Genomic DNA, 278,405 nt, shown 5'->3' on the forward strand with positions numbered 1-278,405 from the left:
TATAACCAAACCCTTTAAAAGAACCCATTAAAGAAGTAATTTATGATGTGAGAAATCTCCTTAAGCCAACAGCTTCCTATTCCTTTTTTTTTTTCCAAATCTAAAAAGAGCAGCTGAAAGATCTGTTGCCAGTACCCTGACAAGTGGCGAGGCAGCTGACTACTGGCACCAGGACACCACCTGTTATGTGGATGGAGCTAACATATGGTAAAGTTTACAGCTTGGTCACAAATGTCCTACATTTGATGCACGAACTTGAGCTCAGTTACTAGATATTAAATTCACAAGAGAGCACTTAAATCCACAAGAGAGCAACCCAAAATTACATCATTCATTACATCACATCTGGTTTCTGTATCTAGATTTTGGCCTACTGATGCAAGAAACACATCAAAAAAGTAGAGTGAATTTAGAAAAGGCCCCTGAAAATTACTGGGGCTGGAGCACTTGACCTGGGGGAGGTGGGCTTTTTCAGCCTAGAGGAGAGCTTCAGTATCTACATGCCATCTACTTGACACCTCTCTCATCAAGAGTGCTAATTTTTCAACCAAAAGTAATAAAGGAAAAAGGGGGAGTCAGTAAGGTACCGGAGATGCCTAATTAATCTATATTCTTTCTAGTCGCTGCTTTAAAAGTACAACAGGCTGAAATTTACTGCTGGATTATAAATAGTAATGACACAGAACTAAATGACAGAGACTGAACTCTACTTTCTGTTCAGAAGGAGAGGCAGCTCCAGGCAGCCACATAGTATGGGAATTACAATTGGCTGCATGTAGAACTGGTGTATGGTTTGGCTGAATGGACAGCTACTTGGACTAAGCTTATATAAAATCAGGAAAATTATGCAAGATGTGCCCCAGAATACATGAAGACCTGAGAAATGGTGAGATTGGATTGAAATAAGTAATAACTACATTCAAGACAAAAGTGAATCAAGGAGTAAGGATGGACACACTTTCCCTTTCCACACTGCCTTGAGAAAAAATCTCAGCTATGTTGGCACCTCCACTTGGTATTAAACTGCGGTGGTTCAGCCACACACAGTGGCTGAGCACCACACATTGCTTGCTCACTCCCAGAGGAGAAACAGACAGAGCCTCTGTGGGTTGGGATAAGGACAGTTTGCTGACAAAATCACCATGAAAAAGGAACAGTAACAGCTTGTGGCAAGTTTCACTCACAGCCAGTGATAACACACAGTACTGCACAATAGAACACTGACTGGATGGACAGCCCAGCCACACTCAGACTTCTCTGGAGACACCCCTCTCCAACCAGCCCCTTTTATGGGGGAGTGACGTCAGGTGGTGCATAAACAGCCCTGGCTAACTCAGCTCACCTGTGCTGGCTGCTTGGGGAGGTAACTTTGGCCTGGCCGGAACCAGGAAACGAATCACAGAATCTCAGCATGGCAGAGGTGAAGGACACCGGAACCAGGAAACAAATGTATCACAGAACCTCAGCATGGCAGAGGTAAAGAACACCTTAGGCTGCTCAAGACACCAAGTCAGGTTTTGAGTACCTCCAAGGATGGAGACTACAGAAGATTTTAGTGCTTGCTACTGCCTAGTTAGTCTGTAGACCTTGGGTGGGCTCACAGTGCGGGGATCCCCAGACAGCATTTTGCATCAGCACCCCACTTTTTTTATTCTGTGTTGGAACCAAAATCCCCCAGACCAAAAATGGAACTCTGCCAACCCAAATCTCTGCAGCCCAAGCTGCAGCTTGCAAAGCCAAGGTCTACTCGGTGTCAATAAGATCCTGAAGTTTTACAAGGAAAGAAAGCTAAAAAATCCCCAAATCTTTGCATTCTTCTCCATTCTCCCTGATGGCAAGTGCTAAATCAATATCTTAATTAGCTGTAATATGTCACTTGTTCTTACTTCCTTTCAAAACAATTGCTTAAATTCCTTATCACGGGCAGTGAGGGAGAAGGGCTGGCAGACCTGGCTCTTTGTGTAAGGAAGGGTAACTTACGCTGTGAGTAAAGATAGTGCTTGATTACTTTGACCTTTCATCATTATAACTTTGCTTAATAATGTAATTAGAATACGTGCTTTATTAAACCAAGAATGTGATAAAAAATAATTCCTTCAGGGATGTTTTTATACATCAGAGATGATTGAGAATTCAGTGGAAGAGTGATTTTACATTTTCATTACTGTATCCTCTTTTTTTCACTGTACTTTAGCTTCAACTTGTGAGAACTATAATGTTAAGCCAAACTTCAAATTATTGCATCCTTTTTTTGGCAGATTGAAAGATATGCTGGGATCGTTGAGCCTAATTCCCTGGGATCATCATTTGAGACAGATAAGCCACTAATGTTTAAAAAAGGTGTGAAATAAGGGAATGTATCAGGGTATGAAAAAAGTGCAACACTGGTTTAGTAATGGAGGCAAATCCATAACAATGACTGAAGGAACCTGAGATATGCCAAGATAAATTTAGGAGTATCTCAGCCATTTAAAAAATCACCTTCTGGAAAAATCTTTTAACCAGTGCTGGAGATTTGCTTTTCAGTACATGTATCAGGGTAAAAATTTGGCTGAACATGCAGAAATTCTCTTGATTTCCCATCCAATACATTACATATACTTCATGCTTGCAAAAACCTAAAGTAATGAGCCTGCTGTTAGCTGCTTATCCTAAGTCTTCTTTCCTAAACATATACTTCCACAACATTGTCTAGGGATGTGGAAATACAAACTGGAGATTTCCTCTCATTTTTTTTTGTTGCTGTTTGGTTTTGGTTTGGGGGGGGGGGGGGGGGGGGGGGGGTGTTTTGGTGGTTTTTTTAGTTTGTTGATTAGGGGAGTTATTTTGTTTTTTCCAAACACCAATTTTTGGCTTCACAGGCAGCAAGTCCCACGAAGAAATTATGTTACACATTTTTGAGACAGGTGAGCATGAGCAGTAATCACAGTATGGAAATCATGTGAGTTGAGCATAAAATCAAGCTACCTTATTCTTCATCTATGGAGAATTATATTTAATTTTTATTTTGCAGGGGTGGGGGGTGTTAAAGTATTGTCTATGCATGTCCCTGTAAAGGAAAACACTGTTAAAGCAAGAGATTTAACAAATAGTAGTTTTATCTGAAAGGACCAGACACAAAAAGAAATAATTTATGTGCCTGTGTGGAGAGACATGAAATGTAAAACTACCTTGCTTGTGCCATCCCACTCTATTTAGAATGTGGCAAGTCTGTATCTTAATTCTAAAACTGTGTTATAAAGCAGAGGCGCAGCACTTGGGAGCTTGTGAAGTTTATCACCAAAGTGTAAAGCCTTACCTAACCCCCAAGGAAAGCTTGTGTGTATTCTCTAATTATATTGCTTTAAACACACACAAGTCAAGTGCGTGCTTTGCTTTGCAAGAAGCATTTTCCTTGGAAGCTGAGAGGAGCACCCCAGCCTTTTTTCTGGAACTCCCATTCCTTTACACTAAGGGTTTCTGACTAATTTTCTCTGCGCTAGTCGTCCACATTTTCCAACATGTCAGAGTCAAGCTCATGCTGGTTTCAGAAATCCTGTGGAGTTGAAGAGAGATAAGAGTGTCTGTGTTCTAAAAGAGAAACTCTTTCCTGCAGAGCCTTCATCTGAGACTGATATCCCACACATAGCACAAGTTTTCTTGAAGTCCAAAACATTTAGTTGGAAACTAGATGCCTGCCACAAACGCAATGACAGTGATGATGACAGCATGGTATCTGGGTTCTCATAGGCTGCTGTCTGGGGTGAGCAATACCCAAGGAACGTAAGAGGGGAATGCTGATCCATATAGTGGTCCTAGTCCTCTTCTAGCACACAGCAGCCACACAAAAGCCAAAGGATGGCCCTGAAGTATGTGGGTCAGTCAAAGTCATGCTCTTACAGAAATAGATATTGCTTGTGGAGAGGGAGGTGGAAAATTTCTTTCTCTGCAGGTGTGATCCAAGGAGCATTAGTGGGACCCGAGACAATTTCCATTTATTTGAAATTAAGTTGGTTGATAGTTTACATTGGAATTAGGAGGACTATTATAGAAGCACAACAGTACTGTGCAGTATTATTACATAAGGGAATGTGCCCAAGCCCATAAGATTTTGTTCATACTTCTATTTTCCTCAGCAGCTAATTCCAAAATACCCTCTGGTTTTCTCAGTTCTTTTATTTATTTACTTTATTTATTTCTTCAAATTTATAGAAAAATAATAAAAATATGTCTTGCTGGTGCTCTAGGCATTTTGACTGTACATTAAAAATAGAACACATGAATGCAGCAAACAGACACAGCAACCTCCCAAAACATAGACTGATCTTCAAAATCCTGAATAACTATTCTCTTCCCAAAAGCCAGAAAAAGATACAGGCTTTTCATATGTCCTGTTTCAAATCAGAGTTGAAGTGCTTCGGTAACGTTGCAGACCTAACTCAGAAAATGGAAGTGTACAAAGCCCAGAAGGAATCTGTAGAACATGAACTATAGAAAAAGAGCAAAGAATGTAAATTTTAAAGTGGAAAAGTAGGAGACCTTCACATTTTAGGGACATTCATAGTGTCCCTAATACTTTAATACTTTTGGGGCAATACAGTTTCCCACTGTGAAAATTGTTTAGTGAAATGGCTTTTATAAGACATCATCATTTTTTTTTCATTTTAAAATTATCACTGGGAAACATTGAAAAGGCTTTTCACATTTTCTATTTAAATTGTTCCTTAAAATATGGTTAGTTTTATTTTTATTTATTTTGTAATTTTTCTTATCTCATCTCCCCTTCATTTTCTTGCCAGTAAATCAAGGAATTTCAGGAAAATAGGGCTTACAAATCCACCTGGGTTTTTACTCTTCTTCCAAAAGGAGAAACTTAAACCCCACCTGTCAGATGACGATGTAACCTGGTTTTGAATGTCTCCACATTCATATATTGCCCTTACAGTGAGCATCATATTCTCTCAGTTTCATGCTATGAAAGCACCAGCCTGGTGAGCTGTAACATAGCCCATCCACTATTTCAGACACTCTGAATTGCAAAGGATGATATCATGCAAAACAATGATTATGCCTTGTGCTGCGTGGGATCTGGGTAGTCTCAGAACAAAGTGTGAAGTGCAAACAGTGTCCAACTGCTCTAAACAAGATTTATTGTCAACAGTAAGGAAGCAAACCAATGTGTAAGCTTGTCCTCAGACCCAGAGACTGGTTCTCATCTCCTGTTTAGCAGAACAGATATAACCTCTATATTCCTGTGTTCTTTTCCCAGCTATTGAAGATTCCCTGGTATCATAAGATTTGTGTTTTGGTTAACTGTGCTTGTTTCTCGCAGTATCATCCACACTCTTCATTTCATGGTCCACTCTTGCGTCATATGTATTTTTCAGGGATTTTTAGCATGACTCACCTGCTACTACTCTAGCCTATGTCTTTGATATGCAAGAAAAACCTCTTTCCTTTTCACCACAAATAAACTATACCCTTCTATAATAATATGCCAATTTTCTGTATTTTCTCACCAAATTTATTCTATACATTAAATTACATTCTGATTATCTTCAGCTTCAAAGATGTATTCCTCATGGTTTTTATCTTATATAAAGAAACCTAAAATATTTGGCAGGCTATGGTATGATCCCCTTTGTTACTCCTACAACTCTATAATGAGTCAATTTCTCTTCTAGTTTCTAAGCCTTTGTCCAACTCAATGAGTCAGCACTGTTTATACTCATTTATAGTCCACTGTCTCATACTAGTCTTGGTCCTGGATTAAAACTCTCCTCAATAGATTTGCAAAAAAATCTTCAGAGTTTCTATTCCCCTTTTATGTGCTTTGAACTCTGTCATCAGTCAATGAATTACTCATTAAATGTTCTTGGTGGAAGCAGTGAAAGCCCTCCCTGACAGCTCCATCTGCTTAGCCATACAGTTATCTACTAGATGCATCTTTATTTGGATGTGCTTTGTCCCTTCACTGGAGGGACAGATGGGAGTCCCCAGTCATTCTCTTTTCTTTCCAGTATTTCACAGTCACTTTGGATCAGTGTAGGATCATTAGCAGGGCTCACCTGACCAAGCAGAATCGTGCCTTGGCCGGTGGTCTAGATGTACTTCAGCACCTTTCACTAATATTTCACCTCCCAGGTACTCTCTGGCACACTCCAAGGAGTCTCCAGGCTTCTGGGCAGAGCCTGACCCCCACCATCGTCCCACAGGATTTTGAAGTTATCATAGCTCTTTGTTTTCTGGAAATTCTGACAACTCTGAATCTCCTGCCCTTTGTCATATGCGTTTTCTGCCCCACCACAGGTGGAGACTGATAAGCATTTCAGAGCTGTGCTTGTGCATGTGCTCAGTGGGTATCTGGAGCAGGTTCCCTTCCTCTGCAGCAGTTAATTCTGCTGCTGCTGCCAGCCCTTCTGCAGACCCTGCAGCTCCATACCCCTCTGTCCTTGAAGATCTAGCATTCATGCTGTGCAGCATGCAGCCCCAACAGCACCCACAGGGGACGACAAATTCACTATTGCACACAATCCATTTAGATCCTTGCTCATTTTCCTGGACTTCCATTCTTTAAACTTCAGGATCTCCTCTTGTTTAGTTTCCTGTTCCCAGGGCTGCTGGCATTCAGTTTTTCTGTCCTTGCAGACTCCCTGTCCCTTGCTCGGTGGTATGAGTAAATCAAAGACCCTTGATCCCAAATTGCCAAGCTGTAAACATGCTCACTTAGGCATCTGCCCTTATGGGGCTGCAGGCTGAAGTCACTTTCAACCTGCCCTGGAAGCTGTTCTAGAATGTGTGATGAAACAGTTCAAATATAAACAATAAAAACTCTTCTTTATTTTACTACCACGTTATGTTTGAAATTTCTGAAGTTTGAAAAAAAAAAAATTCTGGGCAAAGAATAAAGTTAAGAGAGTTTTCTGGCATTTTATAAATTTGTAACACCTGGAAAGTTTTGAAATCTGAAAATGGAGATGAAGACAAAGAAAGAAAATGCAACTTGGTATTTGCAAATTTTCTCCCTTCCTATACCTGTTCCATCCATCCTTTTTAAAATGTATTTATTTATTTCTGCTTTCCTTTCCCAGAATTAGCCAAAATGGACAATCTACATTTTAAGAATAGAATAGAGCTGACCATTGTACTTCAGTATCCACAAAATGCACTTTAAAGAGAAATATGATCACTGTATGCTGCATCTTATTTTTTCATCTCTCATCAATACTAATACCTTCCTGACTTTTCAGTTACCAACATCAGGATGCATTTGCAAAATGCATTTTCTTGCAAATAGTTGCAAAAATATCCCTCTCTGAGGACTTTAAGACATAGCACATTATGGTGACTAATCAAGGCAGAAAAAGCATGGGCTGCAGCGACTGTGGTCAGGCATCTCCTCAGAGGGATTGAAATGAGACAGTACCACACCATTGTGTGAACTCTGGGTGTGCCTGGGGCAGCAGGTGTTCAGCCATCTTGTTACCCAGCATCATGGAAGAAAATGATGACAAGTTCCTTGGCAATGCAAAATGCTTTTCAGATTATATTTACAAGGCTTAGAAACAATCACCTGTAAGAAGAAATCATAAAGCATGATTCTAATATATATATATATATATATATAAAGCAAACATGATGTATTAAATGCTTTGGTGTCCCATCTTTCCATTTACTGACATCAACTCAGGTTAAGTACTCCCATTGTTGAAGCAAATCCGGTGGTAACAGTTGGATTTTCATTTTCTAAGTGTTTCTTAATCTAATGGTTAGGCCTCAATTCTTATTGGCTGGATTAATTTTTTATTTATATTAGCATTTATTGCGGTTTTTCCACAGCTTTATTACTGTTACCCTAAATCTTGCATTTAATTACTAACCAAAACCAAGTCTGGAAAAAAAATTAAAACATGCTAACAAAAATAATTGTGATTATACTGTAACCAATGAATAAGACTCTAAAACTCCTAAGCAGTAAAATAGCTACCTTATTTCAGCATATCTGCCATACAACTCCCTCATACATAGCAATTTTCTTAGCCCTCAGTAAACACCCATTTGTCATAAGCAATCGGCTGACCTTCTCAAATAATTCCAGCATTTTTTACCCCTAGAAGTACTGTATTTTGCTTCCAGCTTTTACCTATTACAACTGTAATATTGCATTTTATAAATCCAGTCTATATGTGTTTTAAGAGAGTTCCCATGTCACACCTGCTGACGTAGAGTTGAAGCAATCACCAACCAGGAACTGGGCACTCCTGGCAGCGTGAGGGGGCTGAGGGTCACCGCAGGGCAGTGGTTCCCTGCTATCATAGGATCACCAGGCAGGAGCTGAAAATCACACCGCTCCCAGGCTGTAAAGCCTAGCTAATCAAATGCAAGCACTTCTTTTGTTGTACCTCCTCAATTTTATGAGTCTCCCTTCTCTCTTTATGGGACTGAACAGCAGCCAGGTAACCCATCGTCCCTGACAGGCAATAACATTGAAGAGCTCCAGAGAAACCCCAATGAAGAAAAGCTTTGCTTCTCTTTTTTTTTTTTTTTTTAATTTCAGGCATTTTATACTTCTGTTGCTTCCTGCATGTGCGTTTAATGGACTGGAAAGTATCTGTTAAGTAATTGTTACTTTGCCAACAGTTCCTCTAAATTATTACAGGATCCTAGGTCTACTAAACAGGAGGAGAGACACAAGTTAGTATCTTTTTTATTCCCAAAATCAAAGCTATTGCCTCCCATGCCAGTACCAAAGACTGACAAAACAAAATGAGCTTCAGCTTGCATCCATGATTACAGCCCTGCGTATCTTCCTAAGCTGTCGTCTTCAAATACCTTTTATAATTTATCTTATATATGCTATATTTTGATTTCCCAATCTTTTTTCCAAAATATATTCACAGAACAACATATTTAAATATCCTGGATTGTTAAATTTTCACAGAATGACCAAATAATTAACTTATACTTCACACGCCAAATCTTTATTACTATAGTGTGCAAAGACCATGACTTCATTACTATACAACCTTTGCTTTCAAATTGTTGCTTGCCAAAAGCAATTCCAATTAACAGTTCCAGCGTAATTTTCCTATGCAGTTTAACATGCTCTGCCACAGGAAGCTGCTACACTTCTGTGGATAGCATGCCAACTTCTGTGGATAGGGCCAAGAATTCAGTTATATCAGAAGCTAGAGTTAATGAAAGGGATTTTTCAAGGTCTGGTTCTTTTCTGTCTGCGTTTCTGTTAGTCTAAAAAGATCTTTGTAAGACTAATGCATCAAGCAACTCATATTAAGAGCAGAAGTCTGCTGTACAAAAGTGAACTATTTTCCATTATTTGAAAACTTTGATCTCTATACAGTTAATCAGAAGTATGGGAATAATTTAAAGGTACATTCTTCTTGTTGCCAGGAAGCTCCTTATGTGTAATGTAGTCTTAATTTCCAACAACAGGCAGTAGAAGCCAACAACACAAAGTACGGTTGGACTCGATGATCTTAAAGTTCTTTTCCAACCTAGTCTGTGATTTTGTGGTTCTGTGACATGCAGCTTCATCAATAGGTGAGACTGGCTATAGCTATGCTGAGTTCTTGCCCCAAAAGAGGAAATGTTATTATTGACAATGGACTGACAAAGTAACAGTGGTCACTCAGGACTTCACTACAGTTACAGGATATGGTTGCTCCAGGATCTTCCCATTAGCAAGGGAACTAAGAGCAGCCCATAACTTGTGATGCAAAACCTGTAGTTTTGTTCTTTTATGCAGCAGAGAAATAATACACTCACCTACCAATTCCTTTTGGTATGTTGGTGGCAACCACAGTTATCCATGAAAATATGTAATTGTCTACCTATCTCTTGCTGTTTGAGAAGTGTTTTCCTTTAAACATCTGGCAAGCAAATAATTTTATCAATGGTCCTCCAAACTCACTACTGGTGTCATATCTTTTGGTTCCCCTCTAGCACTGTTTTCAACTTATCATTGGTGTCCAATCCTGTTTTTGCAGCCTGGCCAAAACTCTGAGGTACCACGTTCTTAGTGACACTTCCAGTGCTGCTTCCAGTAGTGATCCTTTCAGTATTCCCAGTATTAGTAATACCTTTTTTTTGCAGTAATTCCTTCAAATGATAAAATTTGTCAGAAATTCTAGAAATATTAAGGTTGCAAGAGACCTCTGTAGGTTGTCTGGACTCACACCCAGCTCAGAGAAGGACTAGATTCAAAGTTAGGTCATCGGGGCTCAAGTTGAATTTTGAATGTTTCCAAGGATGGAGGTAATCCCTCAGCCTCTCTGAGCACTCGTGCCAGTGCTGCACTTCCTTCATCATGAGGATATTTTTTTTCCTTGTACTGAATCAGGTTGCCTTCTTGCAACTCTCAACGCTGACTCCTGACTTTTCATTGCACAACTCTGAAGAAACGCTGGCTGCATCCTCTCCACAACTCTCCTTAAGAGAAGAACAACTGCAACTAAATCACCCCTTCGCTTCCTTTTCTTTGGGCTAAACATATACAGTTCAAATAGCTTGTTCTCATAAATTGTATGAAAAAAATGAAAATATAACAATTGACAATGAAATAGGATGTTAGACTAAACTGCCTGACTATGACTGACAGAATGTACTTTGAAAAGGTTCAATTTCTTCTACAGCATGAGATGAAAAATAGTTGTCATCATCCTCCTGCAAGCCAGCCACTATAATTTCTATTTCATAAGGATGCAATTATTTTGAGATGTTAAGTCCTCTCTAAAAGATTCTTGAACTCACTGAAGGGCCATTAAAATTTGTCAACCTTACATTACAGTTGTCTTGATGATTCTTCTTTTCTTTTCTGCCTTTTGGTTTCAACTACTATGGCCTCAGTGACCTCAGGTTTCATTTCAATGTCAGATTAAGGTTAGATGACCAGCATGGCAAAATTCTGACTACTCACTTTGGTGTGAAACTATATGGCTAAGCTTATATGGCTCACACTCATGAGCATATTTAATCTTTTTAAGCACCCAGGGAAGTAGATATTTTGTCTAGAAAGACAAAATGGAGAATAATGAAAACCAATTTGGTACAGAAATCCTAGATGACAGTCGTTCAGTTCAGAAAAATGAGGAGCTGCAAAGAGCAGCGTCTTTGACAGTGTATTTCTTCTCCTGTGTTAGGGGATAAGACAGCATAATTTTACTCATTTTATACTCAGTATGTTTCTATCAGTTCAGTTTGCAGGTCTTCACAGGTTAATCAAGCTACTGCCATCCCAACAGACATCCCACAAATCAAGACAGAGTGTGTCATGTTATGATGACAGTTTTTAGAAGTGAATAAAAACTTACATATCTGAGAGAAAAGGAGGAATACTGCCTTTGTAGCAAAGGGTAACTTAGCTGCTCAGCCAACCCATGAGGAGGCCTGGCAGGTAGACCTTATGATCAGAGTGCCAACACATTCAACTTCCTCAGATCTTTGTCTGGACTCTAGGTTTCAGATACTAGCAGTCAACCCTCACACACAAAATCACAGGTGAGATACACAAGCACAGAGTTTTAAAGATCATGAGATTTAGAAGATAATGCTTGGAAGCCCTAAGAGTTTCTGCCAGGAGCCTTCTGTCCTTTAACCTTCAGAGTTCAAAGGTTCTCTTCTGCCAGCTAGGATAGGCCTGAGTACGTTCACACAAATCTGCAGATTTTATTTTTTGATTTTCTCAAAAAAAGCAATAGCACCCAAATATCACATTAAAAAAAAAGTATATCATGATTCCCATGGATCATTGAAGTGCTTTATCTAACAGATCATTAAGGAAGGCCCATGCCTTAGCTGCCAGTACATAGGGCCTCTGGATCTGATTGAGGTCCAGGAGCTGGCAGACTAGAAGCCTGCCACTAGAAATTATTTTCAGCATCATCCTATTATTGTTTTTCCTGAGGACATGTAGCCTAGATTCTTCAAAACAAAAATCTAATTTCATGTAGTTTTCCCTTGTTATGCTCGACTGTACTCATAAGTGAAGTTATCAACTTGCACATGATGTGTCTTCAGAGCAGGCAGCAAAATTGAGCCTTCCCTCGTGCAGTACAGCTGAGATGCTCAGATAACCTTGCACCTCAGCTTCTGTCAGCCCCAAATACTGCCATCAGCATTACTTACAAAAAGGAAAAAAAATCAAACTGTCAGAAACTGCTGGTTTCTAACTCTGCTCTCATTTGTAGACTGCTCTCTTTTTTATACTCAGTGCCAAGGTAAATGTTTGTTATGGGATTTTCTGTCACTCACAGCACCCCAGACTGTGCTGATATGTTCGCTTCTAGCCTAGGAGTTTCTCAGAGAACAAACATGGGCAGCAGGGAAAGATACTCAATCTAGATTTTCAGCTCTCTGTCATTCTTTAGTAGGAGCAAAATAAGAAGCATCACCACATGATGAGTGAAAGCCGCAACTATCTGACATAAGTCAGTAAGGGCTCCATGTCATAAGGGTTTGCGTTACAGTCACTCCTACAGCCTCACCTTTCAGACATTCAGAGGTATTAATTAGGGCATTGAAGTGAGTGGAGCTTAGAGTTCAGAGCATTAAAATCTATTCCTTTGCTCATTTTGCCATATGCTGTTTCTAGATGGACAGGACATATGTTCTGTCTATTATGATTAACCCTCACAATGTGTTGAAGCAAATTGTTCTTAATGGAAATCTCCCTCCCAAAAACCCCACCTGTATACACTGATCTCAGCAAGCAGTCATGTGATACCAAAATTAAGTTACAGTCACCTAGTTCCAAAAATTAACCCAAAATACAGTCTTATGTAATTGTGCCTTCCTCCCCACCCCATCATACCATGTTCTTCTTAGCCTTAACCCCATATACACTTGAATACACATATTCCAGTGATCGCTTCACCATAAATCTATACATGGATGGGTTTTCTCATGCCTCACACAATTGGAGTCAATGGGACTGTTCTCTCACTTTGAGGAGTAACTGTTTGGACCACAAGGCTCTAGAAAAGTGACAGTCTGTTTTCTTGGGTTGATGTTATGCATGTTTCCTAGTCCCAGCACCAGGAGCAATCTCCAACTTGCCTTCTAAATGCTATTTCCTCATTTAGCCCTCTCCTAAACAAACAAACAAAACCAACCCACATACACAAAACAGACACAGGGTGAACATGGGAAAATAGATTTGCTTTGCTTTGCTATCTGGGTTGTTGTATGGTGGAGGGTGTTGGTCTAGTGGGTGGTGTCCCTGCCCACAGCAGGGGGTTGGAACTAGATGGTCTTTAAGGTCCCTTCAAACCCAAACCAGTCTGTAATTCTGATACTCAATTTTTGGCTGCCATTTGCTTATGTGATTTTTGAAGCTTGCCTTTGTTTAACGCATTGAAGCAGTAGCACATCAACTCCTTGCTCTTCTTGTAAATTCTCTTCCAGGTTTCAACTTCCCTTTGTTGCCCTTCGTCACCTAACTCTGATTTCATAGTTTTTCCTTCTCAGCAAGTCTCAGACTTGTAATTCCCTACAAGTCACAGACACTCAGCTTTCATACTGTCTAGGTGGAGCATTTGCCTTAAAGAGGAAAAACAAGGTAACAGAATCACAGATTCGCAGAATAGTAGGGGTTGGAAAGGACCTCCAGAGATCATCAACTCCAACCCCCTTGCCAAAGAAGGTTCCTTAGGACAGATCACACAGGTAGGCATCCAGACGGGTCTTGGATATCTCCAGAGGAGACTCCACCACCTCCCTGGGCAGCCTGTCCCAGGGCTCTGTAACCCTCACTGTGAAAAAGTTCTTCCGCATATTGGTGGGGAACTTCATGTGCTCCAACTTGAAGCCATTGCCCCTTTTCCTGTCTCCACAGACAACTGTGAAGAGGCTGGCCATTTCCCCCTGTGTCCTATACTTAAGATATTTATGAACATTAATAAGATAACAACATGGTGGTGAAGAGACAGGAGGTGATGTCTGAAAAGGGAGCTCAACACAATGATGTTGTTGAAATACTGCAGCCAAATCTTTTAGAAATATTCTGTCATAAAGCCAGTTTTGATCACAGCTCTAAATAATTGACATTGAATACTAAATTGCTATCAGTGTAATCTTTACTTTCAGATATTTCATTCTGTAAGAATTTGATTTTTGTTTTTCAGCATTAGAAGAAACAGTCTGATGAAATTTGGAAGCCTAAGCCTCAGAGAGAGGTAACATGCAGTTAGGTATACTTGAAGGTGGAGCTATTGTCAAATGGGCAGTAGAAAAGGGAGATATGCAGGCTTAGAACAGACTTTCAGTATCTAAACTGAATTTTTGAGACCCTGTTGCAATCTTTCATATGCTTATGCCTCATTTTAGGATTCCTGCTGGAATGGCAAAATGCAAAATATTCCTTTTTAACTCTTGGAAACACTATTTAATACATGATGGGAAATCAAGACTGATTGAGTTTCCCCACACACACACAGAAGGTAGCAGTCAGAGAGCAACTGAACCATAATGACCACTAGAGTCTCTTGGCAATGTTCTTACTGAAACGATACACAGCATTTAAGTAGCAATGCTTTTATCTATTCCCACTATGCTTACCTAAAAGGAGGACACAGCCCTGAAGCCAAAGCAACATGCATAAGAGGAGAGTAAGGATAGCATTAAAAGTTTGGCTGAACACTTCCAAATTTTCACAAGCTCCTTGCCCTAGTTTCCTGACCTTTATATGTTTACATTTTTTCTGTTACTGAGACTAGGACTTTCTTAATATTAATGATATGTTGCATTAATATAAGTGTCCCAGAGTACCTACAACACCTGGCAATCTGGGACTAGAAAAAAATAATGAAAATGGTTTCCAGTCTAAGTAGCTTACATCTAAATAGCCTAAGAGTTACTAAATGCTGCAAAAAAATTTCAAGGTCTGTGCGTAGGAGTCTACTGACTATGCACAAATGTACTTTCATCCACTTTCAGGTCATTTTTTTATGAAACACTGAAGAATTAAATTATTTTACCTAGTTAGTTTAATTTTGTCTTAAATCTATAATTAAGACTTGATTTAAGCAGTCTTTTGCATTGGAGACTGTGGTGGTTTTGCCCCCACATGTGTCATATGGCATGAGATGCCCCTTTGGTCTGTTTGGGTCAGCTGTCCTCTCTGTCCCCTCCCAATCCCTTGTGCACTCCCAGCCTACCTGCTGATGTGAGGAGAAAAGGCCTCAGCTCTGTGTAAACACTGCTCATCAGTAAATAAAACATCTCTATATTAACAACACTGCTTTCAGCACAAAACCCTGTTCTAGCTACTACAAAGAAAATTAACTGTCTCACCTGGAAGCAGGACAGAGACCAATCCTTCTATGATTAAAGACCGGCAGAATGTATAATTTTTAGGCAATATAGTGTCTAATGAAGTCATGGCAGTTAAAACTGTTGTAGGTTTAACTGAAAAGTTTAATGAATGACAGGTAGGGCTTAAACTGGATTCCTGTACAAAAATCTATGTTATAAGAAAGATGTAAATTTTACTCAACACCTGACCACCATGACTTTTCAAATATCATGGATAGTGGCTTGGCAACTACATCAGCCAATTCCTTCAAGACTCTATGGAGGCATCTCATCAGGTCCCATGGGATTGTGTATGTTCAGGTTCCTCTGATAGTCACAAACCTTATCTTCACTTACAGTGGGAGGCATTCTGTCTCCCCAGTTCCCATCTTGTGAGCCATCAACTTGACGGCAGTGAGGAGAGAAGTCTCCAGTGAATAGGTAAAAAAGTTATTGAGAACCTCTTCCTCATCTGTTGTCACCAGTTTACCATTGCCGCTCATCAGGGTGGACATTTTCTTTAACCTTTATTTTCTGTACCTGTAGAAGCCCTTGTTCTTCTTGGCATGCCTTGCCAAAATTAGTTCCAAGGGCACCTTGGCCTTTCTGACCTTGTCCCTACACAACCAGGCAACATCCCAGTACTTTTTCTAGGATACCTGTCCCTGCTTCCATTGCCTGGGTAGTTCCATCTTGCCTTTAGTCTGACCAGCAAGTCTTGACTCAGCCATACCAGTCTCTTGCTTCCCTTGTCTGACTTTTTACACCTGGGGATCAAGAGCTCTTGTGCTTTGTTGAAAGCATCCTTAAAGATCTGCCAGCTCTGCTCCACCCCTTTTTCTTGGAGGACCATTTCCCAGGGGGCCCTATTGATTAGCTCCTTGAAGAGCTGGAAGTCAACTTTCCTGAAATTCAGGGTCCTGATCACATTTCTCATTTGGTTCATACACCTTAAGACAGTGAACTGCAGCAGTGCATGATCACTGCAGCCCAGGCTGCATCCGATCTTGACATCCCTGATGAGCTCACTGACATTGGTGATCACCAGGTCCAATATTGCTTCCCCTCAAGTAAGGCTATTTCCTGTCTCAGGAAATTGTCCTCTAGGCACTCCAGGAGTCTCAGGCCTACAGCTTGTCATCTACTTTTCCAACAGAGCTCAGGGTGGTTGAAATGAACAATGAACACTATCACTGTCAGGTAGCTATTTTGCTCATAGGTGTGTGACTTGCACCTTATGAGTTGCAAGTTATAAGTTAGAGATCTGTAAGTTAGAAATCTCATTAATTAAGTGATGAATTAGTGAATTCACATGTTAGATTAGCCTCTACAAATGGAGTTTAAGGCTTTGTTTGACATGTTTATTTGTTTTCTTTCCAAATGAGGTCATAAAATAAAGTTTAATTTACAGAATATATTGTCCTGTAGGTTTCAGAGATCCAAACAGACCATGAGCTGTGTAATAGGGGTTACATGCTTAAAATTAAATCCTAAAGTTAACACACCAGTTTATGTGTTACTGTAAATTTGGCAGCCTCAGCATTTAATAATACTTCAAACAGGTACATTGGGAATGTATGCAAATCTACTGCAGTTTACAATCTGCATATAAACTATATTTAATGAGAAAGAAGGAAGTCTGTGGACAATTGTATCTAAGGAGGTATGCAGAACACTGCGTATCTCCTGCTATTCATAATAACAATATTTTAGCTAAACAAAAAGTTATTAAGAAAAAGAAATATTTGCATAATATGCTGTGCAATATTGAAAATTAATCTTGGAAAATATTTATGAAGACACTGACCATAAAATTAATTTTATATTTCAGGATTTAAAAGTAATCAGAGTGGTGAATCTTCTTAGGACAGCGTGCAGTAACTGCTTCCAAGTTGCTAAAACATTATACAGAAAACACATTAAGTTAAATTAATTTGGCTATATGTTTCTTTAAGTCTTTCTTTCCCTGAGTTCTGCTGCAGCTTTATACGACTTAAGACAACTCTCATTCCTCATGCACCCAGGGAAATCTCTTATCAGTTCCCTGTGTTTTATCAATAGCTGGCACCACACTCTACCTCACAACCTGCCATCAACAGGGTGATACTGAGTCATCACTGCTCAGTGTTATTATGTGTTGTTGTGGTCCTTCAAGTGGAACACATGAAGGATGAGAGGCATACAAGCAGCATAACCCTTCAGCTCAGCACATCACTAATTTATACCAGCTGCAGCCAAGACCAGAGCTATCCTTTAGCTGTGGTGCATCCAGAGTGATTTCTGTCAGAAGCTTTGTGCCCTTGTATTGGGTTTGTCTGGTAAGGTTTTCGTAGTAGGCTTGGGTGGAGACCTTCTGTGACAAGCTGCTAGAAGTTCCCCTCATGTCTGACAGAGACAGACTGACCAAGGCCAAGCCCATCAGCCACAGTAGCAGTACCTCTGGGTTAACTGCATTCAGAAGGGGAAAAAAATACCCGGAGCAATTGCAGGCAGAGAGAGGAGTGAGAAGATGTGAGAGGAACAACTCTGCTGACACCAACGTCAGGGATAAAAGAGGAGCAGGAGGTGCTCCAGGCACCAGGACAAAGATCCCCATGCAGTCCATGGAGAAGAACATGGTGAGGCAGGTTGTCCCCTGAAGCCCAAGGATGGTTGATGTAGGATCCCCTTGTAGCCCATGTAGGAGGTGCATGCACTGAAAGGAGGCTCTGATCCCATGGGAAGCTTGTGCTTGAGCAGATTCCTGGCAGGACCTGTAGCTCTATGGAGAGAGAAGCCTACACTCCCACTGTCTTGTTGAGGCAGGGCGACTGTGTCTTCACCGTGGAGGAAAAGTGTTTTGGAGGGAATCTGTTCCTGTTTCTTCTAAGCCATGGTGTGCCATATCCTAATCCCATCCGTTGTTAGTAAATGTATTTCTAGCCTCTTCAATCCATCACTTTTGGTATGTTACAATATTACCTAATTAATTACTACTTTTGAGCACCAGAGTTAGACTCATCAAGTTAATTTAAAATGAATCAATAACTCAGATGAAATTCCTGTTGGTTCGGGCAGGCTTAAAAAAAAAAGTAATTTGGAAAATTATTTTTCAAGAGTTCATTTCTAGCAATTTGCAAGAGCGCAAGAAATAAAAGAAGAGTTTAGGTTCCAATGAGGTCACAAATGCTTTTATAGAAACACTGAAGTTAGATTTTCAAGGGAGTTCAGCACCCCAAATTCCCAGCCTTTCTGAAAATCTGCATACTTTCATGGTACTGAAATAACTGCTGATCACTTATTTCAGTCACCAGCCTTCAGAGGCAAAGCTCTGAGCCATCTACCTCTAGCAGGAGGGGGCTGTTCACTAAATAAACATTACCAAGAGAAGACAAACAATTTTTCTGAAGAAAAAAGCATTTTAAGGAACGATTTTGCATTTCCTCTTCTATCTATTAGGAAAAAAAAACAGAAAGCAGGTGGAAAAAAACAGCAAGGAGATAAAATAGCTCTTTAGGGAGATGTTAATACCCAACATCTACATTGATATTTTTTCAGCTAAAAGGCTGTTACATATACTCTAATACTATAAATTAATAACATCTTGGTTACTTTCATGTCTAATTGCTAAATTAGTGGGGAAAAACATATTTAAATACTTTTTCTAGGTTTAAATTTATAATCTATTTCAAGCTAAATTTTCAAATTATATGGTCAAAGTCCATTGTGGTCAAATACAAGGATCCTCACTGCTTCTGAGGAAACGAATTAGGGAACTAGCTGCTTATAAAAAGTTCCTTAATAATTCAGCATTAAGGAACGATTAACATTCAAAGATAATCAGGAGCTAGGTTTTGACTAACTAGTTACACTCCAAAGCCACTAAACCAGGACACATTCTTCTATGCCCCAAAACAAGGCATGGGCTTTGGGTGCTAGCTTCCCAAGAGCTTGGAGAAGATTCAAGACCATAGGCCCATTTCCTTCCATGGGCTAATCCTTCACCCATTACACCCCTAGAAGCTGTTCCGGTGGCTCTCATAGCATCCTTTGTAGGGATTGTATCAGCAAGTCGAACTGAGAAACACATTTCATTGTGATGTCGATTACTTCTGCCTTCCCTAAAGAGGCACCTTGGCTGAGCTGAAGCGTGACCCAAATACACAGCCATGTGTCACTTAATGCCATAATCAGCACCACTATAATTAACCACATAGTGGGCCATTCCATTCAATCCAGCTTTCGTTCATGCAGTCTAGTCTAATGCACATCTTTGCAAATGCCACGTTTGCTGCTATCTCACCATGCTGTACAGCTAGCTTTCAGAATTAAGCGTGCTAATTGAAATAACAGGGTGAAATTCCCAATTACTCTTAATGCCTCCTGATGATTTCTGTGGGGCACATTGTGATTTCCTGCTGTGATAAATTGGCTGGTTGCAAGGATGTAAACACCTGAAGTAGCACAGTGCTTTCCACCTGACTGTTAGACCACTGCATCATTACTATGACTTGAAAGCATGTAGATGTATCACTAACAGGATATTGCTATCAAAATCCCAGCGTGCTCACTGGCTACCATGTGAGAAGAAGGAGATTTCGTATTTAGCACATGACAAAAATATCTGATCATATATATATAATGTTCCATGATTCTAACTGTTCAGCTTCTCACTGATGTTTCTCAGTATTCACCGAGATAGATCAAACAAAGTAGTAGAATTTGCTGTGATGACAGGGAGACCCTCCACTAGCCCAGGTTGCCCAAAGTCTGATCCAACCTGGACTTGAACACTGCCAAGGAGGGGGCAGCCACAACTTCTCTGGACAACTTGTGCCAGTGTCTCACCGCCCTCACAAGGAAGAATTTCTTTACACATAATGTAAAACCACCACTTTCCGTTTAAACCCATTGCCCCTTGTCCTATCGCGACACTCCCTGAAAAAGTCTCCTTCTCCAAGATTTTCTGTAGGCCTCTTTAGGTACTAGAAGGCTGCTATAAGGTCTCTCTGGAGCCTTCCCTTCTCCAGGCTGAACAAACCCAACTCTCTCAGCCAGTCTTCGTAGGAGAGGCGCTCCAGCCCCCTGATCATCTTCATGGTCCTCCTCTGGACTTGCTCTAATAGCTCAATATCTTTCTTGTATTGAAGACCCCAGAACTGGATGCAGTACTCCAGGTGGGGTCTCATGAGAGCAGAGTAGAGGGGCAGAATCCTCTCCCTTGACCTGCTGGTGACACTAATTTTGATGCAGCCCAGGGCACAGTTGGCTTCATGAGCTGCCAGTGTGCATTGCCAGCTCAAGTTGAGCTTCTCATCAAGCAACACCCCAACCCCTTCTCCTCAGGGCTGCTCTCAATCTGTTCACCCAATTTAGAGACAAAGTCCAGACAGATGATGTCAGTTGCTCTTCCCTTATCCACCAGTGCTGTAACCCTATCATAGAATGCCATCATATTTGTCAGGCACGATTAACCCTCAGTGAAACCACATTGGCTGTCAACAATCTTTTCCATAGTTTCCATGTGCCTGAGCATCATTTCCGGGTGGATCTACTCCATGATCTTCTCAGGCACAGAGGTGAGACTGACCAGCTTGTAGTTTCCTGGGTCTTCCTTTTTTCCTTTTTTAAAAATAGGGGTTGTCCCCTTCCATGTCAGTGGGAACTTCATCAGACTGCCATGACTTTTCAAATATGAGAAATTACATACCAGGAAAGGATCTGTTCTTGTATGTCAATCCCTGAGTGACTTTACCTGTTGCCTTCATTTGCGTTCCCTCCCATGCTTTTGATTTGTCTGATCCTAATAACCTTAAACCACAAACTTGTTACCTGCTGCAATGAAGTGAAACACATTCTGATAGCTATCTTAAATGGGATGCAAATGTGGTAATTAATTAGAAAAAAAATCTATTAATTCATTAAAACAAAGACATGCTGACGGTGCTAAAATTACCGTACTTGCTTGCATCAATTAGCTGCTTAAGTGTCTGTGGAAACTAGAATATGAAGACTTCACAGTGAAAAAAAGGAGGGAAAAAACAGTTTGTACTGTTTGATGTGTTCTATTCTGGCTATATGGAAAGCACAATAATGAATCAATAGTTCACAACTGATTTTCAAAATAAAGTGATCAAAATTAAGGAAGAATTTTAAAAAATAATTAAACTTGTTCATGCAATGTTAGTTCTTGTGTGTCTTGCAACAAGTCTTTAACAATACAAAGGGAGCTCTGCTCTGGGGATGGAAACAAGCTGTACAGTGGGAGGCTGTTGCTTGCAGAACTTGGAAGACGTGCAGTAGATGAGAGCAAGGACTGCAAGGTAAAATACCTCACTTCCTGCCCAGGTAGGTCTTCTGATCTGACATTCAAAGTATCAGATCTAATCCAGCTTTTTCCTTCCCCTACTCTACTTCCATGCACCCTTCTTGGCAGACTTTCATCTGACTTTTCTCTTTCACCCTTGTTTTTGTCCCAGTCCACAGTTCACATTTTTCTTTCCCTTTGTTTTCCTTCCTTTTTTTTAACTCCTTTGTCCCTAAGAACTGCCGGAGAAACAGTCTCCCTGCTTTCATTCTTAGTGTCTAGACTGGTTGCTGAAGTACATGTAGCCTTGAAGGATGAAGGAAAAAGTGTGATATAAACAGAAGAATGCCTGTTGAACTCTGAACACTGAAAGCCTGTGGCTGAGAATGGACAGAGTAAAATTTTTATAAAGCTGAGGAACAATTCCCCAAGTGCTGGTATTCCTCCGTTCTGGTGTGCTCTGGGATTCACAAGCCTTGGGAGGTGCTTGCTCTCAGAACTGTTGCATACAGTCTCTCTTTCATGACTCCTTAGCCTTTAGTCAACACCTTGTTCTCTTCCAAAAACTTCTATCTGCAACGGGACTTCCCTCACCCATCATAGGATCATCTCCATGGCTCGAAGTTTAAAGAACATTAACTCAGAAGTGGTGGTGGTGGTATCAAGACAGCTAGTTCATTTCAGACAGAAACAGTTTTAGGAAGGAAAGGTCATAGATATTTGCAGTGAGGGAGGTTACAGACCTTCTCAAGGTCGGAAAATAGTTTCATGGCACTTTCCTTGCACCAGTGTACAAGAAAAAGACACTCTGGGAGGTAAAGTGTCAGTACCACGAGACCCTTTTCTGTTTGGGTCTGTTCAGCTTATTGATAACCCTATGTCTTTTTCTAAACTCCCTTTAAGAAAACAGTCTTGAGTAAACTTAGGAAACAAAGATTTTTAGTGTAAATTGGCAGTACAGGTCCACAAATAATTCTCAGCCACTGCTCACAGGAGCATTTCAGCTATTGCTTTTCCTTGGGTAGTGGCACCAAGAAGATGCTGACGTCTACTCTGGGCATGGAGACTTAGCCACAGAGGTGGCTTCTGAGAAGGTGGTTAAAAATTTTGGTGTCAGGTCAGAGATTTAGCCTATTCAAACATCATGCCTCTGGAAAAAGCGGTCTGTTGGGATTTGTGAAAGAGTAAAAGCTTTTAGGCTCCAGCTCCTTTAAAATTATTGCTAAGGTATCTCTAAGGGATTCTTTAGGTTATCTTGAGTTTTAGGCACACATAAAGTACCTTCACAGTGGATTAAGATTAAATAGAATACAACTGGATGTGGCAATAGGGGTGCCATTGACCTTGTCTGTGCCTTGACCTTGCTGAAAGCCTAGAGAGATCCTAGAAAGTGAATGAATGATTCTTGAGTTTTAATATTGTATCCATCAGAAAATAGAAGGCTTTCTCATAGAGAGCATCATTAACTGTATCTCTTTCTTTATGGTCCTTCACCAAAGTGTTGGCTTTAAGTCCTCAGATTTCTAGGTAGACTATTCTATACTGGTGGACTGTACAGCTAGACAGCTACAGTTCTTTTGTCTAAAATCACTGAAGTTATTAAACATAAAATACATCTTGACTTTTTCCTATCTTACATGTGATTTTGAACTAGAGGTACATACAGAAAAGGCATTCGAAATCTTACAATAATCCTACACATAGGTTTTACTTATGTAACTGGATTACCTTAAACATGGGGGCTGTGATGCTTGGCACATGCCATTGGATCAGGAACCTGTGTGGGAGAGTGGCGGGTGCAAATGAGGACGGGCGAGTCTGGCCTCTTTCCTCTCTGTTGTAGTCAAACCCGAATGTGACAAAAGAACAGGTGTCAGCTTGTTGCTTTGGTTGGAGATAACGACTTGGCAAATGACCTTGAATGATTTTATCACCCAAAGATGCCCTCTGGAGAGCAGAAGGTGCAATTCTGCTAAAAGGACAAGCCTCTACCCCTTCTACCAGGAGACAAGTGAGCTGAGGTTTGGAAGGCTGCAAATATAAAAATACCCAACTCCAAAGGCAAGATGACCACTGGGGAAAAAGGTGCTGCAGTGCTCCACTACAACACCTGTCACCATCCAGTAACATGAGTGCTGGGTGGGTTTCAGATTCGTGTCTTTCTAACAGTATTCTGTGAAATGCAACCACTACAGTGACAACAGCAGCAAAAAAAACCCCAAGTCTCTCCCTCTGTTCTCGATTAATTTCTCGAGAGTTCTGAAATCTGTGCAAACACAGCTATGACTGGGCTTTGTGAAATGCACCTGTTACTTAAACCAAATCCCCTGTTTCCTGAAGAGCATGTTCATTTTCATCCACACCAGGGATTACACTGTGAGGTCCCACAGCATCTGTGTTGAATGAGGTGAACTGTACCCTTAAAAAGCCAAGGCTTTCTCTCTCCATTAACCTTAAAGAGAACAAGGAACATTTAGTTCAGCTGTAGATGTCTCAGTTCAACATTATTTGGTGGGACTCAATGATCTCAATGGTCTTTTCCAATGTAAATTATTATATGAAAATGATTCTTTGACAATAAAATATAGATTCACCAGGGACAATCACATAAAAAGCATTAAATATTCTCAGACCCCTTGTCAGTTGTACATTCATCTGCATTTTGTCTTCCCTTTCTATTGGGTGACTAATTTAATGAATTTGGGTGACTAATTTAACGAAAACTGACAGGAACAGTGGGTTTACCTGTCTAATCTCATTTATTAGTGGTCCCTTGCCAAGTAACTTGGATGAGATTCTAACTGCATGAGCACCTTTATGTGCTTATGCTCTTACAGGCATATAAGAAGAAACAACCCTTTCTCATAGAGTTTGCAATAGAAGAAAAAACCTGATGAATTCACTTTCTTTCTTTTTACTCAGTTGGTCCTTTAACCCACCTCTTGAGAAATCAAGTACAGAGTAATTTGGAATATCTAAAGAACAAAGAGTAAAGAAAAGAGTAAAGTAGGTTTAAGTCAAATTATCTCTGAAAAAAAAGTACTCTTCTCTGGAATTATATCTAATATTAAGGGTGTTTTAGATAGAAAATTGATAATAGACAAACAAGTGGATACTAAAAGGGTGGGCAGGATGTGCCTTCAAACGTTTCAAATTCAAAGACTGGATGTTGCATGAGGGGAATGGACTTCAGAAGACGACCGCTTTATTACCACATAACCTTGTAATACAGTATTACCATTGCCACTCACAAGCTCTGAAACAAGCTCTTAAGGCCTCAGGAGGAGGCTGTCCGGGCTTGCCTTCCTCCACCTGAGCTTTCCTCAACCTGCACAATCTGGACAAGCCAGACATAGACAAAGCTGGCATTAGGGATAACAAAGAGAGTAAAGTGCTCCTAGCACGTGTAAAATGCACCATATATAGTACATCGGGTGTAGTGTGGAGTTGCCAAGCAATGAAAAAACAGTAAGTTGTGACAGAGTGTTAGCAAACATATAAACATCACTCTACATGGGTCCTGAAATGAGGGTGAGGAAACAGTTCTGGATGCTGACAACTGGCTACAACTCCATTCCTATACCACCACCAAAATGAAACCATCGACCTAAGGACTGAGAAGAGCAGAGGAAGGGTGAGATAGAAAAGGTCTCAAAACTTAGCAGGGTGAAAATAATAATTTTAATGGTCTTCCTATAATCATTACATTATTATTGAATCCTTTTCTGCATTGAAAGAATATTCATGCAATAATTAGATCTGGACTACTAATGATTCTTGGATTAGACTATTAAGATTTCAATCAGATGAACAATAAATTCTTGTTTTATATATATGTTTCTTCTGAAATTGTCCCAATGTCCTACATGCCTCTCATCCCTTCCTCATCCTTTGCTCCCCAACTGCACCCTCTGGAGTGGTGGCCACACTGAAAATGAACTGATGTCAAATGCAATGTTATTTCCAGTGATTTGTTCTGGGATGGCAGATAAACTTTGCAAATGCATCGGAGCGAAGGGAAGATTACTACCTGCTTTATTAATACTGAAACGCTACTCAGTTTTACTATCTGAGCATTATTAGCATTTCAAAACTATCTCATTTCAACAGAATGTAAAATGTAATAATAACTACCTGTGAAATTCCCATAGCTATGTCCTGACAGCAGTACAGCAGCAGTGGCTTTTTTCCTACTCTTATTTATCCCTCCTTATTATACATATGCATCTGTTCCAATACTCTTTTCCTGATTATTTTAACTATAAAACTAGCCATATTTCAGGAAATGAGAGTTTTAATACTGTATATCTGGAGCAGGACGGTGACCAAAAATAAAAATTGTCTTTTTTCAATTCAGGCTTCCTTAAAAATTGCCATTTTCTCTGTTATGGCAACGTGAGATGTAAATACCACATATGTAGAAACCTACAATTAATCCTTTAATACTTTTTCCTTATTTAAAGCATATTTCCACAAGCTAATTCTAGCCCAGCTTACACGCACACAACACTATCTTTCTTGATGTATGTGTACAGAAAGGAAAGCTGAAGGATGTGGAAAATCTAATAGGAAAAAATTACTTATGCAGTGATTTGCAATTGGTTATTTATTTAATCAGGAAAAATAAGAGACACAATGCCTGAAATACCCATGTGGGCTAATTTTTTGAAAAACCTACCTCAAAATAAGGAACAATTTAAGTTGTGCAAGCTAAAGCTGTGCACTCCTTTGGGCAGAGCTAATTCTTTTGTTCTTTGCTTATTAAACATATAATAAATCCTAACCCAATAAAGTTTTCTTATAACCACAGTCATCACAGTAAAAACAAGTATATAAAAATACATATAAAATATTTATTTTCTAGTACAGGCTTATCCCAGGGTTTTGGTATATCCTGAAGTGACTTGCACATGATGCCAGGGAATGCCCTGAAGCATAGGATCATATTGAAGCTTCATGGCTCTGTAGTCCCAGTTCCGGTTGAAGCTACAGCCACCTAGATCTCATTACAGACAAATACCGCACACAGGCCAAGACATTTATTTCCAGGTTTCCAACAGCTTAATGTTTGCAATCTTTTCTTCCTTCAGTAACATCTCAAAGGCTCATCCTCAGTCTGTGATTAGAGAAACACACAGATCTTTCGACTACACCTTCCTTTTAATAGCTTCTTTATTTGCAAAGTGCAGGGATTAGGCATGTTTTCAGGAACAGGACAAAAAATCATTCATCAAAGTCATATATATTTACAAATAGATTGGTTTTCTGGTTATCCAAGTTTGTTGTTAGATTACCCCAAGTATTGCTCAAGAAAGCTGGGGGTCACATTAGTGCTGGGTCTTCATCTGATCCCAATTCAACCTTACAGTGAATTACCCAGGGCCCTGGGTGAAACATATTTAAAGCGGTCATATCATCATGCGATTAGTCACTTTTGTACCCTGAACTCTTCTCCCATGTGTGTGCTTTAAAAAACAGCATGGACCTACACCCTGGGAACTGCCTGAGCCTACCAAGGCCATTCATCTAGCCACACTAGTATGCGTCCTGGTTTTTGTTACCACGGGTCTCCCAAGAGTTAGTTATTCTGACAACAGCAGGCTTGTCCTGACCATCTACCCTACACCAAGTGTGGATGGAGCCACAGGGCTGGCAAGAGGATAAACACATCTGGTGGTCAGAAGCAGCGGCCTGGGGAACCCAACAGATCCCAGACACATCAGGGCTGTGGAGGACATCCAGATCAACTGAAGTATCCAGAGCACAAGGCATTCTCTGCACAAGAAAACATGGATAGTCACAGCACTGCTTTAAAACAAAGTTCCCAGCTTTAATCTGGCTTTGCCCTCTTCATTTTAAGACAAAGCATATTCATATTTAGGAGCTGGTTCTGATGGTGTGGTGAAGGCTGTAATAGAAAAGTCTGTATGAAATCACTTTCTCCAAACAAGAACTGAAATAATTCCTTTAAACTGTTAAGTCAGGAGCTGAATAGGTGTCTGTCATCTAATTTCTGCTCTCCCACGCATATTTCTAGTGAAGTCGATGGAAGCTTAGGCATCTAAAAGCTATTTTGGATTGACTTTAGTCTTCTAATCTGACAAGAAGGACAAAATTGGAATTATTTCTCCAATAAGAAGTGATCTCATTGTAATCCACTTATGTCTGCAATTACATGTAGCTCATTAGGAGCTCATTATGAGTGAGTTATTTCACTTAATTTTTATCTCTTACCAAGAAAATTTCATTAGGAAGCTAAAGGCAAAAGCCAGCAACCAAGTAGTCAAAATAAACTCCTGTTATAACAAATTACTTGTGATGCACTGAGTTTTCACAGTCATCTTCAGACTTTCCACACAAGAGCCTTCAGCCAAACTTGTATTCTGATCTGCTCAAATGTCTCCTAGTAAAATCTTCTGTAGACCCAACACTCCAGAATTTGTTAATCAGCTCTTTGTGGCTGAGTCTTATCTTAAGGTTATTAAAACTGCAGTAACTCCTACACTGCTGTACAGATGTTGACCCACATTGATTTGTGGTGCTGTGCTGCCCTTGACCACAGTTTGGGAGAAGAGCAGTGTCCTAAAATTTAAAAACAAAAAAAAGGAGGAAGCAAATCACAGAATCACAGAACATTAGGGATCTAATCCAATCCCCTGCCAGAGCAGGATAACCTAGATTAAATTGCACAGGAACACATCCAGGTGGAGTTTAAATGTCTCCAGAGAAGAAGAATCCACAATCTCTCTGGGCAGCCTGTCCCAGCACTCTGTAAGTGAAGCAGGAAGAAGTGAAGTGCCACCCCTGGCAGCAGTTCCAGCAATGTTGATCATCCCACAGGTTCAACACGACAACCTTCTCGCCTCTTGGTGTTGTATCTGAGTGCAGTGGCCTGTGAAGCTGCTGGACACCTTGCCAACCAGACTCAGTTGCCCTAACATGTCACAGAATATTCTCCCTCTGTACCCAATGGGGCTTGCTCTGCATCCTTGTTCTCTTGCAGAGGCTTCACACCAGTCATCCTCTTCTCTCACCCTGCCAGAGGATGACAAAGGCTTCCTACTGTCTCAACTTCAAGCTGTTATTTCTCTAGCTTGCTTCTACCAGTCAATCCCTACTCCATTTGTTCCTGTCTAGAGTTATATTATACTTTCAAGAGATATGACAGCTAAATTAATGGCTTCAAAATCATGCTGTAGATCATCCTGAGAAGAGACTTAATAGGTTTATTACAGCCTATTATAAAGGCTTTCTCTCTCAATAAGGTCAGAAAAACTGAACATTCAATAATTTATACTTTGTTCATGGAAAGAAACATCACTAATTAGCATGTAAAGATCTCCATCAGCAGTTAGTTATTCAGGTCAGATTTCTCTAGTTGGGATCTTAAGGATAAAGCTTCCCTTTACCATATTTGCCCTCCTGGCTAAATTCTGGTTGCCTAAGGGGAAATTCATCCTCTCTAGCTTCAATCACAAAAGGCTGGAGCTGAGTTCTATTGTCTAAACTAGTTATCCACAAGCTCTCTTTGGGCAAAAGAAGTACAAAAGAACCCACATGTAAAACAGCATGATCCTGTCTGTGTCTCTTGCCTGTCTTGGGATGGCTAGAGCTATTCTCTGGAGGTGCACAATATTCTTCCAATAATCTGAGCAGGAGCCCATTTAAGTCTGGATGCTAAAGGAGGGATAAAACTAAGTGAAATTAATCTCCTCTTAGGGTACTTGTGTATCCTGACGAACATCATCACAAACAACGGCATCAGAACTCCTAAATTCTCCATTTCTCAACAACCCAATGTGTACATGGGTTTAGTGCCACCAGATAGCCCAGTGAATTCTGCTGAAGACCAGCTATCCAGCCACATTCCTCCCAGAAAGGGCACAAGTTGATGTATCAGCTGATCACGCATGAAAAGGATGCAACTCTCTTCTTTCCTGGGCTCTGTATGGAGAGAAACTGTAAATTTATTCTTCTCTTTGCTTCCCCACCTACCCCTGTCACCCTGACCTGCCTCATCGTGGCAAGAAGGACCCTGAGCACAGAGAGAGAAGAAATCTGCTACTCACTTTACAGAGCCCCTTTTCAGCAAGACAGTGGCCAGACTACAGCATCACTGTCACATTTGTGATGTATGACTGCAAAATGCCAGGGGTGGCTGACTGCAGGGTATACCATTTACACCCAAAAGACTGATGTGTTTACAGCAGCTCATGCCAAAACCTCCCTTTTTTGTCACCAGAGAGATGAATTAAAGAGATTTCATAGAATCACAGAATAATAGTGTTATAGTACCCAAGGGCAGAGGGGCAGAATCACACCCTTCTACCTGCTGGTCACACTGCTTTTGTTGCAGCCCAGGACACAGTTGGCTTTCTGGGCTGCCAGAGCACATTGGTGGCTCATGTTGAGCTTCTCATCACAACCATCACACCCAAGTCCTTCTCCTCAGGGCTGTTCTCAATCTATTCTCCATCCAGTCCATAGCTGTACTGGGGATTGTGCTGACCCAACTACAGGACTTTGCACTTGGCCTTGTTGAACTTCATGTGGTTCACACAGGCCAACCTCTCCAGCCTGTCAAGGTCCCCTCTGGATGGCATCTGTTCCCTCCAGCATGTCAATCATTGAGGAATGCCACTTGTCACTGGTCTCCACTTAAACATCAAGCCATTTACTGCAACTCTTTGAGTGCCATCATCCAACTGATTTCTCATCCACTGAGTGGTCCAAAATCCATGCCTCTCCAATTTAGAGACAAGGATATCATGTGGGACAGCGTCAAATGCTTTGCACAAGTCCAGGTAGATCATATCAATTGCACTTCCCTCATTTAATTCAACTGCTTAATTCTTTGTACTAAAAATAAGACCACTGAAAAGCAGAGTTATGCCTTTAAGGGTTTTTTTTTGCATACAGGGAATCAATCATTGTGCCCACCTGACTTCACATAGCCTAGCCTATCCTGACCCAGTCATTTTTTATGCCATTCAGGTGATGCAGTTATAGAGAGAATGCACCTCCTGGCCCTGGGGTGCTAGAATCCCTTCTCCTTGTCTTGAGAGTGATTCAGAAGGTTTTTGCCACAACCTGCTTATCAACAACCACCCCATGAATCTGGAATGTTTTACAGAATAAATCAGTATCTTTTCTTCCCTTCTACACCTGGGAAGGGGAAGTAATTTATGTCCTACAGAAGGAGAACTTAGGTCCTCTGGATTCAGTGCTCTGCCCTTTTATCCACACAAGCCCCTAACGTTAGATCAGTTTGATTTTTTCTTGAGACAGGAGAAAAAAATCCCTGAGGGACTGACGCAGAGAACAAAATCATATTTGCTAACGTTAAGATGTATCTGAACCCTGCACAATGTAAGCCAGTAATATTTTATGGTTACTTAGTATAAATGGCAATACAGGAATTTAATTTAATATAACATCATTCAAGTGACTTATTGCCAAACATTATTTGCCACATGACAGAGGGAACAGCATACTGCTAAACTGATGGTACCCAAGTTATCCACTAATCAAACACATATTAAATTTTATAGGAAAAGCAAAGTGGTAAGGTATGTTTCCCATGTCATGAGTGTTATATACATAAGTCTCAGCTAATATTTATTCTTGGAAAGCATTCTTTTTTCTCCCCTGCTGCAATCCAGTAATATGTGTTAAGTGATTCCACTTCAACAGATTAAATTGTTGTAATATCTTTGGCATATCATGAATAGATGTGATTTCAACATTGCTTCAGTTCTCAAATTATCATTGCTTTTCTGTTTTGTTCATTTTGGGTTTTTGGGGTTGTTTTCTTACTTTATTCATAAGAAAAATTTATGAAACACTAAGCAGATGAAAAAATAACCTTCATGTTACTACCACAGAAAATATAGTCCCAGACACCTGCATCTGCAGGAGTGGCCAGTTGGTCTCTGACATTGACTGCGTTAGTATCTCTACTACAGTAGTAAGAGCTTGATCAGAGATTGGAGTTACATTGGCCAGGGTGAGTTTTCCACATTGAGCTATAAGGAGGTTAAAAAAAAAAAAGTGCCTCCTTCCAAAAGTTTCCAGTCTAAATGAAGATATTTTGAAAAATGACAAAGATTCGACCTTTCTGTCTTGCTCACTTGAAAGCCCTACAGAAAGTAGCTACCTTGAAGGTAAAAATTTTTAAAAAAATAATCTTTGTAATACAGATTGAAGAAAAGTTCTTTTCTTCCTTGGGACAGAAACTGAGAAAATTCAGGCTTATTTCTTCCTGCAGGACTGTCACTACACTTGAAAGCTTTTGCCACATGTACTACACTACAAAAATGACATAGCCCAACGACACTGCAGAAAAGTCAGTGCTGCTGGAAAGCTGATGTTATTTTTGCCAAAATGCCAACTAAAAGGTGAATATGAGAACAACCAAATTAGGATCCTACCCTGAATGCAAAAAAATACTTCATCTTGACCTGGCACATGAACAAAAAATGTCACAGAACTGGAGAGAGAGAGTTTTCTGTCATTTTTTCCCAACAATATGGTGGTTGGAATTAATGTTGCATTGTCAAATACTGAAACAACGCTTAGTCATGACAGCTTCATTATCAACCTATTAGTGAATCAATCAACAGTTACCATGTTTTGCAGGCTATCAGGTCAGGGAAAATTGTGCATGGAGGGCTGCAAGAAAAAGCCTTCAAATGTATTTTATAAGTTGTAATTACTACTTTTACTATTAATGATATAATGCTATTACTCCCTCCATAGGAGTAAGAACTATTTCAAATACTACCAAAATACTTACTATGAACTGACCTAAGGAGAAGGCCAACCATTTCACCCAGGAGGTCACACATGAGTGGATGTTGCCTAACTCCTCAGCTCTCCTTAATCAAGAATAGGTCACTACTTTACATTTTGGGACTCAAAACCTTCATGGATGTTGCTGGATGTTCAGATTAGTCACCATGCCAGGGAGACAGACTTTGCTGCCTGCAGCCTTCAAATCCAGCAGCTAAGGCACTGCCCTCTTTCAGTCCTGCATCCTCGAGATCAGACTCCACCCAGGACGTTACCTCCATCACGTGCCCTTTCACACCTCTGACCTTGATGCCTTTGCACCTTTACCATCCTTGAAAAGATCTCATCTGCGAATAATTCATTTTTATTATGATATATATGTGGAAACGCCACTATTATCTTAGTTTAAACTCTGCTTATCTTCTTTGTGCTCCAGTTTAATGAGCCACCAATTCATGAAACCCTCTGGCTGTTCAGTGCTGCTGCAGTCTTGGGGGATGTGGAACATTGAGAGTAAGAAGAAAACACCACAGAATTACTCTTTCTCTCTTGTTCTTGGGCTTTGAACATCTGGCACTTTCCAACCACCCTGAAGAGTATGAATCAGTCCCCCTTTCTCCCAAATCACAGACTGTAAAAAATAGAAGAGGGGGATGGGGTGGTGGTAAGAATTATAATAAATGGATGCTCTTAGTTTTTCTTGACTTTTTATTTTATGTTTTTCTCCCTGGTCCTGCAATTAAGTCCTTAGAATTATTTTCCCTTTGAAAGTAAACAATTCACTCAAATATTAATTTGTGATAAAAATAAAGTAAGAAGAAATGTCACTAGTTTTAAAATCTGATAACCTTAAAAATGCAATCACTTTTAACTGTCATAGTGATTTTCTCATTATTATTACAGGGAAACACATTTTCCTGCCATTGTGCACAAGCACAGCACAAGGCTAAAATCCCTGAAAAAAGCAGTCACTGGTGTGTTCAAGCATCCAGTAATATGATTCCCTATGTTTTATTACTAAATCTCCTTTTCACCAGTCTCCTTAGGAAAGGCAATGATCCCAACCACATTTGATTCCAAGGAAACTCATTTCAAACTCCGAGCTGGGTAACTAAGACTTTATCAAATATTCTGAAGAAAAAAAAGAGGTAACTGCAAAAACTGACTAAAAAGGGAAGGAAACATTCTGTGGTCCCTCCCTGAAAAAAAGCCTCAATAAGCAGGGATGGAAAACAAAATATAGCCCACTGAATTAACCATGACCATTCCAACCCCAATGTAGTGTCAGCAACTTGACAATTTTTAATAGAATGCAACCACTACTTGTAAACACATGTAGTCATACGGAAGCTCTCATCTAGAAGGACCCTCTGTTTTTTATTATATCTTGGCCCATTTTGAATCACAGAACACAGAATGACAGAACATTAGGTGTTGGAAGAGATCTCAAAAGACCATATAGTCCAACCCTCCTGCCAGAGCAGGATCACCTAGACTCAATCACACAGGAACGCATCCAGTCAGGGTTTGAATGTCTCCAGAGAAGGAGACTCCACAACCTCTCTGGGCAGCCTGTCCCAGGGCTCCATCACTCTCACAGTGAAAAAGTGTCTCCTTACATTCACATGGAACTTCCCATGCTCCAGCTTGCACCCATTGCCCCTTGTCCTATCACTGGCCATCACTGAGAAGAGCCTGGCTCTTGTTTGAAATATCATGAGACAGCAGAGGCAGAAGATGGGTCTTTCTTTTCAGAAAAAGGATGGTATTTTTTAAAAAAAAGTCGGAGTGGAAACAATATTTTGGGTATCAGGGACATGGCCACAGCAGGCACAGTAAATATTTAAAAGTGTTTGTTGGACATGGGTAGATCCCCATACTTTTACTGCTTAAAGCCAAGTATCTGTCCCCAGCAAAGTGTGCAGTCAGCATCTGTTTCACAGATGAGTAAAACAAAGAGAGATACAGTTTAGGGAAATTCTGTCATTTCCAAAAGTCCCAAGACACAGCTATACTATTTTTCTTTTTTTTTTTTTTTTTCCAGAGAATGAATTTGGAAATGTTGGCTTTTTATCTTGGCATGCATCCTCAAAATAACACATTTTGAAATTCACAATATTGACACACACTGTTTGTTTCATAGGACACACATAAATCATGGTTAGAAGTCTTTTCAAATTTAATAATATTTTTGTTTCAGCTATTGCCTTGTATATACTCTCCATCTGTCTTCATTGCCTCCTCTGACCATAATCCCTGGGTTACTTTCAAAATATCCCTAGGGCCCTTGATAAATCTCATAGCTAGTCACACAAAAATCAACACATTACCTATGAGTCTCTAGTGGCCCACACTCTGAAGTAAACAAACCAGATCCCTGGTAACAAGGATTCCAAAATGAAATGTGCTACAGGAAAACAGACTCAATTTTTTTGTTATCAAAAGACAATGCTTCAGAAACATTGTCTTTATTGATATATTCAGCCATCAGAAGGGCATTTTGGCTAAAAGCATTCTGAAAATGTTTATTTTTATTTCCTTATTAAAAAAATATTAAATGTTATGTTATCCTGTGTCAAACTAAAGGCAAAACTCCCATATTTTGTTCTGAAACTCTTCACTATTAATGTCAGAGTCCATGGATAACAAATGGAGAATTCTGATCGTATCATACAGAGGGCATCAAGATACATGTTAGGAAATCCTTTATCATAACAGTTATCTGAGTGCAAATGACCATAACTAATTATTCTTTCTTTCCCAGCCCTGTATTTGTCAGAGGTCAAATAATTTCCAGTAGGACAAAAAAAAACCAAATTCAGGTGAAGACTGTGACACAGACATTTCTTAGGCTGAGGTTCTCCAAGAAAGAAGACCCTGGGTTTTGCATCCAGGAATGTCTCACATGCAAGTTGAAGTCAAGCACCTGAGCTGGTTTAGAGGTGGCTGCTGTGCTAGGTTACCTCTTGGTGTGCAATTTTGTGAACTCTGCTAATCTAATGTGTCCTTGATGGGTTACAGTTTAATAACCACAACAGCAGGCTTTGTTTCTAGCCCTATTTCTAATGCTTGTCTGGAGCCCACCACTAAGAAACCTTCATCACACAACAAGAAAAAACAAGACAATGCCCCGTCTTAAGGTAATGTGCACTGAATCTTCATCTTGCTATAACCTGATACATGGCTGAAACTCCTGCTCCATATTCTTCTCTCTTTGGTAAAACTTTGTTTTAGGTTTGACTTGACAATAAGAACTGAGAGTGGGTTCAGGTCTCACTGGTGGAAAGCCCAGAATATGAATTCAACACCAGCATAATAATTCAAGGTCCCTTTGATTATTAGAATGGAGTAGTGGAAATTGATGGTTCCTCTTCCACAATTATCAGCTTCTGTGCATAAGAAGGTCATAGGTCTATATAGCAGGAGGATTTTCATAGAATAATAGAATCATAGGGGTTGGAAGGGACCTCCAGAGATCATCAGGTCCAACCCCCCTGCCAAAGCAGCTCCCTAGCTCATATTGCACAGATAGGCATCCAGATGGGTTTTGAATATCTCCAGAGGAGGAGACTCCACCACCCCCCTGGGCAGCCTGTCCCAGGGCTCTGTCACCCTCACTGTGTAGAAGTTCTTCCGCATGTTGGTGCGGAACTTCCTGTGCTCCAACTTGCAGCCATTGCCCCTTGTCCTGTCTCCACAGACCACTGAAAAGGGGCTGGCCATTTCCCCCTGCATCCCATACTTAAGATATTTATAAACATTAATAAGGTCCCCCCCTTAGTCTTCTTTTCTCCAGGCTGAACAGTCCCAGCTCACTCAGCCTTTCCTCATAGGGGAGATGCTCCAGGCCCTTAATCATCTTCGTAGCCCTTCTCTGGACTCTCTCCAGGAGATCCCTGTCTTTTTTATACCAGTGAGCCCAGAACTGGACACAATACTCCAGGTGGGGCCTGACCAGGGCAGAGTAGAGGGGGAGGATCACCTCCTTTGACCTGCTGGCCACACTCCTCCTGATGCCCCCCAGGATCCCATTGGCTCTCTTAGCCACCAGGGCACACTGCTGGCTCATGGCCAACCTGTCATTTAAAGGGAGCATCTCCATTTTTCTTGGACAGATGAGTCCTGACTCTGAATCATCTTGTACAAGTCATTGTAACCACTTCATGGCTCTTAATCCACTATAAACAGATACATCTCTTCCAAATCCTAAATTAACATAGTGCTTTTACACTCATTTAAACTGAGTTGATGAGACTCATTAAAGGCTTAAATAGGTGAATCTCATTGATCCACAGTTATTACTGTTTACAAAAACCTCAACAGAAAAATGCAATCTTCAACTGCAGAAAATCCTCTCAGTGAGAATGAGTTTTGAAAATAAACTTTTTCCCCCTAGCAGCACTATCCATGGCAATTTTAGGTTTTAAAACACATACCAGCAAAATACTAATTGTATTGCTTTTGGCTCTCTGCTGCTTCTCTCATTCATACATCATTTAGCTTCCTTTTAGGTGGTGAAAATATCAGCTAATCTGTAGAAAGAGACAGCTGGTTTGAACTGATGGTTTCATATAATCCTCCTTTTTTATATTCTCTTGTGTGCTATCATGGTACATCAATAATTTATATAGCATTTAATTACGCAATAAGGCACAAGTGGGCACATTTTCTATAGCTATTCCACACACATCAACAAGGCCCTGTTCCCTTTAAGGCCTTGAAGCATGTTTAGTAATGAACCTATAAAACTTTCCTCAGAGTACCTTATTGTTGTTGTTTTATGTTCTTTTAATTTATTTTGGGAACTTTTTTGTTGTTGTTTTATTTTTTAAGGGAATTTTCAGGCCAATGCTCTTACTGCTTTGGCTTCATCCTTTCATAAGGTACATACATTAATAAATAAGAGACTGCTGTCTTGCACCAAATTGTTTTTCTAAAAATCTTGCTCAGGCTTCATGTGAGTGTATAGCAAGCAGAACGTGGGATCTCAAGGCAGAAAATTTCAAAGTTATTAGGTTTATTCCTTGCTACTTGAGACAAAATACATGTAGATGGTCACATTCTTGGTATTCTTTTTGTTTTCAACAGAATTTTTGGAACACATGTGTCTGGTTTCTCCACAGCTGGGAGCTGAACACAATGCGGTCACTCTCTCTAAACAGGGGGGGTGGGAGGAATTGGGGTGGGGAATTAGGGAGGGAAATGGAGGGGAAAGAACACCAGAAAAAGCAAACCTCATGGGTAAGGACAGTTTACTGGGACAGCAGAGAGAGAAATGAGAATAATAGGACTTTATAGAAAAATACACAAAACTGGTGATAAACAATGTGATTTCTCACTGAACCACGCAACTCAGCCCATACAGCTCAGAGCTGTCCGGAATTCAGACCATTCCCAAAACTGCACATCCTAGAGCCATGCGCTCTCCCCCACCACCCCCCCACCTTTATACTGAGCATGACATCACTGGAATGGAATACTCTCTTTGGCCAGTTTGGGTCACCTGTCCTGTCTGTGTCCCCTTCCAGCTTCTTGGGTGCCCCCCACCTTCTCACTAGCAGGGCAGTGTGAGAAGCTGAAAAGTCCTTGACCACTTGGCAACAACTAAAACATCAGCACTGCTCTCATCCTAACTCACAAACACAGCGCTACACCAGCTGCTAGGAAGAAAATTAACTGTATCCTAGCTGAAACCAGGACAACATGAGACAGTCATGATCATGTTCTATATCACTCCAAAATTCAGGTTTTCCCTCCTGCAATGGGTATGTTTGCTGACTGAGAGGATATGATTGGTAAGCATAAATACTTGAATCCTTTTTGTGTGTCAAGCAATTTTTTTGCTTCTCACAGCTATTCCTGCCCATCTGTGAAAATAGGACAAATTCACAAAAAATACCTTGATCCAAACTTCTTTCCTTTCTACAGTTGGGTGGGTTTTTTCAGAAAATAATCTCTTTTTGTTTGCCAGAGGCTTCATTCATTAAAGAACACAGTTACTGTTATGAAGCCAGTCAAAAATTTCCTATCAGTCTTCTAAAAGAGAACACTTTCAGAAATGCAATCACTCTTTTGACAAAATATTTTTTCTCTATAATGAATAGTTAAAACATTTCAAATAAAAATTACAATAAAGATTAATCTTCTCCTGGGTTTGAAGCTTTCCTGGAAATAAGAAAACATTTCTCAGTCATATCCATTTGTCATCCAACTTCCAACTCCCTTACACCTTCCACAGACTAAGTAGTGACCTTTTTTTTGACCATGGGTTGAGCTGTTTTCTCAGGTATAGAAATTGTCCCCTTTTCATAACAAAATAAACATTTGTGTGCATGTGTGCATGCCTGCAGGACTAAGATGTCATTGGCATCATGGAGACATGGTGGGATGGCTCCTATGACTGTGGAGTGTTGGGATGGAAGGACACAGGCTCTTTAGGAAGGACAGGCAGTCCATGTCAATAACGAGCTGAAGTGCGTGCAGCTCCACCTGAGAATGGATGGGAAGCCAACCAAGTGTTGAAAGTTCACAAGTCCACAGGACCTGATGAGATGTATCCCCAGGTCCTGAGGGAACTGGCAGATGAAGCAGCTGAGGCATTCTCCATCTGGTGAAGTTCCTGCTGGCTGGAAATTGGGAAACGTAACTCACATTTTTTAAAGGGGAATAAAGGAAGGTCTGGGGAACTACAACCCAGTCTGTCTTACCTCTGCCTGAGAAGATCATGGAGCAGATCCTCCTGGAGACTATGCTCAGGTACATGGAGAGTAAGGAGATGATTGATGACAGCCAACATGGCTTCACTAAGGGTAAATCATGCCTGACAAATTTGGTGTCCTTCTATGATGGGGTAACAGCACTGGTGGATGAGGGAAAAGCTACTAACATCATCTGCCTGGACCTGTGTAAAGCATTTGACTCTGTCCCACAAAATGTCATTGTGTCTAAATTGAAGAGACATGGATTTGACAGATGGACCACTTGGTGGATAAGGAATTGGCTGGATGGTACCACTCAAAGAGTTGTGGTCAATGGCTCAGTATCCATTTGGTGACCACTGACGAGTGGCACTGAGCTTGGAGTGAGTTCAGAGGAGGACCGCAAGATGATCAGAGAGTCTTGTTGCACCTCTCCTATGAAGACAGCATGAGAAAGTTGAACTTTCTCAGCCTGGAGAAGACAAATGTCTGTGGAGACCTTATAGCAGCCTTCCATTACCTAAACAGCCTACAGGAAAGCTGGAGAGGGACTTTTTACAAGTGTATGTAGTGACAGGATAATGAGTAATGGTTTTAAACTGCAAGAGGGTAGATTTAGATTAGATGTAAGGAAGAACTTCTTCACTGTCACAGTGGTGAGGCACTGGAACAGGTTGTCCAGCAAAGCTGTGGCTGTCCCCTCCCTGGAAGTGTTCAAGGCCAGGTTGAATGGGGTTTGAGCAACCTGATCTAGTGGAAGATGGCCCTGCCCATGAAATCATAATGGAAGTAGAAGATTTTTAAGGTCCCTTCCAATCCAAACCATTCTATGACATTATGATTCTATCATTCTGTAATTCTATGATTCACAGATATTGCTGGATTTTCACACTTCATAATATTTCTCTGTTAAAATAACTAAAGATCCCTTTTTTCCTGACCATTTAGAGCCTGTGCTAAAACCCTCTCAGGCAAAATTTCCTTCATGGATATCATGTTTGGTCTTTTCAGGTCCACATACAACTCTTTATCCGCTGCCACCGACTGAACTCTCTGTGCCAAGATACTGCAATAGAATATGCCTTGGACTGAAGTGTCCTTGTGTGGATGCTTGGTCTTTATAAGTGAGCTGCCTCCAAGATACCGCTGAGCAACCAAGCAACTCTGTATCATAAGTAAGCTACTGGAAGCATCCTCTAGTGTAAGAATGCAGGAGAGATACTTATCTGGAAGGTACTGACTCCACAGGCAACACATCCATCTTCAATAACTGCAGTGATATTGGCTTACATGGTTACACTAGAGGCTATATGTCTGGTAAAATCTTAAAAACAAATACTACTTGTCTTATAAAAAACTTTCTACCACAGAAGAAACTTGAACTTTAAAACAAAAATCAAGAATAATGCAAGCCTGCTCTGCTTTAGAAAACCCATTTTCCCCTATATGTTTTAATAAGTTCACACTCCACATACAATATATTTGTTAAATGGTACAATGCATAGAGATGAGAAAAAAAAGGGATTTAGGTATCAGGGCATGGAAGAGCCAGCTTCTGCTCAAGGGAAGGGAAGCCAAGAGCTGAGGATGACCAAGCACAAGTCATGCCCTCACTGATCAGGGGCATTTCTGAGGGACCTGGACATGGCAGACACACAGGGACTGGTAACAGGGTCCTTGACAGCCCCAGACATGGCATGCAATAAACTAGGGCTGGAGAGGTGAGTGCAAGAGGTTCATCTAGAAGTGTAGCAGAGCTGGAGACCAGGTCTAGCATGATTTGAGGGCCCCAGGCTGAACTGAAATGGGGTTCTACAGGCATGAGAGAACTGTGTGAGGCTGGTCAGGGCCAGTGAGGTCTATTTGTGCCCTCAGAGCCCTGACTTTAGGGATCCTCAATGCAATTTCCATTTCTGCCACAGATTTGAATGGTCTTGGAGTAGTAAATTAACCTGCTGCATAATAAAGCATAATAAAAGCTTGCACTAACTACACAGAAGGGTACTCTGAGACTAATTAAAGTGTTTCTGAAGAACTGTTATATCTTCAGGCCAAATGTATGTTATTGGCAATGTTTATTAATTTTATAAGAGCTAATCTCAGCAATAGGAACCAAATTCTTTCTTTCCTTAATGCAAATGAAGACAGCAGACCAAAACTGCTCTTATAGATGTCTCTTTCATGGCACTGACTCCATCACATTCTAAGTCAAATCTCTTTTGGTTCACTATTAAAATTCAGACTGCTTCATACCCACAAAATCTTTAAAAACAGAAAATCACTTTCATTAACAAGTTGAGCTACATTCACCTAAACACTTATGCTTGTCCTAGTTTCCAGTAAACATCCTGTGAGACTTTTTCTGTGTATAAAAATGACACAACTAGAGATGAAAGATGAACATAGATGATATTCAAGGAATTAAAGGAAGAGGAACTAGTTGATTTCAGTGGAGCAGAGCAGGAACCACAGCTCCCAACAACTGCTTCCCATGCTGGTACCGTTCCTGTTGTATGACCTGTCACTTCATCTATTTGTCCCCAAGTAGGCTTGGAAATGTTTAGGGTTGTCATACAGTTTACTACACAAAATCACAGAATCACAGAAGGGTTTGGGTTGGATAGGACCTCAAATATCTTCTAGTTCCAATCCCCAGCCACGGGCTAGGACAAATAAGTAATGAGCATGGGAAGAATACTTTCTTATTCATGTTTACAATGTACATACAAAATCTGCATTCTGCAGAGTGAAAGCTACTCAAATCTGGAATTAGGACACCATAACTATGTGCAATAAGCACAGACTGACAAAAAAAAGTCACTGCAAAATCACAACAGAAAGAGGTGAGTGAGTCAGGGCTTTGCAGGAAAGGAAGACAAATGCAAGAAATTTTTGGGAGATACCAGCAATACAGTTTTATAAGAATAGGGAGAACCAAGAATACTTAAGAAGGCTGCAGAGATGAAGTTTGGCCCATCACCATGTGTATCAAACTATGAGCCCAGCGTTATATATCAAAAGAAATTAGTATAGAAGGGTTATCTGTATTCCAAATGCAGCAATATAATGTTATGGATCTTTCATACAGATTTTCCACAGCTGAAATTCAGAGAAAAAAAAATTCCAAACTTCTTTGGAAACCATGAGTTATTTTCTAAGCCACTGTAGAACACTGTGATGTGCTGGTTAGTAAGCTGAATCCCTATTCTCCTGCTCACACTGAGAGGTTTGTGCCAGTTTTCTTGTTACTTCTTTGTTCTCTCTAGTATTATTTAATTAGAAATTATTTTCTTTTACATAATAATACATTTTAGAAAGACAAAAAAGAAACCAACCCACAAAACAAACCAGTTCTGCAATGAGAGATCCATTTATTTTTAGATTAATGTCTTTGATTTTAGAACTTTCTGCAATAAGTTTCCCATATTATCACTATGTACAGAGCACACCTGAAGCAGATGGCATTTACAGCATTTGTCAACATTTTAAGACCCTTATTTGTGGAAAGTCAATTAGAAACCACATTTTATTTTCTACCAAAATACACAATAGGAAACATTTCCAAATTGCCTTTGGAAGATGCAGGTCCCTGTAAACACAGAGCCCTCTTTGGGACCAGTGTGTTCTAGGATGATTACTTGGCTTGTCCATCTTCTTTCTGTACTTGGCCAAACAAGTAGTTTGGCAACACACCATTGTTAAGCTTTTCTTTGGAAACTTACTGTTGTCTAGCTGAATGTGCAATGAAGATACATGAATATTTAAGCTGCAACAAGAAGGTAAGAGGGTTAATGATTTTTTAAGTGGCATTTTACAAAAGCATCTCGTAAAACTTGATGTACAATGACAGTTGCTAATTGACCAAGTTAGTGAGTGAGATTTTAAAATAAAAAAAGCCACAGAAATGTACATAAAACCCCTGATGTTGATTCCAATGCAGGAGAGAATTTAGACAGGAAAAGGACGTATTAGGTTCATCATCCTCACAAGACGACATTGTAGGACACATAAATTTTTAACAATGTTAATAATAAAAGCGTAGTAAATGCAAGCACCTGTCCAGAGAGGATGCAATTAAATATAAAATGTATTTGTTTACCAATTTTATCACCTTTATCAGAACACTTGCAGTTGCCCAGTAACTTTCATGAAAGGACGGGATCAATGACCAGTTTTCATAAATGACCTCTTGACTGCAGGTATTGAGCTGACACTCAGCTCTTGCTAGAGCATCCCTGGAGATCCTCATTGCAGTTAATTTTTCTAATCACTGAATCATCTTCCCAAGCTCTTCTTTAAAAATATACCTGATGTATTGCATTTGCCATCATGTAAGCTGATGCTAGTGTTTTGGTACATACATCCTTTGCTACATCTGCAGAGAGGTGCTGTTTGAACTCACATTTCTATAAATAATTGGTCAGTGAATTAGCCATTCTTATGGGCTCTTCCCTAATGATATGTACATTTTTTAAATGTATTATGGAAAGTCATACATATGGTCAGCATGGATAAAGACAATATTTTTAATCACCACTTTTAGTCTCCTCTAGGTTAGCAAGTCAATGAGCCTTATTTAAATCTCAGTAATGATATTAAGGATATTAGCTGATTTGTCTTTGGGACAGGTGCTCACTCTGACAATCTTTGTCCATACATCGGTCTATGGACTAAGCCATCATTAGAAGTTCACATCTTCCACTCATGAGACATAGATGAGAGGAGTCCTGAAAGGAAGGAGGAATAGGAAAAGCCTCTAAATGTTCTGTTTGTGTCTGAAAAAAGTATTAAATAAAGGTATTGCCTAATAAGAAATTTATCTAGGCAAGAGAATCAAATGCCAGCCCCGTATTTCCAGCCAGCTTTTTTTGTCTGGAATTAGATGTTTAGAGTGGAGGGTTACCTGAAACTGCAGGTACCTGGATTTAAGCAGACCACCTTGGGATCCCTGTATAGCTGATGAAGAGACCTCTAAAACAATATAGAGGAATCCTGATTTAAAAAATCTTTTACTCATCACAGTCAAAAAGAGAACCCAAGGTGACTAGCTTAAGCATAGATACCTGCACTGGCCATAGGAGATGCATTGCACCTTTCTACAAGCTTGAATTTCTTTCTGTTTGCCTTGAAATCTCCATTAAAATATTAAAAAGCAAATATTTTTCCTACTTGTTTTACATTATAAAGCAGTTCAGGTTTGCACAGTAAATAAATTTAATAAGGTGTAATTAAATTCTTATCTATATAATCATGTATAATTATGTGTATACTATGTAAGACAGTAAAAAATTTCTACAGACTCTTGAGGTTTCTTGTGCTTGAGTGTCTCTTGGTAACTTCTGCAGAGGCAGCTGAATATGAGCCCTGCTGGAAAGAAAAAGGAGGCAAAGGGGAAGCTGCAAAGTGAAGAAAATACACAGCAAAAGCAGACTGCTGATGGAAGAATCTGGTAGTCAACATTGTGTCTACTGGAACTAAGCTTCACACCAGCATGTCCCACCTTGCTGAAACCTGCTGGTTTTAGGATACCAGTGCAAGCTGGATTGGTAGCTACAACCTTGTTTCTTCAATGTGTAAAACCTACTATGTCAAATTTCCTACATAAAGGAAGGGGGGTTTTGGGTCTCAGAGTGATCAGGAATGCAGATATCTACTTCTTGCAAGTCCTAATTCATAATACACAACTATATCCCACTTCCACTGCATTTGTCTTCTCTGATGGAGCTCGGTCCCTGCCACACAGCCTGAGGATGCTGGGGATGGCACAGATTCTCCTGGACACCATTTCAGCTAATCCCAGTGGAACAACATACAAACTTCCACAATGACAGTACTACAAGCTCCTCTCTGGCAGCTGTCCCACCTGTTGGCTCCAGATATCTATCTCAAAACAGAAAAATTGCTGATAATGCACAAGTTGTATCCAAAGTGTTTCAAGAGAGTAAAGCTCATATCATGACTGAGGAACTGCAAAAACAGCACAGTCAAATTGACAACTGCTTTTTTTCCAATTCTCTTTAAAATTTTTTCCTTGTTTTGTATCTTAGGCACATGGAAATTAATTCTATTATTAATTAATCTTATTTGAAAAAATAAAAATAATTTCTAAGAAGAACACAAGGCATTGTAGCAGCAAGATTTCATATACAAAGACCAGTAAAAATGTTAAGATAACACTCTGTTATCAACTGTTCCTGGGAACAGAGGCCCATACAGGTTGATGAGTCTGTGTCATTGGAAATACCCAAAACTCAGTCTGGCAAGGTAACCTGCCTGAACATTGTCCCTGCTTTGAGAACTACACAACCTCTGAAGGTCCTCTCCACTTTATGTGACTCTATGAATGGACAGGATTTCAGAGGATGAGATCCAAGCGTAGCACAGGGGTTGCAGTTACCCAACCATCTACTAAAATACTAGCACTACTTTGGGTGCGTTGATATTTTGTTCAACAATTTACACCTACATAACGATCACAGGAGACTCGGGGTTGGATGGACTATGACCAGATAGTTCAGCTAATCATAATCATGCCCCCTACTCACTGTGCACAGATTTACTTTCTTCTATCAACCTCTCAGCAGTGGTCAGCCACTTAGCTGTTCATATATTCATAAGGCCTATCTGAAAGGGCCTTTCCTCTGACAACAGCCTTTATATGTGTCCTGGTTTTGTCAGGTATAGAGTTAATTGTCATCTTAGCGGCTGGTATAGAAGTTCTAGTGCACAGGAACAGGCTGCCCAGAGAGCTTGTGGAGTGTCATTTTCTGGAGATATTCAAGATCCACCTGGACATAGTCCTGTGGGTCAGCCCTAGGTGATCCTGATTCAGCAGGGGGGTTGGACTAGATATTCTCCAGAGGTCCCTTCCAACCCCTACAGTTCTGTGCTTTTATGATTCTGTGTTTCTGTGAATAGTGCTCTCATTTGGGTTTGGTGTAAGAATAATGTTGATAACACAGTGATGTTTTCAGTTGTTTCTAGGTAGTGCTTACGCTAAGCCAAGGACTTTTCACCTTCTCCTGCCCTGCCAGTGAGGTGGCAGAGAGAGAACAAGAGGTTGGGACACAGCTGAAACACAGCTGGGACAGCTGATCCCAACTTACTGAAAGGATATTCTGCATCATATGATGTCATGTTCAGTATATAAACTAATCATGGGGGAGGGCTGCTCAAGAACTGGCTGGGCATTGCTTAGCAGGTGGTGAGTAATTGTATTGGGCAACACTTGGTTTGTATATTCTTTCATCATTATAATAATATTATTATTATCATCCCTTTCTGTCCTATTAAACGGTCTTTTGCTTAACCTACAAGTTTTGGGTTTTTCCCAATTCTCTCCCCATCTTACAGGGTGGGGGAAGCAAATGGCTGTGTGGCATTTAGCTTCCTGCCAGAGTAAACCACAACAAAATGCTACCGCAGTATGAATGTCACAATTTTGAATGCTGCCCACAACACTACCCGCTGCTGAGCCTCCTATGGCTGTTTTACTCTGTGAGTCTTTACCTTTTTTCTGCTCTGCTTTTGGCTCTGGACCAATTCCTTCTTTAAAACTCCTTCTGAAAGGTTCAGCTTGAGAACACTCTTCATTTAACTACTGCCAGCAGGTTCATAACTTCAAAAGCACTGCCTCAGAGCACAGAAACTCACTTACTTTCCCTGACAAAATGCCTCTCAGTTTTTAAAATTACTCAATGAGAAGAACTCCTTTGGTTCTTTTTCTCCTCTCTCCCCAGTGACTGAGCCATGTAAATAGGTAGCTAAATGTGTGAAAAGCCATTCTGTAAACAAACTTATTTAAGCAAAATGAAACCTGCTCCTCCAGTTTCGTACAAGTCCTCTGACAATCCTGTGGGACAGGTTGAATTTAACCTTGGCTTAAGCTTGTGTGAATGTAGACAACCCTTATTTGCTGTCTGAGATGCTGTCATGAACTCCATGGAAGAATGGGACCCCTCAGTGTTCAACATGAACTGACATATAGCATGCATCACCAACAAAAAAGCTTTCAGAGAAAGATGTACAGGAGCTGGAACAACTCAATCATCTGTGCAAATGATTCAAAAGAAGTGTGGCCAGCAGACTGAGAGAGGTGATTCTGCCCTGGGGGGAAATCTCTGCTCTGGGGAAACCTCACATGGTGAACACAGTACTTGGGAGGCCTCAACAAAAGAAGGACATGGACCTGTTGGAGTATGTCCAGAGGAGGGTCACAAAAGTGATCAAAGGGCTGGAGCACCTCTGCTATGAAGACAGGCTGAGAGAGTTGGGCTTGTTCAGCTGGGAGAAAAGAAGGCTCCAGGGAAACCTTGTAGCGGCCTTCCAATACTTGAAAGGTCCCTATAAGAAAGCTGGGGAAGAACTGTTCACGAGGGCATTTAGCAATAGGATGAGGGATAATGGTTTTAAACTCAAAAAGGTGAGATTTAGGTTGTATGTTAGGAAAACGTTCTTCACTATGAGAGTGGTGGATCACTGGAACAGGTTGCCCAGAGACGTGGTGGAGGCTCCATCCCTGGAGATATCCAAGGTCAGGCTTGATGGGGCTCTGAGCAACCTGATCTAGTGAAGATGTCCCTGCTTACTGCAGGGAGGTTGGACTAGATGGCCTTTAAAAGATCCTTCCAACCTTATAGATTCTACAATTCTATGATTCTAATTTGTTGGCTTCTAAATTAATTGGGCCAGAGAAGGGAGATAACAGGCTGGTAACCAAACACTGCTGGGAGTGATGTACATTTGACAAACAAGGTTGGAGTACAATGCAAGATAATGTATAACAGTGAGAGAACCTGTTCCACTGGACTGCAAAATTGAAAGAGTCAAAGGAGGGTCTGAAAACTTAATGCAATGAGTGTTCAGAAAGACTCACAATAAGAGAGAAGATCCAGTACCTAGTTTTAGTAAAAGAAAAACATAACCAACAAAACTGATTCTTGTAGCCTTCCTCATAACAAAAATCCTGATCCCTAAGTATTGCCACCACGGCTCTATACTCAGAGCTTCTTGGGGAAGGGTGGGAAGGACTTTAGAAGCCTTTTTTAATACCGCTTTTCAGGGGATGATAGATTCATGTCTGGTGTCATATCCAGTACATCTCAGCTCTTGAAATGAGCAAAAAATATTCTGTGATAATTTGCTTTAAGTTTCTACTTCCCTTATCCCCTGAGGAAGCAGCAGAAAGTAGCAGAATGTAGTAACAAAGCAAAGATACCATCTCCCTCTTGCAGAGACCATATGGACTGATCATTCTTTTCCCCTCCAAGAGGAGGATCTCTCCAGCAAATGGTTTCCCATCCTCACATATCACTTGCAGGGGAAATAAAAATTCGAACTAGCCCCTGCATCTGGCTCACACCTGAAATGTCATCTCCTTCAGGAGACAGAGTTCTTCCTGGTGAAGATTGGACTTAACCTAATGTATGACAGCAGGTTTGCAACAATTCAGAGGTTCAGGAAAGGAAACAGTGACTGTTTCTGGAGGCTGCTCCTCTCCTGACAGGTATAAATCTACTAAAATATTTGGCATAAATTGATGGCCTCTACATGGGTGGATAGAGAGGCTCATACTGCTCCCTGCTCATTAGAAGTGCTGAAGAAAAGGGATCTTTTATCAGTGATTGCAGACTTTTCACTAGAGGGAGAAACAGTTTATGCTCTTAAAAATTGCTTATTCCTGAAGTATTTCTCATTATAAAAGGCTGCAGAGGAAATTACGATCCTGTTAATGCTTTTTCACCATGTGAGCACAGAATGAAATGATTCCCTTAATGCATTAATGTGATACCTGCAAATAAATGTGAGATAAGATCTGGGACAAAACCAATGCTGCCTAAAAATCTGTTTAAGTCTGCTGAGGAAAATGGGCAGACTAATACAAGAAAAAGTAATTTGGTTCAAATACTAGAGCTAAGCCAATGTGATTTTTATTCCTTTTTCTTTCTCCTTCTTTCTCCCTCCAGGGAATAGTTTATTCATAATAGAATGGGGTTTTTCCAGGACCAGGTTTTATTAAGTAAAAATCCCTCATGTCCAGATGAAGGTTTTACTCACTAGGCTATTACATAAAAAGTTGGTAGTGGAAATACTGCCCTTACTTTTCTGAAAAGAAGATCATGTATTATCCATATTCAAAAGGATAGTAGCCTAGACTCAGAGACATTACAGTATCCATTCAGTCGCCCTGAGACAGTGACACAATCAAGAAACCTAATATTCAGGGTATAAATGGGATTGAAAGCATAATTTCTTTTCTTTTTTTTCCTCCCCTGCATTGCACCTCCCTTGGTGCTGTGAATTCATCTGGGTAGAAAGATGCTCAGTGTTGTGGGAGCACCCCAGATCATTCTTTGCAGGTCTCTTTAACATAAGACACTCAAGGTTGTAGAGAAAGCCTGACAAAAAGCCAGACTCCTCATCAGCACTTCAGAAGTACTAAACTGGACTTGTTAAGATACCAAGAAGTAGGAGTCACTGTCAGCCTCTTTGAGCCCCACAACTGTTTGAAATGCAGCTCTTATGTCTCCTTGTCTTTTTCTCTTTACCAGAGCCACATATGGATGTTTGCAGGGTCCATTTAACCTCTGTGATAGGAACCAAGTGCCTAAACTCTTTAATAGGCTAAGCTCTCTAATAATAGCTGTGCAAGAGAAGTCACCAACTTAGGTGACAATTCCTTGGAGGACAGGCTGCAAACCAACTCTTCTACCAGAGTAGGGAGCAATTCAATGTTGCAGGGCACAGGCTAGGATACGCGCATTGTAGGGTTTTATGGTCTGGTTTTCCTCTGAGTCTTTCTTCCTTTCCAGGTAAAAACAACGGTTCCCACTGGTGCTTGGGCACAGCCTGGCTCTCAGAATGAGCAGGATTCACCAACCCCTGTAGAAGTCAGCAATGACTACCGAGGCATGAAACCGGTTTCTGCCACATTTTAAATTGTTAGGAGATAACTGCAAATAGCAGCAACGTGCCTTCTGCTGCCTATACAAAAATCAATGACCATTAATGCTATTGACTGAATGACAAGGTGGTCTAAAAAAGTTTGCTATTTGCCCACTTTTCCTAAAACTGCTGGTCCCCTCACTGCTGCCACGTTGACAGCAGTCAGCAGCCTGTTGCCACAGACATGAGCTGCAAAACAGGAGCTGAAAATACCACTTTTTAAGGCCACAGCACTCCTTACCCAAATAAATACTTTTCGTTTATATCCTCAATAGCTTCTGCTATCTCTCTGTAGTTCCTGTATTTGAAGTCAGGCAATAAATTATAAATGCAACTTCAGATTAAAAATGTATTACCCACCCAACAAGATTTGTCAGAGACTCTCTGGACATACTTTGATGGCTGCCTCCAGTTAAGCCTGAGGGTTTTGTCCACCCTCTGAAAATCAAAGTGATATAGCAATAACTAGCCAGTGAGTCCACAGGCACACAGTGCCACAAAAATCCAGAGGAAAGTGAGGTGCTGACCAGATGAGAATCAGCCCTGTGTGTGAGTTAGCTAACACCAGCTTATCTGTCCCATGTAAGCTGAGTCAGGGTTTTATTAACCCATGCTTCCTCACAGTACCAACTTCATGTCAGCGTGGACCAAGTGGGGACCGAGTGCTTCACTGACATACTTTGGAAGTGGTCAAGGAACTTTCCAACATACTGACATCAGAGATCCATCTCTGTCCAGGAGACGTATCTCCAGATTTACAAAAGAGAACAGGGAACAGATGACAACACCTTGATCTCATCAAAGGATTACAGAAAAGCAGAATGGAAAGAAACTCCCTCTTCCTCAAAATTTGCTGAAGAAACCAAATTGTTTCTCACCTAAATGTTTCCCAAAGTATCCTCTGAGCTCAAAAGGAACTGGTGAAACGGAGCTCTGCACTCCATGGAAAAGCTATTTTGACTGAACAAGTGTATTTCCATTTAAAAAAAAAAAATCTATTACAGAAATTGATTGCAGTCCTCATCCTTGGGCATATAAGTAGAAAGGAGATAAAGAATGTAAGCCATTCATCATTTTTTTTATAGATGCAGCCTCCCCAAAGGTCTAATTGTGCTTTAATGATAGCAAATAAATATTCAGTAATGGCTCGTTTCCACTAGCCCTCCCAGAAGGCAGCAGTGACTAACAACATTTTAACAAAATGTCACACACAGCTTTTCCTTCAAAATATGCCAGAGCCTGCAGTGTAGTTTATCTTACCTAAATATAGACTCCAGACAGGTATGTTAGTTTCCGCTTATAATCTATGGAGCGAAACTCCCTGGCAGATCATGATTCCTCTTTCAGTTTTAGTCATCTGCTTTAGTACAAGCTGCATTACTGCACCAGGTCCCATTTCTCCCAGTGGCATATAGAGGCAGCCTCATACGGCCAGCCAGGTGCAGGTATTGAAGTGTGGTCAAACAAATTCCTCTCTCCTAGTCTTCACATTGACTTAGCAGTCTCTAGATGAGCAGTCAGCAATGTGTTCTAGTAGGACTAACCAGTTGTGGATACTTCTGTCCTGAAAATACACATTGCATCACTGTATTTCACACTTGAAGTAAGCAGTGTCCTTTAGCCAAGCCACAAGCTGTTTGGCTGGAACACATTCTTTCCTCACTGCACTCCTTATAATGGTATCAAATTCACTGCAGGTTTTGACATGTTATATTTTCCCTGAACCTTTTGTTTTCTTCATTTCATTCGGCCTCCCCGTCTTTCTCTGTTTCACCCTATCTTTTTCAGAGTCCTATCTTCTTTGTCCTCAAGTTTTCTGTTCCTCTTTCCTTATTGCTTTTATGTAATACTGTTATTTATTGATTTTATCAATGATCTATCTTTTTCATACACTTCTTAAGCTCATACTTTCCAAAAGCTTTGGAATAGAAAATCAGATCTGTTCTTGCTCTGCAAAACACCTATTAATTGTTAATATATATTTCCAACCAGTTTAATAGATAATGTATAGGTTTACAGCAGAAAATCTTCTACATTCAGACTATTTTGCATTCAAAGGTAAAACCTTTGAAACGTACCACCTCTCAGGCAAAATAAATTATTACCCCTTATAAGATCTATCACTTAAATTTTACTTCCTGGCTCATCTTCACACTCTCTTCAATTTTTTTTGTAATACAGCTCAGCTAGGCCACTCGAAGCTCTTAGAAATCAGCTCCACCTTGTTTAGTTTCTCTTGTATAAGGACCAGAGATCTAAACTGAAGAAGCAGCCTCAAAACCAGCATTGCAATCTTCAGAATCTTGCATATCAGCCCTAAACACAACTAATAAGAGTCCATCTGACATCCAAATTCTTCCTTACCTCTTACTAGCACTTGTAAACCAGCTGCAAGACTTTGCAAAACTACTTGGAAATGTATTTTTTCTCCAGTGGGGTAAAAACAATTACTAGTTTTCTATATGCAGTACAGGATGCAGGACAGGATTGTTCCTGGCTAATTAAAGCTACAGACCACACATGGGGACTCCAGGAAGCTCTCCACAGCACACACTGTAGAATATCCCCAAGCTAATTTCAGAAAGGTGGACAAAGCTGTCAGCAGAGCTCTACTGCTTCTGGGATAAATGTGTACACGGCGTTTTGCCATGAAGATGTGGGAGCTCACTCAGTAACTCACTTTGTAACCAGCCAGCTGCTCCGAGTGCTATAGAAAATCTCCCTGAGCTGTAGCCTTCGTGTTAATGTGATAAGAGCACAGAACCTCATATGCTTCCTGCAACTGGATGTCTGTCAAATTTGCGCTCAAGTATTTTCTAAAACATTAAAAAAATACCTCAAGACTTCTTTGATGCCACTGCTAAAGAAGATCAATGGCTTTACTATCTTCTGTGCATTTATGTACTTGATACAGAAAAGCACTAAGTGCCTGCATCCAGCACATCTGACAAAACCCTTTCTCAGCCACTGCCTTCCCCCACTGATGGCTACAGCCTCCTTCAGCTCATTACCAGAGTGTGGACATGCAAAACCTGAGATAGATAGCAAAAGCCTTCATCTTGTATAAGCCCAAGTTCCCACCAGAGCCCAGACAGGCTGTTTAGCCCTCTTGCCTAGGGGTTCTCCTTCTTGTGGGCATTGTCCAAGCACACCTACCCAACCAAGCCAACTTATCCTCATACAAAACCCTCAGGAGATAATTTCATGCAACTGTCTAGAACCAGGGCAGAGAGCTGACAAGAGGAAGGATTGTTTGTAAATCATGCCTCTGATTTTTCAACACACTTCACCTCACTACATGTCTGAGCACCCATGCAATCCAGGTGATGGTAGTGATGGTACTGCGAGGTCGGATCCTGAGTGCTTGATGCTCTTGGTAGTCTGTTTCACCTCAAATGCTGTCCTTTGGCCATGGCACTCAGCCCTGGCAGAACACAATAAACCAGCAGGTACCACAGCAGCAAGCTGCTTGCCAGAGGTGTTAGAGGTGTGATTATTGGGGAGGAAAGCAGGAGAAAACACTTCCATGGTGACCAGCACCTGCCTACTACATTTAGTTGTACAACACTGCCCAAGATTTAACTGGAATCTACCATTTCTGGACACTGGATGTTTGAATAGTAAAACTCAAGTCTCTGACCCAAAACATTGAGACACTTGCTGGTGAAATGCAGGTAGGCACCTAAACTGGAGGATGAATCCTCAAAAATCTATTAAATTTTAACCAGTGCACTTCCTTAGAAGCTTTGTGTTCATGCTGGCAGCCTTGAACCTCACACAAAGCATGATAGCATTGTAAAATACCTTTAATTCAACAATTTGACTAAGGAGCACTGCTGGAAACAGGACAAGTGGATTTCAGCTCTCTTTGGTGCCTGAACAGGCTCATACTACCCCCTGCCATCTTCCAGGGGGATTCATAAGCTTCCAGGCAAGCATGCAGATGCTTGATTACAACAAACTTCTTCAAATACAGTTGTCATGTCTTGTTTTTTCTGGAATACCTCTGGCAAACTGCTTAGCCTTCACTTCTGCTTTCTACAAATCTTATTTGTTTTGTTTTCCCACTGATGTTTGGCCATATGTCAAAGGACACCACACTGTCTGAGGCCAAACCAACCTGGATGAAGATAAGGATAAAGATAAGAAAAAGACCAATCAGTTGCAGCCCATGTCTGTGGTGTCCAAGGAAAGCACATGACTTCTCTACAAAACTGTCATGCCTGCTACTCATATCAACTTGTCTCATTCCTACTCTAGATCCTTTTCTTCTGGCTTAGGGCTTCACTACTTTCCCAATCCTTTTCTTTGCATTCTATTTCATGTTTCTCCATGTACTTCCTGAACATTTGCTTTTTAAAAATTAATTTAATCTCATTTATTTCATAGAATCATAGAGTGTGCAAGGTTGGAGGGGTCTTTCCATCATCTAGTCAACTAGATCATCTAGTCCATCTGGTCATCCTGTCCAGTAAGCAGGGACATCTTTACTAGATGGGTCACTCAGAGTCCCATGAAGTCTGACCTTGAATATCTCCAGGGATGGGGCCTCCACTACCTCTCTGGGCAACCTGTTCCAGTGATCCACCACCCTCATATTGAAGAACTTTTTGCTAATATCCAGCCTAACTTTCCCCTTTTCTAGTTTAAAACCATTAATCCTCATCCTTTGCTAAATGCCTTAATGAACAGTTCTTCCCCAGTTTTCTTACAGGCACCTTTTAATTATTGATCATTTTTGTGGCCCTCCCCTGGACATGCTCCAACAGATCCATGTCCTTCAAACCTTTTTTCTAATGGAAATACTAACCCTGTTCCCAGCAGTACCTACAGTCACTCCTGGGCAAGTGCCACCAGCGAACTAAAATTATTTTAAAAGGTGATTAAAATTAAGAAATTATTTCAGTTTGTCACTGGACATCTTAATGCTCACAGCTGTCTATTCACTGCACAATAACGTAAGTTAGCCTGTATTGCCCTCTGCAATAGGAGAGTGCCAAAATCCTTCCTGAAACTAAAATATCTAATAATAATTGCTTCCTTCTTATTGACTAGGCCAATTACACCAAAGGAAAGGAAATTAGCTTGGCTTGACACAAATTGCTATTGACAAAACTGTGCTGGCTCTTATCTCCCTTTTCTCCTCAGAGGTTTAAAAATTTATTGTTTAATCATTTGTACCAGTGTCTTTCAAGTAAGTCTGACTGGTTCGTAGTTCCCCCAGATCCTCTTTTTTCTTCCATTTTTTAAAGGCAAGAGGTCAATTTGCCTTTCTCCAGTACTCACCTGTCCCCCATAGCTTCTCAAAGGCAATCATTAAATGTTCTAAGATTGCTTCAGCAATCAGCAAACAACAATTTTTACCAGATCAATTTGTCTGACATATTTTACAGATTATTTTAGTATGTTTAACTTGTCTCGTTACAATTGGTTCTGCTCTTTTACTAGTTTGGAGTCTGTTCTGAACTTCACTTTGTTGATGGTGTTAAGGATTTAGTTGCAATTCATTCTTTTCCTGAAAAATGAAGCAAATGAGGTCTGGAAAGTTTCAACCTCCATTGATTTTTTTCACATTTGTGTCATCTGTTTAAATCTGGTGAGCCTCTGCAGCTCTCACCTCTGCTTTTGACCCCTCCTGTCAGTCTTATTTCTAATTTCCCTTATTTTGATTAAGGCTTTTAGAGAAAGTGATGACTGAATCAGAGCAACAGCCGCATCAGCTGCTTATTATAAAGTGCCATTTGATATTCAATCTCTCATCACCAACCAGACACTCCATTTGTGTTTCTACCCTCACTGGAGCTAATGTAATTTGCCAACACCTCCATTCTGGACAAGGTCTAAAGGTTAACTCTGCAGTTGCTTTACTACAGCTTTGTAAAGTATGGAGATGGATGGGTGGAGAAAGATTTTGGTCTCTGATCATATTCAGTATCCCAAAGGAAAAGACTGCTTAAAATTAAAATAGTTCAATAAATTTTAGCATTTCACAATAAAATGTTGCAGTGTCGCCACTGCTGTATAACACTGAGATGTTCAGATTCCCCAAAAGATATACATGATGTAAAAGCTGAGACAAACAGTGAAAACAATGCAGGGGCAATGGTTGATCACAGTGACAAATCATTGCTCATTGAAATAAATAATTTAACAATTCTCTCTCTGGATAACTTTTGTTAAATTTATTTCTAAAGATTAGAAACATTGCCAGGACATCAATAGACTAAAGCTAATACTAGAGAGAAGAAAAACTATGTAGCAGAAGTATCATTCTGGCACAGAGGTGATTTCATACATTGCATATTCATTCTGGGACACACAACCTGGGTTCTTCTGAAAACTGTCCAGAGCAGTAAATAAAAGTAATTTTGTTTGCAGCACCTGATGCTGTACTTTGGAAGGAGAATTGGGATCTTCCAGGAGTAGATAACCCTTCTACAGTTCCATAGATTCTTGGTGAACCTTCGATCTTTCTGAAATTGTTTCAATAATCCAGTTAAGTCTGAAGCAGAAAATATCTAAGGCTCATGAAGGAGTTTATCCCTCCTAATAACCCAATTTTATGGCATTTACAACCGTTCTGTAGTTTTTATTTTCAATGACAAAGTAGTAATCTTTTGCCATCCAAGTTTTGCTTTGCCTCCAAGGACTTTATAGGAGCAACTTAACCATCGCTCATTTACTGTAAAAGACCTGAATCACAAGTGTGATGGAGCTATTTTTCTTTCCCACCCATGCAATATATATTTTTGAATGCTGATCTAACTTGTGTGGTTCCACAAGCAATTGTTGACTTTTCTCAGAGGGCTGCTTCCATTGCTGGACTAGTCCTCTCCTTCAGAGATGAAACAGTGAGCTACCTTTGAAGACAATCATCTTCAAGTCAGTTAAAATACTCTAAAACAGATGTGTAGCACCTTTTTCCCAAATAGAGAGAACAACTGAGGAAAGACTTTTGGAGGGTGTTGTCTTATATTCTGAGTCACAAGGGGTGAGAAAAATTCCTTATCTTCTATGCCTTCATTTTCCCTCATCATTGGCTGTAAAATGGGCACGGGCATCTTGCTCAGACTTGATAGTTATTTTCAGACGGCCAAAGTTAGGTGGAGTCAATGCCAAGCAACCACCAGAGCCAATAGCAGTCTTTCCATTGATTTCTGCAAGCAACTGAGTGTCCAAACCTTGCAAGAATTTGACACTTTCTGAAGAAAGTTTATGAGAAGTGTTGGAACTGTGGAAGTAGTTAGGATAACTCATGTACCACAGCAACTGCTCAATATGTTACAGAAATGGCCCAGTACAAGGGTGAAGCAGAAACAGGAGATGGCAGCAGCTGACTTGCTCTTCTCACTGGACTGTTCTCCCATTTTGTTCTCTCAGTACAAAACTCTTGGAGTCACAAATTTAGATGCATTTATTTATTCATTTTTACATTAAATAATTAACTGTTCCTTTCCATCTCATCATTGAAGGCCTTCTAGTCTAAGGCATATATATACATGTGATCAAAATTTTGTGACTCCAGGTATTTGTGTACAAAGTATTGTATTGTGAGCTGTGTATAATTCCCATATTTCCCTCTCTCCCCTCATCATTGCTTTAAAAGTCATGGGGGTAGAGCTGTTGAAGCACACAAATTCATTTAGTTAGTCTAGCAAAGGTACAACATTTATACAAAACTGGCTACCAGATTATCTCTTCTCTCTGTCAGAGCTGAGGGTCTAGGAAATCCCATAGTCATTTCCCAGTTTTGTACAGTGCAAAGTAGGATTCCTCTTGCCTGAGCCTTTGCATATACTCACACTTACCTGCACTCTTCTTATACTGTATGGAAAGAACCTCTACGTGGTTGTCTCAGCTATGGATCGCATGATTTGCTTTCTGAGGTGCCTGTGTCTCTCCATGGACAACAAAGGGTGACTACTGATTTATTTTTAGATGGTTACTAAAATATCCCATAAATGGTTTCCCTGTTTCTTTTACTGCAGCTACCACATTGCTGGACATGGTTGAACATATCTCAACCAGCTTGTCCCTGTGACAGTCCCAGACTACTGCATCTCATTGTTCCATGGAACATCCCTTCCATGTCCCAAACTGGGAAGAAATCTGATAACATATATGTCCTGTCAACTGGTGTGCCTTCTCATGCAGCTTCTACTATGTGACTGACATTGCTGCAGAGCAAGAATGATATTTACCTTGAAAAGAGTAAGCACATGGAATCTACTTTTCCTAACGATGGGCTAAAGGAAAGGGCATATCTGAGATTTAGCTCGAGCTGGGAGAAGCTCTAAATGTCTGATCTATATCTTTTCAATTTTTTTACAAATTGAACGTTACATTTCACAAGGGAAAAATCAGGATGCGTTGATCAGAGAAGTGTTAGCACCAGAGCCTTATTAATAGTAACTACAGTACAAAAGCTGCAGTTTCCAGCTTTCATACAGCACTGCATTTGCTTGATGCAGATAAAGAGAAATTACTCATGAGACAAGGGAAGAAAAGATGTAGGAGGGTGAATCACATTAGAAGAATAGGAAAAAATGAAAGTGGGGGCAAAGTTTCTCAAGCATGCTGCGTCATCACCAATGGAAGCTAATTTGCTATATCAGTGGAATACTATTAACTCCTGCTTGGTTGGATATAATGCATGGTGGAGGAGGGAATATTTCAGTCAAATTGAATGGCAGCAATTTTTGGAGGAAGAAAATGTCTCATTAATTTTTTTCCAGAAGGGAACTCATTGACACTTTTACATCTAATTCTGATTTGCAGCCAGTTAGTGCACAGTTGCACAACTGGAACCAAAACTCCTCTTGCTGTTAGCACTGCCTAACACTGAAAATAAGTGAACACAGGGAGACCACAGGTTTTTTTGGAGAGGAGGGTTGCAATATTTTACTGCCTACATAGCTTATCTGTTAATATTGTAGCTAATGAGAGGTATTTTTCTTTTTCTCCCAAAGTCATACGACTGCATTATGCAGATAATTCTTGCTTTGAAACAAAAACAAGGAATGCTCTAGAAAAATCTCTAATTCTGGGATACTGGTCTTTGTTAAATTAGAACTAACTAATCTAGAACTCCTGGTTTTATAAGAGAGTGTTTTGCTGTGCGTATTTCTCAGAACTGACTGTCACACTGGAATTTATGCAGCCTTATAGCAGAAAAACCCCCAACTGCCTGGGTCACTCAGTCACACCTTTATTTATTTCAGGATTACACCCTCCCTCTATCTCTCTCCATAGGGAGATCACTTATTCTATACTTAGAGGTATAAAAACACATTTATTCATGTCAAATCTAGGGGGAAAAAAAGTTTAATGTTGTGCCAAAGAAACCAAAGTTAAGGGCTTAGCCCTGACACAACAAGTGACTTACAGGAGCACTCCTGTTCTTATGTGCAGTTTGCCCTTTGTGCTGCCAGTGTGTCTGCCTCTGCCTGGCCATTCCCACCAGAGAGGACAGGGACCTGGGCTTTCTCTGCTCTTCGATATCGACGACTCCGCTACTCTCTACTGAAACCTTTCCTAGCACCTGGTCTGGATCAATATACAAAACTGGGTGGCATGTTGCAAAATCTATACTGATCCTGTGAAACCTTTCAGGAATTCTTTCTCATTTGTGGGGCACGAACTAGCCATGTGGCCTACCTCAGAAAAAAAAAATCCCCAAATTGTCCAGTCTTCTCAGTACTATGTGGCTCTGGGCTACATAGCCCTTGTCTGTGTTGAAAATCAGGTCTGTAAAACCCACAGGACACACCAGGCACACTTCCCTTTACCCCAGGCTGGATCGCCAAGAGCAGTGCCAAGAACAGCCCCCAGGACAAGTCCTCTGACCACGAAGCCAGGACCAGGTTTCCCTGACTTGTTTCCTGTCCTCAACCTTGCTGCTCACAGTGTTTCCACGGCAGATCACATTACCATTTCACTGTGACCATCTGAAGGACACCCAAACTTCTTTTCACAAATACTGGGCGGAGTTGAATGGGAAACACATTTCTCACAAGCCTATCACACTGTCCAGCTGATAACTTCTGCCTTTCATTCAGCCCCTTCATGGATGCTATAGAGCTTGGTACAGACCAGCTCACCCCGCTAACTGGCCTGCGGAAAGTGATCTATTTCTGTGCATTATCATCTGCCCACACTCTGCTCCTACTGCCTCTGGAGCTGCCTCAATGTGCCAAATACCAGGGTGCACTGTGGGAAATGGATGAAATCTTTGTTCTGTCACAGGAAAACATGCTGTGCTCTTGATTTATGCTCAAGATTGTGACTTGAGAGATCTGCCACAAACTACCCCTTGGATGCACTACTCATTTCATTGTATACTGAAGGGTCTGGAGAGGTTTGCTGAGAGGGTAGTACTCCAGTACACAGTACTTCTTGCAGAAATACACCTATTATGCACAGATGCTTTTGCAATGACAAGAGGAAAACACTTCTGTCTGAGCCTTAGTTGTTTTATTTTCTAAATGGAACTTGTTTCAGGTACCTCCACACACCATGTACATATAGCTACAACAGTGACAAGCCACTTTGCATCAGTTGAGCACAGGGCCCATTGGGACTCTGTCTTGCAGGACATGAGGTGATGTATGATGTTAGAGATGTGTCAGAATAAAAGGCCTGGAGCTCAGTTTCAGTGTGGGGCAATACAGGGAGGAGTGGATCACATTGGCTCAGATACTTCTTGCTACAATGAAAATCGCACTTGAGACAGAGAGACTAAGGGAGTGCAGCTGGAAAGGACATGAAGGTACACAAAAACTGAGGAGGGAAAGGAAATGATTGATTATTATAGTTAAAAGAAACAGTATTACTTCGCCACAAGTGTCCAGGTAATAAAGAATTACCAGTTCTTAGCTAATGAGAAATTACAGCTATACAGCATCTGAATGAGAATGAGAATGAAGTCCACTGAAAGTAATTCTTCAAGAAAGAATGTCAGAAAAGTTTAGGAAATGGACGTCACTGGACTGCAGCACTGTCAAAGGAACAGCTCTGCTGAGACACCAATAGAACTGGATTTACAGCAGTCCAAACTCATCCCAGCTCTGATCGTGGGGGGTGCTATGTGTGTGTCTAACGATGCTTTTCAAGGCACAAAGCAGGATCTTCTGTTTAGGTTTGCTTTGGTTTGTTATTTCTTTCCCCCAGCATCCAGTAATTATTCCAAGATCTAGCTGTGTCTATGTTTAATGAAGAGATGGATTCATGTCCAACAGGATGGGAGGACCCAAATCTGTGTTAATTTCTCAGACACTTGAAAAACTCATTTCAAACACAGAGGCCCTCCACTCTGCAAAGGCAGTCTAATCAGTTTCCCATCTGCATCAGAGAGTGACCTAGTATGAGTCAGGTCCATGTAAAGCAAGGAAATTAGGAGCTCTTTCTAAAACATCCCTTCAAGCAATTATTCCCTCTTTAAAGAATTTGAGGATGCTTTGAAACTAAAATTCAGAAAGTGACCAAGTTCAAATTAGGTCCAAGAAGGGGGTTGGTGGAGGGGTTGTGGAGTGGGTGGGGCAGGGGAGGAAAGAAAAGGGAAAACCAAAAGTATGACATCAAAGAAAGAAGGGAGGGATGCTTACAACATCCCTTAAGGAGATTTTGTGAGAACACTGGTCTCTCACAAAAGAGTACAGGGCAGCCTAGGGGGTGTGTGTGTATTAATTGCAAAAGACAGAGAAAAACATATCAATTTGAGAGTGGCATCAGGTAGTTATCTGTTCTAGCTGCCTACCAAAGGTCTCCATCTTCTGATTTGTGTATTACTCTTCTAACTCTAACACTGAGTATAGATTTAATAGTAGAATACAATACTTGGGCCAGGCTGCTCTTCTCTCAAACACAAGGACTGAAGCACAGGCAACCATGCTCAGTTCTTAGCAGATTTATTTTTTGCAGGTGATTTCTGAGAAGGATCAAATGTATTTACTGTTCCAAATTATGCACTTATTTCCAGTAAAATACTTGATACATCCAGAAGGGTCTCTGCAGTTTTGGGGGTGGTAATTTTGTGTTTCCCCTTGAGAACTTGGTGTGGCTGGTATGCAAGTCATGACAACCTGTTTCTTTGTTCCTGTATTTAGCTCACAGATCATGAACACATTCAGAGATGACAGGTCAGAATTCCTGCAGAAAATAGCTCATATTTTAAATTCCCCAATACAAATATTAATTTTATTGAGATCTGTAAAAAATAAAAATAAGAATCACTGAAGGTAAATGAGAAAGATTCACCATTTATTCTTAACTTATAATTTGAGTTGAGACTAAAAAATTGCTGCTCTGCAATTATCTCAGGACATGAACAGCCGCCTTAAAGTTCTACACCTTACCATATACATCTTTACTGGAGTGGCAGTTTTTTTGAGATACCTCCTGTTAGTTCCTAAATAATCCCTATAAATTCAAGAGAAACTCTGGTACTCCCTAAATCTTTGTTTTCCCAATGGATTTTCCCAAAACACTGAAACTTGCTACTTTATGCCTCAAGGATACTCCAGTTTGGCCAATAGATGTCCTTTGCTTCATTAGCAGCTCTACAGCTGGCGTGCTTGTAAATTTAAGCAAAATATTTCCTCTGTTTTCTAGTTCCATCTTTTTTCTTTTGCCAAAGGGTTTAAACTTATGAGCTGATACTTCATGCCATCAAGTCACTGTCTGGAATATACTTCATTATTCTCAGAAAACTGGTCAATTAACATGAAGACTTCTCCATAACAAGCTAACGATAACCCTTCGAGACCTGCTGGTCTCTGGCCTTCCCATCAAAGGGAACATTTCAAAGGTGCACTTCGTGCTACAAACATCACCACTCTTGCAAAAATGCTTTCTGGATGTTATATCAATCAGTAGAAAAAAGGCCATCAATGCTCAGTTCTGCCTGTGTGAAACTAATGGTATAAACCAATTATTTTTACTTCACATCTACCGCTTAGAATTCTCTGTCAAGTTTTTCCACATTTCTCTTCTGCATTTGTGGTAATAAGATCAAAGACCCTGTTTAAAGGGCATTATCAACACAAGTAGTCATTTTATTTTCAAAACCAAGTTAAAAACAATGCAGTGTCATATACATCTACCCAATGTTCTTTTAGTCTTTTTTTGTTCTCTGCAAACACATTTTTCTGTTTTATAGCCTATCTGTTCCTTCTCTTTTCAGATGAAAGACTATAAATGCAAACAGATTCTGGAGTGAGGCCCGAGAACAATAAAAAACACAAAGTAAACTAACTTAATCCACCTCATCCCACCAGTTATCACAGTCGCTGTTGACTGTGTAAACAGGTTCCTCCATGAAGAATAAATCTAATGAAGCCTGATATCACACAGATCTGTGTTTAATGATGCTTACAGCCTCTTGTTTCCTTCCTTCCTTTAGCAAAACTCCCTATCCATCTCCTAGAAACTGAAGGGGCAAAAGTTGGTGCAAGCTGTGGTTGCTTGAAGGGTTTGACAATGTTGCCACTGGACCAGCACACTCGACAGGCAAGGGCAAGAGCTGGAGCAGATGACAATCACTCAGACTTCTTTTGAGTCCCTTTCCCAGATTCACAGATTTGACTAAACTTAAAGAGTGATAGCCTTAAAAAATAGTAAGAGCTATTACAATTATACTTAATATTCCATCCCAAAGCCAACTGCAGGAGTTATTAGATATTCAATACCTTCCATGTTTGTCAAAAGTTCGTTTTGTCTATCATAAAGCTATATTTTGACCTTAGCATCTAGAAATATACAAACCAGATTACATAATAATCCCCTCAAAGATGTCATATCACAAGAGATTCTGTTCATTGCATGTGTCTGTGACAACGTGTAGGGCTTAAAATGTATCCAGCACAATGCAGTTACCCTAGTTTGACCTTACAGTGGATCAAAATTTAATTCAGTGGCCATAGTCTGATGATCTCAAAGCAGTTTGAGAATGTGAGGAAATGCCCCTTTATTTCTCATGCCGGAGACCTAAGGCACAAGGAATGTAAGGAACTTATTCAAGTCCTCCAGTGGACCTGTAGCAGAGTTGAGGGCTGAACTATACTTCTGGTTCACACTTCAAGATACCTTCACTGGTACCTTGTTGCTGGAAAGCCCTGAAATCTGTCTCAGAGTTCACCAAACAGTGTGTTTATATGTTATGGGTCCATGAGTAATGCAACCTGGGTTCTGGTAGCACTAGTATCCAGTAACACCAATCCAAGGCTACCTCTCGCTGGCATCAAATCCTCCTGGCCTGGACCTTCATCAAACCATTCACACCCACTCACTGCCTTGTCAGCCTGGAATTGTCTTAGCTGTCACAGCTGGGAATCAATATTAGACCTGATACTATTCAACATTTTCATCAATGAACTAGAGTAAATATAAAATCACTGCAGATAAGGTTTATAGAGCTGATGATGGGCGAAACGGCTGAGTGGAAAACAGTGGAGACAGGTGTTAGGGAAGTGATTTCATCCAAGTAAGTGCAAAATCATATTCCTGGGTAAAAGAGCTTCAATAGTTATGCACTGAGGGGAGACACTAAAATGTCTGTGGGTTACAGTGGGCAGGCAGTTCAATGTGAGCACACACTGCAGCTCTGTGGTGAAAGATGACAAAAATAAAAGCCTGCAAAACATTCACACTTGAGAGCTCAATCTGGTTTTAAAAACAATCAACAAATAATCACATTCAAATGTTGGAATACCTTTATGGAAGAAAATACAGTTTTCTAAATGCTGAATGGGGCTTTAATCTGGTGAAAAATATTTTTTAAAGGTGTCTAGAAGCATAGAGAAGCCAAAACAGAAATTAGGAACTACAAACAACATTCTCTCAGTGAGGGAGACTAAGCTCTTGAGCAAAATGCCAGAGGAAGTGTTGGCTTTTCAGTCTCTGCTGTTCTGGCATAATGACCCGATGCCTTTCTGTTTAAGGGCTAAGGTTACTGGCTGGCAGGTAACTGTCTGTCATGAACCCAGCTCAGGCTTGGTGATCCTCCGATCCCTTTTTCATCTTAAATCTCTAGGAATATAAGAATATTGTGGTCTTTAGACTTCCACAGCTGCTCCTTTTCTCATTTGAGCCTCTAGCCAAACTGAGAGGGATTCCAACACTTTTTGCCTAGCCTTACTGAAAGCTGCCCATGTTTTATTAATGCATATATACATTTCTGCTCCAACAGTTGAATTATCCTGTAATGAACAAAAGGAGAGGTCTTAGTTTCTTACTCATGCTCCTGTGCTATATATAATTTCATACTTCTTCCAAATGCCAGTTAAATTCTGTGAAGTATGAAGTGAAACCAGCTAAGTAGAAATGCATTTTCTGCGCATTTATACAGCATTTTGCAAAATATATTCTGCAAGTTTTTTTGGGTTTTTTTTTCCCTTATATTGCCTGGGAGGCTTTTCCACAGTATCCCATTAGCCCAAACTGTATTATTCCTTGTAGATATTTATTTTTCCTTTGTATAAGTCCAATAAAAACTGATTTAATATATATATTTTTTTAAAAGTGCTCATCTTTGTGAGCTGTAGTTAATACAGTTCTTACAGGGAAGTTTGAATGCATCAGACCTCAATTAAAGACACCATTTCAAAGGCAGATGACAGCAGTGCTCAGTGAGGCTGGGGAATATTCACAAGAGAGGAGGCAAAAGAAGGTGGGCTCAAAAAAGAAATGTATTCTCAGTGAACCATTTAACCAGCCTTAATCAGAAAGGAGTCTTGAACTGGATAAGGGCTTCCAAGTTTCCATCTCTGGGTATTTACGACTAAACTGCACAAAGTGGTGTTAAACATATTTTCGAGCAACACAACTGCTGGCAGGGAAGAACTAGCTGACTTATTTATCTGTTTCTGCTTTTAGACTATATTTGGATTAAAAAAAAAAAAAATCTCATCAAACCAGAGCATGTAGCTTCCATACTAACCCTGAGCAATCCCTCCAGAGGCCTGAGCTAATGGAGCTGCTGCCGCAGCAGTAGGGAAGAAGGCAGCACAACATTCCTGGAAGAGCATACAGTGGGATGTGTGACAGGAGCACATCAATAGTCCATTTATTGAAAACAGGAAAAGAGAAGATCGGAGCAGGATGAAAATCCAGCATCTCAAGTGGAGAGGTGTGCAGATCTTGTTGGAGACACTTGATTGCATAGGGTCATAGGCCCATCTGCAGTATTCTCCACAGGTGGGGGAGGAAATAGTCCTCAGAAGGCCCTCAGATTTCTCCAAAGTGATAAACAGAGTCCAAAAGAATGGCCAGAAAAGATGTCTCCATAGTGAAGTAAAGAAAGCTGAGGTTTTGCCAAAACAAAATTCACTGACACGTCACACTCCAAAACAGTCTGTGTCCTTACTCTGTAAGTACTGAGCCCTAAAGGTAAGATTTAATCTATGCTTAGGCTTTAGGCTGGATCTGAAACAGGAGGAAATTCTCCTTAGATGGAGAACACAAAACTCAAGGCTTTGCACAGCACATAGCACAGATAGAGGACAACATACTAGTCACACCATCTGTGCCCATGGCTAATGGCCATCTGCATGGTCCACGCCAAGTGACTGAACTTCTTGGGTAACCTGTTTCTTCCTCCACCATTTCTCTGACCTCTATTCGTTTTCTGGGCAGGAATTACTTCTTGCCAGGAACTTAGTGCAAAAAGGGTACCAATGTGTATCAGGAGCCACCTATCTGCTAAGGAATTAGTAACAAGCCTGCCTAGAGACTAAGCAGAAAATACTGCAGTTCTGAAGCAGTCCTGTCCTAAACAGTTGTGGTGGAACATAAAGGTGTTTGTTTCTTGCCAGGGGCAGCCTCGTGGAAAGCCAGCCTTTGAGAACCCAGAGAGTGCATTTGCACAGCTATTACCCATAGATAACTGCAAAATAGATGAAAATTAAACTCACCCCTAGGTAATAAATTTACCTTTCTCAAAATTAATAGCTTAGGAGTCCATAAATATTTATGAGAAAGGAGGAAGAAAAACAGAATTAAAAAAAAAGGTAAAACTCTTATTTTGTTCATTTGGAGTACTGGATAATGGGCACTACAAGTGACTGACTGGGGAATTTAGTCTTTTCTATCTTTAGCTAGTACCTTTCCATTCAAGAGTCTTCTCTCCATGTCTCCCTGGAACAGAAAGCCCAAGAAAACAGAGATTATAACCTCTAGTAAAACAGTCAGTCTTCCAGCATTTGTCCAATACTTCAGGATCTGGAGTATCCTGCAATATACTACAGGAACACTTTCTTGATTTAAAATGTTTTGAAGCACACGTGTTCTAAAGAAAGTACCTACTTATTTACGTACTCAGCTAGTAGAAAGATACCTTCTTTCCATTATCTCTGTTCACTGCAATAAAACAAGGATAAAATTTATGAGACCCCTAGCTGGGTTTATAAAATGCAGCAGAGCCAGTGAAAAGGGATGTTTGAGACAAGCAAACACCAGGTGGTTACTCCTCAAGACAGTCTGCTACAAAGGTCTGTTTCCTAGTGCATATATTTGCACTCACCCCATGTTTTGTACATCAGCAGGGAAGGAAGAAGAAAGGGCAGGTCAAGATCAGCAGGTGTCTGTCCAACGCATGCTCAGGGCTGTGCTTGGAGCCCCGTGTTGCATGGCACTGTTTTTGCAGTACAAGTCCAAGCAGTCTTCAGAACTGTTGTTAAACCAAGAGCTCCTCACGTGGCTGCAGAGAGAGGTGATTATGCATGAATTAAGCAAATGAAGAGTGAAGTTATGCTTACAGATGAGATGTTTGAAGAAGCATAGATGCTCTGGGTGCACATTATCCTTCACTAGTTATAAATCCTTTGCTAATTGCTAATTAATTGTCATTGCTAATGACAATATGACTCTATATCACTAACAGAGATTAGGAAAAATGTAGGAGAGTCTTATCCAAAGTTTCTATCATGTTATTTCTATTTTTAAAAAAGAAAAAAATTAAAAATAAAGAAGATATAAATAAATTCTGGAGACTTATCTTGTAACACACAGCAATGACATCCATTCATTACATAGTGTGATGGTTTGGCACTGACTGGAGGCCAGACACCCACAAAAGTCACTCCCCTTTTCAGCTGGACAGGGGAGAAAATATATGTTGAGAGGCTCAGGAGTTGAGAGGACAGGGAGAGATCATTCTGCAATGAGCAACACAGACAAAACAGACTCAGCACAGAAGAAAACTCTCTAATTTATGACACTGCCCTGCACAGCCAGTGCCAGCAGAGTCAGGTAATGAGAAGTGTGACCAGATCTTAAAGCACCTCCCCCCACCCCTCTCTTCTGAGCAGACTTGACTTTAGTCATGATTTCACTCCCTTTTTCCCCCTATTGTGGCACAGGGAGGGGCAGGGACTGGGGGAATGGGGAGTTTTGTTCAATTCCTCAGTGTCTCTCAGTCTCTCAAGCCCAGACTGCTCCAGCCTGGTTCTCCACGGGGTCACAAGCCCCCCTTCCCCTAGCAAACCTGCTCCAGTATGGATCTTTCTCTCTCACTCATCTCTCTGTCTCTGTCTCTTTCCACAGGCTGCAAGTGCTGGCAGGGGCTTGCTCCAACACAGGTCACAGCATCTCCTACATGTCTCCACCTGCTCCAGCATGGGGCCTCTCCATGGGCTGCAGGTGGGGTCTCGGCCTTTTCCATGGGCTGCAGGGCGACACCCGCTCCACCATGGGTTTCTCTATATGCTGCAGAGGCATCTTTCTCTCCAGCATATAGAGTGCCTCCTGCCCACCTTCCCTGGCCTTGGTGTCCGCACATCTTCTCACTCCCTTCTCTGGTAGCAAAAAGTGGTTTCTGGTGCATGTTTTGGGTTTTTTTTTTCTCCTAAATGTGATTCCCAGAGGTGCTACAACTGCTGTCAGAAGGCTTGGCCTCGTTCAGCGGCAGGTCCAGCCTTAAGCCCAGCTGGTAGTCATTCCATCAGGCCTAAGGGAAGCTTCCAGCTTCTTCTTGCAGAAGCCACCCTGCAGCCCCTCCTCCACCAGAACCCAGCCATGCAAAGCTACAAAACATAGATGAAGCAAACAGAAAATGATGTTTCCTGCCTAAATTCGATGGAGGCAATCCAACAGGGACGACAATACCCACATAACTGCTCAGGTCCTGTTTTACAGGGCAGGATATATTGTATGGGGAGGGCAAAAGCTAACAAATGCCCGTTGCTTGCAGCAAACACTGCCTGAAGTGATCCACCCTTATCCACGTTTACACATGCAGAGCAATGACTGGCTGCCATAATTACCTGATGGGCAGTCTCTTCTTAACGATAGCTGATGTGACCCAAGATTTTCAAAAGTAGCTATCAGTCCTGCCGACCTCACTTGTACACCTGTATTTCAGATGGATCTGGGTAACTGCCTAAGTTTGATCTTTTAATAAGAATACATTGTGTTACTGCTCTCCAAGTGTCTTGCATCAAAGAAACCAGAAATAAAGGTATCAGTTATTCTCACCTACTTAATTGCCTCTGTGAGTAAAATCCTTGCTGAAGCAGATACAAATCTGAATTATTTCCTCAAACTGTGGCACACTGGAGATCTATTTACAGAGGTGTTTTCAAGACAATTCACAGTGAACTGAAGCTGTTTAAAAGTGAGAATGCTGAAGGCTTTAATGGAGGAACAGTCGGGGGCGGGGGGGGGGGGGGGGGAGAGAATGGATTTATTTGCTGTATTTGTCTATCAAGCCCAGGATCTTGTCTTCAGTGCTAATAATAGTGTTACTTTACTCTCTGGTTCCAGTACACCACAATGGCTTTGTATGTTTCTACCTTTTGCATCACATTTTTTATTGAACATTACTACTTCTCTTGCCTTACCACCTCAGCTAACTCTAACACAACGTAGAGAGGGAGAGGCAGCCTATACCGTCTCAACCAAAAAAGGAAACAATTCTGCTTACAAATACGGAGAGGTGTGACAGCAAAGACTGAAATACAGCAGTCAACAACCACTGCAAAACCAGAAGCTACTCTAGGCAGGCCAGAGTAGGGTAGTTCACCTCACTGAAGGACAAGCTACACTTCTCATCTATCTAAGCCCCAAAACAAGTAAATGACACTGGGAAAAAAGTGTTATATGACAAATTTTGCTGGCCTTGAGATGTCACAGAATCAGAGACTGGTTTGGGTTGGAAGGGAACTCAAAGTCCATCTAATAACAACCCCCTTCCATGGGCAGGGACACCCTCTACTAGCCCAGGTTGCCCAAAGCCCCATCCAACCTGGCCTTGAATCCTGCCAGGGAGGGGACAACCACAGCTTCTCTGGGCAACCTGTGCCAAGGCCTCTCCACCCTCACAGGGAAGAATTTCTTCCTTCTATTTAATCTAAATCTTCCCTCCTTCAGCTTGAGGACATTACCCCTTGTCCTGTCACTCCATACCCTTGTAAACAGTCCTTCTCCAGCTGTAGGAGACCTTTAGGTCTGATTCAATGAAATGTAATCATGCTAAACAGATTGATATAGATGTAGCTTAAGAGATAATATAACTTTAATATAAGAATTTTCATGGTTTCAAGAATAGATTAGTTTAGGAGAAAGCTGTAACTGTGTAAGCTGCTTGTGAGGGATCATTTCTCTGAGTTGAACAACATGTATGTGATGATAGAAAAACTGTGATGCCACCCTGGTCTCCAGCAGTCCCAAGCCTGATAGCCTTGTGCTATATCAAAACCCAAGATCATTATAATCCAGGACATTGAGAAGGGTCATCTTGCTATATTTTAATTAAGGAATGTAGCACCCCAATTTAACAAAGGGAGAAATTTCAATACTATGAATAAATATCAGAAATGTGGAAGCCCAGGACCATAATTAAAATGTTTGTCAAGGTTCTGACAAACTCTAGTGTTGCCTGCAAAACAAGAAAATGCCAACTACTACAGGACAAAATCTTAGAGAAGCTGTAAATAGCAACTGGCACTGCCTGTGACCATGTAAGGCAAGGCACCTTATGTAATAAAATGTAACATGTCAGAAATGCATTTGTAAAGAGGAAAGATAATCAGCTGAGCTTGCTGAAACTGATGAAAACAGAAGCTGTCTGCTGAATAGACAGCAGGGAAATCTCGGGCAGAACAGGAGCTTGACTATCTGATGCAGATCTTTGTGAATGAAGCAAGATGCAGAAAAGCTGCATTCTGAGGCTGCAAAAAATATGTGGGAAAGATGATGAGTCCAGAAACAGCCTGTAAAGGCCTTGGAGAAGAGCTGGGGACACTGCTTGTTGCTGTGGGATTTGCTCGACAGCAGGTCAAGTGTTGTGAGGTACGATCTCCATGGGTTGTTCCCATGCACTTGGACAACATCCAGAAAGGTTTTGCAGCTTCCAGTCCGGATCTTCATCTCAGCTTTTTCAGCTGCATTTCAGCTGAGGCATGGACAGTGCTGTTCCTGCTCTCCTCCCACCTCCCCAACCCAAATGGTGGGTTTTCCAGGAGACAGCCATGACCACCAGCCAGGACTTTGTCCTGGGTGATTGGAAAATCAGACCCCAGGGCACCTATAGGTATTTGAGATACAGCCCAAGTGCCCCAGCGCACAATCCTTGGAGTTTACCTGAGGGAGCACAATGAATAAAGCCTTTCATTGAGACATCTGTGCTGAGGGCACAGGAGCACTGGTATTTTAAGGAGGTTTTATCAAAGGTGCCCCTGAGATGATTCTTTCATGGAATTCTGATCTGAAGAGCTCCAGGATTTTTAAGACAAATTTTCCATTAGCGTCTCAGTTTAGGGTATTCAGGGGCATGCCAAGGGACCACCTTTTCTGTCCAGTGCTTTGAGAAACTTCGTAGGACTCAGAAGGCCATATAGTGCCTCTGTTGTAGGCAAACATAGCTTAATTTCTGAATGCTAAGAGGCAGCAGATAATTATGTGTATATGTGTATTGGGGAGGGTGAATGTCCAAAACTGAGATTTCGAACTCTTAAGTAGAAGGCTGCTACTTGCTTGCTACAACTGGTGTGTGCTAGTTGTAAATTCTGATAACACATCGACTAAACAAAAGTGGCAAATCTTGTATCATCCAATTAATAAAAACCAAAAAAACCCTGAGACAAAACCACCAGTCAGGAGGCTGATCATGCATTGTGCTTCTGCACATAGACTATTCAGATAGGGAAAGTGGGGACAGTGGTGGAAAAGATGCTTTCATAAAAAAGAAATGCTCTTGGAAAGAAGAGGACCGGGAAGTTGTGGATGTGCCATTACTGGAAGTGGTCAAGGTCAAGCTGGATGGAGCTTTGAGTAACCTGACCTAATGAAAGGTGTCCCTGATCATCTAGATGGTCTTTAAAGGTCCCTTCCAACACAAAACATTCTATCATTAAACAATTCTATGAAGAAGAAGGTAAAGATTCTGGTGGGAGGAAGGATCCTAAAGCTGGAGAAGACCCTGGAAATGGGGGAGATGCATGGAGATAAATGCTGCAGGATGCCGGTCATCTCAGCACCCAGGCCTGGTAATTGCAAGCACCAACACAATTTTATGCTCAACCTTCCTGTTGAGAGGGAAAAAGTCAGGACCTGGTGAATGTTGTGCTGTGAGGGAGTGAGAGAATGAATGTGTGAGATAACTGAGTAGGGTAAAAGATCTCACCTCATTGGCAAATAAAACCCTGCATCCAGATCCACTGTATATTGTCGCTTACAACCATTACACTTGTGGGCATGTTCTTGTAGTTGGTTGGGTCTACCATCAGGGACTTCACTTGGGATTTACTGTGCCTGTAACCAATTATTCCATATGCCTGTCTTCAGAAAGCACACGGGTCCACTGGCTGGCTGGGGGCTACTGTGTCGCTGCTGCATGTCATCTTTGTGACATGATTGTTATTGTCATCATTGCCTTCACTTAACATGTAGCTCTGGAAGCCTTCCAAGGAATGTTCCTGCTTCCCATCTAAATGACAATCACAATGACAGTTTTCTTATTAGCATCACTGCTAACTGCCCTAAAACTCCCTCTGACTCAGTGTGCCAACTGGGTTCAACAAAACAAGCAGAAACTTTTGATTCCAGAATAAATTTAATGCAGATATGCATTTATAATATACAGGGGTTTTGAATGAACAAAGAACAGCATAAATAACAGCCCACAGCACAAAAAGCAGCGTGACTTAGTCTAAGACTGAGAGCCAGGGCCAGAGAAAGTCTTGCATTCTGAGCTAGGAAGGACCACTGGTTACAAGGCTTAGCAGTGACTTGCAAGAAAATTGCTTAAACAGGAAGATAACATGTAATTTTGACAAATGTATATGAAACATATTTATATAGAAAAAATAAGAACCTTTCACCCAAGGTGACACAAGTTCAGCAATTATAAATGCAATATAGAAAAAACCCCAGATGGACATCTAGACGTTCCCACCCATCTCAAATAGCACCAGTATCTACATTTAACCAACTCACTTGAGCCTTACATACTTTATAAAAGTTCATGTTGATACTTCCTATGACCATGACTCAGGCACCTAACCACAGGTGTCCATGGCTGTTTGAAATGCCTTTTGGTAGCTAAGATCTCTGTAATTACAGAAGAGGTCAATATGACACAGGACCTACGGGAGGGCCAAGTCTTTCTTGGACCACAGCAAGTGAACATCATGCAAGATATCCCACAGTGACTAAAATGACAAGATGTGCTTCTGCATAAATATAAATTACTGTGGTGGTTTAGCAATGGCTGGAGGCCAGAGTCCCACTGAAGTCGCTCTGTCAATCCCCTTTTCAGCTGGACAGGGGAGAAAACATATATTGAGAGGCTCAGGAGTCGAGATAAGGAAAGGGAGAGATCATTCTGCAATTAGTGGCACAGGCAAAACATACTCAGCCCAGTAGAAAGAAAACTCTCTAATTTATGACACTGCACTGCACAGCCAGTGACACCAGTCAGGTAATGAAAAGTGTGACCAGATGTTAAAGCACCTAAATTGACATTGATTTGGTGGATGACCTACTCAGTGGATAAGGAACTGGCTGGATAGTCACGCTCAGAGAGTTGTGGTCAACAGCTCAACATCCACCCGGTGACCAGTGGAGTGGTGTTCCTCAGGTACTGGGACTGGCACTTTCAACATCTTTGTTGGCAATGTGAACAATGGGATCGAGTGCACCTTCAGCAAGTTAATCAAGGACACCAAGCTGTGTGGTGAGTTTGACAGGCTGGAGGGAAGGGACTTTGACAGGCTTGAAAGGTGCACCCCTGTGAACTGCATGAAGTTCAACAAGGTCAAATGCTTGGTCCTGCACAGGGGTGAGGGCAATTCCTAGTACAGCTACAGGCTGGGTGGAAAATGGGTTGAGACCATCTGAGGAGAAGTACGTGGGGGTGTTGGTGGATGAAAAGCTCATGAGCTGGCCATGTGTGCTTATAGCACAGGAAGCCAACCATGTCCTGGGTGTATCAAAAGCAGCAATGACCAGCAGGTCAAGAGAGGCGATCCTGCCCCTTCGCTCTGATCTCATGAGACCCCACCTGGCATACTGCATCCAGCTCTGGGGTCCTCAGTATAAGAAAGACATGCAGGAGCCAGTGGAGAGGAGGACATGAAGATTATCGAAAGGCTGGAGCACCTCTCCTGTGAAGACAGGTTGAGAAATTTGGCCTTGTTCAGCTTGGAGAAGAGAAGGCTCTGGGGAGACCTAATTGCAGCGTTCCAATACCTAAAGAGCCCAGGGAAAAGCTGGAGAGGGAGGGAGTGGTGGGACAAGGGGGAATGGCCTCAAGCTGAAGGAAGGAAGATTTAGCTTAGATAGAAGGAAGAAATTATTTACTGTGAGGGTGGTGAGGCCCTGACACAAGCTGCCCAGAGAAGCTGTGGCTGCCCATGGATCCCTGGCAGTGTTCAAGGCCAGGTTGGATGGGGCTTTGGGCAACCTGGGCTAGTGGAGGGTGTCCCTGCCCTTGGTGGGAGCTGGAACTATATGGGCTTTGAGGTCCCTTCCAACCCAAACCAGTCTGTGGTTCTATGACGTTTCAAATGGGATCTAGAATTTCAGGGTGAACTTCTGGCTGTCTCTGTCCGTTTATAATTTAACTCATTTAGTAACACACATCTAGAAAGACGCAGAAGCCTGACTTTAAGTGTGCCCCCAGGAAAAACCTTGGAGTGGAAGTGGGATTTTTCAGGAGTGCCTATGTGACCTTGAAGTGAGATGTATTACCAATTAGAAGTCAGCTCTTGAGCATGTCTGACAGTCTTGAGTCGCTCTCTTGCCATTCCTTGAATAATTTCAATAGAAAAACAAAGCCAGTGGACAGCTGTTTTTTTCTGGGGATGTCATAGTAGTGACAGGCAGGATAACAGAGAGTGAGCAGGCTAACATTATGGTTTTCTTTATTGATACACAAGATTTAAGTTACAGAACATCAGGCAAACCCACCCTCTTACTTGCCCAATATTTGAGGAGGAACAAGTACAGACCAGAAAATGATCCAGTTACCTATAGAGCAACTAATGATTAAATTACATTAAAACTGTTAACAATGTTATATTGTAAAATATAAGTGCATGGACAGCATATAAATACAATAGCTTTCTGTTCCTTGTCAGGAACATAAGCCAATCGCATACATTTTTCAGTTTAATTTAGTTTGTGCTAAAGTACATTTCCATCTTAAATATATATTAATGTAAACCATACCTAATGAATCTCTCAGTGTCACTCGCTGCCTCTTAGCTTGCAATTTATATCACAGTACCTTAAAAGCTGAATGAAAGCTCTTATTATTCAGAAGAGGTTTCCATCAGAATTTCCTTCTTTTAAGTCTTTGGCAATGTTTCACAGGAACACTCTTATTTCTCAGTCCTAGTAGGTTTTTTCCAACATGACACTTTAGTCTTACCCAAAGCAAGATTCTCTCATTCCTGTCACTTTCTATTTGAAAGAGCAGGCCACACAAATGCACAGTACGAGTGTTAAAATAACAAAAATCCTACATTGTAGGAGAAAATTGACATCGTGCAAAATATATTAATAAACATTTTAAAGATTCAAAAAATACAACATTGTTTTAGACACAGCAACGCTGCCCCACTGCAGAAACACTCTACTTCATACCTGGTCAACCAGTGGCAATACATCAGTCTGAAAATGTGCTTCTTGACAGGCTGCCCAAGTCAGACACAGCCATAAGATGTGGAAGTGTTTGTATTTGGGCCAGATTGTCCAAAGTTTGATGGCTACAATGAGATTCCTCAAACCTATGAAGCTTCTGAACAGGTTTCCTAACTTTCAGAAAGATAATGTTGTGTTCACCTGGGTACCAAGGCCACCTATTTATGTTCCAGGCACCCAGCCCAGCAAATCTCCATTGGTAGTACCACATCAGCATTCATTTGCACTGCCAAAACTCACCACCAAACTCTGAGCTGGTCAATTCCTTCTGCATCTTGTGAGAAGCACCTTCTCAGAGTAGCTCACTGGGACACAATTGACACAGAACAGATGATATGAACAGACCTGACATTCTGTATTCTCCAAACACACATGGATAGAAAAATGCCAAACTAACAGGAAAAACCACTTGCATTTCAATCCAATCAGTCTCACTGAACATGTTCCGTGTAGTGTGTAATGTCAAGTGAAATATGCTGCATGGAAAGATATTCTGTCCGTCTGTAGTGTATGGTTTAGGTAAACAGATTCATTATGAAAAAGACAAAAACACATAGATTCAACGGCTTTTAAAACAGCCTGAAGACTACAAAACCTTTATAATGTAAAGCTGAAGTTACCTTCTGCCTCACTGCAAACTACCTGTGTTTGCTCCTCTGTGGGACTTCCATAAGAATTAATCCCACAGCATCACTCCCACAGAGACTCATCCCTTTAAAGGGCCTGCCAAGTACTGAACTTCATCCATGCTAAAATGAGAAGAGCAGCATTGCTCAGAACTATTGCTTGAACAAATCTGTGCAGTTCACACTACACACTGTAATGAATCCCTATCAGAAACGCCCTCATCAACATGGAGATGAAGGTGCTCACACACAGTCACCGCGTGGTAGATGACTGGGGAAAGTTTCTGAAGAGAAAATACAAATATAGATATATCTAGCACTATACTATTTTAGGACTGTAGTGCCAAATGGTACATTACCAAATGGTAGATTTCTGAGGACTATACTGAAGGCAAGCAAAATATTATATATATTTCTATCTTCTGTATGAATACAGCAGAGAGGTTTTGCTATATTTCTTGGGGGGAAATGTTAGAATTAAAAATATCACTTAGAAAAATGAGCTTCTTCGTAAGAGGAATGACTATGATAAATACAGTTCTGTTGTATAAAATATAGAGTTCTTCTAGTGAACAAGACCAAAAATAGAGCTTTAGCGTTTGTGGTGAAAGCCATCTAGGAAGCGTGCACCAGGAAGGCAAATGTGAACCCTGATAGTCAGGGTCCCGGCTGGGACTCGGTGTGCAGGCTTGCTGAACAAAACTCATTTCTACCCAATTACCAACTTACCAGCCTGCTTTTTTTTTCTTCCAAAACAGACCATAGAAGCAAAAATCAGCAAAGGGCATGTTAGATCCTATTTAAGGCAGAACGTAAGAATGCAAAAATAATTATTATATGTTATAATAGAAATATAGATAAGCAGTCTACAGACTTCAAGCAACGGGTAAAAAAAATACAGTACTTTATACATTTGTATAGTTGAAATTAAAGATAAAGAAATGGTGTAAAAAAATGGGTCAGGACAGCTACTACCAAAATGTATAAAAATAAACTTCTTATCATTTGTGGTGCTGAATGTTTCTGCATCGTTAAAGAAAGCAATATTGCTCTGATAAACCACAGCCTGTAACTCCTCATTCAAAATCCAAAAGAGATATAGAATTACTTACTAAAAAAATACCATATTTTCACATGTATATCCTAGGTCTCATACAAGCTGCACATCTCTACCAAGTATCAGTAGTGAAAATAAGTCCTGAGACAATCCACATCTTCAGACAACCCGTGGGCATGCGGTGTGCCCGAGGGAGAGAAGGCCCCCCATTCACAGTGCTACAGAATCACAAATTCTTTCACAGATTACCCACAGCTTATACATGTGAAAGCATGGCACGTGCTCCATTCTACAGATTAGGGTCTCATCCATTCCTTTCTCATAGTAACTTCACGAATCTCTAAGTTGCTCTGGACAGCCAGACCTCCGTGGCTCTACTGAGCATCACAGCTGCCTTTTACCTGGAGCAGGGTTCTGGCCATGCCCAACAGCTCATGGTACAGGAATACATATTAACAGATCACGTCAGACTGCCAGAACACTACTAATTAGACCTTGTGGTCTCATAAAAGATCCAGCCTTTACCTCTAAACTTTATCTTACAGTCTTGTTCATTCTTCGCTTAAATATTGAGATGGTCAGCATGAAAAAATGGTTTCGTGCTTACTGTCATGTTAGCCAGCACCAGCATTGGTCTGCTGCATTAACCAGGGAGGGCTTGGTCCCTCCAGTTACTTGAAAAACTTCCTTCAGAGCCATTGTGAAAAGACTGAAAAGCTTTTCTACAGCAAACTTTTAAGTCCCTAGAATGGAAAAGAAATGGAAATGAAAAAAATAGTTGCTCTTTTCTAAAATTATAGTGGCTCTGGTTCACTGGGGTTGAATTCACCCCATCAGAAACAGCCACGAGAAGGCCTCTGCATCACTGAGGTCCCACTCCAACCTTTACAACAGGGCTGGAGTGAAAGCAGGAGCGCCGAGACTTGCTGCCTGGATATGATGAATGGACTGACTTCCACCTTTCCTGAGAAGGAAGTAATAAATCTTTTTTTCTTGCAAATAACCTCAAGTCCTGTATTTCCCCCCATATTCATGTATATATTTTAAATCCTGACATCAATTCGTTTTTTCACTGGATGAGGAGAGGTGGAGAGCAAAGGGGTTAGTTCAGGTAGCAGATGGGAAGGAATGCAGGAATGAGCAAACAACAGAGCGAGAAAGATCTGCATGCTATCTTTCAGAAATCAATTTAAAATCCACTGGAATTTTCCCCACACATATGTTTGCAATCCATCTTGGATTTCTTTGTAAGGAACAAAATAGTTCATTGTACCTGGTTATTACTTGAAACCAACCACCAAGTTTGTAGCATTTAAATCCACAGAAATGCTCTCCGTTGTGTTAGCGATAACTGTAGATGCAGGATAAATGATTTCTTCAACCGTCACGTATGTCCCTGTTAAAAATCCAACAACTCCAATAACAGCTATAAAAATGTCTTTAAATATCATCCATAAACTTAAGTTTTCCTTGTAGAAAGTGAGGATTTCAACCAGAGGTGGCAGAATCAGTGCCAGAGTGCTGCTGCTGACAGCTCCGACGAAAGAAATCACCAGGTCTAGGCGAGGAATCAACACTGCTACAGCACCTAGAACACACAAAGTGCAACAGTGGCTTCAGATTCATTGTCCTCATGAAAAATCAAACATGGAAAACACATAATCCAATGGTTTCAGGCTTTCTAAGAAGTTGCATCATTTGCTATTTTCCACCTACCAGTGATGTACGTTATATCATAAAATCACTGCATGGTCTGGTTTGGAAGGGACCCCAAGGATCACAGAGTTCCAATCCTCCTGCCACAGGGAGGGGCTTGAGACATTTTTGCCTGAAGAAAACTGAGGGGTGAACTTGTCAATGCTTATAAATATGTGAGCGGTGGGGCTGTCAGGAGGATGGAGTCAGTCTTTTTTCAGTGAAGCCCAGTGACAGGGCAAGAGGCAAAGGGCATAAACATGAATAGAGGAAGTGCCACCTAAACGTGAGGAGGAACATCTTTGCTGTGAGGCTGTCAGAGCCCTGGGACAGGCTGCCCAGAGGCTGTGGAGTCTCCAACTCTGGAGAGATTCAAAACCCACCTGGGCGCTGCCCTGTGACACCTTCTCAAGGTGATCCTACTCTGGCAGGAGGTAGCACTAGATGACCTCCAGAGGTTCCGACCAACCCTGTCATCATAGGAGCTGAAATTGGAGCATGGTGGGACACCAGGAGCCCCCACATTCCCTCCTGGGAGATGCCAGAGAGTCCTTAGCAGCCAAGAGCCAGAACGGACCATGGCACTGCCACTCCCACTGCGCAGCTCCACGGCCACCCTGGCCCACCAAGTCCAGTAGAATTTTGTCCTTCCCCAAACCATCTACCCCCCAGGTAGGAGCCCACCTCAACCCCTACAGCCAGGGACACTCGGCTCTTCAGGCCAAGAGCACAGGCAACTGTTGGCCATTGTTCCTGCCTGTCTTTCAGGCTCAGCCATCCTGCACCAACTGCCTGGCCAGCAGCAGCCCTTCCCTGCAGCCCAGGGAGCGTGCTGGGCAGCGGTGGGGGTGGAACCCCAGGGACCACTGGCAGGTATGGCAGCCCTTGCTGCTTCAGCACCCCAGCACCCTCAGCATGTACCCCCACGGGCACTGCCAGCCATCCTATCAGTCCTGTCTCCATGGCAGTTTTGGCACGGAGCTGGACAACATCGCCCATCAGGACTGACTCGCTGGAGGAAACCTGGAGTGTCCCCCCAGCCCAGCATGGCTCCCACTCCCCCACACAGGTTTGCAGAGCACTCCAGGCAGCTGCATGTTTGGCCCCTGGGTCTTCCAGGTCAACCTGCCTCCCCCAGGCAGCTTGACATCTGGTCAGAGCAACACGGCTCCAATGGGTGCTGTCCCGGGAGGCCCATGGGCCTGCAGCACCTCTTCAGTGCGGACAGCCTCTCTGACCCCCCAGGGCCAACCTCAACAGGTCACACCCAGCAGCCATCAGGGAACAGCGGTGATCCCGGACCCTCCAGCACTGCTGACCTCCATCCCTGGTAACCAGTATGTCGAGTGGCAGCCCACCAACAGCAACATCCCTGGCATGGCTGCTCCTTCTGGGACACACCCAGGCAGCATGATCCTCCTGGGCAGCACCATCCCACCCTGCCCCTCTGCTGGGGACAACAACCAAGGCCCTGGGGAGCCGCATGGAGACTGTTTGCTGTCCATGGAGGAGCTTCTCGATGAGGCTCTGCAGCTATTTGGTGTCACCCCAGACACAGTGAGTGAAATCCAGGCTGGTCCCGGAAGCAGCCCCAAGCCTGCGGACTCAGGGTGCACCAGCAGAGAAGGGAAAGCGCTGGCCCCAGGCCCCTCAGTGTTCCCAACAGATATCACTGGCTACCAGCACGTCAAGGGGCAGCCTGCCCAGACCAACGCCTCTGGAACAGCCACACCTGCAGAGGCACAGGCGGCGGGCACCAACATTCCCCCCAGGCAGCGATGACTCCCCCAGCATGGCTCCCTGGCACCTGGCAAGAGACCTTGAAGTGTCTGATGAGGAGCTTCTGCAGGAGGCACTAAGGCTCTTGGGATGCTCTCTGGGCATGGCAGGGGACAGACAGGACAGTCCCAAGAGAAGCCCCATCTCTGGACAGCCTGCCCAGACCATCATCTCGGGCACGGCTACTCCTGAGGAGGCGCACCTGGGATACAACACCCCCCCAGGCAGCAACAACCTCCCCAGCCCTTCTGTGACCTCCCACATCCAAGCCCTTGTGGCCCTCCCTGGAGACTCTGCATTTCCAGAGGAGGTTCCACTCGAGGAGGCACTGAGGGTCTTTGGCTGCTTGTTGGATGAACCAGGCACCAGCCAGGACAGTCCCAGCCAGAGCCTCAAACCTGCAGACCCTGGGGGCACTGGCACAGCCATCCCCCACATCAGCTTCGCCTCCCTCTCGCTGCCCGAGGAGCTGCGTACTGCCAAATACAGTGTCCCCGAGGTCACGGACATTATCCTGAGCAGCCAAGAACTGAACCCCATCTGGATGGAGTGCCAGGACCTGTTGGGGGATACAGGGATGGACCTGCCACCAACCCAGCACGCTGCCTCACAGACGCAGGGAAGGAAGCGGGGATGGAGCGTCTTGCCAAATCCACCCAGCAAGCGCAGGGCTCTTGCCAGCAGTATGGGGCTGCTGGGCTGGAGTAGACCCAGAGCTGGCATGAGGTGGAACTAAGGGGAGTGTGGTTTGGGGGACCATTGGAGGTGGGTGGTGTGGTTTTAGGAAGGGGTCCTAGAGTCTCTTTCATGGGACAGTTTTCTCTCTTGTTCTTCTCCATTAAAAGCTCTTTGCTGTGAACCAATCTCTCCCTGTTTGGGAGGGGGAGGGAAAGCAGGAGGTACTGTGACATAGCACCCAAGGGTTACAAAAGCCCCACCGTGCCCCAGATTGCAGCCAGCGAGCCATGAAGGTCACTGAGCCATCCCCAGGGACAAGTCACCACCAGCACGTCCGGCAACAGCAGCGCAGGGGGGAGTCTCCCCCATCTCCTTCCCTAGCGGCAGAAGCCTTTTAGCGGGGGAGCCAGGACAGGATGCGTCATGTCACGACACACCTTGGGGGCCAGGGAGATACACCACAACAAGGCCTGCGACATCTTCATCTCAAACAGGACCAGCATCCCCACCAGCAGAGATGGGGCTCAGCGCTAAGCCCTCGCCAGCCTCGCGCCCTTCCTTGGGTCCCAACGCAGATTCCCAGGACACTCTGCTAAGTGCCTCCCAGCCCAGCCTAATGTTTGCTCTCTGGAAATCCAGGCCTGCTGCTCGCTCTTCTCATCACACAAACCGTTTTACTTACAACCTCTTCGCGATCACTATGACCAAGACCATCCCAGCAGTCCTTCTCCATTCACAGCTCACCAGGCTAGGAGGACATCTTTCCAGTCGGCCCCCTGACTGCTGGGGACAAAACAAGTCCTTTCCCCCTACCTTCAGGAATCTCCCAGGCCTGCTGCTTACAGCAGCATGCTAGTCCCAGCTGATGAAGTCGGGAAAGCCCAAATCTCCCCTAGGGACAAGGCCTTCTCATCCAGACATGTCTCAGCATGGCCTACAGAGTAACTCCTTGGTGCTGGCATCCCCACTGGGTGATGCATAGCAGACACCCACGGCAACATCAGCTTTGTTTTCCATGTCCCGAAGCCTCACACAGAGGCTCTCAACCTACCACTCCGTCCTCACAGGCTCTACAGGCTGTACCATCACACCTCTCCCTTCTACACAGCACAAAACGTCTGCCTTGCCTGCTCTGCCTACCCCTCCTGAACAGCAGAGAGCCTCCATCCCAGCACTTGCAGGCGTGGGACTCGTCCCACCAAGTGCCACCATTGCCAGGCTAGCCCAGCCCTGGGAACAGAGCAAGGTTCCCAGCCAAAGGCTGCAAATCTCCATTTCCTTCCAAACTTCCATCTTTGCAAAGCACTCCATGCTCCCACCTGTATTCTGTTTGAGCCTTCTGCCCTGCTCCCATCCCTCCCCTGCACCTCCATCGCCCTGTCCCACCTCTCTCTGCTGCTCTTTCTCTATCTCTTCCTCCTCCCTGCTCGCCCTGGACTCCAGGAATGGGTATGGGGCGTCCCTACAGAGGGGGTGGTGGGGACTGTGAGTGTGAGGGGCTGGGCCCAGGGACAATGTTCCTGCTGGGACAGCAGCAAGGAGGTTCTCTGCTGTGTGCTGGTAGCTGTAGTCCTGGGGCACAGGGCTGCTGGTCAGACATGCTTCAGAAAGTCTGGATTAAGTGTTAGTTGATGCATTGCTCTCTCAAGGACCTTGATATCCAGGATCCTACTCCCAAGACAAAGCAGTGCCATAGAATTCTAGAATCACTGAATGGTCTGGGTTGGAAGGGACCCCAAGGATTATAGAGTCCTAACCCTCTGCTACAGACAGGGATACCAACCTCCAGGCCTGCATCTAGACAGGGTCCCTTCCAACTTGGCCTTGGACACCTCAGGGATGGGGCATCCACCACCCCTCTGTGCAGCCTGTTCCAGCACCTAACTGGTCTCTCTGTAAAGAACTTCTCCCTAATATCTAATCTAAACCTTCCCTCCTTTAGCTTCAATCCATTCCCCCTTGTCTGGCCATTGTCTACCCTTTTAACAAGTTGATTCCCCTCCTGTTTCTGTGCTCCCTTCAGAGACTGGAAGGCTGCAATGAGGTCCGCCCCCAGCCTTCTCTTCTCTAGGCTGAACAAGCCCAGCTCCCTCAGCCTCTCTTTGCAGGGGAGGTGCTCCAGCCCTCTAATCAGCTTCATGGCCTCCTCTGAGCCCTCTTCAGCAGTTCCACATCTTGTTTGTATTGGGGGCCCCAGATCTGGGCACAGTACTGCAAATGGGCCCTCACGAGGGCAGAGTAGAGAGGGACAATCACCTCCCTGTCCCTGCTGGCCACCCCTTATATAGGTTAATGCAAGTATTTGTGAGTAGGATCCATCTTCACACTCATGTGAGGTACTCAGTTTCACATGAGCTATCAGAGCTTCAAGTGAAATGGTTCTTGTACTCAGGCGGTTAATACATTTGGCCTCCAAATCATAGAGAAAATCTGAAAGTGACATAAAATTATTCAAAATGAACCAAACCCGCTAGCACTTGGCAGTCTGACAATCTTTTAAGTCACTTTTACCTGTAAACATACCTCTTGAATAACCTTGGTCTACACAAGCACATCCGATCTGTAAAATGCCACTCTATTAGTTACCCAGTTAATTAAAGGAGAACTTCACTCTGCCAAGGGACGACTCTCAGTACAAGGCCACCAAACATTTTAGTACAGCAGGGCTGATCTCACCTCCTGAAACCAACATTCAAGGAAACAGAATCCATCATGCTGGACCAGAACTACTTCTGGATTTAAACCCTTCACCTGGCACGCTGAGGCAAGGTACCCTGGTACAGGCGCACCAGGCGCCATGTAAAGTTTTCAGTTCTGGGTTAGAAAACAGCTTTTCACAGGCCAGCTGAGCACAGGCCTCTATTTCATCCCCTGCATGTGGCAGAAATGTCTCTCTTTTCCCTCACATGAATATATTGCCTTCGAGCTGAGAGACATTATTGTAAACGTCCACAGCATCTGCCAGCTTGTCCTTTTCTATTGCTTCTCATCCAGACATGGAAGCAACCAGGAAGAAAGGGAAGAGGGAAAAATGGTGTAAAAGCCACCATCAAATCAAAAATACCTCGTAATATGTTTTCCTTCTTCCATACCTCTCTTCTTAACTCTTCAGTCATACTCAAAACATGTTTAGCTTTAGAGAAACTCCTCCACCAACTAAATATTATGTAAACAATGTCTATGGTAATAAACAAATGGAAGGAGGAAGGAAATTCTCACATAACACATGGAGATGAGAACCAGAAGGTGCATTAGCAGCTTTACAACTTTTCAAGATGAGCTTTCTATTTGCAGAGCATCTTTGCTGTGGGTTGAATGCCACCAGCTGCTTCTGATTCTGAAAGGGATCATTGTGTTAGGGCTCTCCATTGAGAATATCTAACTTGGACAAAACTGCATTGGTAAATACACTTAAAATCCACTTGCCAAATACAACAGTTATCTGCTGCTGCCAGGTAACTGCTCACTGTATATTTTAATAAACCTAACTGCAGAGATCTCCCATGAATAGGAGGTAGGAAGGTATGATCCCACAGAGAGATAAAGGATTCTCCAGCCTATCCTATTTGGAAGAAACATATCACACACGGATCTGCCAAGAAAAAAATCCAATTAACTTGGTCTTGCTTGTCATGACCACAGTTTATTAACACACTATGATTCTACAGATATATGAGAGGCACCATGTGTCCGAAGGAAGCTTGGGCAGAGACAGGTGTCCTTCAGATACCTTAGAAACACCCTGACACTCAAAAATAGATAAGGCAAATGTTTTATCTCATGGTTACGATGGACCCACTCAATGCCAAACAGTTCTTCTACTGCATGAATACCATGTATAAAGACTGGAAATGCTACAAGTTTACACATTATCCAGGATGAAGCTGAATGAAACACAAAAGGATTGTGCCAAAGTTACTAAAAGCCACAAAGTACCCACCTCTAGAGCTTTTGCAGCCATAACTCCCCTCAAGCCATAGAAGTAGGCACCATGAGTGCCCAAATACAGGATGAGTGCTCAGACCAAAGAGCCTGGCAAGCATGCTTGGTACTTGCACAATTCATAATTAACTGAAAACTGCAGTGTATTTGCAATGGCTGGTAAAACTTTCAGCTAATGACTATGTTGAATATATTTTTCTGAAGCAAAAGAGAGGGCTGTACATTTACTATCTTGCCAATTTAATACATGTAGTGGGTGTATTTCGTTAAATATAGATTTTTCAACTTCCGTAATAGACCTCTTTCAATCCTGTATGGGTCCCAAATTTAGAAGGTACTCAGTAATTTCTAGTTCATAGTTTCGTTTGAAACATTCTACTTTATATAAAGAGTATTTTTCAGACTTTTTAATTGGAAAATATGAAATCACAGTTTACAGTTGCTTCAGTTTATAGAAAAGCAAAAGGTGTGTTGGTTTGGATCTTGTAAAAAATCTGTCTGGCTCAAACAAATCTGTATGAATCTGGATATTGCTGTGGGAGAGAAGCTTGGAAATGCGTTTCAGGGTTTTATCCCCTAACAATCCAAGAGAACTACAACTCATATTTATTATCTACTAAAGAACGTCCTCGAGAGTTAAGAAAGGGGCCTAGCTTCCAGAAGTATACGAGGCATTCCTACAGGCAGAGCCTGATTTTCTCAGCCACACATGGGTTTTAAAGTACAGAGCCAAGAAGAAATTCTGAACCTTGTATCAACAGTCATGAACAGTCATGAAACTTTCTGGTTTGGAAACTCTGGGAGTCCCAACTGAAGAAAGAAGTCCTACAATATCAATATCAGACAGATTTATTGGCCAACAGTTAAATTGCCTTCAGGCACAAATGAAAGAGCAAGAGCCATATAAACAAAGCATCCCACAGAGATAATGAGCAAGTGTAACATATTAACTCTACTTTAAACTCTACAGTCTAATTTCAAAACCCAGTAAGAATGGATTCCCCAGCCTGTCTCAGCCACGGAGTCACCCATTTGTGCCAGTTTGGGCTTTCTTGGGGGATTGGAGTACTAGAGTAGAATGTTTCTATTTTTGTAAGGGACGTATCATCCCAGCAGAAAGCCATTGTTAATTCTACACCATTTATACTATAGTGCTGCTTCTTTTACAGCTTTCTGTCCTTGTTACAGCATCAGCACATTGCTAGCCAGATGTGCTTGCTGTAAGTGATTTCAGTGAGACCACCAGGAAAAAAAAGTTTGCCATCCCTTTACTACCACCCAACCGAACTGCCTCGTAACTTCAGATGGAGTCAAGTATCCAACCACCATATTTCAGTGCTTCCTCTGGTAATCAAATACCAAGCTACTTTATTTCTATCAAAAAGCAATGCATATGCCAGGATAAATCCTTAAGCAAGATGGGTGCTGCTGTAATTAGGGTCTATGGATCTAAGTACAGATTTTATTATCATTTTGGTCCTGTGCATACGCAGATCAAAAGCAAAATATATGATGACTTCATCTGGAGATTTTAATGATACAGCCTTTATTCCATGTTTCTAGTAGGACTTAATTTATTTAGGAGTATCTTACAGGTAGCCAGAAAGCAATTTTGAAATTTAAAATGCTAATAATACTGCTAATTTCTACTAAATTTTCCTTTAGCCCAATAATAAAGCCATTTAACGTTTCTTTACTAAAATCATTAAAATAAATTAATTTCCAGGTAGTACCAGATTTTAATTTTTATCTAAGTATTCAAACATAATTCTGACAAAAACCAGGTCAGCTGTATTTATATACAGGCATCTGAAGAAAAGAAGCGATACATATGTTACCAGACCAGCAGTATGGCCCAAGCTAGTTGCTCTAACACCACATTTTATGAATATACATTGTCGAAAAGACTGTGGGCTTCTTAAGCACGAGGAATGCTGGAGTGGTAACTTCATAGAGTTGAAAGGCAAAATAATTCTCTCAAGTGATACACACTGAGTTCTCCTCAAAGGCAGGGACAGCGCTGAAGAGGTTCCTGTTCTGCAGGATGTCCACACACACCAAACTTATTCTCTATTCGTACCACTTTTCCAGGACTAAACCAGAAGACTGGAGCACTGATGCATTAAAGATGGGTATTTGTCATACATACAACTTTCCAAAAGAACAAAGCAAAATTGTACTCTTAACAGACAGTGATTATGATACCAAGAAGTCCTTGTTAGGAAAAAAAATACCTACAATTAAATGTTTGCCAAAGAATTCTGGCTGTTGGCAACACGGCACTTCAGAATACCAACCTGAATCCTCCCTCCTTTTCTAATATCCCAGGCTGTGCCCTCTGCCCATCTTTCCTTACTGCAGTAGTGCTCAGCCAGTCAAACTGGCATCCTCTTCTTCCCTTCACATGACTGCACTGCTTCCTGAACCCCCTTCCCCAATGCAGCACCTTTATATTTTCTTCCAACTTCTTTTCACCAACATTCTCGTTCACATTGCCCAAGTTTTGGTTTTCTGCTTTATCTCCCAAGAGAACAGAAAACCGATTCTCTTCTATGGACTACTCCAGAAAGCTTAGCAGGTTTGGCTGTGAGAAGTTCACATGTGCAGGCTGGACAACTAGAAAGTTGGGATAGTTACAGCTTCTTAAGTGGTCATTTGAGCAGGGAAAACTGTGTCCTGTTTGCTGTGCAAATGCATTTCCATGCACTGTATATGAGTTACACCTTCCATCTTGGTTTGAATGCAGGCAAGTGCTACCTCCTGGACATGGAATCATGTCAGGGGGACACTACAGACTTATTTAGAGAACCTCAGTAAATCATTTAACTCCTTTTTGTAAAATGGTAACATACTACATCACAATTAAAATAATTCACATTTAAAAAATAATTTACAAAATCTAACAAAAATCTAACAGAACAGAAAAAGCTGTTCGTATAAACAAATAACAAAAAATAATGCCTTCCCTCAGAGTTCCACAGTGGAAACTAAACTGCATTTTGATATGTATGTACAAAGGAATATGAGTCCAAGTAGAAACCTATTAGTAGCCTGAAGATACAGAGCTCTGCACACAGGTAGAAAGAAATCTTCTTATTGATGGATGCAGTTAAAAAAAAATCAGGTAAAGATCCTGATATTACATCATTGTTAATTAGAAATATATTTTTTTTCTGGCTAAAAATGCTGATTAACATAGGGCTTGAAGAGAAGATATCAAAAAACTGTAAGATAGATACAATTTTTAAAAATTTAGACACAATCCTAACAAAAATAACTTTCTTAACCCAATTTCTTAAAAGGCATGCTTTTAAATCAGCTCAGCCTCAAACCCAAAACCAAACCACATAAGGAAAAAAGCAGAAGGTAAATTGCAGTCATATTACAAAGTGAAAACTTCTACTTTCACGTTGGAGAGAAAAAGAGATACAGCTTGCAAGCAGGACAACCACACACATATGCTGGGCTTCATTCCCTCTGAAGTTATCACCACCATTATCTTCCTGAAACATATAGTATGTGGAGACAGAAAGCACTTCACATCATTTGCCCTCACACTACAACTCACTGTTTAGGACCACTGTGTCCTATGTTAGTAGGGAAGACTAGACTCATACAAAAGAAGACAGTTTTAAGTAACCTTACCCTTCGTGATGAGAGGTAATTGAGGACACTGTCCCAACATATTGCAGAGCCCTAACCTCCTGTTCAGGAAAAGGGGAAGATCCATCCCTTCACCAGAGTGGTCCACATCAGCTTCTCAAAAATGTGAAAGTAAATTTGAGCCCACAGATTTTTTACAAGATTACCTAAAATACCTGCACTCAAGTTATGACTGGCACATACTGCTGGTGTGAGAGCCCCTCTCTCCAGTGCTCCCCCATGCTCCATCAATAAAATGTCTCCCCCCTATTTGTCTGCACCAGATTCACGGATCTGCACCCATTTAAAGCAGAATCCAGTGTCACAACAGTCCCAAGCAGGAGGAGGCTGTGCAAGCAGGTAAAGGTTTACAGGGATGGAGTAACAGGAATATGGCCAGAAGGCAATTCTTCCCCTGCTTACCTCCTCAGGACTACGCTGAGTGACCTCCTCAATCCCATCAAAAGTCAAAGCAGGAGTTAACAAACTGTTTGGCCTCCTCATCCTGTTCTGTCTGCATCCCATCAGATCTTCTGAATTAATTTCTTTCTATTAAGCACCCCTCTAGGTTGGCAACATGTAAAGCAAAGCAGGAAGGGAGGCAGCAAGGAAGCTCCTCATGCTGCAGGCTGCCCAGAGCTGCAACACCATATGATCTTCCTTAAACCAGCAAGCACAGATGCTTGGTGCAACACATGCTGGATTACATGGAAGTGAATTTCACCATTTAGTTTACTTCAAACCATGAGCTAACAAATGACACCTGATTAGACTGTCACACCTGAAACACTGTATTTATTTATTCATCTGTCTCCACAGTAAATTTATTTGAGTTTTGCTACTGATACTTCATCATGCAAATCTTTTACCATATAAATCTTTTCAAACATTTCAGTGAAAAAATGTAAATAACTCCTATATGCAGCTAGACTGAACAGATGAATGGAAAGCATGCAGCAAAACTCATTACTGAGCTCTAAGTGGATGATGCTATACCATTACAGCACTGACACTGCTCCCACTGTCAATCACTCTCCTTCAGATATCTGATTCTATGGACCCACCAGAAAGGAGTCTGCAATTAAATTTCTGTCCTCTTTGTCTCAGTATCTTAAAATAAATGGCAAGACTGAGACAGCTGAAGGGCTCCCAACAGCGCAATCAAAAATTAATGTTTGCTCATGCAAGGACAAGCCTATTTTTGCTCTGGGGAGCAGAGTTGAAGAAAAGAGTTAAGAGCAGTGGCTAAGCCTTGAAGAGCCAGCCATGCTGCTTCCAATGCTGCTGTTCAGTCATATATCCTTCCACTTACTGTCATCACTCCATACTCCCCAACCTTTCTCTTGGATGCACTATGTATATGAAGCTATGTCAAGGAGAGTAGTCAGTGACCCGTGGCTACTCTCCTGTCTCCTAACAAAAGCAAAATGCAGGCAGTAAGAAGTTAATATAATTTTATATTACAAACTTTGTCTTTCCCTCACCCTTGAAAATAAAAATTTCATTACGTACCATGTTATTGTTGCATAAAGCAAATGAAAAAATAATGTAATTAAGGACAAATTGAACATATTTACAATTAATCGTAAGCTACTATACTTTGTTCCATAAATACTAAACATGTACATATGAAGGAGAAACATCGCCAAAGACACCTTTAAGAATAGTTAAAATTACTTATTTTTATCCTTCAAGCTTCTTGTCCTATTTAATAATAAAATCTTACATTGTTTATTAAAGATTACTAAAGAAAAAGCTAATTAAGATGACTACATATATATAGGTTACTGTGGAGTCCTTTTGGCAAAACAAAATCCATCAAGATGTCAAAAATCATAATAGTGGTGCCAGATAAATTATCTTCTCTAATTGCCATCTAAGAACTAAAAAAGTATTAAATAATAGACTTTTAGCTCCCCTAATTATTCAATAAATTACAGAACAAGGAGATTCTGTTCTGGGTTACTGCAGTAAAACTTCTGAGTTACGAGTTGCTGACCTGTGTTTGGGGGTGTTGTACATGCTACAGCCTCCATTAGCAGGAAAAAATAAATCTGCCCATTTTCAAACACGAAGACTCATCAGGAGACCAACTTGTCTAAGGAGGGAACTTAAAAAAGGGAACTAAGAAGACAGCACATAGGGGATGGAAGCAGGGACAAGCTACAGGGGAGAAATTTAGAATCATCATGTGGTTATGTCTGGACAGTCTCAGGAAAGCCAAAGCTCCACTGAAGCAGAGATGTCCAATAAATGCCAAGGGCAGTAAGAGCTTTTACAACCACACTCGTAATAAAAGGCAGAAGAAGAAGAGTATATGTCTGCTGCTGAATGGAGTGTGGGATGTGTGACAGCACACTCAGGTAAGGCTGAGGAACTCAGTGATGGCTTTGCCTCAGCTGGTCTCCCAGCCACTGTGATTAGTGAAAGAACATAGCAAAAACTATCATCAGCGGAAGAGGACTGAGTCACAGATTATTTGAAAGAACTCAAACCATAAAGGTATACAGGACATGATGAGTTGCATCTAAAAGCATGGAAGAGAAATGGCCAACATCCTTTTAACACCATTCTATATTGATGTGGTGGTTTGACCCTCTGTGGAGGCCAGATAGCCACCAAAGCTGCTCTATCACTCCCCTTTGCAGCTGGACAGGGGAGAAAATATATATTGAGAGGCTCAGGAGTTGAGATAAGGACAGGGAGAGATCATTCCGCAGTGAGCAGCACGGACAGAACAGACTCAGCACAGAATAAAGGAAAGAAAACTCTCTAATCTATGACACTGCCCTGCACACCCAGTGACACCAGAGTCGGGTAAGGAGAAGTGTGACCAGATCTTAAAGCACCTCCTGCCACCCCTCCCTTCCGAGCAGACTTCACTTTAGTCATGATTTTGCTCCCTTCTTCCTTCAAAGGAGGGCACGGGTGGCAGGGGAGAATGGGGGTTTTGATCAGTTCCTCACAAGTTGTTTTCTTCTCAGGTGGGGGAAGGGCCCTCACCCTTACTCTGCTGTACCATGGGGTCCCACTGACAGAAGACAGTCCTCCACGAACTTCTCCAATATGAGTCCTTTCCCAAGGGACTTCAGCTCTTCCCCAGCTGCCCCAGCATGGGTCACTGCTATGGGGTGCAGTCATAAATCATAAAATGTCTATGTCTCTCAGGTAGACTGTTCCAGCTTGGTCCTCCACAGAGTCACAAGTCCCCCTGAGCAAACCTGTTCTAGCATGAGTCTCTCCCTCTCTGTCTCTCTCTGTGTCCATCTTCCATGGGCTGCAGGTCCTGTCAGGAGCTTGCTCCAACGTGGGTCACTGTATCTTACATTTGTCTCCACCTGCTCCAGCGCGGGGCCTCTCCATGGGCTGCAGGTGGGGTCTCTGCTCCCCAACATCTTCCATGGGCCACAGAGGGACACACCCCACCATGGTTTTCTCTACAGACTGCAGGGGAGTCTTTCTCTTCAGCATCTGCAGTGCCTCCTCCCAAGCTTCTTCACTGGCTTTGGTATCTGCACAGTTCCTTATATCTTCTCACTCCCTTTTCTGGGGGCAAAAAGTGGCTGCTTGAGTTTTTTCCTCCTAAATGTCATTTCCAGAGGTGCCATGACCATCACTGATGGGCTCAGCCTTGGTCAGCAACAACTCCGGCCTTGAGCTGGCTGGTGTTTGCTCTGCCAGGCCTGCAGAAAGCTTCTGGCTGCTTCTTGAAGAAGCCACTCCTGCACCCCCCTCTCCTCCAACAGAACCCTGCCATGCAAAACCACAATAACTGTCATGGAAATCGGTGGAGACCCCTGGTGACAGGGGAGGGGTGAAGTAACTGTCATCAAGAAAGGTGAAAATAATAATCTAGAGGAATATAGGCGAGGCAGCTTCACTTTGTCCCTGGAAATCATGGAGCAAGTTGTTTTGAAGCAAACTTCTGGCCACGTGACAGAGAAAAAGACGACTGGGAACAGAAAATCATAGAATCACAGAACATTCATGGAAGGGACCTATGAGGATCATCGAGTGCAACTCCTGGTTCTACACAAGTCCAGCTAAGTGACTGAGGGCGTTGTCCAGATGCTTCTTGAACTCAGCCAAGTTCGGTACTGTGACCCCTTCCCTGAGGAGCCTGTTCCAGTGCCCAACCACCCTCTCACCTAATATCCAACCTAAACCACCCCTGTCGCAGCTTCATGCCGTTCCCTCGGGTTCTATCCCTGGTCGCTGATGTCTCAGGGGAGATCAGTGCCTGCCCCTTTAGTCCCCCACATCAGGAAGCCACAGACCGTTCTGAGGTCTCCCCTCAGCCTCCTCTTCTCCAGGCAGTACAAACCCAGGGACTTTAGCCTTTCCTCATAAGACTTCCCCTCCAGAGCCTTCCCCATCCTCGTTGCCCTCCTGTGGCCACTTTCCAATAGTTTTGTGCCTCTCTTGACCTGTGGCACCCAAAACTGCATCCAGTACTCAAGGCAAGGCCGCACCAGTGCAGTGTCAAGAGGGACAGTCACGTCCCTGGACCGGCTGGCCATGCCATGCTTGATGCACCCCTGAATACGGTTGACCCTCCTGGCTGCCTGGGCACACTGCTGGTTCATGGTTAACTTGCTGTTGTGACCAAGACCCTCAAATTCCTCTCAGCATGGCTGGCCTCCAGCATCTGATTCCTCCAGTCTGTATGTGTAGCCAGGGTTGCCTCTTCCCAGGTGAAGAATCTGCCGTTGCTAAACTTCATGTAGTTAAGCTTAAAATATATTTATCTAGAGTAAGCCATGCCTAATTATCCTGATTGTCTTTTCTGATACAATGACTGGATTTATTGAGGAGTTGGCTCATGTAGTTCTCATTTAATTAATTGAACTGCCCTGTTTATTTTGGGCTGATTTTGGTACAATCAGTACATATTGCACCTGGCACATACTATTTTATTACTGACATGAGAAGAAATGGCTTGTGAATTCACTGCAACTTATCAAGAGTAAATTAAAAAATGTCTACAAAAAGACAACAATCACAGTGCAGTGGGATGACCAATGCATTTCTAAAACAATGCTTTGCAACAGCTGGTGTCCCAGACACGAGTTAGTTAAAGCCTGCTGTGTTGATTGATGATATGGAAAAAACAAGCTGCCAGCTTCCCAGAGAGAATCACATGCAGTAGCTAGTTGAGGTTCAGCTCCCTGTGTTGACAGGCTTAGGCAGATTAAGTACTGAATTATGGCCGGCAGTCCAAATCCATCAAAAAATGCAGTCATCTGCAGATGTTTTTAATCTTAATTTGTTGGCATTTCACCTTGCAAAGTGAAGTTCAGAGAGAGCCACTTGCTTCATCATGTAGGAAAATTCAACTGCCAAATGCATAGCTGCCTACAGCTCAGCACAGGGAAATCCAGGCGCTGTGTGTGTTTGAAGCACCGTCCCCTCCCAGAGCCCAGTGAGCCGTGCTTGCCACAGGCTGGGGCTTGCTGCGCATGTCACACTGTGCTGGGTGCCCAAAACACCCCCTGTATGCTATGCATGCCCAGGAGAGGGGGTCACCCTCCTTCATTCTTAATTATTTGTTACTCAAGCAAATCGATGCCCAACATATATACGTGACTGCACACCATAAACCTGCACTGCTATATACTGTCCGTCAGCTCCAATTTGCAAAGAACTCACCATCATCTTTTCAACTTACTGGGAGAGGGAGACCACCCACCTTAGAGCAGTTACACAGGAATAGAGGGACTCAGGTTCAGAGCTTTCCATAAGGAGTTGAGGTTTAACTCCCACTTAGAGTGTCTCAGACACCAAGTTTATAGTTCTTAATCTACACCATTACCTTTCAATTCTTTTTTTTTCCTAAACAGAACACTGCTAATTAAATCACCCAAAGAAGTTTGCCAAAAATTTCATTTTACTCCAAAGACATAATATTATAAAAACTGTCTTTTTTTTTCATTCTTTTCTTTTTTTTTTTAAAGATCCCTAAATTGCTGATTCAATGAAGTCTTGCCAGAGGAATTCTCATATTTTCTGGAGGGTTTTTAAAACACAGTGCCATTTTGTCACTTCTTAAGGAAGGAAAACATTTTAAAACCTGTGTGTGCTATAAAAATACAAATGATCTAGCTGTCAAAAGTCTCATTATGACTTCTGAAAAAGCAGGCTTTTTGAAAGAAATGCGTTTTCTTATATTCCCAAGTTTAGTAAACTTACATTGCCAATCAGCTTTTTATTTAAGAACGAAGCAGTTTAGTTTCCTGCTCTATAATGGTCAACATAAAACAGCAGGGAGTCTTCATGTCAAGAAATTTTCTGTTACAAAATGTATTTGTAACAGCCAGTGATTTGACGGATCTGCACAGGATGTAGTCATAGGTTGCTCAGAAACAGTAGTGCACCAAACAAGCACTTACCTGAGAAGGAAGTATGGCAAAACAGTAGAAAGCATCTTTATGGACTACAGAATGGAAAATTAAGATTTTTGCAGTCTATCAGTAGACAAACAATGCAGCTGGCCTAAAGGAATGGCCAATGAAAGTGATTTTCACCACTGTAAAAGGACCAGAACAAGATGATCGCTCAAACAGCTTACAATTCCCTCACAATTGTTAGTTTGGGATTGTAGGTCCTGCAATTTTGTAATCTCTCTCCATAAGCAAAGGGAAGGCTCTTGCAGTTCGTAGGGCCAATGGTATCCTGGGCTCCATCAGGAGAGGAGTGGCCAGCGGGGACAGGGAGGTGATTGTCCCTCTCTACTCTGCCCTTGTGAGGCCCCATCTGGAGTCCTGTGTCCAGATCTGGGGCCCCCAATACAAACAAGATGTGGAACTGTTGGAGAGGGTTCAGAGGAGGCCACGAAGATGATTAGAGGGCTGGAGCACCTGCCCTACAAAGAGAGGCTGAGGGAACTGGGCTTGTTCAGCCTGGAGAAGAGAAGGCTGTGGGGGGACCTCATTGCAGCCTTCCAGTACCTGAAGGGAGCTTATAAGCAGGAGGGGATTCCACTTTTTAAAAGAGCAGATAATGGCAGGACAAGGGGGAATGGACTAAAGCTAAAGGAGGGAAGGTTTAGATTAGATATTAGGGGGAAGTTTTTTACTGAAAGAGTGGTGAGGTGCTGGAACAGGCTGCCCAGAGAGGTAGTAGATTCCCCATCCCTGAGGTGTTCAAGGCCAGGTTGGATGGGGCCCTGGGCAGCCTTGTGTAGATCCAGGCCTGGAGGTTGGTGTCCCTGCCTGTGACAGGGGGGTTGGAGCTCTATGATCCTTGGGGTCCCTTCCAACCCAGACCATTCTACGATTCTATGATTCTATATCCTTAGAAACAAAGTGTTTAATCTGGGCACAGAAAACCTGTTTCCAGCCTTTTTTGCTCACTCTGGTCCATTTAGTAGCTTTGGAAATATCATGCCTTGGCTTCCTTATCTGCAAGATGGCAATAGCAACAGTGACTTCTTTTGTAAGGCATTTTGACAATGACAGATAAAAACAATATGAAAATAATGAACTTCTGTATCACTGCAGTTAGAGTTTTAATACTTATGCTGGCACTCTGATATCAAAGAGCATTATTCTTAATTGTCAATGTGCCTACATGATACAGCAAATAAGGAACTGAGCCAATGCTACATGACCAGACACCGTTTTTTGGGTGATCCTCAAATGCCTTGCAGTCTGGTTTAGGTATGGTTTTCGTCCTATACAAAACTCTACCATAACTCTTCATCAATTCTTTTAAGAGGACAGTGAAATGACTGTGTGCAAATATATTTTAGAAAATAGTATAGATTCCCACAGGATAAAAGGCAATATAAAAAACAAGGCATTATTGTGCTATAAGGCCATTTTTTAACTAGCAGGCATTACAACCAGTGCTGCCAACATCCTTAAAAGTATCAGTTTCACAAAGTGAAAACGGTGCTGCTGGAAGCATTCCAAATAAAGATGCAGAAACCTGGCAAATTGAGTGAGTATGCTTCCAGTTATAGCTCATCTGAGATGAGTGTGAAGCATGGTGCTGATATCTGTCCTGTAGCTCTTTAGATACTCATTATCTAACTTTCCACGTGAAAAAAACCCCAGCAACTTCCTTCCCCAACAGTGACTGTTGAGTTACTGTCAAAACTCAATGCCTCTTTCTTTCACAGAAGTGGCAAAGAGAGGTAAAATTTCAGATAAAAGTTCTTAAATTAACTTTAATTTAAATTAGGTGTTATGTTCTTACTTAGAAGCATAATTCTGCATTCTCCTGGAGAAACTGGCTGCTCATGGCTTGGATGGATGTACTCTTCACTAGGTAAAAAACTGTATGACTGGGCCCGAACAGTTGTGGTGAACGGAGTTAAATCCAGTCAGTGGCCAGTCACCAGTGGTGTTCCCCAGGGCTCAGTACTGGGGCCAGTTCTCTCTTTAATATTTTTCAGTGACCTGGATGAGGGGATCAAGTACACCCTCAGTAAGTTTTCAGATGACAAGAGTGTTGATCTGCTCAAGGGTAGGAAGCCTCCCTCTACAGAGGTATCTCAACAGGCTGGATCAATGCAATGAGGCCAAATGTAAGAGGTTCAACAAGGCTCAGTGTTGGATCCCACACTTGGGTCACAACAACCCCATGCAACGCTATGGGCTTGGGGAAGAGTGAGTGGAAAGCTGCCTGGTGGAAAAGGACCAGGGGGTGATGGCTTAGTGGAGGACTTGGCAGTGCTACATTAATGCTTGATGATCTTGAAGGTCTTTTCCAACCAAAATGATTCTATGACTAAACAGTAACCAATTAAATGTAATGGGATTATTTTTTTTCCTCTTCATTATATGACTACTCTGTTAACCCAAAGTTCAAAGTCAACAGAAAAGGAGAGACTGAACATAGACATTTCTTTCAATTTACCTGTTCCAGGGTGGGTTCGTATTAGATACAGATTTCAGAGAACTCCTCCTTTGAAATTAGGAGAATAATGCTGTGGTTCAGTATTGCAGGAGAAAACCTCATCACCCTGAAGAATTCAGGTAGTCTCTCAAAACCATCACGCAAGTAGCACTCTCTACGTGATGATGATTTATTTGGCAAAATCAATTTTACATAAAACTATTTTGATTGCCAGCCATCATATATTTATCATTTTCTTCCAGCTAACAGACCTGGGAAATAATATGTCCTTTTTGCATGACTGTTAACACTTTTGTCACTTCCTAAAGGCAATAATGTAATTGTTGCATCACTGCTAAGATGTATTTTATTTCTGATAAGCCTATAATCAGCAGCTTAATTATATCAATGAATACAGTTAACCAAAAAATCCTCATAAAATGCAATACTGCCTCCATACAAATGACTGCATTAATTAAAATGTAATGGAATATTCTTGTGGAAATGATTTTGTACACTCACTCTATATGGTCTTCATATTAATAAAACTAATGTAAAGTAACATCAAAAAGTGATTTACAGTATGCTTGAACCTCATCAAAACACTAACATTCTTGAGTCAAAAATGCAAAGTGCAATGACTTCATTGTTAGCTCTGGATGACACTGTATTTCTATCAAATATTCAAATTTAGAGCACTTTTGTTAAGCAAAATTAGCCTTGTGGGGTAAGTATAAAAATCTTACACTGCTTCTTGTTCCCAAACCATTGATCTGGATGTTGCAGCTACTGCTTTACTATCAACCCAAACTGAGGGAGCAGTCTATTCCTTGCCAAGAGCCTTGTAAATATTGATTTAAGGATGCGATTTCAACCACAGAGTTAGAATATTGATCTCCCCATTGTCGGTATAAGAATAAATTTTACAAAACAAGTTTACTAAGAAGATAAAATTGCCACAAGTTCTGTCAATTAGAAGATACAATACTGCTGTTTATATATGAGAGGGAAGAATTTAATCTCGTTATTTTCCTCTAAAGACAAAGTTGTAAAAGAAAGAAGAAAAAGGTATTATGAAAATACTAACAGGAGAATGGTTATATCAGATGATCAGAATGGACTAAGATTTTCCAACATAAGTAAAAGAGTGAAAAATGATCATATAAGTGGATTTAAATAAAAAGGGGGTTATGGTAAGATACATTGGGTAATGTTGCTTTCCTGGGATGTACAAAAACTGATGATTGGATCAATCGTGAATATAACCAGCATGTAACAGAAAATCAGATTTTTATAAGTTAGGCTGAATGCCACAGAGCACCATGGAGGACATTAACATAATCAGAAAACACTGAAGGTCAAAATTTCACTCTCAGTCTCACTAGCATATATCCATACTTTGGTGGTAATGCACCACATTTGGGTAAATGAAAGTTTTGTGTCTACCCCATGCATTAAACTACTTGCTATGGTTACTAGATAGCTGTACGTAATTATAAGAGTATTATACTTATTTTAATTCATGTATTTTATATTATTTCTATCAATCACATATTAACACTTAAAGATAATAATTACAATAATACTTCCGTTTATGTATAAAAAGCAAAACAGAGCAAAAAAGATAGTATTTAATTGCAAAAAAGATAGGTATTTAATTGCAATCAATGTGGATAGATTAGACACACACTCAAGTTGGATGGGTCTTCTGAACTTGATCTTGGGGAAACCTATGAGATCCTCTCCCAGTGAGCTTTAAAAAGGACATGAGCAGTTTCTGTGCTATGGAATGCTGTGATTTTAGACCACCCTGTTGTCACCACAAGACCTCTTAAACACTCTCAAGGTAAATGATCAGTTTTGGATGAGACGAAGTACTCGGTGACACAGTATAAAAAAGGAAGTCTGTCAAAGAGGAGGAAGAGTAAATGAGAAGGTCTTATCCACCCCTTCATTTATGGCAAGTATTTAGCAAGTATATCCACATGAACAGATCATACAGCCATTCCTAACCATCTTCCTCTTCGGAGTGAATTGAAGTATTTCAGTAAGGCAGGGAAAGGAAAAACACAGCAAGAAAATATAACAGTAATGTGAAAATCTAACACAGCAAGGATGAAATTAATTTCAGTGCTATGCACTTTTTCTTAGTTGTGCTCTGACATTTTAAGGCTGTATACCTTCATTATGACGAGCTATCTTTAACGTCCTAACTCTGCAGCAAGCTGGTGAAGTCATCATAACAAAGTCACTGAGGACTTAATTCTAATACAGTTTCATCTGTAACTCAAGACTTAAAGCTACCTTTGCTTCCTCTTGCACATGGTAAGGGTAGAGGAAACAAAACAAAATAAAATTTTAAAAATTGCTAATTTTGACCGACAGTACTTCAGAAGACACAACAAGCAGCTAGCAGCCAGCAATTTCCCTTCAATCCCTTATAAAACAAGACAGACATATGAAAGCCTGTGGTGAGGATCAGCTTATCAAACCACTAATCATGAACAGCACTAAGGCATCATTAATATTTTAGCTTCTAAGCTTATTTAAAGCACTGGCAAAGAAAATGCGTGGAGTGACTAATTCCAGCTATGAAGTAGTTTTTTAAGAAACAACTTAAAGCAATGCAATGTTTCACTTTTATCAGAAAGAAAAAGAAGAACAAGGATGCTGGTATACAAACCAGCAGAAAAGTTATACTTTGATGGCCCTGAGTATTTTCTTTATTCTTAGTTGTTTTCAATATACAGTGAAAAAGTTCTCAAATATTTTCAAGAAATACTTTTGCTTCCTGTATCCACTGCAATCTTCAAAAGCATCACTTCCAATCTGCCTCTCATTTTAGCATCTTGAAAGAAAAAACCTGCACATTTGGCGCTCTGCACAACGATCTATTTATGGATGAGGATAAATATTTTTCCTCATTTATAAATTAGGAAATTATTTTGAAAGTAAAGGGCTTTTCTAATTAGAAGTCTGCATTCAGGACCTCCTGCAGTTGCAAGCCAAGTTTAGCAGCAGATGTCGTGCTGGGGCTCATTTCAGGAGTCGTCCAATTGACTTCTGAATTTTTTTCACTCGATACGCATTAAATATTCGATATCCAGATTTTAAATGTTCTCTCAAGTTAACCCAGTGATACAGATGGGGAAGAACACTTTTCACTCCTTTTTACATGAGCTCACACAAGACTGCAGTCAATCACAGATGCTGACTGCACTTCCCCTGCCTTCCCTGGGAAAGCAGACTGCAATCTACCAAGTAGTGCTGCTATATGCAATCACTTTGAGTCCCTGTCACTCCTAAATGTGGACAAAATTTTACCTAAATGCCTCTTCTTGTTGAGTGATGCCCAGAGCACTACACACAGAAGTTTAAGTCAGTTCTCCAGGGAACTCTCCGCATGGACTTTAGCAATCAGGGAATTTACCAAACCACAGTTTGCCTCTACTAGAATCACAGATGGGTATTGCTGGTCTACTGTTAGATAGGAAAAGAGCGATTACCACTAGGAAATTAAACCAAAATGTCAAGAACATGTAATCAAAAACCGTTCCTAGATATGTGTAGCCAAGTCTCTTCCTTCTTGCTCAGAAGTGCATTTTTTCCCATGTGCTGCATTTGTGATGAAGTCATTAAAACGTACATATCATTGCTTGAAACATTTTACTAATCCCTTAACTCTACCAGTTAGATCATTTTTCTTCTACAAGCTTATTGTGAGGACAGCCCTTCAAAAGAGAAATGAAATCCCATACATAACAGCTGTGTTATGGTTCCCTTTTCATCTTGATTCCTTGTTTGAGTTAGAAAGCAATACTCTAAAGCAGAAGTGGCTTCTGTATGTAGGTTGCAAGGACTGATATTAACTTTTCTTAGCATTTTTCTCTATATTGTTTATTATTCAGAAGCAAAACAAATCCTTTCAGTGTTATTGACAATAATTTTCAGTTTCCTTTCCTAGTAGAATTACTTTGCTCCCCAGATGTATTCATTCCCTTGTTTAGTAGCACATTTGATAGATACATGCTGTAGGTAAGACCTATGGAATTCTATCTTTCAAAAGCATATTAAGTAGCATCACACGTCTCCCTGTTAAGTACTTGATAGACTTCATTGTCAGTTAGTCAGAGGAATTTATGTGAGCAAACACTGCTTAACTGGTTTTATTTCATTTTTTGTACCTACCTTTTCCCAAAGTTGAACTACTCCTTAACAAAAATCTTTATCTTTCCTGAGCTAGCTCCAAGTAACTATTAGCTTGTAAGTCTCTACTGGCTATGTAAACATCCTGTCTGCAAAGATGAAAATTAATTACCTGGCACACTGGCTATCCCATCCTTCTTTAGAGCCAGGGGGAAGACTCATGTCACTCCAGGCTGACTGGATGCCACTGAAGGTACAGATACGACTTGGAATAAAAGGGAAAACAATTTGTGAGAGATTCCAATGGAATGAGGGAGAATTAGGGAAGTTGGGAAACTCTGCAGTCCCAACAAATCAGTCCATAAACTGTGACTTAATGGGTTAGGTTTTAATAAAAAGACTAATGAGGCACACAATTACTCAAAAGCTACATCACGGGCAGACTCCTCGTAAAAAGAGCTAGAACCCCAAGCAGGAATCTCAACAGAAATCCATGTTAGCTTTTTATTCTAATTGATTTGCCATTTTATTCTCAGTTCTCACTCCAAATATAATAAATAAAATTTTAACTTTTCAACAGGAAATATAGATAAACCATTCCTATTTTTACAGACTAAATCATTAGTAACTTACAGTTTAAATAAGGCATAAAAGTTGTATTAGGCTTCTGACATAGCAACCTCATTTCCAAAGGGAGATTACATCTACTCAAATTCCAGGTGGGCAACAGCACCTTTCTTGGATGCTGTAAGAAACTAAAATTAAGAATGAATGCATTCCTGTAAGGTTCAAACTGGTTCTGTGGAAAATTTTTTCTGGATAAAGTACAATCTCTGCCTGTAACTTTAAAATATATGAAGCAACTTACAATTAAGGAATGGAACAAAATTCATTGTCAAGGACACCTCGACAAACAGAGCGTAAGACTCTTAATTACTTATGAGCAGCATTATTCATTCCATCTACAACCCTTTCTCTCTAAGATGTCAAAAGGAAATAAATAAATTCCAGTTTTTCTTGCAGATTTGTTACTGAATTTACTACATAAAGTAAAATAAAACTATTTTTATTCTAACTTTCCTCCTGAAGGTGGTTTACATTTTAAAATGACTGGAGAATCACCTTAAATTTTCAGAAGAAAACTTAAAGGAATGTGATAAAAAGACATGGTTTAATTTCTTCCCTAGGTAATATACAATCAAAAGAAGCAGAGAAGAGAAAACATCTGAGGAGGAGTTGCAGAGGCAGCAAGATGATGTACCCAGAGAGCCTGTCGAGAGCATTGTATTGTGCAGTTCTACTGCAGTTTAAATGGCTTTCTGCTCACATCTTCTCAGTGTTGGTAAAGAGGAACGTATTTCACTGTTTGATCTGAACAGACACCACTTTTATTACTGGCAGACTTGCCAATCTCAGTTCAATGTATTGAGTGTCAAGCAGCTACAAAGCTGCATCAGTGTGAGTAGTTGAAAACAACAGTGTAATGACTGATTCAGGGTCTTGCCATACTAATGCTTTTCGGGAAGCCCTCAATTAGCTGCAAAGAAAGAAATGGAGATGGAGAGAGGCGAAACGAAAGCAAACATAAAGATTCTCAAGGAAAGAAAGTATCAGAATGATAATGGATGCAGTAAGGTAAGACACAGCAATGATTAGTATTTGGTCATCTATAATATCACTATGGCAGGAGGTCACTGTGCTAGATGCCATATAAAAGCGCGATCAAATTTATTTCATGCAGTTCTATTTCCTTCCAGAAAATCTCTCTCATGCTTCTGGTGAATGAATCTCACTTTTGACTTCAGCACAATTTTCTTGTAAATAGGCATCAACAGAGAAACAGGGAAAGACCGCAGGAAGGAGGTACTGTTATTTCTAATCTCATCATAGAATAAAATTGATGTAAAATCATGCTGTACTTCACAAGCTGCTTTATACCTATTATATAGAAGTCCCCGACCTGCAGAATTTATAATCAAACAAAAAGCTAAGTGTAAGATGCAGTAGTTGCACATCATTACAAAAATAGCTGCCTACTTCAACACTAAGTGTTTTTATATTTCATTAGGCTTGTATTATAGTGTCAGAAATAAAAACCTAGTCCACTCTGTTATTTTTCGACTGCCCATAAAATTGTACACCAAAAATGAAACCTTTCAGACATGACAACAAAAAGGATTCAAAACAATTTCATTTCTCCATTCAAGAAAACAAAAATCAATTTAAAGAAAATCTTCTCCCATATAATACTACAGTTAAGAATGCTATAAAATAGAAACTGCTGAAATTTAATGGTGTTGCTAGAGACCCACAGCTTTAGAAAGCATCTACTTCAGTTAAGTATAGAGGAGCAGTCTGAAATACTTGACAAGCTGTAATCAACATCGTAGCGCTGCTTAGTTATGTCTTAACAGTGCAATGTGTGATGTAGCAGCTGCAGAATGGTGACAATCACAGGCTATACAAATAAACACACTTTTTGCATCAGAAATGTTGGCGCAGTAACTCTTTCTAAAAATAGTACAGCTGAACGTGGAAGTTCTGGCTGTTACACAAGCTTCTACCATGGTAAAGACAGAAAAAATATGCAATGCTATCATTGTAAAGCACAAGAAGCTTGCTGGATTTTCCTCTAAAATTGTGGTGGTTTGGCCTTGGCTGAAGGCCAGACACCCAGCAAAGATGCTCTATCACCCCCCTTTTCAGCTGGACAGGGGAGAAAATATATACTGAGAGGCTCAGGCGTCGAGATAAAGACAGGGAGAGATCATTCCACAATGAGCGTCACGGGCAGAACAGACTCAACACAGAATCTAGGAAAGAAAACTCTCCAATTCATGACGCTGCCCTGCACAGCCAGTGACACCAGAGTTGGGTAATGAGAAGTGCAACCAAGTACGGCCTTGAGTTGGCTGGTGTTTACTCTCTCAGCTTCTAGCAGTTTCTTGTGGAAGCCACCCCTGCAAACCCCCTTCTCTACCAGAACCCAGCCACGCAAAACTGCAATAAAAATTTAATTCAATATTAAGGTACCAGTTTGAGAATAACCTTAAGGTCTTACTCGGCCTCTTCCATTCTGTTGATTACACTGAATTTCAACTTCAGTAACTATCCAGTTTGTACCATAAAAGTAGTTTTCCTGAACACAACTGCTCGAAGTCCATGTGGAGGTCCTCAGGGTCAGTACTGGGACTGGTCTCTACAGAGAGACAGAGAAACGATATTTATTTCTCTCCTTCTCTCTCCTCCTCTCTCTTTCTTCTCTTTCTTTTTCTCTCTTTCTCTAGACAAATTTGCAGTACATAATCACAGGTATTTTCATTATACCTTTGCTATGTTTAATCCCAATATTAATTTCACACAGATATGCATGAATGTGGATGTAAAACAAATGTTTTAGTACTAATGAGTGAATCAACATCATTATATATTTCAGGTGACACTATGTTCTAGGTGCAATCTAACCCGCAAGACCAGTAGTATTTTATCAAACCAGTAGTATTTTATCTACCATAAGAGTGATGTTTACCTAGCTGATGTTTACAAGGTAGGTGCTCTACAAACATGATGCATGCACAAGAGACACCAGCATCAATTTTTCCACATTGGAAATGCCTTTGGAAAATAATTCCATGACATTACTGCAGAAATAATTACTTAGAACTCAGTGATCTGTGACCGAGGCACTCTTAACACATACCATTTTAGCAAGACAAACTATCCTCTTCTTGTGCTTTTGTCAGGACCATCTGACAAAACCCAGTAATTGTTAAAAGAATTAAAATGGGAACACTTCACTTGAAAAGAGAAAATAGCAGAACTGAGTCTTCATGCAGTGAGAAGTGGATGACATTAAGACCCAGTTGCACTAAGAAATGAGCATAAGATGAAAAGAAAGAGTATGTCTGGTAGTACCTTGCTGTACTGGGATGAATTTGGAAGACCGAATCACCCTCAAGAAGCACCTATCCACCTGATATTTCAAAATATCTCTGCCTCATCATCAGATATTTCAAAAACATCAAACATGATTATACATAGAAAACAACCTTTGAACGTTTGAGATTTAAAGTAAATGTTTGTGCAGACACTGCTTTGGCCAAGTACAGATGAGAGATCACAGCCCTCAGAGCAGAAGTGTGCCCCTCTAGGAATTCAAGCTGCATTCATCCCCTCCAAAGGAAGTTGAGAGCACTGATGCTCCTCATTTTAGCGTTAGAGGTAAGTGTCTAGTATCGAGCTGAATGACTCTGGTCTTGTGATTTAAACTAGAGTGGCATATGACTCAGAAAAAAAAAACCTGAGATGTTATGCAGTTCTACCATCAAAATAGCAAATTTTGAAAAATTTTGTAGTCTGCAATTTTGAGTCTTTTCTGAATGGCAAAAGACAACTCATCAGGAAGCTGTAACTTTTTTCAGTAGTAAAAAGATTCACAGTTCACTCTTGCACCACCATTCCCTTTGCCTACATAAACAGTAACTAATGGATTCAGCTTTAGGTCTGATTTTTGCCTATTTAGGTCTTCATGCAACAGGAACCAGCAGTTAAAGAAAAAATAAAATGCTACAGAAAGGGGAAAACTTTACCCTCAGAACAGCCTAGATGATGGAGCTCCAGTTAGACAGAATAGAGGTTAATTTTGTAAACTGAAGAGCACTTGCATTAACTTGGCCATATAAGCATTTACTTTTTTCAGTGTGACTTTACAGTTAATGAAGGTTTAGCGGGCTGCATGTTTTCCCCAAGCTGATTTTTGTATACTTATAAAATAAACTGAGTGAAAGGAATTTAACATACTTAAATCATGGCTTTTATACCACATTGGAAGACTTTAAAAGCCTGTACGTTTGTAAGATAAGTGCAATTCTGAAAGGCAAGCACTGTGATTTCCAGCATAACATAAAAATTCATATTTCATACTATCCTAGGCACCCTGTATCTAATTGTCTCAATACAGAGATTCTTTGTAAATGCCCTGAGTGTCCCTTTGTCTCTAGAGCCCAAACTGTTCAACTACCAACAGGGGAAAGGCGGATTAACTGCACTGTAAGAACATCAAGCATAACCAGAGTATTTGTAATGAGTCATATGTGTGCTAAATGGCACCAATTCTCTAGAACTCCAAAGTACCTAACAATTAAGATATCTCTTGAGAGCACTTGGACAAATAAGTAGGTGGCAAGAACATAAGATGGTAACAAAGGAACATCTAATTTTCCCAGTATGCGTATGCATCACCAGCTCAGTGGCCATCCCTCTCAGCAGATAAGGCACAATGAAGACAGTGTCAGTACAATGTTTTACATCTCCACTAGACAAAAACATACACACTAGTATTGCTGCTCACGGTGGAAAGATGCCATTGACGTAGAATGGTGGAAAAGAGAAATAACTGTATGTCCACATTAAAAAAAAAGGAAAATGAGATGATGAAATTTCCTCTCAGAAAGAGTGGTTGGGCATTGGAATGGATTGCCCGGGGAGGTGGTAGAGTCGCTGTCCCTCGGGGTGTTCAAGGAAAGGTTGGATGAGGTACTTAGGCACATGGTTTAGTGAGTAATAGAGGTGATAGAGGGACGGTTGGACTAGATGATCTTGGAGGTCTTTTCCAACCTTAATGATTCTGTGAAGCCTCAAAACTTGCATCTGGTTTCCAACAGTGAAACATGACGTTTGTTTCTTCCATGAATATATCATATCCCAACAGAATCACACAGAATCACAAGATTGGAAAAGACCTTTGAAGATCATCAAGTCCAACCATTTCCATCCTAAGCTAAAGCATATCCTTAAGTACCTCATCTACCCTTTTTTTGAACACATCCAGGGAAGATAACTCAACCACATCCTATTGTAATTTGAGAACAAGGGAGAACATTTTAGAAGTCAGGAAATGACAGTGTAGAAGGTTTCTCATCCAAACAAAGAGAAGATTCTGTTGCTACTAAAAGGGATTACAGAATTGTGTTGTGAAAAAAACACAGCTATTTAGTCTTCACAATCTCTGACATTTAAATGAACTTTTTTCAATAGTTCTGTATGCGACTAGTTAGCACCCATAACAGTACTTTAAAATATAATTTAATTAAACACCTAAGCCATTAAACGTGATTTTGCTATAACCAGAAAAAGGTCCACAGGCTTTGTGCACATGTAACAGTGCAGGGCTCTGGCCCTCTCTGGCCCTGTCTGAGCTGACTTTACCTTGTCTGAAATGACAGCACAATTCACAGAATCACAGAACTGTAGGGGTTGGAAGGGACCTTGAGAGATCATTGGGTCCAACCCCCCTGCCAAAGCAGGTTCCTTAGGACATATCGCACAGATGCTCTAGCCATCAGACAGTCCAACTGACCCTTGCCCAACTAGTGCCAGCTTAGTTCTGTGAATACAACATACACAAACAATCTAACAAACTCACGTACCTACTGAGTGACCCCACCCCGTGTATAGCAACTTCACACTGCGTACAGCTTTTCTGTAGTAACTCATCTGGACTGAGAGTCAGTATCATTATAACTGGACCAAGAACAAATGCACTGCATGCTAATTATACTAATAAAATATTAATTAGCCTTGGCTTTGCAATCCTTGCCTTTGTGTATAACATGTTCTGTCTTAGCCCAAAGCAAAATTTTGAGTGTAAAAAAAAGAATGAAATTTAGAAATAACTTCTAATTGAGACTTTAGCCAACTGTTTGTATCATGTGCTCTGCTGCTGTGAAAATACAAAGAAGATACTATCAACCACAGAACTTCAGCCATAATACACTGCATGTTGGTTTTACAAAGCTAAACCACTGATGGTTTCAGAAAGAAATTCAGGTAATTTAATTCAGACCCACAGCACTTCGCCATCCGCACTAGCCCATTCCCATGCCTGTACTTAAGACTAGCTGTTAAATACTTTTCTTTCTGACATACCATCTCACATGCACTATGACTCTTGTCCCTTCCTAACAATTAATATCTTTCTCTTCTCTAAAATAAGGATTTGTCTTTTCCCATTCCTCCCCAGGAAACTGCCACAGTTCCCAGATCCATTGACCCATCTCATGCCTCAGGATCCATAAAAAACCCCCACACGAAGGCTCAGTCCCAAACCCTTTGTGCAGTTCATTGGCTTGGGATCAGGCCAATAGCTAGGAAGATTAAACTAATTAAAATTTTCATTTAGTTAAGGGGGCTGGGGAGGGTGTGGGATGTGTTTGCTATCTATTGATAAGCATCAGCATTTATGGATCAGAAAAACCCTACAATTACGCGACAGTTTTCAGCTTTCTCATACACAAAGATCACTGCAATGGGATGGATAATGTGATTTGATCCCTAGGACATAATTGCAATCTGATTATACAGCATTTCAGTATAAATACAGGGTAATTAAACAAGACTTAATTCCAATGTTGCAGCAACTCTGCAACTGCCAGCTCTAAGCAGCATAGCCTGGTTTGACTGGTTTTTGTCCTTCCATATCCTTCCATATCCTTCTGTACCATGAAGGCGCCTGTCTTTCAAAGAACTCTATTTTATACTGAAATACACTTTTTCAAACAAATGATCTTATAATTATGAAAAAATACTCTCACATGTCCTGGATTGTAGCAGCACCCAATGACTTAGAATCTTCACAAGAGCGTAAAGCCTGCACTAAAAAGCTGGAGATGTAGACAGTATTGATGAGGACCATATAGGTGGGAGTCAGTCAAGACTTGTGCCTAGTCCAAATGCTCCTCATTTGTTTTTCTTACATGTTGGGAGTCACTCACTAGAAGTCTATGGAGGGTTTTTAGTACAAGACTCCTACAACACTTGACTTTTCAGAATAGAAATTGAAAACCACCATAGATACGTACCCTACAACCAACCAGGAATGGAAGGGACTTCCTGGCTCTGGCAGCACAAGACATGAATGAAACATGCAAAATCATAGAAAGTTGGAAAGTAGGAAAAAGAAAAACAAGTTTTCTTAGACTAATATCTGCATACACACTTTGGAAAAGTACATGAAGCCCATTCCCATTCCCAACACAAGCAGTTGAAAAATCCAATCAAATGCCTGTTGTAAAGGATAGCATTAGTTAGTTTTGATTCATTTGCTGCCTTTTAGAAGGACAGGAAACTACTGCCTGTATCTGTAAAACAAATTATTTGAAAGAAGTGACTGATCACAGAAGGTTAACCATCATTTACACTGCTGTAGAATGTTTTCCTCTTGAAGGAAGCTCAGACCCTGAAGCCTACATTTTAAAATGAGATACACAGTTGCAAGCTGCAAAGTCCAAAGCTGTTTGTCCCCAACAACATAAATACAGCACTGAAGTAGACTGTGCAATTTGTCTTTTTATCTCTAAATGAATATAGCAGATAATGCAATTACATTTTGGAATGTAGAAACACAAAAAATAATACTTTGTTCAGAACAACAGAAGGTTTGTACTTGTAAAGGAAAGAAGCTAAATCCATCTGAGATAATCAGTTCATGTATTGTCCAGCTTAGTGGATAAAATACTGTTAAGTTATATTAAACTGCTTTAGCCTCTCAATCTGTGTGAAAATCATTTGGTTATGTGGGAAGAGAGTTCACTGGGATCAGATAGAAACATTTCCAGCACCATCAGCACTCCCCCACTCCTGGACACATCAGCTGTCCAGGTAAAAACGAAGGTACAATCTTTCTCCTGCCATTCAACTGTTTGGTTCTGCCTCTTTTGTGTATAACCTTTCCTTGTACAACATTCCTTCCCTGACTGACCTCCAGAAATTCCCAAATCCCTGACAGATATTTTTAAGCTTTACTCTCTCTTCTCCCGATTGGTGGTTAGGCAAATGCTTCACCTACTCTGCAGCACTCTTCAGTGGTGCTGCAGTCAATAGCAGCACCCACTATAAGAGAGCAAACAAAATTACAAGCATCTTTTTACAATCTTCTTTTGCATTATATTTGTTCCATTTCATCTCCATACTGATTAAAAAGCTTGTGATCAAAACCAAAGTGTAATCTTCAGAAGAGGCTACAGAATTATGAAATCAAGGAGACTACAATTATATACCAAATTATCCAGTTTCATTATTTAAAAAAGCTATTGTGTGGTTAAGAAAATAAATTCTAAATCATGAGCGGTAGTAAACTACTTCATTGTTTGTTCTCGTTGAACTCAAGGTCAAACTGATTTCCATTTTAAGTAACTATTTGTTTTTTCACTCAAAAAAAGTACCAAAATTCTGGTATAACCTTAGATAATGAAACGATGAAGCTCAAAAAGTTCACATTTGCCTGTAAACAAAAGACTATGCACTCAAATCAAAACAATTCATATGCTCCAAAATTTAAACAGTAACCTCTCTGCAAAAATACCCCAAGACAAGCCTAAATCAACACAGAAGAACGTCTACCAAAATGGAGAAAAAAGGAGTTAAGTTTAGCCTTGGAAACTTACAGGTACTAAAGATGGAAGAATATTCAGATACAGAAGCTGATGTCTGTTTTTATAAATTCTCCTGTTCTTATTACCAGTGATTCAGTCCCAATATTTTTGCAAGTAAAACACCTATAAATATTAAACTGGTCTACTTCAAGATTATTTGTTTCCATGTTTTTCTTTCCCAACACTATTTATGATGGATTTTTTTTTATAAAATATTGAATTTTTATATTAGGAAACTGAAATTAGATAACCACTTATGTGAAACTCCAATTTTCCATGGTTCCATGCACACAGAAGAAATGAAACACTTGAAAGTTCTGCAGTGTAGGAATTTGAAACAAATTAACTTTGTGACCAAGAAAGGCAAAGGAAACAAAGAAATTGGTAATAAAAGAGATCGTGAAAGGCCATACAAGCACAATCTCTTCCAAACCATCTCAATACATACAAGTAGCCAGCAGAAATATTTAAGAGCCCATATGACACCAGAGATCACAGCTCAAGTGAGTTCCAAGGAGAGGACAACAAACACATAACAGCTTTTTTTAAAAGATTACTGAAAGTAGAATTCTTCCTTATCTTTCTATTTCCTGCAGTCCAGTGAACTGCATCAGAACACAGATAATACTTCCCCAGTGTTAAGGATCCCCATACAGGAGTCACTCTTTCCTAGTCAAAGAAGAGTTAAGTGATTCTCGAAGCAGGGGACGTCTTTTTCTCACGTGCCTGACTCTCCATACTCTCCTGGCATCAGGACTGCCCTATTTCCAGATTTTAAAAAACACATTTCACAGTTTCACTTTAACCTCATACAGCACCTTTGCAGAAACTCTGTCACTACCCACTGGTGTGCACTGAACTGCACTCTGAACTGTGAAGACTAAAGAAGCTGAACATTTACTTCTCAACCCATTTTCCTCAAAATACTTTCAGCATCATCTACACATACAGTAGCTGAGAATTTCTCAAAAAATTGACTCTGCTGATGGTACACAGAGAAATACCAGCCTTTTAGAAACAACTGTTAGGTAGTTTCTTAATCATGTGTTTTCTTGTTTCTTTTAAGATCAATGTTCTTTATAGACAGGGATACATATGTTCTTCTCTGTGCATAAAACACATAGCCCTTCATATATATATTACATTTATATTGGCATGTGCTCTGCCCTTCCTCACAATTTCCAGTTTAATATACCCACCAACTCTGCATCTTTCAAAAGGTACAACCCTCCAACTATTAATACACAATATTAACTTATTTGTGACTTATTTTACTCTGTTTACAATTTTTTCTTTAACTTACAATATCTATCTTTTCCAGTATCCACCGTTCAACATCCACTAACACCGTCTCATTTTTAAGCACAGTGAATTTGTGAAAGAAGAGAGGTAACACACTGCTTCTGGTTGAAGAAAGGAAAAACTACAGGTATTACTTTAGATGACAATGATGAAACTGCAATTACATGTTGTTTTTTTGAATGACTCCGCATTTTATACCAGGCTCCCTGGTATAAAAAAGACAGGGATCTCCTGGAGAGAGTCCAGAGAAGGGCTACAAAAATGATTAAGGGCCTGGAGCATCTCCCCTATGAGGAAAGGCTGAGTGAGCTGGGACTGTTCAGCCTGGAGAAAAGAAGACTAAGGGGGGGACCTTATTAATGTTTATAATTATCTGAAGCAGGGGATGCAGGGGGAATCCACCAGCCCCTTTTCAGTGGTCTGAGGAGATAGGACAAGGGGCAATGGCTGCAAGTTGGAGCACAGGAAGTTCCGCACATGCGGAAAACTTTTTCACAGTGAGGGTGACAGAGCCCTGGGACAGGCTGCCCAGGGAGGTGGTGGAGTCTCCATCTCTGGAGATATTCAAGACCCGTCTGGACACCTATCTGTGCAATATGAGCTAGGGAGCTGCTTTGGCAGGGGGCTTGGACCCAATGATCTCTTGAGGTCCCTTCCAACCCCTATGATTCTATCTGTGTCAGAAGTCTTCACTTCCTATTATCTAAGGTGTTTTCCCTCTTCTATGTATAAATACTTCTGTGTATAAATACGAGCATCTAAATTCCTCCGTATCAGATAAACATATTGCTATTGATATCTGAGCAAGGAATTCTGCTGAAATCTGTTAGTATAAACGCTATCAATATTTTAAGCAGGTCAAGGGAAAGTGGTCCAAAGGTAGGAGAAAGACTGGAAGAGAAATTCAAAAACTGCCTTGATATTTTAGTGCATGAAATGCTGCTGGGCAAGCATACCACCAATTAGGGGGAAAGGTTCACTGTAATCTTAGCTACTATGCGTGCTCTTGATACCAACCATTATTTTGGTGATTTATAGTCTTAGTCTATATACCATAGGCTATAGCCTATGGTGTGAGAAATGCCACCTACTCTCTACTGCTGTGTGAGAGACTCAGTGAACCTGGCTTTATACAGGAGTGATTAGGGTCTGCTTCATAAATTTTCCCTCTCTAATGTTTTGTGGTCTGCATGAGAAATAGAGAGACATATCTCAGAAAATATGCAACAAAACAAAACATAATCTATTTTGCAAGTGTTTTCCCTGTGATATTATTAAACTATTCTGATTCTCAGCTTGTGGGTTGCACATAAACCAGCAGGCAGCTTTATGGAAATGCTAATGCTCTTCAAAATACCCTGTTTCCAAATAGCAAACATTACTGCTATCCTAAATAGAATTTCTTCTCAAGGTTCCTCTGAAGCATCGAAAGAGATTCAGCATGTCTAGTATTTGCTAACACAGCACAGGGAAAATAAGCCTTAGAAGAACTATGCTTACTATAACCACACCAGCTTTTCCAGGAGCTTTCATTTGTCAACTGTAGCTATTCCAGGTGCCAGAATGGAAGAAATATCTTACAAAAAAGGCTGCCATAAATCCTCTCTGTTCCCTTTTATTTAGGAAAGGTCCTTCAATACCAAGCAGAAACATTACCTTGCCTGCCTGCCTAAGGATATGATTTGTTATTATGTTCCATATCCTGGCAAGAGAGATGGGAAATACCCAGCATTGTGAATGGATCTGAACTTCTGTAGAAGCATGAATGCTTCTACATTCATGGCTTTTGGCCCCATGTTGCAGCACCAAGAACCACAGGACTCATGATCCTTTTGAGAAAACCTGTCACACTCTTTTTTTAATTTTTTTTTTAATTATACACAGTCTTTTGTTATAAAGAACTTAAAGACTGACCATCTTTAGTGAATTTAAAATGCTACCCTGCACTTCGGTAACCAAATCAGCTAATAATGTGTTCGTGCTTTATTTTGCTATCAAACACTTTGTTCATATTTAATCATAGCAATTATTTCTATTGTGCTTACTCCCTGTAATTTTATGTTGTACAGATTGACAGTTATCTGAGCTAGAACAATTGCTTGAAATAATTTGTTTATTTTTATTGCGATTATTGTCATTCCAGTTGTCTCACTGTAAGAGTAGAGCAATCAAAGTTATGAATATTTATATGTTATACCATTTAGTACCTAAGCTGTTCTTTTCCTTGGAGTTCAACCACCTACTAAAGAAAAAAGAAAACAAAAAAAGCCCCAAAACCCACAATGCAAAGAACAAATAAGTAAATGTCAATATTACATTCTTACCCCTCTGAAAATATACATTAAACATTGTCATAGTATCAGGAAAAAATAGCTACAGCACTATTTATTTTTGCATTGAAATACTATGGTGGTTTGCCCCTAGCTAGAGGCCAGACGCCCATCAAAGCCGCATTACCATTCCTCTTTCCAGCTGGACAGAGGAGAAAATATATATTGAGAGGCTGAGGAGTTGAGATAAGGACAGGGAGAGATCATTCTGCAATGAGCAGCACGGACAGAACAGACTCAACATAGAATAAAGGAAAGAGAACTCTCTAGTTTATGACACTGCCCTGCACAGCCAGTGACACCAGAGTCGGGTAATGAGAAGTGCAGCCAGACCTTAAAGCACCTCCCCCCACCCCTCCCTTAGAATCACAGAGTGGAATCATAGAATGGTATGGGTTGGAAGGGACCCCAAGGATCATAGAGTTCCAACCCCCTTGCCACAGGCAGGGCCACAGACTGCAGACAGCACTTTAGTCAGGATTTCGCTCCCTTCTTCCCGCCATTGTGGCATGGGGAGGGGCAGGGACTGGGGGAACAGGGGTTTGGGTCAGTTCCTCAAGAGCTGTTTCCCTTTTTAGCTAGTGTGGGGGGTATTCCTCACACCCTTCCCCTGCTGCAGCGTGGGATCCCACCCATGGGAAACAGTCCTCCATGAACTTCTCCAACATAAGTCCTTTCCCAAGTGGCTTCAGCTCTTCTCCAGCTGCCCCAGCGTGGGTCACTGCTATGGGGTGCAGTCATAAATCACAGAATGTATCTCAGTCTCTCAGGCCCAGACTGCTCCAGCCTGGTTCCCCCTGAAAACCTGCTCCAGCATGGAGATCTCTCTCTGTGTCCATCTCCATGAGCTGCAGCTTCTGACAGGAGGTTGTTCCAATGTGGATCATAGAATCTTCCACACGTCTCCACCTACTCCAGTGTGGAGCCTTTCCACAGGCTGCAGGTGGGGGTCTCTGCTCCCCATCATCTTCTATGGGCTGCGAGGGGACAACTCACTCCACCATGGTCTTTTCCACAGGCTGCAGGGGAATCTTTCTCTCTGGCACCTCTTCCCCTCCCACTTCACTGGCCTTGGCGTCTGCAGAGTTTCTTACATCTTCTCATTCCCTTTTCTGGGGGCAAAAATCAGCTGATTGAGGGTTTTTTTTCTCATAAATGTGATTCCCAGAGGCACTGTGACCATCGCTGATGGGCTCAGCCTTCGTCAGAGGAAAGTCTGGCCTTGAGCCAGCTGACGTTTGCTCTGTCAGGCCTAGGGAAAGCTTCTAGCTGCTTCTTGCAGAAGCCACCCCTGCAGCCCTCCCTCCCAGAACCCCACCATACAAAACCACAATTATTAAAAGATATTTTTTGGCCAAAAGATGCCTTTTAAAGATTGATATATTCACCAGCATGTATTAATACAAAACTGAATCTATCAGAGATGAACCTGGGCTGAAGTCAGAGAACACTTGCTCTTCAACATACACCCTTTCTCACCCCAGTGCATGCTGGTGAAAATGCAGATCAGAACTGCCCTAGAACTTAAAGCCATGGGAAGCCAAGTTTTATATGGCAGCAAAATGATGCCCTGTGTCTTCTTGTTCTGTGACCCTTACATTGGCCTTTTTGGCTACTGAGCTGATGGTTTCAGAAACCTCTTAAGAATGACTCCAAGATACCTTCCCAAGTTTTAATGGGTACTCTAAGTGCAGTACTACTGTAAGCATAAGCTAAATTATTTTCCCATCAATGCATTACCTGACAATTTATCTAAAATTAATTTCATCTGCCAGCAATCCGCAAGCTTCCCATCTTTGCAATCTCCTTCAACAGTTCTTCACCATTGGCATGGAATAATACTACCCACAAAGTCTGATTATCATCTCCATCCCCACTAGACCCTTTCTCCCCCACTTTTTTTTTAAATACACTGATAGACAATTGACAGCCTACCAGTCCTATGGCACAAGGGCTGTTTGTAATGTTGTTGACACACGGTTTTGCATTTTAGTACTAAGTTCCTTTAGCACTCTCAGTTGAACTTTCAGGAGAAAAACAGGAATAAAGAAAAAAGCTAGCTCACCTCTTTTCTTTTCTAGAGGGAATATACACAGATTAAAAAAACCCAAAACCAAACCAGAATTGAATTATTCTCAACTATATCTGGGTGTCTACAGACAAGCTACTTATGTAGACTCCATTCAATGAGGTAGAGATCCAGTGAACTTTGTAAGTTAAATTTTGGGTACAATTAACCAAAAACAAATATGAAATTCTTCTTCAGAAAAGAAGACAGTACATCCTTACATGCCACTGGCCACATGGATTAAAATGTATTTCACAGCAGCAGGAGTCAATGCAAACAATTTTGATGCAAGCACATGAAGACATATGCAAGACAGACTGTATTCCTAGATAATCTTCTGATAGCTAAAACTGGTTGAGAAGGTTTTTGTGATTTATGACTGAATTTATGACAACTTTATGACAGAACTAAAGATAATGATACTTAAACCAGTGTAGGATCTCTGTCACTAAAAGCATACGAGTACATATGAATCTAATGAGACTCATAAGGATCTAACTAGTCCATTATAAACCATCCTCCCCTGGTGAGTTTAAGCTCCCCTTTAATTTATACCAGAAGTGTTGCACCTATGCATAAGACCTGCCTGGCAGAACTTAACATACCAAATAAAACACAACAAACACCCTTCGAGGGAAAGGAGGGGGACTGTAAAAGTGCAGAGCACTTGCAGATGCAGGTAACAGCAATAAAATCTGCACTGATGCCACATGAAGAGCATTACATTATATAAGGCCAAGTAATCTGAAAACTACTATTCAAAATGTTTAAAAATGAGCACTTATAATGAAAGAACACTGAGTGCTGACCTTAGTTTTTCTATCTTAACTCTCACCTTTCACTGTACCTGTAGAATTTCTGAAAGCCCATTTGTGTTAATTGTGTTGATAACGAATTTAAAATCTAGTGTCAAAAAAATAAAGACAGACCTTGGAAATTACTAAATTTCCAGGCTAGATTTGAAGGGCATATGGATAATGATTTACAGTTAGTTAATAAAACACCATCCATATTATGCCTAAATGAGGGAAATACTCTGTAGAAAATCTACAATCTCAAAATTCCAAGAGTGATAAATATGGTTGAGTTTTAAAGGACATCAGAAGTAGCTATGATAAAAAGAGTATCTATGTAGAATTAGAGCTGAGTCTACACATGCAAGAGAAATACGTTTACCCAGATCTGCTTACTAGCTAGACCATTTAAGTCTGTCGCAGCACATGGGCTTTATTAGCTCACTTATTAAAAGCTATGGGAGATAGCTAGAATAGAAAGATAAGCAAACAAGCAGCACATTATCTTCTCCATATTCTACAATATGTACAAATAAATGAATTATTAAAAAATAGGAATAAGCAAGCAACTTTTTTTCTTAAAATACAACAGTATTATTATTCACGAATATCTCATAAAATTGAGCTGTACAATAAGCTTTTTTCAAGTATTGAATTTTAAAACATATCAGCAGAAGTCCGAGCGAAGATGCCATATCTAATTTACAGCATTTTCCTGGGGCAGGATCAAACCAGTTTCGAGCATCCAGGAGGACCAATCAGCCTTGACATGAATGGTAAACACAACAGTACAGCGGAGTTACAATCAGCCCGGATTAGTTACCAGTAAGTCTGACTGATAGGATGCAATTTCCAAAACGTAGTAACACATCTGAACTCAGTAGTAATTGGGTTTTGTCCTACAGCGAGTAATTATACACAATTCTCTGCAGTAATTGTCACCAACAGATGTTTATAAGAAGTGTGATACCGAATAATTAAGAAATGCTTACAACTGGCATTACTTGAGAATGTAACTGGAATATGATGTGCAGAAGGAAATGGCTTATTCTCTGCTGAGAAGATGATGAGATAGATGCACAGTTCTCACCCACATTTATGGGAGACTCACGTTAACTCAGTGTTCCTGAAGAACAGGACTGTTATGGGTTAACCCTAAAGCTTAGTAACTCTGAAAAAAACAATAAACTACTGAAATGGGGCTACAACACTTGAAAAGTAAATACTGATATTCAAAGAATTATTCACACACAAAAAGTGTATTTAATTTAGTTAATATTTTATTGTATAGTGAAACTTGGGAAGAATAAGCTAACACCTTGAGATTTGAATTTTCAAATTTTGTGCCTGACTTCACGTTCCGTGACACAAGCGAGTGCCCAGTAGATGTAATTGTAATTACTGCTCACTATTCCCACAGAGCCACCAATGTGCATATACTTCACAGACAGAGCAACAAAATGGAATTTTATCTTGAGAGAAGATGAAACATCATACAGAAGAGTGATCCTGCAGCACTGTAACTACATTACAAAAACCACACCAGTTTTAGGCCTCCATGGCATAAGATAGATATTTATATAAACTGGAGCAAGATCTGCAGAGGGCTACCAATGCCTGCCCTACGAGAAGATGCTGGGGGAACCGGGCTTGACCTAGCCCTAGGAGTCCTGGTCTAGAATGACAGATTTAGCTTTGCCATCTTGGGAACTACAGCAGCTGACCACATGAATGTGAGGCTGATAGTACAGCCAAAAGTAGTAAGATAGTCATAAACATGAAATAAGATAAGTAAAAACAAGGAAGTTATTGTTTTATATTGAAAATTGTTTCTATTTTGGCAGATGTGAAAGATACTGAGTATTCTTTTATACTCCACAGAAAAGATTATCTTAAACAAGGACTGGAAAATGCCTCCTACACTCAGGCTATTTAGTTTACCAAAGAGTACACCAACTAAAATTTAATTATAGCCTGCTTGCATTATCATGTGAAACAAAACACGTTCTAAGAAAGGATCCTTTAACCTAGCACACAGAAGATAAGCAAGCACAGCAACTAAAATCTGAAGCTTGATAAATGTAAACCAGGAAAAGGAAAAAATTTAAATAAAGAAATACCATAGCATGTGGAACAAGCTACTAGAGTTATCTTTATAACTGAGGCTGGTATGTCTGACACTTAAAGCACTTTTCTCTGCTTTCAAGCCGACACATAGTTATGTAGGATGGTGGGTCCTTCTAGCAATTAAAAACAGCTATAAAGAGAAAGCATCATTTCTAAAACACTGGTTCACAGAAAGGTGCCCAGTAAGACCCAAAAGACAAAGGGTTCTGGTCCCTTTTCTTTTACTAAAGAAATGTTAATTTTGCCAAGCAATTCAGAGTTTTTCATAATACCAAATCAGACTGTCAGGTCAATGTACTCTCAGGAGGAGGGTTAATTTACCACTACCACAGAGTGAAGAATTAGATCCAGCCCTATAGAGCCACAAGAATTAATTATTTTGGTTTTCATTCATGACACTTTAACCTTTCCTTAAGCTCAGCTAGCTGCCTTGCAACTTCTTTCTATCTTATTGAATATTATTTCAGATTGTATTTGTTAAAAAAATTACAAAATACTACTTCACTGTACAGACAGAGCTTTAATTTAAGCAACAATATCCAAAATGATTACTCTGCTTTCCACAGAGTGATAAATCTAGAATATGTACTTCTGCAATCAAAATTCATTGAGGTCTCTGAGCTACATGTTAACTCTACTGGATGTTTCCACAGAATATACAACTTCTAGACAGCAACCTTGAAATAAGACATAAAATTTCAAATCAAACTCTACATACATAACTGAATAGTAAATTCTTTAGCCTGGTCTAAGGACCAGGTCTTAAAATTAAATTCTTACCTTATTCTCAGCGATACACATTGCAGCAAATACGTGCAATCACTTTGCCTCCACATTCACAGAATCATAGAACTACCAGGGTTGGAAGAGACCCTTAAGATCATCATGTCCAACCACAGCCTAAACCAGCCTAGTCCACCTCTAGATCATGTCCTTAAGCACTTCATCTACACGCCTTTTAAATACCTCCAGGGATGGTGATTTTTGAAATAAACCAGTAAGAAATACAGTCTGCAACTATCAAATAGGAATAATTAAATGAAATATAAATGTTATTGCAGCTGTCTTAGCCAAACCACTTAGGCTTCGGATCTGGAATATACTCTGTGAAGTTGATTACTTGTCACATAATTCATTCCATGCATTTATATTAAGAATCCTCTGACTCCTTGTCTGACATTACAGATTAATTATGTCAAACAAAGCACAAAGTAAAGGGAAAGCCATACAAATAAAGACAAAAAATAAAATAAATGCAGAAAAGTTACAAAAGAAAAGGTTTGTGGATATTGGAGAAACAGTGGATACAGAACTAGAGATTAAGTGGCTATTTCCAGCAAATAGCAAAAATGGAAATAGAGATCTGAAAGGTCAAGGAATATGCAATTAGCAAGATCATGAGCAGGTTCCAGTAGAGTGAAAAAGCAGTAGTTCACAGAAGCAGCTGAACTGCACAGAAGAACAAAACTGTGGTGTCTGACCTTGATCCAGCAAAGAGAGACTGCACAAGTGTAGCAGAGGATACAAAGGAAGAAGTGTGACAAGACAACAGGAATTCTGATAACCTGGAGCATGAGAACAACACTGTGAGGAAGAGGGAATGAGAGCTGGCAGTGTCAGACTATGATGCAAGAGAACTGGATTTAAACCTAACAAAGAGGGAAATTGGACCTACTGCAATATATCAAAAATCATGTCAATGGTGAAAATCATGGCAATGGTGCCAGTGGGAGAACAAAAATGTAAATACCTAGATCTAAATGCCTAGTACATCATATATAGGCATAGTATATACACATATGGAAGTTAAGCTATTGCAGAGCATGACCATGTTTGGTATTAGCATACTTTAGAATGTGTATGATTTATATATATATATATATATTTTAAATCATAAGATGTAGGTGTTAAAAGTAGGTGTAGTAATTCCCAGCTGCATGAGGTGCACTCCTACTAGAAGGACTGTCAACAGGCTGTAGAAGCAGAAGAGTAACCCTAAAGGTAATGACTAGCTCTGCAGATTTAGCCAGTGGTCCTGATCTGCCACACTCACAAATGTGTGAAAAAGGCAAAAAGATACACAGAGATGCCACCCTTCCCTGTCCTCAGAAATCCAGCCTCTATTAAGTAGCCTAGATGAGATATTTCTCAATTCCTGAGGCACAAGCTAAATCTGTTTAGATACCACGGATCAGAATATAATATAATCAATCACAGAAATAAGACTTAACCAGAGGAAAAATTATCACAGAATCACAGAATGCTTTGGGTTGGAAGGGACCTCAAAGATCCACCCCCCTGCCATGGGCAGGGACACCTTCACTAGGCTAGATTGCCCAAAAGCCCCATCTAACCTGGCGTTGAACACTGCCAGGGATGGCGCTTCCACAGCATCTCTGGCAACCTGTGCCAGGGCCTCACCACCCTCACAGTAAAGAATTTCTTCCTAATGTCCAATCTAAACCTGCCCTCTCTCAGCTTGAAGCCAGTGCCCCTTGTCCTATCACTGCGGTCCCTGGTGAACAGCCCCTCTCCCACTTTCCTGTAGGATCCCTTTAATTCTCAGTAGGCCGCAATTAGGTCTCCCTGGAGTCGTCTCTTCTCCACGCTGAACAAGCCCAACTCTCTCAGCCTGTCTTCATAGCAGAGGTGCTCCAGCCCCTTAATCATCTTCACGTCCTCCTCTGGACTTACTCCAACAGCTCTCTGTCTTTCCTGTACTGGTATGTACCCTCTCTCCATTCTCTTTCCCTCCCAGCAGGCAAGAGCCAGACTTTGAAGCCAAATTTACTATCCAAGGGTCTCTGGAGACAACAAGTTATTGAACCTATGAAACATTTTCCCTTTGTAAGATGCTTTTGTCCAACTTCAAAGTTTCCATTCGTTTATTTGATATTGGAATTCATCCATTTCATAGAAATATTTGCACAGGAGGCACTATTAGGACTTTTTCTTGTTGAGTCCAATAACACAGTGCAGTATGCTTACAGCAACTTTCCACAACCTTCCTGAGAATAATGCATAATTATTCCTACTTAACTTGTAAAATATGAGATGAGTTTTCCTTACAGGAAATAGATGCATGAATAATCAAAATGAAAAATGCTATCTCGGTATTTTCCTGAAAGAAGATTCTGCTAGTGTTGCCAGACAACTTTCTCCTGGATTCCTAACTTTTCCTCCCAAATCACCTCCCCCAGTTTCTCTTCCACAGGTCCCTGTTGCCCTCCCAACAGTCACACTGTACTAGTGGTCCAGAATCAAGCGTCAGCCTAAGCATCTGATGCTGAACAGAACACACAATATTAAATTCTACCTATCTTCCCAGCAGTTGAAACACACAGATCTCCAACCCATACTTAGGTTTTATGAAAAATGTGCATTAATTCAATCATGACTAGCCATTTTTGAGAAGTAGTTAAAAAGTTTGAAGTTCAGCTATCACTAAGCACAAGGTTGGACTAGATGACTTCTAAGGGTCCATTCCAATTTTAAATCCTTCTATTGTTTTAATAGTTACTTGTGGGGTACTTCAATGGAACAATTATATACACCTAATTCCTTTGGAAACCTGATTGCAAAGCAACTAGCCTTCAGTAGTGGAAATAATGTTTCAAACCAATCAGTCAATGTTTGTAGCTAAATCATCTTATTTGATTAGACACACTTTCCTTGAAAACCTTTAATTTTTATTAAACTGTTTCACAGAGGCATTAGAGCTGGGGCAAGTAATTCTTTTGCAATGTGATTCTTCTTTACAATACAAAACAACCTTGGCATTTGGTACATCCTTCTACTTTTCCTTTATTTTTATAAACTACTAATCTACCTGAACATAACACCCTGTACTTCAAGTAGAATGTAACTGGCAAGAAAATCTCTTAACTCAGCACATCACTCACATTTACAAGATTACAAAATACTGGGTTTAAGAAAAAAGAAACTAAAAAGTTAATTTTAAAAAAAACTGGAAATGCTGACCCTAACATTGCAAAAGTTGTTTAACCTCTCAAAACTGAAACACAAGTATCTACAGGCTTAGATGTAAAACCTCCTCTTACATATCACAAATGCTGCAAATGTCTTAGCTGCTTGCCAAGTTATATTTATACAAGTACATAAATTTATAAATTTATCCAGAACTGTGTAGCTGTGGACAATATTCCACATGTGCACTATGCCACTAAAAGGGCAGTAGACAGTTGGAACAATTCAAGAGAAATAACAGGTACAGCACAGTAATTCAACTCTCATTTCAAACAAGTATTATATTATATGCAGTAATTAACATTTATTTTATATAGAAATATAACCCGTAAGGAACTACTTTTTCTTAAAAACTACATATCCATCCTGATTCACAGAGCAGAGGTTCTTCAGATTCAGCTCCCTCCTTTCTATATCTGTCTATACTTTACTTGTCCTTGTCCTGCCCTCTGAGAACGTGGAGCATCAGTAGGTAGGATTTTCAGCTGAAACACTGTGGAATATATAAAACTTCAAAAGGAGTCTGCTGCAATTTTCAAGCTTTTAATTAAAATGGGACTGCCTGATATTGTGTGATTATCAGTTATGTATGCTATTTTTTACCACAGAAATGACTTGCTAATGAATTACCAGTTTATAGGACAGTAATGTGATTCAAGATACCTTTTACTGAAGGAAGAACTGTAATTTTTAATAACCTTACCAGAAAAAAACCACAGGAAATAAAAACATAATTTAACTTTGAAGTTCAAGACACATAGATTATATTTTGCTATGTTGCAGAACAGTTTGATCAATGAGCAATTACTGCAAGTCAAAACCAAATAAATTTAATCACTTGCTGAATTAAAAAAAAATAACAAAAACAAAATCAAATTGGTTAAATATAGAGCATGGGGGGTTGTGCTCCAATCTGCTCTTTTCAGATCAAACAGCAAACCAAGCATGAGAAAATAGATGGAATTACACAGAGGGTAGGACAGTGAAAACAAAGAGGAGTAAGATATCCTACATTGTAAGCAGTAAGCTGTTAATTTGACTCATGTATAATAAAACCATGCTGTAAGATATTCTTTTCCCTCCCTTCACCTCCTAGACTGTAGAATACAGCACTTCTGGTTGTGCCAGGACAAAGGTCACAGAATCACAGAACCACAGAATTGTAGGGGTTGGAAGGGACTTTCAGAGATCATCGGGTCCAGCCCCCCTGCCAAAGCAGCTCCCTAGGACAGGTCGCACAGGTAGGCGTCCAGACAGGTCTTGAATATCTCCAGAGAAGGAGCCTCCACAATCTCCCTGGGCAGCCTGTCCCAGGGCTCTGTCACCCTCACTGGGAAAAAGTTCTTCTGCATGTTGGTGCGGAACTTCCTGTGCTCCAACTTGCAGCCATTGCCCCTTGTCCTGTCTCCACAGACAGTCTGGGGCCGTAGTGCAAGTCAGGTCTAGGAAAAGTTCCAGGTTAAAAAGGAAAAAAAAAAAAAAAAAAAAAGAGAGAAATATAAAGGGGAAAAAAAGAGAGAGAATAAAGTTTACAGAATACAACAGGAAAAAATAAACTAATGAATCCTTGAACATGACTTTGAAAACATAAGGATTAAAAAGTAAATGGGATAGCAGTAGTGCTACAGCTCCTTAACTGTAAATGTTGCTCATTATCAACACTGTGGGACTTTATCAAGTGAGAGAGTACCAATAAATATTTAATAATATTTAAATCAGATCAACCAAGTAACCATAGCATGTGATCCTATTACTTATTATCACAATATACCCTTTCAACTCTGTATTGACACATATCAAAAGGCAGGAAGGAAGACATATGCCAATTTCCTGAAAATAATGGGGAGATTGTTAAAAATATCAAGCACTATTATCTATATCCTCTTAACTGGACACTAGGAAAAAGAGGTATTTTTTAATCTACCTTTTCTTTTTGATTCCCATTAGGAACCTTTGGATCTTATGGAAATTTTAAGTCTATGGACCACTGGAGAGATGTAAAATGCATAAGGTGTACATGCAAAAATAGCTACTCCACTCAATAAGCATGACAGAAAATCACTGGCTCCTGCATGACATTTAAAAAGGCACCCCATAAATGACCTTCTCTTTTAAGCCAGTTCATGCATAGAAATATAATAGGGCAAAATAATGAAGAGATACAAAGTCATGAGCATAGTACTAACACAGATCACTTTTGATTTGCTAGAGAATATGCATGGTTTTGTTATTAGGACACACAATTTTCATACAGTTTGATTATATTTGTAAGCATAGAGATGGAAAAATATCAAGTGGTATAAAAAATAAACGCATACTTGAATAGTTTTTGAATTGTTAGAAAGATGGGATCAAATTGCAGGCAACTGACCATGATATTCAGCATCAGTTCTCACTCTTGAGAAGGATTTATCATGCCAGTTGTTAGATGTATTCCTCTCCTATATTCTTTCAAATATCCCCAAGAAGGAAACAAGCATTTCTTTGGCCCAACTCAACTCATCTAGAACCAAATATGTAAAAAAAGATCAGATGAATTGCACCTTTCCAAGTACCTGTTGCTCTCCCTTGCTTACAAGGAGTCTAGCTGGCATGAGCATCGCAGGTGTAGAGGTCCAGAGAAAAGACTTCTGCATGCTAATCCAGATGACTCTTCACCAAATAGTACTTTGTAAATTATGCCATATGCAACCTAAAAACGTCAGAGCACAGATTGCCACACAGGTTTACGCTGTAAATGGTATTATGAATCTTCACCTTGCACTTCACAGTGTCACTGTAGCATAAATAACTAAAAATACTTGAAATTAGTAAGCCTAGTCTCGTAATTTTTACTCACTGTATTTGCTGAAGGCATGAGTTAGAAAGGAATCTCTATTCAAACAGAATGTAATTAACTCTCATCTTTTTCCTGTTTTCTTTTGCAGTAATAACATCTAAATTGCAAAAACATACACTAAGTCTTAGCTTTGACAAAAACACTTTTCACCATGTACAAAGTGTTTCTGTTAATGCATTTAAAGAAGTTATGCCCTATGCAGGAATCCTTATTAAGATCCAGATATAAAACAGCCAGTTATTCAGTATTACATGCTGACAACTAATGCTATTATATCCAGGAAGATCATCCAAGTTCTTCAAGTAACACAGAATGTCACAGCCTAAAACTAAGCCCATCTCTCCTGAAAAGCAACAGGATAACTGAGCATGTGTGTCACTCCTCCTTCTCAAGTTCTGAAGTGTATTGGGAAATTTGCTGTGCTAAAATTTTCTTTAGGAGACAAAAAAGTGAAGTTTACCATCATTTTTCCAAAGGTCCGAGACACAGATTTAGAAAGCACCAGATTCATTAATTTTTTACAGCTAAACTTTCACCGAAAATTGGTGAGATTGATTCAGGAGATAGTGGATAGTGAATAAGGAAGGAGATGTGGTATTGGATAGGAAAGCTCCATGTTTTATAGATTAAAATTATATTGATATTGAAACCTGTCAGCTGGAAAGTCTGGTAAAAACAACAGAGAATAGAGTTGATCTCATTTAGAATTACACATCTACAAGATAAACTTGCATACATGAGAGTGTGGTGCCAGGCACCTCTGCCTGCATTGCCATACACTGACCAGGCTCCAATCTGACTGCCCATCCCAGCAGACGTTACCACTCATCCACCACCAGCTGTCCTGAGGAACCCAGCTGGTACCAGTGCCTGGCACAAAACCCATAAAGGATTAGAGAAAAGGGGGCCTTATAGTTAGAAATAGATTTTTTTTTTTAAAAATCAATATATTCAAAATTCCTATCAGAAAGTGTCAAAAGCAAGCTGCAGCAGATTAGATTTTAAAATTTTGCAAAAGAGCCTGCAAAAGGAACCATGAGTTCTTTCTTTTTAAAAAAAAGGAGTGGGGGGAACCTCTGCTATAATCCAATTTTCAATTAAAATACGATTATGCTTTTCCACAAGAACTCCCACAGAGTTGTAAAGTACTTATTTAATGCAAACATTAAACCATGGCAAGCAATAAGGCCTGTTTACTAGGAAATAATTACTGCCCCAGAATAGGCCCAACTATTTCAGAGTACATAAATGCACTGCTGAACTATTTGTTCTTAACTTTTTTTAATAATAAAAATACAAATGTCTGAAAAAGAAAAAGCATGTAAATTTTATGACAAAGACAATATTGTTGTTTTAAAATATTTTCATTTTTAATTACTGATCTTGTAAAAAATTTTTGCCTCAATCACAAAGCCCATATTTTTCTTCCTGTCCAAAGTCCACAAACATATTCTGGACAGCAGCTGCACTTCAAAATCAGAATTTATGCACAGAATCTTAATTAACACATGAACCAAAGGCAGTCCAACTGACACAGCATTAAAATAAGAATTAAAGCAGAATTAAAAAAATAAATCAAGCAGGGCATATTAAAGTTTTCAATAATTTACTTCTCAACCGTCATTTTCTGCATAAGGTTTTAAAAATATAATAATTTGCAAGTAACACCTTGTTTGGGTCCATAGCAGAGTTGTTAAAGTAGATCTGATGACAGCTGAAGCAATAGACCAAAACGAAGAACCAAACCAGCCGGCCTCATAAGGCTTTGCTGAATACTGATGTTAGACCATTCTGGTGGACCCTAGATGGAGGGAGAGCAGGGGATGTCATCTACCTTGACTTCAGCAGGGCCTTTGATACTGTCTCCCATGACATCCTGATAGCAAAGCTGAGAAAGCATGGGATAGATGAGTGGACAGAGAGGTGGGTTGAGAATTGGCTGTCGGACTGAGCCCAGAGGGTTGTGATTCGAGGAGCAGAATCTGACTGGAGGCCTGTGACTAGCGGTGTTCCCCAGGGCTCGGTGTTGGGTCCAGTCCTATTTAATATCTTCATTGACAACCTTGATGAGGGAATAGCATCCACCCTCAGCAAGTACGCCGATGATACAAAGCTGGGAGGAGTGGCTGACACGCAGGAACACTGCGCTGCCATCCAGAGAGACCTGGACAGGCTGGAGAGCTGGGCAGGGAGAAATCAGATGAAGTTCAACAAGAGCAAGTGTAAAGTCTTGCACCTGGGAAGGAACAACCATTTGTATCAGTACAGGCTGGGGGATGACCTGCTGGAGAAGAGCTCATTGGAGAAGGACCTGGGGGTCCTGGTAGATGACAGGTTGGCCATGAGCCAGCAGTGTGCCCTGGTGGCTAAGAGAGCCAATGGGATCCTGGGGAGCATCCGGAGGAGTGTGGCCAGCAGGTCAAAGGAGGTCATCCTCCCCCTCTACTCTGCACTGGTCAGGCCCCACCTGGAGTATTGTATCCAGTTCTGGGCTCCTTGGTTTAAAAAGGACAGGGATCTCCTGGAGAGAGTCCAAAGAAGGGCCACGAAGATGATTAGGTGCCTGGAGCATCTCCCCTATGAGGATAGGCTGAGTAAGTTGGGACTCTTCAGCCTTGAGAAGAGAAGACTAAGGGGGGACCTAATTAAAGTCTATAAGTATCTTAAGCAGGGGATGCAGGGGGAATCAGCCAGCCCCTTTTCAGTGGTCTGTGGGGATAGGACAAGGGGCAATGGCTGCAAGTTGGAGCACAGGAAGTTCCGCACCGACATGCGGAAGAACTTTTACACAGTGAGGGTGACAGAGCCCTGGGACAGGCTGCCAGGGAGGTGGTGGAGTCTCCATCTCTGGAGATATTCAAGACCCGTCTGGATGCCTATCTAAGTGATATGTCCTAGGGAGCTGCTTTGGCAGGGAGGTTGGACCCGATGATCTCTTGAGGTCCCTTCCAACCCCTACAATTCTATGATTCTATGATTCTGGAGCAGTACTCTGTTTAGAAAGAAACCCCCCAACCCATTCTCTCATACGTCATATAGTCACAAGTTAACGTCACTCGAGCAGCCAGCAAAAAGAAACACTTCTGGCACCATTCAAATACTCCATAACATTTAACCATTCATCAAAATCCATGGATATTGGTATCCATATGTCAAAGTCAGGTAAAAAAGTTTGCTATTTGTATTTTGAGAAAGAACATTAGTTATTATATATGCATAAATTGATGTCTAGACCAATGGAAATTCATAAGATGTCCCGTAATTCATAACAGCACATCAAAAGAAGGAAATCATAATCAGGATACAACCCTGATATTGAGAGATCCATTCTTATGTCAAAGATACTCAAACAAGTTGGAAGAACCTGTATGCCATGTTTCTGTTTCTCATGCCTAAGCATATCCTTAAAAACCACACAGAGATGCTTTTTCTCATCTCTCAACTGAAAACCACAGCACAAGATCTTCTACTGGGAAATAAGAATTATGCTCATCAGCTACTCAAAAAACCCAAAAACACAATGACAAACCCACAACAACAAAAAAAAATCAAATTAATATTTCATTTTATTCCTTAGACAATTCATAAACTATTTTGTGTTCAAGCCCACTTAAGGAGGATGTTATCAGTCCACACGAATATCCTAAATCCCACTTGGGAATTTTTTTATATCACAAAGTTAACTTCTCCATTTATCTGTCATTAATATTACGCTTTAAAATTAAGAAATTCTTACTCAAAAATAAGTATAGTGACTGATACACAAGCCACTTCTGTATAAATGAGTGTACCTTAATCCAAAAAGAACATACTAAAATCTATATAGAACTTAAAATTCCTTTGTGTTACCCCTGCTGCAGCTTCTCTAAGTGAGATTTTTACCGGCACAATGTCAGTAAACAGTGTAAGCTATCTGGTAAACATCATGTTATCTTGAGTTGTTCAGCATCAAGATCTGTTCTTTCCTAAAACCAGGTACAGTTAAAGCAGGGAAATATTTAGACAAGGGTAACTGTCTAACATAACATGTTCAGCTGAATAATGCATTTATTCTCCTGGCAAAATTACACACTAAGCGCTGGCTAATTTTTTTTTAAATGGGAAGCAGCTCAGTAACAACTCAGTTCACGCTCAGCTGGATCATCCTTTCAATTAAGTCAGTTTCATTTTAAGCTAACAATCAAAACAGCTGACAATTCAGCCGATATCCCCACATCCACATTCAAATGCAGTACTTCTTAATTTGCATTTTAACAGGAGCACTGTGGTTGCAAGAATGCAGCCTTAAATTAAGCTATTAAAAGAAAAGAAATCTCTATTTCTTGTGTGGATGAAAGATGCTGTTAAATCTCAGCTCCAGTTTTCTCCATTGTATTTACTGAAGCTTTTCAGCAGCTTTTACCAATTCACGAAAAAAAAAATCATTCTCTACTATCTTGAAACTAACACATCAAACACAACTTGGCATTTAAAAACTGAAGCACGACTTAAGTTGTTCTTTTCCACTTTATTCCTTTACTTCTTTGTGGATTTGGTGCTACCATTCAGATGAAACTTATTTTCTTGATGCTGCTTCTTTTTTTTTAATGTTTTTTTTTTTTAAATTCTCCCAACACCTCCAGCAAGCACAGTTTAATTTCAGTGCCCTTCTGGCAGAAGACATGAGTAAGTCTTTGCTAGACAGAAAGCAAGAAATTTACATTCTACTAGAAACCTAAATCTTTGCCCCATACTAAATTTTTACCACAATTTTCACTAAGAGGCATCAGTAGAAGTGAATGTTTGATGCTATCTAGCAGTTGAAACTGGTGATCTCTCAGCCTCCACGACCTCAGCATGTTTTGAAGCTGTTAACACAGGAGAATTGACTGTTTAAACTCTGCAAAAGCTCTCCAAACCCTCCCCACTTGCAGAATGACCATTATCTCAGTGCCAGGTAAGCAGGGAAGAGTAAAAGACTCGGATGATATAACAGCAGCTTACTTTAAGCAGTGGACTGAACAGGACTCATTTAGATAGAAGGTTTTTTTCTTGTTCTCCCAAACTGGTCTCTTGAAAGATAAAGGTAAAAATTATACTGTTCCAGGTAAAGTTATTAACAAAGGTTTTGAAAATTCAGCCAGGATGGTACAGTTCCTTCAGAAGCAAGCTAAAAAGCTTTACTCTCAAATGATTAAATCTCAAAATGCAGTAGCCTGAACAGGCTCAGCTCAGGGCTGAACCATGGGCACAGTGTTCATCTGATGGTGACATCCAAACAGATGCAGTAAACACAGATCCAAACTATTTTTCTGTGTGTCTTTTAAAGATATAAAAGTCAGGGTAAATACTTTCAACGTCACTAAAATTACACCTTGACAGATGGTTCAAAGTACAGAAGTTATTTGACATTCAAACACCACAAACACCTAGTAAAATCTATGAGAAAAAATAAATGTACATCATTCAAACTTCAATTAAAATGGCAACTGCAACAGTAACCAAACCTACTGAAACTACAGGGATGCAGTTGCACTATCTGAGCACAACCAGATTTGCTGTCATAGAATCACAGAATCATTAAGGTTGAAAAAGACCTCCAAGATCATCTAGTCCAACCATCCCCCTACGACCCACATTACTCACTAAACCATGTCCCTGAACACCTCATCCAATCTTTCCTTGAACACCCCAAGGGACAGTGACTCCATCACCTCCCTGGGCAACCCATTCCAATGCCCAACCACTTTTTCTGAGAAGAAATTTATCCTCATTTCTAACCTGAACCTCCCCTGGCACAACTTGCAGCCATTCCCTCTTGTCCTATTGCTGGTTATCTGTGAGAAGAGGCTGACCCCCAGCTCAACACAATCTCCTTTCAGGTAGTTGGAGAGGGCAATAAGGTCTCCCCTGAGCTTCCTCTTCTCCAGGCTAAACAGTCACAGTTCTCTCAGCTGCTCTTCACAAGACTTGTGTTCCAGACCTTTCACTACCTTCACTGCCCTTCTCTAGGCACGCTCCAGGGCCTCAATGTCTTTCTTGTAGTGAGGGGCCCAATACTGAACACAGTACTTGAAGAATGGCCTCACCAGAGCTGAGTACCAGGGAGCTCCCCTCCCTGGTCCTGCTGACTACGCTGTTCCTGATACAGGCCAGGAAGGCTTCCTGGCCACCTGGGCACACTGCTGGCTCATGTTCAGGTGAGTGTCAACCAATACCTCCAGATCCTTTTCCTCTCTGCAGCTTTCCAGCCACCCTGCCCCAAGCCTGTAGGCTTGCCTGGGGTTGTTATGACCAAAGTGCAGGACCCAGCACTTTGCCATGTTGAACTTATCCCACTGGCCTCTGCCTATCGACCCAGCCTGTCCAGGTCCCTCTGGAAGGCCTTCCTGCCCTCCAGCAGATGAACACTTCCCCCAAACTTGGTGCTGTCTGCACATTTACTAAGGGTGCACTCAATTTCCTAATCCAAATCATCAATAAAGATATTAAAGATGATGGGCCCCAGTACTGACCCAAGGACTGTCTGTTAACTATTACAATGAGCTTCTGTTTGTGTTCCTAACTTCTAACTTCGTCCCTCCTTGTGATGCTTAATCCAACTTTCAATCATATTTCTACCTAGTGAGCTACATGAGTAGCTTCTACCTGCTTTCAACAGCTACCAAACCCAGTCTCCAGCTCTAGTCTGGACTTTGACCAGAAGCCTAGCTCATCCCTCCAGTGAGTGCACAACATGCTCACATGAGTTTGCAAAACAACCATTTAGTGTTACGATTTATGAAGTAAGGTGTGATCTTCCAACTTGCTACACCAAACACAGTAAAATCCAAGCAAAGAGGAAGAGATGTACCTCTCTTGGAAAGAACAGGAAACCCTCCCCCCACACTGTTATTAAAATTCAAAAGTATCTGACTTGCATTTTCACCCATGCAACACTAAGACGGTCTTAAATTTGTGGAAGGGAGAAAAGCAGTAGGGAACAAGGTCTATCAATGGTTGCATTCGCTGTTTCCTTGTTCAAGAAGTACAAATAAGGAGCTATAACCAAAGGAAAAGTACACTTCTGCCAGTCTAGCACCCTCCCAGCAAAAACCACAGATAGTCACAAAAATCCTCCTTTGTATTTGCTTTTGTCTTGAATAATTGCATGTCAGAGTCTTAAAAAAGCCAAGAACAGATGTGACATTTCAGACACCTACTGCAAACATTATGTTATAATCTAGTTGTAAATTCCTTTCAATATGGTAAAACCCAGTCTTTTAAACAGCTTTAACTACCAATTCTGTCCAGAAAGAGAGGCAAGGTGATCTCCCCACTCCAGAGGTGTGGAGTCAGTGAGCCAAGACTGACCTAGTCTCAACACAACGACCACCCAGCCCAGCTGCGCACTCCCAGGTGCTGGGTACTCTCCTGCCCTGCCCCAAGCTTGAAGGTTTGGCTTGGTTCAGTGACATTAGGGGACAAGAGTATTTTCTACGGTGCACTCCAGATAAGCTCTCTTTTGTGAAACAATTGGAGGGGAAGCAGAATACATCATATCTTTGTGATAATCCTCCTGCAATGCTAAGTGCCTGAAGGTAAGCAAGTAACCCATGAAAAACCCCAAGCAACACATATGGGTTGTTGGGATACGTGTTGTATCACCAGTCATTTGTCAAGTCCTAACTTAAAACAAACCTTACCAGACAAAAAACCAAACCAAAAGCCAAACCAAATCCCAGTACTCCAGGGTATGCTTCTTCCCAGCAAAGTTTCTGTTATACTGCAACAATGAAACAATGACCCAGTTTTAACTTGAGTAATGTAAAAGCCCCAAAAGCAGTAATAACTGATTTTTCAAGTGTTCTCTTAAAAACCTAATGCATTATTAGCAACGCAGCTCGGGTTTCTTTTTTCAGAAAATTGTTTGCAAGCAGCAAAGTCCCTTTAACCAATGTGTGACCTCTGCTGAATGATCCAGACATTACAACATATTCTGTCACTGCTACCAAAACCGTTTCATTTTTAAAACTCAATTTAAAAGGCTTCAGATCTTTTCTTTCTATTAAAGAAACACTTTCTGAACCACATTAAAAACCATGTCCTGCACTTTGTGAAAATTAAGCACTATTTATACCAGTGGCTCAGTGGAAAATGACAAGCAGAGGAGCACGTACACACAAATGTTGGTGGAAAAGTATTATAGATATGGCATGCCTACAGTTTGTAGACATCACCAGAAAAAAGAACCTGAAAATGACAAGTAAGACAAACACAGTATATCACACAACAGCCTGGCAAATATCAAACATTTAAGAGCAAACTTGAGCAGCCCTGAGGAGAAGGATTTGGGGTGCTGATTGATAGCAAGCTCAACATGAGCTGTCAGTGTGTGCAAGCAGCTCAGGAAGCCAACCATGTCCTGGGCTGCAGAAAGAACAACGTGGCCAAGCAGGTCAAGGGAGGTGATGCTGACCCTCTGCTCTGCTCTCATGAGACCCCACCTGCAGTGCTGCATCCAGCTCTGGGGTCCTCAGTACAGGAAAGACATAGAGCTGTTGGGGTGAGTCTAAAGGAGGGCCATGAAGATGATCAAGGGGCTGGAGCACCTCTCATATGAAGACAGGCTCAGAGAGTTGGGCTTGTTCAGCCTGGAGAGGAGACGGCTCCGGGAGGACCTAATTGCGGCCTACCGAGAATTAAAGGGGTCCTACAGGAAAGTGGGAGAGGGCCTGTTCACCAGGGAGTGCTGAGACAGGACAAGGGGCACTGGCTTCAAGCTGAGAGAGGGCAGGGTTAAATTGGACGTTAGGAAGAAATTCTTTACTGTGAGGGTGGTGAGGCCCTGGCACAGGTTTCCCAGAGAGGTTGTGGAAGTGCAGTCCCTGGAAGTGTTTAAGGCCAGGTTAGATGGGGCTTTTGGGCAACCTAATTTAGTGGAGGGTGTCCCTGCCCATGGCCAGGGGGCTTGGAGCTAGATGATCTCTGAGGTCCCTTCCAACCCAAAGCATTCTATGATTCTAAGAAACTTTTCATTTTACTTTTCAGTGCCTTGCAGCAAACAATTTAATACTCTCAGTAAACATCTCAGTAACACCAGTTACACTAGACTGACATCACAGATAGGTTTTAAGGCACAAACCAGAAGTCTGAATGGATAAACCATGTCAAATTTTACTACACACATAGCATTACTACAATGCTATGCATTCACTTTGTATTGAAACATTTTAAAGTACTTATGCCTTCAGAAAAGAAAGACCAATAGCTGCTGTTTTGTAAAGCAATAAACATTGTTGGGGAGCAATTGCAGCACAATGCATAATTGTTTGAAAACAAAAAGAAGAAAGAATATGTGCCAACAAACCTCTGGGAAAAAGGGACCCACTACAATTCATGCTAGATTAGATTCCCCCTGCCCCAATTCACTCAACTGTAAGTAATTATTCCCAATAGGCAACTGTTCCATTTTCAAGTTCCCCTCACAGGGTACCCCACCTCTGGTTTGTTTACATTTCTTTTTACCTTTTACAAACTTTTATTCCAGACTCTGAAGTTAATTTTCATAGAATCATCATGGTTGGAAAAGACCTTCAAGATCATCAAGTCCAACAGTTAGCCCTACACCACCACAGCCTCTAAATAATCTCAAAAAAACCCCATCTTTTCTTTGTTTTTCTACATCATTTTCTTGAGGACTGTTCCCCTGTTTTGCCTTCCCTGACTACCGAGGAATTACAAAGTTCAAACAATAAAACTGAGAAAACTAATAAACAATCAAACTATGGCTGAATATCATGGAGTCATTTATCATCTTCCCAAGTCAAACATGGAAACAAGCTTTTAAACCTATTCACCACAAGCTCTTCTCATCAGACACATCTCTGAAAGCTTCTTTCAACCTCCAAACTCTCGAAATCTTTGGCTGTAAACGAGTTTGGGTCTACAAGAATTTTAGTTTTTCAAATCTACTGCAGTATCATTTTACCAGGGCAGGTTATCTGGAGCACAGAAAGGACCATAGAGAATGAGTGGAGGCTGAGCACCTCATGGCACCAAGACTGAAGAGTTTACTGGGTTCCCACAGAGACTCTAAAAAGCATTTTGGACCTTGAAGTATTTTGATCTAGATGCTTTTCAGGTATTACAAGAGCTATTCATCTATCTTCAGTCTTAAAATCCTGACAGGTTTGCTATGCCCCATAAACGCAAAGCGGAACATGTGCTATATGGTGATTTGGGAGATTTGCACTTCATTACACAAGAAAGCTTTTAATTTTTCAATTTTTAACATTTTTAATTTTTAAAATTTTTAAATTTTTTATTTTTTCTTTTTTTTTAATTTTGTATTTTAAAAAAGATTCTCATAGCAGATGTATTTTCAAAGCAGCAAATTATCTTTAAGTCAATGGTATTTCCCTTTGCTTACTGCAGTAATTAAATTGCACTAATATTAATCTGTTTCTTTGAACAGGCTTGACTTTAGGAAGGTTTCACTGGATGTTCAAGTTCTCTCCAACAACAAATAATTATTATCTGCCATCCAGCGCATCAGCCACTGGTCAGCATTCATCGAGAGAACAGATTCAACAAAAACATCTCTTTCATCAATGCTTCCCCCTATTAAAGAGAGTTTAGTATTTTTTGCTTGTTAGGCTGTTTTGATTCTTTTCAAAGTAAACAGCTCATTTCAGTTCAAAGGTGGAGTCAAGAAGCCAGCTTTGTACTACAAACATTATTTTAATAACATCTTTGAGAAGAGCTCCTTACGTTATGCAGCACTTCAGAGGGGGGCTGTAAAGACGAACCTAAACTTCCTCCTCAGTTCATTATCTTCAGGAGTATTGATTCCTAGATGTGACCATGCCCACCATTCAATGAGCACTGCTAATTGCTACAAGTATCTATGATATGTACACTAGCTGGGAGAAGAGCAGGGACATGGTACATGGGATGGGAAGAGCAGCGAACAAGTGAGAAAAACGACCTGAATAATAGGTAGTGAGGGCAGAGATGCGAACTACTCTAGACCATTATCACCTGAAGTGGCCCTCCATGACTACTCTGACCAGGCACTGCTGTTTTATGGATACATAGCAGCACACCTTAGGCTTCATCCTCACACCACAAAAAGCAGAAGCATTTCTTCATGAGCAAGCAGCATGCACTGCAGGTTGTAGAGAAACACTGATGTGAAACAGTTAATGTGTGTCTATTAAGACCTATTCTAAGAAAATTATTGTCAAGCTGTCAGCTTGAAACAGCAGTGTTACTGGCAACAGATATGGCTGTCAAATAATTGGTCACACCTACAAAAAAAAAGTGTGGTTAAAATACAAATACAACATTAGATTTCCCTTACTCGTTAAAATCAAAACATACTGAATCATTGAAACAAAATTTCAGGTTTGCTAGCCTCTGGAAAAATAAATAACAAGGCAGGCATTTAAATAAGCAAGCCCCAACAACATGTAATTGCAAGGCTTGTTAAGGGTGCTCAGCACGTACTTACAGGTTGAGCAGACTAACAGCGCTCTCACCACAAGCTCAGTGAGTAACTTCCACTTCTGCTCCACTTTGGAGGTGACAGCTGGAATGAGAATCTCTGCAGGGACGTAGTACTGAATCGAATAGGTCACAAAAATCCCAAAGGAATAGAGAATTTTTACAGACTGATACAACCTGTGAAAACATTTACAAACATGCATGTAAGTGGCAAACGTTTCATTACAAAAGCACCTGCCAACAGCACTAAGGATATACACGTATATTTTTTCCACCTCCCCAGCAAACAAGAAGCTAACATTATCTGCTATGAAATTGCAGAAGATAAGCCAACTACCAAAGTATAGGCAAAATAAGAAATCAGTACCATGCAATCATAAATGAATAAAGAAGAACAAGGTAAACAGCCAGCAGCTACTTGGGAAAAGAAAATTCCAAATTTACATGGAAGAGAATCTGTACACTGATAAACCTTTCATACTGGCAGAAAACGTTGGACATTTTAAAAATTAAGTCAAATATCCTCCAGATTTCTGCATATTCACAAAGTTTTCCTAAAAAGATTTTTCACATTGGGAAGAGGGTATCTCAGGAAATTTTATTTATTAAAATTGGCAGCAGTACCTTCTAAGGCTAGAAAATGCCCATTACCAAATTTGCTTGCTGTCCACGCTCTCCTCTTCAAAACCAGCAGGTACAGAATGCCATTTAATTCCTGCTCCATGTCACAGTATTTCACAGGGTTTAGAGCAAGACAAAGGGGAACCAAGTTCTACAGCTCCAAATTATGCCAACCTCATGCCAGTGGTGGATTGGCAGGGTATGTCACTAAGAAAAAGAAGCTGGAAAAATAATGCATGCATGTGTAGAATAGAGTTCATCCTGATACAGGAATGTCTGTCTGTCCTAATATACAGGAATAGAGCTGCTGTAACTAAACAAAACCTTTAGGGATCAAAATTTTATTTTTTTCTTTTAATAAAACAGTATTTTGTTGAAAAGCTACTTTGGGATGGTTTTAAACTCTGTGCCAGACAAAGACAAACTTCTGCCTTGCACCATTCCAAGAATTCAGTTGCATGAAAAGTAAAGTAGGCTGTACCCACACTGGTAAAAGGCACAAACTACTTTTTAAGAATAGGGAAGATTTTCTATTCTCATTGATCTCTTCCCATTCTAGTGTTATTCCACACTGCGTGTCCATGAAGTACAGATAAAAAATGTTCAGAAAATACAACATAGCAGACAGCTTCTCTATAACAATACAAAATTCAGTTACATTTTGGCTGAAATTACTCTTTAGTATTCCAAATATTAAACTGCTCTGCATCACCATCCTTATATTCCAGAAGCCCAGATGGATTTTAACTGGTTAACAAAAAGAAAAACTGAACAGCTACCCACAATTAACCTGGAATTCTCAGGCTTCAGATCACCCCAAACATTTACAAAAATATTTTTTAAAGATATTCAAAACCAGGAATCAAAGCTTTAAATAGACAGTAGTACAAAGTAGGTGCCTTCATTACACAAATTCTAAATCATTCATATGTGCTGAAAGAAGTCAACAAAAGTCTACTTCAGTTCTATATTTTAGATTTTATTCTAGCTCTTTTAAGGGAAAAGGGTCAAAACTAGCGTAACAAAACTTGGATATCAACACATAGACCCACTAGGGCATTGTGTTGGGTTGATGGTTGGACTTAATGATCTTAGAGGTCTTTTCCAACCTTAAAGATTCTATGGTTCTATGATTAAATATACTAAGTTTCCACTCAAACAAGTACCTGTTGAACTTTAATGTGCTGTAATACTTGTACGATAGTTAACCTTTGGGATTCACAGTAAGGGAACTGCTACACAAAGAATGTCATTCATATCTTAATGAAGTACAGACTTAAAAAGAACCTTCAGCCTCAAGAAAATGAGACTCCAGCAAAGGACAAAAAAAAGGTGGTGAGGAACAGGTTGCCCAGCTGTGGCTGTCCCCTCCCTGGCAGTGTTCAAGGCCAAGTAAGATGGGGCTTTGTTCTAGTGGAAAGTGTCCCATGCCAATGATGGAATAGAGACAATTTTTAAAGGTCCTCTCTAACCCAAACCATTCTATGATTCTATGAGATCCCAACCAAGGGGGGTACTAAGAACTAAAGAAAAATTTCCATAATCTGTATCTTCAGATGTTGCAGGACTTGTTTGAATAGATGGTCGTGTGACAATAATTATCCAATTTTTTACTATAAATATATGCTGTTTCAGGCAAATGGTGCCCCTCTTTAGCTTGGGTCAGGAGGCATCTAGTGATCATGAATAAATCAGGTAGTTTATGCCTTGTGCCTCCTCAGTCAGCAACAAAATGAGTAAGAAGATTCAAGTCACTAAGTGCTGTTAAAGATCAGCAAAAACAAGCTGGAAACCATATTCTAATTAATACATTATGTTGAGTGCCACGTTCTTCTCCAAAACACATTCCAAATTAGAACTGCAACAAGTGTCTTCTCCAAAAACTCTTATCCAGCAGAATGTTTTTCAGAATATAAGCAGTCCTCTATTTAAATTAAACTTAAGGACTTGGCAGGTCTAGCGTCTGTGTACGCCTCCAGGTTAATTCATCTCTAAGAACATCTCTTAAGAACTCAGAAAGCATGAGAATTTCAGTTTCTTTATCAGGAAAGGCTTATTTTTAAGACAGAGATTGTCCACCAGAGTTTAACACACAGGGCAAGTCTCACTGCTTAGCTGCATTCGAGGCGCTTTTGTATCACCACTTTCTAATAAAAACTTGTGTTTCTCTAGTTCAATCCAGCCACTTCTTGGTTTTTTATGTGAGGATGAAGTAACAAAACAGTGTCACATGGTTCACTGGACATTTGTCTTGCTAGTGCAGTTAATTGCACACATTTGTTTAGCAGTACTGCATCAGCTAGACCCCGCGCAGCAATGGTATCATACCGCACAGCCCTTGGGCACTCCACTGAGCTGCTTCTCCTCCTAATTTTGTTTGGTACTCTGGGGTAGTACCCAGGGTAAGGAGAAAACAGATGAGACTGTTATCTCTACACATGTGCCCTGAGCAGCTCTGAGGTTATTAAATGTATAATGCCAATTCTCCACCTTATAGAGCACCAGTTTCCATCTCTTTTATTATCTCTGCCTTTGCATTAGGGTCTGTAAAGCCATCAGGATAAATATCATCTTATCACATCTGCACTGTAGCCAAGAGGTATTCGAAAACTCTTATTTGAACAGCCCTGTTAGACAGTGGGGCTGCAAAATAAAGCAGAATGTTACAGCACAATGAAGTTCATCCTCTTGCTTGCACAAGCCCAATAAAAAGCAACAGAGTGAGCAATTTTACCATGTATTCCACATTTCTCTCCCTCTTCCTCTTTTAAGAGCACCTCTCCTAAGGCACAAATAAACCCAGGTCTACTATTTAGAACAAACTTTTCACTAATTATATCCACAGTGAACAATACCAAGTAATATTCCAAATAGACGTATTTTCACCTTTAGTTGCCTCATACAGACAGAATGGATCTAGTAAATGCTTTAAGACTTCTAGTTTTTTTAATGTATGATCAATGAAAGGATGCAATTAAATGTATGTCATGAGCAATATACCTCAAAAAACAGAACCGTGGGAAAAAATATGAGAAAACCCCACAAAGCAGAAAAGAAATTGAAGCCCAAATCTCAGAATTTATAACAGTTCTACAAAAACACAAGAAGCAAAAAAGCAACAACAGACACATGAACATTCTACCGACTAAAAAAATTCATCCTTCAAGATGCATTTTATTATTATTTCATTTATTTTTCATTGGAATCAGTCAAGCAATTAAACGAAACTTCTGAATATTAAAAATTAATAGTTCATACTCACTCCAAGGAATTGAAAAAGGCAAAAGAGAGTGAAAAAGTTAACACTTGAAATTAATAACACTCTTTAAACACTCTTTAGATGCATTCTAGTCTTTTCTAAAGAGTAAAAATTAGTCAGCATTCAGTTGAGCAAAGCAGGTTTTGTTTCACAACAGACACCAAACAAGTAGATGTAAGTATGTAACAAGATATTACTTGATCAGAATGAAAACACTTTTCAGCTTTTCACTTGCACACTGCTGATACACCCAATCTTAGGCCCACCAGAGATAAAGATACTAAAATATTAAGAGGTGTATTTAAGTTAATAGTTACGGTGTATCTATCCATAGATAGATAAAGAACCAACAATACACCAGTAGAAATAGTCTTCAGTGCTTCTTCAGCACAACACATGGGGCTCCTGTACCATTAAAAAAAATCTAAATAAAGATTATAATATCCCTGAGATTATGGAAACCATAAGCTTCATCTTCAAGATAGGAAGTCACTATTATACCTTATCCATGGATTTGCATCTGAACTACAAATCTATTCAGCTTTGATGCCTTCTATTCCAGTTGTTTACCAAAAAAGGCCACTATATCCCCAAGATACCCAAGGTAAAACTAGCTGGTTTCAGAACTGCAACATAGCTGGTTGGAAACCACACATCCCTTCCTTCTGTACACTTAAACTAGCTCCTGCTAGAGGTGGAATACTTAAAAGATCATTGATCTTGTTCAATATGCAATTCTTTCAATATGCAAAAAACTGCTGGGCAAGATGATAGCTCAGCTCTAGAAGGAACAGAAAGAGTATATGCACTACACTAAAAAAAAGAGTTTAAGGCCCTCTCACATAATCACAGAATCCCTAGGTTGGAAAAGACCTTTAAGATCATCGAGTCCAACTGTTCCTTTCCTATGCTAAACCATATCCCTGAGTACCTCATCTACCCTTTTTTTTAAACACATCTAGGAATAGTGACTGAACCCCCTCCCTGGGCAGCTTGTTCCATATCACAACAACTCTTTTGGTGAAAATTTTTTTTCTAACATCTAATGTGAACCTGCCCTGGCTCAGCTTTGTGCCATTTCCCCTTGTCCTATCTCCTGTCACCTGGTTGAAGAGACCACCTCTCTATAACCTCCTTTCAGGTAGTTGTAGGCAGTGATTAGGTCTCCCCTCAGCCTCCTCTTCTCCAGGCTAAACATCTCCAGCTCCCTCAGCTGCTCCTCATAGGATTTGCCCTTCAGCCCCTTCCCCAGCCTGGTTGCCCTTCTCTGCACTCGCTCGAGGATCTCGATGTCCTTATGGTGGGGACCCCAGAACTGGACACAGTACTCAAGGTGTGGCCTCACCAATGCTGAGTACAGGGGCACAATCACCTCCCTAGACCTACTGGCCACACTGTTTTTGTTACAAGCCAAGATGCCATTGGATTTCCTGGCCACCTGGGCACACTGCTGGCTCATATTCAGTAGGCAGTCAACCAAGACCCCCAAGTCCTTCTCTGCCTGACAGCTCTCAGTTATAAGCATGATAGTGCTGAGCCAAGGAAGAAGCCTTCACAACATTTCTGCTTTCTAGATTACTGCTTGTACATCACATATGCACTCACCATACATCTTGTGGCAGGTTTAAAGTTATGCTGCCTTTGATTTCATCCCCAAAGCGCAGATACCCCAGAGTGGCTAACGAGATATACAAGGTCATGACTATTCCCATGCCAATGTTCAGCGCCTGTGGGAAACGTGTGGTGTCCTTCATTCTGTTTTCCAATGGGAGAACCTGGAAATAGAGGGAGAATCAATTACACTTCATGCCCTTGCATTAAGACTACTTTTCTCTCACCCCCCCACCATTTCAAAGTCTATTTCCAAAATTTAGGTGATGTTATTAATAAAGTTTATTCTACAATACTGTTGTCGAGCCTGGAAAATCACCATGGTTTTATGCACCCAATAGAAATGCACAATTACTGAAAAGCATCAATCTTTGTAAGAAAAGAGCATTGGTATGGGAAATAAAGCAATATTTACAACTTTAAAAAACTGACAGGAGAAACTTATGGTGCCCAGGTGAAATACACAGGTGATAGGAGCAACATGATTTATTACTTATTTTAACTGAACTGCTCTCAATCCAAGGAGGATATCTGCTGTTTTTATTAGGCACATTTGCATTGCCAGTCTCCATCACAGACAAAACTACCATGCACACAGTTGACACACAAGCTCACGCTCGGTCTCAGCATTCCCCAGACAGAGAGCTTGAGCCCATGATTACCAGAATGCTGACCCAGGCTCTTTTAAATTTTGCTGACAGACATAGGGCCAGGAACACTAAGCATGGCTTTTCCAAAAGGTTTTGTGGGTGCTTTGAGCCTGAACTATAGCCAAGTGAGCTTGCTTGGCTTGCTGTCACTTCAAATTGAAGATACAAGCATTGCAACCATTACTGCATGCAGTTTGCTGGAGAGATTTCCTTTTAAGTGTACTATGCAGTGTACAGAAAAATATACTTATCAAGCTCTGACTGACATTTTCAGCCACCAACAGCAAACTAACATATTGAGCACATGCTCATGCAATGCTACAGGCTTGGGGAAGAGTGGCTGGAAAGCTGTCTGGAGGAAAAACACCTGGGTGTGTTGGTTGACAGTTGGCCTAGGTGACCGAGAAGGCCAACGGCATCCTGGCTTGGATCAGGAAAGGCTTGTCTGGCAGCACTAGGGAAGCGATCATTCCCCTGTACTCGGCACTGATGAGGCTGCACCTCAAGTACTGTGTTTAGTTTTGGGCCCCTCACTACAAGAAAAACATCAAGGCCATGGAGCATGTCCAGAGAAGGGGAACAGAGCTGTTGAAGGGTCTGGAGAACAGGTCTTATCAGAGTGGCTGAAGCAATTGGGATTGTTTAGTCTGGACAAAAAGAAGTCTGAGGGGAGGCCTTATTGCTCTCTACAGGAAAAGAGGTTGTAGCCAGGTGGGGTTTGGTCTTCATTCCCATGTAGCAAGCAATAGGACAAGTGGAAATGGCCATAGGTTGTGCAAAGGGCAGTTTAGATTGGTTGTTAGAAAAAATTTCTTCACCAGAAGGGTTATCAAGAACTGGAACTGGAACTTATATGCCTACATATAAGTAAAATGTCTAAGCTTCTATAATGCAGATCAGTAATGAAATGCTAGTCAATATAGTCAGTGCAGTAATGACTGCAGTACAACTTCTCTTCCAGTAGACATACAGGTTATATTTAACAGGACGACACTGCAATTAAACAAGCTTGTCATCTCAGGGTAACGCTTATGTGAAACCTTTAACAGGGTTGTGCTGTAACAGCTACTGTCCATCATACCAAACTGGTTTTTAGATGACTGAATAATTGCTGGTTTCAATTTAACTAATACAAGTTATGAAAAAAACAGATTTCATCCACTAATTAACAAACAAATTGGTATATGTGTATTGCTGTATTATTTTCTATAGCGCAATCCAATCATTTCCTTTCCCCTGGTCACCCACTAATATTCTCTTCCTGACTTCTCACTGAGTATCACCACTATCAATCCATCCCACACCATTAAATTTCTTCTACACCAGAAATGCTGAAGAACTTCAGTCATATTTGGGAATAAAGAGATCTCTGGAAAGATGCACATTTGGAGGCATTTGCAAATTTTTGTTCATTTTCAATTAAAATACATTATACATATTGAGGATCTTCTTTGTATAATTCAGAGCCTCCACTGCAAAGGCTTTTCCTTCAGAAAGCAAGCTCAGCTTGCACTGTAACTTAATCTGGTGAGAATGTAAAATTTAAACCAGGAAGAGTTTCAAAACTTAATTCAATTTTTAAATGACAGTGTTGAGAAGCAGAAAAAAACCCAAAAGGAGACATGTGGCTAGAAGTATTATTTTACTGCCACACAGACAAAATTAGTTAATTCCTCTAAATGAATGAAGCATCTTTGCCCATATAGTACCTATCAAGTCATCTTTTTATAATTCACATCAAAAACTGCCAGGTAGGACAGACAGCATTTACATTCTTTTGTCCTCAGTTGCAATTAGATTGTTTTAACATACCTCCTTATTAAGAGCTTTGAAGGATGCAAATTGCAGGCAATTTCTCCCTTCATCTGAGTTTTCTCATTCTTGACTTCCTACAAACAGATAGCATTTGGGCCTGGACCAGTAATAAAATGATCACTCAGTCTGCATCTGTTAATTCCCTGGTGGTTATAAATGGAATATATTTTCTGCGTAAGTTCTACCATATTCTACAGCTTCTGGGAATCTTAACAACCATAAATTGTTACAGTAAGAACTTATTCCAAGCTATATTTTCTCCACAGAGCTTTAATGGCAATACTTGCCAAGCTTACAGATAACAGGAGTCTCTTAATAAGTTCACTGTCCCAAAGATTTGATTTCCGGAGTCTCCAGCATTCGTTTCATACACTCCTGGCAGAAGGAAGGCAGTGAACTTAGACACACATGCCAGCAATGAAAAGAATCTCATGGTTTTCCACCATGACTTCTGGCAAGAAAGGGATCTCTGAGACTGCCTGCTGCTTTGAAATTGCAAAAACTATCTGTAGGAGACTACTAATGGGGGGAAAAAAATTTTCCCATGCCTTCACAGTCAGAGGGAGCTCAAGTCAAAGACTACAGGACTGTTCATTACAATGCCTCCTTTCAGATATAAAAAAAAGTTCTGCAGTCCACTCATAAAAATGCAGTAGAGAAAGAAACTTTCTACTTTTTGGCTACATCATCAACTGAAAGAGCAAAATGTTGCATATGTATGACAAACACTAGCTATAGTGATGCTGAAAGACATACATTAAAAGAAAATAGGAAGAGGTTCTTTACTGAGAGGGTGGTCAGCCACTGGAACAGGCTCCCCAGGAAAGGGGTCCCAGCACCGAGCTTAACTGAGTTCAAGAAGCGTCTGGATGATGCCCTCAGTCCCATGCTCTGACTTGACTGGCCCTGTGTGGAGCCAGGAGTTGGACTTGATGATCCTTATGGTTCCCTTCCATGGTTATTCTATGATTTTATGAAAATATCTCTATATAACTGCATCAAATTTTAATAAAAAATAGTTATTAGGAATGACATTTACTCATACACAATGTTTTATATTAAATGCAGAACAGTTTCCATGCAGGATGGAGGAGCCTGCAGCACCAGGTGGCATTCAGAAGGTAAGTGAGCAGCAGTCAGGAACAGTTTTCCTGCTGAGCAGGAAATGCTGCAAGGCAGTGAATGGACTCAGGTCCAGCCTCCCAGGAACTTAAACCCCTGGGAGCTCCAGCAACCAGGACCAAGGGAGTTGGCACGGTCACTGGAATGGGAGGGAGTGCACAGAAAGTCTGGAGACATTCATAGAGTAGTAGAATCACGTAGGTTGAAAAAAACTTGTTAGCCTAGCAGTGCCAAGTCCAACCACTAAACCCTGTCCCTGAGCACCACATCTACGCATCTTTTAAATACCTCCAGGGATGGTGACTCAACCACTTCTCTGGGCAGCCTGTTCCAGTGTTTGATAACCCTTCTGGTGAAGAAATTTTTTCTAACATCCAAACTAAACTTCTAAGGTCCAGACAATCAAACCACTCCCTAACATAAAGGGCTATCCCACCACCTCTTTTTCCTTGACTTTCCATCCTGAAGAGTGTATCCATCACAGCATTCTGGTTGTCTATGTCATCCCACCATGTTTCTATGTTCGCAACTATATCACAGTTTTCCTGATGCACAATGGCTTTCAACTCCTCCTATTTGCTGCCTATGCTGCATGCATTGGTGTAGATGCACTTCAATTGGGGTATTTATACCACCATCTTTTTTTTGGGAGGAAACCCTAAATCCTACCTGGCATTTCCATGGTTTCTAACACACCAATAACCCTTGTGTTTTTTCTGCCGCATGGATCTCCATCCTATAAGTCCACTGAGACAACAGAGCAAAGGACCATCCCTCAAACACTGGTGTATCACTGTTGCAGGTTTGCATGGAGAGGTTCTGGTGGAGATGGGGGGGCTGCAGGGGTGGCTTCTGCAAAAAGCAGCTAGAAGCGTCCCCTAGGCCTGACAGAGTAAATACCAGCTGGGGTCAAGGACAGAGCCACCAGTGACCAAGGCTGTCATAGCACTACTGGGAATCACATTTAGGAGACAAAAAAACAAAACCACAAGCAGCCACTTTTTGCCACCAGAGAAGGGAGTGAGAAGATGGAAGAAACTCTGCAGACGCCAAGGCCAGTGAAGAGGGAAAGGAGGAGGTGGCCCAGGTGCCAGAGAGAAAGATTCTCCTGCAGCCTGTAGAGAAGACCATGGTGGAGTGAGTTGTCCCCTCGCAGCCCATAGAAGATGACGGAGAGCAGAGACCCCACCTGCAGCCCATGGAGAGGCCCCACGCTGGAGCAGGTGGACACATATGGAAGATGCTGTGACCCACGTTGGAGCAAGCTCCTGTCAGAAGCTGCAGCCCATGACAATGGACAGAGAGAGAGAGATCTCCATGCCAGAGCAGGTTTTCAGAGGGAGGCTTGTGACTCTGTGGAGGACCAGGCTGGAGCAGTCTGGGCCTGAGAGACTGAGAGACGTTCTATGATTTATGAGTGCACCCCATAGCAGTGACCCATGCTGGGGCAGCTGGTGAAGAGCTGAAGCCCCATAGGAAAAGACTCATGTTGGAGAAGTTCATGCAGGACTGTCTCCTGTGGGTGGGACCCCACGCTGGAACAGAAGAGTGTGAGGAATACCCCCCCCCAACTCACGCAACTCATGAGGAACTGACTAAAGCCCCCACCCCTGTATTCCCCCATGCCACTCTCTGGGGGAAGAAGGGAGAGAAATCATTAATAAACTTGAGTCTGCAAAGAGAGGGATGGGGGAAGGCGCTTTAAGATTTGGTTTTACTTCTCATTAGAGTGAGTGTGTGTGTGTGTGTGTGTGTGTGTGTGTGTGCGCGCGCGCACACATGTCTCTGTGTGTGTGTGTTAAAATAGATGGGGTTTTTCATTCCATGTTGAGTCTGTTCTGCCCGTGCTGCTCATTGCAGAATGATCTCTCCCTGTCCTTATCTCGACTCCTGAGCCTCTCAATATATATTTTCTCCCCTGTCCAGCTGAAAAGGGGAGTGATAGTGCATGTTTGGTGGGCATCTGGCCTCCAGACAGGGTCAAACCACCACAAAAGAGAACAGCCAACTGCTGGGAAATACTGCCAAGAGAGATTGTACAGTCTCCATTCTCAAATACTTCCATAGCTCAACTGGATAGGGGCCGGAGGTAACTAGTCCAACTGAAGGCAGACCTTTTTCTGAGCAGCAGTCTTGATTTGACTAATTCCAGAGCTCTTTTCCAACTTAATTTTTCACTGGTTCTATGGACAAACATTGTTACCTCCAGCAAGATGCTATCATTTCTCATAGGCCATATGTGAAAAAGTTGAGGAAAATACTATTATGAGAAATTTAATCTAGACATCAATATGTGAATTGAAGTAATGTGAAATCAATAGAACCAAGAGCGAGTAGCATTTACAATTCCTCACAGGCAACCTAAAGCTATTGTTCTATTCTGTTCTTAATAGCTGTTTATATTTTAATTTTTAGGTTTTAATCTTTTTATATTTTGACAAATTTCTTTTTACAGGCAGACAAGATTATCACAATTGCTTATCTGAGATAGAGTTCATAAAGGAAAACAAAAGATGAGACATACTATATTCAATGTCCAGAGGTAGTATCCAAATATATTTTGTTTAAACTTCTACCTGCACTGCAATATTTTATCTTCTACATTTAAATCCACTCTGTCTGAAGACCCATGTCTTCAAGGCTCCAAGAAAACAAAGGCTTAGTTGAAAAAATAAAGCAATTAAAAAACATTATAAGACAATTTTCTTAAGTATATCAACTCTTGCTTTTAAATATCCATTAAACCAAGTTTACTCATTAAACTCAATGATGTCACTTCATGTCAAAATAAAACATACTTCTAAACATGTGTTCCTGCATCATCAACCTCACTGTACTATTACAACCTTCATTTAAACTGAATTAAAGGAAAACTTATGCAAAAAGAAATACAGGATGATTAATATTGTTAGCCAAAGACACATTAACATCCTTAGATCTTGAAGCGTGCAGTCCACTCCGAGCTAACAAGTAGCTCTACTGACTGAACTAGGGGATGCTGCCAAGTTATCAATACAGTTTTCCATGCTTTTAGTCAGTGTTGGGTTTTGTAGCCATGAGAAATTATATTTAAAAATGCTTATTTCTCCCTGCTTATGCTTGAGTTAGCATCAGGACTAGAGCTGCCTGTAGACTGAACAGATAAGGATGCTGATGCAGCCTTTCCGGCACGAAAGGCAAGTGTCCCTCCCCAGCCCCTCCCTGAGCAGCAGCAGGCGTTTCGAGCCAGTTGCTGTCACTACAGGAGATGCTTCCCTTGGCAGAACTGATCCCCAAATAAATTATGCAAAGAACTTGAGCCAGGTTTTATACAGTTTCCAGTACCACCTACTACAGACAAGCTGAAAAATTCTGTACCTCACAGGATTAACATGAAGCCCACTAACAACCAATTACACATATATTACACAAACTCCCTGCTTCCTAAGCTGTTAAATTCCATCAGGATCCAAAAGATCCATGAAGCATTCATAAGGAGACAGAGGCTGACAGGAGGTATGACATGAGCCAGTGCTTGTTCTGACACTGTGTCACTGCTGGGCAGCTGCTGGATAGATTTACACTCTAAATTTCTTTCCAGTCCCTGTTGCAACAACTTCAGAAGGCCTAAGATTTTAATTGAATGTAAGAGAAGGAAGATTGGTTTAGAAATGCTTTTTAGTTTTGCTTTTATTGCTTCCTTTTAGGAACACTGGAGCTGAACATGCTTTCTTGTCTTTTTCTTTTCTGTTGACAAAAATTAAGTTAAGTTTCATATATTGTTTTAAAAAAACATTATTTATTTAAAGGAGATTTGCCCTGCTTCTAATTTCCATGCTCTGCTTCCCTCTCTGCCCCAGTCATAGCCCTTATACCTATGAAATCAGATATTTTAGGCAAAACTGATCCTTTTCATAATTTCTCATTTTCCAGCATTTTTCTCCTTCCTCAATTGAATAAATTCTCACCCTTTTTCTCTGTCCTCTTCTTCAGAGATCTTCCTGTAATTTTTGAGTTGTTGGCATACATCACTTCCATCATCCTTCTTGAAATTCAATACTTGATTCCTTTAATAACTATCAACCTTTGGGGTTTTTTAATTTACAAAACAAAGAATCTATATTCCTTCCATCCACCAAATGAACTCAAAAGTACCCACAATTTCCTGGCAAAGCAGCATAATCAAATCTTTGAAATAACCTGACTAATCTACCGTCATCCATTATGCAAAGCATCTTTACTTTTATTTCAAGCCGCACGCAGTAGGTACAATCATCCCCCAGTAATACCACTGTCTTCTCATTCCTTGCCATGAATGTCCTGCTACGCTCAACTTCTTCTACAACTAAGCTGCAGGGGACTCCCTATTTCTAATGAGAAATCTCTACTGTATGTTTTATCTGACTTGCAAGAGAATTCAGCCTCCAGATAAACAGATAAACGGTTTTAATTGCTATGGCCACTAAAGCTAATCTTGTAATAGATAACTTAATAGCAGGCATGCTTAATGTTTAAATACACACAGTCATCTTTCTCTTTTTCAGGAAACACTACTAAAGCTTGCTCTCTTGAGGAATATATAGAACGTCACTATTTTGCAACAAGTACAATAAACAAGCTAATTTTCCTTAATAAATCCCTCCTGACTGCAAAATAAAAGCGTGGTTACTATTACCCAAGGAAAGACGCAAGCCAAATGGTAACTGTACGTCAATTTGTACAGTAAAATGTTTATACAAAACAAATACATCCAGAAGCCAAGTTCTCATTACGAAACACTACCTCCTGAAATCTGCTGAGCCATTCCGATCACTCCAAACCCCAATCTTCTCAGATTCCAGCAAAGCAGCTTCCTCTCTGTTTCACCAGGAAGAATTACTCATACCCACAAAAAGCAACCCATTGCCCAATTGTGATGGCCTCAATTTAACAATGCTCAAAGGAATTAGATAAATCCTACTCAGCTTGCCATCTGAACCTGGCCATTTCTCCAGTTCTTTTTTCCTTTTTACTTCTTTTTTATGCTCGAGAGCTTGTTTATCACTCCATTATATCTTTTATTTAATCTTTAGCTTGCTCTTAAGTTTAACAGAGGCTACAAAAGTTTCTGTCCTACCATGTTTTATCTGACTTTAGTAATTAAATGTTAAATACTTCCCCCACAATGCAAACTGAAAGCTAAAAAGGAGCATCGTAGTTCTGTCGCCAATATTTTATACTTGTCCTGTCAAAATGACTGAAATGCTACATGCTTTGCTGAGCTTTACATCAGTATGCAATTTTTTCCAGCAAGAGATACATGTAAACAGAAGATTACATTCCTAATTGATAATCAGACATTCCCATTTGATTCAATGAAATATAATAATGCTGAATAGATTGATGTAGAAATAGCTTGAGACAATTAATATAACTTTAGCTTGTGTATTTTAAGAATATATTTGTCTTGGATTTTAGTAGAATGTGGCTGTAACTGTGTGAGCTGTTCCGTGAAAGCGGCTACAAAACTGAGCCATAACAGTGCAACAGCTAGTGAAGATAGGGGAGTCATCAAGGGTGAGACCAACAAGCAATTAAGAGACAGAGTATATCTTGTTTTCAGTGAAAAGGGGTTCCAAACTAGTTTTTGTAGGAATGTGGTTTTGAGCTCAGGTGGTTGGACCCAATGACGTCTCGAGGTCCCTTCCAATCCCTATGATTCAATGATTCTAATGTGTTTTGGTAACTATGGAGAAAACCGTAAAGCGCATGCGCTGAGAGAGAGGCAGACGTCCAGCCTTCATCCCTGAAGACCAACAGGAGACCCCCTGAGTGTCACTGAGCATGCTCTATCTGGGAGGATTTCTAAGTCATTTGTATTAAGCAAGCTCCATGACTGCACAAGTAAAAATACAAATCAGTGTTTTCATCGAGGATTAATGGGTATCACAGGAAAGAAAAAGGTGTAATGATCCCACAAAGTTTTGCAACTCTAAATACAGAAATTTCTCTATCCTGGTATAAGGACCATTAAAAAATGCCATATATACTCTTGGACTGAGTTAGAAACAAAGGGGACCCCAACATAGAAAGCCTAGCAACAGAAAGAGTTGGCAATTCACATCTTACATTTTAACATGACCACTGGCAATAAAAATTTTAAAAATCAATACATCCAAAACAGAAGAGGGGGAAGACACTGACAATTTTAGTTGCCTTTCTTAGAAAAGCAGAAAGTTTTATACATTTCTATTTGACATGAGAGGACAGCACCTTGACAGCTAAACCACTCATCATTTTTTCTGTGGAGCACTCCAACAGCTGAAGTACAAGACAATTTCAAGAATACACAGCAACGTTGAAGAATATTCAACATGCCACTTTGGATTATAATCTTCTTCGAAATGTCTTTGCCATTACAACATTTTTCCTTTCCACTTCTCCCATTTCCCCCAGGATTTTTTTTTCTGCTGCTCTTGACAAACCAATTTGATTTTTAAGCCACAATGCTTATTAGAGAGCCACTATTGATGCTTGCGGGAGTTCTCCACAGTGGATGATTAGGGCTCTTCCAAATACAGGAGACCGCATATTCATAAAAAATGTCTTAGAAACACTATTCTTCAATGAACACACAAGTAGTTATTGATTTTAAAAGTCCTTTGAAAAATCACGGGTCTATTAACATCTAGTATTTGAGCCATACAACATCACTTGTTTTGAAGAACTAAAAAGATGTAGTCTCCACCATGCTTGATCTAATTAATATAAATCATTCTATGACTTGCAATAGATTTAATTTACAAAATATTGTCAAAGTATTTAAGATGTGAGCTAGAAGTTAAGTTTTATTTAACGCTGTATACACACATGCAGTGCAATGCTACTGCCATTGGTGAATAGGTTGTTTAGAGAGGGAAAAATACTATTATAGATGGCAAAGTTAAGATCCTGCCAATTAAGTGACAGATATAGAAGTCTAAAACTAAGGGTGCAAGCTTCTGTTCTAATTAGTTGCTACTCCAGAAAACGTTAGTAACAGTTTTGCATCTTCACAGCTATGTTCAATAGGTTTTCCATATAATGAAGACTTGTATTTAAATAAATATTACTTAGACAATACTATGCATTGCAGATAAGCACTCACTCAGAGCTTGCTGGAAAGGAGAAGGAAATCTTACCTGAGACCCTTACAAGTACAAAATATCAGCAGCTTAGAAAGATTACAGGAGGATGGATTGGGGAAACAAAAAAAAAAAAAAGCTGGCACAAGAAAAGGGAAAAAAGCTACATAAATAATTTCAGGTAGAAATATTTAAACTCTGCTTGTCAATTATACTAATTATATGTATAAGAAGTACGTGGCTCACTCTGGCTCTACTGCACAAATACTTAAGACAGACAAGTTTTCCACCTAAGGTAGGGGTTTTCATCTGAAGCTGTGTCTATCAGACTCCAAAACCCACTTGCCACAAGCTGGCAAAGTAGAATACAACAGCTTGGCATCCTGTCACTCTCGTTCCTTTCCTGTTTCTACAAGCTCACCAAATCATATAATGGCTAAAAAACATTTTAGAGAAGCAAGCAGGAAACTTAGATGCTTCCATGGTCATATTTATGTAAATGTATCTGTAGCTTAGGTTTATTTTTCTCCTGGAAAGAGTCCAGCGAAGGGCCACAAAGATGATTAAGGGCCTGGAGCACCTCCCCTATGAGGAAAGGCTGAATGAACTATGGCTGGTCAGCCTTGAGAAAAGAAGACTGAGAGGGGATCTGACTAATGTTTATAAATATCTGAAGTGTGGGACACAGGGGGAAACGGCCAGTCTCTTCTCAGTGATCTGTGGGGACAGAACAAGGGGCAATGGCCTCAAGTTGGAGCACAGGAAGTTCCGTACCAATATACAGAAGAACTTTTTCCCAGTGAGGGTGGCAGAGCCCTTGGACAGGCTGCCCAGGGGAGTTGTGCAGTTTCCTCTGGAAATATTCAAGACCTGTCTGGATGCCTACCTGTACGACCTGTTCTAGGTCCCTTCCAACCCCTACAATTCTGTCAATCTCTGAATCTGTTTTCAAGGAAAAAGAAACATTTGAATAGTGCAAATTTCAGGTATGAGATGCTGCCTGAGAAGTTATATTCAGCAGTATTCTATGTCTGTTAGTAAGTTTCTAAGTATTACAGGAAGTATTAAAGTCAGGATATGCACAAGCAGGGTAAAAAGAAGTTTCTCCACAGACAGGAAGTGCAGGATATCAGTAAGGAATATTTAACTTGGCAAAGTAATATCAAGTTGCCTGAGATTTTACCAACATTCCGCTGGGTATGACAGATAATTAGGTCATCTCCAACACCATGTTTTTTCATTTGCTGCATCTAAAAACATTCTGTTTCTACGCACCTGCCCATAGCCTTTTTCTCTTCTCTTATGAATAACCATATTCAGAAGACATCCAAACTAAGTGATTGTGCCCAGTAGCTATAACCTGCCTCTTGCTGACCAGACATTTAAAGCCCTCACTGACCACATACATTTAGGAGCGGGTCACCTCCACAGACATCAAATCCAGACACCTGCACTCGCGTATCCAAGTGCAAAAACATCCTCTGAGAACTCACACCTTTTATATTTTGATACAAGACTTTGCATCATGTCAAGAGAACACCAATAAAATTAATAACACACCAGTCTAGAGATGATTTAGATGATGTCATCTAACCTGTTAACTTTATTTTTCTGACAAATCCAGTCTGGTCTTAAAGACAACAGAAGAGTGCAATTGGGCTTCATCAATTGTTTTAAAGGATGATACTAATCTGGTGAAAGGAATTTTGACAAGGAGAAGCTTTTATCTCAAAGCCACAGGCCTAACAAGCTCATCTGCACCACTCTCAAAATCCAAATAATGACGCTTTAAAATTATAATCCACTTAGTTTTCTCTTTTAAAAATCTCCTGGAATTGGTTAGCTGCTGCCTAATGAGATTTCAGAGCCTGTCTTTTAATGTACAAATACCACTCTACCTTCTACTGCAAAGCTGTGATATCCAAGTTCAAAAGCAGTGTGAATAGCCATCTTCGAGTAATACACTAAAATATCCAGAAGCTTTATTTTCTAAACCCGAAATTAATGTTGGAAAGTAACATTTTTCTCTTCGCGAGGCTAATTGGTCTGCAACTCCTAATGGGGGTGGCGAGGATGGGGGGGGGGAAATCAAACCAAGCAAACCACACCATACTCAATTGTACAAACCATCCTTAACTCGATATGTAATAGAGAAGAAAAATTATCATTCTTATTTAAACATTATGAATCTATTTAATCCTCCTTCCCCTGAAGCTTATATTAAAATATCACTTCCACATTTGGATTTGGCTTTTATACCTTGAATGAGAAAGCCAACCAGACTTTCACCGCAGAATATTCATTAAGTGTAACTGCTATTATATAAGCAGAACATTATGCAAAGCTATTACCTGCAGATGGTAATGCTACAGACATATCCAAGCCTGAAGGCTTTGGTTTTACACTCTCCTGAGAAGAACAGATTTAACTACATTGTGGGCACGCTCAGGACCATGTTGTGAAGTTACCTTTTAGTTCAGCAACAGAAAGGTGATCTTTCGATGTCCCTAACATTCTGTGATTCTGTGATGTGCTGTGAAAGACAGAGAATCACTCCATTATATCACCTGCAGCTCGTGTATTCAAGTAGTGTTGGTACTCTCTTCTCTTCTGTGGTCTGAACACCAGGCCCATGATTTGCCAGGTAGCATCATCTGGCACAGGGAGCCCACAGCCAGAGAGAAGCTAAAGCACAGAGGGGAAAGAAGCAGCAGCAGATTCTCCATTCTCCCATCACTAGCAGCACCCTGTATTTAAAAAGGCCCACAGAAGGCTTAATGTTAGTTTCTTCAGCTACTAATCAATATATTATTGCCACCTGAACAGAAATTCTCACTTTAAAGATTAAAGCAAAACGAATTATCTGAAATGGTCTGCTGTATCCCCTTAAGAGTACTGAATTCCTGTTGCTGCTACTGTTCCACAAACTGATGCCACTAGTCAATACATTTTCTCCAAGGTCACCCTGAGGATCTTAAAATCTTAACTTACAATTGTTGAAAACCCAAAACTCAACGCTACAAATGATAACCACCAGAGTGACAGTACCAAGCCCTCAGCTCCTGTTTGTTAACCCAATATTCAGGGATCACTGCGTGCCCCTGCTGCCAACTCCTCCTATTAGCACGCAGCGATCATTACCTGGCTGCCAAGACACACACAATTTGCAGCAGGTACCTTATACCCATCACCAGTGACCTCATTTCTACAGACACTTCAAACAGGGAGCAAAGAAATGACCAGTATGAGGAGCCCACTGCAGCACTCTAATCCTGTTACTAGAAGTTTAGCATGTGTTAACATTGATCAGCTCTTCGATGTCAATGGTGTTCTTTCTGCAGCGGTAGCTGTAGCGACAACTTGCCTGGACTTCAGCAAAATGACAAAATTGTTCAAATCTGCCAGCAAATTAAGTTTAGACTGAACTGGCAGACAGCTATGAACAGCTCAATGACATTAATATAACCAATCCATCATATTAATAATCTTAGTTTCAATAAAAGTATCTCAAAACTATTCTAGCACTGGCTGATGAAATGTTTGACTAGCTCGTAGTATTAGATGAGTACTGGTTTCTAGGCAGACTTGGTTTATTTGACATGATTTCAATTATAACCAGGCTACCCTTCCTCCTCTGAGTTATTACAAACAAAATTCAGTAAAATTAAGGCTCTTAAAGTCTACTTATCTAGGGATCGACTACATGTAAAGCTCCAATACTCCAAATTACTTTCATACCGCTCATTTCTTATTACACAGGGACAGCTAATCAGTCCTAAACCAATGACAGATTTAAACAAAAACCCATGTTTCTACACTCACCAGCTAAACAAACATGTTTTATCAAGAATAACATCCTCCTAGGAATCTGCTGAACCACTGGACCTCCCTGATCACGTTCCCCACAGTGAACAGGACTTCAGACTCCTCTGATTAGCCTCACCAGTTTTAACAGAGGTATTGAAGAACTCCAGCCATACCTTAAGTAATGCCAAGTGATAAACTGAAAGAAAAAAAAAAGCTTTTTGGAACAATGGGTTGAAAAAAAAAATGTTTCTCCTGCAGTCTATTATTTGTTTCAAAGAAACCAGAAAACATGTTTCCATACTGAGCATTCTTTCTACATTAGCCACTCCCCTGTGAATGAAAACAAAGTCAATGAAGTATCTTTGAAAAGAAATCCTCCTGACTGCTATGATTAAGGTGTACTGTTTTATACTGTGCCTTAGCAATCATTTACTTCTCTACTCAAATTGTTGATAGAATATTCCTAGCAGGAAAGACCAATTTATACAGAAAAATAGTGTTAGATAAACCACTCCAATCACACCTTTTGCCAGGTTCTGCTTAAGATGACTTAATCAGCACAAAAAAATTTAGAATTTGATCCTCCATCCCTGCCCATAGCACTCAACAATCTGGCAAGTCTCCTATGAGTACAGCATGAATTAGCATGAAGTATGTTTGGAAGCAAGGAAAAGGAAAAATGAGGCCTCACAAATGTTTAAGGTCAGCCTATCACATAAAATTAATCAACTACAATCATTTTTCTGATAAAATTAGGACCTTTGGTATTGTTTTCTTTACAGAGATGTTATTTGCAAGACATTCCAGACAAAAAAAATCTCAAATCAAGTCTCTAACATCTAGACCAAGATGAGGAAATCCATTTTGACTGTCTGCAGGTGCAAAGAGCAGAGCTAATCTAATTCAGTGGTGGGGTTTCTTCTCTTTATCAGAACTATTCAACAAAGAGTAGCGAGTTATCACAAATCAGCAACTATGCAAATATCCTTAAATTCATTGTGATGTGAATTGAAAGGTGTTAGCCTACATCTCAGTGAAAGAATGAGAAACGTGTTCCACTTCACAAGAGGTCAGAAACACATATGGAGATACATCACAGTTCAGACTACGATGGTAACTGACTGATTGCTACTAGTTCTCAATTAAATCATTCTCCAAGAATTGCATAAAATATTAACTAAGAGTAAATGTGTCTTGCTTTGCTTCACTCATCTTTTTTTGTTTCATGCTTAAACAACTTTATTTAGTACTGATTATTCAAATCCACAATATTTTTTTCTTCAAATCTTTCCAACACTGAGTGCAACTACAGCATAAGAACCATAGCAAACATTATGCAAAATATCATGCAAAATATCCCTGAAATGTACTGACATATTCGTATCATTCTGCACACAAGGAAGAAACATTAAGCTGTCGATTTTCACTTTTACTAAAAGTTTAATTTGTATAATTAGCCACATTATTTTAATGACCCTGTGTAATATGCACAAAGAGTATGTCAAACCATAATGAACATAAACACTTAATTAGTTTGTAAACAGCAGCAAGAAAGTGAAAAAACTACAACACAATCTTCATATGTTTTGATGAGTGATTAAATTATGATCAGGTGCAGTGGATTGGCCTAGGTTGGATGCCAGGAGCCCACCAAGCCACTATATCATTCCCAGTCCTTAAATGGACAGGGAGGGGAGATCAGTAAGATAGAAAAAAACTTCATGGATCAAGATAAAGGCAGTTTAATGAAGCACAAGCAAAAGGCCATGTGTAGAAGCAAAGATTAGCAAAAGATTTATTTTCTATTTCCCATCAGCAGGCGATGTCCACCCACTTCCCAAGAAGCAGGACTTCAGTACCTACAAAAGTTGCTCCAAAAGACAAGTGTCATATTTTGTGTGTGTGTGTGTGTGTGTGTGTGTCCCTCTTCCTCCTCCTCTCTCTCAGCTTTTATCACTGAGCAGACATCATATGGTATGGAATACCCCTTTGGTCAGTTGGGGTCACCTGTCCTGGCTGTGTCCCTCCCCAGGTCTTGCCCACTCCCTTCCTACTGCTGAGGGGGATGTTGGGGAGGCAGCCTTGATGTGTGCCAGCACTGCTCAGCAGTAGCCACAACACTGGTGTGTTACCAACACCTTGCTGGCTATGGATACACAGCACAGCTCTGTGGGGCTGCTGTGGGGAAATTAACTCCATCTCAGCCAGAACCAACACATCAAGTAAGAAACTAAGCCAACCTATACAGAAATATATGCAGAAACAATAATGCTAATACCCAATAATATCAAGCAATATTTTTGTTTTGAAGGTACAATTTGAATGAATCCTGTATTATATGCTCTTGAATAGAAGGGGGAAAGAGGTTTGGAGGTCTTAAAGATGTCATTAGTAATAACCAGGGATTCAATCAAGCACAACGCTCTGGGCAGTTCTCTAAAGGTTTAGACTGGAAGTCAATGTTTCTACTGCTGATGTAAATTTTAAGGACTTACTGTGGGATTTAATATGCCTGAAAATAACTACCATAAATCACTTCCCCACCTATAATTCAATAAACTACCACTACACCCAATGGTAAGCCTTCCACACTTTCCTGAGGCTCACAGGACTCTCATTTACAGTTTCCTGGCTACAAATACACACCCACATGCTATGCAGTACATAAGCAACAAATCTAATGCAACTGGGATTATATATCAGACCTACAGTACATGACTTGTGTTTACACATGTGCAATAAGTCCCAGACAGACAATACAATTTAGGAGCAGGAGTCTTAGAGTAGTCCAATTTATCTGATTCAAAGAGCATGGGTGTTTTGTCCAAGACCCATAGGCATCAAACAATCCCAGACAAATGGCTGTTTTCCTATGACATAACTTCCAGATGACAAAAGGAAAGACATCCAGACACCCTCAGATATATCATAGCTAAACCTCTGCATAGGTCTCAGACACAGTCGAGAAGGGTTTGAGAAATAGAGATTCAGTCATTAGATCCACATATCCCACGTGTGAAAACACACTTCTGTAACATGACAGGAGTTACATTTTTTTATTGCTGTTCATCTCTTCTGGCAGTGATAATACAGCAGCAGGGTGAAATACTCTGGTTTAACTCAGTGCTGATAGTTCCAGAAAAGAAAAGATATTTGAAAACTCTCCTGTGTTATATCAACAACAATCATTTCAGATTAATTGCACACTTGGACTCGATCTCAAAGGTCTTTTTCAACCTAATGATTCTGTGATTTATGCTGGTTTGGGGTTGTTTTGCTCTGTTTTGGGGGGGTTTATTTGGAGGGTATGGGTGGGTTTGGTTTTCAGTTTTAAGCATACAGTAACACTTGCTGAAGCATATATTAGTAACAAATAAAGTGTATGTAGTAATTTCCCAACAGTTTAAAGACATTAGGACCTACCATTCCCAGAAGTCATATTTTTAAAAACATGCCTTGTGGAACAAAAATGCTAACGAACTTCCAAACTTTGCTAGTGTGAGATACAATCAGAAAGTATTTGGAAGCAGTAATATGAATAAAAAAGATTAAAAGAGATCCACTTAATGTATTTTTGCAGTCATAAATCTAATTTACATCTTTCAGGAAACAATGAAGAACCAAAGTTCATTGTCAGAAGACAATGAATCAAAAATACTCTGGTATCTCTCCTTTTTCTTATCATCTCCATCTCTACCAAGTCACACGTGTAAGACAAGTTTGAGGCAAGAATAATAATATATTTATGATAAATCACTTTGTCCTCAGTGGCCCCAAAGGAAAAGGATTCTGAATAAGTTTCTATTTTTACACACTCATCACCTAAAACTGAGCTGTTGAATCATTATAATTATAGTATCATCATATTATTAGCTGAGTAGTATATAATTATATAGTATATTATGATATTAGTTATTATTACACTATTGCCTCCATCTGTTTGGAACTAAAGACATCAATGCAATTCAGGAAGGTGCTAAGTGTCCAAGTAGCAATCGGTAGTCACCAAACTCCCCTTTTCATATCAACATGGGAGATTAATGCTTCAATACAAATAACAAGAGGAGCAAACCTGCCTGTATCCCATAATCTAGCACAGATACAGGTATTCTGAAGAGTCACTGAAAGGCACTTACCACACCAATTCCTTCAAAAGCAAATATTGCAGTCCCAAAAAAGAGCGGGTATTTCTTCCAGCCAACCACAGGAGGCAGTTTTCGAGGATCTACTATATCCTGAAGAAAACAAAGCAAAATGCCAGGTGCTATGTAAAGTGCAGTAGCTGTTCTTACAATTTTAACTGACTTGTTATGCTATAGGAAAGAAAACTCACTACATGTTCACAGTGGTATATAGATTGCTATTCACAATCCCTAGTCCCTTATACAACTTTATAGCCACTTTCTCACCCATGCACAGACACCTGCAGATAGGCTTATTCTAAATTCATATTACTGACACTAGAATTTTTCACATTTAAAGTATCACACTGGTATATATGAGTGAGCAGCAATTATAACAAAAGGGAAAGCTCACACCTCAAGCCTAATCTTCTGCAAACTTACATTATTCTCAGAGTATTTCATTTTCTTAGCTGCTTTCATTCCATATAGACATTCTTCATAACCATAATGGACAGTGAAAGAAAATCTATTTAATACAAGCTGAGTTCTTGAAGAACAATTTATTATTCTCTATCACACCCAGTCTCTTTACATAACTTCTGCTGCCTCCTTGCCCAGCCCAAGACCTCCAGCTGGCTTTGCTGCTTTCTTCCCCATCCTTTCCACTTGTTTCATAACACTCGTGTGAAAGTTCTCAAACAACAGTGGCACCCACCACATGTCAACACTGTGTGTGCAACAGTGACTTTTCAAAAAGAAAAACATAGATGTTTCTAGATATGATTCTTTTTCAGCCACCAGTTTAATTTGTTCCATTACACCCCCAAATATGAAAGACGGCAGCAAACCAGAAAACGCAGCAACTCTTCAACTTCTCAGGAGATGGAAATCTGCAATATGTTTTCTTACAGGGTAAGCCTTAATTTTTTCCTGATTTTACTGAAGAAACATTAGAAAAATGTTGTTGAAAATGTTCTTCTGTTGCACCAAAAAGACTGACCACAGATTAAAATCTTGCAAGTTGCGTGTAACCCATAAAATTTCACATTTTCTTCCACTTGACTCCAAGTCATTACAACACATACTTTAATTTTCTTAAGAGCAATAATGTTATCTTTTCTTTCAAAAGTACCATAAAAGTTGGTGTTCACAGCATGTATCGAGTACTAAGACACCCCCTTAAATTAAGATGCCTCAATAAAATACAAGATAATTCTGCCTTTCAGAAATGATCAGTCAGCACAGATCAGTTAAGACGCACAGAGAATTTTTAGATTCACAGTATCTTATGGGTTGGAAAGGACCTCCAGACTTCATCGAGTCCAACCCCCGAGACTTACTGTCACATGCAACAAATGCACCTTGCTACACAGAAAAACAGATAATGAGCTTTTTTATACTCACTCTAACAATATACTGGTAAATGATGACCAAGCTGACAGCCATGGACAGATTAGCAAGCAATGAAAGGAAGGACAGGCTCTTAAGGTCACGAATAAAGACCAGGAGGATCATGAATGGCAGGAAACACAGCATGTATATTCGTAAATCAGTACTTCTTTTCTCAGAAGAACTGCTGGTGGCACTGGCATTTATGGAAGCAGTCCTGTTTTCCAAGAACCCTTCATGGACCTGTAGAGAAAAAACCCGAAATGTATTAAACAGTGGTAGCACCGAGTCTCTTATAGGGTCACATCACTATCTTTCTGAAGGGGTGTTTGTCCCTCTGCTTTACCTGCTGAGCGCCAGGTGTTTTGGGACCCCTGTACGCTCAGTGCAGAGATGAAGACAAGGCACTTCTGGTGTTTCATCATTAAGACAAATGATGAAATCAGAACCTGAAAGATCTGAAAGCGTCTTTCTGCCACCACTGACTAAATTGGAAACCCACATCAGCAGTTTAGATCAGGTCCCTTTCAGAAAGGGAGACTTTGGTAAAATGAATGCGAGATGGATCTAGGCCTGAAGCCTCAAAAAGTTGGAATGAAAACTCACTAGCCATGGTGACTATGAAGCAGGTACTCTTTATCGCAGCGCTGGGTGCACAGAGGATCGCTCCTCCAACAGTGTGTGTCATTTAAAGCAAAAATTCTCGTATTTACACAGATGAACTATACATATTCATTATCATTTCTAAGAAAAGGCAGGGTTCACAGAAGCATAGAATTCTAAGGTTGGAAAAAAACCTTTAAGATCATCAAGTCCAACCATACCTGTCCTATGCTAAACCATATCCCTAAGTACCTCATCTACCCGTCTGCTAAAAACATCCAGGTAAGGTGACTCAACCCCCTCCCTGGGCAGCCTGTTCCAGGCCCTGACAACTCTTTCAGTAAAGAATGTTTTCCTAACATCTAATCTGAACCTGCCCTGCTGCAGCTTCATGCCATTTCCCCTTGTCCTATCTCCTGTCACCTGGCTGAAGAGACCATCTCCCACCTCTCTACTGCTCCTTTCAGATAATTATAGGCAGTGATAACGTCTCCCCTCAGCTTCCTCTTCTCTTTTTGCTTAAATTCAATCTTTTATTAATCAAGGTTAACTCAAAAATTATGACTATGAAAACACACCTAAACAGTGAACAAAAAAGCTTCTTATAGCACAAAGACTTCAAAAATGGGAAATCAATATGTACCAAAACAACCAAAGACAATAGTTGGACTGCTAAGTACTGACAGAGAGCCAACTACTATAGCCACTGTCTTAAAACTTGACATAGAACTGAACTCAGAGGAAGACTGTATAACCCCACAATTGTAGGGAGTATAAAAATGTAGCAATTCTTAAATATTATTATCCTTATCACATAGTTCACAGGCATGGCCCTTAGACTGAATAATTTATGGGCAATCCGTTGTGTGGTTTGTTCTTTAAAATGTCAGTTACTATCTGTGCAAGTGAAATAATAAGATCACAGGTATTTCCTAAAAAATCCAAACACATGAACCTGTTGCAATATAAGGGGGAAGTATTACCATTATGATGCAAGTTTTCACGTAGCTACAGCAGTGCTAAGCAACCACCACAGTTACCAGCACTTAATGGCATCTATTTTATTTTATAGATCACAACAACTTGAGGCTATTAATTTTTGACTTTGCGGAAAAGGACACAGTGGATAAAATAGGACAAGCTGGATATACAGTAGGCAACTAAGGGATCATTGGAACTTTCATGAGGCAGAGGGTGTCAGTTGATAATGTAAAACCAGGTGTACATATGCCAAGCAATCCAAATTGGCAAATTTGCCAAAACTCAGATTTTCCAAGTCTAGAAGAAAGAAAAATAATTGCACAATTCACTATTTCCATTGTTTCAAACCATTCACAAACTCAGGAAGAGAGAATTAACTCTAAATTCTTTTCTCTGTAACAGAAAATGCTAGACAGATTTTTTTCATTATGAAAAAAAGAAAATATAAAAGACACAATTCTGCAATCATGTTTACCACAAATATTGCTTTGAAACAAAACAGGGGACATCAGTCACTAGAGAAACATTGACGGTTTCCACCTTAGAAGAATCTCAAGTGTCACAGAATCAGAGAATGCTTTGGGTTGATAGGGACCTCAAAGATCACGCTGTTCCAATTCCCCTTGCATGGGTAAGGACACCCTCCTTGAGACCAGGCTGCCCAAAAGCCTCATCCAAAGAAAGACTAAAACCCAACAATACCCAGTCTGCTTACAAGCAACAACCCCACCTCCCATCTATCTTTCCCAGATACATATGGTGCATGATGTCATATGGTGTGGAATACCCCTTTGGTCAGTTGGGGTCAGCTGCCCTGGCTGTGTCCCCTCCCAACTCCTTGTGCACCCTCTGCCCGCTCACTGGTGAGGTGGGGTGAGAAGCAGAAAAGCCCTGGGCTCTGTGTAAGCACTGCTCAGCAGGAACAAAAACATCTCTGTATTATCAACACTGGTTTAAGCACAAATCCAAAACACAGCCTCATATTAGCTACTGTGAAGAAAATTAACTCTCACCCAGCCAAAAGCCAGCACAATTTAGAACTGACTTCCAGTGAATTCACGCAGCTACAGTAACTCCACTTTGCCAAGCAATACGTCAAACACTTAACCAAATTACTTCCCTAATGCCACATGAAGCAGAGCTCTCCGTAGAAGTTTCCTGCTTTCCCACCACACTTAAAATAGAAATACAGAACAAGCACTTTAACAGCCTTTCACCTTAACAGCAGCCTCCTGTGTTTACACAGCCAGAGCTGCTCTGCACGCAAGGACACAGAAGAGGGTTTTCCTAGAATTACAAAGTGATTTGAGCATGTATGTCCTGTTGAAAACCTCAGTTACAATAAATATTTAATCAAATGTGCCTTCAATTTATATAAATGTTCGTAAGCCTAATGAGGTATTTAAACAAAATATTCCAAAAGAGATAACTGCAGGCAGGACACAGTCGATACAGTTCAGGTTCTAAAACACATTTTTAGAATACTACACTATAAATCAGCTTCTAAAGAAACCATTTAAAGCATTCAATTACTTCAGTTTTCTTGTAAGACAAAGACTCTATTTTTACACCCAAATCCTAACAAAAAGTTCCTAAAATCAGAATATTTTTTTCTTATTAACACCACCAAATTCCGACTAGACATTCAACCAGTTTACTGGCTATTACGGCTGGAAAACGTAGTATACAATATTCTATACGACTCTATTCAAGATTATGTCTGCTGTGATCAGATACCCTGAGATCCAACTCACACAACGTGGAGGTGTGATTAAGAGTGGCCATAAGAAACAGCCACTATTATTATTCCCCTTTTATTTTCACAAAAACTTGAGGAAAGCCCAGAAAACACTGCAGCTGCACACAGACTCTTCACAGCCATCATCAGATGAACGAATATTGATGCAGAATTGGCAAAACACAGACAACTCAAATTATGACTGTGGCTTCCCACCTCCCACTTGCACGTTTCAGATATGAGTTATATTCCTACAATAAACCACAATGCTGTAGTCTGCTTTACAATACTGCAAGCATGTACCTCTTTCTTGCCACACTCCTCCCTAACCCAGCATTCACCAGAAGAAGGAAACAGAGGCCAAATGGATTCCCAAAAAAGTCATGACTTTTCAGATCCTGTCCCTTGAAATTCAGTTTAAAGAAAGAAGTAAGGGCATCAAAGATATTCCGGCTGCGAGGGGAAAAAAGGAAAAAAGATTAAATTCTGAACCTGCTCAGCATAGATTAGTATTTTCTGTAAACCAGATTTGCAATCACAGCTGTCTTAGGCCCAGCTACTTCTTGGATGTTTTTAACTCAAAAGTCTAGGTCTGAAATAAATTTTAGCTCTACAAAATTCACAAAGTCTTCCTGCTGTCCCCTCCCCTCTTCCACACCACCTCCACTTGATACAAAACATTGTATCTTCAAGAGTCTTCTACATTATCTCATCCAAAAATGGAGGTTTAGATTCACTGAATCACAGGATAGTTTAGGTTAGATAGGTCCTCAGGAGGTCTACAGTCCAACTGCTTGCTCACAGCTCCATCAGCTATGGGGTCAAACCAGACTGTTCCTTTTCTTATTTTCCAGCTGTGTCTGGAAAACAACCGCTCTGAGCAACTGGTTCCAGTGTATGACTGTATTAAAGGAAAAAATTCAAGGTATTGGCAGGACAAGGAGGCAGGAGAAGTTACATAAAGAGATGGGGCAAGATAGAGAGTAATTAATTGTTCTTCAGGAACTCACTGTGTATTAAAAATATTTTCTTTTACTGTCCATTATGGTTATGAAGAATGTCTGTGAAGAATGAAAGCAGGTAAGAAAGTGCAATACTCCGAGAATAATGTAAATTTACAGAAGATTAGGCTTGAAGTGTGAGTTTTCCCTTTTGTTTTAATTGCTGCTCACTCATATATTGGTCAACAGCAAGTTACCCATGCATGAGCCAGCAGTGTGCCCAGGCAGCCTTGAGGGCCAACCATAATCTGGGGTGCATCGAGCACGGCATGGCCAGCCGGTCCAGGGAGGGGAATGTCCCACTCGACACTGCGCTGGCACAGCCTCACCTCAAGTACTGGGTGCAGTTTAAGGTGCCACAATGCAAGAGGGACACAAAACTATTGAAGATAGTCCAGAGGAGGGCAACAAGGATGGGGAAGGCTCTGGAGGGGAAGTCTTACAAGGAGAGGCTGAAGTCCCTTGGTTTGTTCAGCCTGGAGAAGAGGAGGCTGAGGGGAGACCTCATCGCAGTCTGTGGCTTCCTGATGAGGGGGAGCAGAGGGGCAGGCACCAACCTCCTGTCTTTGGTGACCAGGGATAGAACTCAAGGGAACAGCATGAAGCTGCGACAGGGGAGGTTTAGGTTGGATATGAGGAAGAGGTTCTTTACTGAGAGGAGGTCGGGCACTGGAAAATGCTCCCCAGGGAAGTGGTCACAGCACTGAGTTTGACTGAGTTCAAGAAGCATCTGGACGATGCCCTCAGTTCCATGCTCTGACTTGGCTGGGCCTGTGTGGAGCCAGGAGTTGGACTCAATGATCCTTAAGGGGATTCTAGGGGGCATCAGGAGGAGTGTTGCCAGCAGGTTGAAGGAGGTGATCCTCCCCCTCTACTCTGCCCTGGTCAGGCCCCACCTGGAGTATTGTGTCCAGTTCTGGGCTCCCTGGTATAAAAAAGACAGGGATCTCCTGGAGAGAGTCCAGAAGAGGGCTACAAAGATGATTAAGGGCCTGGAGCATCTCCCCTATGAGGAAAGGCTGAGTGAGCTGGGACTGTTCAGCCTGGAGAAAAGAAGACTAAGGGGGGACCTAATTAATGTTCATAAATATCTTAAGTATGGGATGCAGGGGAAAACGGCCAGCCCCTTTTCAGTGGTCTGAGGAGACAGGACAAGGGCAATGGCTGCAAGCTGGAGCACAGGAAGTTCCGCACCAACACGCGGAAGAACTTTTTCACAGTGAGGGTGACAGAGCCCTGGGACAGGCTGCCCAGGGAGGTGGTGGAGTCTCCATCTCTGGAGATTATTATCTATGATTATTCTGCTGTAAATCTTCAGGTAACGGAAAAAAAAAAAAAAAAAAAAAAAAAAAATCACAGCCCTACCTGAAGCAGCCCTGTTTCCTAAAACCTATTCCATGGAGGATTATCATAGAATCATAGGGGTTGGAAGGGACCTCGAGAGATCATCAGGTCCAACCCCCCCTGCCAAAGCAGCTCCCTAGCTCATATTGCAGACATTATGGCTTTGTACAGGAAAACCACATGTGAAATGGTTAGTTAAGTTCTACTTATCCCCTAATAACTACTGAACACACCCACACTTATCCCAGGCAGAGTATTTTAGAGATCAGTTTGCCATCAGCTGAAGAGTTTATTGTGAACTGTAATATGCTAAAGACTACAGTATTGCCTGAGTGAGGATGAGTTTTCTGCAATTTACTCTACACTGGCTATTCCTTCAGGGAAAGGTGAAGCCTGCATGAATTAATACGTTTATTTATTAAAAAAGAAGCTTGAAAGTTTCAGTTCAACTGTTGACTGTCAAGCCATTCTCATTTTGTCCATTATTACATGGGTTTTTACATTACTAAAATACTTGGGGGGGATTTTATGTACACACAAACATGCCATGTAACTGGTGTTATTTATACTGATATGAAAGCACATGAGGACAAGTCTATTCCCTTTTGTGTGTATATATATCTATACACACACCCCTTTAAAGCAACTTCCTATCAATAAAGCAGCTTTTACAACATCAGTCAGGCCAGTGCCAGTTATGGCTTTAGGCGAGGCCACAGGAACTCTCCTTATCACAGAGGTGGCTTTTGGGATACGACAGAATAGCGACACAGTACGTTGACTCAGAAAAGACACATCAGATAAGATCCAGGAGAGGTTAATCTTGTGAGAGCGCTAAGCAAACAGGCAAGAGTGACTGACAGGTGGAAGAAAGCCGAATCAGAAAGCAAACAGCAAAATTGTAAAAAGTAAGGATCACTCTTCTCCCTCTTGGACTGGAGGAATTGGGTCTGGGAGGTTTGACAGTTAAGACCTGCAGAGGAAAACTCTAATGAAGATGAGATTACACTGATTTGTTCTGGTGCAGGGTAACATTATCATCACTTTCAGAGCTCTTTAAGAAATTTAAAAATTTTAAAAATATACATATAGGAAAAACAGAGAACACTTAAAAAACTGTTCTAACAAGTAACAAAATACAGAGCAGCAGTAGAACCTTTTCCATTTTCTTTTTAAGCTTTTTCTCATATGCTGTTCAGCTCAGTGCAATTTTACTACTGATTGTGTTAGGACGGACTGTGACTCACTGTCTTGTCTCCTAAATATTAGAATTAACATAGTCTCAGTTCTTATTCTGGACAAGAACTGCTTTGGATCTCCTCCTGCTCTCTGCTAGCGCATTGCTGGATACAGCAGTCCTGCTGGGCCAAGAATGGCAGACACTGTAACCAACTGCCTCTTTCCCATAAACAAAGCAATATAACCTGAAATACCACTGGAATATCAGCCAACTTAGACACAACTTTTCACCTATCCATTCAATGGATCTGTGCTCTAAAAATGCACATTCTTTTGTATGGCACAGAGCTCAGAGGATATTGTTCGGCTTCCAATCTGAACACACATTATCTGCATTTTGTTCTGGGCTGAATCTGGGAGTTCCACAAACATTTGCCCAAACCACATGAGAAAATATAATTCGGGCTTTAAACAGCAAGTACACAGGCACTGAAGTCCCTAGTCACAAGGAGACTTCATCAGATGTCACTTCTCACATGATGGTGTGATGTCCAAAACAGCTTTGTTCAGAGGAGTGGTTCACCTCATGTCTCATTTACAGAGAATCACAGAATCAAGGTTGGAAAAGATCTTCAAGATCCAAGCACAGCATCCACCAAATTCAGCTGTATCCATGAAGACTGTGCAAATCTGGTTACCAGATTCCTGATGTTAGGCACTCAGAAGATTACTTCTGCACAACTAGCAACTGCAGAAAATTCAGTTCAACTGCTGAACACACTTCTTATAAAAACTATCTCAGAAGCAAGATATAACTCCATTTCATCTGTCTCTTCACCCAAGACCACTATTTCTTTGACTGTATCACAAAACCCACTCTTTCTGTTACACTGTCTATGGACTTCAAAATCTAGCGGTATGGAAACACTCGTCTTTGAGCTCATTAGTTCCTTCTAATTCCTTCCCTATTGAAGTTGGAGTAGCAAGCAGTACAACAGACAAGGCCAGATCTGTCACAAAACCAGTATGTTTCAGGCAGATAAAGTCTATGTTGTAATCCTGTAACTTGGCATGATAAGGTCAAAGAAATGTTTTGCAGTTCATTTAGTTCTCTGGTATTTCGTGATTATTCAGTACTCAATACTTCTAATGTTATGTCTGCATACACTTAATACTTCTACAACACTTAATACTTCTAATGTTATGTCTAAGTACAGCTTCCTAAGTTTATTGTTTGGGGTTTTTTTCCTTTTTAAATAAATTGGAAAAAAATAATTTCAAAATTCCATTCTGCAGCATCTCACTGATGGGTCACCTTCAAAGTGCTGGAGATCTTGCTCCCACATAGCAAGAATAGGTTCTCAGTTTTTAGTTTTATCAGCAAACAATGAGAAAAGGACACTTCCAGAGAACTCAACAAACAGCCACAAGAAAGTTGATAAATTCCAAGACTCTTAGCTTAAGGTCTTCTGTTGCTCAAGCAGAAAACGCAAAGCAATTACAGCATGAAAGGAGACCGTGCTCTTTTGGGAAAAGATTCTTTTTTTCTATCCCAGTGTAGTCCTGCTCCAGCCTTGCTGCACTGAACCTCCAGATCTTCTTCAGGTTTTACCATTTTTCTCTAATTCCAGATACCATGACCATAAGCCCCATATTTGCATGCTGCAAGACTTAACCAGAACGCTTGCCACCAATCTCAGTATCTTTGGTGCTCCAGGAAAATATTCCTTAGGTAAAACTTCATTTCAAATTTCATATAACTGGAAATCAGGTCTTGGAGCACTAAGTGTCTGGAAACCTCTACTGTAATGCAGCCAACATTGTTATAATCCTACAGACACCAATCAGAAAGGATTAAGCACCAGAAGCCATGCTGTGGATCCATTACTGAGAAGGGTACACCACCCCTTGCACAGAATTCAAAAGATCAAATAAATGTTTGGACTCACACACACTACTCACTGTAGGTCCGACTAACTATTCACCTCAAAGTAATGTGGATAGATGAATACGTCATTCATGTGCCAGAGCCATTCCAAAATGCTTGGTTGCTTTTCCCTTCTGTGAAATAGTAAATAAGGTGAAGGCAGACGCTACTAATTTTGGTTTGGTACTAGTTTTAAATAGGAATATCAAAGATCTCAGAGGAGGCACCCAGTGTTTCCAGTGGGCTGTTAGTTTGCACACACACAAACACCATGATGAGCATGGAACACAACACTGAGCTGTCGGTCAAGGAGTGCCATAAGTAACATTTTCATTTGTTTTTCCTTATCTTAGTTCTCCACTCCCACACCCCTTCTGTTCACTTCCTCATCCATCCCCTACCCCAAACAATTAAGAGTGACAGCAGTACCAATTTGTGTTCTTTGGTGCCCTCTACGGGACAGATTTCTGCAACATAAAGTGACCAGACAGAAACCACAGCCTTCTCCCTCACAGAAGAAAGCACAAGGCAATCCAAATCGAATAGACTTGGAAGCAGGGTTTTGGACTTGCTGATGACTAACATTCACAGAGTGTACGTCACAGCTCTCTGCAGGCATTGGCCTTTGCAGAGGTCAAGGAAGCAGCATCAGGCCTCTTGTAAAGAACTGGAGTTTCTTTAAAGCTTAATTAAATTAAGTGTTGTGTCATCCTTTGCTTAAGGTCAACACACATATATAACAACTGGTGGATCAGATGCTTACCTGATAGGAAAAATTACAATTTGAACGTGGAATAAAAATCCCCACTTCAAGAGGGCAGCAAAAGGACATCAGATCTACAAGAGGATTTTTAGATATTGAGAGAGATTGCAACAGTGGGACTTTGTACTCCTTAAAGGTTGGGAGTTTGGGGATTTTTTCCATTTGAAGATGCAAATTACAGAGTATCTGGCTTACAAATTCTCCTCATCTTAACAGGATCTTCATCTGCAGAACTTTGATAATTTTTAAACTCAATATAAACGTTTTATATATAAGGGAGAGGAAAAAAGAACTATCTTCAATGTACTAACTGCCCAGTGCTACATTCTTCATCCTCATCACAGTAAGTTGGAATCACAGAATGTGTTAGGTTAAAAGGGACCTTAACAGGTCATCTGGGGCAACCCCCCTGCAGTAAGCAGGGACATCTTCACTAGATAAAGATGCTCAGAGCCCCATCAAGCCTGACCTTCAATGTCTCCAGGGATGAAGCCTACACTACCTCTCCAGGCAACCTGTTCCAGTGATCCACCACCCTCATATCGAAGAACTTTTTCCTAATATCCAACCTAAATCTCACCTTCTCGAGTTTAAAACCATAACCCCTCGTCCTATTGATACATGTCCTCATGAACAGTTCTTCCCCAGCTTTCTTACAGGCGCCTTTCAGGTATTGAAAGGACACTCTAAGGTTCCCCTGGGGTCTTTTCTTCTCCAAGCTGAACAAGCCCAACCCTGTCAGCCTGTCTTCATAAGAGAGGTGCTCCAACTCTTTGATCAGTTTTGCAGCCTCCTCTGGACACACTCCAACAGGTCCATCCATGTCCTTCTTGTGTTGAGGGCTCCAAAGCTGGACACAGTGCTCCAGGTGAGGTCTCACCAGAGCAGAGCAGAGGGGCAGAATCCCCTCTCTCAATCTGCTGGCCACACTTTTTTGATGCAGCTCAGTATGCAGTTGGCCTTCTGGGCTGCAGATGCACTTTGGTGGCTCATGTCCAGCTTTTCATCCACGAGTACTCCCAAGTCCTTTTCCTCAAGCACATCATCTCCTAACCTGTATGGATAATGGGGGTTGTCCCAACCCAGATGCAGGACCCTGCACCTGTCTGTTAAACTATGCAAAGTTAAGTTAAACTATGCAAAGACACTTTTATTCTACCTTTTGAGTAGAGTAAGAGCCTATATGAATGACCACTGCTCAATAACCTCACCTTATTCCTCACCAAGTTCACTAATTACAGAAGCCCACATTTACATACAGGCTCAGATTCATCCTCATTAGCTTTATATCAAGTGACTAACTTTTGAGCAGAAAACACAACAGAGTATATTGGTAGTGTCATGGCATCTTCATAAGCCTATGGAGGAGAGAGCACCAGAAGCTCAAAGTGCCTGTGGCTCCTGTCTCAGCAGTCACCTTGTGCCACCTGACCTACCATGGGCAACCTGCTCAGACACGCAAACTGCTGAGTGTGCAAAGAAGACGACCAGGACACATCAAGGACCCTGACAATAAATAAGCCTCCACAGCTCATCACCCAGAGCTTAGGGGGACTGGAAAATGAGAGATAAAAACCATGAAAGAAAACAGGAGCAGCTGCCATGAAAGTGATAGGCATGTTTTTGTTTGCTTTTGTCAGTGATGGATGGGATTGTGGGGGAGAAAAGGGATAGCAGGGTTGCAGTGAAAGCTTTGGGGGTTGCTTGAGAGGTGTAAGACATTTGTGGTTGTGAGGATTCATTTGCAATTTTTTTATTGATTTTTTCATAAATATGGCATGATGAAACACTTGGGTTTTAGACATCCTTAAACCAGCTTGCACAAATGAATCACAGTATTTTTCTAATAATTAATATCCCATCTATAAATCTGTAACATATTGAGCTGTGTTTGCATATGTTTAATACTACACATTCTATGTGTAACAGTACTTACAGTAAAACACACAAAATGCTACATGAGCAGTGCTATTTAGTATTTTCAGTACTAACACAGATGATGTAGTAAGCAGGGTCTGTTCAAGATAGAAAGTGAAAGAATACTGAAGAACAGGATTGAAACTCAAGCCTGAGAACTTTTAAAAATTGATCCAGGAAGGAAAACTAAAGGATTCTATAGGTAAACAGAAAGAAGAACCAGAAGAATTGCCCAGAATGCAGCTCTGCAGTCTGAGAGATCACAGTGGATCCCAAGTCAGTCATGACTAAGCAATGACACACTCCTGCAAAACAACCGTTATACCAAAGTGTCAAGTCTGGAATATGACCTGGAAGACCTGTGCAACAGCCTTTTACCTCACAAGCAAAACTTCCACTGGAGTAGCACAACCAATTTCAGGGATACAACTTGGAAAAAAAGAGATGCAACCAACTGTAGAGCATCCACAGCAAAGCAAGAACAACTATTAGAGTATCAGACAGGGGGAAAACATGATAGCAGGATTCAAAAATACAAATGGTATTCACAAACAGAAAAGAATACTTATAAGAACATAGAATTTAAAAAAAAACCCTTGAAATGCCAAAAAGAAATTTTAAACTTCTACAGAGAAGTGGTGGTTTAACCGAGAAGAAAGCATTGCAACTGACTACTAAAGAAGCTGTGGAAATTTCAATGTCAGCCATTTTTAAGAACAAAAATCAGGACTGATTTAGATACAATGGATTCTGTAGCAGGTAAGACCACTCTAGAAAAGGGAAGAGACTAAACAAGAACCAAAGAAAGACTCCAGTGACACAAAGAAGAAAAAATATGCCCAATAGTTCAGGGGAGGAAAAAGAAAAGGAAGGAAAAAAAAGGCCTGGCAAAAAAGAAGTACTAAATAAATCCAGGGACAGCTGTCTCCTAGACCAGTTTCAGCCTCATTTTCTATTATTTCCACAATTGATTTCTAAATTCCACAAACAAATCAGAGGGTAATGAAGCCACAAACACTTGCACAAGATCTTAATGTAGTCCACCTTATGCATTGCTCCTCTTCACTGAGAGCTCTTTTGTGGGAACTGTGGTAGAACCCACTCTGTGCATATCTCAACTTCACATTGTACACGCAGTTCTGTCAGACTTTATAAGCATCACAAAGTGAGGAAAAATTAATCTAAACCCATAACTGTTTCCACTCAGTAACGCTACTCACTTGTTTCACATTTTCTGCCAAGAACACAACGTAAACGCTACAAAATCCCAGCTGTGTTATCACCAGGAAAAAGTCAACAATATACCTGGGGAAGAAAAAACAAACATACATTATACTTAGGGTCCAAACAACTAATTTCTACCTAATACACAATAACTACTCTTTTTTACAACAGACAAAATGCAAGACTCCAGTGCCATGTGAATCTCACCAAACTGCAATGCAGGTTTCTCTTCTATCAAAATGAGGTGGCTTTCTGTTTGGTTCAGGTTTGGGATATAGGGGTTTTTTTCAGGTAATATTGAGTAGGTACCAAAGTACCCTAAAAAACCCCAAGCAGTCACATTTTAAAGTTGCATAAAATAAAATTCAAAGATTTCACAATGTGGCACAAATGTAAACAACAGACAAAACCATTCAACGCACATACCAGTGCTGCTGGAGTCCATCAGCCCCTAACAAAGCCATTTCCACTGCAACCAGGAATGAAATGTCTCACATAGTCTACAAGTTAAAGTAATTCAAGACAAACATTTTCACATCTTATACAGTGGTCCTGTAAGAATGTAACCAGACACAGTGTCTGAGTGTGTATCTCACTGAGAAAGCACTCTGAACTATGGCTCATATTGTTTCTGAGAAGTGTTACATGCAATGGTGGCCTGAAGTCAGGCTGCAATGAAGCTCCTTGCTAGAGCCTGGAATACAGCTGAGATCTGCCTCAGAGAATGGATTTGCTGCAGCTCAGCATCTCTAGAAATCAAATTGCCATTTGTGGCTTCTAACTCTTTGATGCATTATAGAATTGTCATTATATTTCACTACAAACCAATTTCCCCTCTAATTGAGCTCTACTCCATTCCAATGAAGTCATCACCAACGATCTTAAAAGACAACCTCACCTTTTTCTTATTTGAAACAAAGTAATAGCCAAAACACATAATGCAAGATGCCACATCCTTGCAAATAAAAGGACCACAAAAACATTCTTCCTCAAATGAGGAATAAAATCACTTTAAATTAATGGTGAAGAACATGTCTGAGTGTCTGAGTTTCACTACAGTGTAATCATGCCATAAACTCCATAAACAGCTATACAGCACCAAATGGAAAAGAAAAAATAGTGGGTTTTTTACAAGAGGGACAAAGTATTTAAGAAAGACAAGGAGCTATTAATACCTGCATGTCATTATTGCAAAATATAATAGATATTTCTCTATTATTCGTAGGTTATATTTAAGCAGGAAGCAAAGAATTGCATTGCTTCCCTTCAGAATAAATATATTGAAGTAATTTCCATTTGCAGTGTCAACCTGCTCAAAAAATGAACTCTTATTCAGAGAAATGTGTTTACAGTAAAAGAGAATAAAAACTCAAATTACTTCAATATGTTAGACAATAAAGAATGCCTTATCATAGAATTACAGAATCCCAGACTGGTTTGGGTTGGAAGGTGCCTCAAGGACCATCTAGTTCCAACCCCCTGCCATGGGCAGGGACACCCTCCACTAGCCCAGTTGCCCAAAGCACCATCCAACCTGGCCTGGAGCACTGCCAGGGATGCAGGGGCAGCCATAGGTTCTCTGGGCACTCTGTGCCAGGACCATCTGTTAAAAGTCTCCCCTCCAACAGCTTAAACCCATTAACCCTTGTCCTATCACTGCACTACAGGATAAACAGTCCCTCTTCAAATGTTCTGTAGCCCCTTTAGGTACTGGGAGGGCGCTATGGAACTTTCTCTTGTCCAGGCTCAACAAGCCCAACTGTCTCAGCTTGTATTCATAGCAGAGGTGCTCCAGCCCTCTGAGCATCTTTGTGGCCTCCTCTGGACTTCCTCCAACAGCTCCATGTCCTTGTTGCATTAGCACTCAGAGCTGGACACAGTACTCCAGGTGGAGTCTCATGAGAGCAGAGTAGAGGGACAGTAACCTGCTGGTCATGCTGGTTTTGATGCAGCCCGGGGTACAGTTTGCAATATACCACATATGTTCTATATTACTAAACAGAATTCTTTGCTTCACAACCCTTGTAGATCTGAATTTTGCACTGCCTGAGACACTCCTATGTCACCATTACCTGCAGGAAGTAACAAATAATGCTCTATAAAAATATTTCAAGCACAGAGAACACATTCTTAAAGCAGGTAACGTCTCAGTAAAAAGGAAATCTCCTAACCATTCCAAGGGACCCAATTAACTTTCAATACCTAATTTAGTAATTAAATTCTAATGCAAACTTACCGTCCCCATGAAGCTCGTTTCTGCAGAGCAGAGAGGGGCCCCACTTCCATGGCACAACTTACTGTATCACTATACCCCAGAGAGGCTTTTTTCATCCTGATATCAAAAGAGTGAAGAAAGAATGGAGTTACTAGAAATTATGAGGGCTTAGGTCCCTACCACCTTGCCAGCACTGGTGGCCTCACAGGGTTATAATAATTAAGGACCTGTGGCATCATTCTGTGGCTGCTGAATTTGAGAGGGATGGTTTTGGCTTCTTTCCCCCAGCAAGGGCTATTCAGCATGTGAACCTAAACACTGCTTCCCCCAAATCTGAGTGCTAAATCAGCTTCTTACACAATTAATTTCTTGATAAATTAATCCAAAAATAGATTCTTATAATATCAGTTTAAGAAATTAATCTCAAATCTAAAAGTCACACAGAATTTCAACAGGATTCAATAGATTTTCCTGGCCATGCAGGCAATCACAATTCTTTCAGAGATCTGTTTTATGCACATCTTCAAAGGAAGCTACAGAGGAAAAGCGAAGAATTCAGGAATGACAGGATCCCTTCAAAGTACCTGACTTTAAACTGTTTTTTTCCAGCGACACAAACAGTTCTGTGTTTCTATTCAGTTCAAAAACTTCCTTGTACTTTTTAAATGAGACCCTCACACTGCTCCTCTTTAACACCTGACAGTAGGATAAAGATGTTTAATAGAAGTCATGATTAATCAAATTGAGAAACTGCTTCCTCCCCTCTGTACTGTACATCTCCCTTGGAGGAATATCTAGGGCTTCTCTGCTTACTAGCATCAGTTTAACACATTCCTTCAGCACTACAATTTTCAAGAACTGAGCTGTCACAATCCAGGGACAGAGCTCCCATGTAATTGTGAAAGACATTAACAGCAATTCTTGACTCACAGAACTGTAGGGGTTGGAAGGAACCTCCAGAGATCATCGAGTCCAAACCCCCTGCCAAAGCAGGTTCCCTAGGACAGGTTGCACAGGTAAATATATCTTTTACACCTATAAAGTATTTATAAACTGGCTATTTATAAATGGGTATTTTTCAAAGCTATGAAGATTCAGAAGCTATGAAGATAAAGGACTAAAGGACTGAAGCTCAGCAATTAAAAGCGCAATGAGAAAGATTTGATTATTTTTCAGCTAAGGCAGGGAACAGGAAACTGGGGAACACAAATTAAAACAACCTCCTTCTGTGCATGAGCAGAGGATACTTTTTCAATGTATTAAAGCAGCACTGCACAAAGCACAGCTATCATTTATAAGGCACACAAATATTTGAGCGTTGTTTCTTTAATTTATAAGATTCTGATCTGAAGAAACTGCTACAGCATCAGGACATTCTGTAGGCCAAAAATCAGAAATAGAAAAGAAAAAATTAAAAAATACTCAAATTGAGAAGCAGAATGAGCAGTTCCACATTACCTCTGACATAGGCAGTGGCTGCAGCGTACCAGGATGTGCATACAATGAACAGATATAACTCCTATGAACACAAGGCTGATGGGTCCAATCTGGTATGGAAAAAAAAAAGGCACAGGAGATAAACAAAATTTTTCATTAAAATATGCTGTGATAAAATATTTACATGTAAAAAATTCATGTTGCAGCAAATGAATAAAGATTTTTTAAATTTATACAACTGGGGTTTTTTTCCCCTCTCAGTGGAGGCCTTGCTGCCAATGTTTTATGGCATTCCTTGCTTTCAGTTCACTACTTGACAGAAAGCTACTCAGGGGCAATCAGGCCATAAACACCAGATGGGCATGAACAACTTCATTCTTCTAACACCTTCATTACAATATTTGAAAGGAAATAAAAAAAACCCAAACCAACAATGTGGCCAGACAGATCGAAGACTCTGTGTTCTGCAAAATTCAAAACCTGGTTTGATTCACTTTAAAGTGCCAATGTTATTGACAATAAAGGTCTCTCTACATTAGCAGACTTGCCCATGTGCAGTATTAAAAACAAACAAACAAAAAACCACCAAAAAACCCCTTAAAACCCAACCCCAACCCTGATAACGTCTACAATTACAAATTATAGGTAATTTTCAAATGAAACAATTTTGGTCTGTGCTGCTACTCCAAAACAAACCTTTCACAGAAACTACTTGCTTCTCATGTGGAACTTTTATTCTTAAACTGAACATCATAGAGTCACAGAATGGTCTGGGTTGGAAGGGACCCCAAGGTTCATAGAGTCCCAACCCCCCTGCCACAGGCAGGGACACCAACCTCCAGGCCTGGATCTACACAAGGTTGCCCAGGGCCCCATCCAACCTGGCCTTGAACACCTCCGGGGACGGGGAATCCACTACCTCTCTGGGCAGCCTGTTCCAGCACCTCACCACTCTCTCTGTAAAGAACTTCCCTCTATTACTTAATCTAAACCTCTCCTCCTTTGGCTTCAATCCATTCCCCCTTATCCTGCCATTGTCTATCCTTTTAGAAATTACAGGATTATTTAGTCATTAAGGTGAGTATTCCAATCAATGTCATTCACCCCGCCGTAGGAAATGCATCGTTTATTACCCACTATAAACTACCCTGTGCGATACCCTTTTTCTGCAGAAACACTAGATTGATTTAACAAGCTGATGCTGCACCCTTGGACATACAACCTGTCTAGAGAGAAGTCTGGACAACGATAAGACAAACCCATACTAACAATTCCCATGAGACATCACAGAAGTCTGAGTGAATCAAAATCTTCCTTTTTCTATACAAAGTTTTCACCAGAAAAACACTTTGGCTAAGCAAAAACATAACACCTGCTATAAAGTCTTCAGAGTGAAGTGATAACTTAAAAAAAAATTTTAAATGTCAATCTTCAGAACTAACTTCACCAGAGCAAAGAGGATAAACTGAACATAACTCTGCTGCAGTTGATAGTGACAAACAAAAAGCATTGAGATTTTAGTTTTTCAGGCTCAAACACATATCTGTAGATCTTTCTATATAATTTTGCAAATCTGTAAAGAATTCTTACCACAATGCCAGCATTTTTTATTGCAAGTGGAAGACCAAGAAGCCCAGTTCCAATGTTTCCCTTGAGGAGATGTGTAAGTGTTTGTATAAACCTGAGTGAAAATATAAAAAGTCACATTAAAAGTACACTGACAATAGGGGGCAGGAGAAGCAGTAGAAACAAAACCACACCCTCTGTCATTTATTAATAAAGGGATAAATTGTGAGCTTCAACTAGTTCAAGATGGTTCACCTACTTTAAAGAACATCCAGCACATTCCAATAATGTTCTTATTCATCTTTCCATGTGAGCTTCCTCAAATATAACATACAATTCCGATCTTCAGTTCCTTCCTCCAGCTTAAGAAAGGTTATTTTTTGTGCAATTTTATTGCCCTTTTGCCTCAGAGTCAAAACTACCAAGTTTCATCAATGCTATTTTAGAATCAATTACATTCAAAACAATTACCAGTTGCAAATCAAGTCTGACAGTCAAAATTTACCATCAGAAAAAAAAACAACCCACAAAGAAAAACCCCGAAACCTTTACAAGTTCTTCTAATTAAATTTTAACAAACAGATAATTTCTAAAGTCTTCTGAAGCTTCTTTACAAAAAATTAAATCAATCAAAATCGTTGCTTGGATTTTGAGTGACCCAATCGCTTTAACAATAGGCACCTTAGAACATTTTACAGCTATTACTGGATTTTTTAGCTTCCAAAGAACAGAGAACCTTCTCAAAACAGCATGCTTTTTCGAAGAACTATCCAAAGTCCTGACTGATAACCACAAAGCTGTACCAGAGGTGCAAGAAAAGCCCTCAAGAGTTCAGTAAAATACCCATGAGAAACAAATCAGAGGAAAGAAATTTTAGTAAGTTAGAGTTAAGAGGAATACACACGTAATGCCTTCTTCATTCTCAAGCTGGTAATGCTTCTCAACTGGCAGGAAATTATTCTCATGCTCTTCATCCGAGATGCCATCTGAATTTTGTTCATCAATTAAAGGTTTCATTACTTCCATGTCTGTACAACGGAGTTAACACTGTATTAGCATCAGAAACAAATTTAGCATTTAAATAAACGTGCCTCAAACTTACCATGCCACGAGATTTACAAGTGTTGCTAACTATAAAGCTGATTTAGGCAGCAAGGTGCACACAGCACAGGTTTGCACAGGACATTCCCTCTCTTTAAAGTGGCACACTGTCTCATTATCATTAATATTACTATGGTCAAACACTACAGTTTTTCATTAAAAAAAAAAATACTTGGCATGATCAAAATGTTAGAATCATAGAATCATCTGTTTTGGAAGAGACCTTTAAGATCACCAAGTCCAACCATGGCCTAAGCCTGTCTAGCCCACCTCTAGACCATGTCAAGCACAACATCTACATGCCTTTTAAATACCTCCAGGGACTGTGACTTCACCACCTCCCTGGTAAGCCTGTTCTAATGCCTGACAATCCTTTCAGTAAAGAAATTCTTCCTGATATCTAACCTGGATCTCCCTTGCTGCAATTTGAAACCATTTCCTCTTGCCTTATCACTTGTTACCTGAGAGAAGAGACTGACCCCCACCTTTCTACCACACTCCTTGCAGGTAGTTGTGGAGAGCAATAAGGTCTCCCCTAAGCCTCCTTTTCTTAAGACTAAAAACCCCCAGTTTCCTCAGCCGCTCCTGATAGGACTTGTGCTCCAAACCCTTCACCGGTTTTGTTGCCCTTCTCTAGACATGCTCCAGCATCTCAGCATCCTTCTTGTAGTAAGGGACCCCAAACTGGACATCGTACTCAAGGTGCAGCCCCACCAGAGCTCAGTGTAATGGAACAATCACTTCCCTACTCCTGCTGGTTACACTATTCCTGATACAGGCCAGGATGTCATTGGCCTTCTTGGCCATCTGGGCACACCACCCACTCATGTCCAGTCCTTCTCCTCCAGGGAGCTCTCCAGCCACTCAGCCCCAAGCCTGTAACACTGCCTGGGGTTATTGTGACCAAAGGGCAGGACCCAGCACTTTTTCTTGTGGAACCCCATAAAGTTGGCCTCTGCCCATCAATCTAGCATTGATGTTGATGGTTGAGATAATTTTGCAAGCTAATACAACATAAATCAAACCAGAGAAGTCATCCGTTGTTACAAAAGGATGAGATGTATCCTACCCACCTACTGCAAAACTACACAATTAGGCTACTCTGAACAGTGGTGAGCAAGGGCACTCCCCAGAATCATCCCATCCTACATGGATAAGTAACACAGGTACCGCAGATGTCTCCAGTCATTGGTGAGAGAACCAAGACAAAGGAATTAGAATGCACACTCTGCAAGCTGCGATGTCATTAACCTTTTCAAAGCAGCATAAACTGCCACTGCAGCCAACAAACGCAATTATCATAGAATCATAGAATTGTAGGGGTTGGAAGGGACCTCAAGAGCTCATCGGGTCCAAACCCCCTGCCAAAGCAGCTCCCTAGGACATATCACTCAGATAGGCGTCCAGGCGGGTCTTGAATATCTCCAGAGAAGGAGACTCCACCACCTCCCTGGGCAGCCTGTCCCAGGGCTCTGTCACCCTCACTGGGAAAAGGTTTTTCCACATGTTGGTGCAGAACTTCCTGTGCTCCAACTTGCAGCCATTGCCCCTTGTCCTATCCCCACAGACCACTGAAAAGGGGCTGGCTGATTCCCCCTGCATCCCCTGCTTCAGATAATTATAAACTTTAATTAGGTCCCCCCTTAGTCTTCTCTTCTCAAGGCTGAACAGTCCCAACTTACTCAGCCTTTCCTCATAGGGGAGATGCTCCAGGCCCTTAATCATCTTCGTAGCGCAGTTCCACCATCCAACTAAATAACAGCACCAAGCAACAGCAAAGCAAGCAGCCTGCAGTGAGCAAAACTGCCTTTCAGGCAAATCTAACAGCCCACGCCTGGTTAATGTTGATTAAATTCTAACCATTTTTAAATTACTACAGTTAAGTAAAACAAATCCTGCCAAGAACAAAGAGATGATTTATCTTACACTCGCCGACCACAGCACTGATTCATAAAATCCACTGAGTAAGTCTCAACTTTCACAATTTTCACCATAAAAAATAAGAAATCCCAGTGATTTTAACACCTTCTATTGAGTATTTCTGACTGTGCAGGAGCTTACCTGAATTATCACATTATTTACAGAATTTGGAAAATATTGAGGAATACACAAACGATTATATTAAAACATGCCTCACTATTCAGCAAGTGCAAATATACCATAGCTTGAGGAAGCATTAAATATCTTAACCATAAGATATTTAATTTATAACCATAAGCTTCTGCACTTTGTAAGAAAAATATAGATGCTAACTGAATACCTGAGAAATCTCTTCAGAAGGGTGAGATTCTAGAGGCATTTAGAAGGTCTGGACAACTGACATCTTTCAAGGAAAAGTGGTATAGAAACCCGCCAAATACAAGTTCTATTTTGTGGAGTTATGATCAATCTAGTAAAAATTACAACTTAACTTGTAAACAACATGCACAAAATGACATAGGAAAGGGGAACGTACTGGAAATTAGCCATTATATTGGGTTTGCATGGCAAGGCTTTTGGTAGTGGGGGAGCTACAGGGGTGGCTTCTGTGAGAAGCTGCTAGAAGTTTTCCCCATGTCCAAAGAGACAATGCCAGCTGGTTCCATGACAGACCTGTCACTGGCCAAGGCTGAGCCCATTGACAACAGTGGTAGCAACACCGGTAAAAGAGTTCAGAATGGGAAAAAAAACACCAGACACAATTACAGCCAGAGAGAGGAGTGAGAACATGTAAGAACAACTCTGCAGACACCAAGATCAGGGAAAAAGGACAGAGATCCTTCTTGCTCCTGGTGCTGGAGCAGAGATTCCCCTGCAATCCCTGGAGAAGACCATGGTGAGGCAGGCTGTCCCCCTGCAGCTCATGGGGGAGCAGATATCCACCTGCTGCCCACAGAGGAACCCACATCCAAGCAAGCAGATGCTCCCACAGGAGCCTGTGACCCCATGGGAAGTTCATGCTGGAGCAGGGTCCTGGCAGGACCTGTGGCCCCATGAAGAGAGAGGTCCACGCTGCAGCAGGCTTGCTGGCAGGATTTTCGACCCTCTGGAAGGGACCCACACTGGAGCAGTTCATGAAGAATTGCTGCCTGTGGGACAGACTCACATTGGAGAAGTTCACAGAGCGCTGTCTACCATGGGAGGGACCCCAGGGTTGAGGAAGGGCCGAGTGTGAGGAGTCCATCCCTTGAGGAGGAAGAAGCAGCGGAGACAACGTGATGAACTGACCCTAATCCCCATTCCCCATCCCCCTGTGCTGCTGGGGGAGGAGGGAGAGAAATGGGGAGTGGAGTTGAGCCTGGAAAGAAGGGAGGGGTGAGGGGAGGTGTTTTAAGATTTGGTTTTATTTCTCATTACCCTGCCCTGACTTGATTTGCAATAAATTAAATAATTTTCCCCAAGTCAAGTCTGCTTTGCCCATGAGGGCAACTGGTGAGGGATCTCTCCCTGTCTTTATCTCGACCCATGAGCCTTTTGTTATATCTCCTCTCCCCTGACCAGCTGAGGACAGCAGGGATAAAGAGGCTTTGGGGGGCATCTGGCCTCACCCTGGGTCAACCCACTTAGAAAGCAAGGGGGGCCTTTCTGAACTTCATGACTTAACAGGAGGGCCCCCCTCAGCCACACATCAGTCTCTTACCCTTTATGTGATACTCACCACAGCCATTCAAAAGATGACTAAGGTTTTTATGATGCCTTAAAGATGTCTATACACACAAGCAGGGAACTGAAGCCAATCCTAAGCAAGAGGAACTTATAAAGAAAAAATGTAGAACAAGTATAATTTTTCCTATAAGCAGAACACAGCTTATCCAGACAGTTAAAATGAAGAGCATCTAGCTCAAACTCTCCTGAAAACAGCAAAGGGTCATCTGAGTTTGGTGTCAATAAATGCCAGTAACGAAAGCACCTGACAGAAGCAAAGATGCCCAGTGGAAAGCAAAACCAGAGGTCAGGGACTCACACTGTAAAGCAAGTTTATATTCAGTGATATATTAATTAGGAAGGTCAAGACAGATTTAATAATCTTTCACTACATGGCATATAGTCTATTAAACATTCAAAAGAAAGGTCAGCAAAGAAGTCTCTTCCCATAGCATTGTGTTGACTAGCTCTTGAGGATGCCAGACCATCCTCTCTCAGGTCTGAGACACTGCTGGGCTGAATCAATACTCACCAAGAGTTCTCCAATAAGAGTCTGTCCTCTCAGGGTCAGAGGAAGCAAAGTGCCAACACTAGAAGTTCCACCCAGTGGGCAAGTGGCTAGGTTCATTTTCATTTTTTAAGATATTGAGTCTAAACTAACAATCTAAAGTGTTTTCATTAGGAACCAGACAAACTAGCAGTGTGTAAAGTCTGTGACCACATGAGATTCAACATATAAATCATTACGTTACTTTTACAGTTCTGGCCTCATCCTATTTTGTAAGTGTTATCGACAAACGAGACACTCACGCTGGGAGTGTGGTTAGCAGCAGTTTATTCAGAGAGAAAGAAACAGCGCTGGGCGGGAGGAGACCTAAGTCTCACCACTCCGCGCCGTAGAGGGGTAGGATACAAGTATTTATACTCTTTAATAAACAAAGCCATCTATTTTCCAGTTATCTATTAATTCTTGTGATTAGCCAAGCAAAGTTTCTTATTCATTTTTGTGATTAGCCAAGCAAAGTTCATATATTGTTTTTCTTCGTCTTCTTGTACAATCATTAAACAGACCTCTTCATTCTTCCTTATCGATGACCCTGGTGTAAGATGTATTTCGCACATGGTTTCCTTTCACACTAGTGTGGTCACAAACTATTTTATAGGATGTTTTCCAAATCCGCCTCGTCTTCTTTCTCTTCCTCTGATCGCTCATTCCATTTCATAAGCATAATACAAAATAAGCTTAATATTAACTTCAAACTATTTTACCTTTGTTTTAACTCGTACAAGCATAAAAAGAATCATTCCCTCCTCCTGCAAGCAGAAAAGCTTCTAAAGCATTCCGTTTATGATCATTCATCCAAACCTCGTATTATTTCAACTATTATTGGAGGAATCAGCAAACGTTCACTTGTCCCTTAGTTGGCCCCTCTCCCATATTTGGTCATCTTTAACAGCAAGCTCATACATTGGCTACTTAATTTCTATGGTTTCCACTTCTAAGTTACCTATAACTCAATTCCATGTCTCGTTAGCAACTAACAATATTCGTTACACAATCATTCTTACAAAATCAGAACATTACAACTTGTTTCAAGGTACATGTGGTTTACTGAACAAAGGCTCATCTATCACAGTAAGATGCTGCTTGTCATGCTAAACAACCATGAAAACAAGCAAGAAGCAGAGTTCCTAGTCAGCAATATGAGGGGACCATTTGGTCTTAGGACCAACAGTACTGGTGAGTATTAGCAACTGCTTAGGCAAGGGAGAAAAGTTAATTTCTCATCTTTGTGGTGGTTTGACCCTGGCTGGAGGCCAGACACTCACCAAAGCCACTCTATCACTCCCCTTTCCAGCTGCACAGGGGAGAAAATATATATTGAGAGGCTCAGGAGTCGAGATAAGGACAGGGAGAGATCATTCTGCAATAAGCAGCACGGACAGAACAGACTCAACACAGAAGAAAGGAAAGAGAACTCTCTAATTTATGACACTGCCCTGCACAACCAGTGACACCAGAATCGGGTAATGGGAAGTGTGACCAGACCTTAAAGCACCTCCCCTCACCCCTCCCTTCTCAGCAGACTTCACTTTAGTCATGATTTCCCTCCCTTCTTCCCCCCTCATTGTGACACAGGAAGGGGCACTGGGGCACCACCTCCTTCCCTGGCCTTGGTGTCTGCACAGTTCCTTACATCCTCTCACTCCCTTCTCTGGAGGCAAAATGCAGTTGCTTGTGTTTTTTTTCTTCTTAAATGTGATTCCCAGAGGTGCTGTGACCATCACTGATGGGCTTGGCCTTGGTCAGCAACGACTCTGGCCTTGAGCTGGCTGGTGTTTGCTCTGTCGGGCCTGCAGAGAGCTTCTGGCTGCTTCTTGCAGAAGCCACCCCCGCAACCCCAGGTCTCCACCAGAACCCCGCCACACAAAACTACAACACATCCATTCCAGCCTGATACCAAAACACTTGACACATACATACATCCACACTGCTTACCACGCAACTACATTACCTTCAGGAGACTGAATTTTTTTAGCCATCCCATATTACTTTTCTCCCAACTTCCCAACTTTTCTTCTGATCACAAAGGTGGCCCTTTAAGAACGGATCTAGACACAGAGAGGCATTCACTTCATTGTTCAAGTTCTAAGAATTTCTCTTAGACAACGTATTTTTCCCCTCAGAAATTCAAGTGCCCACACCTAAATCAATCCAGTCATCCCAGTGTTACCGCTATCCCCACTCTGATAATTACTTAACTTACTATCACGTCTAGAAGTGCTACGCAACTCACTGCTCTGCAGAAACACCAAGTAAGAAATTCTGCCCTGAAGATTTTACAGTCTAATCATCCTCAGTTCACCTACTGTGTTGTTTTTCAAAAGTGGGGGTTTTTAAACCATTTGTCATTTTTAACATTTCCTGGGAAGTAGTTCTGTAGCTTACTGAAGGACTGGTTTAGAGCAGACTGTCCTTAAACAAGACTGGCTTTGAGTGGGTTTTTATAGTTTATTTTGTCACCTATGTAAATACCAGTCCTGATTATTTCAGTACATTCCACAAGCACAAACAAAACATTGTACCAAATAAACCCAAAGCCAAATACACGTATCTGGAATAACTGGAAGATTTAATTCACACTAGAAACATCATTTAAAAATAAATAAATAGATGTGAAATTAAAGGACTACAGGAGAAAATTTCAGTATCAAAATCTTTAACAGCAAGAAATTTTAAAGATAGAGAACTCCCAAAGAAGTTCAAGTCTATTTTTCTTAGTTATCAGTATTCCACGTGAATCACTACAATGACTCAAAAAACAATAATCAGCTTCCCCACCAAAAGAGTTTATATGCAAAGTCTTTTACTCCCTATTTATAGCTGACATAAACTTTTAAAAGGTTATGACTTTTAAAGGTCATGTTATTCCACACCCCTCCTGGCCATGGGTAGGGACATCTTTCACTAGATCAGGGTGCTCAAAGCCCCTTCCAACCTGACCTTGAACAGTCCCAATGGTGGGGTATCCACACCTCTCCTAGGAAACCTGTCCCAGTCTCTCACCGCCCTCATCCTAAAAATTTTGGGCTTTGAGGTCCCTTCCAACCCAAAGCATTTTGTGATTCTATTCTAAACATTCCCTGCCAAAACTCACAAAGGAGATCTCTGAACTGCAGCACAGCACACAGCCTCACAACTGAGAAAACCAACTGTAAGCATGTGTTCTTGGCATATTTTTTTATTCCAACTTTAGACTGTTTCAAGCACAGTTTTGCTCCTTCTTCACTGCATGGTCTTCATCTTCACACAAAAGGAAGGCAACAAGGAATTTAATATAGCAGCATTTTTAACGTAAACCACCTGGGTAAAGTACCTGACCATCCTTTCAGAGAGAACTGATGTCTAAATACATTTATTGATGATCGTTTGAATACTTATTTCCAAGTCCTGGGGAGGTATAAGCTACATACTTTTTAGTATCTGTTTTCCCACACCATTCTGCTATTTTATTAGTGTCACTTATGCAACAGAACATCCCAATTTCATACTCAATTGCCTTCCCAGCTGAAAGCTGTGAGCTATCACTGATAACAACAGAAAGTAATGCATCATAAAAAATATTTACTTTGAAAACCACATTAAAGTTTTATTATTTACGAAGTGGGTCGATGTACAAGGCAACACATTTCATATAAAGCTGGAGCCCCCATAACATAGAGCCTCTTTTTTGAAAGCAGCAGCTGCTATTCCTTAGCTGCTATTCCATGCAAGAACTCCGAAGTTTTCTGCACGCAGACCACTTTCTTCGACATATTCATTACCTACATTTTGCTTTTAGTACACATCATGCTGAGTTGTCCATCACCATTGATCTACAGGTTGAAATGAATGTCCATAAAAGTTAATGGGATGTCAGGCATTTCTTTAAATGTGCTTCTTTCATAGCAGAAACAGCCAGACTCCCATGTGCCAAGCCAGTGAGTGTCAAAATGCTTTTGCAGGGAATTTCCTTCTGTGGAGAACACAGCACCAGCTGTTCCACAGCAAAGTGAAGATTTCACCTTACTTAAACATTTAAAATGGGTCTATTTGACCACAGAGAAAGAAGGCGATTTTCCCCAAATGTCCCCCTGAAAGCTTTTTAAAGCTGCATTCAATTAAAACAAACATCTGTACATGGTTCTTTTTGCAGGCACAATCTTTGCCAACATTCATTCCACAGTATTTGCATTACATAACTGATTTTATTGCTATTAGTTTACCACACTGCTGTACTAATCATAAACATTCTAAAATGCTGATCGAAACTATAATCCTTACAAGAAAGCAAATAAAGTAAGTTCACCTAATGCACCTCAAAAACACAGTCAGGCTTTCCAGACCTCCAAGATCCTTGATATCAGCTTTTCTCTGAGGTGGTGACTGGTTAGAACAGCAGCAAAATTGCACACAAGTAGAGCACAGTAAGAAGATGAATTAATTATCTTCTATATCTGTCCTTTTTTAACAGATGAGAGGCCTCTATTTTAACCCAGTTATTAAACAGACATTTATTTTTCGGAGCATATTCCTAGAAACAAATTCTTTTTTTAAAGACAAGAATTGAAGCAACAATTTTTAACCTAATATAGACAACAATAAAAAAATACTACTATTAAATATAGTACCCCATACAAATTAAAGTTCTAAACCATTTATGTGTATAGGCTACAGTAAGCCCTGAGAACTGGCTGAATGGTGGAGCCCAGAGGGTTGTGAGAAGTGGCTCAGTCTGGTTGGAGGCCTGTGGCCAGCGATGCGTCCCAGGGGTCAGTGCTTGGTCCGGTGATGCCCTGTGCGAGGGGACAGAGTGTACCTCCACCAATTTGCTGATGATACAAAACTGGGAGGAGTTTTGTAATGCAACCTTTGTGAAGAGCAGTCTGACCTCACGGCCATGAAGACCAATGGTATCTGGCATGCGTTAAGAAGAGTGTGGCCAACAGGTCAAAGGAGGTTCTCCTTCCCCTCTACTCTGCCCTGATGAGGCCACATCTGGAGAACTGCATCCAATTCCAGGCTCACCTGTTCAAGGCAGACAGGGAACTACTGGAGAGAGTCTAGTGGAGGGCTACCAGGATGATGTGGGGACTGGAACATCTCTTGTATGACAGAAGGCTGGAAAAAGCTCGGGCTGTTTAGCTTGGGGAAAACTCAGAATACTTACAAATATCTAAAGGGTGGATATCAGGAGGATGGGGCCAGACTCTTCTCAGCAGTACCCAGTGACAGGACAAGGGGGAACAGGCACAAACTGGAACACGGGAAGTTCCATCTGAACATGAGGAAAAACGTCTTGACTCTAAGGGTGACAGAGGCCAGGTTGCTCAGCGAGATTGTGGAGGCTTCTTCTCTGGAGAGATTCAAAACCCACCTGGATATGATCCTGCACAATCTGTTCTAGGTGATGCTGCTTGAACAGGGGGGGTTGGACTACATGATCTCCAGAGGTCCCTTCCAACTCCGCCACTTGTGTAATTCTGTGCATTGGTAAATTTTGTGTACTGCTACAAACTAAATCTCTTTTCTCTCCAACATATCTGCATGTCAGCAGAAAAAAAAAAAAAAAAAAGAAAAAAAAAAGAAATCTAATTCAGAAAGGTTAGCTTCTGAAGAAATTAAATCCAGAGTGAAAGAATCTGATTTTATACCAAGCACCCAGTAGAATGTTATGCTCATAAAACTCCTTGGAACAATAATCCTTTAAAATCTACATCCATTTATGTACATTTTTTGTCTTATGGGACCAGTGCATAACCATAACAGTACCTTGACATCTCTTCAACCATCCTTTAGCATTCAAGTCCTAGACAAGAGCTACAGATGAAACTGGAGTAAATTAGGTCAAATATTTATCTGTGTCCCTAGAAAACAGTTTAAACCAGACCTGAGAATATCTGCTTCCAATCTGTACACTCACACTGGCAGTTCGCTGATCCTATTCTAACAGAATAAATTCCAGAATAAATTTTCTCATTTTTAAGAATAAATTCTACTAAAAGAGTTTTAAAATGCAGGTAACAGCAATCAGCACCGATTCACACAGTGGTAACTACTGGTACTACTGATAAGTGATACACTGGTAACAGAGTAACCAGGCAGCCAGGGCAGCCAACAATATTTTGGGCTGCATCGAGCACAACATGGCCAGTGGTCCAGGGAGGGGATTGTCCCGCTCCACACCGCGCTGGTGCGGCCTCAAGTACTGGGTGCAGTTCTGGGAGCCACAGTACAAGACTATTGGGAGTGTCCAGAGGAGGGCAATGAGGATGAGGAAGGGTCTGGAGGGGAAGTCTTACAAAGAGAGGCTGAAGTCCCTTGTTTTATACAGCTTGGAGAAGAGGAGGCTGAGGGGAGACCTGATCACAGTCTGTGGCTTCCTGACAAGGGGAAGTGAAGGCGCAGGGTTGGAACCTGAGGGAACAGCATGAAGCTGTGTCAGGGGAGGTTTAGGTTGGATATCAGGAAGAGGTTCTTCACTGAGGGGGTGGTCGGGCACTGGAACAGGCTCCCCAGGGAAGTGGTCACAGCACCGAGCTTGGTTGAGTTCAAGAAGCATCTGGATGATGTCCTCAGTCCCATGCTCTGACTTGGTTGGTCCTATGTGGAGCCAGCAGTTGGACTCGAAGATCCTTATGGGTCCCTTCCAACTCAGGAGATTCTACAATTCTATACCTACCACAGGTTTCCTGAAATACTGCATTATATAAAATACTCCAGTAATATTATTAGGTCATTATTCTAGCCATATAAATGCTCAGGAGTTGCCTCTTTTCTCCACCATCCCACGACCGGTGCATAGCTTTGGCCTAAAACATGTGAATTGTAAAGGTAATGGGACTGGGACATAACGCAAAGTTTGGATCATGCAACTTTCTAAGCATAGGTTTTCATTTGATAAGGGATCTCTAATGTTGGAATACTGTGGCTGGTTTCCCTGCTGCACAGTCCATACTCACACTGACATAAAGCTCTGTGTAACATCCAAATTTAACACATTCAGACCTGTGGTTTGAGGAAGGGCTTTGCATACTGGACCTAGCCTGAAATTAACTGTTCTATAAAGCCCACAGTCACTGCCAAAAAAATGGCATAGAACACATACACTGACTCGATTTCTTCCTAGAAAGATCCAGTTTATGCAGTTTAAAACCAACTCAAACTTCAGCAACCAGAACAGCATATGCAGTGCCATATCTGAATCAGAGAAGTGGGCTGCTTGCCACCCCACAAAGCACAGGGTACAGAGCACACTTCAGCCCACTTTACGTCCATGCTCAACCAAGCTGCGCAACAGCATCCAAACACCACACACTATTAACAATCCAATCCAGTGCTCAGTCACAGGAGTCACTGAAAATTCTACAGCAGCTTCATTCAGCACAACAAGAAGGAAATTCACTTCTACGCTCTCTTCTGTTTTTCTCAGCCAAAGTACCAGTCAAATTTTCTGCCTCACCTTTCCTTCAACTAATACGAATTTCTTTTCTCCTTGTGCGACCACACAAATCTTTTCAGATCAAATACTGTCTTCAGATTGTCTTTAACAGTTATTTAAGTATTTGTCAGTGTTTCTGCTTTCTTCTGTGAATACCCACGTAAGCAGAATGCCAGAAAGCTCTGTTAAGTACTGCTACTGTTAAGCAAGACAACACAAAGGGCATTTCAACCTCTCCCAGAACTACCGCTGCAACATTAAACTGATTCCTTAACCCACTGGAGCGATAAATCACTGATTCATTGAAGCTACATGTCACACTGTAATCATGCATAAATGTGCACACTGTATCCTCAGAGACCTCTGAAGAATTTCAGTAATTAATTAGCCACTAATTACATAGTGAAATTAAATCTGTAGTGTTTAAATTGTTATGACCAGTGTTTCCAGTTTTGTTATCCAGTGTATGTTCCCATCTCCTAGAATTTGCCAGCATCTTGCCAACATTTATGGACATGCTGCCAAAGAAACCTCTGAACTGCTAGTAAATGTACTTCATTCTCAAGCTTTCCTAGCACGTTCAAGCAATCCTTTGGTGCAAAAGCTCTGCAAAGCAATGAGTTTTCACTGAGCATTTCAGTTAATTTTCCTATACTGCTCAAGCAATTAACACTTCCAAAATTAACTGAACATCTTCACACCACAAGGGACAAAAGTGATCTCTATCATTCTAATTTTATGGGTGAAAAAGAGGCAACAGGAAGAAGCAAATTAAAGACAAAAGACACTACAGACAAATACGATTTCTTATTGTTCCTTCAGAGGTGACCTCCCTTCCAAAAATCCTTTCTAAAACTTCTTTTTCAGATACAATTGAATGTTTGTTTGTTGGGTTTGTTTTCTTTTTTTCCTTAAGGGTTCTGAAGTCAGCGTCATCAAACAGAAGTAACTGGATTTGACATACAAGCATAAACCAATTTGGGGGACAAGCTATAGGTTATCATTGTCTATGTCAGCTGGGTTTACCCACTTGGGACAGAAGGAATATACAGGTCTGTTTGGAGCATCACTTCACGTTTTTACTATACACTTGGCAAAAGCAGTCAGCAAAAGGGATCTGGTAGATAGTTCACTGCTCAGTCACACCTTCTACATCAGGACACGCTAACATGGGCAGAAACACAGCGCAAGAGTCACAGCCCTGTGAAAATGAGTTTATTAAATAGAGGGTGGCCCAGGTCCAGTTCAATAAGCCGTGGTTTTGACTGCTGCATAAAACCCAAAAACACATAATCCTTGCACTAGCCTAAAATGTGAGTTTATGCTAATATTCTCTCACAGGCTACAGAATACTGTATTCATGATCCAGAGAGCATGCCCAGAGGCTGTCATCTAACCAAGCCTGTGGCTGCTCTTAGAGGAGAAGATAAGGGATCAAGTCTCTGAATAGCAAAGCTTTTGCATCCAGCACTCTGAGCCAGAGCTGAAGAAAAAAATCAGTTACAAAGAAAACACTGTCACCAATTATCTTCAGAATCTGCAACTCACTTGGTAAGGAGTTTGCCATGTAACTCTCAGTTACTTCCTCAAGGGCAGAAATAAATACCTGTTTCTCCACTCGCCTGAACTCCAGCCCACAACTAACCTTCCCAGCACTTCTCCAGAAGACATCAAACTGCACAGTGCTGTCCACCAACCCCACGTGGATCTGGCAAGATCTGTCACGTCACTCAGTCATGTGCTTCCACAGCCACCAAAGAAATTAGGGATCAGCACGAATGACGGTGACCAGTAGTGCTAGGGGTGTGCTTGTCAAGATGAAAAATTCTTGTCGCTTTTTCTAGCTCAAGGGGGAAAGCTAAGACAGTCCCACTCAATCATAAACATGTCAGCTCCCTTTTTTTGTTTCCAGTACTGCAACTCCTGCTGAATACAAGGGACAAAAAAACCTAACAAACAAAATGTATTTTCTAGAATGAAAATTAAATAGGAAAAGTAATCTGATTTATTAAATACTAATAAATACATTGTCCTGAATAGTAAAAGTCAGCTTTCATTTTATTGTGTTTGTTTTTCAAGAACTTGATAGCTCTGCTTGGTGCACTTATCTAGATCAGTATTCTTCTGTTGAAAGTATACATTTATGTCATTTATTTCTCTTCATTGCAGACTGTGATAGATCTATTTTGCTTTACAGTAGAATTTATTCATGTTGAGAACAGTTACTTCTAAAAAAATGCTGCAAGCATCAGATGCTTGCTTCTGCATCACACTGTCAGATCCATAAGTCTAATAAAACAAAGACACTTGATTAAACCAGAGCATGCACAGGTCTACACAGTTTATTACACACCTTCAAAAGAATGCTTTTATCCCAGTGTGAAGTGGAACGCTTATTTGGAAAGATGTCAGCCTTAAACAAGCCACTGCTCTGTCCAGAGCAAGCTACATATTTCTACATGGTTAATAACACACTTCGAAGTGACAACCCATCAGCAAGGTTTAAATTTTATTATGTATCCAACAGGATCAAACCATGTAAAAACCCTCTGAAATCTTACCAGGTGTTAATCTGCATTTTTAAACAGTCCTATTTTTAAAAAATCTAATCTGGTTCTACGGTTTCTAACAGAGAAACTGTCAGATCTGTGAACCTTAGCACAAAAAGAGCTAAAATGTTTTTCTTCGCTCTGGAGGTGACAATCACAGAACGTTAGGAGTTGGAAGGGACCTCGAAAGATCATCTAGTCCAACCCCCCTGCCAGAGCAGGATCACCCAGAATAAATCACACAGGAACACATCTGGGTGGGTTTTGAATGTGTCCACAGAAGGAGACTCCACAACCGCTCTGGGCAGCCTGTTCCAGCTCGGTCACCCTCACAGTGAAAAAGTTTCTCCTTCTATTCACACAGAACTTCCTATGCTCCAGCTTGCACCTGTTGCCCCTTGCCTATCACTGAGAAGACAGACAATCTCTCATTACAAGATGGATCAGCCTCTGGGACAATAAAATCTGAAGCATCTCTTCTGCTTCTCATCATTACCAGCAGACAGGGTGAATTTTGGGATTAGAGTGGAAGGACACAGCTTTGAGATGAGACTTTCAGACCAGAACCAGTCAGAATTTGTAACTAAACCAGACAGGAGTTACCTCTTGTCCGTCTACAGACAGACACTTCAGAGTGTGAACATGCCTGTGCCCACCCACGCTCAGACTTAACGGGCTAAAAAGTAATCTCCATCAAACGCAGCTAATGTATCTATCCACCGATACACCAAAAAACCCACCCAAACAAACAACACCCACCGAGTCCAGCACACGCCCAACCCCCGCTACCTGCCACGGCAGACGGACCAGGCAAAGATAAAGCATTTCCTAAACTTCCACGGCCAGACCGTGACTTCCCAACGGCACAAAGAGCCAGCCAGGTGAGCCCAACGCCCCCAGGGAGCTGCCCCCCCGAAGCCGGGCCGCTGCCTGTCCTCCGCCCCGCTGCGGAGAAGCCCCCGCCGGCTCTCCCTCTGTGAGGGGACGGCGGCGGGAGAAGAGGCCCTGCGCCACGACCCGCATCTCTCAGCCCCGTCCAGCCCGAGATGCCTCCGGGACGCTCGAACGTCGCCATCCGCCTCTCTCGCCGGGGAGGCCGGGACAGCCACCGCCGCCTTCCGCGAAGGAGCCGAAGGAAAACGCCCACCCCTTCCCCAGGTGGGATAGTTCATCCCACCCGCCCCGATGCGCTGAGCGCTGCAGCGCATCCCCCACGGGCTGAACCATTACGTCTCCAGGAGAGGGGGGTGAAAGTCGGCCGCTCGACATGCTCACGCCCCCTCCTCCTCTCCGCCCCGCGGCGAGCCGCCATCCCACTGCCCCCCAGCCGCTCCCGCCACCGCCACGATCCGCCTCACCCAGCTCCTCCCTGCCAGCGCCGTCCATCTCCGCACCGGCTCTCCGCTCGCCCTTCCGCCAATGTGGAGCCGGCCGCCGTGGCGAGGCGCTGCGCATGCGCCCAACCCGACGGGACGCGCACCGCCAGCGCGAACCATAGATACCGGCCGGAAAGACAAGCCCTGCATAGGGCGGGGTGGGTGTTGGTCCTCCGGGGCGGCTGTGCCGCGGGAGGCTTTGCCCACCTCCTTGATGCCTCTCGGTTCCTGTTCTGCGCTTTCGTCTGTGCCCTGGCACCGCAGCAGCGCTGCTGCTGGGGGCACGGAGAGGCATCTGCCTTTCCACGTACCCGAGCGCCATCAGTGCCTGGCCCTGTGGGGCTGTTCTTCGCGAGTGTGGGGGTTTGACCCTGTCTGGGGTCCAGACACTCACCAAAGCCGCGCTTTCACTCCCCTTTCCAGCTGGACAGGGAAGAAAATATATACTGAGAGGCTCAGCATTCGAGATAAGGACAGGGAGAGATCATTCTGCAATGAGCAGCATGGGCAGAACAGACTCAACACAGAACAAAGGAAAGAAAACTCTAGTTTATGACACTGCCCAGTGACACCAGAGTTGGGTAGTAATAAATGCTGCCAGTTCTTAAAGCGCCTCCCCCCACCCCTCCCTTCTTAGCAGACTTCACTTCAGTCATGATTTCATCCCCTTCTTCCCCACCCCCTCCCCAATTGTGGCACGGGGAGGGGCAGGGACTGAGGGGATTGGGGTTTCAGTCAGTTCCTCAGGAGTGGGTTTCCTTCTTAGCTGGGGATGAAGCATTCCTCACGCCCTTCCCCTGCTCCAGCGTGGGGTCCCACCCATGGAAGATAGTCCTCCACAAACTCCTACCTGAGTGCTTTCCCACAGGGCTTCAGCTCTTCACCAGTTGCCTCAGTGTGGGTCACTGCCAGGGGGTGCTGACCTTCAGGCCCAGACTGCTCCAACCTGGTCCCCCACAGAGTCACAAGTTCCCCAGCGAACCTGCTCCAGTGTGGGTCAGTCTCTCCATGAGCTTCAGGTTTCACTGCCAGGAGCTTCCTCCACCGTGGGTTTCCCACAGTGTCACTGTGTCTTTCAGGTGTCTCCATCCGCTCCATGGGGTCCTCCATGGGCTGTAGATGGGATCTTGCTCCCCATCATCATCCATGGGCTGCAGGGAGACAGCCTGCTTCACTATGGGTTTCTCCATGGGCTGCACAAGAATCTCTCTCTCCAGCACCTGGAGCGCCTCACCCCCCTCTCCTTCTTCCCTGGCCTTAGTGTTTGCACAGTTTCTTAAATCTTCTCACTCCCTTCTCTGGTGGCAAAATGTTGAGAGTTCAACAGTGCTTGGCACCTCAGCTTGTCAGTCTGGCAGTCTGGCCTTCTGAAATGAAGCCTCAAAAAGTTGAAATCAAGACTCAATAACCGGGCTGGTTATTAAGCAGGTATTCTTTATCACAGCCCTGTGCACACAGGGCATCGCTCCTCCTAATTAAAGCAAACATTCTTATATTCATACAGACCAGCTATACATATATTTCTAAGAAAAGGCAGGGTTATGGAAATTATTTCCAGGAAGTCATTTACATTAACTCCTCCCAGACAGAGCATGCCCAGTGACACTCAGGTGGTCTTCTGGTGGTCTTCAGGGATGAAGGCTGGACGTCTTCCTCTCAGTGAATTTGTTACCTTTTCCTTCAGCGCCTGCACTTTTATGGTTTTCTCCATAGTCTCAAAAACACATTCCTGCACAAACTAGCTAGGAACCCCTCTTAGATGAAAACAAGATATACTCTTTCTCTTAATTGGTCATTGGCCTCATTATTTATTACATTCTTATTTTCACTTTCTTTGTCTCCAAGGCTGTTCCACTGTCCTGGTTAAATTTTGTAGCTACTCCAGCAAAACAGCTCAAATGGTTATGGCTATATTCTACTAAAATCTAAAATACATAAATACTTTCAATTTTCCGTATATTAAAGCTATATTAATTAATTGTTTCTTAAGCTACATCTATATTAATCTATCCAGTATTGTTATGCATCACTCAATCAGGAAGCCAGTCAGCTTCAATAACGTTCTAATTATTTTCCTGGTGTAAAACAAGAAATGATTCAAAAGGACATTTGTGAAAATCATAGTTTAAGTTGGATCAACTGTTGTAATGAGAAGAGAGTTGCTAATATGAAGTGTTATCTGTAACTAGCTGCTTTCTATCAAATTACACACTTCCTGAAACTGATGTTACACTTTTTGTGGGTTCCACAGGAACGCTGCATCTTCTCTGCGCACTCTTGTCAGTGATATTTCCTAACAGCTTCTCCAATAAGCAAAATAAACACTGGGGAAATGCAGATAGTGAAACAATGTGAAGCAGCATGGATTTAGAAATTCTCAGCTTGTAAGTAAATGCTTTTATCCATGTTGAAAGCAAGCTGTGTTTCGTGTAATTCCTTGTAATCTTTATAAATCAAATGTAACAAAGTGCTTTAATAGATTTCAACCATACTCTGTAATCAAAGCTACAGTCAGAGCTCCCGGTCACTCTGAAGTGATACTCAGTTTCAATTGTTAAATTGATTTTTGTTTCTGGATATCATACTTCTCCAAATTTTCATTAAAAAAATGAGCCACATGAGTGAGCTAATAGTTGGCTATTTTGGAAAAGGGTTCTCGGTGGGCAATCTGTGATTGCAGGTTATCGATTTAAGGAACTGTCTCACTAACTACAATGCTTGTGTCAATCCTTGCTGCAATGTGTGTCTATTTTCTTCATACTCATTGGTATTCCGTATTCTCCATTGTTTCTAACGATTCCAAAGTTTGTTCAGAGAAGCATATCAGATCGTTAATGCATATTCAGAATGTCTATTCAGAGTGTTTATTCCTTCCACCTCGTCATTGCATCTCAGAACTTGGTTCACAGTAAATCCCTTGCAGAGGCTGAAAAGATGTTAAGGACGTAACTTATCCTTATTTCACATCCTGCCCAATGGAAAAAGATTTGTTTCTACTACTTGCCACTATTCACATGGAAGTTCCTTCTTCTGGGAGGAGGTTTGTTGTGTGGCCAGAGAGATTTTTCTAATATTCTCAGAAAATTATATCAAGTATCTGAGTAACTAGTGGTGATCAATGAATATAAAAAAAAAATGTAGGAGATACTATAACCTGATGGATGTGCGATATTTTGTAATATGCATTTTGTTCTTTTTGGTAAAAATAGTAGAATTTGCTTTAATGCAGACATCTGGTTAAATTCTAGCCAGCCAGCCATCAGTGCAGAATTACTTCATGATGTGAATATTGCAGCCACCAAATGCTTATTTACCTGAGGCTTCATATTCTGAACAGCATATGCAGCTCGGCTCTTAGAAATCATGGATTCAACTCAGGTTGGTTTTGTTGGTACAGAACAAGGCCAGATAGAATACAATACCCAGCTTCTTCCATTTATTATTTTTTTTATTAAAAGCTGCCCCTGAAATCTTAATGGGCCTATTTCAGGAAAATTTTTGTCTACTTAAATACCCTTTAATAGAACAGTTGCTCTGCTAGGTCTGTCTAAACGTGAGTTTAATCTGTGACTAATTTTCCACACTTCTGTAGGGGAAAAAATAATAGAACAGGGTGAAAATCCAGTAATAGTGGTTTGATATACATTCCTTCCACACAAATGTTGCCTTGCTTTAGTTTTGGGACTGCACAAGCTCTGAGGGACTTTTCTTCCCTTCCTTCATGGAATCTTTTTTTGCAGTCCTTTAGATTTGGCTTCCAGACCCACCAGCAGCAGTGAGTCCCATACTGCAATCATGCATTGTGCAAAAAAGTGGGCCTTTTGAGCCTGCTACCTGCTACTCATCTGATAACCTCCAGTTTTGTAATGTAAAAATAAATATTGTGATTACCTTCACCAAATTGTTCTTGGTTTTACAGATCACTGTCATACTCTGTCCTATCTCTTCCAGGTTGAAGACTCCTAGTCCCCTCACAGAGAAGCCACCGATTCTTTTCATCATTTCTGTCCCCTTCCTCTGTGTTCTCTAGATCTCCTATGTTCATTTGCATATGAGGACACCCAAACTGCAGTCATACAAGGACACTAAAAACCCTTCTGCCAACGTCTGACTGATGTTTTACTTCTCCTTTTCATAACAGTTTGTATTTTTTGCTTTTACTCAGGTACTAAGCCGCAAGGTGATTACTTCGCGTGATGTTTTAATGAGCCATTGGTAGGCCTCAATTACCTTGCCATCTGTCGGCTGTAATGCTGTCTGATTGGCAAATGATTGGCACTCTTACAAGACTGGCTTATATCTAAGAGCACATTTTGAAATCACCTTGAATGTGAATATAGCATCCACATTTCATTGCAACCTGATCAGCTGTGTATCAAAGGCAGTAACTCCTGTCATCTCATCACCAAAATGAAAACACATATATTGTTCTTTAACTCTTTCCAGATCCTTAGTCACAAGGGTGAGCTTCCTTTCACACAAATTACTTATCATCAGTGTTCCAGTCTGTAATGGCCCCTTTCCAAGGATTCCTATTTTTGCTTTTTCTTGGTACAAATATGAAGCACTGAGCATCCTAAACTGTTGTTAGAAATTCACTGCCTTAATGGTCAACATCTTTAAGAAAATGCAGTTCATAGGAGACTCTTTAAGCTTTTAGAAGGACTCATTTGATGTGCATTGAATTGAGGGCTGCTTTGTAACATCGTCTTGCTATGCCTGGCCAGCCTGCCTTCCTGTGCCATGACAGGTCTTTTGGAAGGAGGTCCAGAGGTTGATCTTCCATTGCATTTCATAGAATCACATAATAATGGAATAATTGAGGTTGGAAGGAGCCTCTGGAGATCATCTGGTCCAACCTTCTGCTCAAGCATGGCCAGATGGGCCTGTACAGACAACTTTTGAATATCTCCTCAAAGGGAGGTTTCAAGACAGCCTGTCCAAATGATCAGTCACCCTCACAGGAGAAAAGTGTTTCCTGATGTTCAGAGGGAACCTCACGTGTTAGATTTTGCCCATTGCCTCTGGTCCTGACACTGAGCATCACTGAAAAAAGAGCCTGGATCCAACCTCTTTACAGACTCCCTACAGGTGTCAATAGATTTTGATGAGATGCCCCCTGAACCTTCTCTTCTCTAGGCTGAACAGTCCCAGCTCTCTCACCCTTTCATCACAGGAGAGATGCTTCAGTCCCTTCATCATCTTTGTGGCTCTTTGTTGGACTGTCTCCAGTATGTCCATGTCACTCCTGTACTGAGGAGCCCAGCACTGGACATAGCACTCCAGGTGTGGCCACGCCAGTGCTGAGCACAGAGAAAGGACAGGCCACCTCCCTTGACATGGTGCCAACACTTCACCTAATGCAGTCCCATTGGCATTCTTTGTGGCAAGGGTCCATGGCTGGCTCACATTCAATGTGGTGTCCACCAGGACCCCAGGTCCTTTTTTGCCAGGCTGTTTTCCGGCTTGTACTGGTGCCTGGAGTTGTTCGTGAGGTGTGTGGCTGAAGGTGGCAGGCATGTTGTCAATGTTACTGATTAAGAACAGATCATGAAAAGACCATTGTGTTCACCAGCTATGCTTCAAACTCTGAAACTGCTCTTCACAAGTTTGATAGCTACAGCTGCAGTGAACACAGAAATGTTGGGTGGTCCCCACTAGAATCTGTAAAACGTAGCTGTTGAGTGAAAAATGTTAAAAGCCTGGTGTGTGTTGAGTCTCCTCAAGCTTTGATGAAAAATAAATATGATTACAGAAGATGTTGCAGCTGTCAAGAGTGTTATTGGTTGTCCATACTTCAAATATAAATTACCAGTTCAGTTCAAATATCAGAAACATTTGAGAATGCCTCCAGGATTTTCCCCAGCATGAATCATTATTGTGTAGCTAAAGTATTTTTATTCTATCAATTAATGAAAATAAAAGATCTGTATTTGCATATGGATCTTTATATACTGAGACTTATCAGCCAAGCATTGCCAACACCAAGGTTAAGTTCTGTTTAATTTGGTGGGCTGCCTGTATCAGCTTCCTCTCAGTGCTGTTCAAAGTCGAAGCACAGCATCCCTTAGGTAAGCAGATCACTTAGAAAAATATCACAAACATTCATAGAATCACAGAATTTCTTGAGTTGGAAGGGACCCTTCAGGATCATTGAGTCCAACTGCTGGCTTCATACAGGACCAGACCAGTCAGAGCATGGGACTGAGGGCATCGCCCAGATGCTTCTTGAACTCAGTCAAGTTCCAGCGCCCGATACCCTCTCAGTACAGAACCTCTTCCTAATAACCAACCTAAACCTCCCCTGTCGCAGCTTCATGCTGTTCCCTTGAGTTCTGTCCCTGGTCACCAAAGAGAGGAGATCGGCACCTGTCCCTTCACTCTCCCTTGTCAGGAAGCCACAGACTGTGATGAGGTCTCTCCTCAGCCTCCTCTTCTCCAGGCTGAACGAACCAAGGGACTTCAGCCTCTCCTTGTAAGACTTCCCCTCCAGAGCCTTCCCCATCCTCAATGCCCTCCTCTGGACACTCTGCAATGGTTTTGTGTCCCTCTCATACTGTGGCACCCAAAACTGCACACTTTTAGCTCATACTGTTCTGGTATCTGTGAATCTTTGCTAGTTCTTATCTCAGATGTCTAAATAAATACAGATGCAGTTCATGACAAACTTACCAGGTTGCACAAAAGGATATCATATGATAATTTTGGGCAGAGTTTCAGACTTACAACACTTTTACAAGTTATATTGCTAACATCACAGTGCTACAATCTGAAAAACTTGAATTCTGTGGGTGTCTTAGAAATCCAACCCTGCATTTATTCCAAGCATCTGCATGGACCTACCTTTATGCTTGTGAAATTACCTAGATGTCTGAAGTTCTGCACATAACCAGAGACACTTCAGGTCTTAACATCTGCCTTCAACTTATGGTCAGTTGTGTCTTGTACTAGCATATTCTGTAATAAAAGAAGAGTGAGGAGGTTCAACTTTCTAGCCCTCTCCTGAATGTCTAACCAGAGGTCCACGTTCTCCAAAACTATATCCAGGCACTGCAGTGGGATAGTCGTCTTCAAGTCACTGACCAAAAAAGCGCCTTGGACAACACCACACAGAGTTTGGCCCTTTCCATTTCCAGAGTTCCCCAACACTGTTCCAACAGGCTTTACACATTCAGATGCCCTACATGTCCTCACACAGCATTTTCACAGCATTTAGTGCACACACAAGAACTGAAGATAGGTAACAGAAGAATGAAAAAGAATTATGGTGGTATAAGACAAATCCCTCCCTTTTTAAAAGTCAGTTCTACCTTTCATATTTTTCACAGATAGATATAATACATAAGCGTCACATCCCACCAGGTGGGCAAACCAGAGAGATTCAGCTTGAACCCCCCTGCTTTCTAAACTCTTTTTCAGAGAGGAGTCTAGATGCAGCTGGATCCAATCCACCTCTCAGATGGGTACATGTAGAGTTAACCATCCCAGCATATGGGTACATGTAGAGATAACCCTTTCTGCCTGCCCCAGGGGCCAGGTTAATGGTCTCTTAGCTAATCTCTGTTAACAACTACACCAGTGAGGTGAGCTTCAATAATCCTTTGTCTGGTACTGAGGAGTAACAGCAATTAGGCAGGAGGTCCAAGCAAAGCACACCTGTACTTTAAAGTGTGTAGGATTATAAAGCTTGCAAACAAAACCACAGCACACTACATATTCGGAGCAATGGATTATAATTAGTAGAATTTAGCAACATTAGAAACAGAGAGAGAAAGAGATTTAAGAGAGACAGACTGAGAAAAATATCACCACATACAGATTCAGTGTAGAGTGGCATAAAGTTGTGGTCCTCAGACAGCAGTCATGTGCCTGATGTCCTGAATCTGCTTTTTTTATGCTTGCTGGCCCCACCCTGCTGGGGGCCCTAGTGTATGGGGGGTTGGACTAGATGACCTTTAAACACCCCTTCCAACTTAACACATTCCGTGATTTTATGATCTTGCACAGACTCAGCGTTGAGTTGTGGAGTGTTCTGGAAATGAGTCAGTGGGGAATGAGGGTCCAAGTGGTCATTTGATTCCCCCAGCTGGGCTCATGGAGCAATGATCCTGTTCAGTGGCCTTGTCAGGACTTTAGTGAGGAGGCGCCCTGCCACCACAGGGCCCCGCGTGCCTGTCACTGTTCTTATCAGATAAGGGCAGCATCCTGTTTATAAGGGTGGCTACTGGATGAGGGGCTGTCCTCGCAGGGCAGTGTCCAGATGGCTTGTGGGATGAGGACCCCACCTAAGAACAACAGACAGTTTTTCAGGGCAGTAACCTCAAGATGAGGACTCTACAGGCCTTCACAGCCTTTGAAGGACAGGGGCCCCAGTCCACAAAGCTTCATCCTGCCTCAGCAAGTTCTGTTACCTTGTGAGACACATTGAGACCAACTGCTCATTGCAGTTCCTGTGGGTTGGTTTTTGGAGCGATACAATCAGCCCAGGTCTTTTTTGGTGCCCATAGCTGTGATATCACAGGAATATGTGGCCCACTGGCAGAGCGCCAAGGTGGCTGTCATCCACCCTCCCACTCCTACAATTCACGTCAGCTTTGGGAACTAGTACAGCCTGTGGCATAAAGCATTACTCCCAGAGTCTGCTCTAATTGAAGAAAACCTCCAGAGAACTACAGCTCAGAGCAACTGAACATCCACATCGCAGCGTGCACTGCGGGGACTCCTTTCATGCGTCTTGGGGGGATTGTCCCTCGAGCAGCTGCAAGGCTTTCACAGCCCTTGTGTTCCTGTGAAGTTGTGTTCAAAGAGGAGTGTGAAGGAGAGGAGGATTATCTGCCTTACAGAGCTTTCTGAAGCCAGTGCAGGACACCATAAAATCAGTCAGTTAGCGATTGAAAGATGCTACTGAAAATATTTTTGAAAGCTGCAGAAAATGTTAATTATAGGAATAAAAAATAGCTGCATAGATCTTTTCTGTTTAAATCTGAGGAAGAACCAAGGCCAATCAAACAGTGAGAAAAATAGCACATCGTGGAAAGAGACAGAAAGTATTAGATGTTAGGAAATCTGTAATTGTTATACAGTTGAGCATTGGACTAAGTACATCAGGATTTTCCCAGGATGAGTTTATTATTCTGAAATCTGCTATTACTCTATAGGCACAAGTACCTTCAGTAGTACTGATTCGTTCATGGTATTCCAGCTCTTTCTTCATCTGCTCTTAGCTTTGTTTAATGCTCTGTGAAAACTAGAAAGTGTTCCATTTGGCATTTATCGTAGAAATTCAGGTCAGCCACTCATATTCAGGAAGTAATTAGAAGCTGTCCTTCCTTCCACGGAAACTATCCTTTTAAACAGGGTAAAAATCAATCAATCACATGCACTGCCTTTATAACCAGACCCAATGTGAGTAATTCAGAAAATAATTGATGGCCTGTTTCTGCCTTCATAATACATTCAAACTGCAAGCAAGCAATAGTCCATCCAGACCACTGTGCTGTAGCTGCTGTACATGAGAATAGGCACCACTTCTGGGCCCTGTGTGCAGACTCCTGTCTGTTGGATCTGTGTCCATACGGATCCAGGTTCTGCTCCTGCTTTGGGCTGCTGTTTCACGCATTGGAGGTAGAGCTGAACCCACTGTGGTGGGTTGACCCTGGCTGGATGCCCACCAAGCCACTCTATCACTGCCCATCACAGGCAGAACAGATTCAGCTTGGGGAAATTAATTTAATTTATTGCCAACTAAACATCAAGATAATGAGAAAAAAGAACAAACACCCCAACACCTCCTTTCTTCCCAGGCTCAACTTCACTTCTGACTCCTCTACGTCCTTCCTCCTTATCAGGGAATGGAGGTTGCAGTCAGTCCATAACACTTCATCTCTGCCACCCTTTCCTCCTCACACTTTTTCCCTGCTCCAGCCTGGGGTTCCTCCCACAGGAGACAGTACTCCATGAACTCCTTCCCATGGATCGCAGTTCTTCACTAGCTGCTCCAGTGTGGATCACATCCATGGGCTGCAGTCCTTCAAGAACAAACTGCTCCAGTGTGGGCAAGAAAATGAAATTAACTTTGTCCTGACCAAAGCAGCACAGCATCCCCGGTGTGTAAGAAATACTGTCTAGAACAGGATGAATCAAAGTGGATATATACAGTCTGCGTGGCAAGGTTTTGGTAGCCAGGGGGCTGGAGGGAGTGGCTTCTGTGAGAAGATGCCCCAAGCCAATACCAGACAGCTCCAAGATGGACCTGCCACTGCCCAAGGGATGGTGGTAGCACCTCAGGGGTAACAGAGTTCAGAAGGGGAAGAAATCACCAGGAGCAATTGCAAGCAGAGAGATTGAGAAGATGTGAGAGGAACCACTCTGCAGACATCAAGGTCAGTGAAAAAGGAGGGGGAGGAGGTGCTTTAGGCACCGGAGTAGAGATTCCTCTGAAATCTCCAGAGAAGACCATGGTGGGTGAGGCAGGTTGTCCCCCTGCAACCCATGGAGGGTGATGGAGGAGCAGATACCCACCTGCAGCCCATGGAGGACCACACACCCAAGCAGGTGGATGCACCACACCTGCTTGACCCCCATGGGAAGCCCATGCTAAAGAAACCTTCTGGCAGGACCTGGGACAGGAGAAGGTTTGCTGGCAGGACTTGTGACCCCGTGGGGGACCTACACTGAAGCAGTCTTGTCTTGAAGGGAGGGGAGTGATAGAGCAGTTTGGTGGGCACCTGCTGGAGAGACAAAGTCAACCCAGCACAGTGGAAGAGGAACAAGGGGAAAAGAAAGCAGTGGAAAATTCTCATGCTTCTCATTTGACTGGCAGCCTGCTTAATTTCTGAAATGTCAGTGTCACAAATGAGCAGCTGTCATTGAGATTTTGGTGTAGATACAATGAAATGGTGTCTCCCATTCACAGAGAAAGACTGCTACACTGCAATTAGAAACAAATCTTAATATGTTGCGATAAAAACACTTTTGTCCCTAAAGATCTAGTTCTCTGTGGACCACAATGTTTGCTTTTAAATTGTCAGTTGCATACAACTGTATCCCAAACCCCATAAATAAAGCACTTAACAGAATAGAAGGATGCACTAACAACTCTTGTCTTCTTAGAATCACAGAATGGTTTGGACTGGAAGGGACCTTTAAAGGCCATCTAGTCCAATGCCCCAGCAGTGAGCAGGGCCATCTTCAGCTAGCTCAGGTTGATCAGAGCCCCATCCAGCCTGAGTTCAAAAGTTTTCAGGGACAGGGCATCCACAGTTTCTTTGGGCAAAACGTTCCAGTTTTTTACAACCCTCATTGTAAAAAATATTTTTCCTTACATCTGATTTAAATCTTTCTTTTACCTCCAAGCCATTGCCCCTGTTCTATCACTACAGGCTCTGTAATTTGTCCCCAGATTTCTTATAATCCCCCTTCTAAGTACAGAAAGGTAACAGCTAGGTCTCCCTGGAGCCTTCTCTTCTCCAGGTTGAACAAACCCAAATCTCTCAGCCTACCTTCTCATAGCAGAGGTGCTCCAGCCCTCTGATAATCTGTGTGGCCTCCTCTGGACTTGCTCCAACAGCACCATGTCCATCTTGTACTGGGGATCCCAGAGCAGTACTGCCTGTAGGGTTTCATGACTGCTGAGCAGAAGAAGATAATTCATGGTGGCAATGTTATACCACTTCCTAAACTAGCAGCACCATCTTAATAGTACTCCAGGTGGAGTCTCATGAGAGTGGAGTAGAGGGGCAGAATCATCTCCCTGGACCTGCTGGTTTCTACTTCTGCTAGAGTACTCCACCTTGAATGGTATTTACTTTATCAATACAGTGAACACTTCTTCTATGCAGAACTTCATTCTGTTCTTTACTTCACAAATAAATTTTCAAAACAGTGAGCAGAGCATACCCATCTCTTACAAGAGTTGTATATTTACACAGGGATGAATAGCGATAATTCATACTGATTTAATGCTGAATATTATACTTGGCTCTGGACTGCTGACAATAGAACAGAAACCTGATTCATGCAGCACTGATACTGATTTACAGTTACAGTCCTGCCTGCATGTAACATAAAAAGAAATTATACTACTATCTTCATCCTTTTTTTGTTTGTTTTTACTATCCCTTTTCATCATTCCTTCCTCTTCTTTTCTCACTTTAGGGCTTGAGATAAGCTTGATGTCAGAAACAAAATAACAAAGGGATGAGACTACAAAGAGGGGATGAAGCAAGAAAGGACTGCTTCTCAGGGGAAACCTTTGCTTGACCAGGAAGGTCTCTGCCTCTGATGATTTGTATTAAAGGATTACATACAGTCTGTAAATAACTATACATACAGATTTGGAAATCAACCATTTTACATCACCAATTTGTGTTCTAAATAGGACAATTTTTAAATCTGCTATTGATTAACAAGGAGCAATCATGACTTTAAAATTTGAAAGGTGATGGCCTGGTGCACGCATGCAAATACTGGTTTGTGGGTGATCTGCATGCCCATTGTGTAGCCATTTGGACTGTGTCTATACCAGTAAGCTTATTAGAAGGTGGTTCAAACACTTTTCAATGATTACCTGTATTTAAAGGACAGCAGCAATTATGGTCAGGGGCTGGAGCATCTCTTCTATAAAAAGAGGCTGAGAGAGTTGGGCTTTTTCAGCCTGGGGAAGGGAAGGCTCTGGGGAGACCTCAAAACAGTCTTCCAGTACCAGCCTACAGGAAAGCTGGAGAGGGGCTGCTTATCAGGGAGTGCAATGACAGGACGAGGGTAATGGATTTAAGCTGACAGAGGAGAGATTTTTAATAGAGAAGAGGAATAAAGTCTTCCCTGTGAGGGTGGTGAGGCCTTGGCACAGGATGCCCAAAGAAGATGTGGCTGCCCCTGAATCCCTGGCAGTGCTCAAGGCCAGGTTGGATGGGGCTTTGGGCAACCAGGGCTAGTGGAGGGTGTCCTGCTCATGGCAGGGGGTTGGTACTAAATGAGCTTTGAGGTCCCTTCCAACGAGGATGGACAAGGTGGAAAAAAGGAGATCCTTGCTGTACAAGATGCTTCTCTCCTGTGTAAAGAAATGTGAACCACACCAGGAGTTATAGGTCAACTATCTCTGGTGTAGCCAATGGACACAGTAATGGATGTCAGAATCTCCTGAAGACAGTTCTTCCCTACCATTCCTAGTAAGTGTCCATAATGCTCCACAGCACCAGACTCAGTGGTAACAAGACCCATGACAACCACTAGTGAAAATAGGACATAGTTCTTTTTACCAGGGCCTGTTCAGACTAATTAAGATGGCACAACAATAAAAATAGTAGCTGCTGACATTTACCAGCCCAGCAGTGGGAGGCTTTAAGGAAATGGCAGATACGATTTCCACTCAGTTCACCCAATCTGGGTCAGCTTCCCCTACATACACTGTAATTACTAGCAGTTCAACAGCATGTCACAAATGAAAGTGTTGTGTAAACTGTCCCCCTATTCAGCACAACACTTCTGATTTTAAAGGATAATCCAGGCCAAGAATGGAGCCTGAGGGTCCTTGGAGAAATGCTGCCACTTCTTGGGGAACAGAGGGGAGACAACCAAATGAGCCAGGTCCATTTGTATTTCTGTGTCTTGGGTATGCAGTTATCTGTCATGTTTTGGCCAGAAGTAAGATTTTGCTAATGAAAGGCTATTGATGTAGGAGAGGAGAGGAGATGCAGCAGAAGAGGACACCAAACATTGCTGGGCTAAGAAATGACCCTGGGCAAATCCTCCCTTCACTGTATAATAAAGCTGGTTTAAGAACCTAGATGGGGAGAGGAAAGGCTGTCTCCATGCCTAGTCAATGAGTTCATGGGCTGTGAATGCTATTTAGTCATCTGTGAAGAGGACTAATATCCAAATATCCAACCTAAGTGTCCCCTTTTCGAGTTTAAAACCATTACCCCTCATGCTACTGCTACATGCCCTCATGAACAGCTCTTCCACAGCTTTCTTATAGGCACCTTTCAGGTACTGGAAATACTAAAGCATAACTAAAGCATAATTCCTTCTGATACGTAAAGGGGCCCACAGGATAGATGGAGAGGGATGCTTTACAAGGGAGTATAGTGATAAGACAAGGGTTAATAGATTTAAACTGAAGGAGGGGAGATTTTTAATAGATATGAGGAAGACAGTTTTTCCCTGTGAGGGTGGTGAGGGTCCGGACAAGAGCAGGTGAGGCCAAAGCCGAGGGGCAGAGGTCCCTGATAAGGCCACATCAGAGCCAGCCTTGAACACAGGCAGCCAGACTACAACAAGGACCTTGGTGTGTAGGTTCTGGGTTTGGTGTCTGTACAGAATCACACAGAATCACAGAATCACAAGGTTGGAAGAGACCTTTGAAGATCATCGAGTCCGACCAATCCCATCCTATGCTAAACCATATCCCTAAGTACCTCATCTACCCTTTTTTTAAACACATCCAGAGATGGTGACTGAACCCCCTCCCTGGGCAGCCTGTTCCAGGCCCTGACAACTCTTTCATTAAAAAATTTTTTTCTAATATCCAATCTGACCCTGCCCTGGCACAGCTTCATGCCATTTCCCCTTGTTCTATCTTCTGTCACCTGGCTGAAGAGACCATCGCCCACCTCTCTACAACCTCCCTTCAGGTAGTTGTAGCTTCTAACCAAAGAATACATATGTTAATGTGATTCAGTGAACTGCTCTGTGCCCAGGCAAACTCTGCCAGCAGAGTTACTGACTGTGCTTTCCTGGGTGAAGGCGAAAGAAAAGAAAAAAGAGAGCAAAAGGTAAGATAAGAATAATGGACAGAAAAAAGGGAACGGGGAAAAAAGGCAAAGAAGCTCCAGGTCTAATACCAAAACATTGCCAAAGCTGGAAAAAGTGGGGATGAGGGATCCTTCAGGTTTCTCTGTCTCAGTAAAGTTGCCCTAACACCCAAGACAAGGATGGGAAAGCATTGTCATACTGCACTGCCCTCCAAGGTCCTAGCAGGATGTTGCACTCATCATTTGTCAGAGGTTGGAAATTATACTTCTTTCTGTCTGTGTGTCTATGTAAAAAACTTCAGCAAAGGCTTTTGACATAAGCCTTCTTTTTTCTTATTATTTTCTCCATCTACTACTTTTATTTTCTTACATGTCCAGCTTAGACCACTGGTTACTCAGCCCACACCCCTTTTGGCTGAGATCAGTACGTCTTTTTGTTTCAAATTATTACTTTTTTTACCTTTTGACTTTGGTCAGTTTTTACGAATAGCTTTAGACAAAAGCTGGAACAAATTTCCGTTATCCCAGCTGAAGTGAAATGTAAGAAGCCACGCAAAACTGCAAAGAACTCAGGGTTTTTTGTTAAAAATCTGTCCATGAATTGCTCAAAGACCTTTCTGTATTGTACAGTGCTGTCTCTATAACATTACTCTCCATTGGGGAAGAAAGAAAATTCCATTATATGCCACTTAAAGAGGGAAGAAAAGGAGGCTGAGGGAGAACTGAAGCGCAGCAGCAAAAAGCAGCTTGCCTAAAGCTACAGACCGTCTGTGACATTGTAAGGACTCAGACTCCATCCTCTTAACACGTAGTCTGGTATCACGCCTGCCCCGTGAAAGCCTTTGGCAGCTGTATTTTAATCGACCCCATGTAGATGAGATAACGTGAACGGTGATGTTCCCTTCCAGGAGCGCAGCAGATGAAAGCAGAGAATTTCCTACGGCAAAGCTGTCTCGAGGCAGGGAATTAACACAGTTAATTCTTAAAATCTCTCGCTCGCTCAACAATTCAGCACCACCACTACCAATTCATAAAGGAAGTTTCCAGTTCAGTGAATAACCTGCTTGCGGACACTTATAAAAGTGGTTGCAGATGTCTTAGTGCGCGGCTCCGGCGTGGCATGTCACAGCTGGCGGTGGCAGCTGCTGAGAGCTCCCCGAGTGCATCCTGTAGCACTGATGCTCCCAGTCCCTAACTAGCTCTTGCCTCCCATCTAGTGGCTATATCCATGCGCCAGGGATTTTATTCTGATTTTTTTAAATTAATGTACCGAATGGGTAAGAACCTTGACTGCAGTAGAGTAATGTAAGGCGATAGATTTTTCTAAATAGCTTTGCCATGTATCGCTAAACCCAGCTGCTCAAATATTGTTGGATCCTTCAGAAGTCTTCACAGGAGCTTCAGACTTAGAAGATTCAAAAAATAAATCTGAATGTGTTCTTCTATTACTTCCATGATTTTGAGCCCTGGAAGGAAGTTGTGGTCACAAACCTTTTGGTGCCACCATTAAAACAAAAAGCTGGCTTTTCATCTCAAAGTGAAAAGTTAAAATCTTGTGTGGAAAACTCCCCCTAGAAGAGTGGGCTCTAAGGGAAAACCTAAGAGATTGAAAGAACAACAATAACATCCCAAAAGCAAGCATGGACTCCTTACTTGATATCCTGCAACAACCATGGACCCACGGATCAGCCCAAGCTGGAAGGGACCAACCTTTCATGGGAAGGGGCACCTAGATGAGGTTATCTGGCATCCTGTCCAATTGCATCTGGAAAACCCCCAATGAACAGGGAATTCTCTCCCTCCAACCAGGAGCTGACCTCCCTCTGTTTCACACAAGCCATCTCCCAAGGAGGCAGAGTCTGTAGACAGTATCTGAACAACGAACGGCACCGGCTGAAGTCAGACTTGAGTGTGGATCACACCGCCAGAGCTGCGGCAAGGATGTAGTGGGAAGGATGCCAAATAGCCAAGCCTGGCTCCTCGTTGCACCCAGAAAGCTGCTGCATGTTCACAGGGAGGGCAGCAGCTGGAAATAGCACCCAGCATCTGGGAGAAACTGCTGTATGTGGGAAGAGAGGGCAAAGCAGAGGGGCTGGGAGTTTGGGTAACTGGGGGTGGCTTGTTCTGGCTGCCTTGGTTTGGCTGGGTTCTCATCTCGTTTGCGATAACTACCCATATGAATGTAACTTCTATTGGCATCTATAAGTATTCATGGTTCACCCTGTCGGGGAGGCCAGCAGGCAGAATACAGAGCAGGGAGCTATCCCATGTGAGAATTCGCTGGCACGTGTAGCTGATCAATAGGTATTTCTAGTTCTCAGATAGGAAATATCTCTGGGTCTGTTCCAATATAGGGCCTGTCTATCGCTGAATTACACTCGTCATCTAAGCGTGGCTCAGAATTTATATTGTCTGAGATACTTTGTATTACCAGCATGTACTCTAATTAGCAAGAGCAGTAAATTAAACAATGCAAGGGCACAGTCTTAGACACAAGCAAGTGATTGTTTATACTGTTTAATTGTTAGGATAGAGCCTGGGGTATTTTTATGCTCAAAGTTTCCTAAATAACTCTCAGGCATAATTTAGGACTTGGCGCAGCCCATGCACAGTTCTCAATTAAATGGTCTCTCTATTTTGGAGGGAAAAAGAGTTTGAAAGTTGGCCCCTGTGCCAGAGAAGGCATTTAACGTGGGAGTACAGGCATTGCCTTTGGCCACATCCATGCTGCTGGGAAATAAAACAGGCAGGCAGACTGAACGTTTACATAATGTCCCCATATATATATAAGCTCTAGAGTTTGGTGAGCTTCTGTAAACAGCTTCTCCTCATTGTGCATTGCAGAAATTGGAAAATTTTATTAATTTTTCTTTTTCTGAGCAAACAGCTTGAACAGTCCGAAAGTGCTGAAGTGTTTGCAGCAGCTGTGTGTAAAAATCTTTTGTCTCCTGAGGATGCAAGGAAATAGTAAAACTTAGATGTAGATTTAATTTCCTATTTGCCTTGCTAGTCCTTTAAATAAAGGGCAAGAAATCCACTGGCAATGTGTATTCTTCAGTAAGGAACAGTATACTGGATCTTTATGGAGCAGTGTCATAGGGAAGCATTTCCTTTCTCAAGCCAATGATTTAGTTCGATTTAGTTCATTTAGATCCAAAGAGATCTAAGAACTCTGAGAGTATGTCCAATATTTTTAACCAGTCCTAGTTAGGTTGTCTACCTAATAAAGTCCATGCATAAAGAAAAATATACTTTCTGCCAGGGGTGATTAGTGTATCGTAGGTGTGTGAATAATTAATATGGGACGATTTGAAGTGAAAGCACAGAAAGCTGGAAATTTTTTGAGTCCTCTGCCTGCTTGTGCTTAAATACACCAAGTATCCTGACCTTTAAAAAGTACTATCTGATGTACAATTGGCCTGAAAAGAAACAAAAGCATAAAAAACGATGTGCTAATTTTTCTAAAACATTTCTAAAACTCCCTAGGAAGTTACCTGGTTACATTTTATTCCAAAAATCAGCCTTTTTTTTTTCCACTTTGCAAAGCTCACTTGATCTATTTCTGCTTTGAAAGTGAAATGGCAGCATTGCAAATGGATAAAACTGACCCTTAGTCTCTTTTACAGCCCTTACTCTCTTTTACATCTGACATGATCTAAAGAAGCTTCACCATTAGCAGCCTGATCCAACATCCACCAAAGATAATGGGAACCTTCCTACAGCTTCAGGCTTAATGTCATGCCCTAAATAGTGAGAGATCCAAAGGACTAAAGTACTGATATGAACGTATCACTTCTTTAATGAAGAATCTTATACTTACACGAGCCAAACAATTTTTATAAATAGTTCTATGAGTAAATATATGCAGAACTAATATTTGGAGCCAGTTAATTCAGCAATAATTCCTTGCATTGCAACTCATGAGATCCCATTGGAATAAATATTATCACAGTTGATCCAAGGTGGAGGCGTAATCAATCAAGTTTAGGAAAATAACCTGCTATCAACATAAGTGCCGACCAGATTCATCTAATAAATGATAATCCAGGCAGAGAGCCCAAACAAAATATCTTTAGATCCCAAAGATCCTTGAATCCAGTTTCCACTAATGAATGACATATGTGTAGATCTGTGACCTCTGTAGTGATCAAAGGCCAGATCTAGGTCTCCAGAGAAGATGTTGTTTGGAAAAAAACCAAAGCACATACAAATTCACCATGGTATACTTCCCTTTTTCCACTGAAATCAGCTGTTCTTTTAGAAACTGAATTCCTCTAGGCACTGAGCTACTGGGGTGGCTATGGTGTCACTGGTGCTGTGATTGAGATAGTGTTTGAAGCATTACTGACAGCTAATACTATCTAATATCTGCATACTGCTAATACTATTTGTTAATTGTCATCTCTAAGCATGTGGATGAAAAAAATGGTATCAGGGATGATCAACATGGATTCACCAAGGGGAAGTCATGTCCGACCAATCTGACAGCCTTCTGTGATGGCATGTCTGGCTGGGTAGATGAGGGGAGAGCAGTGGATGTTGTCTACATTGACTTCAGCAAGGCTTTTGACATTGTCTCCTATAACATCCTCATAGGCAAGCTTAGGAACTGTGGACGGTGAGGTGGATGAATGGCAGAGGTGGATGAATAATGAATGGCAGAACCCAGAGGGTTGTGGTAAGTGGTGCAGTCTAGTTGGAGGCCTGTAGCCAGTGGTGTGCCCAGGGTCCAGTCTTATTCAACATATTCATCAATGCCCTGGATGAGGCGACAGAGTGTACCCTCACCAAATTTGCTGATGATACAAAGCTAGAAGGAGTGGCAGACACATCAGAACACTGCACAACTATTCAGAGAGATCTGGACAGACTAGAGAATTGGGTGGAGAATTTCAAAAGAAATTCAGTAAGGGCATGTGTAGGGTCCTTCACTCAGGGAGGAATAACCACAAGCACCTGAACAGGTTAGGAGTTGACCTGCTGGGAAGCAGCTCTGGGAGTCCTGGTGGACAATGTTCCCTCGTGGCCAAGAAGACCAATGGTACCTGGTGTGCATTAAGAAGAGTGTGGCCAGCAGGTCAAGAGAGGTTCTGCTCACCCTCTACTCTGCCCTGGTGAGGCCACATCTGTAATTCTGCATCCAGTTCTAGGCTTCCATGTTCAAGAAAAACAGGGAACTACTGGAGAGAGTCCAGCAGAGAGCTACAAGGATGATGAGAGGACTGGAACATCTCTCATGTGAGGAAAGGCTGAGAGAGCTGGAGCTGTTTGGCCTGGGGAAGAGAAGACTGCTAGGGGATATGATTAATGCTTGTAAGTATCTAAAGGGTGGATGTCTAGAGGAAGGGGCCAGACTCTTCTCAGAGGTGTCCAGTGACAGAGCAGGACAGGACAGGACAAGGAGGAACAGGCACCAACTGTAACACAGGAAGTTCCATCTGAACATGCAGAAAAACTTCTTGACTCTGAGGGTGACAGAGGCCTGGGACAGGCTGCCCAGAGAGGCTGTGGAGTTTCCTTCTCTGGAGAGATTCAAACCCCACCTGGATACGATCCTGTGCAACCTGCTGTAGGTGATGCTGCTTGAACAGGGGGGATTGGGCTAGATGATCTCCAGAGGCCCCTTCCAAGCCCTACCGTTCTGTGAGTCTGTGTATTAACATTCAATCATGACTAGGCCAGTTTATTCAATGGGTTTATTTAATGGGTTTAATCCCTACAGAATGCAGAAATAACCAAATAAATAGGGCCTTTGGTCTTAGCTGCTACGGCTGCTTGGTAATGTTCTGCTCCTTGAGGAGTTCATGGTTAAGGAATAGTCCTAATGAAGTACTGTAATGGCTCCCATTATACGAGTTAAAAAGCACAAATTAGAGCAAAATGGCAAATGTCTCATGCAGAGGAGAACAGCTGCTAACGCTGTGGCTCCGTGGTACCATTCAGTGACAGCAGCACAGGGATTGCCAAGGGTCCTATTCCATTGTCAGTTGGCCAGTGTGACTGCAGTGGTGTCATAAGCATCAAGGGAAGTTTATCCCGAAGTGCTAATGTGGTGCAGGTGGTGAACCCCAGCAAAACTGTTCCCAAGTCAATAAAAGATGTTTCTTTTTTCCCCAAACTGGGCTGGGGACCCTGTGGGACTTTCGGGCTGCCTGCAGTCATGGGGCAGACTTCTTATTTCATGCAGACTCATCAAGTTCAGTCATAAACTAGTGAGATTTCCTCTGCCAGTTCCTCCTGGAGGATTATCCCACTCTGCTAAGTGGGAAGAGTCAAAGCAAATGGAAATGTGTATCTGAGACTGGTTTTATTTGATTAGCGGTTTAGTGAATGCAGAGTATGGGCAGGTAGTAACACCCAGCAAAGGGCCCCCAGGCAACCCACAGGGGCCTGAAAGGCTGAGTCCTACAACAATCTCTTGCAGTATTTTGATAGGGGTTTTTTCAGATAAAGAATGTCAGGCCTTGGCAGGTTGTGTGTGGTTGTGTGTCTTGCTCTAGCTCATGCTGTAGTGTTTCATTAAACAGCTGAGAAAGGAGAGATAAAAAATGAGTTTTGACAATTAGACACCACGTTTTAGGGTAATGAATTCTCTTCTTATTGAAAAGAGCGCTTTACAAATCTTCAGCTGGAGGACTGTCTCCCATGGGAGCAGGGTCAGAGTGTGAGGAGTCTTCCCCCTGAGCAGGAAGGAGCGGAAGAGACAACGTGTGAGGAACTTACCCCAACTCCCATTTCCTGTCCCCTGTGCCACTGTTGGGGTGTAAGTAGAGAAAATGAAGAGTAACTTTAAGCCTGGGAAGAAGGGATGGTTGGGGGGACATTTTTTAAGATTTACTTCTCTTCCTCTATTCTGTTTTGTATTAGGAATAAATTAGATTTTTTTTTTTCTAAATTGAATCTGTTTGGCCCATGAGGGTAACTGGTGAGGGATCTCTCCCTGTCCTTATCTCAACCCACAAGTTTTCACTATATTATTTCTCCCCTGCCCAGTTGAGGAGGGCAGTGACACAATGGTTTTGGGGGGAAGCTGGCCTGCAGCCAAGGACAACCCACCACAGAGGGACCCTGGCAAATCTCAATGCTACAGCACAGGGAGAGGAGGGAGAGGAATGCCAGGAGTGTCTTCTGGATGAATGGGCATAGCACTCCCTGCAGCAAAGACTCGTTTCCATCAAAAGTTTTCCCAGTGGAAAGCCTTTCACTGGGATAAGATGCTTAGTCATTTAATTACTAGGGTCAGTTATTTCTGTGATTTCAGTTAATTTGCAGTTATCATGTCCTCAAACCCAAAGTCAGCTTCACTAAAATTAATTGTCCTCAGTTGACTGGGAAAAGCAACTGAGGGATAGGGCTTTGTGCAACCTGCTCTAGTGGAGCTGTCCTTGCCCATGGCAGAGGGGTTGGAACTAGATGATCTTTGAGGTCTCACTGTGATGCAAGAGGTAGCTCCTGTGCTCCCTTTCTCCAAAGAGTTGTCAGGGCCTGCAAAAGGCTGCCCAGGGAGGGGGTTGAGTCACCGACCCTGGATGTGTTTAAAAAAGGGTAGATGAGGTACTTAGGGATATGGTTTAGCACAGGACAGGAATGGTTGGACTTAATGATCTTAAATGTCTTTTCCAACCTTGTGATTCTGTGATTCTGTGAAATAAGTCCTGGTGTTTTGACAGATTATTATTTGATGTGCAGTGAACAGGTCTTCCACCAACAGCTTTGCAGTAGATAGGTTGCAATAACCTACCCTCTTGCCTCTGTATTGTGACTTACCCTGGAGTTGGAGGGGTCACAGGCGACAAGTCAGAGTTCTGATGATAGAAAAGACAAGTTGTGGCACACTGTCCTATTCAGTCCTCAGCATTTGTTTGAAAGCTCCTTAGAAGTATCCAAATACTCCTTAAAAGTTAGGTAGGAGGCTATTTGGACAGAAATTATTTTTAAAATAAAATCTTCCAGACTCACGTGGACTGGGAAGCAAGGTCTCCTACAGCAAGTACTCCTGTAAATATTTTAGTTCTGTTTGGTTCTTGCCTCCTTTCTGGAAAGTGATGCATTTATTACAGCAGTGGCCACATAATCTTTTGTCTCTCTGTGCCCAGGAAGAATGCAGGTTTTACTGACTATATTTTAATTCCTGTTTATTTGCACAAAATGTTTTCCCTCGTGTGATAAGCCATGTTATTTCACTGTACAAGCCTAAACCCATAACAACTTCAATGGGGTTCCCCTGGGGACAGAGGAATGGAGTGTTAGGATCAACAATCATGTTTCTGAATACATCTCATAGTAGCCTAATGGGCTGCAGAGAATTCTGATCTCTATAAGGAAAAGCTAGTCAAAAATAAAATCTTATTGACAGAAGCCAACCCATGGCGAATAGAGATGAATGGTGGAACCCTGCCAATACCAGCAATGCCATTTTCTTCCCAGCTATTCATGGGGTCGATGCTCAAATTATTTCTTTAATTGACCCCCTTCAAAAAAAAAATCTTTTCCTGCCAATTATTTATTGACTGTATTTAGAATGAAAGAAATTATATTGACATAGGTTTGCCAGCAGCATTCAATTAACACAGCTGAGAAGTCTGATGCCTAGAAGGTAGAGGTCCTTTCATATGGTGTGTGCTGGTAGGGCCAAAGCTGAGAGGAGAGCCTCAGTGCCAATGATGAATTCTGCATTTGTCAGGGAAGGGCTGCTGGAGCCTTCTGAAGTTAACCTGTAGGCTTAGCACAACCTCCTTGGCAGAATATACTACATAGAATCACAGAATCCCAGGCTGTTTTGGGTTGGAAGGGACCTCAAAGCCCATCTAGTTCCAACCCCCCTGCCAAGGACAGGGACACTGTCCACTAGCCTAGGTTGCCCAAAGCCTTATCCAGCCTGGCCTTGAACACTGCCAGGGATCCAGGAACAGCCACAGCTTCTTGGGGCAACCTGTGCCAGGCCCTCACCACCCTCACAGTTATAAACTGTCTTCCTCATACCTATTAAAAATCTCCCCTCCTTCAGTTTAAACCCATTACTCCTTGTCCCATTACTCCCTGCCCCTTTAAACAGCCCCTCTCCAGCTTTCCTGCAGGCCCTCTAAGGCTGCTCTAAGGCCTGCCTGAACCCTTCTTTTCTCCAGGCTGAACAAGCCCAACTCTGTCAGCCTGTCTTCATAGGAGACGGCCTCCAGCCCTCAAATCATCTTTGTGGCCTCCTCTGGATTGCACAAACAGCTCCATGTCCTTCTTGCACTGGGAACCCCAGAGTTGGATGCAGTACTCCAGGTGAAGTCTCACCAGAGCAGAGCAGAGGGGCAGAATCACCTCTCTTGACCTGCTGGTCACGCAGCTTTTGATGCAGCCCAGGACACAGTCAGCATTCTGGGCTGCAAGTGCACATTGCCAGCTCATGTTGAGCTTTACATCAATCAACAGCCCCAAGTCCTTCTCCTCAGGGCTGCTCTCAATCCATTCTCTGCCCAGCCTGTAGTTGTGCTTGGGATTGCCCCAACCCATGTGCAGGACCTTGCATTTGACCTTGAACTTCATGTGGTTTGTACAAACCCACCTCTCAAGCCTGTCAGGTCCCTCTGGATGTCATCCCTTACCTCCAGCGTTTTGATCACACCACACAGCTTGGTGTGGTGGAAGAACTTGCTGAGGGTGCACTTGATCCCACTGTCCATGACCACAGCCCTGTGGAGTAAAGCATCAGTGTTAGGATCAAAGTGAGAACAACAAGGCAGGGAATATTTTTGAATCTGTATTTCTTCTACAGAGGACAAGGGAAGGACTTCATTGTATGTCCTATACTCACACACACAAGAGAATCATCCATCCTCATCCTTCCCGCTGCTTTGTTATCCAAACCCTGCCTATAGTCCAAGTAACCCACCCAAGCTGATGGATTTTAATTGCCTGACAAGAAACAGCCCTGTGAGGTAGAGACGTGTGTTGTGGGTCGTACCGCCCTTTTCAGAGCAAACAAAGAATCCTGGTGTCCAGTTCTTTCATTTCAAGATTTTTGCAGGAGAAGTTCAATGAAGTCTAAAGAGTGGTTTCAAGTAGCAAAAAGAACAGCTGCTCCCTCCCAGAGATGCTTTCTTACACTTAAACATTCTTTTTTCTTTTTGTCCTCAGTTTAGGAGAGTACAAAACAGCTGTAAGAGGATAACCTTTCCCCAGAGGTGAGTTACAGGAACTGACACAGTACTGACAAGCAGGTGCAGTTGTTTAAGGCCTTCCTTTGGAGTCTATTTGTTCAGTCTCAAAAACGTGATTCGGTGTTAAGAGAGGTACCTGAGCCAGTTACAAACAAGCCACCTGAGGTACCAAAGGCTGTTTAACAGCCCTGCTTGGGCCTGCAGCAGACAACGAGCAGAGCAGGCAGAGGAGGGATGGCAAGGAGCAAGGGAAACTATGGACAGCGCACCAGGGATGCTGGCTGTCAGACAGATTTCTTTCAGCCTTTTTCCCTTTTACCTTGTATGTCCATAAAGTGTCTCTATGCAGGAGTCAAATTGATTGTTGGGGGGGTCATTTGTCCACATGTGTCCTAGTCTGGTACTGTGGGCGAAGCTTTGGGGGTGTGAATCCCTTTTCTGAAGGTGTAATTTGCCACCAAAAAAAGCAAACTGAATGGAGGCTAAGTGGCAACCTGGGTTGTAAACCAGGATGCTTATAGAGGCAAGCTGGCAGGAAAAAGCTTCAGAAGAAGCAAGGTGATGGTGGGAGAAGGGCAGAGGTGAGTGTGCATTGGCAAGCATTGTGGACACTCGTCTTTTCCAAACATTATGATGGTGTTAGTGATACTAGATCGACTATCCACATGTGCCTCTGCTGCTGATCTAAAAGGCAAATCAGGTTCTGAATTACCTGGGGATTTTAAAACGATGTTTAACAAGTGGCAAATGCCCCAGAAACTGGTCACAGAAAAGAATGGATAAACCAGCCTTTAAGCAAACTGAAAGCTGTATAAAGCTCAGATAGCCAGCTGGCCCGTGCTGCTGCATGACCACCCCAGCACATACAAGATCCATCATTCCAGTTACTGTGTAAGAAACATGCCATGTCTATCATAACTGTCAACAGAAGATGGTCCTATGTGACCATTTCTCCTTCTGTGGGAAATGTTCATACCATTTGCAAGTCTTTCATGTATGTAGAGTGTGGTCAATTTTGCAGCAGAAACCACCTGAAACAGTTTGGGGTTGCCAGATCCTCTACCCAGGATGTTAGTATCACTGAAACACAGAAATTGTGCCTATGGATTGATCTAGACAGAGCAGGAGATGCCATGGGGAATCTTCATGGCCATTTGCAGTTGCCACCTGGAGAGCTGTTGTAGCAGTTAGTGAAATGCTTGGTTGAGCCAGTTCTTTCAGCCAGGAATTGAGTCTGATGGGCCCATTGTCCACAGTCAGTCTCTTGTCTCATCAATGCAAAGACCAGCTGGGATGGTCCTGGGCCACCCAGGGAGTGAAGGACTTAAGTGTACCCAGTGCATATGCAGCTACAGTGGAAATTTTAACTGTAGGACAAAGCCAACTTTCATCCTTGTATCTCCCTTGCAATTTAAATTCTGCAGCTCTCACCATGATACTGGAACACCATTTTCTGTATTGACAGTAAGACCAAGGCTGGTTCCCTGTGGTAGGGAGCCAGTATCCCTCTTGGGTGCAACAGTCCCCACTTGCAGGGGCTGGGTACCAGTTCCATCCCTGGGGCTGCTGCAAGCCCTATCCTGCCTGGATGAGGTAGGGCAGCGGGAGCTGAAGGATGAGGTGCTGCACACTGCCATCTCTGACTGTGCACTGGAGGCTTTAAGGAGAAGCAGGACAGCCAGCAACACAGTCAAGAGAGGCAGTCTGGTGCCCTCAACGCTCCCAGGGTAGAAAAGCTGTCAACCCCCTCCCTGCCCCGCATGCAATCACTGGCCTTGTCCAGGCCCTGGCTCTAGCCTGGAGGATCTGGCATCACCTGAGATGCCAGAGAGGCACCCAAGGACAAGGGAGTGACCACCAACGTTGGTGATTTAGCCTGCTTCTTGTGCCAGCTCTCTGCCTCATATAACAGCACCAGCTGGTGTCACATTGGCTGTGGATTACACTGAGGAAAAGCACCAATATGACTATTCTGGTCAACTTTCCACTTGTTAGAAAGACAAGTCTTATCTAAGGTTAACTATGCCACATATGACAAAAAGGAACAAAAATACCCAATATTCCTAAAGTAATTAGCATTTGTGTAATTACCTCATCTGAACCTTCCATGATCAAATGGAAGTTTATTGCTTCTTATACTAACAACCATCCCCTTATTTTTTATACAAATACATAGATAGTATGTATTTTTATGTATATAGTACATAATATATGCTATATCATAGACAATATAGACTATACTGTATAGCATACATACTATATAGGACATAACATATATTATTTTAAAAAATAATCTTGCTATTTGCAACTATAATGGCAATAAACAGGTATGAGACATCTAAGAGCTGAAGGTCCAAATAGTTATTTGTGCTTTCAGGGACGTAAGAATCCTTTACAATATGTTTCGAGATTTAGGCCTCTGAACAGGGTAAACGTGTTTGAACCCAGAATTGTTACAGGGCATGTGGTAGCCAAACTCCACACAGCACAGAAAGAGAAGGATGTTTTGCTATAGTTTCTTGAGCTTTTTCATTTGGGCGTGGCTAGATGAGTCTGCTGCTTCAGGATGTTGTCTGGGAGCGGACAGCCACAAGTCAGTATCAATAATTTGACAGTGCCTAACAAGGGGACATTTCTCACTCAGAGACTTCTGGTAGGTTATTTAAGTCTTGAAGGATTTGGGCCAGGCAGACAACAAAGAGCATTCCTAAGTTAAGGTGACAGCATCCTTCCAAGTTCTAAAAACTGAAGTACTTCTGTACAGTGGCAAGATTCAATACTTTAAATCTTTTTTCTTCTTTTAAATTGTTAGCCTGTTTATTGTCCTAATTACCCTGGAAAATAGTGTGGGGATTATGTTCCCTTTTCTGTTAAAAATCTTCTGATATTAGTTCTGAAGCTGTTTTTTCACATTTGCTGTGAAAGGCATCGCCCATCTGATTAACTGTGGAATTTGCAATATGAAAGGAAATAAAGTAATAGTTATCTGAGCAAATTTGCCTGGACCAGGGAAACTTACTGAGCTAAGCAATTAATAGAAGATAAATGCAAAGATAATTGCAATATATCTAGATGAAAATGTGTTTCAAGTTAGTACTAAGAATAATGAGACTCGTCTAATATACAATGGCTGGGTCTTTTTAATTATCACAGTTCTCTTTCCCTCATTTATTGTCCCAACAAAACTGATGAAGAAACTTCATTTTAAGACTGGAACCAATACAATTAGAAATATCAATTTTAATCTTAACTGAAGTCACCCAGTTAGTCAGTATAATTAATGTCAATTTTAAAACTGGTTCCCATTAGAACATGTTGGGACCCCACTCTCACAGGATCAATAACCATTTTCTGGTTTTCGACAACCAGTGTCTGGAATAACCAAAGGTAGAGTAAATAGATACCAATGTCATTTGAGGAATGGAAGTTTGGAATGCCCATAAACCACGTATTTGGATGTTAGAATGGTCACACTAGGTGTATATACTCAACTGGTGCTTTCAAACCTTTGTATTTGCATGCTATCATACATGAGATCAGACTTTCAAAATAAGTCATCTTCCTTTTACAAAACACATGGTCATATATTTTTGGGGTACATTTCAAGTGTCTAGGCCTTTTGGAAACCTACTTTTCATGCCTTTCCTGGATCTTGAAGTTTTCAAAGGCTTGGTTCTGATTATGGAGTTAATTCTGGTCTGCCAAAAAACCCCAGATAACTCTCTGCAAGTCAGTACCCAAGTGTCATCTGTGGAGAGCTTATGCCCAGGACAGCTCCCAAAACACAGTATGGCTGGAGACCTCAGTCTCAGGTTTTGCCTTGTTCCTCCAGTGCTGTTGTAGAAAGACCAAACCAACAACCCCCAGGTGCCCTCATGCCATGTGTTAGGCCTGAGAAGCTGTACCTGCAGATTCATGCTATGAAAACAACACACCAGTAGACTCAGAATCAGCTCTTACAACATTACAGACACCCCAAAATGTGAATACAGAGAAGAGTAACCCTGTTGCAGGGCAGCAGGGGCACCAAACAGCATCCAAGGAAAATCTGTGCCCAAGTATAAGGAAGTGTGGATGCAGCAGGGCAACTTGCCTTCAGCCATGTGGCCTTGACCCAGCAGTGTAAATGTGACCTCAACATACAGTCTGGATGGTAACGAGACAGTATTTTGAGTCTACTCTCTAGTTGGTAGCAAAACTTGGAGAAAACCCGCAGGAGCGACATTTACAACACTTGAATCATGAACCATGATAAAACTGCTAAGTTAAGGTTGCACCCTCAGTTTTGGAGGTTTGTTTATCTATTTTTATTTTCAACATCACTTATCACTTAAATGCTGAAGCTTTCTAGAGGAAAAAGAATTGGTTTAGTTGTTTTGAGAGTGACAGCCTCACCGGACTGTAAACCTCCTTTATTTTTACTGATCTAATGTATCTTTCAGGAATAAAAGTTTCATTAGAAAGCTGGGTAGCAATCATCTCTCATCTTGCTTTCAGTGGAGTTTAAAGAGTCAGATTCTGTGCTAGTGCTGCATTAATTCTGCTGAAGCAACTGGATCTGTACTAATTTACACCAGCTGCTGCTTTGGTCCATTTGTAAAAGTACAGCAACTTAGACACATCCATGGCTGATGGTACAGGTCTTTTATGAGCTAGCCCAGCTGGTACTCTTTCTTCCTTGTAATTTCTTATTTTTAGATCAATACAGTAAGTACCATTAAGTATTCTTTAATTTTAGGCTTTTATGCCCTATTAAATTACTTTTAAATTGTCAGCCAGATGATATAACAGGTAACATGATGGACACATACAGCACCAATTAAGACTTAAAAGCTAATAATGGTGTAAAAATATAGATGATTGGAATTCCCTGAGAATAATTTTATCAGCATCTTTAGACATGTGTGGGTCTTTTATTCTAGTGGTAAATGATCTTACCCCATGGGTAAGATCTACACGTGAGGTCAGAAGAACATCCCACTTTTGAGAGACCTGCAGAGGGATCTGTGCTCTCTAGCTAAAAGTAGGGCTGAGATTCCTTTTCAGCCCTGTATCTTGCACATCAATTGGAGACACATTGTACCACACCTCCATGAAAAAATTGGAGCTTGGAGCAGATAGAAAGGAGACTGGGAGATGCCCAGAGAGACTTTTAGCAACATCTAAACTAGCAATAAGTGTTGATCTGCCTGAGGGTAGGGAGGCTCTTCAGAGGGATCTGAACAGACTGGACCAATGGGCTGAGACCAACGGGATGAAGTTTAACAAGGCCAAGTGTAGAGTGCTGCACATGGGACATAACAACCCCATGCAGCGCTACAGGCTTGGGGGAGACTGGCTGGAGAGCTGTCAGGCAGAGAAGGACCTGGGGGTGTTGGTTGACTGCAGGCTGAATATGAACCAGCAGTGTGCCCAGGCAGCCAAGGAGGCCAATGGCATCCTGGCTTGTATCAAAAACAGTGTGGCCAGTAGGTCTAGGGAGGTGATTGTGCCCCTGTACTTGGCATTGGTGAGGCCACACCTTGAGTACTGTGTGCAGTTCTGGGCTCCTCACCATAAAAAGGACATTAAGGTCCTTGAGCATGTGGAGAGAAGGGCAACCAGGCTGGTGAAGGGGCTGGAGGGCAAATCATATGAGGAGCAGCTGAGGGAACTGGGGCTGTTTAGCTTGGAGAAGAGGAGTCTGAGGGGAGACCTTATCACCCCCTATAACTACCTGAAGGGAGGTTGTAGAGGCGGGCGATGGTCTCTTCAGCCAGGTGACAGGAGATAGAACAAGGGGAAATGGCATGAAGCTGTGACAGGGCAGGGTCAGATTGGATATTAGAAAAAAATTTTTTACTGAAAGAGTTGTCAGGGCCTGGAACAGGCTGCCCAGGGAGGGGGTTGAGTCACCTTCCCTGGATGTGTCCAAAAAAAGGGCTGATGAGGTACTTAGGGATATGGTTTAGCTTAGGATGGGAATGGTTGGACTTGATGATCTTCAAAGGTCTCTTCCAACCTTGTGATTCTGTGATTCTGTGATCTAGCAAGCTAAGAAAGTTTAGTTCCTAATAGAAAATCCAGGGACAAGTGTCTATGAAGGAAGCCAAGTTTAACTGTGCTGCTAAAACTTTGGAACAGTGCAAATTACTTCAGCTAAACAACTTCCGACTTACAGTGAGATGTGAGGTCTAGATATTTTTGGAAATGTGTTATTTATACTTGATGTTTGGTTACCAAACATACGTTTGTTGGATTCATCAGCAGTTATTTTGGGCGTTTCCCCCCCCCTCCATGCTCCATTCACCATTTTTTTTAAGTCATGGGAAGATATGGGAAGAGAAGATTTTTGGTTTGTTATCCAAAAGATTCAGTGGAATAAAGCTTCCTGGGAAGTTATCATAAATTTTATCTGCCTTTATTTTTTCCTGTAACTTTATCTTGTCTGCACTTGGAAGAGTTTCATTTCCCTCTTGCCAAGCTCTTCTTTGTTGAGTGGGTATTTTCAATTTAAAAAATGCAAAAAACCCACCTGAAAATTGTTAAGATTGTTCATTCTATTGTGTCTAATACCAGAAGAGGAGATGAACAGAAAGAAAAATACGAAAACATCCAGCACATTTTGGTTTTAAAAGTTGAAAGGACAAGAGTTTGTTTCATTTTAAAGACAAATAGATAATTGAAGGAGAGATAAAGCATCCTCATCTGAGAAATTAATTTCCATAAGAAATTAGGCTGATATAGGGATCCCTTGCAGTACTTTATTTTAGATTTATTTTACCATAATAATTTTTCTTACTCCTGTCACTCTGTACAGGAGTTTTCATTAGCAGAAGATACTCTATTTTGTTTAATTGGAGCTCTGTTATTTAATCGACCCAGAAATTATCCAAAGCATTGGCATAAAAGCCTTTTAACAGTTGAATAAAGGAAACTTAGACTCAAAAATTTCCTAGCTGTAACTTAGGTGATTCTCATGTCTTTGTCACTACAAAACAAATTTAAAAACTTTTCACCCCAATAAACTAGAATTGTGAGATAATTAACAAATCCTACATACCAGTAAGTGATACAGTAGTGTTTAGGCTACTTCAGCCATTCCTAAAAATAAAAGAAAATTAATTCTTTCCAGAAAAAAAATCTACAGCAAAAGACTTCTAAGTGTGCATGCATATGTGTGTGTGTATATGAAGAAGGCTCTAGTCTGACAAGAAAATTACATGCCTGGAAAAAAAAAAGACTTAAAAATATAAGCCTTCCTTGCTGGGTGGGTCTGAATGTCTGATTGTCATGTGTAATGTTTTGAAAGGTGTGAAATATGCGATTTTTGTAAGAGACAGGAGCCTAGATCCTGCCCATCTCTGAGAAAACAGCCAAGCAAAGCCCTGGGATAAGAACTATCAATTGACATTATCCAGAATAACCCTCAATTTACCACCTTCTATTGCAGCACTTGGTCCCTGAGCTGCTGGAGAGTCTGAATTTTGCTATGCATTAGGCAGTGATGTTTCTAGTGCTCTCTTTACCACCCATTTATAGGTCACACTGAGCAACAGACAAGGTAGAAAGTCTGTTTTAAGAATCATAGGCTCACAGGAAGGATTAGGTTGGAAGGCACCTCAAAGGCCATCTAATCCCAACCCCTTGCCATGGGCAGGGACACCCTCCACTAGCCCAGGTTGCCCAAAGCCCCATCCAGCCTGGCCTTGGGCACTGCCAGGGATCCCCAGCTTCTCTGGGCACCCTGTGGCAGGGTCTCACCGCCCTCACAGGGAAGAATTTCTTCCTCATATCTAATGAAAATCTTCCCTCCTTCAGTTTAAGGCCATTACATCTTGTCCTATCACTCCCTTGCCAACAGCCCCTCCCCAGCTTTCCTGTAGCCCTTTCATGTACTGGAAGGCTGCTCCAAGGTCTCCCCCTGGATCCTTTTCTTCCTCAGGCTGCAAAAACCCAATTCTATGAGCCTGTACTTCATAGGAGAGATGTTTTAGCCCTTTTACCATCCTTGTGGCCTTCTCTGGACTCGATCCAACAGCTTCTTGTCATTTTTGTACTGTGGATCCCACCCTGCGAAGCGGGGGGAGGGCAGATGTTATCTCACTGCATGTAAAGGACCAAACTGTGCCACGAGCTGTTTGTCCCAAAGACTGCCAGCAAACACATGCAGTCATCATGGCTATTGCAGACACAAGCACGTGTTGCCAAGGTAAGGACGGTGCAGCTACGGGCCCTGGAGACTGCAGTCCCGAAGGCGCATGTGCTAAGGTGTGGGAGCTGCAGGTATGGGCCATTGTCATAGACACAGCAGCTCGAAGAGTATAACAGGGATTGTCAGGACATAGTTGGGGGCGTTCTGCTACCACTGGCCCTGATGCCCCAGCCTCTGCTGTGGCTGACACAGCTGCCATGGGCTCTGACACTACTGCTGCTGCTGCCTTGGCCTCTGCTCCTGCCCCTGCTGCTGCTGCCCCTGCTGTCACCACCACTGCCTGCTGCCAGAACCTTGACATCCTGCTCCCCAGGATGTTGCAGATCCATGGTGGTGACTTTCCTTGCTGCTCTAGCCCTCCCACTTGCTTCATTTCTGCCTTTCCTTCCACTCTGTCCTGTCACTGACTTTCTATTTACTTATTATTTTACTCCCCCTTCTCCTTTCCCCTTCTGTTTCCTATGCTCAATTACACACATTGTTCAGAAACTTACATCATTTGGCCTCAGTTGTGCCTTAATCTCCTCCTCGGGATCATAATGAAACCTGTCCCAATATCAGATCAAGACACCAGAGCAGAGGGGCAGAATCCCCACCCTTTACCTGCTGGTCACACTGTTTTAGATGCAGCCCAGGATATGGCTGGCTTGCTGGGCTGCAAGCCCACATTTCTGGCTCACGTTGAGCTTTTCATCCGCCAACAGCCCCAAGTCCCCAGAAACCCAGAATGGCAGGGGTTGGGCAGGACCTCTTGGAGATCATCTAGTCTAACCCCCTGCTAAAGCAAGATCATCTCAAGCAGTTCACACAAAGCCTTCTCCTCAGAGCTGCTCTCAATCCATTCTCCACCCAGCCTGTAGTTGTGCTTAGCGTTGCTCTACCCATGTGCAGGACCTTGCACTCAGCCTATTCACATTTTATTCTGGAGCTGTTCTAGCAGCCAAGTCTGAGCCATAGTTTAAGGTTGCATTTTTTCATACACTCTTTAGTATTTCTAAACACCCCCCAAGTACAGTTCCTTCAAACCCTTTATAATTTATCCAACAATAGAGGTTGACTGAGAATTTCTATGGTCTTTTATACAGATGTCAGGTAGTGTGCAGGGCAGTAAGTGTCTGGATTTATTGTGGCTTGTGTGGGTCGTGGCAGTGAGTGGTAAAAGCAGCTCTGCTTACTCACCATCAAATACCATCAAAGATCTGGAGAGTACAAGGAGATGAGAGAAGATACTGAGAAATTGTGCTAAAAGCTAAATTCCTCACTCCCATTCAGCTCTACACTTCTCCATGGGCAAAGCTGTGTCATTCCCTGGGGAATACCTGGAACAGTGCCTGCCAAACCGTAGCCAGACTGGAAAGTGAAATGACGGTGCGCCAGTCCCCATCTCAGTTTTCAAAATAAGCTGCTCCTTAGTATCTGAAACTCATTTCCCAGGTAAAATGTCCCAACTGTGTCTCCTGACATTATTTGCTTCAGAAAACAAGGTGGAAAAATCCATCTCCAAAAGATGACTTATCTTTAGAAAGGGGTCTCTGTGCACAGAATCCATCCTAATTCCAATGGGGGAACCCACATCCATCTTGTGGATTCATGAAGAACACCCAATGAGAGTCCTTGCCCTTGCAAACTCAGCTTGGCAGGTTTTGCTCTCCCAGCCTCCCTCAGCTTTAGTGTTAGGTGAGGCAGGTAGCAAGGAAAGAAAGGTGGTGATGTCACTGCAGAAACCACAGTGAGCTCTGATCCAAAACCTTGTGTACAGCTCAGTTGCTGTACAACCAACACTGTGTTTTGCAGTCTGGTACTAACTCTGAATGCTGCTTCATGAGAAGTGGCACAGAAATTGTTACAAAGAAATCTCAAACTTTAAAAAGTAATTCTAGATCAATAGTGCCTGCAAAGGAGGGGTGTGAATGCTACCCCATGTGTAATAAATGTCCAAATAAATGTTTTTCAGACAATATAGATATTTTGCTAGGTGAGCAGCTTGTCCATGACCACTCATTATAAACATATTCTTTGTGTCTGTGCTTGATTTACAACTGTAATGTATTTATAATAATTAATAATTACCCTTTAACAAACTCTCCCCAAACAGCATCTAAAGACCTAGGAAAGTTATAGACTCTGACATTCCTGGCTGTGATAGGTGTGCCAGAAGCTTGTAATATATTCCCTACATTCTCCAAAAGACTAAAATAAATCGTGATTCATGGAATTATAGAAATGTGTCGTGAGCTGCAAAAACCCAGTGCATGTCAGGGTAGATGATGGAAAGATTTCCTCACACAGACACCACTATTCATAACCCTGTCTCAAAGCAGTGAATAAGCAATTCAGAGTTAATGTTGAGTAGTGCAACTGGTACTTTGTAGAGTGCAGAAGTTAGTAAACCACAAATATATGCTTCAGTAAATTTAACAATAATGATAATAATGACAATGAAGCATCTTTGGAAGCAGTAATTTTTAAAAGCCTGAGGGAAAGAAAGTCAACACTGTTCTCTGTGCCCCAGTCCAGTGCCTCTGGCAGCTCCCTTGACCACTATCCCACCTCACACCCCATAAGCTCCTAAAGTCTTCATGAAGAGACCTGTGGAAAAATTAAAGCAGCAAGAAATCCAAACAAAAGGAGAAGATGGAGTAAGAAAGATGTCTGCTTTACAGGATTTTACTTCATTTCCATTAGTGTTTCTCATCAAAACCAGATGAAGAACTGAAAGTAACTCACGGGCTTGAAAGTCACTGCAATTCCTGCTAACTCCTCCTGTGTCCCCTGCAGTAATGAAACACCAGATTTTCAGTCCTTAGACCTGCAATAAATAGAGGTAAGACTGAACAAGGGATTATATGCCCATCTGTTTGCCTCTTTAGTTCTTATGAGAAATTCCTTTTTACTCTGACTTTGTTTTTCTAGGGTTTGTGTGCCTTTGAGAGGACACAAGATGGTAGACTGGCATATTGTATCTAGCTTGACAAAGAGTAAACAGTCTCAAAAACTGACCTGTCAGGAAAAGTGGTAGATGGGCTTTGTGGGAACTTCTGGTTTTCTCTATCAGACCTTTTCTGCTCTGCTTTCCAAGCACCAAGCTGAACACACCACTACAATTCCACCAGAATCTGGGAAACAGAAATGTCAAATGCAGCTGACTCTTTCAGTTTATAGAGTGCCTATCTTTACACTGAGCAATAAGTCAGCCTTTTAAAAAATTATTATTTATCCTTCAGGAAAATGAAAGACAATTAATTATCAATGGCAAACATTTCCAAGAAGGTGAGAATAATGCTTAAGTCTCATTTTTATAGTGGTGTCTGATTGACTTGAAATATATATATACTATTTCTGTTAACATAACCTTGGAACAAAAACAAGAACGACAAGAGCAGCCTCTGTTCCCAGACCTTACCATGTGCCAGAAGAGTTCAACCAGTGCCACAGTGAATGATGCAACTGCCAGGTGACATGTGGGTCCTGAGTTGGAGATAAAACTGAGAAAAGTTGACAGAATCACAGAATCACTAGGTTGGAAGAGACATTTGAGATCATCAAGTCCAACCGTTCCTGTTTATACCAAATAATGCTTTTCCCCAAAAGCTGATCAGGCTCTTAGGAAACACCTGCAAACAGAAACCAAATTAAAGCACTGACTTGCCAACAGAGCAGCTGGCTGTCTTGCAGAAAATATTCTTTCCATCACTATAAATCCTTTCTGTGCATTTCTGTTTATTCTCTGAAATTCTTCTCCTTTTGCTTCTTTTGTGGATGCTTTCCTGAAAAAGTTCAGCATCAACATTCAGAAGAACTTTTTCACAGTGAAGGTGACAGAGCCCTGGGACAGGCTGCCCAGGGAGGTGTGGAGTCTCCTTCTCTGGAGAGATTCAAGACCTGTCTGGTTGCTGACCTGTGCGACCTGTCCTAGGGAACCTGCTTTGGCAGGGGGGTTGGACTTGATCTCTGGAGGTCCCTTTCAACCCCTATAATTCTTTTAAAAAAAAAAAAAAAAAAAAAAAAAAAAAAACACCCTCAAAAACCTGTAAATCCTGCACCAAAATCTGGCTTAGTCTCAGAAATGAGGAACTTCTGCCTGCCTTCTCTGTACCCCAGCACACAGAAGCTCAGAACTTTTTATATTGAACACAGGCAAAATAAACCTGAAATCTGAAATATTCCCCTGATCCATGTAATCTTTTAGGAACGTGGACTTGAGTTAATCCGGTCTTGTACATCAGTTCTGTGGTGGAGAGTTCACCTCTTGCAAAAGACATTGTAGTTATGCCTCTTAGTTTGGGGAGCAAGTGGGGTGACTCCAGTGCTTGTCAGAGCCAATCTCATTCCCATTGCACTCACAATCCAAAGCGTACCGAATATTCTTCTTAAAAGCCAGATTTTTGCTGCCTTCCCTTCTCACACACAGACAAACACACATCCACACACACACATACACACACACACCCCCCCAAATAATAAAGAGAAACCTGCTCACAGACCCGCCCGCACCCCGTTGCTCTGGGCTCTGCTGCCATCAAGTGGTAACCAGCACAAACACAGAGGTCCCCATCTCATCAACTCCGGGGTTCTGGTGCATTAATGCCTCAGGAGGCGCCCAGAGGCGCCAGGGATGGACACCCTGCAGTGGAGCATAGCTGGCAGCTGCCATTAATCGCTGGCTCCTCCAAAACCTGTTCTGAGGACTCTGCCTTGGGGCAGCCAGTGAGGAGTCGTGCAAGTCTGTTCTTTGTGAGGAATGAGCATCACTCGTCCTCCTCCAAGTGTTCGATTCAGCAGGGTCATTTTTAATACATGTACATATATCTATAACCACCTACAGGTTGAGATGTGCCTCCAGCAGCAGTGGAACAAGGGCAGGCAAGATGGGGGCCAAGGATGATGGTGAGGGCAAGGGCAGCACCCTTCCCAATGTTTTGGTCCCACAGCACGCAGCCAGAAGAGCAGAGCAGGAACAGGGATGAGGACCCTGGTCAGCCACAGCCCAAGAATGTCCAGACCCGCCCACAGCAAAGGGCAGGTCTCAGTCTGGTGGGAATTAAGGTCACATTTCTCACCAACATGAGAAAACAGCACAACTCTGGGCTGGTCCATACTCAGAGCAGCACTATGATGTGCTTCCCCTTGCTTCCTCTCCCTCTGGGAACACACATTTCTCATGCAGAATCTTTCTGGTACAGAGAGTGACTTCTCTGCTTGCCAGCACTCACAGCACATGGAGACTTTTACCTGTCTGTCTTCTATGGGCTGCAACATTCAGAGTTACATTCACCCCACAGGCTTGAATTAGAAAACATGCTAAAATAACAAAATAGTGATATAATTTCTGCCATGGGGACTTTTGGTGCATATAGCCACTGCTGAGGACGGGACATGTTTTCAAAGACTGAGAATGGTGTAGAAATCTTTCTAGACACATCCAAAGAGTGCAAGGAGATCAACAAGTAGCAACAAACAAACTCCTCCCCATGCAGGGGTGACCCCATTTCACTTTGACATCAAGCACAAGGGTGGCCAACACTCCAGCATAAATCACACCATCACCAACAGTGCCCATCCAAGCACCCTAAAACGTCAAGTCACTGTTCAGCTGTTGTCTCTCACAACGACAATTCTGGGTGACAGCCCATCTCTCTGACAGTGGGTTTTTCCTGGGAGCTGAAGGCAGCCTTGTTATTTTCCTAAGCCAATTTATGGAAACTACATCTTCAGGCCAAACTACATTTCCAAAAGTTTAGGAAGAGCATTGCCCACTGAGAGGTTGCTTGTTTTCAGTTTAGCATAGATGATTTATATTGTAAAGCTCAATTTTTTTAGGAATCAGACTACATATCAGCTTCTCTAGTTCACGTTTACCCCAGATTCAATCATCAAGGATCCAGTCCAGCATACAGATATATTTCAGCACAATACTCATCCATGCCAGCATGGATATGATGCCTGGCAGTAGTCCTGTGATCCTTTGACACATTTAATGCTCAGCACTGAGAGAAATGAACCCTCATGATTCTGTGAAGTGTGTATAAGTCACGAAACAGTCACAAAGTTCTGTTTTTTATCCCCAGTTTCTATATCACGTCTGTCATAAACTGATCAGATTCCACCCTAAACGTATTCTCTTCTATTCCCTTTACTCACCATAAATTTGCTTCTCAGATAGTTAAAAAAATATAATTTCCTACCTAAATTCTTTCTCTTGAGGCAGTTTGGGATTTCTTTGTCACTTTTGGCTTTCAGTTTAAATCATCTTTGCTCAGTGAATATTTTCTCTGGCATATCTGTTGAAAATAAGGAGCAAAAACATTGGGAAATGGGGATGTCTGCTCGTATCCTTGCAAACAGGGATGGGAACATGACAGATGTGTCTGTACCACACCATGCTGAAAAATCATAGCAGTAATTTGGTCTGTATTGAAAGGTAACATTTCTATTCCAATGTTTCTACAAAGTAAACTGGGGGTAATAGTTTTGGTTTAAGGGGAAATCTCTTCTCCAGTTCCAAATGAAGTGTTTGATTTGGTTGTCTTTTTGATTATATGGTCTTTCTGTAGTCCTTGTACTCCATTTTTCCTGTTAAAAAAGACATCTTTTTTAGATGCTGTTTAAGAATTCAGAACTTTGTAGGTTTTGGATAGATAATGTCAAAACAAACACTGCAGCAATGCAGACTACTTCATTCTGGAAATGTCAAAATGAAATGTTTTGACATCTACACAATTTATCCTCCTCTTTTGCAGTCTTAACTATTTATCAGATTCAATGTCACCTCGTGGTTTGCTTAACTGAAATGTCCAGTTTGGGCAAAATTACTCATCCCCAGAAAAGCAAATGGTCCCTATCTACGTACCGGATCCGCTTCATCTCATTCTTCACTCTGGGAAAAAAGGTGTTGATAGTGGTATCAGCAAAATGCTGAGTAAAATGGAGATGGTGAACAGGGTTCAAGTATTGCCTGCTTCTCCCAGTACAAAAGCTCAGAAATTTCAAATACAGGTAGCAGATGTCGGAGTGGGGAAAATACATAGTTTCACTGTAGAATTCTTTTGTACAGAACATGGAAACCGAACAGTTTATGTGGGATGGGGGATAAATTTATGGAAAAGAAACCTTAGATGACTGAAAACATAGACGTTGCCTCTGGCTCAGGAACTCCCCAAGCTGCAAGCTGTTGAGGGCTAGGAGGATATTTTGGTGAACGGTTATCATGTCCTTTCTCTGCTCCCTGTGGAAATACTTTTGGAAATGTTCTGAGGAAGGCTACTGAGCTGGGCAGACCTTTGATCTGACCCACTCATCTGTTCTGAAGCGCGGTAGTGCAAATAACGCAAAGAAACAGAATTAATGAAAGAACCAAACTTGGCCACTCTGCCTGTGGAGCACAGCTGTGCTTCAATGGTACAAACCCTATTAAAAATGTCACATTTGATGTTTGCGATGCTCTTCTGAGTTCCGACTGAAAAGTGAGCAGCTGCCCTTCTGGGAGGCTTTAACAACCCAGCTATGGTCTGGTTTATTTCCCTACTGGTAAGCTTATGATAGCTTGTCCTATCAAACTGTTTACTGTACCATACTAGTCTATTTTATTTCTTCTTGTCTTATGTAGGGATTCAGATCTGTTGAAAACAGCGGTGACAATAAATAAGCGGAAGGCAACATGCTAAGATCTTAAGGCAAAAGAGGAGAAGCAGAGAGGGGGAAAACCAACATAACTCCACTTAGACATTAACACAATAGCTTTAAGCCCATCAAAACCCAATGTTTTATATTTGCCTTCACTCTGCATAAACATTTAGCACAGCATGGGGTTGAAGCTGCTTCTCAAACCCAGCTCTCCCCACTTAATGTTGATTTCATCCCATCCTTTACAGAATGGGCTGGCAGCATTTTTCTGCTTTCTCTTCTAGAATGAGAAGAGAGAAAATCAAACTGATTAACTGATTATGAAGCCTCAGTTCTTTAGTTTGGTTTTTAAGCATCATGGTGACAGCTGTTGGTCTCACTTGAATATGTAGCCTTGAAAAAGTACTTGAAAACCTTCTCTGTGATAAAGCACCATGTGAAAATCACTGTCAGTGGAGTCGAAGGGCCAGTGTGTGGAGCAGTGCAAGAAGTCAGGCTAAGGAGAGGAAAACCCTGGTTTTGTAGCACCTGTAACAGCTTTTTCATTATTTACGACTTGAAAGAGTAGTTTTGACATGCTCAGAAGCATGTTGTCTTCCCAAAGAAAAGGATAAGAATACTGTAAGTGTAAAAGTGAAAGAGGTTCTCAAACCTTGTTCATGGATCACTTGCTAGATGTTTGTAGAGGTAAAAAAAAAATACAGTCGGTACTTTCTACTGGTTCCCAGCTGCATTAAAAGCTGCAAACATTCAATGTTGTTGTCAAAATACTGTTTTCTCTGTCAGCAGCTGCAGATTTTGTTACTGGAACAGTGCAGTACTGTAATTGGGAGTTTATTGTCCATGATGGTAACAGGGATGACAGAGTTCACAAGAGATTACATGAATCACACACCAAAAAAGCATGGTAAGGTTGCAAAAGAAACATTCTGCAATGACTCATTACTTAAGGACTATGTTAATTAAATGTTAATTGGGGCCTGAAGTGTCACATTGAGAGCTAGTGAGCTCATTGAAATGTGTGGCCCCGATTACAGCTACAAAACACTTGGAAATGTGCCCAATGAGACACAAAACACACTCCTAAAGTACTTGGGCATAGTTCTTCAGCTCAGTGCATGCTACTGCATGACGGGTGGAAAATGAGGAAGAATAATCAGGGTGGAGAAAAATGGTGGAGAATGTCAAGCAGCCACAAGCATTTATGCCACAGAAAGATGCAACTGTTAGAGAAATAGTGAGAGGCAGGTAGGTGTGGAGAAGGAAAAGAGGTGGCCACTGTTAGTAGGGAAGGTGGGCTGCTAAGAGAAAGGGTGTGCTCAATATGAGGGAAGCCCACCACTGCCTGGCACTGCAGTAGTCTACCTTTGTCTTTACCCTACTGCTCCCATGCAGTGCTAGCCACTTAGACTGGACATCCCCCAGTAAGGCTTGGATTCACTTTCATCCTAAAGAAGAGGTCTAAAATAAGTCAGGTGTTGAAATAGCAACTGGGAAACTGATCCTGGTGGCTTACTCTGAAGTAGAAGGTCATAGTGATGCAGCTTCTAGGTGGGTGTTCAGAAAGTTCCACGAGTCATGCATACGTACCTGGATATTCTGAAATGACTGGATGAAATGAAATGGTATAAAAAGCCACCTAGAAAATCTCGGAAGGAAGTTAATGATTTTTGCTTTCAGAGCAGCCTTTTAAAGTTTTGCAGCAATAAGGAATTGGGACCATTCACTGAATGAAGGAAAAGCTGATGATGAAAGATGTTTTACAGAGAAAGAAAAAGTATTTGATAAGGCATGTAATAATTAAAAACTAAGTAATAATGCAGCTGGACAAGAAGTCTGACATAGGATTGTGCAGTGTTTCATTTTTTAGTGCTGGTCTTGCAATTTTAATAACATTCATTTACTTCTGACTGGGTAGCACACATCAGAGAGATCTCAGATCACTAAATGATAGAGCATTCACTCCTTAATTGATCTAAAATATTCATTAGGTCTTTGCATACAGTAAGGTGCACTTTTGTGACACTACCTTTTTTTTTAAGGTCCTATCAAATACTTTGGAGATTTGGATCTCAGTAAGTGTGCCAGGCACTGAAATTACTGGCTGGTTCATTGTAGCTTTGTGCACCAAGTAGCCCACAAGCATGACATTAGGACTGATTAATCCTATGTAGATGTGTGTGTATATCTGTATAATCACACACACACATATGCATGCACTTGTACACACACCCCTACTTCTCTCTTTATAACTTTCGTTTTCCCAAGTCTCTCACATTAAGGGTATTTTAGAGTTTCAGAAGAACCTCAATTATGTTTTCCTGCACTATATTTCTCTTTAAAAAGGTTTTCCTTTGCCATTCTCCCCCCACTCCCCAGTTTGGTGGCCTCTGTATATTTGACAAGAGGGCACACTTTGTCATCTCCTCCAGACACTAAACAGGACAGGTCCCTGCAGTATCCCACTTGTTAATGGCATCCAGGGTAGAGTGTGATCCATTAAACATGGCCCTTCAAGCCCAATCATGCAACCAATTTTTATCCATTTAGTTTTACCCCCCTCCAGATCATAGTGCCCTAATTTGAATCATACTTGTCTTAGTCATTTTCCTATACACAGCCCTATGGAACTAATATCAAAAGTCCACAAAGGTGCATACAGGTATGTATATGAATTTGTGTTCTCCCAAGAGACAAAGTAAGTTGCATTCTAAAAAATGTCCTTATAATATCAGTAAGTAGTCTTATTAATCTGGGGATCATGAGAACACTGCGAGACAGAAAAAAATCCAGCTTCACATGGCACAGGAATATAAAAGGACAACAGTCATTAGCAGAGACATTGGAAGACAGGAAGATGACTTAGTAAAAAAGGCAATGAATGCTAATTCTCTGCTGCCCATCATTATTTCAGGGAAACTGGACTCTTTCCAAAGCCAGGCACTTTGTGCATTGCTATGCAGCAATGAAAGAGCCATTTGGGGTCAGCAGTAACTGTAAAATAAATGGACAGCAAAGGAGTCCCACATTACTCAGCCTGACTGGAGACAGAGGAATATTTGATGATGACTTTTGTATTCTGTCCCTGAAGGTGACCACAATTAAGCCAAGCCAAAATGATGATGGCTAATGGGATTCCACTGAGATTAAACATTATGCAGAATCCCACAGTATGTGAAGGCAGACTCAGTAACACATTTCTGTGGTCTAATTAAAAACAATAACAGAAATTTAATGAACGCTGTGTCAATGCAAAGGGAGAAATTTGTATTTAAAAAATTGTTCTAACAAGGGAAGATGGAACATTTGTAAGAGCTGAAAAAAAGCCCACCTGGCCAAAGGATCAAAGGTGAAACATATTTCACTATTGCTTTTAGTTTCCTGTAGGACTTATAAACAGAAGGATGTCTGAGAAACCTAGTGCAAGAAAAATAGCTTTAGCAGCACCTTAAACTACAGTGGGCAAAGGTATTTCAATGGCATTCATTGCAGCCCCAGAGAAGAAATTGCTCACTTCTCTGGGTGAAACGTATTAACCTCTAACAGGCAGCGAGTCAATAAAAATGACTTAAGACTTCTTTCTGGCCTTAAACTCTATGAATCTATGAATACCAGATGACACCTGTGCAAAGCCAACTGCTTGTCATTCATAGCACGATCTTATTTATGCTTCCTCAAGTATTAAAAGGACAATGTTCTTCTTCTCTATCTGCCTGCCTGCACATCTTTAAAGAGCCAGAGACCTTGTGAGTTGTTTCTACCTTCTGGATGACCTACTTGGAAGCTGTGAACTTGGGATATGTGAGCAGAATTGCAGCTATGCTGCTATCAGCACATGATAAAAGTAGGAATACGACTAGGCCCTGGTTCTTTTATTTCTACTAAATCCTTCTTTCTAAACTATGGCTTTCACATGAATCCTGTAGCTCTCACAGCTCTGTCAGGATATGAACAGAAACGGTGGATGCAGAACATGAGCTCTGGTTTTACTCCCACAGCAGGAAGCAAGGTGATCTTCAAATGAAACAATACCTTAATCACAAAGTTTTGAGCACATACTAATGTGAAAAGATCTTTCACAAGGCAGGGAGCAACATGTAAGTACTTCTCTGGGAGGATGTAGGAGAACTGGTTTTCCAAAAGCCAGGATGGATGGGAAGGGTAACAGGCAGAAAAAGGAGAGGCTGTTGAGAAACCCTCTCTCTGTGCCCAGGCATCTGTGTTAGACAAAGCACCCCAGGTTTCTCGCTGGCTGCAGAAATCAGCTGCTTCTCTGGAGGATCAGAGGGGGACTATGGCCCTGCTGCAGTCCCAATCAGAGGAGTCTGCAACCTGTGTGATGCCAAGGCTTTCCATTTGCTCCTCTGATGCTTTTACCTTGCAACACTGTGGTCTGCCTGTGCAGCTGTGAACCTCAATACCCCAGGGGTGCTGAGTTAGAGACTGTACTCCTCTACCCAAAGTGCTGTCCTCCTCCCAGCTTTGCACTCCCAGTTCTGGACCACAGGCATGGTTGTTGTGTAGGATTTCTCATCAGAAGCAATCACCATCACTGTGTGAAGCACCCTTTTTGCCTATCTGTCCCTCTTCACCCTTTGTTTTATGGCTGTTAGTGTGTTACATTGTTGTAACATGTAGGGAGAAGGTGTAGCTACCAACAGGAGACAGCCATGTTTTAGGAAGCCAACAAGCATTATCAAATATTACAGAAAGCCAAGGAACCAGTTAGCATAATGTCCCAGTTCTGGCCAGGCCAGAGTCAACCTTCCTTTTGGGGCCTGAAGGGCTTTTTATGGGGGAGTGATTTCAGGTAGTGTGGAAAACAGCCCAAGCTAACTCAGCCCCCCTGTGCTGGCTGCTTGGGGAGGTAACTCTGGCCTGGCCAGAACCAGGACACATGGGCAATTGCATGTGTGATCAAAACATGCTCTGAGCAACACGATTAGTGTAATTAGGAAGGGTGGAGCGCATCAGGGTGAAACCAAGTACTTACTGTAGGAGTAATTTGGGGAGAGGGTGTCACCAGGTGCACTGGAGAGGATAACTGTATGGGAAGTGCCCACCACCAGCACCATCATTACTGCTTCACCTCCTGGCCAGCTGCTGTGGGAAATTTCTTTTTTCATTTCCCTTTTTCCTTTCCCACTTTTGGTCCCTTTTCTCTCTTGCCCTTTCTTAAATTTGTAGGTTTTTCAGTCTTTCTGCGAAAATGTCCATTCCCAGTAGAGCTGATGTCCCTCAGTTCTTTGTATGATCAGTTATATCCAGGCATACTCTCTGTAACCATGTGGATGTTGTTGGATAAAACAGCTGGGTAATCAGTCACTTCAGTGATTTACTGCTGGTGCCTAGGCTGCCTAGGATTTCCACTTCTAGGTCTGTAATGATTTCCTCTGAATTAATGTATAACAAGCCTAAAAGCTTTTACATCATCTTGTCTGTTCTTTCTGGATTTAAAAACTCTAATCCACAAAATGCTGTATCTTTTTCTCCAAGCCAAACATTTGTTCTCTCAAAAAACTGTCCTCTCTGCCACGTTCATCTAAGAGCATGGAATAATACCTACTGGATAGTTGGTGTGTCAGGAACACGACCTGTCATCTCTGCAAACCATTTTATTGCCCATAACCAGTTAAGGATAAGGTTTCAGAACAGTATCTTCAGATACTGAAAAATGAGGTGAAAGTGTTTATCATTTAAATTTGTAAAGCTGCAGCCTCAGCATATGTAGTACCACTTCAAGTTCCTTCTATACTTTACCAAGGCTACTGTGGGAGGCAGAGTGCACCAGTGGACTCAAGCAGTACTAAGACTCAAGATTACTGGAGTCTCTTCCTGCCTGTGTGACTCCCTTCTCTGTGTTTTTGACAAGTTATTTCACTTCTGTGCCGTAGTTTCTTTATCAGTGGCAAAGAGACCACAGATACCACATTCTCTGTCATCTACAAAGTACTTGGACTCTAGAGGTGAGCAGGGATTTTGATTCGTATAGGTGGGGGGTTTTCTCAGATCCAGCTTGTTGACAGTTAAATCTTTATGATGAAATAGGTCCAAAAATTAGACCATTGTGAGATCAGCTTAGTTCATTTCACCAAATTTGAGAACTTGGTGACAGCAGAAGAGGACAGCTGCTGGAAGCTGCACACAGAGATGCCCTGGTCAGGTTCTGCTACTGTACTTTTATACAATCAGTGCAAAGGAAACATTCCTGATTCCCAGTTAATTATTAGCTGTGACTTAGTGTGACTTATTTCACCTGTTTTATCCATCTAGAAAGTAGAAGTCTGTTTCAGACATCTAATTTCCAGCTATAATTGAGAGATTCCTTGAAGAGCAGTCTATCCAACAGTTAGGGTACAACTCTAATCTTTGTCTGGTATCTGTTTATCTACTAAACATACTGTAACTGCAATACCCTAGCATTATATGTACAGTTTGGTAGCTGCATTTCTTAGGTTACTCATAATCTTTTTGTGAAAAAAAGTAGTCTGCTGGAATCCTTCTGTTATTCTCAAGAGCTGTTCTCTTGGGTGACTGCAGAAATTCTTTCTACTGTTCCTTAAATATGTGATTTGACACTTCATGCTGTGGAATTTTCTTTCCATTTCCAGTACTTTCAATCTAATAGCAATCTATTTATTTCTTGTGTGATAGACTGAACCTCTTCTGTATTAATCATGTCCCATAACACAATGTCATAAGCAAGTTTTGTCAGCATGTTTCCACATTAAATCCTAAAATAATGTGAAAATATTTAAGAAATCAGTCACTAGGCTACTCCTTGAGGAACACCACTCCTGGCTTTTCTCTGCACAGTACATTCCCTTTCAAAAACACCTACTGCTGTCTCTTGACCATCTAATTCCTTATTCACCTGAAATTTCTTCTGTTAATTTGCATCTTCTCCAATTTCCCATTTGGTGTGGTAGACCAGACAGATGACATCGATGGCATTTCTTTTGTCTAGAAAATGAGTTAGCAAGGAAGGATGTCAGGTTATTCAAATGTGATTCACACTCAGTAAACCCAGGCTGCAATTTATCTCATTCTCCATTTTTTCGTTCTCTCCTCTTTTTTTCCCATCAAAATATGTGTCAGGGCCCTGAGGGCACTAATTGGCCCTAATTGCCCTGAGCAGCCTTGCCTAAGGCCTTCATCCACCCCTTACAGCTCCTCTGGGAACTGCCAGCCCTGGTCATTCCCTGACAATATCTTCTTCAACTTCTTATACCTTTAGGATCAGTTTAATGGGCCTATAGGTAGTTTCATTAACAAAACTTTTAACTATCCTTAAATGACATCACTGCATTTGCATGTTTCCTCTGATGAGATCTGTATTGGAAGTACTGTTATTAAACCAATAGCTTTGTGTATTCCCAGGTCTCTTTTCAGAGAAATCTGTAATAGAGGTGACACTCTCTCCGTGACCTGAACTCATCAATCTCTCTGACATTTTTTGTGTGCACCTCAGCTCTGGTAATTTCTATTTCTATATTCTTAATCACAGAACTGTCCTGTCTCTGCCCATACATTCAGCATCATCACCTTTACTAACAACTTAGAACTACAAGAGCAATTAATGCTTCATCATTTCTGTAGGTTAGGTTGTTAGGAACATGCCTAACTTAGAGGCCAGTGGCAAAATTTACATGTTCATACACTTCACTCTATTGGACACTTGGACCCAGCTGCCAAGCTTGCTGTCAGAGGATTAGTGACATTCTGCTCTTCAGCTCACATAATGTAATCTTCAGACATCTCAAGGAGCTGACACAGGTGTCAAGAGACACTTTCCAAGGCTAAACATTGGAGCTTGCATTTTAATACAGTCCATTATTACAGGCAAGCATTCTCATCTAGCAGCCAGGCACCATATGGTTATCTCGTTTCAAGCAGATTGCTAACCCCAGACTGCCTTAATGCAAATAAATCATGGCATTCTCTTAATATATTAGAGACCGCATCTGTTATCTTGCACCTGTCACTACTGCAGCAACAGAATGATTTATGGTTCTAAACTTCAGCTCATTACAGAATGGCACATGGATAGACACACGTGCCACCATCAGTTTGGGGAACAGATGGAAATGTAGCAGTGTCATAAACTTCAGGCATTATTTCCTGATAATATCAAGGCTCTCTGATGGACAGTTATTTTGAGAAGCACACCTAGAAGCTGGTTACTCACCAAAACCTGCATGTTTCTTTGATAACGGGAGCTATGCTGAACATCTGCTTGTTTAACTTGTCATATATGACATGAGGTTCATTTAAAACCTTTGTCCACACTGGAGAAATGAAGATCAGTACACAGCTTTAAAGCACAATCAAGAAAAGAACCTCTCTATTTGTTGCTTGCAACTCAATTTAAAGTTGATTTTAAAGGAATTGATCATGTGTGTATATAGATATGAATTCAGTGTAGAGAAAACAGACCTACTACTTGTTCAAGAACCAATAATTAAATGTATTCATAATTTGGTGAACAAAACCCATCTGCAATCTTTCTTTCAAGGGTTTGTGGTGGTTTTTTTAAAAGTAGGATGAATATGACCTAACCTTACCAATCTAATATACACATCTACGTCTCTTGAGGTCCTACGGGCAATCTTGAAAAGAGATGTCGAAGATAACTGTCTCTGAATTGCAAAAGACATTTTCTGTAGTATGTGCCAAAATTTAATCACATAAAAGAAGATCAACCCCAAGACTTTTCTAAACATTAAGGTTAAGAATTAGCATGGGTTGAATTAGCATGACTCTTCAGCGTAACTTCCACGGACCAGTTTATTGTACAAAGAAACTCTTATTGATGTCTACTCTTTTCAAAGTGTTTAAACATCACTGCAAATAATTTCAATTACAGACTCTCTAAACACTATGAAAGTAATTCAAGTAGCTTGAAATATTACCAAACACCTTCAAGAAATTTACTTGGGAGACTCTTGGGTCTTCTATTCTTCCATTTCAGCTTTCAGAATTACCAAACTGTGTTTGGAGAGCAGCAGAACATGAGTTTCTTCATTATCACATAATACCTTAGACAGCTAAATGAGATGGACCAGCAATTCATCTCTGTGAGTCTTTCTTTCCATGACCACATTATAGCCACTGAATTTCTAGTGCCTAATAATTTTGTACATCAGCACCTTCAGACTATTTTTGATTATACTTTTCATTCTTATCAGAATCTGTGAATGACACCTGGTCAGACATTTTCTGTAAAAAATAGTTATACTGGGTTTTTTTCATTCACATTGCTTTTTTGATCTTTTCTTGCTTGGTTTCATGCCATCTTACCTGCTTCTTCAGCAGCCACCAAAAGACCCCAAAAACCCTACAGATTCCTCAGCTTTTTTAGCCCTGGGACTACAGCAGATTAAACACGACAGCTAAATTCTCTGTTTCTTCAGAAAATTGTTGGCTGACAAATGAAAGAGTATGTACTTGTGTAGTTACCTGTACATTCAGGTCCTTACAAGCTTCATCTTGTCCCAAACAAGACGACTTATTGGACCTCCAGCTTCAAAGTTCTCAAACTCTTTTACAGGCCATCAAGGAGGCCTCTTTGTGAAACAGGAGCCTTTTAGATCCCTGGAGTGTATTTGCAGCTAAATATTGAGGATTTGGGGCTCCATTAAAATTCATGGGGTATTAACTTCTCATCCCAGTTCCCAAAACTATTTTTCACCCATGTAAAATTTGCTTTTTCAGCAAGCTGTGAACTAGGCACCTTGCACTACCAGATGTTACTATATATCTCAGTAGGCATCTCACAGCTCACTAGAGTTTTTATATTTGTTTGATGCCACGCTGGAAGACTTTCATGGGTTTAGATGTGCAAAATTGCAGATAGGGTACTTAACAGGATTCTCAAAAAGGCCTATAGACATCTAAATCCATGGGTTTCCCATGTGATTTTGCATTCTGTATATTGAAAACAAACATCTGTGAAGTTATTATTATTATTGCCTTTGTGGCAAATACTCTGTAACAGAAAACAACAGACCCTAGATTAGAGGGTTTTATACTCTCTATATATTATGAGAAGTAATGATGTTCTAAGGTTGCGCTTTAGAGCCTAGAAGGGCTTTAAAATGCAAACTTATTAGTTAGCAAATTATCACTGTTTTCTAAAAAATGTATGTGTGGATTTCCATACCTGAATGGAAACACACATAAATAAACTTTTGGATATTGGGTCCCAATTCTGTCTTGACATAGACACAGTAAGACCTCGGTATTTTACTGAGAATTCATAGACTGTAAACAGAAATATATCAGCCTTGGAGGAGCTATAAGTCACAAATTTATTTTTTCTATTAAAATTAAGATGGCTTAGACAAGCAATTCTCTGTCAACAGCTTTGGCCATATGAGGAACAAAAAATACTATGCCAACCTTATGCTTTCAAGTGAAAATACATCATCAATGTTATTAGTGGATCCAAAGCCTGTGGAAGCCTGCCACTTATTTTAATAGACCATGGAACAAGTCTTTCAGATTCATCAACAAATTAATAGCAAATAGAAAATACTACAAAAGGCAATCTCAATTATTCCTACAGTTGGAACACTACCTTATAGAAGTTAAAAATATATTTCTGATGTGTGAAGCTACTCATGCAGGAAATCTACACACAGAACTAAATATTCTTCATGTTTTATCTTTTATTTTCTGCATTTTATATGTAGGCTATTTCCACTTGAAACACGGCAACCTGAAAGCAAGTGGCAAGTTTGGTAGAAATTCTGAATGAAATAGAAAAGACAAAGAAATCATTGCTAACTGAAACTGTATGAGAAAAAGCTAATTTTAGTTAGTTTAATATGTTTCTGTTGATTAGCAACAATTATATAAAATAGACTTATTTAACAAAACAATGGCTGTCAGATTTATATTCTTTTGGAAAATTACTTGAAAGGTCATCTAGTCAATCCCCCTGCCAGAGCAGGATCACCTGGACTAAATCACACAGGAACACATCCAAGCAGGGTTTGAATGTCTCCAGAGGAGGAGACTCCACAACCTCTCTGGGCAGCCTGTCCCAGTGCTCCATTACCCCCACAGTGAAAAAGTTTCTCCTTACATTCACATGGAACTTCCTAAGCTCCAGCTTGTACCTGTTGCCCCTTGTCCTATTGCTGTCCATCACTGAGAAGAGCCTGGCTCTGTCCTTCTGTCTCTCACCCTTTACATATTTATAAACATATTTAATAAGGTCACCCTCAGTCTCCTCCGAGCTAAAGAGGCCCAGCTCCCTTTCCTCATAAGGAAGGTGTTCCACTCCATCATCTTGGTGGCCCTGCACTTGACTCTTTCAAGGAGTTCTGTGTCCCTCTTGAACTGAGGGGCCCAGAACTGGACACAATATTCCAGGTGTGGCCTCACCAGGGCAGAGTAGAGGGGGAGAAGGACCTCTCTTGACCTACTAACCACATCCCTTCTAATACACCCCAGGATGCCATTGGCCTTCTTAGCCATGAGGGCACATTGCTGGCTCATGGGCATCCTGCTGTCCACCAGGACCCACAGGTCCCTCTCCCCTACTCTGCTCTCCAACAGGCCAGTCCCCAACCTATACTGGTACCTGGGGTTGTTCTTCCCCAGATGCAAGACCCTACACTTGGCCTTGTTAAATCTCATTAAACTTCTCCCCACCCAGCTCTCCAACCTGTCTAAGTCTTGCTGAATGACGGCCCAGCCCTCTGGTGTGTCAGCCACCCCTCCCGGGTTTGTGTCGTCAGTAAACTTGCTGATGTTGCCCTCTATTCCCTCATCCAGACCACTGATAAATGTATTGAATAGCACAAGTCCCAGTACCAACTCCTAAGGGACTCCACTAGATACAGGCCTCCAGCCAGACGCTGTGAATGACAAGTCACAGAATTAAACTGCAGGAAGGATCATTTAGGTTAAACATTAGTAAATGTAATTATATATATGGTTTTAGAACTGTCCATTTGACCTGGCTCTCACTAACCCTACCACTGAATGTGTTAGGAAAAAAGGGGGTTGTATAAAAGATTCTCTTTATATTATTGGTACTGGGGAAGTTGGAGGGGGCTGTAGGAGAGAAGGTATTCAACTGTAAATCTGAATAGCTACATAAATTTTTTGATTAGTGGAGAGTGAAAAGACTGAAAAAGCAGAAAAGTAGAAATTAAGTGGTGACTTACAGTTGCTTTTCCATACTCTTCAAGTGTACATTTTAGCATAATGAATGCTCAGTGCAGAATTTCCCACATCCTACAGGAATTATCCCATCACTTCTATTGAACTAAAAAAAAAAATTAATCAGTCTTTTTCTGAACCACATTAACACAGTCCCTTTTAAGACATTAAGATGTAATTTATACACTCAATCATAAGTTTCACATAACCAGTTGCATTATAAGACTCTGATGTAAAGGGTTCATTATGCCAACCACCAATATTACAACTAAAATTCTGCCAATTACAAATCCTCCTTTAAATCCTATTTAGAAAAATATGTACTTATGTTTATTTACTCCTTTTACTTGGAGGTATCAAAGTGCTTGAGAAACTTTAATTACCCTCACAACAATTGAACGAGGTAGCAAAGTATTAGTGTGACCTATTTAAACCACAAGAAAATAGAATGACTAAGTCACTTTCTTGAGATCATGCAGAAAATAAGTGTAGATTTCAGTATGATTAGACTAGATTAAATAATTCTTCTTTTCTATTCACTAGATAGTGCTTCCTCCCTAACTGTGATAATGTCATGATTGTTTATTTATGGCAGAGTTCTGTTGATGTAATTCCACTAACTGATGGAATAACTGATGGAAATAAAAAGAGAATTTGGCCCATCAAGTGTGACATTTCAACTTCTGTTATCAATTGCCCTTTGTCTCAATTTTAGCACACAAATTTGGTGTTTCATAACAGTGTCTGGTCAGATCAAGCTTCCAGAGCATCCAGTTCACTGAAGATGAAAGTGGAATTTCTCACTAGGGAAAGCCAGTCTCAATGGAAGCAGGAAAAGGTCAGCCACAAGGTGTTTTGCTTCCTAAACTGCACATGGAAATTATATTATCTGTGCAATACCATAATAGGATGGATGTCCATTTGACAAGGTAACAATACAGAAGCCTCATTGTGCTAATCCCATCTTTCAATAATGTAATTAGTTCATTAAATGACATACCTAATACTTTAATTAAAATTAAGGAACAGAAATTACTTTAAAATTATTTAATTGCTGTCCATATATCCGGAAAAGTAACAATGGATTATTTACAGGTTGGGTAGAAAATTTATTACAGTGAAGAGTCTTTTCAGGCATGATGATTTGCAAGTGTGATTTTTGAGGCAGTCTCATTAGATTCCACAACTAAGATAAAACTCCATGTTGAGTGTTTTTGCCAATGTGCTTGGTTACTGCCCAGGCTGTTACACTGTCACTCTAGACATACAAAGCTTTCTGAATGTCAGAGTAGCAAACAGTTTTCTCAAAACAGTTTTCAGGGTTGCTTTCAGTAGGTTTATAGAAACGAATCCATACAAGCCACAACTCCATTTTGGTGAATCCTAGTGAATCAGTCCTCACTAAGTTTACATTTAGCTGACTTCTATATTTGTTTCTTGAAGAGTTTTAAAACTACATTAAGTTCCTGGGCTACTGTTGCTAGATTTCATATCTGTTACAGCACAGAAATTAAAGATTACAAAAAAAGCCCAACACTTTTATATTTGTCATTTAGTAAGTCTAATTTTTCCTTGCCCTTTTGAGTGATTCTTAGGGTTTCTGAACATTTTTACAACTCCTGTTCCAAATTGCCCTAACAAGGTGTGTACATCAAGTCAACCAACTTTTCACTACAGGAGATACTATTGTTAACGTTCTTGCTAGTAGTGAAAAACATGGAGCTGTTGGAATGAGCTCAGAGGAGGCCATAAAAATGATCCCGAGGGCTGGAGCACCTCTTCTATGAAGACAGGCTCATAGAGTTGGGGTTGTTCAGCCTGGAGAAGAAAAGGCTCCAGGGAAACCTAATTGCAGCCTTCCAGGACATGAAGGGGCTACAGGAAAGCTGGGGATGGACTGTTTGCAAGGGCAGGGAGTGAGAGGACAAGGGATAATGGGATTGAAATAAAAGAGCATATATTTAGATTAGATATGAGGAAGAAATTCTTCCTTGTGAGGGTGGTGAGGCCCTGGCACAGGTTGCCCAGAGGAGCTGTGGCTGCCCCTGGATCCCTGGCAGTGTTTAAGGCCAGGTTGGATAGGGCTTTGGGCAACCTCAGCTAGTGAAGAGTGTCCCTCCCTGTGGCAGGAGGACTGGAATTAGATGGCCTTTGAGGTCCCCTCCAACCCAAACCAGTCTGTGATTCTGTGATCCTGTACCTGCAGATGAGAACAGATCTACAACAGATGTGAACAAACCCTGTTTCCTCCAGGGAATGGTTTTTGTCAACCTAGCAGAATACATGCAGTAGGTTTTGTCCACTTCTGCTTTGCCTCTGCTGACATTAATGAATGTGAAAAGTAATAGTATAAAATTATATTATTAGATCTGTGGCTTTCATTGAGGGCTCACCTGGGCATCTCCCCACTGTTTCTCAGAGGTCCACTTCAGATAGTTATGCAAATAGATCTCAAATATCTTAAACTTGCTTCAGTGAAAAGTTTCAACAGATTGGATCCATATATTCCTCTGCAAAAGAAAACAACAAATCAAACAAGGGAAGTGAGTTATCTCTGGGAAATTTTTAAAAAGAAATATTTCTTTAAGCACCTGATGGTGTTTGTTGTTTCACTTCTGAATTCTTCACAGCCTCTTTTTGATATTGAGGTGCCCAGAACAGTTCATTGTTGTGACAGCCTCTAGTATCTAATAGCCATTTAACATCTCTGTGCACTCTGGTCTCCTGCACCTTTCCACAATAGGAGCTATATATCCTCTCTGCCTCAAGGGTACTAACTAACCTGTACTTTCCTCTTATATTGCTTACTTCTTCTAGGAAGACAATATGATTAACGCCTCCCTGGAAAACATCAGGCAGCATTCACTCCACTTGGCTATACCAGTTCCCTTCTAAATTTATTAAACAAACCAGTCCTTCTATTACTACTCATTAGCTGTACTGCAGGAACACTGCAGTGCCTCAGCTTCACCTTGTTAGGCACTCCAGCAACACACAGCAAATAACTATACCTGTTCTCAAGAAAAAAAAGGGGAAACAATGAACATGGCAAATAAATGAGAGGAAACACAAAGTAATCATAGGAACTACTTTATGCCAAATTTATTACAGAGGGGAAAACAGAGACAATGAATACAATTTTGGTGACTGTTACTCAGTGTACATAAGTAAAACCAAGATGGTGTCTTCTTCAAAAGATGAACAGGCCACTCTGGAAAAGGCAGTTCATCCTGCAGCAAAGGGAGAGTGTGAATCCTCTTCCTCTTCTGCAGGCAGTGGGGCTTACAGCAAAGCAGACACATTTATAGACTCCTTCTACCCCATATTGTGATTTTAATTAGCAGATGTCCATGCAGCCCCTGTTCTTCATAATCACTTTGGTATTTGAATATCATGATCTCCTTCAAGGCACAAACAGATTCTTGAATCTCTAAAAGTCCCTGTTGAAATAGAACTTCACTGGCTTTACCTCTTTTCAGGAATACACATTTCTTTTCATATCCAATATCATCTGCCCTCTGGTGCATTCACATTTCATCTCTGAATTATGAGTATGGTCATAATGTTTGAAGGGCAGTAATATTCTGAAAACTAATATTCTGAAAAGAACCCTCAAATAGCACTGCATGGATGTGCCTTTTATTGTCTCCTTGGTGCCTCTCATGCAAGCTGTTTACTTTGGCATATTTGAAAGACCACACTGTTATTTGTCCTAAAACTTGCTGCAGATTGATTTGATAATCATGCCAAGTTCTTTTGGTTTCTGATGTCTTCAGTCCTAATAATTCAACTCATTTATCAGGGGTGGTAAAGGAATGGAATGCCTCTTGCTGTGAAGCAATTGCAGAAGTTCGAGTGAAGGAACTTTCTCAATGTTACGTGTCCAGAAAGGGTTATGAAACACTCAGCATGGTTCCTATATGAACCATATAGGAATTCTGAATTCACACAACTGTAACCATTTTATTTTGTCGCTTTTCTGACTTTGGCTGTACTTTCAGAGTATTCCTTGACACAGATGCATTTAACTCAGAGAGGACACAATGCCTTAATGTTCACATTGAAAAGAAGATTGCCAGAAGCAGAAAGATCAGCTTTAATCCTTTGTTAATTATAAATTTATATTCTGCTGTCAAGAAACTAAACTCAAGGAACTTTCAAAATTGTGTGATCTGGAAATCTACCTGCACATATTTTCCACAACATTTAAGAGGTTTTTCAGATGAAATTTTCAAAAATGTAAATAAAGAATCAATGTTCTTCTCCAAAAAATTCAGCTCATGGTTACCATTTGCATCCGCTTTCAAACTCTGCAGCTCCTTGATGAATTACTCTTTATATTGCATCAGATACATCCTGAACCAGTGTGACTCATTTTTCCTGTGCTAGAGATCCTGGCGTATCACAAGAGCTATGAATCTGAGTGAATATACAGTTAATTTGAAACAAAATTAATATGAGATGTGAATAAACATTGAAGAGAGCCTGAAAGAACAAATCGTGAGAAGCACTTGATTGAAGAGTGTGGGTGATCTGAAAGAAGCTGTGCAAAAATGAGCCCCTAACACTGTGGTTTATATTCATGGAATTTGATGTCACAAGTGCATCACTATTTTTTAAATTTATTATAACAGAAGATGGTTGGTTCAACACATGACAAAATAATGCAGCTGGCAAGGTGGCAAATACACTTCTGTAATTTTTCTACTTTTATATAGGTACTACATCTTACACCCTGTGGGGCAAGATGATGTCTACTCTGTAGCTATGGTAATATCTACAGCAAATTCTTATTTTTTCTTTGTAGCTTCAACAAAACTAAAAAAAATCCCAACAGAAAAAATGCAGGTAAAACATGGATGCATAATTGACTTTATTTTTGTTTCTTGCTTTACCCATCAAACATAAGTAATTTTTTTTTTACTTTATATCATTTAAGCCTGGATGTTCATAAAATTGGAAACTGGGTGCAAGTTTAAAAAATTCTTACTTGTATACTGATTCGCATTTCATCACATACACATATTAATTTTTCTTTTCCAGTTCTGCTTCAGCACTGAACACAAAATGAGATGTAGTGATAGGCAGTTTAGTCCACTGTAAACCAGTGTGGACAAAGCGCTCACATATTTTGATGCTTTTAGGACTTAGTTGAACTAAAATGTAAATGCATACGAGACTTATGCACTAGAGCTTAGATGTTTCAAAGGAAAGGGGAGAAAAAAGTAGCTATCATAAGCAGCAAAAGACAGCTGTCATGTTCCAGTGCAATATCATATAGGTTAAGGATCCACACAGCCCCTGGGTTCTTTGAGGGAATTCTCTTTCTTTACTGGTTGAGACTATGGCTGCTAATGCTAAAACTGGCCTGTTTCCATCCTTTGTGCTGTAGTCTGTTCATACTCTCTCCTACTACAACAACAACAGTGTCTTGAGCAGAACTGAAAGCAAAATATTCAAACCCTGTCGTGTCTTAGTTTCTTTGATCACAGCTGGGTGGCAATATAGACCAGAGAGACTAAGGACTGGTAATGAAGAAATGTTCCCCACACAAACACATTTACTTACGATTTTGAACCATTTTCAGTAAGTGCGCGTAGTATACTTATGTATGCTTATATACATGTGTGTGTGTGTGTGTGTGTGTGTGTCTATATATGTGTGTCCTTGTGGCCAAGAAGGTCAATGGTACCTGAGTGTGGCCAGCAGGTCAAGGGAGGTTCTGCTCACCCTCTACTCTGCCCTGGTGAGGCCATTTCTGTAATTCTACATCCAGTTCTGGGCTCCCCAATCCAAGACAGACAGGGAACTACTGAAGAGAGTCCAATGGAGGGCTACCAGGGTGATGAGAGGACTGGAGAATCTCTCAAATGAGGAAAGGCTGATAGAGCTGGCATTGTTTAGCTTGGAGAACACTAAGTGGGGATCTTATAAATGCTTATCAATATCTAAAGGGCAGATGTAAGGAGAATGGGGCCAGACTCTTCTCAGTGGTGTCCAGTGACAGGACAAGGGGCAATGGGCACAAACTGGAACACAGGAAGTTCCATCTGAACATGAGAAAAAACTTCTCAACTCCGGGAGTGTGAGAGCCCTGGGACAGGCTGCCCGGAGAGGTTGTGGAGTCTCCTTCTCTGGAGGGAGATTCAAAATGCTCCTGAACAGAATTCTGTGCAACCTGCTCTAGGTGATGCTGCTTTAACAGGGAGGGGGTTGGACTAGGTGGTCTTGAGAGGTCCCTTCCAACCCCTGTCATTCCGTGTGCATTCATACAGAAGTATGTAATGCAATACCTTCCCTAAGTAACATGAAGAAATCCAGACACCTTTTTAGGAAGTAGATGAAACAGGAGCTAAAACCAGCAGGCATCAGGTAACCATTCTACTAATTAGCTGTGATTTTCTTTCAAGCCTTTGTCTAACCCACTTATATAGATTTCACTGTAACATTAGCCTGTGTCTTCTTTCTGTGGCTTTACTTCTATTCGAGGCTCTGTAAGCCAATGATAAGAAGATTTCTGGAAGTCGTTTAGTCTTTAAGTAACACAAAATATATGAAGACAGGCAACAAGAATCAGGATGCAATACTCCTTTCTTCTCATCAGAGCATATCCTCCTCTCACTAGTCTGCAGAATCCTCTATGTTTTTCCTCTTGTCTCATTAATCTTGAATTCTTCTACACAGAGTAGCTTGATCAAACTCCAATAAAAAATGATAGAAAATACACTCTAGCAGAGATTCTCTAGACTTTGGAAGGGTACTTTTTTTTTTTCCTAAAATTTCCTAATCACAAGGTTGTGGTGCAAGAAATATGTCACCCCATTATTGTCAAAGTCCAACATTTGGCTCTCTGATTCTTGAAAGACATAGGAATCAGACATAAAACAGACACACTCTCTGGTAAAACCAGGTTCCAGCTCAAACACAGCACTGCATCTTGTGTTTCCTATTGCTTTCTCCCATTGAGCCCTTCAGTGTGGAATGTAAAGTCAGAAGACTTTCAGTGCAACATAAAGGAGCAGTGTTAGAGAACTAGTAAACTGCAGGGCAGCCAAGGTCACCTCACTCTCTGGGAAGGTGATGAATCAGGTAATTCTGGAAAACATTTCCCAACACATCAAAGAAAGGAAGGGACTGGGACTGGTCAGCATGGATTTACAAAGGGGACATCGTGTTTAGCCAACCTGACAGCAACCTACAACACAGTGACTAGCTTGGTCAGTGAGGTACACGGAGTGGATTTGCTTTGTTCAAGTTTTGTAACGCTTTTGACACTGTCTCCCATCCTCATCAACAAGCTGACCAAGTACAAATTAGGTAAGTGGACAGCAAAGTGGATTAAAAACTGTCTGAACCTCCAGATACAGAGGGTTGTGACAGTTGCAAAAAGTCCAGTTTGAAGCAAGTGACAAGTGGTGTGCTTCAGAAGTTGATACCAGACCCTATACTTTTTAGCATTTTCATTAATGTCCTGGATGATGGGGCAGAGTGCACCTTCAGCAAGTTCATAAACAATACAAAACTGGGAGGAGTGACAATTAGACCAGATAAGCATGCTGTCATTGAGATCAAACAGGAAATGTTGTCAAGATTGGATGAGAGTAGTGTCATGAAATTCAGAAGAGGGAAATGCAAAGGCCTGCTCCTGGGGAGCAAGAACTCCAGGCATCAGTACATCCTGGGAGCTGAGTGATTGAAAAGCAGCTTGGCAGACAAGGATCTGGGAGTCCTAGTGAACAATAGTGGTGACCATGAGCCAAGAAATGTGCTGTCATGGCAGAAAAGGTCAGCAGCTTCCTGGGCTGCATTAGGAAGAGTGCTGCTAGCACTGGTGAGGCCACATCTTGAGTACTGAGTCCAGTGTTCTCCAGAACAAGACAGATATGAACTTACTGGAGTTAGTCTAGAGCAGGGCCACAAAGATGATTACAGGACTGGAACGTGTTTTGTACCAGGAGAGGCTGAGAAAGATGGGACTGTTCAGCCTGGAGAAGAGATGGCTCAGAGAGATCTCATCAATGTATATAAATATCTGGAGGGAGGGAATGAAGAAGAGGCAGCCAGACTCTTCACAGTAGTGCCCACTGAGAGGACAAGAGGTAATAGGCAGAAATTAAGAACCATGAAACTCCATCTCCTCTTGCTTACCCTGCTTGAACAGGGGGATTGGGTTTGATGATCTAAAGAGGCCCTTTCCAACCAAAATGATTCTGTGTTTCTATTACAAAAAAACAATGAAAAAATCAACTAATTTCTCCAAAAGAGACCGAGTTCATGAATTAAGACACAGCAAAATGTGCTAAATGCCTCATTCTCAGGAAATAAAACAGTGGTCTCACAGAAAACCTGGCATTGCAAAGGACTGAAAGAAAGCACAATGTTTCTACAGAAACACTATGTAGCTCTGGAAACCAAAATCCGCTGTAGAATTATTGAGTATCAGTCATCTTGAGTCACATTAGAACATACTATTGTGAGGAAAGATAACAGACTGTTAAATCAAAGCAAATACAAACTCTGCTCTCTTTTAAAAGCCTTGCTCTCTCCATTTAAGAAAGCCTTAAGAACATTCAAAGCTTACAGAAGGTATTATATTGAAGCAAAAGATATCTAACATTAATTAGCAAATGAAGATGGTCAGGTTGAACAGTCTGCTAAAAAAGAGTACATTTTAAATGTAGCATGACCTCTATGATGTTTCTCATAGATAAGCAAAGTAAAAAAAAAAAATCAATTTTGAACTAAGAATCAAGTCCATACCTTCTGATTCTGTACACTCTGTTTCTTGATTTAAAGTTTTAGAGCAAGGATCTCTGTATAATCTCTGATAAATGAGGCTTCAGATCCTGTGTCGGTTAAAGGCAAACAAATAAGTATAGCATGGAGGGGACAAGATTTGGAAGTGAGAAAAAAAAAACCTAATAGAAATAAAATTAACGTAAGTTAATTACAGACTTTCTAGGTGAAAATAAATTGCAGGGAAAAAAAGGTCTAAAAATATGTATCAAAGACAATTCATAGCTTACTGTACAGCAGATACTTCTCTCCTCTCCTCTCCTCTCCTCTCCTCTCCTCTCCTCTCCTCTCCTCTCCTCTCCTCTCCTCTCCTCTCCTCTCCTCTCCTCTCCTCTCCTCTCCTCTCCTCTCCTCTCCTCTCCTCTCCTCTCCTCTCCTCTCCTCTCCTCTCCTCTCCTCTCCTCTCCTCTCCTCTCCTCTCCTCTCCTCTCCTCTCCTCTCCTCTCCTCTCCTCTCCTCTCCTCTCCCTCTCCTCTCCTCTCCTCTCCCTCTCCTCTCCCTCTCCTCTCCTCTCCTCTCCTCTCCTCTCCTCTCCTCTCCTCTTCTTTCCCTTACTCTGCTCCACTCTTCTCAACACCCTTAACAGAAGTATGTTATAAAGCATATTCAGTCTTTCTGTATGGAAAAGGAAATGTGATGGGAGGCTGGTACAAGAACTTAATGGGAGCCATAACATAATGGAACAAGTAAGTGAGCAATAGAGCTGTAGAGGCCTTAAATCAGAAGGAAAAAGTTATCCCATTATATTTTTATCCCGTTTCTGAAAGAGCAAAAGTCAGTTGGTCCTGTCTGCTGAGGACAAGCAGAAAAAGAAGGTAGGGTTTGGGTGCTGAAACACTGCTGTCTGGTACCATAGTAGATACCATAAGGTAACAGATATCTGGTAGCATATGTGAAACATGGAGGAAAACAATCAGGGGGAGATGAGAAAGAAATCATTTAGTGGCGCATACCACTGTTTGATTGGTAGTTACAGACCTTCAAAAACAACACAAAGCTCCTTGGATTTCAATAAGCAAGGCAGTCACAGAAAATGATCGTTCAAGGTGTTAGAAAAATACTCACATGTAATGTATGGATTGTTGAAAAGGGACCTATGGATTAGAAAAAAATTATCTAAGCCACTGATTATTGGTATGACTGCAACCTTTGCAAAAGATCTGCCAGTAATGACAGAACAAGAGTGACTCAGGGACCCCACCAGCAAAGTTATTAGTGTCAGTTTACAAGTAGACATACAGAGAGCAAGGAACTGTAGAACTTTCCAATGGGTTTGTTTTATTACTTATTTTGATTAAAAGTAGTCCAAAATTATAAAATAAGAAAAGTGAAGTATAACAGATAAAAACCCTGAAAGTTATTTTAAGTTACTTAAGGAAAATGCGTATCTCCAAGTGAACAAAGAAATTCTAACAGGGCTCCCTGTCCCACTCACACGTCATGGATAAGGGACATTCTGAAACACTGATGTTGGAGTATGACCATATCCTCCACAGGAACCCATAGCAAGTGTGGCAGGTACGAACACCCTGACCATAGAAACTCAACAACCAAGCCACACCACTTCCTACTGCCCACTGCCATGTGCACACCACAGCCCACAGGCCAGACCCCTTCAGCTGATGGACAAGGCTCTCAGCCAATGAGGTGCCTCAGCTGAAGGACGTTCTAGTATGTTATCATGTGTACCCACAAGCCCCAGTCTGACTCAGGTATAAATTGAGTCTTGCTGGAGGCAGTCTGGAGTATTCCTTGAAGCAGCATGTCTGTGACATGAGGTCCTCCCTGTGGCAAGGGAAACCTACCATGGGTTCTCCTTGAGGTTGGGTGCCCTCATTATCATTGGTGAACAAATGTGTGCTATGGATCCTTCCCTTGCCCCCTCACTCTTAAACCCTCGAAGCTTTTAGGTCACCCCTGTAGTGCTGCCCATACTTAGTTTTGCTGTTGTTATATAGCCAAGTCCAAACCAGCTTTGGTGGCACCCAAACTTGTTTCAGAACGGTAGGGACATTTATTTCTTGCAATAAATTGCAGTTAGTTTGGTTTCATCTCTGGTCATTGCTGCTTTTGTTTTGTGACACCAGCTTTGCTAAATGCTCCACATCTAGAGCAGTAACCCTTTCTGAAAGCATCAGAAAAGAGTGCAAAAATAACAGAACCCCAACTGCAGTACTGTGTTCTTAATCAGAAGTAGTTATGTATAATGCCTCTTAAAAAATAACTTCCAAGTGGAGAAACCTCCTTCATTATATGCTATTTAGAAACATCCTCATATAGAGTCTTAGATCTCAAAAGGAAATTGGCAGAAATAAAATGTCAGTAATCTTCAGGGTCCTCTGAGAGGTTACAGTAGTCCAAGAGGTGACAGTCCTCCACAGTTAAACCAAAGAACCAATACTTGAGTAACTTATTCTTAGAAATGTCACAAGGTTGCTTTATAAGCTAGGTTTATGTACTTACTGCTTCCTGTTCCCCTGCATTCAAAACTGTATTCAAAATGCAGTCTTAAAAAAAAGCAAGCCAAGGGATCAAAAGTCTATTAAATCACATTTTTCACTTCCAAAAACATTGTTTTGACAGGCTTCCCTATATAATTTCATTAGCAGCAGCATTTTTAAAGAAAGGAATGTCACATTAAGTAACAGAACTATATATTCAAACTGCCTGTGCAGTATTTGCTGTTATTCTAATTACTTTAGATTGCAGAAAGTATCGCATTGATGTGAAAAGTGTTTCCTGAGTTTAAGGTTCTGTTCACTTGGCTTTAGACATATAACTTCATATGTGAACTGGGCATCCTAATTTCCCTTTATAGTTATTGGACAGAAACAGTGACTCTGAGGGCAAGTTTCATCAGCCTCATTTTAGATACACACATGGGAAGAGATGACTTGTCAGCCTCACCTCTGTGCCTGGGAAGATCACGGAACAGATCCTCTTGGAAGCTGTGCTAAGGCACATGTAGAACAGGGAGGTGATTCGAGACAGCCAGCATGGATTTACTAGGGGCAAATCCTGCTTGACAAATCTAGTGGCTTTCTACAATGGAGTAACTGAAACAGCTCCTCCAGGGAGGAGCTATGGATGTCATGTCTCTTCTGCAAGGCCTTTGACACAGTCCCCCACAACATCCTTCTCTCTAAGTTGGAGAGATATGGATTTGATGGGTGGACTGTTCAGTAGATAAGGAATTGGCTGGATGGTCACATCCAGAGGGTGGTGGTCAATGGCTCAATGTCCAGCTGGAAGACAATGACAAGTCGTGTTCCTCAAGGGTTGGTGCTGGGACCAGTCCTCTTTAATATCTTTATAATCATACTGACAGTCGGATTGAGTGCAGTCTCAGGAAATTTGCTGATGACAACAAGATGGGCAGTGAGGTTAATGTGCCAGAGGGATGGGATGCCATCCAGAGGCACCAGGACAAGCTGGAGAAGTGGGCTCAGGTGAACCTCATGAGGTTCAACAAAGCCAAGTGCAGTGTCCTGCATGTGGGTCGGGACAATCTCCATTATCCATACAGGTTAGGAGATGATGTGCTTGAAAGCAGCGCTGAGGAAAAGGACTTGGGGGGTACTCATAGATGAAAAACTGGACATGAGCCACCAATGTAGATCTGCAGCCCAGAAGGCCAACTGTATCCTGGGCTGCATCAAAAGAAGTGTGGCCAGCAGATTGAGAGAGAGGATTCTACTCTAGTGAGACCTCACATGGAGTACTGTGTCCAGGTTTGGAGCGCTCAACACAAGAAGGACATGGACCTGTCGAAGCATGTCCAGACGAGGGCCACAAAAATGATCAAAGGGCTGGAGCACCTATCCTGTGAAGACAGGCTGAAAGATCTGAGGTGGTTCATCTTGGAGAAGAGAAGGCTGTGGGAGGACCTGTACCTGAAAGGTGCCTGTAAGAAAGCTGAGGAAGAACTGTTCACAAGGGCATGGAGCAATAGAACAAGGGGTTATGGTTTTAAACTCAAAAAGGGGAGATTTAGATTGGATATTAGGATAAAAATCTTCAGTATGAGGGTGGTGGATCACTGGAACAGGTTCCCCAGAGGGGTAGTGGAGGCCTCATCCCTGGAGATATTCAAGGTCAGGCTTGATGCGGCTCTGAGCAAGCTGATCTAGTGAAGATGTCCCGGCTTACTGCAGGGGGGGTTGGACTAGGTGACCTTTAAAGGTCCCTTCCAACCTAAAGTATTCTATGATTCTATGACTTGGACCTAGGAATACTTGTCTCTTCTCATGGACTGTCAAGGGAAAGAAAGCCAGAAATTTCAGCTGTAGAATATTACTATGTAGATCTTTCTGGTCTTGAGACTTCCATTGATTTGATTTGACTTAGAGTAATAGAAAAGAAACATTATTTTTAACCAGATCTCGAGGAATCTGCTGCACACCTAAATGATTTCTTCGTGTTTATGTTAATTGTAGTCTTAAATTTATAGGTACCTTAAACACACAGGTACCAAATATACTTTTATGCAATACCTATAAAATAATAAAGTTAGAAAGTAGTACATAGTTTGTCTTTATTCTTCTTTAATTTGTATAGATCATTTATCCTGGGTTCAAAAAGACAATGGAAAAAATCACAGAATTAACCACAAACCTATTTTCACTGCAATCTTTTTTTCCTCCTTTATCTGTTTTTGGTCTTCTTAAATTATAAAATTTAAATGTAAGGAATCTCTTACCAGAAGCTTCCTCCACTAAGGGCTAAAGCATCTGGAATTACTTCCCATTTGTTACTTATCAGGAACACAAATATGTGAAATTACTACAAAATCGGTGCTATGCTATGAACCAGCTGCTAGACAGCAACTTGTTGAAGTGTCTAGACCTTGGCACTGAGAACCTACTGCTATGGAGAAGTTATTTAATGAAATAAAAGTAATGCAATTGTACCTGGCTTGACTGAAATAAAATTGCTCACACAGACGGTTCCAAAGAACTATGAAAGAGTTTTAAAATCTATGCTTGGCCTTGTGTAACTTAAACAGCTACAAAATTAATTTTTCATTGCAAGGTATCATTGAGATACAAAGGATAATAAGGCCCAGGAAAAACCCTTTGTAGCAACAGGCAATCTGTCTTTACTGAAACTAATATTACAGAGTTATGTCTGCAAAATGAAAAGAACAAAGAGGGAGTTGTAACAGGAAACTGCTTAATAAGCAAATGATGTACTGTTGTGGGTTTGTGTGGGCGTATTTTGGGGGTGGAGGGGATGGGGGGCTGCAGGGATGGCGTCTGCAAGAAGTAGCTAGAAGCTTCTCCTAGGACCAACAGAGTTCCTCCGCAACTTAATAGGGGCTATCCCGTGGGCTACACTGTTTGAAGGAATGGGAGCCTGTGAGAGCTGGCTATTATTCAAACAGTGCTTCTTCCAAGCACAGGAACGATGCATCCCTTTGAGTAAGAAATCGGGAAAGAGAGGCAGAAGACCTGCGTGGATGAACACAGAGCTATTGAGTAAACTCAAAGAGAAGCAGAAGATCTATGAATTATGGAAAAAGGGTCTGAGCACCTGGGGAGAATACAGGAATGTGGTCAGGGCCTGTAGGGATGCAACTAGGAAGGCTAAAGCCCTCTTGGAAATGAAGCTGGCAAGGGACATAAAGGATAATAAAAAGGGTTTCTTTAGATACGTTAATAGTAAGAGGATGACCAGGGATAATGTAGGACCCTTGCTGAATGAGGAGGGTGTCCTGGTAACGGGGGATGCTGAGAAGGTGGAGATACTGAATGCTGCCTTTGCTTCGGTCTTCACTTCAAAGGCCCCTCGGGACCCACAGATCCTGTATGAAAGTTGGAGTGTTGGGGAAACGAAGAATTTCCCTCTGGTTGAGGTAGGGGAGGTCCAGGAGTGGCTCAAAGGGATTAATGCACACAAATCCATGGGCCCTGATGGGTTTCATCCACGTGTGCTGAGGGAGCTGGCGGAGGTGATTGCTGAGCCGCTCTCTATCATCTTCAACAGGTCTTGGAGGACAGGAGAAGTGCCTGAAGACTGGAGGATAGCCAATGTCACTCCAGTCTTTAAAAAGGGCAAGAAAGAGGAACCTAGTAACTATAGGCCAGTCAGCCTCACCTCTGTCCCAGGAAAGGTAATGGAACAGCTTATTCTGGATGCCATCTCCAAGCAACTGGAAGAGAAGAAGGTCATGAGGAGTAGTCAGCATGGATTCACCAAGGGGAAATCGTGCTTGACCAATCTCATAGCCTTCTATGATCTCATCACAGGCTGGGTAGATGGAGGGAGAGCAGTGGATGTCATCTACCTTGACTTCAGCAAGGCCTTTGATACTGCCTCCCATGACATCCTGATAGCAAAGCTGAGAAAGCATGGGATAGATGAGTGGACAGTGAGGTGGGTTGAGAATTGGCTGTCGGACCGAGCCCAGAGGGTTGTGATTCGAGGACTGTCTCCTGTGGGGAAGGGTATGAGGAATGCCCCCATGCCTCTGCTAGGAAGGAAAACAACCCATGAGGAACTGACTGAAACCTCCATTCCCTCAGTCCCTGCCCCTCCTGGTGCCACCTTGGAGGGTGAGAAGGGAGAGAAACCATGAATAAAGTTGAGCCTGCAGAGAAGGGAGGGGTGGGGAAAGATGTTTTAAGATCTGGTTGTACTTCTTATTATCCAACTCTGGTTTTACTGGGTGTGCAGTGCCATGTAATAAATTACATAATTTATTTTTAGTCTGTGTTGAGTCTGTTTTGCCCATGATGCTAATTATGGAATGATCTCTCCCTGACCTTATCTCGACTCCTGAGCCTCTCAATATATATTTTCTCCCCTGTCCAGTTGAAAAGGGGAGTGATAGAGTCGCTTTGGTGAGCATCTGTCCTCCAGCCAGGGTCAAACCATCACATGTATAATCAATTGACCGTTAGGCAATTTTTCAAGTAGAGAGTAAAATCCTTTTCTTGATTCAAAGATTTCACCTTAGGCCGTTTCACTCTGTGTTACACCAACTATGCACCCTATATCCCTACACAAGCTATGCACATACCAAACATATACCAACAATAACTAGCTTTCCAGACAATCAGAAGGATTCAGAATTATAAGCCTGATGCACGCTAAAAGAGATAGAAGATACCTCTAAATCCACCACTTGGACAACAACACGTCAAATTTTGTAACTATGGAAAATAACCTCCTAGACCCTGAAAAGATGCAACAGGCAGAAACAGAAACTTTCACAGATTTAGCTCCATGTGGCAGTAACAGATGAGAAGCCATGTGGCTTGGAAGTGCTCTTTAAAAAGGAGAGTAACATTCACTTCCCAAATCTTAAGGAAAAGAGAGCAATGTTGTGAATCTTTTCAGAAAGCACATTGCAAATTTGCAAATATGGTTATTCTGTGCACTGATAAAGAACTCAACACCTTAAAAGAATTCAAGCCTTTTTTCCCAATGTTTAAAAAAAATGCCAGGCTAACACAAAAAGAGCTTTATCAGCGTGTCAGTTGATGCTTTGATCTCTGATTTTATTTCCAGCAGAAAACTCTGTAGGAAAAACCCTTTGCTCTATAACAAGATCCGTCAAAGCAGCTTAATCTTAAGTGGTGGAAACCAGCTGCTTTTTAGAACAAAGATGCTAAACTTCAACCAAGACCTAAATACAGTATTTCTACACAAATAAACTAAAAGGATATTAAAAACCTAATTTCCAGGTGTAGTAAAGCTTAAAGGCAATACAAAAAATTCCAGTATCACAGTGATTCTGAATGCCATCCCTCCATCTTCAGTATGTCTCTAACAGTATCACAAGGTTGGAAAAGACCTTTAAGATCATCATAATGGTCATGTTGCAAACTGATCGATGAAATGTGTCAAACTGCACTGGAAAACAGGATGAGAATGCAGAACGCCTTTTCATTACAGCTTATTAACAGAAATGTTAGTTTGGCTTAGATTTATCTTTCTCTATCAGGCAAGATGAAATTGCATCAAACTCCTTTTGCCGAAGTGAGTAAGAACAATCTGTGAATGAAGAATGTATATGAATATTTAATGTCATGGCCACTGAGTTACTGAATCCCAGCCAAGAGATTTATTTGATATAATAGGAGGACTTGCTAACTAAGCCTGTTTCCTAAATATTGCATGTACAATCAATAGGAAATGGGCATTGCTGCAACAGCCAAAGATAAAGGACAGATAGACAAATGAGAATATAATTAATATTGTGTCAATTTTCCATATCTGAAATTAATCCAAGTGGCTTGCTGAAAAGTGTATGAAGGCTTTGACAAAGTCCAGAGTTCAGTCCAGAACTCATGAGTTCACAGAAACACCCTCCTTCTCTATTTGCTGAAGGTTATGATTGTATAGATTTAGCATTCATAGTTTCCATTTGGGATATTTTGGCAGTAACCATATATAAGAAGTCCTAAAATCCACAGACTGACAGCTTTCAATCATCCTGATACTTTGGTGGTCAGTTGCCCTACTGAATAGTTCTATTGACATACATGCATGCTTTTGTCATGAAGCATGAAATGCTTTAGGAAAATTGCTGAAATGTATGTGTACCTCACCCCATCTCACTGGTCTGTACATTCTGTAGGAAAAGGAATTTTTGGGGTGGGAGAAGTGAAACTAAGTAAAAGAGAAACTTGGAAAAAGACCCCAAACATATTTACACTAGTGAGCTCTATATGCCCACTGAAGAAAATCTCAAGAAGAGTGCCAGTTTTTCAGTCAATAAAATCTAGACTGGATATAAAGATCATTAGAATTGGCCTTTAAAGATCATTATGGACTTGAGAGAAGTAGGTAATGTAGGAAGTTCTTTATAATACTATGAATCGAGGAGGGAAAGCTATTTTTAGTCAGCAATTTTATACTTGCTTTTTCAATTTAAACTACTGGGAATGTGGAGAGCTGAAAATATTGCTTTAATATCTCCCCAGCTGTGGACTTTTTCTGATAAGATGGAAAATACTAATATCATCTTATATGTATGCAGCTGCCTTTGTCCCAGAGGATACTAGGATATCGACAAGCTATTCATAAAGAAAAGTATATTCACTCAATCATAGATTGCAGCAATCAGATATTAAGTCAGGAATACAAAACCAGTTAGCACAAGAGAGTAAACAAGGACATTTTAGACACTGATCTCATATGCAAACCCCTGTGCTTACAGCATATGATTAGACAACCTTAATGTGAATAACTTAATTATTCCACAGTTGGATTTGAAAAGTGAGTAGCACCAGAAAGGGAACAAAAGTACAGCCCTTCCTGAGATGGTAGAGGATCCAAAAGATAGCATTTCTAATCAAAGGTAATTTTTTTATCTGAACGTTCCCAAATAAGAAAGTGCAAGATAGCTGTGACATATTGACATGGCAGATTTCAAAGAAATGGAGAATTGTTTTAAGGCAGAGGAAGAGTATTCAATACTGTAAGAAGATCAACATTGAACAATCCCATGGTGGCTCTCATATTACTAAATAACCATGTTATTTAGTCATTTAGAAAACAATTACATTCTTACTAAATCAAGATCAGCTCTGCACACCTATGTCTGCAGTACACATGGTTTTAATGAAATGCTATGAGAGTAGCCAATGAAGTTCTGGAAATAAATATTCACCCTTCAAACCTTCTCCTTCCTACCTGTTGCAAAAGCTTGAAAGGAGGATTATTTCTTCATTTCATATGTGTTCAGTCCTCTCTTTCAGCTGACCTGGAATCCTCACATGCTTCATGAAAGGCAGTGTGCTACATGCACTCAACAATTACATAACACAGGTACATCACAAAATTGGGCCAAAACCCACAAATGCTGTAGTAGGGATACAATTTTCTTTTGAATGCTCCTTCGCCCAGCACCAATATGTGTAACGTTTCTCCACAAGCATTCCAAACAGCCTCAAATATACAATGACTGTGGTCTGTACTCACAGAACCTCATTCCTCTTCACTTTCCAGCAAACTACTGTTCTCCCAACTCTCCTCACAGGTGTGCTGTGTACCTATCCTATTTGCACCAGTGCTGTTCCCATTCCCCCATTCTTTCATCTGACTGGTCCTTCCTCAGCTTTTCTCAGCTCTTCTCTTAAGCCTGGTGTTTTTCACACCCCACACTGATGTCTGTGAGGGCTGCCACAGGAACATCTTCTTTCTCAAGCCTTGTGTTTTAGATAGGAAGAAGGAAGCAGAAAATAAATCCTCTTGCTCAAAGGCCAGAGACAGAAATAAAACCAAGGCTGACTTCTTTCTTACTTTCCTGTTACCATTTTAAAGTAGCACTATCAGCTTCTAAAGTGTGCACCCAAAAGAAAAACAGATCTAATTGCTGTTGCCTAGGAAGGACAGTAGAAAAGGTGACTAATCAGAGGTTGAAGTTCTTGAAATTCAACAGTGATGCTCCTTCTCTTGCTATTGAAAAACTGCCTCAAACCCTGGCCACTTATTCACAAGAAAAACATATTTTATAATGTCTAGGTAAAATCAGCCTTTGATGTCAGTAGCATCAGAAATCTATTCATTCCCTGGATACACACTGTCTTTGGTGTTCATATCTTCATTGCTTTGTCTTGAGCCTCATCAAGGTCAGGTTGGAACCAGCAAGTGGCAGAAGAAGTCAGGTTTGAATTTACCAGTGAGGAAAAACACAGCCCACAACCCAACAGGGCTAGGCTGAGTGCAGACAGAACATGAGCAGCTGCTTTGAGGAGAACTCCAGCACCCTAGAAAGCACCCTAGACAGCCCCAAAGCTATGAAAGGGCAGAGGTCACAGTGACGTGTTAGTATTTGTCTTGCCAGACCTACTGAGTTGGGAGATCAGATGCTTCAGGAGGATGCCTCTCCAAAATTCTTTTGGACAGGCCAGTCAATTGATCTAAGATTCAGAGTGCACATTTGTTCTAACAAACGAAACTGACTGGGGCTTATATCTGACCAATTACTCCTTTAAGCAGCAGCATAATGCTTACAATATACTCATTAGTGATGCCTGAGATAAAGTTGTAGTGTGGTCTTTGGTGGTGATGTCCAGGTTGAGAGGGAAGTCGAGCATTAAGTCTCTACCCTTAGAAGTCTCCTATCCTCTGCTGAAGAATTGGAGAACACTCCAGTCCTCATTTTTAGCTTTTAGAAAACGCAAAGTATTTCTGTTAGTTCAAACTTGATAGGAAAGCCTTGCTTGCTTATGCTTCTTCCAGCAAGGTGAAGAAAAGTTTCCATTGCTGCTGTTGCTGTTAGATATCTGGATGGAGTTGGCCCTGTAAGGAGCACTCATACTAACTCAAGTTTCATCATTGTGAGCTGTCAACTGTTAAGCAGAACTTAGTGTTCAAGTAGGTGCAGTGTTTGCTCAGCCTAAACTCAGCCTGGAGCATGTAAATGATCAAGAGCCTGCAGAAGGCAAAGGAAGAAAGTGAATGTTGTATTACAGTTATTTGCACTGTAAATAGAATGTCAGCTCTCAAAGTCAGAAGGTTGAGTTTTGATGTTAGATTGTTAGAAATCGCTGTTTTCTGTTTCTAGAGAAAAGCAAGAGAGTGACATAGCCAGTACCGTATCTGCCTGCCTCTGAGTCCCTAATCTGATTGGCCAAATACCCTTTCACAGTCAAGTCAAATTGGGGATTAATTTTGCCAGACAAGACCAAAGCTCAAGCCTCATAATGAATTTCAGTAGAAAGCAACATAGCAATATATTTTAATTGCTCTACTGCTGAACCCTGATACTAATTCTAAAAATAATGACTTTCAGATCATTAGAAAGCAAAATGGTAAACACAAAGATAAGCAAAATAAAATTAGTTTAGGGTAGAGGATGTGATCATCCAAGCATAACCTGAAAATACCATCTTAATATAACTAATATAGCGTTGCATTCTATATGAATATATTCTTATGCAAGTGAGTAATGTGAACTTCTATGTCTTCTCAATTGCTAACTCTGAAACCCTGAATGACAACTTAAATGTCAGCGTTGTTAATTATTGCTCCACAAGTTATCTCAACAGAATATTCACTTAATGCGCTTGAGTCAAAATAGTGTGCTTGCTCTTAAATCTGCAAGATTACAAAAGTGCCAATTATCCACCCTTCAGCTGACAAACTCAAATGTGACCAAAAGCAGCTTCTACAATCCCTACCACATTTTTGGCCACTGAAAACAAAAATTGTAGAGATAGCATTAAATATTTTAAATTAAATATTAAACAAAATACCCTATTAGTTTCCTGTAATCCCTTCAGACAATGCAAACTCATATTTATGCTTTAGAGAGCTTATATTTTTCTAGAATTTGCCTATTTTAAGTAGAATAATTTTTAATAAATACTTGTCAGTATGGTACAGTATAACAACTGAAGCAACTATAGGGCTGAACAAGATACAGATGACATGCATGATACAAAGTTTAACAAAGTATTTTATTATTTTTTAATTGCAGACAAGATCAAAGGGAATATTTCATATCATATTTATAAGTAAAAACTGTTAACCAAGAAATATTCTTGTCTATAGGGCACTAGAAAGCAGCATCCCCATACTATGTTTATGCTACAGTAGCTACAGCTAGAAAGGAAGGACTATGTCATGCTAAAAGATGTTTCCAAAATGCTAAACATTATTAAAGATCTCCAGAAAAACATAAGCAGAAAGCTTAAAAAGAGAGATTTTTCTTTTGTGCATACATTATCTAGCATTATCTAGCATTAGACTACAAGGCTCAGTGTTGGGTCCTGCACTTGGGTCACAACAACCCCAGGCAACGCTACAGGCTTGGGGAAGGGTGGCTGGAAAACCACCTGGCAGAAAAGAACCTGGGGGTGTTGGTCAACAGCTGGCTGAACATGAGCCAGCAGTGTGCCCAGGTGGCCAAGAAGGCCAATAGCATCCTGGCCTGTATCAGGAACAGAATGGCCAGCAGGACCCAGGGCAGTGATCATTCCCCTGAACTCGGTATTGGTGGGGCCGCACCTCAGATGCTGTGTTCAGATTTGGGTCTCTCACTACAAGAAGGACATTGAAGTCTGGAGCGGGTCCAAAGAAGGGCATCAAAGATGACAAAAAGTCTAGAGCACAAGTCTTACGAGGAGTGGCTGAGGGAACTGGGGTTGTTTAGTCTGGAGAGGAGGCGGCTGAGGGGAGACCTTATCGCTCTCTACAACTACCTGAAAGGAGATTGCAGCCAGGTGGGTGCTGGCCTCTTCTCCCAAGTAACAAGTGATAGGACTTATAATATGCAGGAAGTTATACTGCTATTTAGCACTTCTGATATCAAGACAGTAAGCTAGCTGCATGGAAAAAACAACCTAAAACTAACATTAGGTACCTGTAAAGTAACAATCTCAGCCAACACACAAAGGAGGTTCAGCTAAAGCTATTAGAGCAAACGTCTCGAAATACGAGCATTAATGTAACTTGACAGACATACGTGGCAGTAGTGACCTTGGTTAGCAGGGGAAGTTAGAAATAATCCTGAACCTAGAAAAAGCTACCCCTGTCAAGTTGTTTTTACAGTCTCAATGGGTTGAAGGCAACAGTAATGTCAGTGTCAGCTTACATGGGCATAAAGGAGGAAAACTTAGAGTGACCTAGTAGTAATAGCACATGGAACTAATCTGCAGAGCTGCCCTTTCTTGGTGGAGTTGCAAGCAGTAAAAGCAAGACGTGACCATATTTGATTCTCTCCAAACCAGAACAAAAAAGAGGAGTGACAATGAACTGTAATGAAGGAATATAAATTTCTGGAGTTATCCCAGTCCAACAGTTCTCTCAAAAGTAGGAGAAACTGACTACTGCTTTCTTACTTCCTTTGTATCTGTTCAACCTTCTCAGCTGGTTTCCATCCTCAATGAGATGTTGAAAAACTATTACTGGGGTGTTTGTTAGCCTAGAGCAAAGAAGACTGAGGGGAGATCTCAACAATGCTTATAAATACCTGAAGGGTGGGTGTTTACAGGAAGGGGACAGACTGTTCTCAGTGGTGCCCAGTGACAGGAAGAGAGGTAATGGGCACAAGCTAGAACACAGGACGTTCCATCTCCATACGAGAAAAACTTCTTTATAGTGAAGGTGGCAGAGAATGGGACAGGCTGCCCAAAGAGGTTGTGGAGTCTCCTTCTCTGTAGATATTCAAGACCCATCTGGATGCAATCTTGCACAGCTTGCTCTAGGTGATCCTGCTCTAGCAGGAGGGTTGGACTAAGTGATCTTGAGAGGTTCCTTCCAATGCCTATGAATCTGTGACAAGAGGAAATGGCCTCGAGTTGTGTCAGGGGAGGTTTAGATTGGACACTGCAGAAAAATTATTCACAGAAAGGGTTATCATTGGAACAGGCTGCCCAGGGAGGTGGTTTGCTATGAGTGGTTGATTCCTTGGAAGTATTTAAAAGACGCATAAATGTGATGCTTAGGCACATGTTAAGTGGTGGACTTGCCAGCACTAATGTAAAGGTTGGACTCAATGATCTTAAGGGTCTTTTCCAAACTAAATCATTCTATGTGCTTGCAGCCTGGAATGTCAACCATGTCCTGGTCTGCATTAAAAGCAGTGTGACCAAGGGAGTCAAGGGAGGTGATTCTCCCCCTCTGCTCTGCCCTAATGAAACCCCACATGGAGTACTGTATCCACCTCTGGGGTCTCCAGCACAAGAAAGTTATTGAGCTGTTGGAGCAAGTCATGATGCCATGAAGATGATTTGAGGGTTAGAGCACCTCTCCTACAAAGACAGGCTGAGATTTGGGCTTGTTCAGCCAGGAGAAGACTCTGGGGAAATCTTAGAACAGCCTTGTGGTACCAAAAGGGCCCAACAAGAAACCCAGAGAGGGGCTGTTTACAAGGGCATGGAGTGATAGGACAAGAGGTAAGAGGTTTAAGCTAATGGAGAAGAGATTCAGATTAAACATAAGAAAAAAAAAATATTTGCTATGAGGGCAGTGAGGCCCTGGCACAGGGTGCGCAGAGAAGCTGTGGCTGCCCTTTTCACAGCAGTGTTCAAGGCCAGGCTGAATGAGGATTTGGACAACCTGGGCTAGTGGAGAATATCCCTGCCCAAGGCAGGGGGCTTGGAACAAGATGGGCTTTGAGGTCCCTTCCAATCCAAACCAGCCTATGATTCTACGATTAATTTTTGTCATCATTAAAGAATGAAACAGAAAGATTAACTTGTAATTGCTACAGCAGCAGGCCTAACAGCACCTTTCTCCCCTTTCTGCATTCTCTCAGAGCACTACATATCTTCATTTTTTTTATTACAGGATAAATTCTTACAATTCTCCACTTCTAGACTAGGTCCCAGCCTACAACATGATTTATCAATTGGTTTACCCAGCAAATCCAACTAAATCCAAGCCCTTTCTGTTCTTCCTTTCCGTGATCTCATAAGCTGCTTAAGAAAAGAATAGTTTTCAGTTTAAACCAGAAACAAAATATTTAGAAACAGCACTCTGCTTTTACATCTGTATTATGTCAGGATTTATCACCTCCTGCCAGTAAATTAGTTAGGCAACTTCAGAATCCTCAGGCACATTTCATGCCTGTCTAATTTTCACTAACGGAAATCCCTCTTGCAAAGGTTGTTTTTTAAATGTCATACTTCTCTTATTGCTTATGTCTTAGGGATTATTATTTTTTTTTTAGATTTTATTGTCTCTCAGTGACTTCTGCATATTTGTTGATGGATGGCTTATACTGAGCTATTCCTTTTCTTTCACTTCTAACAGAGCTTCTGTAAATTAGGTTGGTATGTTCATAACCATCCAAAGAAACATACAGAATGTAATTTTTAAACTATTATAGAGCTCCTAGGAGTCCACCACATAAATATTACTAAACCCATTTGATCTCTCTGCTAAAGAAATGAGCAATGCTGAGCCCACTGCAACAAAACGTTCAATCAAATTTGTTATCTGAGATTGCAAGGTAAGGTGTGAATATATCCTGTAAATAAAAACTGTATTTAAAGTTAAATACACAAACGCACTTGGCTTTTACCACCATTTCATATTACACTACAAAAATAACACATCTTGAAGAATTCAAGTGGCAAATATCTAAGTATAACCAGTATGTATATAATTTATCACTGAAATTACAACTCAATTATGCTGCTCTCTTAACACCACCTCTTTTATTCTGCTCTGAAAACACTCTGTACTGAGAGTATATTATTGATTTATTATTAGAAATATACCAAATTATCAGAATAATTATTAGACTAGAAGCTTTTTTGCTCTGCTTAGAACTTCTTTAAAATCTCATACTACAATTTGGTGGTGGAATGGATTTGTTAATAAAATTCATGTTTCCTTTCTTTCAGCAAAGTCTGTTAAAATAGCTATGTCCTTCACAAATATTACTGACAAGAGCTCAGCAACTTCATGTAAAGCCCATACCAGTGATGAAAGATAACTTGCACAATGAGACTCACTTTCCATGGTTCTCTTCAAAAGAGGAATGGCAGTGACATATGCTCTTTTGGTGACAGGATACCTGACAATAAAGTGTTGCAAAGTGACACAAAAGACAAGAAGTGGAAAATAAATTTTTCACAGTCACAGATGTTGAAATATCAACATTTCTCTTTACACTACTTGTCCCTGCCTTTCTACTGGATCTGTTAATCCCTCCTTGGTGCAGGCATCCCAGGACCAGGCTGAGGAAGGGGCATGCTATGGAAGGTATAGAGAAAAAAAATTATGCCCCCCGGATCATTACTCGGCTTTCCCAGTACTCTGCTGTTACTAGGTAGTTGTGACAGTGGGCCTTTTCCTAGCTAATTCCCCTTGGTTTATACAAAGGTATTTTGTTGTACCTTGTCTTGGCATTTGGTCAGACCCTGCTGTGTCCTTGCCCTGATCTAATTTTTTTTTTTTCCTGCAAAAATATACTTATAGCTTGCCATTTATTTTTATCACAGAATATCCTGAGTTGGAAGAGAACCATAAGGATCCTCTATTCTAGAAACTGTTTTAAAAGTTCATTTTTTTCTTTTTTTTTTTTTTTCTGGCTATCATATTTTGTAAAACATGTGTGAAGCCTTTTCTTTAAAGTCAACAAGTAAAATTTTGGGTCTTATAAAACAACTTCTAGACAAGAGATGATGTGGATGAGCAAAACCAAATAAAATATATCAACAATTTGATACTTTTTATTTTAATAGTTAGAAACACAACTCTGGCTTATGTCAGTGGGAACTGTCCTTCTAAAAAGCACTGAAAATGTTTGTATGGAATTTTATTTTTTTTTCTATATTAAGTTGCACACACACACCCCAGTTCTATTTGGGTGTGACAAATGGAAGTTAAATCACTGTATAACCAATTACCACTGAGAGGCAATGAGATAGGGAGGAAATTAAAATATATGTATTGGGAACATGGCTGAACAGTTCACTTCAGTTGCTCCAGATGAACAAATGGAAACCTGCTGGCAGTTACATTAAAAATAATTTGTAGTATATAATACTTTAAATCATTCTAAATGTAAGTTGTTTTTTTTTTAAACTATCCTGAAGTTCACAATTAAAAAAGAAATCTTAAAATTATTTCAATTAGAAGAAATTGTATTTGAATCATTTCTGGTATCAAAAATCAAATGTTCACATGTGATTTCTTCCCATTAATTCTATTATAGTAACTAAATAATCAAGAAAAGTGTAATCACAGGAGCGTAATGAAGAAAATATTTTAAGGGCTCTGAGTGTAGCAAGGTCCAGAAACATCCTTCTCTCTTACCCAAGGGTTTGGCTGCCTGACCTCAAGGCCAGCTGTAACATGGGGTCAAGGTTGCTGTAAGGCAGAGCTGTGAGATGCTGTGTTGAGGGCCTG

The 278,405-nt window shown here is 41.3% G+C and overlaps 1 protein-coding gene and 1 long non-coding RNA gene across 2 annotated transcripts; both read right to left on the reverse strand.

Moving 5' to 3' along the window:
- Positions 1-79,106: 79,106 nt before the first annotated feature.
- Positions 79,107-198,910, reverse strand: SLC36A4 (solute carrier family 36 member 4; the record flags this gene model as incomplete). Its single annotated transcript, XM_084279335.1, has 11 exons — positions 79,107-79,414; positions 138,901-139,070; positions 144,379-144,548; positions 162,997-163,095; positions 164,389-164,616; positions 177,047-177,131; positions 179,287-179,382; positions 180,724-180,812; positions 182,293-182,383; positions 183,173-183,296; positions 198,883-198,910. The coding sequence occupies 11 exons, from the start codon at positions 198,908-198,910 to the stop codon at positions 79,107-79,109; spliced, it is 1,488 nt and encodes a 495-aa protein (XP_084135461.1).
- Positions 198,911-223,299: 24,389 nt separating this feature from the next.
- LOC311190830 lies at positions 223,300-235,102 on the reverse strand. The gene is made up of 3 exons (XR_014617251.1): positions 234,996-235,102; positions 234,723-234,804; positions 223,300-223,334 (listed from the first exon to the last, which is right to left on the reverse strand). It is a non-coding gene; the product is annotated as an uncharacterized lncRNA (long non-coding RNA).
- Positions 235,103-278,405: the final 43,303 nt, after the last annotated feature.

This window comes from Gallinula chloropus (assembly GCF_964237585.1).
Source record: "Gallinula chloropus genome assembly, chromosome: 1".
In the NCBI taxonomy this organism is placed as follows: Eukaryota; Metazoa; Chordata; class Aves; order Gruiformes; family Rallidae; genus Gallinula; species Gallinula chloropus.